This window comes from Dermacentor andersoni, chromosome 6, assembly GCF_023375885.2.
Source record: "Dermacentor andersoni chromosome 6, qqDerAnde1_hic_scaffold, whole genome shotgun sequence".
Classification (NCBI taxonomy): Eukaryota; Metazoa; Arthropoda; class Arachnida; order Ixodida; family Ixodidae; genus Dermacentor; species Dermacentor andersoni.
The window spans coordinates 103,174,403-103,462,760 of record NC_092819.1 but is presented as its reverse complement, the minus strand read 5'-3'; the positions used below and the strand labels follow the sequence as shown (position 1 = coordinate 103,462,760).

The 288,358-nt window shown below is 46.1% G+C and overlaps 9 protein-coding genes across 10 annotated transcripts; 3 read left to right on the top strand and 6 right to left on the bottom strand.

The window, feature by feature from the left end:
* Positions 1-845: 845 nt before the first annotated feature.
* LOC126522682 (1-acyl-sn-glycerol-3-phosphate acyltransferase delta-like) lies at positions 846-39,633 on the bottom strand. The gene is made up of 8 exons (XM_050171458.3): positions 39,498-39,633; positions 24,054-24,262; positions 21,245-21,414; positions 16,710-16,871; positions 13,031-13,184; positions 8,801-8,988; positions 6,291-6,489; positions 846-4,782 (listed from the first exon to the last, which is right to left on the bottom strand). The coding sequence occupies exons 1-8, from the start codon at positions 39,530-39,532 to the stop codon at positions 4,625-4,627; spliced, it is 1,275 nt and encodes a 424-aa protein (XP_050027415.1). The 5' UTR covers positions 39,533-39,633; the 3' UTR covers positions 846-4,624.
* A 199-nt stretch (positions 39,634-39,832) lies between these two features.
* Positions 39,833-64,153, top strand: LOC126522679 (small ribosomal subunit protein mS39). The gene is made up of 26 exons (XM_050171454.3): positions 39,833-39,933; positions 40,014-40,069; positions 40,135-40,210; positions 40,293-40,338; positions 40,402-40,470; positions 40,541-40,645; positions 40,729-40,852; positions 40,921-41,012; positions 42,668-42,717; positions 43,729-43,816; positions 44,094-44,154; positions 45,042-45,124; positions 47,089-47,239; positions 48,607-48,657; positions 48,731-48,811; positions 52,231-52,259; positions 52,346-52,455; positions 53,214-53,292; positions 53,362-53,452; positions 54,681-54,766; positions 54,859-54,944; positions 56,661-56,732; positions 60,076-60,129; positions 60,207-60,270; positions 61,370-61,464; positions 64,018-64,153. The coding sequence occupies exons 1-26, from the start codon at positions 39,866-39,868 to the stop codon at positions 64,085-64,087; spliced, it is 2,037 nt and encodes a 678-aa protein (XP_050027411.1). The 5' UTR covers positions 39,833-39,865; the 3' UTR covers positions 64,088-64,153.
* Positions 64,090-66,366, bottom strand: LOC126522681 (AP-4 complex subunit beta-1-like). Its single transcript, XM_050171457.3, has 3 exons — positions 65,993-66,366; positions 65,785-65,900; positions 64,090-65,599 (listed from the first exon to the last, which is right to left on the bottom strand). Exons 1-3 carry the CDS (start codon positions 66,080-66,082, stop codon positions 64,213-64,215), a joined length of 1,593 nt encoding a protein of 530 aa, XP_050027414.2. The 5' UTR covers positions 66,083-66,366; the 3' UTR covers positions 64,090-64,212.
* Positions 66,367-69,853: 3,487 nt separating this feature from the next.
* On the bottom strand, positions 69,854-110,621 carry LOC126522680 (transmembrane protein 135-like). 2 transcript variants are annotated; one of them, XM_050171455.3, is made up of 13 exons: positions 109,349-110,621; positions 97,793-97,920; positions 83,215-83,307; positions 82,593-82,626; positions 82,432-82,497; positions 80,846-80,892; positions 80,604-80,645; positions 79,190-79,613; positions 77,267-77,431; positions 74,327-74,467; positions 72,951-73,049; positions 72,212-72,279; positions 69,854-70,362 (listed from the first exon to the last, which is right to left on the bottom strand). In XM_050171455.3, the coding sequence occupies exons 1-13, from the start codon at positions 109,496-109,498 to the stop codon at positions 70,224-70,226; spliced, it is 1,596 nt and encodes a 531-aa protein (XP_050027412.2). In that variant the 5' UTR covers positions 109,499-110,621; the 3' UTR covers positions 69,854-70,223. The 2 variants fall into 2 exon arrangements, with proteins under 2 accessions (XP_050027412.2, XP_054922507.2); XM_055066532.2 differs by lacking the exon at positions 109,349-110,621 and adding an exon at positions 104,442-104,542.
* Positions 110,622-112,384: 1,763 nt separating this feature from the next.
* mRpS28 (mitochondrial ribosomal protein S28) lies at positions 112,385-116,666 on the bottom strand. Its single transcript, XM_050171463.3, has 2 exons — positions 116,074-116,666; positions 112,385-112,613 (listed from the first exon to the last, which is right to left on the bottom strand). Exons 1-2 carry the CDS (start codon positions 116,454-116,456, stop codon positions 112,454-112,456), a joined length of 543 nt encoding a protein of 180 aa, XP_050027420.2. The 5' UTR covers positions 116,457-116,666; the 3' UTR covers positions 112,385-112,453.
* A 189-nt stretch (positions 116,667-116,855) lies between these two features.
* LOC126522686 (5'-deoxynucleotidase HDDC2) lies at positions 116,856-124,220 on the top strand. Its single transcript, XM_050171462.3, has 6 exons — positions 116,856-117,153; positions 117,660-117,790; positions 120,450-120,552; positions 120,612-120,680; positions 121,326-121,464; positions 124,045-124,220. Exons 1-6 carry the CDS (start codon positions 117,097-117,099, stop codon positions 124,128-124,130), a joined length of 585 nt encoding a protein of 194 aa, XP_050027419.2. The 5' UTR covers positions 116,856-117,096; the 3' UTR covers positions 124,131-124,220.
* LOC126522675 (uncharacterized) lies at positions 124,166-138,344 on the bottom strand. Its single transcript, XM_050171450.3, has 9 exons — positions 136,768-138,344; positions 135,270-135,476; positions 134,093-134,431; positions 131,642-131,846; positions 130,538-130,669; positions 126,512-126,625; positions 126,354-126,435; positions 125,894-126,008; positions 124,166-124,369 (listed from the first exon to the last, which is right to left on the bottom strand). The coding sequence occupies exons 1-9, from the start codon at positions 138,154-138,156 to the stop codon at positions 124,286-124,288; spliced, it is 2,667 nt and encodes an 888-aa protein (XP_050027407.2). The 5' UTR covers positions 138,157-138,344; the 3' UTR covers positions 124,166-124,285.
* Positions 138,345-138,454: 110 nt separating this feature from the next.
* Positions 138,455-153,508, top strand: LOC126522685 (protein FAM8A1). Its single transcript, XM_050171461.3, has 5 exons — positions 138,455-138,913; positions 139,321-139,441; positions 141,028-141,154; positions 143,403-143,554; positions 147,809-153,508. Exons 1-5 carry the CDS (start codon positions 138,562-138,564, stop codon positions 147,957-147,959), a joined length of 903 nt encoding a protein of 300 aa, XP_050027418.2. The 5' UTR covers positions 138,455-138,561; the 3' UTR covers positions 147,960-153,508.
* Positions 153,241-281,752, bottom strand: LOC126522684 (aquaporin AQPAe.a-like). Its single transcript, XM_072288839.1, has 6 exons — positions 280,974-281,752; positions 199,480-199,690; positions 197,748-197,828; positions 174,359-174,476; positions 157,010-157,322; positions 153,241-155,440 (listed from the first exon to the last, which is right to left on the bottom strand). The coding sequence occupies exons 1-6, from the start codon at positions 281,411-281,413 to the stop codon at positions 155,368-155,370; spliced, it is 1,236 nt and encodes a 411-aa protein (XP_072144940.1). The 5' UTR covers positions 281,414-281,752; the 3' UTR covers positions 153,241-155,367.
* Positions 281,753-288,358: the final 6,606 nt, after the last annotated feature.

Below are 288,358 nucleotides of genomic sequence, written 5' to 3'. Positions count from 1 at the left end.
TTAGGAGACACGTTGAAGTGAGAGGCAGATGAAGCGTTGGCTCCCCTACACCTGCGGTCTTCATAATAGCGTTTTCCCACTGCAAGCAACACCATCGGCCATGGCAGAGTGGATGCAAAGGCTTTGCTTCGTACTGCTGACGTGAAGAATCGCTGACACAGCACAAAACAATATCTTTGACCACCGGCTCTCAAATTCAACAAAATTATTTTTTTTGTCTTATTGAAATTCATTTTTTCCGATTGCTTCATAATTTGCATATTTTACAGCCCCTTCTGTGTGAGAAAAACCTATCGGCCACTGTACTTATTTGCACAAAAGAACAAATTTCAATGTAACGAAATATAACAAAACCCAAGAGGTGGATGTCCCATGATCTCATGACACACTGACCGGCTCCGTTCTTACAATCGCTGCTGCCGCCGCACATGAGCACAGCTGTAAGGAACATATGCCACCCCTATTTTTTATGACCAATGTCATCACACCTGACCTTGTTGCTACATGACGTCAACAAATTCTGCTTTGTGACATGACGTTACAATGTCAATGGCACCAGGTCCAAAATATCAAGATCAAGTGTAGCATCCCCCCCCCCCCCCAATTTACAATAAGTTTCTCAACTTCTATATATGCCATCCTTTTAGGTGTGTGAAGTGTGCGTGGAGTTCCTAGAACTTCTGAAATATGCATTAGTACTCTTTTAAACACCAGAAAATACCGTAGTCAAGCAAAACATGGGGAAAAGAAGAGTGTAAAAATGTCAAGTTCACCACGTCCCCTTGTAGATAATGTCACATTTACTTATCTATAGTGATGCACTAAAAAACACTTTGGGCCATATATGTGTGTGATAATTAAGCCATATATTATTATTATTCTAACTGCATGCTCAACAACATCAATACAATAATTTTCTTACACTTCACAAGGAAAGTACACGTGTGATAGTGCTAGCTGAATGCAAGTTAAAAAGGCGCATGCCTCATTGGCTGTGCAACCGTTTTTACGCAAATGACAAACTGCATGCCGAGTGCTTCGCTGCGCGAGTGTCATAAGCCTTCAAATGATTAAAAAAAAAAGGAGCCTGTACAGCACATGTGCGTTAACACCATGAATACCATTTTAACTCCAAACAATGCGACTGCATAGGAAGGTGCGATTCCCTCATGAACAAAAAAGTACCAAAAATCCCATGAGGTGACCCACTTTATAGGGCAACTTCTTGTTTCTTGCAAGACTGTCTATATCTGCTGAAACACAAACTGCCTCAACCCAAGGCAGTAGAGATAAGAAAAACATGAGCAACATTGTTTGGAAGGCAGATTGCAATAACCCCTTAGACATGCATAATATTTTGAAGGCACACAGAATACAAAAGTAACGTCATGAATCTTACAAAGATTAACTTATACAGAGTTGCATGCATATGCTGCAAATATTTTTAATTTCGTCCCCAACCTCCTCTAGCAATGCACCCCCTAAAGGCCACTGGTAAAACCAGCAGACAAAAGCTAGGTAAACATTTCCATCTATCAACACCAAACAAGCAAAGTGCAACAGTGAGTTGCAATAAATAAAGGCTACACTGCACTCCTACGAGTATATTTGTACACTATTCTATGCTGGCCGGGACCTTCTCCCATCACATTTCGCTACGACACTGCCACTTGGTCAATCACACTGGCTATCCAGCCTTCCTCCTTTCCCTCAACTTTGACACATCAAAATATAGCCCATGCCTTTATCCCCCTGCCTGGGCTACCTCACGGGATTTTACAGCACTACATCCATTGGGCAAGTTGGTAAGGAAGGGCACACAACACACTCAGCATGTATTACTTGCATCAGGAATTCAATAAAGTTTCATGTACCAAATGGCGATGATAAAGCAAGACATTTGCCTGGCAATGCAGCTTCACAGCAATACAGAGTGCCTTGGAGTGAAGTCGACAGAGCACCCATGAGATGTTAGAAATGTTGTTTCCACTACTTTGCTTTGGGCCAATAATTGTGCGGGCTTGTTTACATAAGAGATTTGAGTATTGCTTTATGTGGTTTTTCATGTGGGTTATGTGCTAACAGAATTGTGGCTCATGTGTTCGGGTGACACATAAGGGCAGATTATGTGCATGAATGTACACTATGAACCATAACACGTGTTCTCAAATCTCCTGTCAACCACTTGACATTTTAAAAGCAAAGCAGTCTTGCACACAATAAGTTTTCTTGAGGCAATACTCTAATTACATAAAAGAAGACTGTACAGTCAAATAATATTGCACTTAGTATAAATGAAGTGATACACAACACGATATAAACAGCACTTTCATCTCCACATGGCATAAGAGCAAAAGCATGCTCAGAAGCATTACCAGGCAGTTATCTTTCAACACTTTCAGCACTGCTTGCTTGAAAAAAGAAAGCATGTACGCCCAGCATTGTATACAGTCTGGCCAAACACAGCGAAATTTCCTAAACATACGTTTCTAATAACAAATGGAATTCTACGATATGTCCTACTTCCTAAAGGATAATGCAGCAAACACAAGGAATGTAGTTCTGATGCATTTTAGGCATGACATTGTCCAGCGTCGAGGTGTGTCCAGTTTACAGCATGTCATAATACTGACCAAAATGTGTTCCCACGTGATTACCGGTAGAGATACTTTGGCTTTGATGAACAATGTATTTATCGTGCTGCAGGAAGTGGACGCCCCTTATGGCAATGAAGCATAACCAAAGATACACTAGAAATGCAGTCTATGTGGTTGTCACAAGTGGCTACCGCTTAATACTACCGCAATACAAACTGCATAAGCCACACAAATTGCAGAAACTGTAGCCAGAGTTCGCAATTAAATAAAAAGCTAACGGGAGAGATTTCCAAATGCAATGTAGCAAGCAGTATGCACTACTGCTATGACTCATGCTAGCAAATTAACACTGCTAGATCTCAATGCAAATTGAAAGAGCAATGTACTATAGGCCCAAGAACGAGGGTATTTAACAAACTAAACACTCTTTTAAAAAGTTTTGAGTGAAATTCAAATGAAAACAAAAGTCAGATGCTTAATCAGGAGACTATAAATGTGTCCTCTAAATCATTATACTCATTTTCATAAGACTACGTCATGTCAACACATATATAGCTAATAATGCTTTAACACTTCAGAATAATATTTGCCAGAAAGCCATAGTTTCACACTTTTGTAAGAGGTGTTAAACTGTGAAAAATTCATATTTCCCCGTTATTACTCCAGTGTAAAAATAGAAATACAGTCCCACTTTGTACTCACACTATGACTGATGAGTAGGCATGCACAAAGTCCATGGTCCATGCATGTGTAAGCTACATGTGACTAAATTTTGTCCTTCTGCAATATGTGCCAACCCCTCCATACTCAGGTGTGCATCAATCACACTGCACGTCTGAACACAAAAGAGCCAAAAAGACACACAGCAAAGTGAAGGTAAACGCACACTTAGCTAGGCTACTCAAACAAGCGTACAGAATGTTCAATGCACAGAAACACTCAAGTTAAACCTTAAGTTAGATAGTGACAAACATGAGCATCTAGTAACAAAATGCAAGCCTTCAACTGGAGAGCCTAGTTTTCATTTTTCTGTTCTTCATATTTCCTTAATTTTAAAACAACTAAACTGCGTTGCCCAATGCGCCAGAACTTATCGGTCAGTGAACCATAAGCTTGCAGCTGGCTTTCCTCTAACACCACATAAGGAAGTGGAATACATTACGAGCCACCATAGTATTTCTATGAAATGAAATAAATTGCTTTAAGGGGGGGGGGGGGGGAATTGCTTTCAATGGTCAAACAGTGTATCACAGCTAACAGGCAATCCAGGAAGGGTCACTGAAATCTCTTTACAATTGATAAAGAACAGGCTCACAAAAACGATTCCACATAACATGGCAAGGTGATAATTATAAGGAACAGTAAAAGTACATACTATATGTCTTTTTTTGGTCAGGAAAAGGTGAGAAACAAGTTCAAGCAAACATGACAAACACAAAGTTTAGGTACAAGGAAAGCCTAGTACTTTTTTTCTTTAGCTGGCAAAAAGCAGCTCACTGCCTAAGCTGCGATTGCCAAAGGAGCCGCTGGATCAAGATTCACACTCACATGCCCTGTCCATACGACTAATAATCAAGGCAGGCTAGTTTACAAAGTTCTGCAAACACTCACAAGTCTAACAGCAGAAGGATCAATTGGGGCATTCGACAGAGGCACAATAACATCTCCTTGCAAGCAATCATCAAGCACTAACTAACAAGTACTAACAGTAGCTAGGCTAGGTTAGTGCCAGGAAAACACACAACTAATCACACCATTCCTCTCAAATTTGCCTGAATGTGACACAGTAAACACTTGCTATGCCTCAAAGAAGAAAACATACAGGCTGCTAAAACGAGCAGTATACTACCCGAGTTGGACATAATGACTCAAATTAGCAAAAGAGATGTACATGACACGCAAGAACGAATGACAAAGTCGGGAAGGACATCACAAAGGTAAGTTTTCTGCACCACAGATCTCTACGATGCGTGTGTGCACATGACAGAGTTGACACATGTTCTTTTAGAGTCTTTTGATGTGACACCTTACGATGAACTTCGGATGACGGGGTCCTTTCTACTGAAATCACCATTTGCAAGTGGCTTCTCACCATCCGCCCCTGGAGCAGCAGGCTTTGTGGTCCCGTACGTCGAGCTCTTCTTAATCTCTGACAAGCCGACCATCCAGTGAAGAACGGAGAGCACTGTAAGTGAAAAACATGCACAGTCACTTTAATACTAGTATCTGGATAATAAGTAACTTGCTATCTCTGAGCACTCGGGGATAATATTTCTACAACAGTCAGATAATGCAGTCAGGATATGTGTCTCAAAAAACCATGTGCACATGTGCTAGTGGATTGCATTGTACGATTCTCTGTTCTTGCTTAGTGTCCTATATGCAGCTATCACTTTGCTTATGCGCTACATGTTGTGAGCTTCGTCCTTCTCGTGAGGGAGGGGGACTAACTGCTTTTGCAGTGCTAGCGATAATGATTTCTAAGAAGAAATTTACTTAGCCATCTCTTGCGCGCCTTCCCAGTTGCGACGTGTGTGCGTTTGCAATCTCTAGGGTTGGCAACCAGGTTCTCTGAGAAAGAGGTAGGGACAATACTTCTTGTAAACCTTTTTCAATGTCTCTGTTACTGTATCCGTATTCATGTTGCCAGCTTTATTCTTCCCCACTACACCGGCCGATCTTGGCCACTACGAGTGTTTAGCACGTGACCACAGCATGTTTGATGTTGCTAAATCACGGGGGTACAGCCTCTGCATTGCTGCAAAACCCTTGAGGAAACTAATCTCCTGGCAGCGCCAAGAGTCAGGAAGAATGAGCAGCAGGCTACTGGGGGAGAAACTCGTTTTGCATGCTTCACTTGTTGCCGACTATATGCACCGTGCACCACCTGTATAGGCACCGATGTAGGCCCCATTTCAGAACAGCACTGCTACTGCCTGCCTTCTGCTGCAGAAACTGCTCTGTTTTATCATGGTAGGACTCTTTGTCTGTGAAGAACATGAAAGAATATGAGAACATCTTGCAATGCCAACAACAGAAAAGTAATTGTCCTTTCCGAGACGGGCAGTTTTTGGCCCACGAAAAGTTAAAAGAACTCTTCCACACATGGTGCGACCGAATAACACTTGAGGAAGGTGTGCATGGTGGGTTTTTGTAGATGAATCGCAGAAGTCAGCATCAGTAGGGCAAGACCTTCAAGTAGGCTTTCCCATACCACACTAACATTCACAAGCACACTGTCCGTGTGCACTGGCCGCACCACATACTGCCTGTGTTAGCTATGTTAACCATGATCGGGATGACAAATTAAATAGTAGTGGTTTGAAATTGTCTAATGGGGGTTGCTAACGAACGAATGAGGTAAGCATCTGTGATTCAACAGGCACAATGTATCAGGAATAAGCTTTTTCTGTGGTTATAATGACCTTCATTGATTAAATGGGGAGACAAACCACTTTGTATTAAACTGAATCAACAACTATTAACTATGACCTTGGAGAGATGCCCTTCGAGAAGCAATGCCACCACTGAAGGGTTCACTTGGCTCACATGGGCTCACTTTCACTGAGCAAAGTGTTCGCACGAGTACCCTTACACCACGTTAAGAACTTCTAATGAAAGGTTCTGTGTCCAAGAAAGCAGGCAGCGTACGAAGGAACAAAACATGAAGACAAGCATGAGAAAGCTACCCACACAGGGCAATGAATGTGGAAAAGGCAACCACAGTGACCGTGCTGCCGCTGGTGAGGACAGCGTAGAAGGCGTACAGACAGGGCACTGCAGCTATCAGGCTCCAAAAGCACAGAACGAAGAGCGGCCAGATCCGTACTGGCAACTCCCTGACCGTTCCGGGGAACTTGCCCGTTTTGAGGTAGTCATCCATCTCGTTGTCCTGCACCAACCAAAGTCACACAAAGCAAAATAAATGCTTTTAGTCCCACACCACAAGTTGGACACCTTCAGTAATGACAAATTCATGAGGAGAATCAAACGTCATTTTGTTTTGGACAGCGACAGTATTAAAAAAAATTTTTTCCATGTATTTGTAGGCAGCCCAAGAAATGCGAAAATAAAGAAAATAAAGTCGGGGTGCAGGTTATGCGCAAATGTTACCTTATAGTCTCTATTAATTTAATGAGGAGCACATTCATGTGAGGCTTTACCAAATTGTAAAGTTTGCACACAAAATGCCCGCCACATTGTTATAAAGATGGGCCACATTTGATCAGTGAAAAAAGATGCGATGACTGGATATATGAAATAAATCTTGTAACAAAGTTGAGCAAGTTGGTAGAGATAATGGAAAGGCATGCATGCAAAGCACCAACATAAGAAGGACAGACATTTGTATTGTCTTACTCGTTCTTCTCGTGTCCATTTTTTATGCGCCCGTGTTTTCATACCAGGAAAAATAAAACTGTTCTGGATCTTTTCTTTATTCCAGCATTGGTGCCATGTTTACTTCAGAAAGCTTTGAGTTTTATTTCATGCAGTTACAGTCCAACCTTGATATATCGAACAGCGCAGTGATCGCGAAATAGTTCGATATAGCAAGAATTTGACATATAAAATCACGTGAAAAATTTGTTAAAGTCTTCTGCAAATCAATAAATGAACCATGGGCACAATCGGGGATCATTGTTCGGAGCACTCGTTTGGTTGCGCCGCATGCAATCGGCCTAGGCAACGCCGACTTCATCAGCTGTGCTAAATCGGCGCAGCCTAGGCCAATCGTGCACATGCAACCGAACATGCTCTCTGAACAACGATCCCCAATCGTGCCCCAATCGTGGTACAATAAATACTCACTTGAAGCTTCACACAAAGTATTTATTTATTTGGCTGAAGGTACTGCAGCAGCTTAGCCTGCTTCTTATTAGCAGCCGCGCGCTTAAACATAGTCTAAATGACCCACAAGCGATATGCCAGTGCCCTCTATCGTGCCGCAGTAGCGGCTTAGAAAGGTGAAAGCAGCTACAGCCCCAGTTGAAGTCAGGAGCGGGGCAACATCAGCGCTTGCGGGATCAACCTCGGCAGCGTCTTCGTCTGGCCGCTACTTTTGCTGCGATCTCCACGTCCGTCAATCGAAGCATACTGAAACACTATCAATAACAAAGTATTAAGTGGCGTCTACCAAGGCATCTATGAGTGAGCCCAGTGAGTGGGCGCTGTCGCACGTCTTTGTGGATGCAAACCACCAGTCCTTACGAGGCGTGGCAGGTGCAGAGCGTGGCACCGAGGAGGAGTCAGTGCGGCAAATGCAATGCGTGGTTGACATTGTCGCACTAGCCAAGCCGCCGCGTGCATACGCCGCTACGTTCAAATGGCGCCCTCGGTACGATCGATGTGTGCAGGTATAGTGCACAGCAGACAGGAACGCCCATCGTGCCACCGCTATCTTCGAGGGTATTGCGGGAAAGTTCACCGCCTGTCAACAGAGGGCACGTGGTCTGGGGTAGCAGAATTCGACATAACCATTCTACGTCCGACCCCATTCTAAATGAAAAATTAAAAACATATGCGATTTTCCAGGTGATATAGAAGATGTTCCATATACACAATAATTCCATATATCCGTGTTCGATTTATCAAGATTTGACTGAACTTAAGTGGGAAGTAGTGCATGCAAATAATGTGCAAGCATGGTCTCTGCCACCCCCTTTTGTAACACCCGAAAATCTATACTCAAGAGTAACAAATGTTTATACAGTAACAGCTATTATGAGCTCCTTTTAAATGCATTTGCAGAATCATCAATATTGCTGCTGTTAGGCTGTTCTGGAAGTCTGGTGCAGCCTTAGTGAGAGAGCAGGTCTCTTGCTCACCCTCTTGGTAGTTTTGCGAGAGCACACTCATCATTTCATTTGTTTCCAAGAGCACAGCATGAAGTGTTCAGTCTGCACTACGCGAGCATTAGCAGCAGCAGGGGGGAAGATCACAGTTCGCAACACTTGTGCAATGCGTTTGCAATCACAGACTTCCTAACCCAACAAGGTCAATCTTAATCCAAGTGTGAAATGTTGACTTAAGTAAATTTAAATTTTAATGCAGCAGCAGCTGCTCCTACTACGATGCACCAGGAATGTGAACTTGCCTCAAGCAAAACTGGAGCTACACACATTCAGTTTTATGGCAAGCACATTTTGGTTGCAGAAACATCCCGTAACAGTCAATACACTGGCCACAAAGTACATTGGACATACCTTTTCAACATAGAGATCATAAAGAAACTTGGTGCACTGCTCATCAGAGTCCGTTGGCACATTGTCAAGTGGTACCCTTCGGAAATAGAGATCAGCCAGGAATGGGTGGCCATTGAGGACAGACTTGATCGTGGGCGGGTTAGGGGAGTGACGAAAGCCCACCTGCACATCATAGACAGCTCGAGAACCTGCAACAACAAAGTGCGACTTGGAGTAAACGTTTAACCAAGATAAATTTTCTTCCATCCCACATTAGGCAACAGTGCATGCATGCTACACTTCTTCACAGTGTCAAAATTCGTATTTTGCTCTACTTATTGCCTCCAAGATGCGCGTGCATGTGACACTCTCTAACACTGCACCATGCACTCTCCACACCCAACAAGGACTGTCACTGGTGCTGGTGGGTGTAATCACTCATCAGTCTTTTAAGAGACACTAAATGCGCAACAAAAAATTTGTTTCTGCAAGTAGAACGGTCTTTCAAGACTACAGTAGAATCTCGTTACAACAAACATTGCGGGACCGCCGAATTTAATTCGTTAATTTGAATTATCGTAGTACTGAAAAACCAATATTTTCATGTCAGTAATGTAGCACAACAATGAAAATTACATACCTTTGCAGCAGATGCACGTGTTCGTACATAAATAATAAATGAGAACGCTGGCCACAGTTTAATTACAACTTATTGCTTGCAGAAGTGTGTAATCTTCTGGCGAGTAGACCGCAACCGCTGCAGGACGAACGCCTCTACATCCTCGACCTTCCTCTGAATGTCATCAGTGACATCATTAGAGCGCCTGAGGAATGATCATGTCTTTTCTAGAAAAACTAAAACATCCGAGCTGGAAAAAGTCTCTTCCTCTTCGTGTGTTGATCCAGTGTCGGCATCGTCTTCGTCACTACTGCACTCTTCTTGCTCACACACTTTATTCACGATGGTGAGCTCCGCGGATGTAGCCACCGCGCTGTCACTGTCAAGGTAATCATCGAAGGTCACCGCGGTGTCGACAGGAAGCTTCTCGGTAAGCTCATTCCACAGTTCTGGGTTGAGCTCCTCTGTGTCCTCGCAGTCTTGCGGCGTAGGTGAAGCCTTTAAAAGGCCTGCCTTTCACCAGCAGTTGCTGATCGTGCTTGCCTTCACGTTCCACCACGACCCTGTAAGCATTTCTGCAGCTTGACAGATGTTTACCTGTGTGGGCAGCTTCAGTCGAATATTGATCAGGAAACACTGCACAAGACGCTTCCGAAATTCGGCCTTCACACATCTGATGATGCCCTGGTCCAAAGGTTGGAGCGAAGAAGTACAATTCAGGGGAATAAATTCAAGTTGCACATTGCTCAATCGCACATTCACGATATGCGCCAAGCAATTGTCAACGATGAGGAGAACTATTCTGTCTTACTTCTTCACTGTGTCATCGAGCTGCAGCAGCCGCTGAGTGAACAATTATCGCGTCATCCACACTTTTTTTGTTGGCTCGGTAGTCGCAAGGCAACGAGACAATGTTTTTCAAGCAGCAAGGCTTAGCAGACTTGCCAACAACTAGGGGCTTGAGTTTTTCCGTGCCCGTGGAGTTGCAGCAGAACAGAAGCGATAAGCGGAGACATGATTTCTTACTGCCCTTGCACCTGTCGCCTTTGAAGTTCATTGTTCTATCAGGCAACAACTGATAAAAGAATGCCGTTTCATTGCCGTTGAAAACGTCGTCTGGAGAGAAAGACTCCATGATCTCTTGAAAGCGCTCGTTCCACCAGGCAACCGCACTCTCGGCATCTGCTGCCTTTTCTTCACCACAAGCAACCTGCCACGCAATGCCATTCCTTTGCCAGAAGCGGTAAAGCCATTAGGCACTTGCATCGAAACCGGAGATGTCCAAGGTGGCCGCGAACTGTAGCGCCTTCTCTAGAATGATCGGGCCTGGCAAGGGCACATCGTGTTGTCTGGCATCCTTAAACCACGTGAGGACGGCGTTGTTGACGTTCTGGTAGTTGCCAAGCCGCAAGCGTTTTCTTGAGGGAGCCAGCTGCAACTCTCGATGCAATTTCATGATCTTTTCCCGATCCTTGAGCATCGTTGCCATTGTTGACGGGGGAATATCACGCTCCCTGCACAGGTCGACTTGCTTTCTTCCAGCATTCAGCTGTGTCAAAATATCCACTTTTCCTTTGAGCAAAAACTGGCGTCGCTTCTTTATAATGCGGGGGCCAGGAGAACTCATCGTCAGCAAAGCGAATGCCACAGCACAATCACAGCACCGATAACTTCGCAGCTCCTGTCGATCGCTATCAACATGGTGACACTAGGCCTACGACATAGTAGGAGAATCTGAACATGAGCACACGCGACGCTCACGCTGATGCTGCTGGGACTGTACCCGTTGAAACGGGTTCCCCAGCACATAGCTGCTGCAGCTGCAGATGATGATGATAGGTGTAAGCCTCAGGGATATGGTACCGAAACTTCAACGGAACTTTGTATTAACGAAGCATCTTAGTGATTATGGGATTAAATTACATACGTTATTCTGAAATATTCGGTAATCTGAAATTTGTAGTACTGAAAGCTTTTTACATTGAAAATGCAGGCGTTTTGGTGGGGATTTAAAAGAAATTCGTAAATCTGAAAATTTTGGTAATGTGGCGTTTGTAGTAACGAGATTTTACTGTATTTTCATTTTTTTTGATGGAAGGAAGTTGACTGCTATTACTGAACAAGCTGAATGGCAGACTTCGTGCTGGAGCCTCGGCGCTGGAGCGTCAGCTGAACATCACAGACCTCAAATAAAGAAAGCTTTTTTGTGCAAGAGTACATCTCAAATTCCTTGCAGGATGTAAAATACTCAAAAATGTCTGGAAAGCACCTTGGACAGAGTGATGGGCTAGTTGGCATTGATTATGCAATGTGTATAGAACAGACAGGCAAAGGCCCAAAGGTTATGGGTACACTGCAACAATGTTTAGCAAACACAGCATGCACTGTGGTTGTAAGCCATTGCTCGGTACAGTGCAAGTTTTGGGCCAAAAATGACAATCGGGTGACTAGAAAAATCACAGAAGCATTTGAGATAAGTAGTAGAAGCAACAATTGTGTGAGCTGCCCATTTGCTTCCCTGTCAAAAAAAGGAAATACTGTTTTTTTCTTCTTTTTCCTCGGTAGCAACATGCGAAAGATGGTTTTGCTTGTATGTATTGTTTTCTTTTTGCCCTTTCTGCTTCCTGTTGTATGCTGGTACATAATATGTATTGACCATGTGCACTAGACCATCAGTAGTTAGACAAGGTCGGCTGACCACGTGGGTACTCACTTGCCATTTTTTGCAGGCTTTGTATTCAAGTGCACTCAGACTAGTTGACAGTCACTCACACTCTTACTCAAGCCCACTCGCGCTCACCAGCACTCACTTGTCTTCATAATCACTTCCATTTACACGTCTATTCCCGCTCACCAGCACACTCACATGCATACCGTATATACTCGTGTAAAAGCCGCACTTATTTTTCTAGAATCTTGGTTCGGTGCGGCCCTTACACAAATCAGGCTGATGACAGCCCCCTAAAGGTTCATACTGTTTCTGCAACTGTGGCAGAGAGTAAGAGTGGTGCAAATGACATAACGCTGCAGTAAATGACCTCAGATGCCTGCCCATCATCCCTGACCAGTGCTGACCCAAACAGGGCTCACTCCTCTAGAGGCAAAATGCCACTGATCTGACTGGGAACACCGCCAACACAGCCGAGACAATGCGCCACACAAAGAAATAATGGCGCGGCAGCACCGGCCTGAGCAGCGTCAACAGAAAAGCAGCTAACGTGATCTAGTAGCAACAGAACTTCACTTTCCGGCAAGGCGTTTTGAATTTTTTTCCCGAAATCTTGCCCTCCAAAGTGGGGGTGCGGCCCCTGCACGAGTACATATGGCATTCATGTCCACCCAAACTCACTGCCACCGACATTCATTCATACTCATGTTAACCAGCACTCACTACTGTTCAAACTCACGACCACTCACGACCACTCACACCTCTCAGCACTCAGTAACGCTCTGTCTCATACCTGTGTAGAGTGAGGATCAAGTATGAGTCAGTGAACTCCTGAGTGAGTGTGCCGACTTACAGTTGTTAGTAGCGCCTTGTCTTCCCCTTCTCTGTCATCTTGTGCACTCAATTTGAGCAACATGTCACACAATCCAGAACACTTGCTAAAAAGAAAGGTAGAGGAACAAACCTCTTTCCTTGAAGTGGCGTGTGCAGTACACAAAGCCTTTGGGCCTTGGAAGCAGGTGGTGCTTCAACTTTGGTAAGTTTTTCTTGGCTGCAAACTCCAGGCTGAGTTCATGCTTTGCCTTGCTAAACCGAGTTCCCTCCGAGAACATCAATAGCTGGTAAACAAGACAAAAGAAAAAGAAGAAAGGAAGCGAGATTAAAGGTAAGCTTTACATTGTCTATTCTTGCATTCATGCGCAATCTTGCATGGAATATTTTCAGCCCTTGCAGCCCTTTTTGATGCTTTCATTCTCCAAAATGACTTTACCAGTTGTAGTGAGCTTCAATTCACTAATATTTATTTATTTATTTATTTATTCAACAAACCTCACAGGGTGCAGCAGGAGTATTGTATGTATTATATATACAATATCTTATATATACAATACAATATATAATATATACAATATACAATACACAATACAATATACAATATATGCAATAGTATATATACATTATACACGAAGACACACTTTGAAGGTGCCCACGTTGGACGCTATGGGCCCCCAGCGCAAATACATAGCATACGAAGCTTCGGCCCTGCCGTAAAAGTGTCCCACGGTTTGTCTCGCCCGACAATACTTTCCTCACACCCTCGCACGCAGCAGCGTAGAGGCATCCCCTTGTGTTTTGCCAGGTGCTTCACTGATCGCATTACAAAGCAGAACACAAGACAGACGGTGATGTTGAAGACTTGGCCACAATCGCCATTTGCGAAAACAAGTACCCGGACTCGTGCACCTGCACAGGTGAGACATCGTTTGCTGCCGTCCGGCGCCGTCCATGCGGGTGGAAAGATGCGGGCGATGTCTGGCACACCGGTATCCGGTACAGAAAATGTCACTGACAGTGGAAGCATTACAAAGAATGGAAAGAGATAGCTAGTATACTAATACTAATTATGAATATTACGAATACATACAAATACTAAAGTACATAAAACAAGGTGACATAACACAATAGTTAGCGAAATGTCATATATACTATTGGAATAGATGGTGACATACATAATGTAAAGGGATCGTCACACTGTCAAATTTTACAAAAGTAATGGTACATCTCTGGACACTGCCAAATACAGAAGTTAGCAAGAAGCGTGCAGGTAATTAAGAGAAAAGTATCAGAGAAAGCAACCATTCATAAAAAAAATGATGTCTAAAGCTTGCTTGAATACACTAGCTTTCAAAGCTTCTTCGTTGTCAGACCAACCACGGGAGCTGGCCGATTCGGAACTTCAGCAAGATGAATCATCACTCTCCGCAAGCAGTAAAAGTGCAAGTTGATGATGCGAAGCACCACTCAATTCTTCTGAGTGATTGTGATTCAAATTCACGGGCATGCAACGCCAAAGCGGTACGTTGGCTGTGGGTGGCCTGACATCAAGTGACTTCCAGTCGACTCTGTCACTTTTTGCAGAGGAGAGAGCACTGCTCCGTGGAGTGGATCTAGAGGCAGAGCTGCTCTCGATCCGCCAATATAAGAAACAGTAGGCACTCCTCAATCTCCCAATGGAATATACTTTCTCCGAGCAGAAAAGCTACTAGCGGAAGTGCTCTGAATCTGCCATTGGAATTCACCGTTAAAGAGCCATTTCTTTCTATTTTTCACGGTGCGTAGCGATCTGTAGAACCATGGTTTAGATAAGTGCATTCTAAACAAGATACGTGGTATGTGTGCCTGAACCAGCTCAGTTACCGTATTTACTCACATAATGATCGCGCTTTTTTGTAAAAAAAAAAAATATGATGCAAATTCAGGGGTGCTATCATTACGCGGGTTAAATTTCCCACGAAAAGAAAAATTTTTTTTTTCATTCCGCATTTGCAGCGGGATGACAAGCAGTCAGTGCGGGGCACCAAAACAGAAATGGCGGCTGGCGGAGCAAGCCGAACGTGCTGAACGCAGTTTCTTCCGTATCAGTAATGAATAATATAGTTAATATCGGCAAGTTTGCGACAATAACGTAGCCATGTCCACTTTGAGGGGACAGAAACAGAGATGGCCGCGCTTAGCTGCCAGTGACATAGAAACACATGGCGGGCATGCTGCGGAAACTGCGGCATTTGTCTTCACTGTTATCCTAATACGGCACGTTTCCGCTAAAGGTGGGCGAATATCTTAGCTTCATTACAAGCGTCAGCGTATGAATAGGGTACACTTCTAACATATCAGTGTAAACGTGGCGACTATCGTTGTCACTCGCAATTTGTTACGTGCCCACGAGTGCAGACGAGAGGAATCGAAAGGCGCCCTTTTATGTTGTTGTTGTTCACCAACACCATTATGAAGCCTACAAATAATAAAGCTGAGGCAAGTTTGGTTGTAGCTTTTTTTTTTTCACGGAAGTGCGGAATGTGATGAAAGGAATGAAATGGGGCATCTGCTTAAGAATGTTGGATGCGTGCAGACTGCTTGATATGTCTTCAAGAGTCGTTCGCGTAGCATTCGACAGATGGCAAGCACGATCATCATTAGCTAGACTTGGCACACAACATATCGCTGCGACAAGTTCAGGGTGCGATCATTACAAGGGAAAGAAAAAAAATCAAATTTTGAAGACAAAATTTAGGGGTGCGATCATTACGCGAGTGTGATCATTATGCAAGTAAATACAGTAGTTTTTGTTGGAAAAGAGACCAGTTTTCTGTGAGTGAGCGAGAGGACAACGATGGAAGGAAGGATTTGCAAAAGATTTCAAGACCCTGGTTAATAGGGTCAAACTTTGCTTTGTTATAGCCGAGAATATGTTTTTGTACAATGTTACATAAACAGGCAGGTATCTTGAATACAATAGACAGAAGCAAGAGGTCACTAAACCCAGTGTTATAATTTAAAAAGGTTACGTTATCAGATGCAGATGTGAAAATAAGATCTAAAATGTTTGCTTGACGTGTGGCTTCATACAGAAGTTGAGTAAGTGAGAAGTCAAGGATCAGTTGAACGAAATCATGAGTGCTACTTGAGCGTGACATTAGGTCATTGCAATAGCAGACATACTACAATGCCTCTGGACTACGTATGAATTAAATAAATTGCTCTACTCCTAGAGCGGTGGTACTAATAGCAGAGCTGTGGCACTTAGCCCTACAGTCAACAGAGAATATAGTATTTCTTTTGCTTACCTAAAAAGTTGCACTAAAGAATCCTTCATGTGTGTGGGCAATGATGACATAGGCACACTTTTATTCAAGTCTTTGGAACCTACTTGCTTCAGCTTTTAAGCAAAGTCTCATGCTAATTTTTCGCACCTTTCCCGCAGTTTTCAACTTCACACACAATACATTTTTTTCTTGGAACACGTAAGAACACCAGTATGACCTTCAAGTGACCGGGAGCAAAGATATTACAACCTAACTAAGTATGAAGTTGATTGCTTTAATCCTTCGCAGATATAACTGGCATTACTGGTAAAAACACAGCATTTTACCCCATCTTCCCATACAAGTGTCTGAATGGCAACCTTAGCTATTGCCATCATTGTGAGCTCTGCACAACTGTCCCTGCCTAACCAAAACACCACACGATTTAATCTGAAATCTACCAAGCAGCATTGCAGTTCTGTTTACACATGAAGGCAGCTCAAACAGCAATCCTTCTGATATCTGTAGCACATTCCTGCAGCCAATGGCACATTAACTAACCAGGATCTTGTCCTTGTAATCGAGCAGCTTATCCAGCTTCCCGCCGATGGTCTGAGAGTCCTTCTCCCAGCTCCTCTCCAGAAAAATATGCTCTGACAAGGCCCAGTTCCAGCCAATAATAGGAACGTACATCAACGACTTCTTGGCAAAGGTCTTTGCGTTCTGCAAAAGAGAATGAGAGAAAGGCAATGTTCTTGTCGCCACTTACCATCATCATGTGCTGGCAGGTATGCCACCAAAGTAACCGAGTGAGCATAAATGTCAGCAAATTGCACCAAATTGCAGGCATGACCGAAACGTATTGTGGGAATACTTAGTTTGTCATGGCTTGCAAACGGCTCCAGAGAACACGAAGGATAAAGGACAGCAATATGACCACCAAGGCACACTAACAAATTAAAACTTCTTTTCACAAAGTACAAAATAAATTCTAGCTTATAGGTGATAAGCTGGAGACACACATCAGCAAAAGGGGGCACAATAGAAAGCATAACCAAGCCTACAACACATGCATGCTGAATTCCAATAAGAATCACAAATCCTTTGATTCACAATCACAATGAATCAAAATTTGAATCGCAAAACACAATGCTTCTTGCAAATTTCTAATCTCCACAGCTTCCACAGTTTCTCTAGTCAATCAATTAGTAGATCTGCACAACACTGTAGCTTTTTTCTAACAATGGTACACAACTCCCATCCCTACAGCGCAAGTCTAGACGACCAGATATAACTATTGTTTTATTGTTCCTGCGCTTGGCTAGCGTATGTTGCGCCGCATGGCAGAGGAATAGCACATGAGACACCATCTTGTTGTTTCCTGTCATTCATGTTCTGGTACTATGCAAATATGACACACTACCCCAAGTGTCTATGGTACACAATGCAATACCAAAGCAACATACAGCCTTTGTTGCACAATTTTCATGCAAATCGCAAGCAAGAATTGCTGCAGCCTTTCCAGCATTAAAAGAAAAAGTGTGCCATACTCCTTCATTGAACACACACACCCATGTGCTTGTCACCTTTTCAAGACAATTTAATCGGGCACAGAGTGCTACTCGCAGAGTGACCCATTCCACTTAATCATAACCCCATCTGGTCTAGTAGCTTTTGCTGAGTCACTTGTGGAAAATGAAAATTCAATACAAATTATTATCGTCAGGCAATGTAACTTGGCAAATTTCCCAAACTAGCACATCTATATGTGCAAACAAAGAAAGCACTGTGAAAGCAATCAGCACAATTGCACAGCTTTATGTAGCGCTGTAATCAGTGATGAAATACATTTTTCTACTGTTCATATTCAATACTTCCCATAAATTCAACTGTCTCCCAAAGCATGCATGTAAACTTAATGTGTAAAGAAGCTTTTGTTTCATTAAATTTGAAGTCTTCGATAAGTGATTTGGCATGATATATTCCACTTGTTTAAGGCTGTCTTCAGAAGGCTTGTTTATTTTGGCTTGTTTTAAGAGAACTAGGGCACCTTAGATTCTTTGGGGTAAAGTTATGTCTGGTGCTCCCCTCTCAACAATGGTGCTCCTTCAACAAATGTACAGCTTTAAATGACATTCTTGCATCACAACCTCTTTGACACCTGAGCTGGTCAAGAGGCAAGCAGTGCAATGACAACACTTGTGAGTGTGTGATTGACAGCCCTTGGATGTGTCCCTAGAAGCTACAGTCCCCACTGGTCGACCTTGCTGCAGCGACTATCTCACATTCTTGGCACCACCCCTCCAAGAGATCAGCCCCCAAATCCACAATGGTAGGGGATTCAATGAAACTGCTGCGACCCTGCTACTGGGGAACGTAGCTCCTCCCATAGGTCAAGTGCCTGATGCAACCACAGCGATAGTAGGGTGGCTAGAACTGGGAAATATGAAGACCGCCATTAGTAAGAGCCACAGTAAGAGCCATTATAATGTCCGACGCATTAACGCACGCCAATTTCAGAGAACTGAAACAATGAAATATTGGCGAAAGATACTACCCTCCTGCTAGAACAACCTCAGACTACTCTCCTTATTTATGTTAATAAATCTCACAAATATTTGCAGAGACCATTTTGTATTGGCAATAAAAATGCGGTACCATCAGAATGTGCTTTGTCAAAGAATGGTTGCATTATGGCTGGATTATTTTGCTGACATAAGGTTTGTGCTGATGCCAAAGTCGGAGGTTGTCTAGTGCTATATAGGTGTATGTCATGAAAGGGCAATGTTGCTGAATGTTAGTGTAACTTACGTCCGCGAAAAGCAAGCAACACTTGGTGCAAGTGCAATGCCACAGATGCCCCGAGTAGCTACCGCACAATGGCGTCCCCGATGCAGCAAGAACCTGCATCCCAGCAAGCTTGAAGCTGCCAGTTTCCACACCTTCCAGTTCAAGCCACCCTAGTGATAATTCAACGGCACTTCTCTGACTCAGCTACTAGACAAGAAATGCCGAGAAAGAACTTGGGAAAGCCTCGGAGACCTGGGGAACCAAGATGTTACTTAAGTGAGGAGCACAACGCTCTCGCCATTTTAGAGCGCAGCTTTTAGACGGCCATTCCTGCGTTGAGCATTGGCGTCCCTCAGCATAACCGAGTGAACAAGCTCGTGCCACTGCTCACACATTTGTCGTCGTCTTCTACCACAGCTGGTTCTGATGCCACTCATCATGCCCCTCGCGTTCACGCCAATGCTCGCACTTTCGTCGTCTTCTTCTTCTACAGCTGGCTCCAATGCTGCTCATCAAGCCAGTGTTCCCGCATTAGGGGAGTATCGTAATTGTCGGACAGTTTTTAACCTCTGAACTTCAACATGTAACTACCATATAGAGTCGCCTTCCGTTAATTCAGTGCTGACGGGACCGGCGAAATTGATCGAGTTATCCGGCTGGTCGAATTAAACAAGATGCAGAAAGAACGTTGAAACACAGTGCTGGTTTATTTGGCAGTATTTGCCCTATTCTAACACATACCCTGGATAAAACGCGCGCCCGCTTTCTATGCGTGTAAAGTAAAAAACCAACAGAGGAATGACGTTTAAGCTCCTAAAAAAAGTAGGAATCTAACATGTACCCGATTTTTCAGCAAGAAATATTTTTGCACAGCGACAGCCGGTTTTCTAAAGTCAGCTTCACCACACTATTTTTAGTCAGCTCCGCCGCAATACATCCGTATTGTGCGGTACAGCATACGACCAGTGTGAAAGCGGTTTTGGTTTCGCGCCCGACTGCACCGCGCAGGCAATTTTCGGCTCAATTTCCTCTTTAAGAAAAAGAAAGACGCACATTAGAATCAGGTAAATACTATAATCACACATTGTGAGGTACGATTATTGCTTGAAAATCTTTCTAGGGCAGGCCCAAAATAGGCGTTTTCGCCAAGAGACGACGTGTGTTCAACGCATTCACTGTCCCCTAATCTCCGCCGGGACAGACACTGCCACTAAAGGGGTCACTATATGGGTAAGGCGCGTGCGTGCTGAATGGTCAAATTCAAATTGACAAAAGTTTGGGTTCATAGAAGTCTATGGGTGCTGGCTGGGACTCTTCCACAACGAAAAAATTGCATTAACTGGAGTCAAATTAACAAAAATCTACTATATAAAGTTCATTATCTCATATTTCCGGACTCCTTTTTCACCTTGCCTGGCGCCAGCCCTGGAGCCTTCGTGGGTTCTCAGACCCTGGTTTCACAATAGTACCCTGACCATGCTGTCATGTAATGAAAATGAATAAGGCACTACAAGTCCCATCCATCACTTGATCGAATAGCAAGAAAGAACTGCTCTACTGAAGTTATCATACTGTTTTATAATTAATGTCACAAACCTTGTCAAACCGCGTCATAAAGAAATGTGGTGATTAGAAAAGAGCATTCAAATCTTGAGAGATAAACAAACAGCAAATCCACCTTGAGCAATTATCAAGACCTCTCTGACATTTGTGAAGCTCACAGGCATAGTGTCCAAGCCACCTATGACAGTGAACAGCTGCTTAAAAGTCCATAACACAATTTTTGAATCATTTAGATACATGTAATCAATGTCACTACTATCAGGATTGGCCTGGTACCACACTTGCAGGAGCACATGATGGTGCAGGAAAACACTGAATGAGTTGGAACATGAAAAGCTTAGATAAGCAAGAGCATTCTCAAATAAGCCTCACATGCCGTTTCAATAGTAAAGCCAAAAAGACATGAAAGTAAAGCCTGCAGCTGCACTCAAGACGGATGCATTTGAAGGCGTACTAAAAGAGCAACAAAGCCAGCCAATCAGACAAGCCAGAAAGGTCGGCTGCTCAACGGTTGCTCTGTGCTAAAAGCGTTTGCAGATTTACCACCATCTTCTACTGTGTTTTGTGGGTGCGTTTGTCATTCCTTTATACACTTACAGCTCGGAGGGTAGATGAAAGATATACAGCCACAATGAAAAGAATAAAGTGAAAACATTCAAATACATAAAGAAATTTTTTTTTTTCGCGTATTCATAAAAATGGACAAAAAGAAACAGGTGGACTCCCGGTGCAGTTCAACGTACCGCAAGCATCTTGAACTGGTCGCAGACCATCCAGCAGACCAGCCAGTCGACTTCGTAGGAGTGATTCATGACGCACATGTGGTGATCCTTTAGGAGGGCATCTAGGTCCTCATCTGTGCCCCACACTTTTATGCGGCTCCCGGACCACCACTGAGCCATGGCCACCACCTCTGCAACCAGATGGAGGATTTAAGTGACCTTGGAGTATTAATTGATTGATTATTAAAATGAGTTGTGGGGTTTCAGTCCCCAAGTGACACTCGGGCTGCAACTACACCATAGAATTGCAAGATTAAGGTTGTTTTTTTTTACGCACTGTACTACCACAACAATATCAGCTTACATTGTGAAACTTATTTGCTACCCACATAAGGTCTTCGAGAACTAATCCCTCTCAAGTTGTAAGTCCATACTTTGCACAAACGAAGCTGTTCCAGCACTCTTCTTTTCCTTGTTCAGTCAGTGATTTGCCCAGTACTACTGTAGAGTGTATTAATGTTGATGCTCTTGAACACTGTCTAGTAACACCCTAACCCTCCCCTACTTGGGCAGCTGTTGCTGCCTACAGTATATGTAAATAAATAAAGTAAATAAAATCTATAAATCTAATCAATAAATACACGAATGCCTTTGCATTCCACCCTCATTCGAATGCAGCTGCCACAGTTGGGAACCAAACCCATGACCATGTGCTCAGCAGCAGAACACCATAACCACTAAGCCACTGCGGGAGGTGGAAAAGCAATTCTCTCATGACAACTTATCCCAAGATATTTTGCCAGCAATATTCTTATTTAATCCTTTGCGAACCCTAGCTTCTCAATACATTTGAGCTGAATTACACACAAACCAAGAATCTAGTTTGCTAAAGCACCGTGTTGCGTGACCTGTCTGCAAGATTCACAGGCTTGTGAAGCAAATGCACAAAAAATGTGTGTGTGCAGGGAGTAAACACAAACTGAGTGAAAGCTACGTCACAAACGGCTCTTCACTTTTGCATATTTAACACCATCAACTTAGCATCCTTGCCACACTGAGGGAAAATATGAGTTGTTAAAGGGACTGACAACCAATTTTCATGGTGCCCACCTTTTTTTTAGTGCAATGGAAAGCTTACCAGTCAGCATGTCTAATCATGAAGTGGTAACGCAGAAAACGCCATGGAACATATATCAGAATTTTTCTATCTGCAGTGAGCATGCAGTTGTTCATTGGGAGCATGCTGAAAATGGCGATAGGTGAGCACAATAGGAATTATATGCAGGCATTAGTCGGAGGCAGACGACAAGTGCGGCTGAAGGTGTGAGAAGTATTATTTTGTTTATCAAGTCGATGTTCCTGTGATTCATGTTTCCAAAGTGTTAAAGTACTTCTGCGATAATAGCTACATGTTTTCATGGTTTCCTGTCCAGCTGCTTTGGTATTTAACCAGTCAAAACGAAACCAATCAGATCGTAAATGAAACAACGCTTTCACACATGATACGCAGTCCAGTGTGTTGCCGTAGCCATGCGTGCGCTTTTGATTTCCGAAGCATAGCATAAAGTGCGATTGTCTAATACTATACTAACTGCAATTCTAAGCAATAATTATGCTGTACTTAATAATTGCTGACTTAAGTACAGTGATCTCATAGTATACATCCTAAGTACCAAGATTTCACTGCTAAGCCTCGCCACTTACTGGTTTTTGATACTTTCTTTGCCAATTTAAAATTATTCCTACTTAAATTGCAAACAGCGTGGTGGATTCTATCATTACAAACTATGGTCATTTCACTTCCATCAACGTCTCACAACACATTCTGGCCAGTCGTCAGTCCCTTTAAGACAAAGCTACATGTGCGTCAGATACAAACCAATGAGCAGATATACATTAAATTTAGCAGGTTCCGTTTTTAGGCCATTTATACTCTCACTCATTCATACCTTGAATGTTTCTGGACACATTAGCTATATGTAGTTCATACTTTACCAGTGTAGGTAAACAATCTGGAGCGTTATGTTCCCGACTGCTCTCATGTAATGATGTAAAGCATCATTTCAATGTATTGGCTAGACTGCAATAACACGATCTGCTCCAAAAAAAGTAAGTGGTTAATGTAGATTATCGTCTCAAAGTGCCGCAGGTGTAATGAAGGACACCATATCAGAGGGCCTATGATTAATTCTGACCATACGGTATTCTTTAACATGCAGTAAGTTTTTCATGTGACCCTAATGAAATGCAGCTGCGGCAGCCAGGTATTGAACCTACAACCTCATTTTCAGCAGCAGGGTGCCATAGCCAATGAGCCACTCCTGCAAGCGCCTCAAAGAAGGCCTGTTAATTTCACTATGAAAACTGCAAAAGACACAGACAAGTGAAAAGACAACACAACCGTGGAAGCCATCTTGGTCATTCATGCCTTTCACGCTGCTTTCATGGAACCTAACTGAAGAGGCCAAGCTAAAACGTTATTGACATATTGAAAATATGGCACCAGTACACCAAAAGGTTCCTGGTGACACTTCTAGTCAAGTGATTTGCTAATGCCAAAGAAAGAATGAGTTTGCAGTGATACAGCAGCAAGCGTAACAAAAGTCACTGATCAACTAGCAGCGTGAAAAAACAAGGGCTGTAATATAAAAGAGAGGTACACAGTACTGACTTCGAACTGACTTGGAATTCAGATTAAAGTCGGAACCATGCAACTGATTTGAAAGTCAGTGCTATTTTTGTCTCTTCAGTTACATTCATTGTTTTATACGATGTTAATGATACTGAATAACCAGCTATCCCAAATTTCTACTCTAGAAAAGTCACTCACGTCCCCAGGAGGCGTAGATCAGGTAGTAATTGATGCGGCGATACCAGTGCCGCGAGAAGGGCCGCACCAGGCAGTAGGCAACCACTTGGAATACATTCAGCACAAGGCCACTCGATAGGAACACCAAAGTGAAGAACGTGTGGCACAGGACATTCGTTTTGACAGCAGCCCAGAGTCGTTGCAGCATCGTGGATTGCTCCTTCTCCTTCCTGCAGCCAAAAAAGTGTAGAAATTTACCTCCTAGCTGGTGTTGATTTTCATCTTAAGTGCCTTTCGACTCCTTAGTATTTCGAGCCGCACGGGCACACAAAGAAATGACATTAACTGCTCAATGCCTTAAAGGGACACTGAAGGGAAACACTAAATCAGTCTAAACTGATAAAGCATTTTTTAAAAACTCTATTATCGTTACTTCATGGTAAAATGTTCAATTATTAAAAGAGAAAACTAAGATCAAAAAAATTTTTTTTTTTAATTTCGCACCAAAAGCCCAATGTCGATACGTTGGTGTGACATCACGGATTTCAAAGTATTTTGTCGCATTTGGGCCGCACTAGCCCACAAAATCTTTGCCTTCTTTAGAACACAATTTAGTCCATCTTTACCAATTAAGAATTAACTAGGCCCAAGCAGAAGCTGTCAAAATCCATGATGTCACGACAAGCTGATGTGGAAACTTCAACATGATGTAGCCACCCATGCTTTCTTTTTGTGCCTTTTCTGGCAAACCAAGTGTCTTCTCACGGTAAAATTGGTGTTTTGAGGGATGGTGAAAAAGTAATTCTTACTAATACAGGTGAAATAATTTTTTTCTTTAGTGTCCTTTAAAGATTGATGCCATTTGCGCACTGCCACATGGGCATACTTAATTAATGGCATCAAAGCTTAATGCCACTTGCAGCATAACACATTCTTATAGTTCTGTGTCCTAATCATGTTATTGAAGCATATCATGTCAAAAAATTAGTCATTGCGATAATTTTCTGGAAATAATGGAAGAGCCCTCAAGGAGTTAATAAAACTACAAAAAAAAGCAAGCACAACCATCGAGAAAAAGAAGACCATGCCAAAGGCAAAACCATCTCAGACCATGCCATAGAGCAGTGGTGCCATACTAACAAATTACAAACTACACAATATAACTTTTTTACAATATAACATTTTTTGGGTAAATTTGCTGAGCTGTAATATTTTTCAAGATGTCTAAGAGAATCAATTTTCAAAACATAATGGATAAAAATGCAAGGTGGATCAGAAAACACCTCATCGGAAGCTAAGGCACTTCACAAAAAGGAAAGGGGGCTGGGGATGCTGGCTATATATATAGTATTACATATAATATCCGAATCAGCCTTTTATGTCTTCCCAAGACCCCTTGTATGTTATATTGCACATTGTTTTCAACCTTTGCGAACATTAACTAGGAAGCTATTACATAACATATATTCCCCTCAGATACAATGTCTGAAAATGCAAAAGTGCATGAAAGCGGTTTCATCATATTCTTTCCACAATTTATGAGAAAATTTACACAAATTTTTTCGGTACATTGTGTCATCACAGACGATGAAAAGCAATCATGAAGTGTGTTTCGAATGCTTCAAGTTGACATGAAAATACAGGATGTAACCTCAACACGACGACCTACCACACAATGGTGCACGTTCATCAGTATGTTTATGCAAAGAAAAGCAGTTTTTACCATACCAAGCATAACAAGACAGTTACTTTGTCTACATACTTGGAGATGCTGCTTCTAGCATCTAAAAGTGGTGGTTAAAAAAAAGTTTGTTTTCATTCGTAACAAAAAAAATTGATTAAAGACATTATTAGTCCCTAAGCTGTCTTCCTACATCAGTAGGTTATGAGAGCGCATACCACTGCCATTGAAGCAGAAAAAACATAACATGAAGTCATCATGTCTTTCTCTCGTACTTGCAGTCTCAAGTGAGGAGTGATAATCTTGGCCAAGTCAGATACATAGTAAGAAATGGTCCAGGTAAATGCCAAAAAATATAAAAAAGAGAATGTAAATTCCGGGTTCTTATAACCGCCGACCTAGCAAGAGAGAGCTTTATGTAAGCGCTCTTTGTATCAAGGAAAATGGCTGATTAATGAGCTCATAAGTATGAAGGGGACACAAGAGAAAACTTGTAATTTACTCTGTTACCAAACTCTTGAAAGGCAATCAAGAAATTTTAACACTATTAGGCGAAGAGCTCTGCACTGATATGGCTGAGCAAGCAAAATCAGTGAAGTGTTGTATTTTTAGAACAAGCAGACAGAGGTCTTTGAATCTAGAACAGGTGAGATAAGGGTCTTGCACACATATAGTACACGATAAAATTATGCAGTTCTTTGAACTACTCACGCCGTCAAAGACTGGCCTTTGCCAAGGTGCGACGGTGGTCTGCTAAAAATGCAGTAAACCTTCAACAAGAATTGGGAACAGTATTTGGTTCAAAGGTCACATTTACAACTGGTCTAAGTAAACCGCACGTAAAATTACGTAAGTGTCCCATTAGCTACGAAAGGAGGCAATCATGCAAGGCGGATGACGGTATGTCTTTGTGGCAATGGGACAATTTTTACGCCACTTCATCTAAAAAAAGTAACGTTGTTAATTCGATGACAATGTATAATTATGCAAATCTCCAAAATAAGATAGTTGGAAGAAAAGGTTTGTTTTGCCTACATATTACAAACGCTGTTTTTGTCTACATGTTGTGCTCATTATACCCTCTGTAAATCATACTGTCTTTTTCTTTTACATACCAAGCAATATAACTACTTACCTACTAAACTAGTATGTGTTGCTTTGTGTGTGCCACATATAACGCATTCAATCACAGTACATTTCTCCAAGACTAATGAGACCACGTTTTATTTTGCAGTAAACAGATGCGCCCCTGTTAGCTTATTCAACATCGCATAGCAGTCCTTGATGTGCCCTTCCCACTGGCACTGCACACAGTAAACAGTGAAGACAGTGAGGGCACAGCTTCTATAGATCGTCACTGTGCTTTGGCTACATACTTGCAAACAGAATGCTTAAATACATCAAATGCCAATTGTCCCACTTCCCCTTCACCTTCATGACTAACCCTGCATTCCGTTGTCTGTGGGAAAGTGCAAACCCAGCTGTTTGTCAATCATGTCAGAGAAGTTGTTGCTTTAGATATCGCTACACCAAATAAAATGCACCGGCACAAACTGAAACTGGAGCATTGAGATAAGAAAGCCATTTTTCGTAATGCCAGTGGCTACATTAAAGAACTTAAGGGCAGCTCGACGGGAGCGCTATTGGCTCAGACCTCGGCACAATGTGTTTCAACTTTCAACAAATTCAAGACATCCTTGTTCCTCATAATTCCTTTTGACATAGAAATAAAATGTAAATATTACTTTAGAAGATAGTGTTGCTCCCAAAACATTTTATGTCAGCAGGTAAGCTGAACACAGTCACTGACTTCAATCATAAGCAATATGAGTTCTGCATAAATTATTTAACGACAGCTTATCAAGATGGCAACAGTATTGCTGCTCCCATGTTGATGTCATAAGTGGAAAGTACAGAGTATACAGCAGAAAAATCATCTGCAAGGTGGATTCAAATGGGTTGCAAAGCTTTGGGCTAAAAGCGGTCCAAAACCTACTGTCACTGGCATCAACAAGAGCAGCTAGACGAGAAGGCCACAAACATTGTCAAAGAAAATATTGAAGAATTTTTTTTTAATTAAGAATAAGACAACACAATTTTCACTCAGAATCAAATTCCTAATCAAATTTATTTAGGTGTGGCAAAGAAAGAAAAGATCATTCTCTTTCACTTTATCATTAAAAAGAAATACCTCTCTTTCACAGCCTGCTAGAAAAAAATTACATTCATGCCACTATCTATACCAATGCAATGCAGCTCTTGTAATGTACAGAATAGCGCACTCGTAAAGTCTGTCTGCAACTAATGGCCCCCTCACTTGTTGTGCAGTTTTTCTTTGCTCGTCAACGTTTGTCTTCATTCTGGTGGCGAGTTGTATTTCATTGTGGGTAATGTATTCAGTGAAAATGAGCGAGAGGACCACCAGATAAATTGTTACTTGGGAACAATGCAACCAGCACTCAACACCCAATGCTTTCTTCAGTACGGAAAGATATTATGCTCTGTACATGGGTGCAAACTGTGCCACTCGTATGGATGGTGTTGCGCTGCATCGCTTTCTGCGCTAAAAGCTCGAACAACTATCCAGTCGATTTGGGAAACATGTGGGAAGTACTGCCTTAATAGGCCAACAAAATAAACCTCACACCTTTGTCAACAAAAATAATGTCAATTTCTCTTTTTTTTTTTTTTTTTTACGGACACGGCGTCACTTTCTTTATTGTTCTGTCGGAAGAGTTCCCTCATCACGGAGGTGGTGCTATGCCTTTTGAACCAACTGCTGGTTCACCACCATTTTTGAACATATATGTGTAAGGGTGGCAACTATGGGCTTCTACGGAACCTTGACACGGATGCCCAGTGTGCATTCCCCTCTTTAGTATTATTTTCCGGAAAAAAACTACACAATACTTCGTCGAGCTGTTTGGTGCACGTAAACAAGGTGCCCCAGGAGAACGTACGACACAAATTTCGCTCGGATTCGTACAAAACAAAATACCAATAAGCGGCGAAGCTGCCCTTCGGCGAAGAGCGACAGCTAAGAAAGCAAGGCACGAGAACCATCCCACACATGCGAGACACTGCGCGCAGGGCATTCGATAAGCGCAACCCAGTATCGACCGCGGCCTTTGAACAGCTGGACCCGCGCTTATCTAACCCCAGCGCGCATCCTGCTGCCTCGACGCCCGCGAAAGAAACGTGTCACCCCGACCACCTCTTCTCCGCGCTCGCGATGAGTGCACGCGACCGCGCAACCGGATGCGACCCCATGGACTTCTGCAATCTGAGGAATCGCACCATGCCACTTGCCAGCCTGAGGCGCACGTACAACATGCAGCAAAGAAAAGGAGGAGGGTGGGGGGGGGGGCACACGCGTACACTCACACGAGAGAGTGAGAGAGAGAGAGAGAGAGAGAGAGGCTCGCGTGCACACACCCACGCACAAGTGTCACGCTGCCGTTCCTTATCAGGTACACGCACGACCCCGGCGATAAGTCAGGTGGTGATGCCCCGACCGACACCGCGCGCGGTATCAACGGCCCGCTTGGAAGGTCGTGTACCCTCTCAGAGAAACCGCTTGACCCCACCGCGTGGCGAGGGGCCGTGTGCAGTGACGCAGACAGCGGGCTTTCGGTCACCGTTAAGCTAACTAAGAGGCGATGGAAACAATCACAACGAGAAATGGGGCAACAAGTCACAGCTGTTGGAGCAAGTTCCCGAATAGTGCTGAGAGTCGCGGCAGACCTCGCAGCCGTCGAGAGCGCGCAGAGGTGAGGCGCAAAACTAGAGAACAGCGGCGGGACTCGAAAAATATTTCCTTTTTAACTCGCGATTTCAATACCTGACCTCGGACGGAAACCATCAAGTTCATCAGAACACCACAATCTTAGAACAAAGCTCGTGTGAGAATTTCAGCGCAGTACACAGAAATCACGAGAACGAAAACATAGGGCACTGGAAAAGACAGCGCTCGGTCTATGCTTTCGTACCCGTGACTTGTGTGACTTCTGAGCGATTCTGCGCTGAAAGACTGACAAGGATTCGCAATTCCAACGCACGCAAATCAGTACCTTGCTAGACAATGAGTTCACATTACTGCTTCTCATCACGCTCCGCTCTCTAATGAAGATCAAAGAAGGGAAAGAAAACGAAAGCCCATTGAGGCACTGTGTATACAGCTAGCAGCTGACTACAGACCTTTCCACATTAGGCGACTGCCCCACGTCCTCTGGGCTGTAGGGCGAGGGTACAAAGAGCACATGTTGCCACTTCAGCAGTGTTCTTGAGTGGGTACTCACGCGGATTCACAACAGTCCATAGGGCATTATGGCTATGCCCAGGGAGCTCTTCTTCGACTACCAGTATAGCCAGCGCCCTTATTCTATCAGGGAAAATCTACGTACGCACGTACACGCACACACATAACAGCAAGTCTGCAGCTATGTGAGTGTAGCTCTTAAATCAGCTAGCTTGCAATGAACACATTCACTTGTCAGGAGCCCGTAGTGAAAAGGCTGGGAAGGCCATGAGGTCCCCTTATCTCCAAAACGCACACTATTTTCACCAGTGTTTAAAGTCAAACCTCGTTATAACGAAACGGGATATGTAACGAAATAGTGGATATAACAAGGTAAGTGAAATTCCCATACAGATCCCCGTATCTAAATACCTGGTTTTAACAAAGTAAATCTGTCCTACGAATGGATATAGCAAACTAGATTTGCCTCCGAAATTTAAAAAAAAAGAAAATGAAGAAATGCACGGCCATTGCACGCTTACGCGGGGTTCTGCACGCACTCTTCGCAGAAGTTCAAAACTCCTGCGTCCGCACGTTGAATGCGCCGAACACTGCCCTTCATCATCACTGCGCCTAGCTGCACTGTTCCTAAGCAGCTACGCATTATCGCCATCGCACTTATCTCTATCTATATCTCTCGCTCTCTTGCTGCGGCGACACGTAGGCTGGTGCAACTAAGCGTTGCCTTCGAGATTACACAGATGCAATCTTGCAGGCCACGCCTCCAATACCCAACTTGCGCTAGCCTGAGAGAAGTGCGGTGGAGCTAGTGAGGTGAGAGAGAGAGAGAGAGAGAGGACACTCTAATGGATCCTGGAAAGGTTTGCCTGGCGGTATGCCTAGCAGGCTAGTCCAGAAAGGTAGGATAAAAAATGGAATGATGTGTACAGTTCACAACAAAAATACGCTACACAAAACACAACATTCGACTACAGTGTCCCATTGAAACCAACTTCTATATATATATATATAATATAAAGCTAGTGAGGTGAGAGAGAGAGAGAGAGGACACTCTAATGGATCCTGGAGAGGTTTGCCTGGCGGTATGCCTAGCAGGCTAGTCCAGAAAGGTAGGATAAAAAATGGAATGATGTGTACAGTTCACAACAAAAATACGCTACACAAAACACAACATTCGACTACAGTGTCCCATTGAAACCAACTTCTATAAGGAAACACGAAAGTGCCTTCGTTGCGCAAGATGAACCTGCAGCATGGTGAACTGCGGCGCGCCGCACATGGCTAGTACAGCTAGGTGTGGCCACCGAGATCGCATCGGCACCGGTGCAATCTTGGGAGTCCATGGGTCGACCAATCCAAGCCGGTGCGGTGAGATTCGTTGTCCTCATTCACAGAGGAGGCACGTAAGAGCGGTGGATCAGCCAGATCAGCCTAGACCAGCTCCGTAGTTCGACGCATCGTGTCGTGTGCCACGTGCTGGTCGACCACGACGGACTTTGTTCGCGTCGCAGCGCGCACAAGCTGGTTGCTTCGACCACTTCGCCATTTCACCAACTTCACAACGCTACATACGAGCCAGGTGGAAAGCGGGAACGAAACACCACTACGTTGGTACAGAAAGAAACTGCCGTAAAGGCAGTCACGTCAGGTGCTAAGAAGTCACGTGCTGCGCACGTGAGTTTCTTTCGCGATTTTATTAAAATCGCATCGCATACGTGGCGGCTTAGCGGTTCCGCGGGTCGCAATGTCATCTTCTATGCATGGTTAAAGTTGTGCAACCTAATGGGCATGTATTGCAGTAAATGGCCAATAATGGATATAACGGAATAATTTCGACTGCCCCTTCAACTTCGTTATGACGAGGTTTTCCTGATGACGCTGCCCAGTTGACGTAAAACAAAACTGGAAAGTCCTACCGTAATAGCATACAATCAGTATACCAGGTCCGATACAACGGTGGCAACGTGTTCCTTCGCCTTGGTATGATAAGGAGTCAGATGAGCGCAGATGGTAATCTTACACCCCTGAATATGAGGGACACCTTAAGAGGAAGCTTTAGCTCGTGCCCAACTCCGACGCGGCCTACTCAAATACATGTAAAACGCAAAAACGCTTTTCTGATATAACCCCTGGACCTATGTTAATGAAATTTGTTGCATTTAAGAGACAAAGTTAAGTTCTAGTGACTGCTGGAAGCGCAATTTCTATTTAGGGCTTGAAATTTGTTAAAAGGATTTTCAAATATTCAATCGTTTGAAAAAAAAATTAGAAGCACGAAGTTTACAAATTCATAGCTCTGCATCAAAATAGATATCTCGCTTCTGTAAACGGCATCAATTAGACCATTCAAAGCGAACAAATTTCGTATGTCATTTTACATCTTACCTGAATTTGTTACGTTGGTTACAAGGGTTCTGAAAAGCTGTATTTCCATACTACTAAATATTTTTATATTCATGTGTAAGATATCAATTTTGTCCGCTTTAGATGTACAATTAGATGCGATTCACAGAATTGTATTATCATCTTTCATTGCTGAGTTATAGAGTTGCAAACTTGATAGTTACGTTTACGTTTTTTGAAAATTTTCAATTTTTGTCAATTTTTTTTAAATAATTGACGACCTAACTCAGAAATTCGAAACCAACAGTGACTAGATTTTAAGTATTTCTTTTAAATGCAACAAACCTCGTCAAATTTGGTGCAGTGGTTTCCGAGAAAAACGAATTCTCCTTTTACATGTATTTAGATAGGAGCACCCGAGCTAAAGCTTCCTCTTAAAGCGACACTAAAGATAAACACGTACACTCTTAAAAAGTTTGCATCCTTTAGGGCTTGTCCCACAACAACAACTGTCATCTGTCTTGCGCGCCTTTCCTTTCTTTATCGCTGCGAACCCAGTACTTCCAAGTCACGAACGGCATGCGCGTTATCAGCGTGACGTAGCATTCTCGACAGGAAAGTAGCGAGCGCAGCGTCTTCAAGAAAGGAAGCTCAAGCAAGATGCCGATTATCGTTGTGGGCCAAATATAAAAGGGTGCAACTGTTTTAATAGTGCAATTAGTTTGGATTTGTATACTTTCGTATTTCCACTTTCGTTAATTTCCCCGTAATGACTTGATTGTTACAAGAGGAAATTCAGGTCAAAGTTCCAGCTTCTGAATTTTGCGCCGAAGCTCCAGCGCCTGTACGTCAGCGTGACGTCACGGATTTTAAAATATTTTCTCGCATTTGAGCCACTACGGCTGAGTAACAGCTCTTGAAAACTTGCAAAGTTCGCTCTCTGGCTTTTTTGGAAGACAGCGTATTCCATCACTACCGATGGTTAACTATAGGCTCAAGCAGATGCCGTCAAAACACATGGCGTCACCGCGATGTGGTGCGGGAGCTTCAAGGCAGCGTCGCCACCAGTCTTTCGCATTTTCTGGCTTACCAAGCTCCACTCGCGGTAGGAGTGACATTTTCGGTATCGTAAAAGGGTAATATAGCTCAACTTACTTTCTCTCTTTAGTGTCCCTATAAGGTGCAGTTGACTATACGTTCTTCTGGACAGTGTATTATTTTAGCTATGAAAGTTAGACAGAGTTATATCACCGGGCACAAGCGATTATAGAAACAACACATTTAAGCGAATGGTGTAACACCGTGAACACCCCAAACATTGTTACATTCTGGGGTTTTACGTGCCAAACCCACGATCTGGTCACGAGGCAGGCCGTAGTGGGGGAACTCCGAATTTATACCACCTGGGGTTCTTTAACGTGCGCCCAACAGAACGCGGACGTTTCTGCATTTCGCCCACATTGAAATACGGCCGTTGCGACAGGGATTCGATCCAGCGACCTCGTTCTTATCTGCGAAACGCCAAAGCCACTAAGCAACCACGGCGGATCGCGTGTGTTCCAGCGCGCTAAACGAAGAAAGTTTTGCACTGAAATAAATGGGGTACGCCCCACGCTTAAATTTGCCCCTTTTGAGGCTGATCTCAGAACGATAATCGCCATCTGCCTGGCTTATGTCTCCTTTATTGAAAACTCTGCGTTCGCTACTTTCCTGTCAAGAATGCCATGCCACGCTGATGCCGCGCGTGTCGTTCATGGCGTGGAAGTACGGGGCGCGCCGCGTCACGCGATCCTCGAGGTCCGGTGTGGGAGAACGCAGAGAAGGAATTTCGCTTGCGGAGGCCAGACGAGGCAAGTGGAGAGAGTGTCCCGCTTGGCAGTGGAGCTCGCCTCCTGTAATAACGGGTTCGCGGCACTGAAATATTTCTACCTCGGATATATTAATGAGCCGATGTGAGAAATTTCTGCGGCAGAACACTCCCTAGAGGACACGTAGCAACTTCCAGCTGCGCAATTTTGGCGCAGCTGTTCCGCCACCACTACATCACGCGCGCAATAGCGAGGGCTGTCAGTACGGCTTCCATGTGCGGCAAGTTGTCCTCATGTCCACAGTCACTCCCCTTTCCCTTATTATTTCTACATCTCGAAAAACCAAGGACGGTTAACTTTCCCTTTGTGTCCACTGGCTTCATTATCCGGTAGTTGCGTGCGACTGCAAAAAAAAAAAAAAAAAAGTCGATCCCCCTTCGGTTCCCCTTATTCTACTCGTTCATTGCAACCGATGTAGCTATTTGTAGCAAATTTCTGTGATTACATAGTACGTTATGAAGCGTCGTTTACCAAAAGCACAAATGGAGCATCAGGAGCAAACAAGTAGTTTTTTTCGCCTGAATATGACTCTTCACAAAGTGCGAATGATCCCTGTAAATAAAGCCTGTAACGTATGGCTACCTAAGCGACGTAGCCTGTTCCACTACGCAAGCTCTCAATTTTTTACGTCTACACTATGCCCGCGGTGGTGAAAATTTGCCGCAAGTTTGCTCCAATTCCATGTTTAATTGGGCACATTTGATGTTTTCAAATATTCGAAAACTATTCGAAAAATATTCGCGTTTACGAATAGTGACTAATCGATTCCTTATTCGCAAGTTTCGAATATCGCACACTCCTACGAGACCTTTGTGCAAGCGCTCGGAAGGAGCCAAGTGGGCTCGCAGATTTAGATTGTCTTCGGTTCGAACGCTCTCTAAAAGCATGCCTGTGAAGGCGTACATTAATGCGCGCTCCTAAAATGTCAAAACGTACAAAATGTAACGGCGCCAATGTGGACGAGGACGTCAACCGAAGCGCACACAAGGACAAGCGCCGACTTTCAAGCGGGAACCTTCATGACAAACTAGAAATACACACAGGTCGCAGGATGAAAACAATGAGGAATACAATAAGCGAGAAAAGCAGAGCACCAAAGAAAAGCAAAACACCAATGAAAACGTGAATTTTCCTTGTCTGCAGTTCGGTATACGTACGTCCCCACCCAAAGTTGCAGCGTTGCATTTTGAATCCTCCCGAACCAACTGGACGAATCTTTACGACTTTTGTCAAAACACGCATCTCGTCGCTCAGAAGGTTAGCGCCGGCGCAAGGTAAACGATACATTTGCTGGCCAAAGGCTACAGTAGACGTCTCGGCGCCGTTGGCCGCTTAACCTAAAGACGCGGCTAAGTCGCCTTCTTTGGCCCTTAACGCAATAGGCAGCGTTGCGTGTTGAATAATAGAGCGTGCGCAAAACGGAACAATAAAAAGAAAAACGAGAGATAGAAAGGAGGGAAACGACACTGAAGGTAATGCCGTCGGAGTTCTATGCAAAGCAATTAAGGTCAAAGCGTTGAATAATGGGTCAACGCGTGCACTGCCAATCTGCACCCAGATGCTAACTACTAGTTAAACGGGGAGGTCATGACCGTATCTAGTCAATAAGAGATTTACTTGGCTACCACCACGTACCGTCGCCTTCGAGGGGTCTCAGAGATGAGAATCTCGATGTATAGCGTGATCAGTACGTCCGCGGTGCCCAGGTATCAGTAAAGCCGCTTTAAAAATAACAAGCACCTTCGGTGACAGAGCATGTATCTACGTTTTCCCAAGGATCGCAAGAAACCGGACCTGCGAGCACGGGGGTGGGGGGCAATCTCGACTGCATCGGCCGTCGGCAAGGTCGAGGACAAACAGTTACGCGCGCTGCACGCAACTTCAGTCGCGACGTCCAAATATGCGACACACGATCGCGCACGGCGGAGATCTAGATACGAAGGCTTGTTATGCGAGAGAACGACGCGGAAGGAATCACAGTGGTTAGGAGAAACTTAGAACCATCGGGTCTGAGAAGGAAAAGCTGTTCGGTAAAGCGCGGTACGCCTATCTTGGTGCCCGTGCGACGTGCAAGCACGTCTTTCTCGAGACCCAGAAGGAAGATGTGCATGCGCAACACATGATGGCCGTTAACTAACTATACGCGATAAGTCGAGCGACCCCGCGGAGAAACATAGGAGGAGTTCCAGGGTTCTGTTTCTTCTTTCCCTCCCTGCAGCCGCCGCAGAGTTCCACTCTTGGCATATAGCAAGTGAGCCTCTACTTGAATGTATCGGCCGTTGACTCCACGAAAGTGTTGTTAGAAGTGACAATGAAGAGAAACAGTAAATCCCTCCAGCACTATTAAGTATTCTTTCAAAACTCTATTTCCGTCATTTTCGGCGCTCTAATGTTGATTATCAGAAAACAAGTCAATATTTCAATTTTTTTTTTTTTTTTTTGCGCCTAAACGACATCGGCGGTACGTGGCTGTGACTCAGCCAAATGTTTTAGCTAAGCCTGTCATTTAAAAAAAAAATGTAGTTCACCTTCACCGATAATAAATTAATTAGGCGAGAGCAGTCGCCGTCAAAGTCAATGACGTCAAAGCGAGCGGGTGCGGGAACTTCACAGCGGCGTAGCCACCGTTCCTTCGTTATTTTATAGTATAGTTCTACCGTCTTTTCTGGCTTGCCAAGTTTCTTCTCACCGTTATAAACGAGGCTTTATTGTTATTACTATCATTTGGGGAGGTGGAGGGACGGTATCATAAAGGGTAATTCACTAATGCTGATCAAATTATTTTTTTCAGTGTCCCTTCAGAAGTTCACCCAGGTGAAGCTCAAATGTAAGAACTTTCTGTCGCTTCTATCGCTTTGTATCGTCGATGCATGGTGGTGGTAACAACGTCTCATTTCCTATGCACGGGTAAGATCTTCCCTCTTGGTAGTTACCATCTTGTGTGTACGTGTAGGGAGGAGGAGAAGGGAAAGAGGGGGGCGATGATGTAAGAAAAAGTGCGCTGGTGTGATGTCCAATATGCAATGCACGACTTTTATTCGAACAACACTGTAAAGTAATATTTCCAGCGCACCGCTGATACATATTTTACCGGCGATTCCGCAAGAAGACAACATTTTTGGAGTCCGCATCGTTCGATGAAACGCCACTGTTGGCGTAATTCGTAGTAGTCGAGAAACAGCGAAACGGTTCTGCAGCACGCTTCTCCGATGACGTAATGCGCGTATGATAGAAAGAGAGATACAAAAACAAAAACAGAAAAGAGCTAGGATGCCAGATGCTTTATTGAGCACTGCGGAACATGCAGTCTTGTAAAATTTAAATGGGTCCTCTTGTATACGGGCGTCACAACGGTGCACTTTCGATCGCGTCCAGGCACTATTGAGATCGCATTTCTCGACATGGATTGGCTCCCAACCACAGCTTGCGCTAAGAAGCTGATCGCGCTTGAGAAATTCGATCCCGATCGGGCTCGATCGCGATCAAAAAAGCAGCGCCCGACACCCGTACAAAGTTTTTTAGACCAAGAATACGGGTTGCAGCAACCTCGACCCACTGCCCGCGGCAGTTCAGTCATCTCAATGCGGAGCACAAAGCCAGTCACATGACTATGATTGCGACAGTCATTTGTGGAATGCTACTCGAAATGCGCGCGCGTCGTTTCGCCGTTCTTAGCCATTTCGCGGGCGAGGCTCGTTGCTGGAGAGCAAATCAAGTTTCTCGAGAACCTCCCTATCGAAGAAACGACGTTTTTTTACAACAAGGTTTATCCCAAGAAACTAAAGAAGGAAAAAAGATCACTCGCTACCTAACAAATTAATATAATTATGTTTTTTTTTGTTTTTTTGTTTTAAGAGACGGCAGATCCTGCCAGGTTACATGTCCGCGCTTTGACGATTAATTTTTCTGCAGGCTTCAGCCACGAAATTTTTGACAAGGTGATTCCGAGAGTTCCCATAAATTTCAATTTTTCACACCCCGAGCGCTTTGTTTCGGTGGCTGGTAGCGTACTAGTTTCTATATACAAACGTATTGCAATGCCCGTTGCTCGCCAACCACCTGTCCATTCTATATAAAGCAAGCACCGACGGACGTCAAAACGTAGGTCGACTTTCTTTTGAATATAACGCCACGCCAGGCTATCCCACTATTGTTTCATCGGCGTGTACAGGTAGAAGCATCTCTCCACGGAGTCATAAAAGTAAGAGTGGAAGCGAAATGGAATTCACGCCAAACGCCGCACAGCGAACACTGTACTTGCGTTCAGCAAGAAGACAACACGCGAGCAATTTTTTTTCCCTTCTCCTTAACCATTGGCCTAAGAGGCATCGGAAGGTGGAGAAGCAACTTGGCATTACAATTGCTGATTGAGTTCTCCTCTCCAAGAGGAAAACGAAAAACTGCGCTCCCACGGATATTTGTGTACAGAAAAACCAGGAAAGATTCGCGTTGCAAAGATACCTCTCTCTCTCTCTCTCTCTCTCTCTCTCTCTATATATATATATATATATATATATATATATATATATATATATATATATATATATATATATATATATATATATATATATATATATATCAAAGCTAGAAGTCATCAAGGGGCCAAGATCGGGACCAACACAATCCCACGCTGCACAGCGGCCGACCTCTTCAGAATGAAGCATGCGCTTTTCCTCGTATTACCTAGATGCGCCGCTGCTGCAAAGGCGGATGCCGCAAACGGGAAGCAACAACCTGCAGCGCACACTGCGCAACCAACGCTACTGTCGATGTCGTCGAAAGTTCTGATAGTAACTGGTGACACTGTCATGTAGGTCAAAAGCGCGCCGCGATCAATCGCGCACCACTAGCACAACGAAAGTAAGCACTAAACTAAAAGAGGAAGGAAGTTTCGCCGCTCGTTCGCAGTTTAGCTATAACACTAATCTCTTCTCCGTCCAAGGTTCAGTCTCCGTGAAATTTAATGCGACCCAAACTGACGTGGTGCTTGGCTATTCACTAAATAGTGACAGTAGCGATGTTGCCCCGACCACAGCTCTCGCATATCGAAAGCGTCGTGTTTCATACTAGCGACACATATACGCCCCAGACGAAGTTGCACGAAATGAATGCGAAGGTTGAGCACTTTTTTTTTTCACAATTACACCTCAAAACGGCACAAAGTTCTGCACAGAGTACGTGTCCGTAGGCTAACGTGAGAGCACCGAGAGGCAATGGCCTAGTAACCGAGTGGTTTACGCTACACTCGAGAAATGCCCCGCACTGCCAAGTATGTACATGTACACGAGATCAACCGAATGAGAATTCACACAAACCTCTCTGATGTGTCGGTCGGCGAGGAAGAAGACATCCTTGGTCAGAACATAAAGACACACGTCAAAGAACCACCGACGACGCACGAAGTCCACTCGCTTCAATCGTCACCTCTCGTCCGCTGCAGCACGGGTGGTGTCATTATCACGTGTCATACGATGTAAGCGACGCACGCTACGGCTAAATAAATATCTAGCACACATGTTTAAACGCTGGTTAACTACAAGACCCCGGAAAGAAAAAACAAGAATATTATGGTAATTTTATGTAACCTAATAGAGATATACATTATTCATTTTTCTTTTTCGAGAACTATGCAACTTTGCTTCTTAGGTAAGTTGTAACGCCATCGACATCGCAAAGCGAAAGCATGGCTGCCCGCACAGCGCTTACATGCCGCGAGTATGCCAACACCAAGAAACTGCTGTATGTTGCACGGTAAGGGCACATTTAACCGATCACTACCCAGGTGGACTATCGAATTCTTCCTACACTCACTGTTTCGCATTGTCTTTCAGTAACTTGCCCAAAAGATTCGCATCTACGCAAACGGCACCCAGTACATCGTCTGCAGGTGAGTAATAATAAAGAACGCCTAAATTAATATTTGGTAAATACTGTTCGCCTGCTTTCTTGCAGAGACACTCGTAAGCGGTTATGTGTCAACAGATGGTTCGGAAAAGCAGACAATCGTAATTCCAAAGAGGATTCACAGGTATCTATAGAAACGATGTTCGTGTATTGAGTAACGCACGTTTGATCGGCAGAGTTGTAAGGGGGCTCATGTTACCTCACAGGGGTCCGACAGATATACTGAAGGCACTTGCGTCTACAGTACAGCGGGTAAGATAACCGTCTCTTTCGTTTGTCACGGCGGAAAGTAGACTTTTGATAAACCTATTTCAGGATTTCACGGCACCTCATTACAAGTATCACGACGACCCGTTCTTCATCCCAGCAAGCAATGTGGCCAAGGTTCGAGCGCAACGCATATTTGCGTTCGCTTTTGTGCTTGATGTCCGTACTAAACACCTCTTCTTTTCAGAGGACGTACGCACTTGCGAAAGAATCGGGTCGGAAAGCGGCAAAGTATTTTCTAGACAAGTATCCAGACAGCTTCATCCACAATCCCGCTCAACCTAATGTCGAGGTACGGGTTCAGCTTACTTCCTTAAGGATACGCATAGCATATGACGTGAGCGAAACTTGATCGTGTCGTGTGTCTCGATGCAGGCATTTAACCCAAAAAAGAAGTACACTGCTGAGACCGAGGTTGAAGAGAGCGACCTCGCAGCCTGTATTGAAAATGTCGATCTCGACAGCGCTGTCATTGTGTACCAAAACCTCAAAACAAAAGGTACCTCCAGAATTATACATCCTCATTAAAAACCAAATTGTACGAAGCAGCAATGTTGATCCCTGCAGGCGCAGCGCTCTCCCAAGATGTCCTGCAGTCGTTTCTGGAGTTGCTGTGCTTCTACAACTGTAAGCAACCACTTGACGAAGACTTGACGGAGGTGAGCAAAAGAATTCGCATAGTTCAGGCGGACTTTGTTCAGCTTGAACAGCTTGTGAATTGTTACATACTGCGCTTAAAGTGCATGTAATGGAAAAATGTTATGGCAGAACCCTCAGATGGCGAAAATTAATTATCATCCCCCCCCCCCCCCCCCCCCGCTACAACGCCTCTCTTAGTTCCCATATTGGTTTGGAACATCAAACCCCATCAGCCAGTTGCAGGACATGCACATTTCTTTCACAGGCATCACAGTGCCAATATTTTCTGACTGCATCACTGCTGTGCTTATTTACAAGGCAACCTTACATTCAGTCGGCTTCAGTTTTGATGTGGAAGATCCTGGGATGACTACCAGTGCTGTCATGATCACGAATCTGGTTCTTGAATACTAGTGGTGCAACGCTGCAGTGCAGTTATTAAAACTTTGTGTTACAGATCACAACTCATTTGTCCCCGTCATGTAGAAACAGTGGCGACTCATTACAAAGGTTGGGGCCACCATTACATGGACACTCTCGACAAAAAGTAGGAAGTAGCAAAATGGACCAAAAGACATCCTTAACAATGGTGGCTTGAGCAAATAACCAGAACCTGACAGGACAGCGTAGGCATTGCAAAAGCGTCATATCAAGATCTGCTTGTTTATGCTGTTTCTTGCTATCCTCTTTCCCGTTGTGTAAAAAAAAAAAAAAAGAACATTTTGGCCAGCCAACACAGTGAGCACTGACGGTAATCTGTCCATTATCGTCAATAGCCAACTGTGTTCAGGGCTTCACTAATAGTTCTTATTGGTATTCTCTGTGCACTTCCAATTAATTGCTTTTGAGAGCTTGATTCTTGTCATTATATATGAATGTGCAAAAGGAAGGATGACCAAAACAGAACTGGTGAATGGTCACACGACAGGCTATGCACCGAATGTTGTGAATTTACTCTTTCCACCAAAAATTGCATCAACTGGCAACTACTAGCCGCGATGGCTATGCTAATGTGCTGCACAAGCACAAGGTCACGGCTTCGATTCCTGGCCGTGGCAGCAGCATTTTGATGAACGCAAATGCAAACACGCTTGTGTGCCAAAATTTATGTGCACGTCAAAGAACCGCAGGTGCTCAAAATTAATTTGAAGTCTGTGGCATCTCTGATAGCCTATGTGTCACTTTGCGAGGTTAAACACCACAATTTCATTCGATTTTCGAGCTGATAGCCTTCATGGTTTTGGGTGTGTGGCAAAACTTGTGCTGAAAGTGGTTCACAGAACTGATATGTGGCAGAAAAAATTATCGCTTCATGTTTTACAGATGTATCGGGAACTTAGAACTATAAAAACCTGGCTTTCAGGGCCTTGAACTTACAACAGTTGTAGCAGTCGAATAAAACTTACGTAACTATTTTCAATGCCATGGCAGTGCACTAAGTATAGCTGATAGTCTTTTATGAGAACCGCCCTCTCCTGAACGCAGAGAAAATAAGCAAGCACATTTCCACCTTAAGTTCGTTAGAATGAAAATAGGTTTCATTAAAATGCACTAAGCAGCATGGAAACAGGGGCTGTTTTCTCGGTTCATTACATCCTGGTGCATAATTTACGTATTTGTACTTTCATTGTGTCCTCAGAGAGCATCCCACATCACTGCTATGTTTGTCTTACAGGAAAGATGGCAACGTCAGATGGCCCCCAGGGAGACAAGGAAGTCATGGAAGTAAGTCTTAAGTCCACATTAGCTACGAAAAACACAGATTTTGTTTGCAATGGGAAGTTACACCACATGAAATTGAGAGGTGCCCTGAAGTATTCATGCAGAGCCCTGCACATTCCCCTCCAGTCTTTCTAGCAGTACTTAAGGTTTTTCATATCTGCGGTGGTCTGTTAAGTTTGGTTCCCCTTCTTCGACATACAAGTGACTTTTGTTTACACAAGTCTGCATTGGATGCCTGCTAAAACACTGGGTGATGCCCGATCTACAAGCTAGTGTCGCCAAGGGTAAGAAACTATTTGTTGATTCCAATGAGAGCAGGCTACGAGATATGTTGCATGGAGAAAGGCAGAGCAGAGAGATTTCTGGCTTGAAGCATGTGCAAGCTCACTTGTAATGGCTTTTAGGGACAGACAACAACTGGAAAACAATTGGTCTGCAGGCCTCTGAGACACTGGATGCAAATTGTATGTGCGTGCATATTGCCACAGATCATTGTTTTACCTTTTGCCAGTGTTTGTTTTCACTGGATTATCACTGTTATCAAGTTGTCACTCAGAGCGAGACATGCTTACTGTATCCGAAATTCCTTCAACATTGTCGCCAGTTATATAGCTCACACATCTTAAATAATTTTCATTCTCAAATGTAAGAAAGCACCAGCAGTGACACTGGAATGTAAGGCTAGACACGCATATATAGCGAACGAACTGCACCCATGAGATTAGAGTCAATGACCAACCGTTGTGCTTGCTGCCGTTTTGTGATTTGAATGTTGCTTTGCTTCCTGGACACAAGTTTGCCCAATAAAGAGTCATATTCTTAACTGATGCATTCGGCAACATTTTGTTCACTATCACTCCAACATGACAATGTGTGACGGTGGCTGTGCAGGTGAGGCGAGTTTTGCTTTCCACATATCATTCTGATTCTGTGAAACAAGTGACGAGAATTGTTCAAGGAACATGCATGTAGGAGGCACACAAACTCAACTTGTTTTGCCTTCTCTCTCTTCAGAGATGGTGGCCTAGCTGAACAAGTTTTTGACAGCATTGAGAACAAAGATGGGAGAGCCTATGCTGCTTTGATCCAAGGAATGGCAAAGGTGGGTTGTATGATAAACTTGAAAGAGGGTAACTGGCTTCGAATATGTGATGGCCACTCAGATAAGGAAAATCGTTTCTTTATCCCTGGACCTGTATGACACATAGGCCAGACCTGTAATACATGTGATAGTTATTCCATTGCACAGCACTGTAGGCTTATGGCATTATTTACAACACAGTTCATGTCCTACTTCAGTGTAGTCTTGTCAGGTAGCATGCTTTGATATGAAACTGCAGGTTAATTTTGAAAGCTTGCTTCATCTTTTGCGTTCACAGCACTACCATGTCGACAAGGCCTACGAGTTGTTTCAGGAAATGGTCTCCAAAGGAATGACACGTGAGCACCTTTGCTTTCATCAGTGAAAATATTGCTAAGAGGTCAAGACACTTGCCTAGGATGTGCGGGGCATGTGCTCCAGACTGCACTGGTGACTGCACGGATGTGCTCTGGACTGCACTGGTGTGCTTCAGACTGCAGTCAGCAACTGGCTGAATGTGACCATGCATGGCTACATTTACAGGATGCCTCATCTTCTGTTGCCCTGCTGGCCGCCTAATGCTTTGACAGCTGCTTTGACCATCAGGAGCACATTCTAGAAAAGTGTCTTGGCCTCTGCACTTGCAAGACTAAATGCCGAACAACTACATGTTTTGCAGGAGTTACTGTCATCACAAGTCAAGCTTTGCTTGATGTTGGTATGGTTAAAGGGTGCACAACAGATAAATTTTGGTCCTGAGAGCTGGACATAGAGTTCCTAAAGCATTCCTGATATTGACATTCTGCGAACTCGTGGCTTTTATAAGTACCTATAAGACTGATGTCACTGCCACTAAATGTGTGCTGTGCATAAACATACTGGAGTAGTAAATGTGATGTTGCCAGCAATCATTTCTATTTCGGTTGTCAAGGAACAAACGTTGGTGTGATGTCATGAGGGAATTCAGCAGGACACGGCCCCAAAAGATTTTGTGTGTGCCATCTCGTTTGCAGCCCGTATGCATGAAAGTTTTCATCAAGGCATGTCTAACCTAGCGTGATTTCACTGGCCTTTACGAGTTTAACTGCTGGCACACAACTTCGTAAAGCTGACTGGTTGTGCAAGCCTTAAAAACTAAACAGGTCTCAAGTGGTAACAGGTGAAGGGAAGCGGGAACGCAGATACGTAAAAATTTAATCATGAGCATTACTTAACTTTTCCTAATGTGTTTCCCGTCACATTGCAGCTCCACTTGATGTGTACAACAGTCTCCTAAGTGTGGTTCCATTCCTCAGAGAAAGCTATGACAGCCGGTGGGAGCTGGCAAGGGTGAGAACTGTTTTCTAGCACTTTGGGATTTCTGAGGTTGCATCTTTCAGGTATTTCGCTTTAAATGGGCAATTAATTGGCCATGCCAGTGGAAGTGCACTTGAAAAAACTACATTGTCTTACCTCCCATCTGTACTTTTTGTGACATCGCATAGCTCTTGAATGCATTGACAGGATACCCCTGGCTGAGACGAGACACAGCGCTAGGCATTAGTTATTGCATAGTAATGAAAATAACCTGAAGGTGATCATTCCAGAATACTACCCCTGGTTTATTTGTAATTACGTAAAGATAGGCCATATTTTCACTTATATAACCCACATCAAAAGTTTGGGAAATTGAAGTACAAAGCAGGACTGTGGATTATGTGCAAAGTTAACTCGTTGAGTGGGGCTTTACGACAGTGCACAGCATATTGCCAGCACTAATTAATTTTTAGAGCGCAGCTCTTAGGTGCCTGTTCCTGCGACGAGCATTGGCGTCGTACCTCGTAACCGAGCGAACGAGCACAGCGAGCGATGAAAAACAGTGAGAGTGAATATAGTGTGAGGAGGAAATCGGAGGAGGAGGGCGCTCGGAACCATGATATGGAAAATGGAGGAGGAGGGTATGGCAAAAGGCATGAGAAGAAAAGCGTAGTGCCGCACAAGACGTGCTATAGCTACAATGGCTACGAGATGGTGCCGGAGTAGCGGGTGTCATTAGGGTGCCTCGTTGTGCTCACTCGCCTGTTCACGGGGGGGGGGGCACACGCATCGAGGCACTCTACGCATCGTCTGTTCACCAAAGCGCTACATGCGTGAATGTCTGTCTGCAGCGGCTGCTGTGAATCACGCCCACGCATCAGCTACGCGCTGCCCCTCATGATCTCCCGATTAGCGAGGCAGTCACGCCACACTTCGCTCCATTTGTAACATGCCGCAGGATGCAGATTGTTCTCGCGAGCTACTATTCACGAAATGAAAACACGTATAGAGCTGCACTCAAATTTTTGAATAGGGAGTATCGTAGTCGTCAGTGTATTTCTTTGCACCGAAATTGCACACCACTTATTTTCGTTCTTCCATCAACATAAAGCCCCAGAGACAAAAATGAGACCTGTGACTTTGTACTCAGCAGAATACAGTATCTGAGTATACCGAGTATACTGATAATATTGAGCAATCATGGCAGGTGTCACATAAATTTCAAGGAAGAAGTTCCTATAGGCAGTGTGCCCTGATATTTGCGTGCTGAGTCCTTGACAATTCCTTGCTATGTATGTGCTTGCCCACAGTGTTTACGTCATAATTCTTTAAGGCCAAACTATACTTGCCTAGATTACCAGTGAAACATAGATTATGAATGGGAAATTAGCTTTGAAACACTGCCGTACTGTTAAAATCATTAAGGAGCCAAGACCTCGGAAGCTTCAGGCGCAAACATGACAAAGAATAGCTGCTCTGTGGAATGTTTGTTGTTACGCACTTCCATTGCTCTGTGCCTTAAAAACTGTAAAACGGCATTGACACATTCTGCTTGGACAAAAACAAAAGAATAGAATAGCACATGCAAAAGTGAATAATCTACAGGTCTTGTATAGGAACTTTGTGAAAGTGTAATGCAACAGCCAGAAACTAGAAAAAAATTGCAAGAACTGAAAATATACTGACAAGGTTATATTGTAATTGCACAAATATCTAAACAATGGCAGAAAAGATGCAGTATAGAAGGTGAAAAAAAAAGGCCCCTGTGGCAAAAGATTGGCTCCTGATATACTGCGATGTAGAAGTAGAAAAACCCAGTTGCTCTTGGTCTGGTCATGAGCTCAATTTTCACTTACGGTAAATACAATGGCAGAAACATGGGCTTTTTCGCATGACTCAAGTTCTCTAATTGTACAAAGAAATACCTTTAGTCAGCATGTTTGTGTGTGTATCTTTGTCTTCATCCTGTGTACTCGTTTGTCCAACGTCGTATGCAGGAGATCATGCAAGGTATCGAGAGGAATCGTCTCAAGCCTAACATCACCACCATGAACACCGTCCTTGAAATCGTGTCGCGGTTTGGGGCCTCCCCGTCTGCGAGAAAATACGCCCTGCAGGTCTTCTCCGAAATGAAGCACCTTGGCATTGGTGCGTAGCATTCCATAAGTGTCCCGTAAAGAAGACCCGTTGCTGGATGAATAATGCATACCTGTCAACTCCTGAATTTTCTATAAAGTTTACCGCTGAATTTTCCTAATTATTGGGCAATCGAAAAGAGCAAATGTGAATGAGAAAACAATTCATTTTGATTAATTTCGGAGTCGGTGATGACTGATACGGTTTCATGCCACATCGGCGGTACGAATTAAGCGAGGCCAGCCCGGTTCTGCGTGCACTCTGCCTCCACAGCTGATAGCGTCGCCCACACTGGAACTACGCTGTCATGAAAAGCGCCGGCAGTGGGTAGCGAAAGCTCCAACGGGTCACTGAAACTCGAGATTACACAACCTCCAATACTAAACGCGCGGAAGACAGCTTACACGATGCCACGCTGTCTTGGCAAGCGAACTCTGCACACGCTGCAGATTACCTCTAAAGCAGGGTCCACGGCTGCGTTTGCGCTCAGCCGTGCTTACAACCATGCGCAGCCACGGCCGAGACACGCGGCAACTTAACCCCCCCACCCACTGTCCGCACTTCGCACGCGCTTAAACGCGTCACCGCGAGCAAGCTCCCCTCCCCTCTTTCCCTTTGCTCGTGCATGACGGTGGAACTCTTGAAGGCACCAACCTCGCACACTTTCACTCTTACCTAAAGCATAAAGTGCGCACAGCGCGGTAGGATCTTATCGCACTTCGCACGGAACATGATGCAGCTCTGGTCGCTCTTGTCACGCCGCGCATGATTTGAGAAGTGCACCTGCAAGCAGCCCCTTGTATTTCAATAATTTTGACAATCTGCGTCCACGGAAGTTCCCATTTAATGTTTTGGCATTCCCTCGCGGTGGAAGCGAAATTTTAATATATTGAACTCGCATAGAAACACATTTTGTTATATTTAGGTTCTAAATACATGGTGTTCTATGGACAATATGTTATGAAAAGTTAAATACTTCGTTATATAGAGAATTTTGTTATATTGAAGTTTGTTATATCAAGGTTTAATTGTATTACCATCAGGGCCTGTAATGCTACCATCCTCTAGCTTTATACTTCAGTGCATCCTATTACTGATAATTTTCATTCGTCAAACTGCAAAACTGTCTTGCAGACATATTCGCATGTCACACAAGTGCACGAAGCAAACATCACGATCCACAACATTGAGAAAAAGTCCACATTACATCTCAAGACTGTAGCAGCCGTAGAGCGAAACAGAAATTATCTATTGCACGAAGTCGTCTTCTATGTCAGCCCTTATTATTGGCCCACGCAAGTGTCATTACAGTGAAACACATAGTGAAAGCTCGCACGGTACACAGAATGCTAACTGTAGTGTTGTTAAATTTCTTTCAGAACCAAGCCTTGCCAGCTACTACTACCTGCTCGTCATTTTCTGCAAAACTCGTGAGTCGTCGTTCTGCTTGTCCAGCCACTTTTCCGCAAGAAATTAGCTCCATCTGTGTTTGTTTTATTTCAGGAGGTGCGCCGAGCACTATCCTACACAGCATCATGAAGGAGATTGAGAACAAGTCCTTTGAGATGAGAGATCCCAAAGATGGTTCGTAAAGCACTCAGTCATATAACTGCATATATATGTGTGTCACTTTTTGTCTCAGTCAACAACGCTGTCTTCAGCCACAAAAAACATGCTTGAGCAAAATCACTCACTGTCAATTTCACGTTGTAACACACACTCGTCTTTCACAAACAAAATGGCCATGTCCACTCATGCCAAAGTACAGTAACACAGCAAGGCGATTGTCTAAAGCGTAAAGTAGATGACATTATAAAGTATAATTCAAATGATGTGTTTATCATCACTCGTACATTTTTCTGCTTATGATGTCGCTAAAGCTCAGTCACTGTGGTGCTAATAATAGTAGCATGTTCAGCATGTTTGATTAAGCTTTGATGATGGTGTTTGAGGTTTAATGGCGCAAGGGCCAGGTATGGCCAAAGAGCGCCATGCTAGTGGTAATGAATATGTAGTGGTCTGATGGGTTCTGTGAATTCAATGTGACGTGGCTGTAAAGAGGCCTAAAAGAGTTGGTGTAAATTGCATAAAATGTACGAGTAATAAAATTATAGGAATGATTTTGACGTGTACTATGAACATTAGAAGGCATTGAGAAAGAATGATGCAATATATAAAATACGCGAGATGCTAAAATGTCTGGAGCGCTTCTGCCTCACCAGAGCCCTTGAACGCCAAGGACCTAGAGGTATGTGCTATACAAAGAACACTATCATAGATGTATTCTTTGGAAAGAGGATGCACTACGGAATAATTGGGCTTGTCATGTGTAGCACAACATCTTTCAAGTAAGCGAGGACTGCTTTGGTCTTAAAAATCGGTTCTACACCAAGAAACATGGCCGGATGCAGAGGGATGTGATGGCTGTACGCAAAAGGAAAGCTTTGATTAGGCTTTCTGGCTACTGTGTTCTGTTCCTGTGATGTTGTGAAAAATGTACCTCTATTAGCAGTTGCACAAGGTTGTCTAGAACAGCAGCAGAAACAAGCGTCAACATCTGTATGCATTTCATGAGTTGTTGAAGCATGTCCTAATTGAGCCGCCATGTGCTAAGAAACAGTGGACACAAGAATGCAAAACATAGTATGTAGCGAGCACTGTGACACCTGTTTTATATTTTGATATTAATTGTTTCTTAGCATGCGGCTCAAGTATGCCAAACTAACCAGCCTTTCTAGTCTTGCTGAGCAGATCCCAGAGTTGACTTCGTGAAACACAGCATGGAAGAAGATGAGGAAGACAAAGAAAGAACAGACAGGATAAACCACTGACGTCACCATATTTTTCTGCATGTAACTTGCACACCAATTACAACGCCTCAGAAAGAAAAAGCCACGCATATAACCCACAAATGCATAACTGCATACAAAGATGTTGGTCTTTGTGAAAACAGTTTGGCACTTTATCAACACATAGAGATGCTTTCAATGTTTAGTCGTCACAGCTCACACTCGTCACGACTTTTCCACGTCCTTTCTTCGGCCTGCGGCTCTGTTCTACACCACTTTGGTGGCGCTGATGCCATTCAGCTTCTTTTGTGCTGTTAAGCACCACCATCAAGTGCAGCTAATTGTAATCTGAGATTTGGTCCACCAGCGCTATTTACTAACTACTAACACAACTAAAATGAAAAATGGCAACTCGAAAAGAGTAGAAGGGACGACCGTGAAAGAGAGGAAGAGGGAGCTTCAGCACGTGGGTGTGGGGAGAAAGTGGTGCTCTGGACGATAACAAAACTCTGAATAGCGAAAGCACAACAGCATGGCACATGCTGCCACGAAGCGACACCTCAATGCAAAATTTACTATAACCTGCACACTGACTACACTCTTAAATTTCTGAAATTTCAGGTTAGGGTTATAGGCACAAAAATATAAGTATGTATCACACAGATAAGAGTCTGCTTGCTAGAAATATAGTTCAGTAAAAATCACGAAGGTAGGTATACTTGGGCTTGTTGGTATGGCATAATTCGCTGAGCAGTGCATAAAACACAAGACAAACAAGAGGTACTGTGTGTTGTCACCTCTGTCTGCTTCTCTTGCGTTTTCTGTGCTGCACAGTGAATTCAGTATAAAACTGAAAGCTGGGCAAGTCGGATGATTACCTTGTGGTGATGGACAAGCAACAGGACATTGTCCTTGTCTCCGTTCGTGCTGTTTCATTTGATTAATTTATGATGAGTCACCTGGCAGTCTGGTTTTCTGATTCAGTGTTGTGTAGTACCAGCACCTGCCTCACTAAATGATTCAGCAGAGGATGACTTTTCCATTTTCCCATCTGTGATAATTGTACGTGAAATAGGATATTGTCATATCGTTTGTCTCATTAAAATATTTCATTCAGCTAGTTAATTGATGTCCTATATCCAATTACAGAGCAAACACTGAGAAACAATGCTACTTATGGCAGCAGGTACGCGTGTTGCACAAGCAACTCGTGACATGTCAAGCAGCAGCCATGGCCTCTACTGCTAATGAAATGCCGTAATTAACTTTTTTGTGGAGAGAAAAAAATATCCTACAAGACTTTCTTTTTGCCTTATTTATGGCTCAGGCAGTCTGTTGTATGCAGGGCTTTCTTGTGTATGTTTGTGTGTTGCTTGTTTGTGATTTGTGACTTTATTCTCTCTTGATGCTCTTTCGTCATGCAGCTTAAAACAGTGAAAATAGATTTCACATGCATGTAGGTACAGTTCAAACTCTTTATAATGAACTATCATCCAACACGAAAATAGGTACCTTTATTAGATTCAGTATTTATAATAAGCATACGTCTGTTGCACACCGATGTTGGTGAGAAAAATTTTATGTTTACTACTTTGCTATATCCAATAGATCATCAACCCCTGTTCATTATGTTGATGTTTGTCTGAGAATATATATGCACTTTAATATGATATCTACAGGGGGATTAAAAAAGAAATGCAAACACCCAAGCGTGTAGTCTGAGTGCATTACCGCACTCTCTACCTGCAAGTTTCAAAAGTTGCACACATGAGAAGCATATAGCCGAAGGGCCTTGCCACACTAGCGCGTAACTTTTTGGTACCCTCGGTTCGAGAGCGCGGCAATATTTTCACACCGCATGCTCCAGCATTTGCATTTCATTTTAATCCCCCTGTACAGCATGCCGAGCTCACATCTCTTCATGCACACATAATATAAGTAGGCGATTATGCGATAGCTTGAGACGGCAAGCAAAATGAGAACAAGGTGAAAGCGGGAGCCAACATTTCGACAAGTGGACTTGTCTTTTTCAAGGCCTTGAAGAAGACAAGTCCACTTGTCGAAATGTGCCTCCCGCTTTCACCTTGTTCTCGTTTTGCTCATTGTCTTAAATTTCCATCTCCTGCCTTCCCCCTGTTTTCCCCAGCTTGAAACGGTGTTAGCTTGAGCCCTGCAATGGCCTCACTCCTTTTCCTTTTACATTTGCAATTTCAGTTTTCTTCTTTGTGAGTGCAATGGATGTGGTGAGTACTAATGTCAATCCTCAAACACATACTAATTTCCTGCAGTTCAATGCTGCTTGTTTTACAAGCAACCACTTATCTTTCAGTGTCACAACCATCTGCTTGACAAAGACCTGGCTTACAAGGTTCACGAGCTGCTGAACTATGGCACTAACTACAATATGATTGGAGATTCTTTCAAGGAGTCAATATACTAGTAAGCAAGCATTAAAGAAAATCAATTTTTTAGACATTGCAGACAGGCTAAAAAGCATGATGTTGCAAAAGTGCATCAGCACTACCATATATATATATATATATATATATATATATATATATATATATATATATATGTATGGACAAAAGAAGTAATACACATGTTCGGACTTGCGGGAGTGGTTACCACAATTGCAAGCTCTACTGGCTTGAATTCTCTTGATATATACGACTTCAGTACCCAAGTGCGAAGTTTTCAGACATTCTCTGTTGTAAATTAGGATATTGCTCAAAGCAGTAGGTAAGAAAATTAACCAGAGTCTAAGAGCATTTATGTGTATTTTTCTCTCTTTTTTTTCTTTTCTTTTTTTCATAAACCGTCACGGTTGCTTAGTAGCTATGGTGTTGGGCTGCTAAGCGCGAGGTCGCGGGATTGGATCCCGGCCATGGCAGCCGCATTTCAGTGGGGGCCAAATGCGGAAACACCCATGTGCTTAGATTTAGGTGCACATTAAAGAAGCTCAGGTGGTCCAAATAATTTTGAGTCCCCCACTACGGCTTGCTTCATAATCAGATCATGGTTTTGGCACGTAAAACCTGTTATCTTCTTTTTTTTAATATAGCATTTCTGCAAACTCAAGCTTGCCTCTCTTTTACATTATGCATTACAATACTACAAACACATAACCTGTCTATATAGCAAGTTGATAATTTGCACAGTACCTATGTCTGACCAGCATTTGTCTAATTGTATTACAGCCAGAACTTCTTCAAGCTGCTTTGCTCCACGGAGAACATTGACGTCTTTTTTGACATGTACAACAAGTACGTCCCCAATGTAAGTAGGAGTCTGTTGTAATTTGGCTTTTGAGGGATAAGCAAGACTCCTAAAAGTAATCACTTGCAGATCTACACGCCCGAGCCGAGCGTTGTGTGCGAGATTATAGAAGCTGTCGACCTGAACGACACAATCCATTATGTGCCGCAGTTGTGGACAGGTAAGGGCTCAATGTGGAATTTCCACCTGTTTGGACTGAAGTCAGTGCTGGCGCCATTTCTCTGTACTAAAACATGCCATGCCCACAAATCTCAGTTTCACCTTTGCAAACCAAATGCCAGCAGTGACACGTGACTCTGGGTTATATATTGTCACACCTACAGCATCCACGCAAAACTTTACACTGCACTAAAGTAGCTTGACCTACCCTTGTGGCATGTCTAGCGCAAAAATTTCATTTGTAGCACTTTCTAGCTGAGTCAGCAGCAGTCACACTCCATATCAAAATTCATTGGGTGCCAAATCAACCATGCCATTATGTGCACCCAGGAGTGTAGTGCACCTTTCTGAACCTGTGCTTGAAATGCCTTTACTTTTCTAGTACTGCTAGAAAACGGGAAGAATTTGCAATAAATATCTTTAACATTCTCTTATCATAAAGCTTTCTATGAAAAAATTAGCAGGCTTGACTCATTGTCTATACATCACAGCAAGAAAGAAATGACAAGCTGGACTCTTCATCCATAAAAAAGGGTTGACGAACATTTCAATTAAGGTTTTGGTAGTGCTTTTTTTTCCATAATAAATCTACAGTTTTGTTTGCTGAACATGAGTTACAACAATGAATTCCCCAATTTTCTACATTAACTCAATGGAGTTATGGTTTCCGGAGCTGTTGAAAACAGCAAAGTCTATAGTAACAGCATTATGCTGCAGTTATCGTGTGCACTGTAGGTATTTTTGACATGTTTAGCTGGCTAAAAAACTTGCATAGGCCGGCTCACAGAGGTATAGACATTGCTCCTGATGATATCACCGTTTGTTGAGACCAAACAGCTAATATGATTAGTCTGCCTTAACCTCTGCAGTTATGTTAGCCTCTACAGCATTGCATAGAGTGCCTCGTTTTAGAAACTAATTGTTTAAGAGAAAAACACTGTATCATAGAAACACTGATTTGCGTTCTGGAATTCTATAATGTGTGCAGTTATACTAGCAACAGCATTCTTGTTATGCTAAGCACTCAGCAAGTACAAATTTTGTGTTGATGCTTCTCTAAGATACAGAGATAGAATAATGTGCAAAGGGGTCCCATTCCATGTAATGATCTTAGCACAAAATGTCAGTGCCTTTGGCGCTTTAAGCCTACTGCTTACCTGCTTGATAAATAACATTGATTGGCATTGCCAAACTAACAAGCATGTGACGTGCTTCTCTTTCTAATCCAGATATCGTCCTCTTCAACCACCACGAGAGAACAAATGTTGTCAAAGCTATGCTTTCTGTAATGGCCAAGGCAAAGCGACCAGAAGATGTAAGCTTTTGTAAACATATTTTGTTTCCTTATCCTTTCCCATTAAAAAAATCATTTAAGCATATGAACAACAACCATCTTTTCTGTGCCAGATCCAGAAACAGTTGGCCATGATTGCTGTTGACATCAATGAAAGGTGTGACATACCACAACCAAGGCGGCGGCTCCAGTCCATTGAGTAAGTGACATAGTAGGGGGCACATTGACTTAAATTTACGTTTTTGGGGGGCAGCACATTTGAGGCTATGCCTGCTCCACAGAATAGAAATTCTAGAGGCAAATAGAATAGAAATTCTAGAGGTACAAAGAGGGGGTACATGTTTCATGAAACTTTTGCTGCTCGAGCAGAGGACAGTGTTGAGAGTGGTGAAGAAGGAATGTAACAAAATGGTTTCTGAATTTTTGCTAATTTTCGGTACTGATAAATGTGCAGGGCTTTCTTGTGATGTAAAAATTTAAAGCACAGCTCAATGTGGTCATTTGCATTGGTTACGTGCTTGGATATTTTTTCCTTTCATTTCTACAGGAATTTCTTATTGCCGGCTTATATTTGTGCAAAAATGTGGTAACTCAACACCATTGCTGCCAATTTTTTGCAGTCTTCCTGCTCTCTACATTACCCAAATGTGCTGAACTGATATGGAAAGCGTCTTGTGCAGCATGTATGCCTTGTTATACAGTAGACTTGAAATAATTTAATGTTGGGCCACCGAAGGCTCAAGTTCAAACAGATCCTAATGCTCAGATAGGCTATATTATGTTTCAAAAGCATTGCGAGGCCACTTCATTTAAACAAGTCAAAGAGGGATTTCTAGGTGATTCAAACTTCAAGGTTTTTCACGATAGGTGAATTCAGCAAATACCTGTTGACATGACATTCATATTGGTTAAGATAGTCATGATGCACCAATGTTTGGTATTCAGGCTGCTGTGTATGTTGATGGGTACCACTGACCTTGTAACCATCAATGCAAACTGGGCAAGCTGTCAAAGCAAACAGATTGTGCAAAAAAGCTTATTGACTGTTGGTGCTGCCTGCGTCTCTTGTTTTCCCAACATGATGGACGAGTGCAAAAGGGCCACACATTTTTTTGATGCAATAATTGAAGAACTTCTTACAAACTCTGGTGCAGAGGACTTCAATGATGATTACTAGGTGGCTTCAAGTGACAGTAAATGCAGTGAAAAGGTCATGTTGCGTTATTATTCTAACTAAAATAATTAATATGATAATTTTTGTTTCAATATTCAGATTTAGAAAAGTGTAATATGTTCAGCAATATATTGGTAATAAATAGCCCTTGAATTTAAAGCCCACTAATATGTTACTTTGACAGAAATTGAATTTTTGAAGTTCAGGAAAGCACTTGACACCATAATGGTTGATTATTCCACCCATGTTCATCAACATCCTTTTCCTTAACGCGTTTCCTCAACTTTCAGCATTAAGCAACAGCTTATTGTAACGACTGAGTTTCAATGCCACAACATTTTTTTTATACCCCAGTTGCCCGGCACACTTTCGATCGTGATGGACCTTGATAAGCATCGAATTTCATGACTGAGATTAGCTTGCTTTAGTCACTTATGCAAAATAATCAATTGTGATCACATAATTCACAATCAAAAGTGCATAGTGGGATACCCATATTGGATGGGTTGCCTGGGAAATGCCCCTCCCTTATATCACTTGCAAGTAAATGACAAATGTGACTGGCAGCAAAACCGCAGCTGTGTAAACGCTGCAGCTGTGTAAACGCCAAGGAACATCACTGAGGGGCGACATCTATGTACTGACAAGGGTGGTTATGCCACCTGGAACTAGTCCCCTCGTTAAAAACCTCTGTAATCTGTGGAGAAATGCAAATCTTTAATAGTTTTTTCTGCCATGCAGATGGACAGGACAAATGTTTGGTGACATGATGACAGTGTTCTTGAACACGAGGGACAGGCTGCCCGACGCTTGGTGAGTATCTTGTACACATGGATTTGCGTAAACGTCATCTTGTACTGAGAAAATAGCTGTGCAAACATCGGCAAGGCAAGGGAGGTTTTACACAAAGAAAATTTTGCTGTCCACCGATCGCAGAAGACTACAAAAGGAGCCATTTACGTCTCCTCTTAAATTCTGGTCAAGGGAATGGACGTTAGATGGCCACCTCTTCAGTGCATTCATTCTGCCGTACAGACAAACCAGGTGGATGGCAGTACAAGGCCAAATTATTTGAAGGCCCAAAGCATGGAAAGCATGAAATGATTAGTTAAACCATAGTACTTTCCAGAACAAAGGTGAGTCAAATGACTAGACTAGACAGAACAACATAAACTAATGTTTATCATGCAATGGCATAATCATGGAGGCAGAGTTTTGCAGAATCAAACAATAAACAGAACTCAAGCTTTTCCAGCCTGGCCAATTGTCCCACCTTTGTGCTTAAAAGCAGTGTCCATTGAACACTGTACTCGAGTTAAACCAATTGGTTTCTTTGGATCCCTGTGAGATGTAGAATGTCGCACACTGGGAAAAATTTCCATACAGCTGACTGTAGCAAAGGAGAAAGCGCTCTACTACATACCTACATAAGTGGTTGACAATCTTTTTTTGCATCAGTTATTAGCTGGCTTTAATATTTCAACTTCTACAGCCTTGAGCTACTGCCACCTTGAGCTGGTCATTTAAAAGCAGAACAGTCATACGGGCACACACTTGGCATTCTGCAAAAGCATGAAAGAGACACTGAAGAGAAAAATAATTGCAGCTGCATTAGTAAATTACCCCTCTAAAAATACTACTCTTACTATGAGAAGAAGCTCGATAAGCTAGAAAAGACATGGATATGAATGGTGGGTGGCAAATTATTATTATTGTTGTTATTGGTGGTGGTAGTAGTAGTAGTACTAGTAGTAGTAGTAGTAGTAGTAGTAGTAGTAGTAGTAGTAGTAGTAGTAGTAGTAGTAGTTTTGATAACATATATACACTTGACAGGAAAGGGAACATGAGGAGGAGGCTGACAAATGCCACCGGAAGGGGCACTACGCCTGCCTACTCTTCAGAAAGGAGCACACAGGAACATAGAAATGGAAGATAGGAAGAAGGGGAGGAAAGAGGAAAGAAAGAGCAAGATGACAAATTTCAAAGAATAAAGCAGAACACACACAGTATAGGTCACGCACAGTATGGCACGCTACTACAGAATGTTAATATGTATACCAAAAATAGTGTCTCAGCTCTCGTCGTTTGAAAAACAGAAATAAGCTACAAACATGAACCAAAGTTTGTTACTTCTAGAAGATTAAGGAGAATGCGATGAGCCCGATCGTGTTGAGACGTACATCCACTGGGGTACAAACATTCGTCAAGTGTCATACACCGCAGTCTCTCACTAGCGACGTGCGCTGCACAATGAAAATGGGGCACTCCAATATCAGGTGCTCAAGTGTCTCGCAGCAACCACAAGACGTACACAATGGACTTGCCACATGTCCTTGTCAATATACACAGTCGCATACGTTCACACAGCCAACTCTTCGCTCGAATAGTTGTGCTCTAGCATGACGAGGGAAGCCTCAACTGCGAGAACGGGGCAGGAACATTCCATTTGCGATGTGCTCGTCTGGATGCTGCTTGAGTAGGTGGCAACGAATCAGCAGACGAGTGTCATCAAGATGGTACAAAATTTCTGGGCCGACACACTTATGAGCGCAAGTTGAAGCTAGCGGATCAGCCTCTTCGTTTCGAGCAATCCCTATGTGTGAAGGAATCCATTGGGCAACGAGAGATACCCCATGTGATGCAATTTATGTCGGCAGAGTCAGTAATACTGCACCCAACTGGACAATCAATCTGACTGTTTTGTAATCTGCTAAGGGCAGCATGGGAGTCCGTAAAGATGGCACTCTTCAATGCAGTTAACTCCTCTTACATGCATTTCAGTGCCACATTAATCACTTCTAGCTCAGCATTTGTTGACAAGGCTCGATAGGGTGCATACTATATATGAAATACTATACATTGTACTTGAGTCGAAGGGCAGAAAAACTGCAGAGGCGCCTTGACCATCGTTGTGTACTTGATTCACCTGTGACACACCGTGCATCAAATGTATATATAGCGTATCAGTGTACATTCTTGCTGCGTTGAGTAAATGATAATTACATGTTACCGTTCTGCAAACGGCTAAAGTCACAAATGTTCAACCAATTCTTTTTGTGTAACCGTTTCATGTATTCTTATCACAAGCCTGTATGTGTGCGGGCTGCCGTGGGAAGGAGGCCATGGGTCTTGTCTCGGGTATGTGCTGCCTCACTGGTAGTGTGGGGCTCCTGTCTTGGGTGACAGCAGTTTGGACAGAAACTAAGCCTTTTCGCTTCTGGGTGCCGATGGCTGTGTCCTCGGCATGCAGGGAATGGCGTGCACCCTTGCCGGTGGGGGCCGTGGCTTTTTTCCCTCCTGCGGTGGTCTGCACCTTAGTTTATTGGTTTTTGTTTGGTTGCATTTCCTTCTTTCTCTTTCTTTATTTTCTGTTTTTGTTTTGTTTGTTTGATCCAAAACAAATGATTGTGCTCGTCTCTGAATCGTTTACTTTTCTTTGTATAACTGCATGGATCCATGACTAGCCTATGGCTAAGGATCCAGACATTGTCGCATACCAGTTTTGATTATTTGAATAAAATTAATGTTGAATTGAATTGAACATAATCTGGAAATCTTTCGCACATGTGACTGAGCCAGATAGAATATTGCCAGAATAAGCGTATATATTTTGGAATAAATGGGGAATACATATTTGTTGATATTGTCCGGAGGCATAACTGAAGTAGCATGTTCAGAACTGCCAGCAATGTTCATAAATAATGCCTCCTTTAAGTTCCCGCACCAGCTCATCGTGACGACTTAAGACTGCGAAAGCATCTGCTTAAGCGTAGCTAATTTATCAGTCAGATGGACTCCACTGAAGACTGAACTCTGCAAGTTTACTGAGCCACCATGGCTCAAATAAAAAAACTTAGAAACTTGTGATTTCACATTAGTGTTGGGGGTATCAGCAAGAAATTAAAAATTTAGAACTCAGACTTTCATTTTCTCTTCCAATGACCAACTAGTAATCAACCTGCTAGCAGAAAATAGAGTTTTGAGAGAATAGTATTTTATCACTCTAAGCTAATTTAGCATTTCTCTTTAGCGTCCCTTAATGTTCGTGCCACTGGCCACAGTGCCAGAAATTTGGGAGTGGCAGCAGCGCCTGTTAGTCGTAACCAAAGCAGTCTGCATGTACATCTGCATTTATTTTTTTGCCTGACTGATGCAGGGCTGTTATGCAAAAGTTAGACCGTGAACAACACAGGATACTGGGCTACCCAAGGTGAGCTGGCAAGCACTTAGTGGTCAATATGTAGTCTCACAATTTGCCTCTTTTTTTCTTTCTTTCATGTCATCTAGTCAAGAGTGCTTGAAGAATTTCTCCCAAGCAGCTCTCAACAACAAAGATGAGGAAAAAGCATTTGTAAGTTAGCTTTTCTTGTAAATGCCATCTCATGTATTAACCTTTTGCAGTAAGTATTGTACAATAACTCATCTTGCTCTGTTAAGGAGGCAGAAATGTGCCTACAAAAGGTGTTGTTTTCAAGCAATTGACACCTCATTCCGAGCTCTTGCATTGCATACCCTTTTTTTGCATGTGTGTTTGTGAAAGTTTGTTTTTATTTAAGTCTGTAATGCCCAATGCATCATATATGCTATGCTGAGTTTGATACCTTGAAATGCTAATTTAAACCTGCGAAACTTCATGTAAAGCCCATATTTGAGTTTTTGATATGCTGCAGTTGAGTTTAAGTTGTAAATAGTTCAATAAACAAATTACTAATCAATTACTACACTAATTATGTTTAACTCAAATAACATTGCATTTTTCTTTTTGTACAAGTGTAGTCTGCATGTCCAGAAATAAATCTGAACAATTTGTTCCAATTTTCCATGACGCGGAACTGTATTTGGAATGCCCTGTACTGCAATGGAACTGGCATTACAGGGTTAAAAGTACCCATGTATCATAAATATTTTAAACACATTTAAATAAATTGCACACTATTAAAAGCTCATACAGTATGCAAAACTTCATTACAATGCGACATGGTTAAGTAAACAAAAGGCTATGTGCACAATGCAGAAACCACCCCCTATGTAACAAAGCAATGGGGATCAAGCTGTGTTTCAGTATAGAGATAAGTGAATAACCACAAATGGGCAATACTCTGCAAATTATATCTGGAAGCTTAAGATCCTCTACGTTTTCTCATGTTTTGTTTCATTAGCAAAGACTTTCAGCAGTTGTTACGTCTGTGGAACTATCTGCACAGTAAAATGCAATTGAGGCAATACAAATGGCGTAACAGAGGCAGTGACATCAGCAATGCCACAGTAGTGTTGCAGTCTTTGTGACTTCTTGATGGAGAGACTGCTATGTCCAAATGAAAGCAGGTGTGTGAGTAAGTTCATGGCATAAGCATCAGATTCAATGCAGCGAAAATTGTTAACTTTATTGAATTATGCACTTTCTGCACTTGGCTACCATGGCGAAACTTGTAACCATTTCTCCCCAACAGTTCTGCGCAAGATATGCTGCTGAGATTGGCTTTACAGATGTTGGAGAGCACCTGCGACAGGGAGAAAACTTCAACAAGCTCTCTGACAAGCTCAAGTAAGCATTTTAACGCGAAAGCGTTAAGGAGCCTGTGTCACAGAAAATCCGGCATCGGCGTCAGCGTCCCACGTTGCCTCGGCAAAAAGAATTTCGAACCAAATTTCGAACCACGCATACCCAACCACTTCTCTACCACCAAAGTTGCTCATACAGTGTCTTTCATTCTTTACAGTTATTCCTCGTAGTTATGAGAACGGCAGCCGACAAACAAATGTTATGGAAAAGACACCAACAGCGCATGTCCTTTATGTTAGCTCTTCTCAGAGTGAAATATCAAAAGTGCAAAACAATAACAGGAGATCGACCCCACACAAGAAGCATGGTTTCTACCAGAAAGCTCGCCTTCGTGCATAGCGTTTGCAGCCAGCGTTTCCTGGTAAACGTTACGGTTACATAAGCTGCAGTTGCCGGGAAGCATGAAAAGCAGTAAGGGGTCTTTGAAAGCTATCGCGTTCCACTATTAAAGGCGAAGCTTAAGCGTCCTCCAAATTTTGTTGAACACTTCACTAGTTGGTTCCCATTAAGTCTACAAAAGTGAATTTTCTGGTTTATTTGTGTTCAGGCATCAATGTTAATGCCTGTACCTTTGTATGCTTAAAAATCTGCGTAAAAATTGGTTGTGCAATGTTCAATGTTGAAGCTCAAGTTACAAGCAGCACTGTGGCCAGGCAGGTTTCCCAGAAACCTATGAAGGAGCGTGCAGCAGCAGTACATGATTTGATCGTATTTCAATTCATTACTTTCTGACAAAAAGTAACAAAGTAGTGATCAATACCAAAAAAAGAAGGATTAAGGTTAATACAGTTCAACTGCCTTGTAGCATTTCCAGCCCCTGAACTATCCTATAGAGAAAGAGGAAGTCAAAATATGAGAAGGATGATATAGGTGCACAAGAGAAAGCTTGACAAAACAAGATAATTCTTCAGTGGCATTCTATGCCATCGCAACAAGTCTGCATTTCCACAAACGGCATGCTTGCTTTTTTCTAACTTGCTCCCATCTCAGCAAACTTTCTATCATGGTGACCTTCTTGTTCTTAGTTGCAAAGAACAGTTAGAGTGCTTAAGAAGACACTTTTAACCTTGCAAGATAATTTTTGTGAATCCCTTGCGCACGTGTACATCACCAAGGCTACTTTAGGGGTGTGTGAATATTCGAAAGTTGAGAATAACAAACCCAAATAGTCACTATTTCCAAATCCAAATACTTTCAAATAGTTTCCGAATACTTCGCATCACCATCTGTGCACATTGACACATGAAACTGAAAAAAAAAAATAGGAAAAAAAACACAGTTGCTTTTATCTTCACCTTAGGGGAAACTATGTAATAAAGCACCGCATCGCTCAGGAAACCTGACTTTTCCAGCTGTCTACGATCATTTGCAATAAAATTTAGTTCAGACAGTATTCAGAAGCAAGCAGTCGAGTTCTAATCAACTTAGATTTGCACTTGAAATATTAGATACAGCAGAAAACTGAGGGAAAATGCAAATGAATGGCCCTGGCTTTTCAAGTATATGTCAAGAAAAAAGGGAGACCCTGTGTTTGAATGTGAATCACATGATTGTGTCCAATGGGCTATGACTAAGCTGTATTAACAAGTTATATATGTAATTGTTATACAATGTGTAACTATCTATGCCATGTAGAGGAAGAGAAAACGTTCAGACTCTGGAAATGTTAAAGCTCTGTTATAATGAAAGCTGCAGTAGGCAGCATTGGGCAACATTCAGGGGAATTTCTTGGTGGTGGTACGTCAGCCATGCATTGTGACACTAGTTTAGTGCGTTAGAGTAAAGGCACGTGAAGTTACGAAAACTGCAGATTCGGAATGCTCCTCGAAAAAAAAAAAATCGTTCACATAGGTGACAAATGTCTTGAGCCGCGTGGCACGAACATGAAACCTTGTAAACTTGATTCTCTGTTAAGCAGAGCATGTGAACAATATCAGTAATGCCTGCTCAGAATACAGCAATGTGTGCGTTCAGTTAAGGACTAAATTTGCCAGTGGCTTGTTAGCACTTAGAGCTTAAAACCTTGTGTAATGCATGTTTATTTACTTGTCCTTCGAGACTTACCAAGATGAAGTCCTAGGTGTTTATACTTCCCTTGCTAATCCAGTATAAATAAATATAGCTGTTATCTACAAAAATGGCACCTATGGAAGCAACTTTAGCAAACTGAGAGGAGCAATGACACACGATCATGAATAAGCCAAAACTGATGAAAGAAGCATCGGCAAAGAAACTTTGTAGGCACATGAGACATCAGACTACTCGGTTTGTAGAAGACTTTTTCAAAGTCTGGGTTCACAAATAACAGCTTCTCGTGCTCCTAGGTCTATGAACAAGTTGCTGAATGCATTACTGCATAGTGCAGATAGCAAAGTGAATTATTGATTGTTAGAAAGGCAGTGATAAGCTCAAAAAAGATTTAGGTCATCAAACCACATACAAGATCCACTATAGTAAAAGTAAGTCGGGTCAGAAAGTATTGATCTAGAAACGTGACTTCAACTATGCTTTTCTTTTCCTTTCTTTCTACAACAGGGAAAAACTGAAAGCTCTACTGGACACAACTGTGCTCGGCTCTTCTGAAGACAATGGCAAAGGAGATTGAGACATTGTTCATTTGATCTGTATTATAGCGCTAGCGAAATTAAAGATGGCTCATTTTCACCCTGCATCACTACAAACGCAAATTCCATTATAAGTTCTTTGTTCTACTGACAGAGACATCCTCTGTCAAGATGAAAGAATAATGTTCTTTAGCAGTTCAGGATTGTGAAGCAGAAGTTCATAGTAACACCTGGACTGAGCCTGAAGAAAAGGGTTGTTGTCTTCACACAGCACATCCAACACTCTGCCCAGCAGGTCTTGGACTTCACACGGCCTTGCAAAGAACAGTCTCAGTGTGGCACTTAATAGATGCTGTTTGACGCTTTCCTCCTCATCTTTTATATCATCAATGCAGTCTTCAAGAATGTACACAGAAGGTTCAAAATGGAGACCATGCGTAGAGACTATATTGATAAGATTACACTTGAATTCAGCACTATCACATGTCCATTTCCTTTTAACAATGCTGTCTAGCACCCTTCTGCTATCTTCGGACTTGTCGAAACTTAATGCGCACAGAGCTCCCAGGACATCCGTCACTAACACTTCATTGGTGACATTCAACAAAGGCAGCATCTTGGATATTAGCAGCTTCCTTGCATCGCTGTGTTTGTTGGCAAGGGAAGCCATGAGCTGCAAGGCGCACCTGTGAACAACGCTATTTCGGTCATTGCAGAAGCCAAGGAGTTCATTGCATATTTCAAGCAGATTACTCTCATGTACCAGGCACTTCAGTATCTTCATCTTCTTCACCTTGAGTGCAGGAGGATCTGAAAACCATGCATAAAATTTCACGAAGTGGGGCCTAAAAATATCTGGATACAGTTGCACAAATTTCTCCACCCACTCAAGGACTGTCCATGTCATTTCATGCTCGCAAAAGCCAAGGCTGGTTGAAAGCTTTGACCACACCTGTGAAACACCCTCCATTTGCAAGTGAGTTAACATACTGTGGGTCGCTTGAACAAATAGTTCAAAGGCACTGAGTTGTACGGCAATGCTGTTCGATGTTAGGTAAGGATCAAGGGCGTTGACAAACATGAGTGCCTCTTCTTCCGTTTTGGGCTCGTATTTTTTAAGGTATCTAAACACTGCAATTGCATCCCAGTTACTGAAGAGTGGAAGTTGCTTCAGAAGGTAAGCCGCTATCTTCTTGTTTACGGCAAGTCCGCCTTCGGCATGCAGGATCTCGTCAAGAGCATGCAGACATTGTACGACGACAATGGGATCCTGATCCCTTATCATGGCGTACAGCTTGTCAGCCAGATCCAGCTCGTCTACGATGTTTGCGTGGCACTGGTACAAACTCAGAGTACACGATACTGCCGCTCGGCGAACGTAAGCGCTCGCGTCTTCAAGTCCAGCTACAAGTCTCGGCACGGCCTGTTCCATTATAGGTGGAACGCTGAAGAGAGTATTCAGTGCGAGGCCGCGGTATATGGGGTTTGGGTCTGTGGTGTCCTTTAGAAGGCAGTTGACGGCAAGTAAGCCAACCTCCTCGCTTTGTTTGCATCTGAAACAGAGACAAAAAAAGAAAAAAGTTCCACCATGTATCTCGGCATAACAGTGTTACATTTCGTGCTACGGATGAACCTCTAAAGAAGCTAGGTTAAAATGGCGATGCTGCAGACGGTGCATGATCACGCACCTAATACCGTAAGCACGCAAATTAAGCTTGGTGCAACGCGCACAACTCACCTTAAAACGTAAAGGCACCCTACTTTCTTTGACAGGATGTCCTGTGCAGACAGAAGTTTCACGAGTCTTCCCGTTAAAGGCGACAGGTCGTGGCCACTTGCAATAAGAGAGTACACCTGCGGAGCGAGCATATTCTCATTGTGCTTCAAGAACGGTGACTTCAAATATTTGTAATGGTGCCCGTACTTGAACTTACAAGCTTACTTACCTTCTTGAGCAAACTTCTCGTGAAGCGGGCATCGTTGACACCGCAGCACTGGTCTAATTGAGAAGCTAAGCGACTGATCTCTGTCTGCATCTTCACTGCTTACACATTAGCGCTGGTATTTCTTGCAATAAAGCTACGCGGGATGAGTCTTGGACGCAGCTCCTTAGAGAACTTTCTCATAACAAAACTCCGCGGTACGCGAAAGCACTGCGAAAGTCAGCAATAACATGGGCGCCGCCATGTTCGGAATGATCTCGCTAGCGATCAGAGCGCGCCCACAAATAGAGCCTTCTCATACCGCGAGGTTTGAACGTTGAAAGAGGGCTCGAATTCATGATTAGGAACGTTCCACAAAACGAGCTTGCCAAACTGTCCCGTTCGATCCGAGTATCACTTTCTCGCCGGCGGCGCTGTCTACAAAAACCTAATTTTTTCTGAACCTTTTTCATTTTAGTCGTGAAGTACGGACACTGAAAGGATCATGAATCGTAGCTTCTGCGTTCGCTTCCTTTGATTTTAAGCTCTCTCCGCGGGGGTGTTCCCATCAATACGAGTTCAACTCTGTAAAGAAATATGTGCACGAACATGTAAACGGGAACAAATAAAATTCAATCTGCGCAAGAACTGGGATTCCGTCTTGTCTTTCATTACACACGCTTACTATACTGCAAAACATGGAGAGATCATGGGTAAGCGCCGTTCAATATGTTTTACGCTTGCTCTCCCAAAACTTTTTTTAGATATCGTCCTGCCGTCTTCACATCAAGAGGAGGCTTCTTTCAACCAGGTTTTTTGACCCGCGCACTACACCAGGCACTTTTCTATACGACATCCGGCGTGTTCCTGTCATTTCTTGTTCCTGTTCATTTCGTTAGGTTGTGAACACCGGTTTGTTGGGGACGAAACATTCCGCAAATTTCACACCTCATGTATTCTGGCCCGTTCGCAGGTATAACCAGCACCACCTAGATAGTACAAGGCCTGTTCACTCCCATTTATGACGTCATGCTACCGGCTCGACTGTCATAGAATATAATGGGTATGCGCTCGAGTAATCCGCGGTGTTTTTGACATCACCGCTTTCGTCACGCCAGCCTTGGCAATGGAAATTTCGGACCAATAGCATGGCGTCATGGATCGGAGTGAACAGGCCTTGGGCTATCTAGGTGGTGTTGGCTTAACGCGCTCGAATGACGTAATGCATACGTCATACCAAATTGACCTCCCACTGCCGACGTTCACACAAGGCTCGGGCTGTTCACGTGGCCCGCCTCAAGCACTGCCGCAATCGGTTTCAGTGTACCGCGCAACTAAAACCAAACATAAAAAAAAAAAAGAATGGCATGCACACTTGGACTGACAAATAAGGCTAACCGTATATTGTTCGCAATCGTCTTGAGTTACTCGACTACATTAAATGCGATTGGTCCGCTAATGAGTTAACTTTAATTACGCAACATTCTAAACATTCGTTTTAGGGCATTAATGCCCAAAAAAATAGTTTTCATTACATTATCGTTAATGTGGTTCTTTCTTCCGGTCTCTGAAGAAATCACGCAAAACATGAAGGGAAAAAAAAAAAAAAGACTTCGCGATGCGCTCTGGCGCGTCTGCGACCACCAGCTTTCAAGGCAAACCTTGTTAAAACCACCTTTGGGAACTTCGGCTCGCCTCAGTCACAGCTTACTCCTATGATGCGCATACCCGGTCTAACATTAGCGACGTTAAATTCGTTCTTTCCACCCTCGGCGGCCTCCTGGAACTGCCTGTCTGATAATATGGCCAGATGCAGGTAGCGAAATTCATTTCGTGATAAACTAAAATGCTACTTTATGCATAACATACATGTGTCCTCCTTGTCGCAGATTATTCATTGTATCCCCTAATGACTACTTTGCGCATAACTTACATTCGATGATCCCGTAGATGGCCGCGTTCTGAAAGCTAACCAGCTTTTTTACATATAGCCTTATTAGCTTTACTTACACTGCTGCTTTTTTTACTATTGTTGTTAGTAATTAACTAACCCATTTTTCTTTTCCATCTATTTATTTATTTTTTTCATTTTTATTGTGTTATCGTGAGCAGCGAAAATATATAAGACCTTCGGGCATTGAAGGAAAAAGGAATGAAATAGCAGCGCTCTCAATCGTGTTTATAAAGAGTTAACAAATAAGTTCCTCGACTGTTTTGCCTCGTGCATGGGCGCATATAGAAGTATACGTGTGTGCATACTGCTCTATTAAGTTGTTATAAATAACATATTTTAGTGACAATTCTTAGCGCTCATAAATACAGACACGTAGATTGTTTTTTTTTCTTTTTCTTTCTTTTTGTTTTTAGTGGAAACGGAAAAAAGACAACTGTGGCATTAGCGCGGTTCTGTCACATCAGCTGCATTACTTAAAGAGGTGGACTTTACTTACACAACTGATCGCAGTGCAATGTTATATTTAATATGTCTTTATAGTCATTAACCTTATTAGTAATTATTAACTTCGTGGCACGTATACTAACTGCGGAACTGAATACCCATTTATAGCAAATATGCATGAATGCATTTTGAAAGAAATACGTCCTCAAAATCTGAGGTGAAATGCATTAGATGTTCAAGTTAACATTCATCACCACTGCACTTTTTAACAGTGATACTATAATGTAAAAAAGAAATACATGTAGATCCAACACAAATGTTAAAATTTATATGAAGCGAATTAGTGTTTAGCCGTTGATTGAAGTCTAACTATAACGGCGATGCGTACAGTTGTGTATATACTGCCATCGTATGCAATACGTAATCTTACGCAGTTTTTATCCGTCACACAAGTCGCAACTTCAGTATAATGCAACTTTTATGTTTGCGCACATTTACGTTTCTGCACATTGACTCCTCTCATTGGCTCCCGCGTCCCGCGCGGCTTTCGCTGCTTTGTAAGTTGATTTTGGACGTTCGGCGACGAATGCACCTTGCAACTGTTGCCGCTAGGGAGAACTTGCCCTCACGCGTGGCCAACCTCCCAAAATTTCCTTTTGCATCGAAATCGCCACCTCCTGGAGTGCACAATGATGAAATGTCTTCCTCCCGTCGCCGACTATATATACCGTGCCACTGGCAGCACTGCGAAGCGGCAAAAATTATGCTACGTGCTCCCCAGTGGCACGGGCCAACCAATGGCGACAAAAGACTGGCGCTTCGCCATTGCTACTCTGTATCGGCCGCGCTATGATCCCGTTTGGAAGGTAAGTTTAGGCTACCGTTAAACAGAGCAAGGCGCGGCGAAGCCACATTTAGGCGAAGCCACATTTGGAAGCAAGATTCCCCAGCGAAAAGTGTCCACGTTTCTCTCTGTGAACTCTTTTGGGTCTGGCAGGCGCGAGAAAGCAGCTCTCGTGGGAGGACCCACTGCAGCGTCGTCATGCTCCGAACCGAATAATTGCGCGTGCCGTGATGGGCTCTTCGATAGCTACCGCACGCTCTGGCCTCCCACGGGGCCGCCAGGGCGCTGCGGTCGCATTGTGCTCGCAATATCACTGGTGCGATACAAAATAGCACAAATTAGAGATCGCCCGCGCAAACTAGAGCGGACTGACTGCCAAGACGCCCACGCGAGAACGAAACCACGCGCTTTCATTTCGCCACTCGTCGGGTTCGCCTGACTGCTACGCGGCTGAACTGCAATAGTTAAAAAAAAAAAATCAGATACAATGGTTTCTACCGACACGAATACGCTGAAATGTTATCAACTTGCTGTGGGACGCGTATACACGGTTTAACTTGAAACGCATAAAATCAAACTCGAAAATTTGGTGTCCCTGACCCTTTCAATCCCCCGGAAGCCAACATTATACAAGAGCCCGTGGTATCAATGTATAAAATTTTATTGAACATACTCACTATACAACTGACTGTGTAGAACACGATGTGGGATGAGCGACAAAGTGAACGTGAAGTTATCACAGGAACTATTAACAAGCACCTCGTACATCAGCTTGGAAACCGCGCATCTCCGAGTGCGGTACGCAATCTCGTTTGCAGCGTTCTGTTGAACGTACTAGGGGCTATCGGAGCACAACAACCGCGAACGCTGACAGAGAAAGAGGGACATCCCCTGTAATTTGATTTTGGCCTCTCATTTTCATATTTTCTGTTCTCCGAGGACTGAACGAGTGCATAAATGTTGAGCCAGGCAAGGGGTCAGGCCAGGCGGGGGTGAAGCCGCGCAGGACGCCTTCACGACCAGATCAGGACGTGCTCCAGGTACTGCCTGGTGATGTGCCTGCGGTCCAGGTTGAGCGGGAAATAATTCGGGAAGGCCTGCGACGAGTGCAGGCCCAGCATATCCAGGGGGAACCGGTTGATCTGGGACATCCTGCGTCGAGAGTCAATCGCGTTTCACACACGGGAGTTCGCTTTCTTTTTACGGGAAAGTTGAAAGCTATAGAAGAAATTCCGACAGAACCCATCTCACGGTGAATGAGGACGTTAATGCGATTAGCATGGAAGCAATACCGTATTGCCAACGCCGTATTACCAACGCCGAAACGTGCATGCAACGCGGGCTCCTCTCTCATGCTTTTCACTATAGGGTGCCTCGATGTAGCGCGTCGTACGCTACATCGAGGCACCCTATTTTCACTGCACACGCTTCGCCATCTAGCGACGGCGCCGTAAAGTTCGCGCGTTGCGTGGGTTCGATTTCGCCAAGCACTGAAGGACATTTCAAAGGATCTTTTTGTCACAAAACAACGGCACATACGCAGTTACTCACATACACAGTTACTCATGTTGCCGACATATAGAGGTTCATTGAAGAGCGGCACAGACCAAGTGGAACTTACCTCGTGCTCCAATGTGGCATCAAAGGGGTTCATTGAACAGCGGCAAATACCCAGTAACCCATGTTGGTTTGATCGTAGGTTTGCAATCCTTGTCGCTCTGCACATCAGCCCGATGCGCTACCTATTACCGTGACCTAGGTTGGCGGGAAGCAGGCGGGCGGGGGAGGAGGACATCGGGGCACTCTATATAGCTCCAGCCCGCACACCCTCCGCCCCTGGAAATTTTCGTGAAGTACCCAAAGAACGCTAATCGCATGTACGCATAACTTCGCTACTTGAAACGTTTCAAAAACAGGTGAATCGCTGAATCTGAAATCGCTGAACGCGATTTCCGACTCAACCTGCGGTTTCACGGAGTGTACAAAAAACGTAGGAATAACTTTAAATCGGCGATAAATATCACGCTGCCGAAAGAACGGCTTCGCGTGACCGTCGGTAAGGCCAAAACGGGCACGCAGAGGAAACAGTGTAACGGTATAGACTCGACATTTCGAGACGACGTGCTCAATTACAGCGAATTTTTTTATTTAGAATGTGCTTCGCGAATGTCTGCATAAATTTGTAGAGCTCAATATGATGCACACTACACATTTCGTTGATATATCTCTATTTGAAAAAAGAAGATGCAAAAATTCCCCTTTGACGTATAGATACTATTGGTTGGCATACATTTGCGCCACCGTAACAGCGCGGTTACCGCGTGGCGTGGGGACGTGCGGATGCCACTGCAGTGGTATACGTGAGGCATATGTCGCCCGGCTCCGGCGCTTCCGTTTAATGGCGGGGGTAAAACAGCTGTCACACTGTGGCGAAATTTGGGTAACCGCACCATAGACACGTTTGCACCGGGTAGAAAGATAACGTCGACCACTCCGCAAATACGTATCAAGAACGCGTAAGAATACATTCGTACGTCAAGTAGAATCGCCGCTTTACGCTTCGGACCTCTTTCAGCTTTTAAGCTGTCACGCCGAAATAGTGCACTGCAGCTCGGTGCAGGTCGTCACCGCATGGGAGCTTGCCTTTCTCAATATATCTGGCACGCAAATTGCGGCAGCGATGGCATCGTTGCAAGGCCTTTCTTAACGTTTATCAAGTGCCGCCAGGTTGACCCTTTCTTTTTCATTTGCTTATTCTCGTAACTAAATTAAATATGTCGCCCAAGCGCTACCACAACGTGCACGTGGTGCCGCAGAAAGGTGCTTCGCATATCTTAAGGTGCTGTTAAAACTCGTTTTCACCGTAAAAAAGTGACGTCGCAGGCCATAAAAGCTGCAACGCGAAATCGCAGTGCGTCATGTCGAGGATTCTCTAGAAAACAGATTGTTTTACATATATTCCTCTTATAGCTGGGTTGCGACTTTCTCATCGTATACGTACAGCCTTCCCGATATGTCGTCCAGGAACTTGCGGTACTGCGGCCTCAAGTTGTGGGGCTCCAAGATCGCCTGCGTTGCAAGAATCAAAACCTTAACAGATACGTTTACAGATCGCCTGGTCGTTCACGTATGTACACTTACACGCGCGATGCAATGTATACTTCCTGCTACTTCGTACCATCTGTGAAACTCGTTTGTTTCGAACGGTATGACCAGATTCACAACTGGAAATACTGATAGCTGGCTCCTCGTTTCCACGAATGACGATCTAGATGATTTACATTACATGCTAAAATATTCATCATTCATGCCTTTCGAATAATCTCTGTGGGAGCTTTCCTTTGACAATAATTATATCCTGTTCGGTTCTTGCGCTTGCAATGACTAGCATAACGCCTTAAATGCGTGGATCACAATATTTTTTTTATATCTTGTGCTATCTAAGCACTTAATTCCTGTTGAGGGTGCTGGTTAAATATTACGGCCAACTCTTCTGCACAATATACTGCTTGTAATTCTTTTATTGAGGCTTTAATAAACTGATTCGTAATTTCTGATTTAAAAAACAAACAACAACATGCAAATGTGTTTCTAGATGTCGGCTAGACTTCGACTTAGAATGTGGCGCAATAAGTTTGTTTAGTGTGAGGCGTGCTACCGAGCGAACACAATGTCTGAAAAGCTGTTGCCGCTGTCACGCGTTCACTGCCGAAGGAGGTTAGTCCACGGGGTCCACTCACGACGTAGAGCATGATGCTCGTGCACACAGCGTAGAGCCACACGGCAGCTCCTTCGAACTTGGGAACAAGCTGTTGCTCCGCGCTCTTCAGGTAGACGAGCTGCGGGAAACAGAAATGCGGTTGAGCGCGAGCGTGATGCACCAGAAAATGGCACCAGAAATACACCAGAAACTATAGCAACAGCTGTTCGGTTAGGGGGAATACCGAGTAGGGGAATTCAGGATGGACTAATGATCGTCGACATGATATCACACTTAGAGATCGAAACATTTGTTCTAAAAAGGTGGTGCGACGGTTGCGTAAAGATTTACCGACTACAGGCACGCCGATTAAAAGCGAATTTATTCGTAATTCCGACGCGCAAACTGAAACTGACGAGTGCTAGTCACTCGTCACAAACTGAAACAGACGAGTGCTACGGGAAATATCAAAATGCAAAAGTTCGGACTGCATCCTCAATGTCAAGCTACATTCATTTGCGGAAAAGAAAATTGGATCAGTCGTGGAAATTATGGTCCGCGTAGTTTTCCCCCCGGGTGACCACATCTGTTTACTTACGTATCACACCGCTTAATGTGTCGTTAATACAGTGAAAGTCCGCTTAGACGAACTTCAGGGGGCGCCAAATGTTGATACGAGAGCTTGCTATGGGAAAGAAAAAGAAGAAATTTGTGTATGTTTACTTCGCCTTGCTGAGAACATTGCAAGGTTCAACTGCGCATGTACATGCAGTCAGTATAAAACACGATGAACACTGGATGGATACGCAAGTGCACTCACGTACCCGCTATTGTACGATGCGGGCCGTCTTCCTGAACACATGAAAGAATCCATCGTTGGGTTTTTACAGCCAGGCTATTAATTCGGCAATAGAAGCAACCGTAGGCATGAGGAAAATAGCGTGCTTCAAAAATCTACCCCCCCCCCCCCCCCAAAAAAAAAAAGAAAGGTGTCCTACGGCAAATGTCCACGAGCATTGCAGAAGGACTAAACAAACAGACGGCGTGATCATTTACATTGTCATTTAAATTCCGAGTTTCATCCGTTAGCGAATGCACGGTGTCTGAGATAACGCTCCAGCATGCGGTACTCGTTGCTTCACAGTCCTGCACCGAATATACGTTTCCTTTCATATGTAACCGCTCTGCGCTAGTACACAAAGTATACAGTGCACCTGCGTTATAGGACGCGAAACAATATAAAATGTTTCAGGACAGCAAAGGAGCGCAAGGAGCGTTCTGGACGGGACGCTCTTTCCGGTCCTATATATGGTCTCATTTCGCATTGCTTCGCGTTTCTGACACACGACGACAGCTACGAGCCCACTAGCCCAGCACCAAGCAGTGATGTAGCATAGAGCGCATATTGGCACCGACCTCGATGAGCTTCCAGAGCAGGTAGAGGGAGACGTAGGAGCTGGGGCAGAAGGCGCAGGCGAGCCCACCCGCGGTGCCAGCCACCAGGCCGTGCCAGTCCCGTTGGCCGCCGCTCAACCAGCGAAGCACGCAACTGCTCAGCTGTAATAGTGAAGAAAAAGCTATAAAGGGGTGGGGGGGAAGGGTTGCCATATTGTATATATGAAAGAAGTAGTTCTTCGGACCCGGTGTTTAATAAATGTAATGAAGTCAGCAGGCGCACGCAAAAGAAAGCAAGAACAAACATTTAATTTCGACGTTTCGGCCGGGGTCCGGCCTTCATGAGTGCGATTGCAAGGAACAAGAGCTTTCTCACACTTTCTCCATAAGAGCGGGGGAAAAAAAGAAGAAAGGGTAACTTATGACTACAAACACGCGTACATTCAGTGGTGCCTTAAATACCAACACACGCACATTCACACAAGTAAAGAAAGAAAAAAAGAAAAGCGTAGGTAGCCTATGAATACAAGCACGCGTACATTCAGTGGCGTCTGCAAGGGAGTGGCGTGAAAAATATAGAATCAAAATGAATGTACGCGTAGAGGTATTCACAGCCTACCTACGCTTTCAATTATTTTTTTACTTGAGTGAATGTACCCGTATTTGTAGTCATAGGCTACCTACGTTTTCTTTTTTTATTGTTATTTTTTATTACACTCTTACAGAGAAAATTTATAAATTGAGATCTGGGTGCTTGCAACCGTACCCATGATGACGGCCAGACACCAGCCGAAACTATTAAATGTTTGTTTTTGCTTTTTTACGCGCTTGTACTTCTTTCATTATATCTGTGTGCGCGTGCATGTGCGCCAACCCACATTCGAGAACTGATAATCAGGGAATGCAACTCTCTGCAGCCGAAAATGCGCGAGAGTAGGAAGAGAAGGGGAGGAGGATAAGCGACAATAAACCTAAAAAAAAAGTTGCACAGATACTGCCAAGATGGTTATGCTGGCTTTTTTGTATGGCTGAGACGGGGCCAGCGTAAAAGCGTTACCGCAGCAGCGCCTGTAACCGCATGGAACGCGCATTTCTACAGACACCTTTTCGTATAAGTTCTGCGGAGAATAATTGGTGTTTTTATTACTGTTGTAAGTATATGAAACTCTTATGCGGTGTGTTATAAATGATCTAGCTAAGAGAAACGCCGTATATAGGGTGGAGTTTTGATAAGCTGATTTTCGACCGGATGGTCTATATAGGACTGATATTCACACAGGAACGAAGGCCAAGGATGGTCTAACGTTCAGCCATATTTGACCTACATTCGATCACGTTGGCTCTACATAATGGGCTTACACATTGTTTCCGTCTTAAGTGCTACTTGCGTGCAGTGCCCGCATGCTTTCCTTCCTTTATTCTTTTTTTCATTCCGTCCTCACATCATTGCGGCCGCCAAGGTCGAGTGAGCACTGGCGCACAGTAATATAACGTGCGTCACCATGCACACAATACACAAAATAAAGCACGTATAGGATGCGCGTAGCATGGGTTTGTCTTGCACCGCTGCACGCTCCAGTAAAAAGAAAGAAAGAAAGAAAGAAAGAAAGAAAGAAGAAAAGAAAGAAAGAAATACCCTAGACAGCGAATTGTTCTCAGAGGGGACGACGGCGAGGAAAAAGGCAGACCCCTCCGCGGAATGCGTGAGGAACGTCCTTGAGTGCCTAATGAGCCGCTGTGCGCGCGCGCGCCGCGAGACTGCTTCCCTGTTGTGCGCAATGTGCTCGGCACGCGCGCGAAGTTCATCCTTCGTCAAAAGAAACTAATCCATTGCCCGCACGACCGCAGCCGATTCCGAGACGTCTATAGCTGGCTACCCGTTGCCCCGCGCATTTATTTCTCGAAAGCTCTGAAAAGAGAAGCGAACCCTCTTACCTGCCTTGAATATGTATATATTATGCTAGTTTTCTAGCCGCGAGGAATGAAATCTTAGAAATAAATGCCCCTCTTGCACTCTCTTGTTAGTTGGATGTGTTGTCACTATATTTTCTAGAACGTACTTGCTATATTACACTAGCGAAAACGCAAGAACGCTCCCGTCCTGTTCCTTACTGCATTCTCAAGACTATCACTTGTACAAGTGGTAATGCTGCGACTTCGTCTAATAGGTGAAGCATCATTTTTGTTTCATCTGCGTACATATCAGGCGCAAGCCGTTGCGGAAATAAAACAGCTGCTACGTTCGTGCTTTATATTTTCCGTCTTGTTATATATATATATATATATATATATATATATATTGCTATAGCAATAAAATTAGCGTGCCTCTCGAGCTCGCATACTGTGTGCTTGTGTGTAAGCTGGCACGTTGGACACAACGGCAAAACGGCAAACAGACCTATCTCAATGCGTTCAGACCGCAAGCGCACTGGCCCTGCAGGCGTTATGACGACAGAATTCCTGGCAGCTTTGTCAACGTATTTTAGTTCAAGGCAACGTTGAGGGGAATTAATGACGCGGCAGTGAAATTGTTTTTAAATTTTTTAAGAGAATTATCAGGAGAGTTGGGGGTGTACCTCCTCAACGTTGAAAATCTTTTTTTATCTTCACTTTCCCACTTTCCTGGCTTCTCGTCTCAAGAGGTAAGTCGGTTTGTCGCGGCAAAAAAAGAAACCCAATATTACCATGGGTGCCTTGCAGCCCGCTATGGAATACAATAACCGACATCCTTTGTGGCAGTGGCGATGGAGTGAAACTGCTTGTCGTGGAATCGTTCAAATGCGTTGACGACGCGTATTCGCAACAACGTCGTGCATATATAACTTGTCTGGAGTTACGATTCGAGATACCCAAATAATGACGATTCCTCTCTCTAATGCGGCTGGTGCCTATCGCATTAAAGAGAGAATATTATTAATGAGCGCCGTAAAGCACCATAATACTCCAAAGGCATGTACTCACGCTGTAAAGTCCCGTCAGTCCGCCGAGAAAGCACCCCGTCCGGAGCGCCATCGGGCCTAGAAGCAGCCCGGAGAGAAGCTGTCGTATTCGCATCTTGCGGTATCCCTTGAGCACACTGAAGCCGACGCCGGCTGCCCATCCAACGGTGCCGAACTTCAAAGCTATCTGCAGGGAACAAATACGTCACAACTTCGAGAAAAGAATACTCTAATCAAAAATATAGTTTCGCCATTTGGGCGAAGCAACGAATGCGATAGCAACGTGTTAGAATAATACACGAAGTCTAAGAAGAGTCGCAGCTGTAGTGGCAATATGAATTGAAGAAAACGTAAGCTGACCAAGTAAAGATGAGCTGCTCTACTATAGAGGTCCTCTGTTTGAATCCTGCCATCAGACAATGTATGTTTATTAATTAACGCTAACATCTTTCTTAGCGACTTTACCACCACTTCACCGTGTCGGGTATGTTTCAAATCTGTTTTCTGAGCCGATCCCGGATGTAGTGCACAGCCGCGCCAATAAATTTACATAATTTTCAGGTTCAAGCTCCGTTACTGTTTCGCACATTTAATATTTAAGTCTGAGATGACTTAAGATGAAAGACATGCACTGTCGGTATTTTGTTTCATGAGATTAGTTTGTAGGCTACCGTTCTATAAGATTCTGAGTAATAATTTTGTTAAGAATGCAAGACCTCGTATGAGCAACTTTAGTGATAGAATGGTGTGACAATATAACCAGTATATACGGCATGTCACATAGCATAGCGAGACATAGCATACGTATACCTAAATATATATGGAACCTCACGGCGACGGCAAAATGATCTTCGAGTGTCCATATAATTGCTATGGCAATACGTTTTACAGGAGTCTGCAAGGTATACAGGTAGCATCACGCGAAGAAATGATTCTCATCCGTCTGACTGTATCCGAGTGCTACAAAGATAGCGCAGTGCTACAAAACTCAATGAACACAGCCATTACTGCCATCGTCCAGCCATTCACTGCAGTAGTTCTTAGGTTAAAGAGTTGTTTTTTTCTACTATACATGACGTCACGGATTTCACTACCGACTGTACTTTAATGCAAGATTAATGCGAAAACGCCAGTCATTGTGCTTTCGGTTTGTAGTTTATTGCTTACTTGGTAGGCAAGAAAGCAAATTCGAAGCTGCACGTCATACGGCATCCCCTCACTTGTGCCGTATAGGCGAGAACGTATTGGTCAGAACCTTTATCGCGCCTTCCCTCCAACATGCATACGCTCACAGTCTTATTCTTCTGTTGATACACGACTAGATATCAATAAGAACGCACAGTACAATTATCATCCTTCAACAATAGCTTGTTTTAATTACAGACGTTCATTAACATTGAATACTTCAGCGCGATAGAGCGGCACAAGACCATGCCTCAAGAACGCAGCCTTCGTTCGTGTTGCCCGGTGCTGTCCAATGTTCTCACGCTGATATACTTTAGCTCAGTTTACAACCATTCGAAAACTTTTGACAAAAATACTTAACTTATATTTAGGCACTGACCAAATAAAAAGTTCGAAAATGCAGTCTTGGAACCCATACAGGTTCCTTGTTCACAAGGCTGTCTATGCAGCAGATGAATAATCGATTGAAGAAATGTTTCATTTTACAAGGATGGTTCTTTTTCTTAATACAAGGGGGGAAAATGTGTCTTGGAAGGGGATTGCGCACTCCGAGGAGCAGGACCTACAACAGGGAACCCTGAAAACCAATTAAAAAAAAAAAGATTTGAGAAGTAGACTCAATGAAACACCGTGCAATGTCTCTGGCGTGACAGCACGTGCGTCGGGAGTGCGTTCGTCACGTGATCATACGTCGCGACAGTCCTGTCTAGACGAGCGTTCGTCGAACTTTGGCTACACGATAAACCGGCACGACACTCACCTTGAAGAAATTGGCCAGGCAGCTGTACTGGTGTCTGCAGGTGCAGTGGCGTTCCCGTAGTAGCCGGAACACGCTGCCCAGCACCCGCAGAGCGCTTCCGTGGTCGCACGTACACTGATCGAGGAGCCCCCCGTTGGAAACTCCGTTCAACGGCAACAAACATTTGGCCCGCGGTGCGTCGTGCTTAACCGTACCATTGACCGCGACGGTCGGGCACCTTAATTTGCCTCCCACTTTGTTTCCGTACGCGTGTCCGTTGCCGTTGCACGTGATCAAGGGAGGCGTCTCGGTGATTGGCGTCACGTCGCACAATCGGACCAGCTTGTCGACGTCTCCGGGCGCCTTGAGGAGCTCGGCTTCCTTGAGAGCCAGCTTCGCCTCTAGTTGGGCGTAGCCGACGAGCTCCTCCTTTCCGATCAGGTGCCTGCCGAGGACAGGAAGAAAAGGGACGGTTTGATTTGGCCCGCCACAATGGGTCGGACGGCGATGGCTCTGTGCTGCACTAAGTCTGCAGGTTTTGATTCTGTGTCGCCGCAGTTTCGTTCCGACAGGCGCGGAATGAAGAAAGGTCTGCATGCAAACCGTAATTTCGGTTTAATAATTACATCTCTTTACGGTGTCGCTCAAAACTTAGCACACACACGCAAGCGCAGAGTGAGTTTCAGTACGCGAAGTGCAATACGAAGCAACTCCCGGAAGTTGCCTTCTCCGCACAAAAGGTTTTCTTGTGGTGAAGCCAGCTTCGACGACTGGTATTTACGCAGGCAAACACACGCGAGCTTGCACGAACAGCTTTTGAGGCTAGTCGGGAACATCATTAAACAGCTCTAGGCTGAACGTGCACGATTCAGTGTTACCGTTTTACCGCGAACGAAGCAGGGAAGAAAGCGGAGCTGGCGGAGACATGTTGTGGCGCCGTGTTCAACCAAACCGTATCGAAACGTTCTAAAGCCATAACATCAGGAAGCATCTATCGTTGCGGAAATATCTGCGCGTGCTAGCAGATGCGCCAGCATATGCAATGTGCTTGCACACACTGTAGAGCCACATGTCGCGACAAGCGTTGCTGTTCGTATAGATCAGCCCTGGTGCTCCAGCGAAGTACCACTAAAACGTATGCGTTCAGGCTAAACTCTGCGCATAGTCTGTAGAAGAGCAAAAGCAAACCGAGAGACAGACAGTATGCACCGTGCTTCTACGTTTTTGCGCGTCTGGATACTAGCTTGGCTCTTGCACAAGACACATTGTTAATGAGCTTATTTTTTCTCGTGAAGCTTGCCTTGCGGTATAGCTGTTACATGAATAAACATTTCTACAGTTATGGTTATATGGTTATGGCGTTCAACATATTTAAGTAAAACATCTACGTTGCTAATGGTTTACATTGAGAAACAAATGCTTACAGATGTCTTACCTCAAAACAAGTGGCACGATATCATTGAAATGACCATTTTTCCTGTAATGAGAACAAACATACTGTAGCTCAACCGTGTTTAGAAAGGGGGGAGGGGCAGTATGTCCAATTAAACAACAGTATTCAATATGCTGATTGTTGTTTTAATTGTTTGGCTTCGTTTTCTCCTATCAAACCACCAAATAATCAAGGCTTAGAAATTCAATCTAATCACAATTGCATGCAATGAAATCCATGCGTACCTTGCATAATAAATATATCCTCCAAGGCTGAGTGCGAACATCGCCACCTATGTAGGAAACAAAAGTTATGCGCAATAAGAAACAAGGAGATCATTTTCAAATCGAAGACAACGACGATACCCAGGCACCCAATGTAGTAAGCAACCCTGGCATCAAATTTGAAGGACAATTTTTGCTCTTGTCAGTCAAATTTATCGACAGGTAACGCGTTTTGCTTCTCATTAAGCATACACTTTATTTTTCATCCTCTCAAGCGCGAGAAACACAAGGTGCATTTTTCGGCAATGTTGGTTTCTCTGCAAATGGCTGCAGAACGAAAAATTCAGCAGGTGTATTGTCTTTTTACAATACTGAACTTGGCCAACATCCTCTTGAACTTAGCGACTATAGAATAATTGAACTCCCTGCTCCTATGGTTAATGTCAAAACACCTTCCAGGAAGTAGTTAGTTATATGTAAATTATTTAGTTAGATTGTATGTGCGCTCGTTAGTTACCTGGCTAGTGTGCTAGGGCGCAGCAGCCAAGCTTGATTGTAGTGTGCCGCGATCTAATTACATTAATTACGTAAATTGCACTACGTCAGACGTTAACAGTTTTAAGTGCACTTATAGAAAGTATTACAGTTTAACGGTTTCCTACGAGTAAGATTTAGGAGACTCATGGAGCGTAGCAAAACGTGATGCTTACAAAATTTGCAAACGAACTTTCTTCGTTTGTTCTTCATATTGAGAACAGGGCATTAAAATAAGCGCGAGACTTAAACCGACGCAACTCGCTGTGCAAGTAGGCTGTTTCTCAGAGATAGGCAAATTACGGTGCCGAAATGCTAAAATGCTGCTCTCTGTTTTAAACAATGCAGCATTGAAAGTGCTTGACGTTACTTCGTGTAGTTAGGTCTGAGCTTCATACCTTTTACCATGTAGTGCTTTTATTACTGAAAATGTTTTCTTAATTCTGTTTCATCTATTCGCTCTTGTAAATGAAAATTCTTCCTCTGCGTGTTTCCGCGCAGCTAGCGAGTATACTAACTGTGCACGCCTGCGGAATGTATTTTGCCAACGTTTTGTAAGCATACTGAAAAGACTTTGCGCCAAAAAACAACACGCACAAGAAAGACGACGTCACCACGGGCGCCCGTGGTGTCGTCATCTTTCTTGTGCGTGTTGTTTTTTGGCGCAACATCTTTTCAGTATACAAGATCACCAACTAGTCCAGCAGTTAACTCTTCTAAAGTATATTTTGTAAGCAGGACAGGCGTACATGTGCCGCCATGGATGTTGTGATATGTGCTGCTGAACAGTACAAGGCTATGAAGTCTTTTCAAGCGCTCTAGAGCTTTTGAGTTCTTATGCCCCCGCTCTCCGAAACGAAAATTTCATTGATTGACTGGTTTGAGTGGCTTATTTGAGTGAATGATTTGACTGATTGACTAATTGGCGCTAACGTGTCAATTAATTTGATTGATTGATTGATTGATTGATTGATTGATTGATTGATTGATTGATTGATTTGACCGATTTATTGATCGATTGATTAATTGATTGGTGTTATCGTGTCGACAGCATTGCAGAACAACAGTTTCACCTCGAAGTTGGGTACGTCCCTGACGACTCCTCTGCTGCGTAGCATACGGTAAACAATTTCAGTAGCCTGAAAGAAGAAAAAAAATTTAAGGCATTGGTTAGGTAAAGCTGCATATACAGGAGACAATGCACGGTTGCAGAAGAAGTGCAGCTCGCACTCACCAAATTGAGCATGTACAGCGCCAGAACTGACCTCCTGTGGGAACGAGCGCAGAGAAAGGGAACATACCCAAGTGAATCAGCATTGAAGTCATGAAGGTAAAATTACAATAAACTCCTGCTTTGGCTGTTCACGAAGTAATCACTCAAATAAGGACGGTGACTGCTCCATATTGCAACAATGCTTCTAGAAGTTAGCCTTTCTTGTGTTTCCTATTCCAGGGATGTTGATTCAAATTATAGTGAAGCAGCCTGATGACGTCGAAGCTCTCAGATAACTACTCAAGCGAGCAACTCTTATTCCCGAACAGAATGCATAATTTTTTCCCGCAGGTAGAGCGGTATTCTTTTCGCTTTCCTTCTTCGAAAAGCCACTTCGAAAAGTGACACAGTATCATCATAGTTGCACTTTCATTTATATATATTTTTGTGGCATACGAACTAACATATAGACCAGGGCACGCACAAAATTATTTTCAGTTTCTGCTGCGTTTAAACTATTTCCTGATTTTCTGTTTTTCCATCTCTTCTCTGTAACGCAGATAATATTGCGGGCACAGTAAAGTTTAAAAAGAGTAAATAAAACGCTTTTTTACGTTTAGTAGTAGCGGAGCAATGTTTTTACCTTGCTGGTCGCTCGATCGTGATGGCACAGGCTGAAGAAAGAAATCCACACAGCAGCGTGGACTGCATAAGATGCAGCCGGCCCGTCAACCGCCTTTAAGAAATGAAGAAAGAAAACCAACAAAAGCGCCCTTTCAGCGGCTGCTGACCGGTGTTGGAAAGTGTTACGCAATCTGGGGCAAAAAACGTAATAACAAAGTGTACGGACGTCCTGAATCAAACAGAAAGCGTACAGAACAAAAATAAAATAAAAAAATCAGGAATACGTGCGGCTTAGCAGAACCGCAGCCCAAATTCTAGAGAAGGCAAGGAGAAGGTTGTATAGGCTCCGGAAGTGTATATTTGATGCAGGCGGGGGGGGGGGGGGGGGGGGGTGGAGAGGGGAGGTCAGATGCATGGCCTTATTTCGCGATCGTATACATTCTTGGTAATTGTGAAAACCAGCCTTAAATTACTACATTAAATAGCTAGGGGTCAGCTTTCAGGGGCTATGTATGACAGCACGCACTACTTGCTGAGTAAAGGGAACTAAGCGCGGGTTTCGCTTTCTGTACGAATTATCAGTCGCCAGTGATGCAACGCTTTCATCAGAAAGCGCAAGCGGAACGTTAGTGCTGGTGATAATTTACACGCGGCCTTATTTTAGCTTGAAAGCGGTAAGCGAATGCACCTCGCGGTTGCGTGCGCGTCCTCTGAAGCGTTGCCCGATTACGCGCACGCTTTTCTCTTTATCAGAACATTAGTTACGCCTAATTTGTTCATTGACCTAAAATAGCCGTCTGAAAAGAAGCGAATAAGCATGTTGGACGTTGGCACCGGTTTGTGTTCCATATGTACCTGATGTCACTCCTGCCCTCGTCGTTGTTCCGCGCCGCTGGCGGATCCATTAAGAGTTATTTCACAGCGAAGCTGTATATGGCTAGGGTTCCATGCATTTTTGTTCTCCGTGAACAAAAACTGTCATCATCAATGGTTCATACCCCCGTAAGCATTCACGTTCCCGTAAGCAAGCAAAATATGCAATGGCTCATAGCCCCGTAAGACAGAGGCTACAAGGACTCAGCAAAGTGAAGCGAACAATGCTTAAATTCTTTCTAATCTTGCATACAACATACAGAACAGCACGTCAAAAACGGTCATCATCAATGGCCCATACCCCTGTGAGCAATGGTTCATACCCCCGTCAGCAAGCAAAAAATGCAATGCCTCATAGTCCCGTAGGGTTCATGGCTACTCACTTTGCGTAAATTAGCTGCGATGACACTTACCCTGTCGTAGTGTCATCGCAGGTACGGTACGCGCACTCATTTATTGTCTTGATCGGTGGTCATCATTTCACTCGCAACTGCAATCGCATTCTTTGATAATGTCAAATCGACGCACGTGGTTATAGTTTGTTTTTCAGAGGAAACATTAGGTGGAGGTCCGAAGCAATTCTGACCCCTGTTATCGTTGTCGGTGATTTCAATGTGGATGTGTCGATACCGGAACGGGAGCGCTGTTTAAGCGTTCCGTGTTGCAGACATATCCCTTGCGATGCCACACCGATCCGGGCCAACCAACCACCCAGCACCGTACGTGCATCGATTTGACATTATGAAAGAATGTGACTGCAGTTGCGAGTGAAATGATGACCACCGATCAAGACAATAAATGATCTTATGCACACTCCAGGCGCATTTTTGCTGTCGTCGTTGCCGTGGTGTTTGGATATAAAGTCCAAGGGCGATAACACCGTCGCTACGTGCCATATACTGTATGTGCGAGTGAAAACGTGCGAGGCTGAACTGCCGATGGCGGCTCAATTTCGCTTGCGCAAGGAAGGAAAGCGGGAAGGAAACGTGCCATCTTCCGTCGCGCGCAAGAAATTGGGGGGGGGGGAGGTAGGGGGGGGGAACGTTGTACTTCGGCGGCAACTGCATATGACGCGGCATATGGCGAATTGCTATTTTGCAATAGTAATTCGCTCTATGTACAGGGTGTCCCAGCTAACTTTAGCCAGAGTTTTAAAATATGCGAATGCCGCGTAACTGGGCAGAACCAAGGTAATGTTGCTTGCCGTCGCTTAGAGATTCTCAGATTATTATTTTATTCAGCTTAATTAGATAATTAGTCTTAAATAATTATTAAAATTCTCAAATATTATAATTAAACGGAAAGTGTCAACGAGAAAATTGTAAAGCAACATGAAAAACTCCCCATACAGCTTTCTGTTCCTCATTACGTCCTAGATAAAGGTGTTTCCGGAGCGCGAAATAAGTCCGCGAATACACGCAAAGAGCCTTCAGCGGGGTCAGTTGCGCGGCATTCTATGAATCAATCAATCAATCAATCAATATCTATATATATATATATATATATATATATTAGAGAGGGAGAGAGATAATATTGCCGCGCAACTGACCCCGCTGAAGGCTCTTTGCGTGCATTCGCAAGCTTATATATATTATATATAAGCTTCCGGGTCGTCGCGAGGCAGCTTACCCGCCGCGACGCAGTCACCCAGAGGGCAGCCGCTGCCGTTGTTGTGCGGGACCCCAGCGGAGGAGTGACGGCGACGGCGGCGGCCACCCCGTCTGGCGCGGCCGCTGTCGTTACCAATACAACACAAATCGCGGCGGACGGAGCTGGGGATCACGCGGACACCGACTGCGATGTCAAGGAGTTTCCGGCAACGTACAGAGAGGTGCTTGGTCACTATAGGAAAGAACGAAGAAAATATCCGCAACCCCACGGGCGCCTAGACAGGTCCCAGGCGGTCGACCTGAGACGGTTGCAGACGGGCACTTTCACCAACCCCTACCACCTGCACCGCCCGTGGCCCGCGCTGCACCCGTCGCCCGGCTGCCCGTGGTGCGAGCACGAACGGGCCGATATGGCCCATGTGCTTTGGGAATGCCAAAGCCACGTGGAACAAGGACAAAGAGGAAGGGGGAATACAACAGCAGAACCCTCTGAAGCGGGGCGCCTCGCTGAGAGATGGCAAGCCGCCCTCCTCAGCGAGGCAACCGAAGACCAGGAGTGGGCCGTCCAGCGGGCCAGGGCCGTTGCCGAGGATCTCGAAAGATTTTCCTCGGGCGATGGACCCCTGGCAGCCTAGCCCCGGGCACCAACATCAATAACCGTTGGACAAATAAAGTTTATTCCTATCCTATATATATTATGAGAGATAGATTAGATTGTTTGCGGTTCGCTGATATTGCATAGCGTCGCACGCTACCTTTTTCAGGTGTTCCAAGCCACAGTGTTTCGTATTTGCAATGTGTCATCATATCGAGTCAATAGAGTTAGCACAAGTCAATTCCCCCTTTGCTGCGATTAACATTAAGGCATTCGGCTGCACTCAGAAGGCGTAGCATGGCGTCGACACCGGTAGCGCGCCTTCTACATTGCGCCCCGCAACCAAACTACTGTAAACCACGGCCTGCTCCAAGCTCAGGTGGCGCGCGTTGTCAGCGCGCGCCCCCAGAACTCGGAGGCCATGTGTAAGCGGTTTACACGCGGGGGCAAAGGCTTCCTGCAAGCGGCCTCTGATGCTGCGGGGAAAGCACCACCGTCCTGCTTGGCGAGCTAGCAAGTATAGGGGCCATTCCCCATCTCTTATCGAAAACGAGACTCGTTTCCGATACATTGTAATCTGGGCTCGATACGCACAACCTACTAAGAGACGGTTCCGTTCCCTAGCCGCATTAATTGCATTCTGGAACGTATGCCAGCGGCTATCGGTCCAGTGACCTATTTTGATGCACGTGATTCATGAGCCAAAAAAGCTCCGGCAGCGCTTCAAGCAGCCGCATAGATGAAAATACTTCCGGAAAAATCTCGAAGATACGACGTGTTATCTCATCTGGCGGTTGCTTTCACCGAAGCTGCGACAGTGTGAATGGGCACGCGCAGGAAACCCCCCTGTTACGTGCCTCGCATAGTAAGTAGCCGTTTCGTCCGATCTGACAAGCACGTCTGTACGTATACCTGCTTATAAAGGACTAACTTCAGGGCCAGTTGGTCTTACGTAATTGGTGAAGTTGGTTGGTGCGAAACGGAGACGAACGCCCATATATAGAAAGCGAGAGTGCCCGTTTCAAGGCTACACTGCCGCAGGTCGCCAAGCAGTGGCCCTGATGTAATCAACGCCGAAATGAGCTCCGTGGGGTTGTCTGTCACAGTTCGGCGGATGTGGGGGGCCCATTTCAAACGAGGTCACAGCGTTCCCGTGACGTGACCCGAAATATCGAGGCAGCGACGAAACGAGGGGAGTGTGCGCCGGAAATAACGCCTCGAGTGCTTATGTCATACATACTGAAATCGAACGGTCCAGTTCGCAATTATGCGCACGACAAACACGGTAATCAACTTCGCGATTCGGGTAGCGTGCGGTGTTGAATCAGTGGGGCGCGGGTACACCTTATCTAAAGGAGTGTCGTTCGTTGCCGACAACGGCCAATTGTCGTTTACTTTTTTTTGCGAGAGGCTGTACCGTGAGATGCTGTCTTATGATATGATAGCTTTTGGGTATAGAATGTATACTTGCGTAGAAATAGTGCTGAAGATGTGTGTGGCAGACTGTGAGTATGTGCGTCTAAGATGAAATGTTTACGTTAAATTGGGTCCTAAGATACAAGATACACTAGAAAGAAAGTAAGAAAGAAAGAAAGAAAGGAAGAAAGAAAGAATCAAAGAAGGAAAGAAAGAAAGAAAGGAAGAAAGGAAAAACGAAGTCCCAGACATCATGCAAAGCATGTCAGAATTCAGGTTGTCCGCATTATTTGTAATTGGTAGCCTTCTTTTTACTCGTGAGTTCTAATTACTTCCCGTTTGTGTTGAAATTCGTAGTAGAAGAAAAAAAAAAGATCAGGGCTAAAAATAAAAAGAATAAGAACACGGAGTTCACACTTCCGAGCCACTTCAATTATTTTTCTTGATTCAGCGACTACAGACTTCTTCCGCAGCTGACTCTATAAAGCGCCCAATTTATTCCCATTCTACCGGAAGAGGCCAGTTATTAAACGGCTCCAATTCTGGGCCACACATAGCGGAAATACTAATACGCTAAAAAAGAAAGGCGTTCCCATGTTTGTTTCTTTGTATTCGCGAGAGTTCGCGCTTTATATTATAAAGAAAAACTGCAGAGGAGGCTTTATTCTTTATCACTATTACGTATTTGTATGCGCGCTGCAACAGCCTCTCACTGGCATAATATAAATAGGCCATATTCGTAATGTAGTTGCCTTATTTCGCTTTCGCACAGGAAGTCCCGTCGTGGCACCGTTATACCCTTGAAGCGATACGTTTTCTTTTCTCGCTTTTTTTTTCTTTTTTCACGTGGTTCAAGAACGATTACGTAAGCGTGCACATAAGACTGTGATATCTGGGCACGTTGTTTCATCTCTCAAGACCCCAGGTGTATCAGGGCGACGTTGAATACAAGCAAGCAAAGGGATTGGTGAACAGTGTATAAGCTGTGAAATTAGAACCTAACTATTGTGTGTGTGCGTGTGTGTGCGTGTGTGCGCGTGTGCGCGTGTGCGTCCCAGCTGACCTTAGCCAAAGCTGTTAAATTTTTTTAAAAAGCACGGTACGAGATATTACTTTAAGACCTCTGACGACCGAGCACCGTAAGTCTTTTAATCGTACCTTGCACAATTATTTTTTTATAATGTTATTTGTTTATTTTTGAACAGCTTGTCGCCTACGCGCACGACTTTATTTGCTTCGCAATATTTGCTATTTGTATGGGGCAGAAACTTGGAGGTTAAGAAAAAAGCTCGAGAACAAGTTCAGGACCGCGCAAAGAACTGTGGAACGAAAAATGTTTGGCGTAACGTTAAGAGACAGGAAGAGAGCGGTGTGGCTCAGAGAGAAAACGCGGATAGCCGATATTCTAGTTGAGATTAAAAGAGAAAGAAAATAAAGCTGGGCAGATCATTTAATGCGTAGAGTAGATAACCGGTGGACCATTAGAGTTACACAATGGGTGCCAAGGGAAGGGAAGCGCAGTCGATGACGGCAGAAAATTAGGTGGAGCGATGAAATTGGAAAGTTTGCAGGCGCAAGGTTGGAATCAGCTAGCGCAAGGCAGGGTTAACTGGAAATCGTCCTGGCAGTGGTCATAAAGATAGGCTGATGATGATGATTTATTTGTTACGTTCTCCTTCTGCTTTTTTTTTCTTTCACTGCTTAATTGTTTAACATGTATACATGTCGATACGCAAACGACGCTGTCATACGTGTCAGAGCCGTGTGATAAAAAAGAAATGCAAACGAGCACAGGTGTACCGTGATTTCTCGTCGTTACTTGTAGTGCGTTTCTCTGTGTGTGCATTGTTCTTTGCAAATAAAATTTACGCGCTGTACTTCAAACATCAAAACCAGACAGCTTTAACCCTTCAACCCCCAATCCTAAGCTGCGCTTGTCATGCAAGATTGTACCGATATCGCCAATGACCAGTCACACTCGTTCAGCGCGATGTTGTGCTAGCAGCTCCCACTGGCAAAGGCAACTTACGGTCGGCATTGAGGGAAAAAACTGCCCTCTAGAGCCGCTTTACTCATTTTTAAATTTTGTGTTAATTCTAACCAGAAACCTATCAAGTAATACATTTTCAGAATTAGAATTAATGACAGAAGAAATTATGACTAGATAAATATATTTGGGGGATTTGGTAAGTTTTTCTTCCGGGAATAATTTGGGGGTTAACGGGTTAAACAGGCGCGTTGCTGCATTGATGCAAGTAGATAGTACAGAAGTGTGGATCCGTACACTAGTTAGGTTTCGAAATATACGGCACCGTATGAATCTCGGAAAATTGCCTGGCGTGCTATACACTCGGAGGAAATTCGATAATGACGCGGTGTTATGAAAAGCAGTCAATAAATTTGGAAGCCAATTTCAATGGTAGCTTACATTAATGTATACAATGCAGCTATGAGAAGATATTGGAGAGTCTGCTGATATATACAACTGAGATTCAAAATCCGGTATCTGCACGAAGTACAAATCGATGCGCCGGTACCCTTGTATCTGTGACTGGATTGCATTCTTCTTTTATTTTTTTCTTGCCAGAATACTGCCAATCCACTAAGGTACAATTACAAATTATATTGCGGAGCTATGGCATGCACAAGCAGCGTGAGCATATTACCTATATTCCTTATTACCGTTTTTGCTATTATTTTTACAGCTTTCCTAGTATAAATTTTGCTACAGATTCTACTGCGCGCCTAAGTGGTTGCCACTTGAAGTGGCGGCAACATGGAACACATTTCATCCATATAATTACAGCACGAGTATTGCGCTAAGCGAAGGGAAATAGAGACGTGCGTTGCTCCTTTAAAATCGTTAAAGAGGGGAAAAAACTTTGCGTTCATAGATGCTCTGTTCTCGCTCAAATTTTGCAGTAAGAGCGCATATTATGGTGCGAATCATTCAGTATAACAATTGGGACTGTTATACTTGTGGCCTGTGGTTCGCCAAGGAGAAAAAGAAAACTGCGCATTTGCCTCCCTGGACGCCTCTCGGATGCACACTAGAGAAAATAATGGAATCCGTTCTCGAATGAGTTGCTTTCCCGTACTGCATAACGCCAAAAGTGACACAGCTTGACATATTTTAAGCTTCACTCAATGCGAGAGGCACAGACAAAGGCAAATTCGTACTTTTTTTTCTTGACAAATTAAACCAGGAGAGTAACTGCGCCAAGTGGACAATTATATATTGAACGTTATATTGATAGAGTCAGACCTTAAAATGCGTTCGTGCTGAAGATATTGAGCAAGAACAAAGCAGCTGTAAGCTCGATTATTATTTTCGTTTTTTTTACGATTTTAACAAAACGGCGCACGCCTCTATATACAGGCTGTTTCATTGATTGCGCTCGGATTTCATTGATTGATTGAAGATGTGGTACGTAAGTAATTTTCCCGAGATTTCTCATACCAGTCAATTAATCAGTCAAAGAAGAGTTAGTGGGACGGAGCCACTAGACATATTCGAAATTACCCGATTAAATTAAATTATGGGATTTTACGTGCCAAAACCAGTTTCTGATTATGAGGCACGCCGTAGTGGAGGACTCCGGAAATTTCGACCACCTGGGGTTCTTTAACGTGCACCTAAATCTAAGTACACGGGTGTTTTCGCATTTCGCTCCCATCGAAATGCGGCCGCCGTGGCCGAAATTGCCCGATGTTGAATTAAACAAATAAGGCATACTATGAATCAAGTGGTTAAATAAACGATTATAACGATATCCGTAACTGTTTAACCAATGCCAATGCGAGAATTGAAGACCGTCGTGGGAGGAGTTCTTAAGCGGTTCCAGAGTTTCGAAATGCCGACTCAGCTTATTTCCGTAGAGTAATGAATACCGGCGAAAGAGCCCTATAGCTGTGACGCCCCTACAGGGAACACCCAGTCACGTCGATCATGAAATACTCCTAGGGGCGTCGTGCTACCCGACGTGTCATTTTCGGTTTTCATGTTGAAATCAGCCGATTTTCATTAACCCGCAGTTTGGAAGCGTCATCTTTAGGCAAGTCTGGAAGTAGTTATGAACTTTTCGGCAATTTTGATCGAATGGCAATATTAATTTGCCTACATGCTGCAATTTATATGGAATATGACGAATTGAATTTCGCTGGACAGAAATTTGGGATCAATTACCCTTAGGGCTTAAAGTGGCACGAAACTTCAAATACAGTGCGAAAATATTTTATTCCCGATATAAAGATTTGTAAACAGTCTTTTACGCTCGCTGTCGTCAGTGTATTCTACTTCTTTTACGAGTTATATTTTGTAATGATGTGATTATGGACACACCTTGTGATATTACTTTTATCAGATTTTATTATCTGCATTCATTATATATATATATATATATATATATATATATATATATATATATATATATATATTTGCACTGTTGACCTGTTCGACGCATCCTTCACTGGACCGACCACTAGCCAATGTAGGCTATCGGTCCAGATAGCTTATAACGATCTCTTGCAATTTATCAATAAAAAGTGAATGACAAAAATATCTCGCATTCGCATCAATCGTCTGTTTTGGCTAAAACTTTAGACAACATTTTTAATGATTACTTGTCTAGCTGCTACTTCCAGTCACCTTTATTAAACATATCTGCATCTGTATGTGGACATATGTGTGCCTATATAAACATGAGGGTTCGCCGGAATCACGGTGGAATAGCTTTGTTCTAAGCAACACAACAACCAGTTAGCCTCGTTCCCTCTGCCGAGATGCCCGCGGAGTGTCAACAAAGGCCGTACCACACTGCCCTTTGCCTGCGGGGTGCCAACCTCTTTGTAGTCCGGAGTCGAGTGCGTCGTCCATGGTTCAGTGCCGCGTTCGGAACAATGGCGTGGTTAAGCAGTATAGAAAGAACCATTCCTTTGTTTTTGTCGTACGGGGTAAGACGAAGACCTCTTTTGTTATCCCATTAGCAGTTGAGCAGTTCTTCCATTGTTCGACGCTCGCTCTCGAGTTACGAAACGAGCTGCAGCGGTTTATTCACGCTTTCCCATTTAAAGTAAAAGTCTGTAGAAATGCCTCTGTATTGCGGTGAAAATGTATTGCGGTGAAACCTCTATAAAACGCCTAGGAGCTCAATTCTGTTACAGCCGCGGTCAGCTTAATTGCACTACTTCAGCGAATGATGACGTATCTCGATGACGTAGCGGAGCTAATTTAGGCTTGTCACTAGGCCGGCTCAAAGGAAGCAAGCGCGTCCATCAAACGTAATTTATAGGACGCGCGCTGCAGACAGCTTTAACTGGCGGCGTTACGAGGAAAAGTGAGGACTACCCTTCGGCGCTGGATATTGCGAGACTCGCTGGTCAGGAGAGCACGAGACAGATGCGCCCTGGACAATGATCTCTAAATGACGTGTACTACTACTGGGTGTGCTAAAAGTAACTTCCCAGTGCAGAAAAAAATTCTCTTTTTTGATAGTTGTAAGTCGCATTGCAGTTTCACGTGTATGATGTTACACGGGTACGTGTATGATGTCTATGACCAGCGGTTCGTCTGATGACGTCTGTGGGGTGCACTCAAAGGACGGGTGATCGAGAACAGTCTTCACACATTGCAAGAGATGCAGACAGCTATTACCTAGCACGCTGCACAGATAACTCCAGCAATTAATCCTCCCACGAGTAACAGTATGCAGCGTCGTGTGCACACATGTCTTCAAGCCAGTGGTGGAGAGCACCGGCTTAATTTTGAAGAATACTATACCATGAAGTTCTTTAACGTGCTCTTAAAGAAGAACGCATGAACGTTCTTGCATTCCGACCCATTCGAACCTGCGACCTCGTGCATGGCGTTGATGTAGTGCACCTCGTAGCCTCTCGCCCCGCTTCACCAGCACATATCACTACGTTAGATTCCGTCGGAAGCTACGTTGGATACGAAATGGATCCCATTTCAGTTTTATTAAGGTCTTTTCACGGCTCATCGTTCGAGGACCAACATTAAACTGATTCCCAGAAACATCTACGTGCTAACATTTTTCATCGCGATTACCATGATGCCTTACAAAGTAACGCTTAAAACATTTTCTTAGTGGCACACCAAAATTTGGAGCCACTGTGGAGAGGGGACGCTACAATCTGACTTTGCCTGGTGTGGTAAAATAATTTTAAACGCTGATGGTGCTCAAAAGTGTACAAAACAACGAACATTTTGCAACGGCACTGGGCAGCAGAACATCAAGTCATCTCCTCCCGACCACACGAAACAGCTGCACAAATGCCCAGCTGCGCAGCTGCGATCCTAAATAGCACAAAAAGTGGGGTTCATTACGTGGGTCCTGATATGTATAGAACACGTATAGTCCGTCAAACGTGGAAGTCTCTGCTGTGCTATATATTGGGAATACGTTCCCTTCACAACGCCTTTGAAGGAACAACTTTGGAACTGCTGCGACGGTATCTCTTCGGCAGAAGCTTCCTTTACACTGACTGCTACCTATGCTGAGGTCGCGGTCAGTTGTGTCCATTATGGCATAACATGAAAACATTGTATCGACGGCTTCACAACAATGCAAGTTCGGGACTTGTTACTTTTGCATAAGTGCATTTATTCATGGGTATGTTGGAATGTCCGATGCTGTTTCCATCTATCTCGTTTTTATTTCCAGAAAAGGCGATTTTGGTGGAATCATACGTTTAGAGTTTAAAAACGTTTGTAATCCAACCTCCCACCATTCGATCGGAATGTTTCACACTGCGAGTGTTAATGAAGATGCTGACACTTTCGTACCTGACGCTTCCGTTTTTTTTTAACATATATAGAATAGAGTACTCCTTTGAGGTAAATGTGTTCAGTTCTTGCTCGCTTTTCCTTTCTTTTTTTTCGCAATCTGATATTTATTGTTTATTCGCGCACACCAAATTAGAAGGAAAGTTTTGGGACAACATAGATAAAACAAGTCATTTCAAAGGAGGTGCACACGCGGTCATAAAATCCTCGTTACCTCGCCCGTTTATGTGTATGCTTTTCTTCCTCTGCTTACCTTCGCCGAAAAAAACAAAAGCAATACTGTTTCATTCCGGCGCCCTTGACACGCGAGAAAACAAAACAAAAAACAGTAACAGCGGCAAAACTTCGAAACCGCATAATAAATACACATCGGTCTGCCCAGCGCACGTCTGGTTTCCTCTTCCCTGTCGAAGATTGGCTAACCCACCACCTTCGATTCGATTTCTCTCCCTCCCTATCCCTCTTCACTAGACGCCGAAGAATAATTGCACGCGTCCGAGTGGCTGCAGCGTCATGCACCAAGTAAGAGCACGAGGAGAGAAAGAGAGAGAGAGAGAGAGAGAGAGAGAGAGAGAGAGAGAGAGAGAGATTTGCGGGACTTCCTCGAGCGTATATGGCACGACCGCGTTCTCGGCCGTGCTTTAAGGGGCGCACATTTGTATCCCACGTGCACGCAGCCACGTCCAGCAGATCAGTTTTTCCTTCTTCTTCCTCATCTCGAATAGAACGCCTTCAGCGACGGATTGGCTGTAGTTAACGTCCGCCTCTCGTCGTCGCAAGCATCCGACGAGGCAAAAAGAAAAAGAAAAGCTCGCAGCTCCTTGTCGTACGCGCGAGACAGTCTTGTGCCCTCGATTTGCCGATTACTATAATACACGGCGCATGCCGCGACATGAGGCGGTGTTTGCTACCTGGCAGGTGCTGATGTTGACAATTCCGACTGAGAGGATATATATATATATATATATATATATATATATATATATATATATATATATATATATAAGCGAGGCGCGCGGAGAAAAAAGGAAAACACCGTGTACGAGGAAAGTGCAAATAACTTCCTCGATGTTACGCAAGTGTGTTTGGTTTCCATGGAGACTGATGATCTAGTGACTATAGCGTCCATGTTGGCTTTGAAAGGTACAGGCGTGCCTGGAACGTACGTCAGGCGTGTATATATATATACACACTCCTCTGAGCAACACTGTACGAACAAGGAATCGCGCGCGATAAAGTCTACTTTTTCTTCGCCTATGAATGTAACTTGAAATTGGGGACTGCAATCCAAGCTTGGCATTGTGAAGTTTTCATATGCACTCGTCGATTTCAACTTATTCGTCTGAACTTATTCGCAATTGATTCATTTCAAGGAGAGCGCACACGCGGGCATAGAATACTCGTTAATTGTGGCTCGATTCAGTTTACCTCGGCTCGAGCGTGTGGTCTGTGCTCGCGAGTGCACGCATTTAAATTTTTGTCGCGGCGTCTTGCTTTCCAGCGAGGCATATAGTTGCGCGCAGTGGCCGCACTGTAAATTTCGGCGAGACATCTGTTCCGTGGGATTGCAGGCAAAAGGAGTTTAGATAAATTGACGCTATACGCATTTTTTTTTTTTTTTTCAGTCACGACGGTAACGTTACAACAGGAACGTGTTAAATTGACGCGCTCTCGATCGACAGTCGACCAAAAATAAGTTTGAAACGTGTTGTAAACGGCTGTGTGCCTCTGTATACGCAGTGCAAAATATTTGCGTACTATACCTATGCATACAGGATGCGCCAGTCCGCATGTATACATAAGCACGTGTACCTTGTGAAACGCGAATGTGCCGTAAGGACGTCGTCATCGCAATATCGGTAACAAATTTCTACCCCTCTTCCGCTCACAATTCACTAAACACTGCACGATACTTTAACATGTACTCCGCGGAAAAGTGTCGCCTGTACGCATCGGCTTTCTTCTTTCATCGCGTTTTATCTCGTGCAGTCCTCGTCCCGTCACGTCATCAGGCGTGCTCGATCGGGCCGCTCATGCAATGCAACGATCGCGTTCCCTGTCAGCCATGCGCGACCACGCGGCATCTCCTCACGTTATTTCTGTTTTCTTATAGTGCATTCACCCATGAAGCCGCTCAGCCCTCTCCTTCGAAAACCGCCAATGGCCGCTTTCGCATAAAATGACGCGCTCGAGTGCATCGTGACGCAAAAGGGGAGGATGACGGATCGCGAAGTATTGACGTTCAGGAGGCGGAGAAAGAGGGAAGGGGGAGAGGCGAGGGGCATCGCACTGCTTGTTTAAGACTTCCAGGCCTCGCGCATACTATAATTACACATGCCAAGGTTATACACCTACGAACCACAACCGCAAAAAAAAAAAAAAAAAAAGAAAGAAAGAAAAAGCGAGCGCAGTTTCGACCCCGCGAATCCCAGATATATTGTAAAGAGAGTCTCACTTGACCTTGACATCTACTACAGGCGATATCAGGCACACATCAAACGCGGCCCCGTAGACTTGCTATTGCGTATATGCCCCCCTCCCCTCCCACCCTCCCTGATTTACGCGCCCGGTGCCACCCGATTCGGATCCTGACCATTAAAACCACCACCCCATGACTACCCGCTCATGTGGCTTGGCGTTCGCGAAGAACGCGCGTGCGCTCCCTGCAGGCGATTGACGTCACTTTCCGAACCGCGCAAGTGGCTCGATCAACGCGCGCGTCTTCCCCCTTTGTTTTCCGAGTAGCCTCTCGGGAAATATTAACGAGAGAACCACTCGACTTTGACCACGTTGGCTCAACTCTCGGCGAGCGAGCGTGCGTCTGCGTGAGCGCCAGTACCTGTGCGTGCGTGTATGTGCGCAAGAGTGAAGACAAAATAACCATGCTTCTGCGAGTACACTGCATTTGAAAGAGAGCGCCTGTCGTTTCTGTTTCACAAATAATTTCCGGATTTGAGGCGTGAAATCCCTTACATATACACTCAACAATACTATTGGAACATTTCTTAGCTTTTTGACATTGTTTTTGGCGCCACCTTTGCTAAAATGCGCAGACTACATATAACGAGTTAACATTTAAATAGAACCCTGTACTTGTGCCAGAAGTGGTCATAAAAAGCATTCCCGAGTTGGCGCTCCCGAGTTGCGTCTCGTCGTTCCGATAGCGACCACACAAGACGCAACCACCATTTTTCATGCAAAATTATAAGGGTGCGGTGGACTTGCCACGAAGAGCGTATACCGTATATCTTCGCGTGAGGGGTAACGTGAGGAGACCAATGTGAAGCACGTGGCCTACCTGCAGACGCAGACCAGCGACAGGTAGAGGAAAAAATTCTGGCTGATGAACATGGAGGAGTCGAAGGTGCTCCGGAGAGTCTGCATGAAGGCGCGTGCGCCATGGCGACGAGCCACCAGCTGTCCTACCTGCGAATGGAAAAGAAGCGCTCACTGCAGCGCGCGCGCCGCGTATCACGTGCTCGCGCGACAAAGCCAACGCGTTTCGCACGGCAGCAGATGCAACGGACCGAAAGGTGTTAAGAGGTGCACCTCTGCTCTTAACTTACCACGCAGGCTTATCGTGCAGGCTCGATGATTGATTGATTGATTGATTGATTTTGTTCTTACGTCTCAAAACACGAACACCTCTTTGAAAGACAGCGTAGTGGCACGCTCGATCCTGCAAAGTATCTTCTAGACAACCTGGGGCTTCTGTATATACGAAAAGTTTCTATACGCAAAGTTTCGATTTATTTACTTTGTTTATTTACTCTTATTTTCGACTCCCACGTTCGCCGTTGAATACAGCAGGAGGGTGTGGAAGCGGGCTCGCTTGTGTTCCCTGGTAATACAAAACACAGCGCGCTCAATTGGTTCGGCCGGAGAAGGTCAACGGTATAGCCGCATGCAGGACAACAAGCCTGTTACATAACTGCCCGTTCCAGTATACTTATTCGGCGACAACGCATCGCGCACACTGTGCACATAAACAAGAGACGCGAATAAGAGCAAGCAGGTACACCAAATTGCAAGACGTCACAAGCCCGCCACGTAATATCGTGAATCCCGAAAAAGAAAGTAAAGGTCGCGCGGTCAAGTGATTCGCACCGTGTACATCGTGTATAGAGCCACGCCATTCCTGTCACGTAGCCAAAAGGAAGTTAATTCATTCAGCTCCAGTCAAAGGGTTTCGCATCGAACAGGGAACTCCGGAAAAAAGAGAGAGAGAGAGAGAGAGAGAGAGAGAGAGAGAGGAGTCATGCGACGACTTGCGAGAAACGTCGTATGAGTATAGGAAATACAGCTCGAAACGTCTCGCCCGCGGAGAAAACGCTCCAAAGCGTATGAGGTGATCCCCCAACCCCGTCGTCAAAGAGCGCCGTCTCTAAGGAAAGAAAGAAAATGTACCGCGGACAGGAAACAATGAATTAACGAGCGAGCAGCGAGATAAGAGAACAGACTCGTGCGTCAATGCCGACGCACACCCGTTCACGTGTGTGTGTGTGTGTGTGCTTTACAGGGCGGCGCACGCCCGCTTCTGTCTACGGCTTGACTTGTCTCGCATGCTGCGCCCAGGCGAGGCTCACCTGATTTCGCTCTATCCTTCAATGCCTGCGCTAACGAGAAAAATATGCCTCGCTTTCTGGAGATGCACGATACACCGAGCATAGTTTTCGGTCGCTTATTGTCTCTTTGTCCCAACTGCCGTTTGCGCAAATATCTGTATACAGACGCGGGCAGCATCATTGCGCGACGCTTACGAATGTAACGTATGGAAATGCTCCTGCATTTTCCCACTATAGTTGCTTTTAACGCGATAGCAAGTTTACGGACGCTCGAAGTGCATTCACGCCGTCGGCGCCACCGCCGCCCTTGTCGTGCTGTCGTAGCCTATAATGTAATATACACTTTTGAGAAAACGTATGTATGTAAGTAGAAAGAAAGAAAGAAAGAAAGAAAGACAATATATGTGTAATTCAGTCGCACAAAATAAAATTTACAAGTGCACTGGAAAATTTGTAACGCATCGAGTTTGGACTGCACTTCTCAATTTCAAGTTATGCCGGTGTCAGACGCGAGGTACTTTCGGTCGCAATCGAACCCGATCGGAACCGAATTCATCCATCGCCATTGACTCCTTTGCCCAGGCTGAAGAAGGGAGTCAAACGCGATCGGGAAATCGGATGCGGATCGGGCTCGAATGCGGCTGTTTTATACATTCGTAGGCGAGGAAGAAAGTCGGCTTTATAACGGAATACCTGATCCGTGTGTACTTTTGCTCAGGGGAGTACGTGACAACATAACATTGTACATGCTGCAGTCGTTATGTAATCAGCTTTCTATACGCACAGCTATCGTGGATCCCGAGGCACTATAAACGGCGGCACGGTTCACCACGACATCACTGACGCAGTTGATTCTTGGCTCTGCTGTTCACCTCGATAAACGCTTACTGGGAAATACAATTAAGTACTGGAAAAATGGACTGAACGTCACTCATGACGTCAGACGTGCGAACCGCTCGAAGCATGGAGCATTCATTACTCCGGGCTGCTTTTAAGTATTTATATTATAGCCGAAGCAGGGAGAGAATGTGGAACAGTGGGAGCTTATAGCTCAGCATATAAGAATTAAAAGGGTCACGTGTTAAAAGGATAACGGACAAGAAGGATATAATATATATATATATATATATATATATATATATATATATATATATATATATATATATATATATATATATCTTTATCTGTGTTCGTCTATCGAGCTTCAACTGTATCATGACTGGCGGTTATCAGACAAAATAGTACAGTGGAAATTATGTTGCTCTAAAACTACAATAACTAACTCACCGCCTTTGCACTTCATTCAATAAAAGGCAAACGCAGTTTATGTTCGATCCACGTTCGGCGCTAATTTTAGAGCTGACGCTCGCACGAAGCAGTTAACTTTCATCCTCACATCAGCGACAGGCGCCGGACGAGATTGCCGCACACATAATGCGTGTGGGATTATAGGAATTACGTAGGTCGAAGATCCCCTGGCGATATACGGTTCTCGTAACGATCCACGGCGAATAGAACTATATATATATATATATATATATATATAGAGAGAGAGAGAGAGAGAGAGCCCGTCAGGATATATGGCTCTTGATGGTAATGGTGGCGTACATTCTCTGTGGCTTCCATAAACTATTTCCGCTTCCTGACGTTCAAAGTGCGATCACCTTCGAGGTTCCGGCACAACCGTTCAAGTGGAAATCTTCTGTAGCACGTGACGCCATTAAAAGGTAGAAGCGAATCTATAAGCTATATTATACGGGAGTTATATAAGTGCTTCATGGTATATAGGCGATAGGGGTGGAAGGGATCGCGCGCAGTTGCTATAAGCGCAGATCGCCGTTCTCGTATGCCTCCAACGCCGCCGAGCGGCGATAGTCTACAGAGAATAGGCTCACTCGATTCACCTCGCAGTTCGCGAACGTTCTCTTCGTTACTTCTTACATATAAAAACATCCTCAGCGAACTTACAGTTTACTGCCACTTCGCTATATACAGAATGGTTTACTGTACATCCTGCACGATTTCTGCGATTGTACAGAGTGGTCCGCTGTTTGAGGAACACGCGAGTGCGAATTTCGCTAAAGAAGAAAGGCGGGTGGAGACGCTGCACCTACGCCATCTCGCCGTGACGTCACGGATTTTGACGGCGACTGCTCTGGGCCTAGTTAATTTTTTTTTTATCGGTAAAGATGGACTACATTGTATTTTTACAGAATCCAAAGTCAGAACTCGGCGAACTTCGAGAAAATTTACCACGCCACAACGTCCCACAAACAACCGAAATATTTTGATATCGGTGTTGTCACACTGACGTACCGGCGCTGGTATGTCGGCCAGTTGGAAGTTCGTCCATCTTTTATTTTTCATTAATCATCCTATCACCGCGAAATTTTAAGGTAACAGAGTTTTAAAAGAACACCTTATGGGTCTAAAGCTATTTAGTCTTCATCTTTAGTGTACATTGGAATGTCGACCGCACTGTGCCTCCTACCTCAAGCACGAGGAATGTCGCGAATCCGTTTTGAACGGAACCTGTAGCTTATACTGGATGAAACGAATGGAGACATACACAAACGACGACTGTATTATTCCGGTGAAATGAATAGGAAGACACTATCTGCTGAACTATAGTTCGAAAAGTGTAGGCGAGTTGCACGGACCTTTCGTTTCACAACCTGACACTGAACTGGGGTATCCGCATGTGAAGCTGGCGTGAGCGAGTCAAAAGCGTCATCGCATGTGTGCACGTGACCCTTGAGTCTCCGCATCACAGCGTCGTCTGCTCAGTCGCGAGAGCAGCATACAGGACGTCACGTTCAACGTCACGTTCAACGTCACGTATAGCGCCCTTGGTGTTCGGTAGCAAACCACGCGGCTGGCATAGTCCACGTGGAGGCGGTTGTGAACTGGCAACTTACACAAAAATGATTTCCGTCGCAGCTAATTAAATGATAGTCTAACAGCAACAACAAAAAAATACCAACTCACATATACGCACACTTCACTGGTTGCAACTCACATATACACAGGTTTTTATTTACGTTACTTTTTTCGTCGCGAGTACAGAGTGAATGTGGGCGCGAGAACTTCGTCCGCTGCTGATACCCATTCGACAATAGGCGAAGTTCTCAAGGTCCGTCTTGGCCTACTGGCGCTTCCAAGAATTGATCTTGAGAACGCGATGGGAAAGTTCCTCGCCTATTTCGTAATGTGTGCGAAAAAAAAGCGGTTTCATGCCACTTATTTCTTTTAGGTGCGCCCTACCTGAGCTGTTGCCTTGTCGTGGAGAAGGTTCTAAGTTTTATTTTTATAGTTTCCGAGAGGCATATTACCGTACGGAAGAACCCAGCGGCAAGCCGCAGCTGCGTAGTGCTCGATCTACTGTACCAGTATTTGCAGCTAAAGCTGCACAGCGCGCTGAAAGTTCTAGGGCTGAAGCTGATCAGATGTTGAAAGAACCGCTTTCAACGGTAAACATTGTAACTGCTCTCGCCACTTTTGTAGTAGATACCTGCGCGATTCTTCAATGAGACACAGCTAGATGTGTGTTATATAGGGCGCAAACATCGAATCGACGAAGCCGTCCCAACCTGATGTGGAATTTTCCTTAGCAAGAAAGGGGACGTAAATGCAGAAGGCCATTTGAGAAGGTATAAGTGCAACGTCAAGCGCTCCATCCGGGCAACCTGCATATACAATCCTACTTAACTTCACAAAACAATAATATTGACCGTGTCTTAAGAATCATATGAAATTATGAAACTTACGGTACCTACAGCCAGCGCAAGCAATATAATAATAATACTGCAGAGAGGGGACCAACCTTGAATATACCACTTCGTGGGTCCCGTCTACCTTTTAAAAGTACTGTAACCAGTTTGCCCACATTTTAGTATCAACTATCATTACTTCCCGTGAAGTAAAATCTCACTTAGCTACAACTGAGTCCCATTTTGCGTAATGTCAAGCACCTGTCTGTGTGATATTCCAGCTGATCTCCCATGATACCTGTGACGCACCTGCTCAAAGGCACTGACTATATTACGAAAGCACTGGAGTGCTCCAATCATGCGTTGCATAGAGTTAACATTCAATGGACTGTTATACCGAAGTCACATGCAAAACTCGCATAAGCATGGCTTTCCTACACATCTAACTTGCCCTAACCAAGATGGCCGCGTTCTCGCTAGTAGCACTAGCGAGGACGTATAGCAGCTGATACGCGTGTACTGAAAGCTTGGACAGTGCGGGGAACGGAGAGCGGCAGCAATGATGTCACACAGTTCGCATGTTGACACATTAATTTTGATTCTAGCCCGAAGCCCACCATCTTGGTTGGGTCAAACAAGGTGTGCGGAAAAGCGCGTTGTCGGGTTTTGCACTATCATCCGATTAGGGACGCGGATTTCATCATAGCCTTCCGTTTCAATGATCATTGAAGGCGAGCCCCCGTATGACTGCAGTGTAAAAAACACAGGCGTTTTCTAACCGCGACAACAAATTCACAAAAATCACCGCACAGACGCATTCAGTGGTTCACGACAAACTCGGCGTCAGTGAGCATAAAATTTAGAACTTGTTCGCATAACAGCTGGCCCAAGATGGCGGCGCTCATGAAACGAAAGCAAAGCTGTCTGTACACGTCCATTCGGCACGTCTATACAACCACCAATCAACGCTTGGTACAATCAAGTGTAACATTCGCATCTTCACCGATCAGTTATACGGTGTTCCACAAATGTTTTCGTTGTCTATATAAAGCCACTTTCATTAGGTACGATCCAGTGTTGCAACAGAACTGCAGTTGGAACACTCCACTGTACTCCTCACGTGCAGAATACTCCTGGTTCGTTATTTCAAGTGCACAGTGTTCTTGAATTTTCAAAGCCAGCGCGCGCGTGACACGATATCCCGTAGAACAACGTGGTGTATAGCTCCGCTCCTGCAGAACTTTCGTCAACTGGAAGTCCAAAGATTCTTCGATATTCTGAGCTTCGGGCGGAAGTCGCGGCACAGTGAACGGAATTACATTATAAATGCTCGGTCATCGCTTTGAGACCGAACGTTGCACGCGAAATGTTTTGGTCGCGGTGCTTTTCATTTTAACGCGACAGCGTTAAGGAGCTCGTGTCGCAGAAAAGCCGGTGTCGGCGGCGTCGGTGTCGGCGGCGTTGGCCGTGAGCGATATTTTAACGCCTTGCGCGGCAACCACATGAACACGATATTCAAGCGATAGCGACAGGCGACGCGACAGGGGCACACCGTGTCTCGTCGCGGCTTCGAGAAACCACGTGGACGCGACATCGCGAAAGAAGTGGCGGCAGATTTACGCTGTTGTCCGAATAAATACTATCGCACGCTAGTACAAAGTCTCAAACTTACCATGAGGCCAACGGTTAAACCACGGTGTACTGGATCCAACTTTATATGCTTTCATGGACAGTGGAAATACATTTCATGCCGCAAGATGATTTATTGGCATCCCCTTTGAATCAAGGCGGTGACAAATAATCTACACTCGCGGACAACTTTCTGTGACCATGAAGGGAACGCTACGGAGGCAAAGCGCGCACAAGCGGGAGCGCTTCTGAAGAGAGTCCCGCGTTTCAATCCGCGTTAGTTTAGGCTGGAGAAGAGAAAACAAACACCCTATTAGCAACCGTTAAATAAGAAAGAACACACGACTTAGTGTGAAGATTTGCTTATTTTGCGGCATTTCCCTCCCGCGTCTGGGGATACACGAAACCGGCGCACGCGGGAAGTGGCTAATTGAGCGTCCCTTGCGAGCAATGAAGAGCACTGTCAAACGCTAACGGACTACTTGGCGCGGTAACACATGTGCAGAAGCTCCCCCCCCCCCCCCCCCCCCCCATAGTTTTCCCTCCACAGCCACAGAAAGTTGACCGCGAGTAGCTTGATTGAGTCAATCAGGGCCGCGATTTTCTAGCGATGCTTCTTCCCGATGCTAATGCCTTTCGGCGTTTCTCACTTCCTGACTGCCCAAGCGACGCTCCGCCCAGCGCGGCCGGAGCGTCGAACGCGGCCATTTATAGGCGCCGAAAGGCATTAGCATCGGTAAAGATATCGCTACAAAGTACCGGCCCAGGTATTCTGTACATGCTTTCCATTCCAGCATGTCCAACGTGAAATGCCATAGCGACATTTGGTGACAAAAAGGTCCAACAGCGTGAAAACAAACAACCGATCTCAATCATAACGGCAAGACAGCGCCGCTTTACTATGTCGTCAGCGTGTGATGAGAGAGCGATGGCTGAGTTTACTATTTGTTCTTAGCTGTCATGGCAGAGAGAAAGTTGCAAGAGCAAATTTAGATCGAAGCGGGCGGACTGGTTGCCACCCTCTTGCCGGCATCTTGTTACGCAATCATGCTGTCCCTGCGGAAGTCGCCACGCGAACTTCCGGCCGACAAAAATCGGTGACGCGACAAACGACAGCGACGGATCTTTCTCCGCGATGGCAAAAGCTGTCGCTGTCGCTACGAGTGTTTAATTATTGTCTCTGGCACTGAGGGGAGGGAGGAGGTTCTGCAGGTGGCTTCTGCGTATGGCGCAGCAGCGCGGGCCCTATCTTGAAAGCGATCTGCGATGAGGACAAAGTGCGCCGTGTGCTCATAGCTTCCTGTGCGCTGTGTTTTCCACGCTTATAATTCGTGTTGATGCGAGAGGCAGCGCGAAGGTCAATTCGCTCGCTGCTGCTGCTGCACTTCCTCACAGTGGTTTCACAGCGAGCGGTCATCGATTGAGCTGTGTTCGTATTTGCTTGTGCGCGCGTGACATCACGCTTGTTAATTCAGTTAGTATGCCTATGCTTACAACTTTATACAGCCGATAAAATTACTATTCCTAGGTAGTATAGCTGTCTACTAATTTGCTGTCGCAATCGATGCTTCGCCTTTCGGGCGAAACCGACTTTTTGTTATCGTCTTCTCATAACTCGGATTATCTTTGACTTTAATACCGATATTAACATGAGCGCACGAGGGGCTATGCGGTGTAATGACTGACACGCCCGTGCAGAAATACCGTGTTCAGATGACTACACAGCCAGCTGAATTAATGGGAAGATGTCCCATATGCTTATACATGGTTCCAGTTACAGGTGTGAGACAATGTTCCTGGTAACACGTACGGGAATGTATAGAACACTGTTCCAAATCGCAGAGGCTACTTCACTGAAACGCAATTCCACAAATTTTTTATGTGCAACTAAAAGTAAGAAGTTAACGTTTGGAACGCTACGTTTGATTTTATGTGGAACTCCGTTGCATTTAACTAAGCCCAAGATATTTGAAAAAAAAAAAAATGTTTCACTTATAGCTGGAGCCTAAATGAAGCGAGGATAGGAGTGTGTATCGTTTCACGCTGCACGTTACACGACGAAACACGGAAGGCATGACCATGCATGTCGAAGTTCAAGGTGACCGCTGCCACTTGAGGAAACGCCGGCAGTCGAATCGGATACGACACAAAGGCGAGCGGCTTACGCATTGGAAATCGCGGCACGGTCCGGGAACGCGTAAGCGTGTACCTGCTATATACCATACACACATTCCGTCGGGGCTCCCACGGCCGGGAACCAGGATGCTTCTTCAGGCATGATGGCGCACATGAGCGACCAAGGTCAACAGCCACTTTTGGGTGCGTCTCGATGCGTGCTCTTCCTTCCCGCAAGCCGGCCGTGGTGTGGCGCAAGTGACCCCGTTTTCGTCGTCGGCTCGCTTCGCGCGGTCATTTTCTTTTTCTTTCTTTTCCCCCCCTTATTTCTCGTTCCGGTCGCTCATCGGAAGCTGAACGGGAATGGCTCGCGAAGATCATTAGAGATGAGCTCTTACTCTCCCCCCACTTCTGCGCGTGTTTTGACCGGTAGACCGGTCAAAACACACACACTTGCGGCCCACTGCGAAGCGGGCGGCAAACATCGCGCGACAGCACACCCGAGCGGAACGAACAGTAACGATTTTATTGACAGACTTAATAATGGAAGCACATTCTTGGTTTAGAAGCGGCGCGAAGCTTCTATGTAACCAGTGCATGTTGTTGGGCGAGTTTTTTCGACTCAATACACCGCAAAAGCTTTGTGTTCAAGAAACGAAAATCACACACACACACACACACACACACACACACACACACACACACACACACACACACACACACACACACACACACACAATATATATATATTTCTTTGAACTTTCATTACCATTATTAACTATCGTACTTTTGTAAACTTCAGTCACCTACAACACGGAGCAGAATTCTGCTCCCGCCTTCGCAATGAATTTTGCAATCACTGAGGAAATTGATCGATTGATGGTTATGATCCTAAAGAATCATGGCCATGAAAGATACGGTATAGTGGAGGGCTCCAAATTAATTTCGACCACGGTTCTTGGACATGTACCGAAACGTAAGCGCACGAGCGTCCTTGCATTGTTCCCATGTCTTAATGCTTTGGCCGCGGCCGGGATTCGAACCCGCGACCTCGTGCTCAGCAGCCCAACACCATAGCCACTGGTCAACCACGGCGGGTGGGTAAGTATAAAGCTGTAAATACAGTCCGTATAAAGGAGTCTACAAATAGGCACATTTCTTTCTTAAGTGCCGCATTCGGTATTTTAATAACAAAATTAATTTTTTTTTTATAATTAGCTTTCCGATACTTTATTAGCGGCAAAGTATGTCCGCCTCGCCGAGGAACCTGTCTGCAAAAACGCCACGTTCGCTACGCTGTTGGAAAATATCTGTATTGCCTCAAAAAGAAAAAAAAAAGGAAAGAAGAACCTGTATATGTTAAAACCTTCGATGGTCTTGCTGGATTCCACTACATGCGAGTCGCAGCTGATCGATCCAAAGCTTAGCGTTTACGTATTTTCCAGCTAGCATTTCACAACTGTTTCGAGCGCTCAAGATACATCGTATCGCGCGTTCCTCGTAAGAACCGCACATGTGCATTAGCTGAGAGTAAAGGAATCGCAAGTCAACGTGGTCGCTGCGGCCACTATCTTACGAGAATAACGTAGAAGGAATGCATTCAAGTTAATTTTACCAGATAAAAACACATTTTTGCCCGCAAACGTTATCGCTTAGCGTTGGACTCGGTAAGTCCTACATGCTACTGTTTTCTTGCCGTTATTATGACAGCTCGGGTCATTGTTTCAGGTAAATATCAACATAGTGACGACAGTGCTAATGTAGTCATGATGACAACAGGCATTAATTTAAGTTTTCTTTTTTTTTGGGGGGGGGGTCGCAGAACAGCTAAGAATAAAACGTCGCTCTGCTACTGAGTGACAGAACTGGGCACGGTGAATCACTCCCCGCAAATGCAAGGCGCATCCGATAGATCTGCGTGATTTCGAGAAGACGAAGTTACAGAGGTGCTTTGTACTGTCACTGGTGAGTAACGTAGATGCCAAATCTGCACGACCAGTAAAGCGAAGCAGCTGCAGTGATTGACTGTCATCGCTTAGATACATATAACCGCGTACAGAACGTATGCGCAGTCGGCACCATTATGAAAGCAGCCCTCGGCGTTTTCCCGCTGTACTTGGGCTCGAAGCAACTTCGAGGGGAATGCCAAAGGCAATGCCATAACGATTTCTTCCAGTGAACTTGAATGGGAAGTTGGGGGCGTGTCCACCGAACACTACTTTTATTGAAGAACATGTTTTTTTTTTTTCTGTTCTCATCTCGCTGCTTTTTTGATATCGTAGGGTAAGCTGGTATTTCATGGTACTCGTACAAGACGCTTCTAGCCATGGCTGCCCCGTCGTCCACTGAAGGCCACCACAACCGGCGTGCGTTGTGGCAGCGGTGGTGCAGAGAGACCCGTGAAATCGGTCTGAAGCGTTCGTTCACCCACAGCCCCGACGGGTCACGAAAGTATGAAACACTGTTGCTTTCGTCTTTGTAGCCTCGACAGTTCAGCGAACGTCCCAGCATGCGACACATCGGCAACGCCCGCGATGGCTTCGAAACGTCCGACAGACACTGCATGCACGAGCAAATTTCGTCTGTTTCGCGAGGCTTGGCGAGACCGTTAAGAGTTGTCGCGTTCCGACGAAACAGCTGAGCGCCAGCGGTCGCACACTCTTCGACGTAAATCAGCTGACAGTAAATTTTCTCGCGTACACACAACGTCTAAATGCGAAACATTCCGAGAGAGAAAAGAAAAGAGAAAAGAAGAGAGAAAAGCCAGGGAAGCTCAAGAGGCAAAGGCGCCGTCGTAGTGCATCGCAAACCGACTCGCGCGCCAGCCAGACTCACCAGGTAGAGGACTCCGTACAGCTTTACCGCTCGGGTGAAGGTGTTGTACCAGACGTCGAAGCAGGCCTGGCTGCAGTGCGGCGTCCACGTGTGCCCGATCTCGTAGCAGTTGTACGGCACCGACGCGCACAGGAACTTGCTCAGTGACATCTTCGTATTTCGCGGCTCGCGCCGCTCTGCCCTCCTGCCCGCCTCGCTCACTCACGTTCCACTCAAGTCACTCAAAGTCTGTCTGCGAGGCCCCGAGCGAAGAGCGCCGAATGCGTCCACCCCCTCTCCACGCGCCGCGCAACGCAACAAAATAAATCTGACGGCAGCCCTTCCGCCGCAACTGGCCGCCGGCGGAGAAGGGGAGCGCGATGAGCGGCCGGGAAGCACGACGACCTACTGCCACCGCTGGCTACAGGCTGCACACTCTCGCACGCGGCTTGCAGGGCGGGGAAAGACGCACTACCGGCGGCCCGCCGGCCGAAGGTTCCGCCGAAGCATCCCTTTTCGCGGGGTTTGCCCAGCGAAGACTTGTCGACCGAAAGGCCCCGGCTGCTGTGACTGCTTAGCAGGAACACTCGACGCGACGATGACTCCTTCCTCGTCGTCTGTTTTTTTTGATTGCCCGAGGGGCCGGTCTCGCGGCGATCGGAGTCGTCGGGTCGGGACACCTACAGGCAAGACGAAAGCTCGATTCACGTGCCGAATGACCGACCAGCTTTCCGTCGGCACGCGCCCGATTCGTCGCTTCCGCCGGCGGGATAGGCGCACGGCTCGTGCTTTGCGACTTTGCGCGCGAGTCGTCCTTGCTGGATGAATAATCGACGACGACGACGACGAAGAGAACACCTGACTAGTAATCTCTGTAGGCGTAGATTATTATCTTATTTTTTTTTACACTTGCACTGCCCAACTCATGGCCGATGCCTCAGTGCGCGTTGCGCCATTTCATTGAGGAACAACGAACCAACCAACCAAGTTTATCGCGCGTATCGGCTAACAGCCACAGGTTTAGTATAAGTGCTCTGCATGAGCTCATTGAAGTCTATTTTAACGTTACGCTGCTAGGGGTGCCCACCGTGGTGTACCTCATCATCTTTTGGGCAGTAGGCCGTATGAATATGCTGTGACGCTTAACTTGCGCAATGTGTTTTTTTGAGCAATGCCCTTCGTGGGTATGGGCCATGCATGTGTTGAGACCACAGCTAAAGATAAGTCGCAAGAGGGCGAATTAATCGGCGAAGGGAAGGAGGAAAATGATGGGGCATCGAAGAGATAAGAGATGGCTACATGACACACCCCGCATCACAACAACAAAAAATATACGTGAGCGGAAAAAAAGAAAAGCCGGCAGATCCCACGTCCTGTGGGAATCGATGTTATGTGAAGTAGCGTGCGGAGAGCCTACCAAGTTAAGGAAAGTCCGTGAGAGCGCCAAGACGTAGGCGGCTGTTTCATGACCTACATGACACGCGTGTAAATAAATTCATGTCATGACCGATCATTCGTGTTCGTTATACTCTTTTCATACTATGCCATTTTCGTACATACCAAGACGTAGGCGGCTGTTTCATGACCTACATAACAGGCATGTCATGATATTCACATCATGACTGATCATTTATGTTCGTCATCCACTATTGTCATACTACGCCATTTTTGATACATACCAAGTTAACGAAACCACCATGAGAGCACAAAAATGTAGGCGGCTAGATAGATACTGTCAAAGTGACAAATGTTCGCCAAGAAATGCTTCGAATCTAAAAGGTTTCGCGCCCAGCTTGGCGCGAACCCCAAGCTCGCTCAGTTGTGCGCCAACGCTTCATGACGATCGCCCGTCAGGCCGAACGAGCGAGCGAAGACGTATTCTTTGCCAGGTGTCTACGTATACCGCTGCACCCTTCTCGCTGTCACGGCCTGAATGAGGGGAGAGAAAAAAACGCGAGCAGAGAGATGCTTCCTAGTAGCACGTGTCCAGGCTGCTCGAGCTGGCAGTCGAGTCACGACGGAAGTGAGGTTTCCGCGGACCGAGATGGCGTGGATTACGGGGCCAGTGAAGGAATATATATATAAAGAAGCAGAAAGATTGTGGGCGGTCCCAGAGGGCCCAAAACCAGGAAGTGCCCGAACTAAAACGGAAAGCACCTTCCATGCATTACGTAACGCTCGCCCCGCTCTGGCCGGTGCACTGGCGCGAGCAGCGTTGCTAAAAACGGTCACTGGCGCCAGCCGGCGTGCTTGAGAAGGCTAGCGGTGAGGGTGTCCGTTAACAGCCGAGCTCAGTGTACTCAACTCGAAGAGCGTTTCTTATTCGTTTTAATCTACGACCAGCGAGGCAGGGGGATTTGCGCGAACATTAAAGCAAGCAAATGAGCTAGCTGACGCGCTAAATTAAAAAAAAGAAAACGCATATTGCTTACAGCGCAAATGTATGTATAAGGTACAGGGCAGGGTAAATGCAAGACGCAGGACGTAAAGTGAAAGTGCATATTAGTCGCAATCGCAAGCCTCACAAAAGTGTACAGAAATTACACGCGGAATGGAGGCCTCGACCAGAAGTTTAGCGCTGCATGGTGACGTCATCTTTGTACACTGAACCACACTGCGTTAGAAAGTTGCTGTTTTCGGCAAGTCTTCTCTCGCAATGAACGAACAGCATTCACTGCGTACTTAGTTTTAACGCGCTTTGGCTGCAGACAGCGCCAGAAAGGTGTAATCGAGAAAAGCGTCACAACAGGTGCTGCTCCCGGCTACGTATGTGGAATTCCATGCACAGTGACATCTATATGACTCGGGCTAAAATTCTACTTTTAGTAATACTGACAAATCCGAAGCAAGCGTATCGCAGTCCACGTTGGCGGGATTTTCGCTGAGAATCGGTTTCAAAGCGTCGCGGTGGGCTCGGTACCATATAGCAAGTTTACCTTTGCGTCAACGCGGTGACGAAGGATGGCCTCGAACTCTACAGAATGGCGTGGAGTATACGATAAGCGTAAGGGCCTCTACTCCTGTTTTTTTAAAAAAAAGGGTGATCGCAGCCACAACTGCAACAGGTGCTAACGACGGTCTTTATTTATAAAACAACAGCTATACGAAACAAACGCCAACAACCAACTACGGCTGGGCCTTGGTGCTCTTCTCTTGCTCCCGGTGCAGTCCGAGGAGGGTGGCGTCCGCTTCCAGTAGCGTCAGGTCCTTCTCGGTGCCCAGAAAGCGCGACGACATCTCCATGTCGTTCAGCCGTAGACGCACCTTGGAACCCCGCACGTACTCCCTGCAACGTGACAGACCGCTCATGTCATGACCAGAGGCATATATATACGGCGGCATATACAAACGGTCGATTGAATGCCGGGATCGTATACTTGCGCAAAACTTAGCCTTGACTGAGACTTCGTTGCATCAATGCCAAAGCATTACATGTGTGACTCATGAAGCGGAAAATCCGGCGTTGCCGTGACCACAAGATGGTCCAAAAGGGCTACGAACCCACGATCTTTGTTGGGAGTCGAGCCCTTGACCTTTGGTGTTAATTAGGGCGGAGTTAAATTAAGATGACTGAAAGAGCATAGGCATCGCGCGGAGGGCGCAATGTCTTCGCATTCACCTACGTATAGGGATAACCAAGTGCACCTTTCACTGGCGCTCGGGCACCGGCAAATGAGCAGCCGCAGTTCCGATTAAAAAAAGAAAGAAAGCAACGACATTTCTTTTTTATTACACATGGGAAGTTCTGTTAACGTCCTTCGGCATCCTTAAAATTTAATTGTGACGTGAATAATGCAGCGGAGACGGTATATACGTCAATCTGTACGAATCCTGCGCAAAAAGATTACGCCACATTTTTTATTCCACTATTCTAACAGAAATCAACAGTAACTGCAAATACGTTATTTGTGCTTTTCGCGGTCACGTTTTTATCACGCTCCATGTTTTTCCTTTCACGAAGTAGACCTTGGGCAATCTAATGGGATTAAAGACTGAGTGACTGGTTTACTCATTCATTTATTGAATGCTTGTTATCAATACTTGCGTAGTTTCACCGCCTATGGACGGAGGCAGCTACTACAGCAACCTGTGGAGCTAGGTATAACTTGAGCCCTTTCATACTTTTCTACAAAAAAGCAAAACAAGAACAAAAATCAGAGGACTATACAATATGCGCCATCAAGAATACCCTCCATTGCGCCATTTAGAGAACACAGGGAAATAATGCGAGATTTGGCGCCTTCGAAATTACGTTGCGGAGCCATACCCAGAAATATTGCAGAGAACGGGCCTGAAGGCGAGAGCGATTGGCGCTGCTGAAAAAAAAAACATTGCTTCATTCGCAGACCGCGCTCTCGAGCAAGAGGCGCATGCTTGCCGGCTTGATGCCCACACATAAGGCCGCATGCGTATATATCTCGACGGACACTACGTCGAGAAACAATTTATTAGTTGATTTATTTACTTACTTATGCTGCCCTCAGGGCACAAGGGCACTTATAGAAGGGATTGGTGAAACGATAAGTATAACCATAACGTTCAACCAAATAAATGCAAACTATGCAATAACATCAGATTCACTTTTAATTATACAATAACATACGTTAGCTAATTGTCTTGGAACAAAAGTTTATTATCTGTGATGGCGGCAATATGTCCGCGGAAGTGGCTCCATTCCTGCGATGCCCTCACACATGCGGTTACCATCGCCATGCATTTTGGGTGAACAACTATAATTACATCTTGAAACTGTAAAAGCGCACAAAGACCAGAACGAAGAGAGTGGACGGATCGAGGCGCCTCGTCCTGTCCACTCTCTTCGTTCTCGTTTCAAGATGGAGTAAGCCAACTAGCCCAGTTATCCATTTTGTTACAGCTATAACTACCCGCAAAAAATGCAAAATGTTATCTCGCGGAAAGCGGTCGTGTTCGAGCTACAAAAACAAATGAGGAGGGGGGGAGGGGGTAAGGTGACCAGGGATGATGTCACGGAAGATGTGCTTGCTTGACAGATGGGGTACAGAATAGCACACACACGTAAGAACGTTCTATGATCGGACCAGCGATTTGTGGTCTATACACTACGGTGACACATCAAACCTCACGATGAGCAGCATCACGATACAGTCACCTCCTGGAAAACGAAACCGAAACTGGAGAACCGTTTGGGTAAGTTTCCTAGCACTGCGATGCAACCGACGCAATGATGTTTGTTGCTAGTGTGTTTAGATCGTCGTGTAGTATGTTGTTCGAGATGCTGTAAGGCAGAAGTTTTGCGTTGGTTAGGAAGAATGCCATCACTGGGTAGTAGTAGTTAATTTAAACTCATACATTATGGCTCATACTCACAGTGCAGGATTGCCCAACACTCAGGCCCAATACGGTTTAATGAATATAGAAGTTAAATTACTTGCAAATTTGCGAGAACTGGTAAATTCGATGTGATGGATGAAACACAATGAATGATATAGCATGAATTAAGATGTACTAAAGCTAGTAACGACAAAGGAGGCGTGTGCCGCTCTTCAATCAACCTCTTTCACGCCATCTTGGGTGACAGAGTATGTGCTGCTCGTCATAACGGTTGTAATACTTAATGGTTGTTGTCATTGATAATCGTTCATGAAGGCACTGCCGTTTGGTGTATATAGTGTGGTTGATTCTTCCAAGTTACAGTTATACAATTAAGAGCACTGCCTTTAACATCTTAAGATCTCGTCAGAGCGGCCGTGAGAAGATGCTTTTTTCGTCAGCTCCTGTGAGTCCTTTCCCCTCCGTCCGCTCTGCCCACAGGCCTGCCTCCGCCTCGAGACGTCCACCCCGGCAAGCCCACCCAAAGTCGTAAACTTGAGGAGCGTCTCAGGGTACGGGGAATAGTTGGCGGAGGGAAGCGTCGTTCCGTTCTTTCGGCCGACCACACGGAGTATCTCAATTCGCGACAGAAACAAAAGAACCCGACAAGCACAACAAAGTACAAATGTCTCAACAATAACAAGTATCAGAACACATAAAACATATATCACCAATTAGATGTCTCCGTAAGTACTACATCGCTAATCGCATTAACGTCGCCAATCATGTTCAAAGTGTAGTTGCGCGGCCATGAATTCTCTTTTATCCACGTAATAAAATGCATATACGGGAATGATCGGCACAAGCACGTGGATACCCCACGAGGCTGCTCCACACAATACTACCGAAGGAGAAATATTCCCACTGCGGACCGTAAACGTACGTGACTGAATTTTATGCGTTTGCTTGCTACGTCGCCACACACTGTCTCTCTTTTTTTTAATTATTGGCCGGTATGATACGCCATAGTTTTATGAGCGAATGACGAAGCGTACAAACAAGCCATCCATGAAACAAACATTTGTTCTGCGTACAAAACACTCAACAACGAACTGCGGTGCGCGGCTCTACTTCACGGTGAAATGTGAATATGCGCTTGCGTAATCATAACGAGCTTACATCGAACGCTATCAAACAGGAAACGCAGGGCTTGTTGAAACACTGTGACTCTACGGTAAATAGATGCGCCGTAGGAAGAACATCACAGATACCCACACCACACACGAAGGCGTTAACATCGCATATGAATAACGATGGGACGAAAGCAATGTTCATTCAGTGGGTTTTTTTTCCTCCTATGTACCGTCTGTTAAGCGATTATTAACGATGTTGCATATAACTAGTATTTCTACACATTCGATTTCAAGAACGATTCAAACGAGTTCACAGCTTACCCCGGGTTCTTCACAGGCCTTCTGCAGACACAGTGGAACTTGCCACCAAAGTCAATGTACAGGTCATCCTCTACTATGTGAAATATCCTGCCGATCACGATCCTGCCCTCGGGGTCACCGAGGTCAATCCATTTAGAGTTTCTTAGAAGAGTTGAGAAGCGCTGAGGCGTTTCAGGTGCGTCCTTAGCCAAAGACAACTCTTGAAACTTCAAGAACGCCTCAGCGAATCCACCTTTCTTCTTCACTGCGGCGTGTTCTGAGCCTTCTGTCTTGACATCGCTGGAATTCTCGCCGGCCGAAGTGCTTTCCCAGCGGCAGCTACGTGAAATTGCAGACAAACTTCTCGTGCAGAGCAACGACCTTAGAGCAACCATGTGAGCCATGTGTTCCGCGGTTTTAATTTTGTGGATTCCGTTTAAGATATATTTCAAGTAGCACGTGTATCACCGCACCTTTGCTTTTCTGCACCTCACAAAACACAGTAATTCACCCGTAAACAGGCACGCATTTGATGAAACAAACTTTACAAGCGCATGTTTACGATTTCCTTACAGCCGCCATGTCCGATTTATGACCGGCCGGTAAGCGGCTTGCGATGACTTCTCACCAACTTCTTTTCAAGCAAATGGTTCAGCATTAGAACGTCACAAATGCAAGTTATAAAACATATTTAAAGATTATAGAATTGTACGTCGTATATTCTAAAACTAGTTAAGTTTTGTATTGACAAAATATATTTTTGTTAGGCGTCACAACTGGCGCTGCAATCGCTGCCGCTGCCAGCGCGTGTTTTTGTAGTTCCCCACGTGCTTTCTTCATCGTTTAGTGGTTTAGCTTTAGCTCCTTCGTGCCGATGTTTGCAGGAGTTAATCATTTATCAGTATCTCAGTGATTATCTCTCACACCAGCCGAGTTCGCACGTTTGCTGAGCGCCGGCAGTGAAAAAACGCATCTGTTGCTTTGCTGCTCTGAATCCGTAGTCGATTTGCTTTGGCCTGGACACTGTGCTGGTGATCGTGCATCATGGAAAACGCGACGACGAACGCATTGTCGTACTTTATGCTCATCGGCAAGCTGAAGGTGCTCTTTTAATCCTCGTGGAAATATAGCAATTTCGGCTGAATTACATTACGCTGCTTGGTGCATAAAAAGCTGTGCAGCCTTCACGTCGCTGCCGGTACTGTGCAGGTGAACGCGTGTCAGTGAAAGTGCTTATATTCATGGGCTATGTATCAGTGAAAAATCTTGTCAGCAGCTTTACAGTAGTTTAAACATTGCGTCTGCATCAATAACTAGATATGCTCTTGCGGTTGGGCGACTTGGCCAAGTTGCACCAACCAAGCGAAATCGTAAACAAAGAATATATTTTATTGAATGTAAACAGTAGCTTGGTTTTCTCAGTGCCATCGAGGAAATAATTTAGCTTTCTTGCAAGTCTTCCTTGGAGCGGGTGGGCGATTTTACTGTTCACTAAAAGTGCAGTGATTAAACAAGGTGACAAACTGAACCAGTGTCATCGAGCTGAAGAAATATGTGCTAAAACTTAACAAGTGTCGTCTTACTGTCATTACCCACCAAACACTCAGGGCATCAGGCGGACGGGCTGGGTGTTGAGAGGTGTGCCTGACCCTGAACGCATCTCGGGACACATGTACAGAATGTCAATAATGGCCATGATGATTGGAAATGATCCTGAAGCTGGAGTTGACAAGGATAAGTATGCATTCACATTGTCACTAAATGACATTATCTGCAGGCATGACTTGTAACAGCTCAAGCTTTAGTCTGATTATACAGGCAAATGATCATATACGTATATAATGGGCCAGGATTACTTGTGTGTGCAGGCTAAATGTTGCTTGAGGCAACAACTCCAGAAGATGAAGTTCAAGCATAACTGCATCTGCAAACACAGTGCTCTATGTTTTTATTATAACTATACTTAAAAAGCTATTTTACGGCTACAGCATTCTCGCTCAATTTCCACAGCAAGATTCGCCTTTAGATTCTTAAAATTGCAAAAAAAGAAAAATTATGTGCGCTTCACCATTAAAGCATGAAGCGAGCTGCTGCAGAGATGTAGACTGGTTTCACATTAAATTTAACAAGCAAGTATGGTTCATGTAAATTGATGCAGTGTTAGGTGTCATACTTTATGTGTCAAAATACTATGTGATTATCACTTAAGAGGAAGCTTTAGCTCGGGCCCAACTCCGACGCGGCCTATTGAAATACATGTAAAAACGCAAAAACGTTTTTCTGAGATAACCCCTGGACCGATTTTAATGAAATTTGTTGCATTTGAGAGAGAAAGGTAAATTCTAGTGACTGTTGGAAGCGGAATTTTGATTTAGGGCTTGAATTTTGTTAAAAAGATTTTCAAAAATTCAGAAGTTTGAAAAAAAATAGAAGCACGAAGTTTTAGAAACTAATAGCTCTGCATAAAGAACAGATATCGCGATTCTGTAAACGGCATCCATTAGACCATTCAAAGCGGACAAATTTGATATGTCATTTTACATCTTACGTGAATTTGTTACGTTATTTACAAGAGTTTTGCAAAAGTTGTAATAACTCATTGACCCATTTTTCGAGGTTCATGTGTAACATATCAATTTTGTCCGCTTTAGGTGTGCTATCAGCTACAATTCACAGAATTGCGATATCATTTTTTCTTGCTGGGTTACGGAGTTGTAAACTTGATAGTTTCGTTTTCTGAAAATTTGAGATTTTTGCCAATTTTTTATAAAAATATGACAACCTAAATCGAAAATTCGGAACCAACAGTCACTAGATTTTAAGTTTTTCTTTTAAATGCAGCAAACCCCGTCAAATTTGGTGCAGTGGTTGCCGAGAAAAACGAATTCTCCTTTTACATGTATTTAGATAGGAGCACCCGAGCTAAAGCTTCCTCTTAAGTGCCACAGATCTGAACCTACTTGCCACTAGACAAGTGGAGCGATACATTGCAGCGGCCACAGTGCACCGCTAGTTCTCGTGACAAAACTGTAGTGCTTCACACACTGGAGGCGCATAGTTGAACAAATATACAAGGTGGATCATATGAAAAAGGACCAGGGGGGTATTCCGTAAGAGTCCACCTAGTGGACTGTACATTTCGGCCGCTGCTGATTGGATACAGCTGTATGAGAGAGGAGGAGACGAGCGGCCCTAGCCAATCAGCAGCGGCTAAAATGGACAGTTTACTAGGTGGACTCTTACAGAGTCCCCCCCCTGGAGTTGTGAACATCAAGTTGTATAATATCTTGTATGAAGTTGAGTATCACTACAGAAATACTGAGTGTTTTTTGTTTCTGTTGTTCCACCATGAGATGTGATGTTTGCCAATAAATAGAAGCAGTATTTTCTGAGCGCTGTTCTGTTTTCATTAGATCAACATAATTTGAAATTTTCCACAAGTTGTAGCTGTAATATATGAAGCAGTTATTCTGTATAAAGCTCCACAGGTAAAACACAAGTACACTGCAAAATGCATAAAATGACACTTCTATGACTGCACTACTTGCGTAGGTTTTGCAGATTTGCCTGCCAAGAAACGAAGTCTCCAACAACCTAAGAATGCCAAGACAAATACATTGCTGTCCAACTATAAGAATTTCCATAGATGCATCAGCCGATTACATTAGCTCTCTTCCGTGTTGCTATGGTGGAGGCGATCTTTTAATACTGGCATCCCTTGGGGACCGTTTCACAGGCACAGAGAGCAGATGCATTGCAGTTTTGTGGGTGGAAGCCTGTGCTGAATTCTTTGGCGGTCATTGATCATACTGCTAGTGTCATTTGCTTATCCCTTTCCTGGCCAATGATTTCTGCAGGGATCATAATACTTCCAACAAATATGTGGCATGTAGAAAAAGAAATGCCAAAACTTATCTTAGGAATCTGAGCATCAGCAACTGTAACCACACAACTTGTCAAAATTAGTGCTGGAGACAAACGTGGTTCTTCCTGATATTTTCTAAATGTCAATGTGTCGCATCCTGCTTAAGTCAGTCCTCTGGGCAGTACCTTTGAAGCATGCTGCCTAAGGCATATCACTTACCTTGTGCAGCACAAAAATGGTCTTCAAATATTTTGTGGCAGTGCTTAATACAGTTACGATTGTGAAATAAGGAGTTCAAAGACCCATACATTGCCTCCAAAGCCTTGAGTTGTTGACGATTCACGAGAAAAGAGTTTGATATGTTGCTGAGAAGTGCAATGAGATTTTTTATTTAAATTCTTGCCCGTCTATGTCATTCAGATGCATAAAATACAAATTTCTCACTCCAGCAAAATTCGGACTGGAAAGGGTCATATATGTTTCCAGGTGCACTCTTTATTCTCCGAGGATGATGCCAGTGTTCCTTTTGCAGGTGTATCAGAATGGCCATAGTTCATGATATGGGGGAGTGTATCGTGGGAGATATCACGCCGACATGCGGAGTCAGCAAGGAAGAGAAGTATAGACGAGAGTCGGTATGATAGTGTGTACAACATCTCCGTTTTGCAGTGCTCATGGTGCCTTGTCATTGCAGGACGCTATGAACTGCTTGGGAAAGCTAGTTGACAATGTGTCAGCCACTGAATTCAGAAGTCTCTGGGAGGTGAGTTATAACATCATTTAAGCAGTTACAAGAACAGTGGAGAGGATAAACAAAATGTAGACTGCTAAATATTACTAATAATACCAGTTAAATTTATGGCAATAAATATTATGAAAACAAGTCATGCGTAGGTGCGAGTAAGTGCTTATGTGTGTCTGCAGTGATCTCGTTTTAAAGTTTCAGTCATGCATTGAGTAACATAACATTGTCGTACTGCATCTGTGAATGTGGTAGTCTGTAGTACATAATAAAGGCTACACTACCATAGAATTGCTACAAAGCTGCCACCGATTTTTATGCTGTATAGTGATGCAGCACCCACTTGCTTAGGTGCTTAGATGTCAGTTGTAGTGAACCATGCAAACATGGATTTTTTTTTTTCATGCTTCTTCACTGAAGCAGTTTGAGATTTGAATAGCTTCCCTAATGAGCAAAATAAAAGCCTGACTAATAGCTAAATTTTGTATAGTGCAGTTATGTATCCTGATTGAATAAAAGGCCACGGTAAAAAGGCAATAGTATTGCCGTTGGTGCTCATTATAATTAAAAGGCCATTTTTATAGCCAATCGCAAATGCATGTTGTGTAGAGTATCAAATCAGAGTAGCAAAGTGCCCCTGTATCGTTTTATTATTTCTCTTACAAGGAATATGAAGCCCAGATGTCACCAGAGTCCAAGGTTGTCAAGGATCTGGACATGTTTGACATGATCCTGCAGGCCCATGAGTATGAAGTTGAAATGCAGGATCCTGGGAGGCTACAGGAATTCTTCGACAGCACGAATGGTAATTTGCATTTTATGCCAGTGATGACTCGGGCTACAATTTTGTAGTGATGTCTTTTCTGACTGTGTTCCTCTTCGCGCTTTGTCAGCACTCTCCGCATTATCAATGGGATCAGCTGGCCGTAATCGGTGTATGATAAGAGTGGCACAGAATTGAGGAGAAAGCATTGCTACGAAATTGTGGCCCCGATATGCATACTGCCCCATGCCTTCTTTTTCTTTCCACTGTTTTGTCTGCAGTACTAGTTTTGTTATCACCTTCATTTGTAGAAAGACAGGCCTGTCTCACCATGTTGTGATTTCCTGAGCTATAGCGATCACTGGCAGTTGACCTAAAATGTTTTAGGATGCAGCATAAACAGGTGCTTGTTGTAAACTGTGTCATTCAATTTTACAAACACCAACCATGCTGTCACTATCACCACTGTTGGACTGCATTGCTTCCTTATCTGGTGCAAGTTCACCCAATAAAACCTAAATTTCTTCAGCCTGTGTGTACTCTTCACATCCACCTGGTGGCATAGTAATTTTGGTTAAAGATTTCGTTGAGGAAGTGCATCAGAGGTGGGTGTTACAAAATTTAAGGTGGCAACTTCCTTTGAGTATGTCATGCAGGGACCTTAAAGAAACCTGCTTGACTTACCTCAAGCTGAGCTTAACAAGAGTTGCTGAAAGATGAGAACATGTAGTGTAGACCACGGGAAGGGGGATTACCCTGCAAGTGTCCACCTAGTGGACATGTCCGTTTCGTCTACTGCTGAAGTGCTGATTGGCTGGGGATGCGTTTCTCCTTCCGACACATGCCCCAGCCAATCAGAACTTCAGCAGCAGACATGTTCACTAGGTGGACACTTGCAGAATACACCCACAGTAAACCAGAGGGAAAGAAGCGTTCATTGGGTGCGAAGAAAAAGTTATGCAGATACAATGCACAGGTTGGAATCTATGTGAAGCGGTTAATTAAATGCTATTAAACTAACTGTGATATGTACAGATGCCCTTATTTGCATCCAATGCAACATGTACTCTCACACTATGTTGGTGCACCACATCGTCAACAAGCTGTGCTGTAATGCAAGGCATAGCGATGACACAAGGGCGAAGGTGATATTTGATGTCTTTCGTAGGGAACATGGTGAACAGAGGTGTATGCACAGAGGAGTAGAACACATTTATGACTTCTATGCCCTTTGTGTGACGATGGGATATAACATATATGTTCTGAGAGGATTGGTCAAGAATTGGCTCAGAGCAAGTGGCCCAAGAAAGGGGTGGCACAAATATAAGAAATTCAAAGAAGTCACTGAAAATCTTAGGCTATTTCAGTAAGAGGTCTGCATGCTTTAGACATACCTATAAGCTGACATACTGACAAGTTGTGGCAATTTATTGTCTAATTAAGCAGAACAAAGGTGCCCTCATTGGCATTACCTTGTTGGTTAAAATGCAAGCTGGTGGTGGCACATATTCCATTGACCAAGGAACAAGTAGCCCAAATATAAGAAAAATTAAAGAAGCTGTTAAATATCATGCACTATTCCACTAAGAAGTCTGTGTGCATCAGAGATACTTATGAAACAACAAGTACAGATTCCATGTCGTGATATATTGTTTGATTATGCAGAACAAAAGTGCACTGACTAGCACTACTTTGTCAGTCAACACGCAGTGCTAAGGTAGGCTGATTTGCTGGGCAAAGAAAGTGTCACTTTAAAGCTGTTTTTGTAAATCTAGCTCAGCAATGTGCAAGAACTTTCAACCATTCAATTGTGGTATTTGGCTTTCTAGTGGCAGTTTTTTTTTTTTTTTTACAAAGAACATCTGCTCAAAACCTATAAGAAAGCAGTCACAACCTTCAATATATAGACTGAATAAAACTACTAGTAGTACGTATTTGTGTCAGTACTACATATATGTTTTGTGAACTTCCACTCTGTTGGAGTGCACTTCCAACATTACTATGGCTTTCTTAAAGCCTTTCCACATTTAAAAAAATTACTGCTTACAAAAAACTCATTTTCCTGTTATAATAATTTGTCAAAATAATTCAGAGCCATTCATATTTTCAAATTATAACCGTACCACCAACATAACCTCAATCAAGGTTAATCTAGTCCTTGTATTACACAGAACAATCACAAGCTTTGTCGCCATTCTTCCCTTCATGGTAACTTCATTTTTCAACCCCATTATGTGTCATGCCACGTCATTCAGCGCCATAAAGTCGGAATCCAATAAGGGAACACTAACACTTTTAGTCAGTATTTTTTTCCACCAGAACATCGCAGTAATGGAACTACCATGCCAGAGACACTGCTGCCACTTTTGACAACAAACTCTTTCAGAGGGCATTAGCTAACATTTTATGGTCTGGAATTATTAGTACATATGTTGTTTATTTCATTGTTATGCTTCCTGTTTCATCACTCCCCTCTGTAATGTTTCCGGGCCTTGAGGGTAATAAATAAATAAGGATTCACTGTACTGTATTTGCTCTGCACACCCCTAAGCATTGACCTGCTTAGAGTCGTACCCACTGTGCTAGACTGTTCATTGCTTCATTCTTTTGCCTTGTTTACAGGAAAGTTCCAACACCGCATTGTCAAGACATGGGTAGAGCAGCTCTACAAGCTCAGGGCCACTCACCTTTCCCAAAAGGCAGCATGAAGAATTCAGCCTTGCAACACTGCACGACAGCCATATACTTTTCATCAGATGTGATGGGTATATTCAATTAAATTACTGTACACTCTACAAGTGTGACTAAAACTTGACTGTGATGAAACATCCGCTGTACACTGAAACCTCGAAGCTGGCTCTTGTCATGCCGAGAAAATCTTTTCTTGCAAATACTCCCTCTGCGCTTCAAAGTCCATGCCTATGCTTGAAAATTCGCTACAAGGTACCTGGAACGAGTTAAGGGAAAATACAGAAATTTGAGAATGGTGCTGTCGCGAGAGAAAAGAGAGGCATAACTGCAAAAGATGAAAACATAAAAAAGCCGTTGTTTTTAATCTATGTCAACAATTTTCCTACACTTGTGCGATGTAACATGCAGCAAAGACTTCTCTAAGGCCATCTTGTCATCGAAGTGGACAATCATGTTGGGTTTCGTCATCATGCGAAATAACAAGGAATACGAGGCACGTGAGTGGGCAGCTGATGACACATCCTTGGAATATCGCATTCAACGTGTTTAGGCACCACTGCTATCTGCACGAATAAAGCCGTGAAGAAGAGATTTTTTCCCACAGATGTAACGTAATTTGAAAAATAACGCTGACAGAAAATGTGTTCTTCCCATAAATTTGCGTCATGTTCGCTTCTGCTGGTTTGATCATGCAGCACACGCCGAAAACTCTGATGTTGGGACAAATACCGACTTCCCTCCTTTACTTCATGTGCAAAAATGTTGCTTGTTGCATTTGTCACGTATGAAACGCAGAAATAAATTTCATCTTAATTTTATTGAATACCATGATTTTCTTTGCACATCTTGCTCATGTGTCAAAGCCTTGGCTGAGTAGCAGCTGTTTTGCCGTTAAGAAATTTGTACAGAGCCGACGTTGACACTTGAACCGTGCAATTCAACAAGAGGTAGTACTAAGATGACAGAGTCCAAAAGGACACTGGCAACCATGCAAACTAGTAATGTGTAACTGCTGCATTGGTTTGAGTGTGTGCACACGGCAAGTAGAGGTGACGGGACTGATGAGTGTGCATATTTTTGGAATGCCTAAACTTTATATGTTCATGCAACAACTACAAATACAAATGCATAGCTATCTTGCTACTATATCGAAGCATGCAACCTAGAATTCAGGAATGCTGCATTCACTCTTGAGTGTGACCACAGCATCTGCCTGTCATTTTCAGGCCAAGTGCCTAGGTCATAAAGATATTCACCTTTCTTGCGGCACCCGTGACTTGAAATTATTGTCCCTAACTGTGCTTTTCGTAAGAGCGCAACACTTGCCTTTTTCCTATCATGTTGCCTCTCTACACAAATACAAAGAAAGTCCTTTAAATGGTTTTTGCAGCAGACTGTCCAAGAAACAGTGTGTACACGTGCTTGGGATGCGGAAGCGGTTGCTTATATTTGAATACACAAATCTGATGACACATTTCCTTCATGCGAAAATTTAAAATCCTGAGACTTAGTAGAGTAACATGACTTTATGTTACTGTGGCCATGCTTTCATCAACAGAAGTAAAAATGTGTGTGTGGGGGGGGGGGGGGGGGGGGAGAACAAATGCAGGCATCATGCATCACAAACGCTCTCACCCCCATATACCACAATGCATCAGTTCAGTTTCCCCTACATCTACCAGTGGCACAAGAAGTGCTGGCAGCCAGTCACGCTCCGAGTGTTGCGTTTGGGTAGCTGAGTGCTGTACATGGCTATATATATCATTGATAAGCAACTCACCTTGATGACAGCATAGCCCAGCATTTCCAGCTGTCGCAGTTTTGTTGCAATAGATCCAAGCAAGTGATTCTCGTTGCTACAATAGTCTTCATCTCCCAAAAGCATGATGGCCAACCTGGCAAAATTGATGGTGAAAGCGAAGTGTTGAAGGCACCAGCTTTGAGGCTGTCTCGGAGCACTAAGTTATAAAATGAACTTTACACAAGATCACCAATGTGGCACGAAAAATTAGTGCAGAGACAATTTTAGGCATACTTCATTCGAGTGTTGCAGCATTCATCCCCATTTCAAAGGGGAATCTGTTCATATTCATCACAATTAGCAGCATTCATGTGGTGACACTGACAACTAGACTAATACACTGAAACTTAGCAAACTAGACTATAATGCTGCTCATACAATCAGGAGTTCTGACTTCAAGCTATAAAGCATGCTGGAAGAGAAAAATAGTGGCGATTACCTTCTCACTGGTAGACAAGGATTGGCTTTGAAGTCATGCTGGGAAATGAAGCCAAATTCTTTTCCAACATAGCACTCGAAATCTAAAAATGACAAAGTATTCTTTGATTCTGGCACACATTATTATTCAGTATCACTCAGCAAATTATCAAATCGTACCAATATGGTGGAAGTATGGAGACTGTGTCTTTGGACGTACTAGCCCATCTTCTCCTGCTAGGTCCCTCAATACATCTTCAACCATGCTAAAAAGCTTGTCACACTGTGGGCTACCTGCATACAGAAAAGGTATGTGTGTAGAGAGCCATCCTTTTACAAGCACTATTAGCATGAGCTGTGCTTTCTTTATGGTGAAGCTTTACCTTCTTACACCCTCCTCCACACAGACAATTCTGAATAATGATTAGCAGTCTCATTTTCTATACTTCCCTCTTGCCAACTTTCTTTCATAGACCTGCTAGGACTTTGTATTTATTCTATTATATGGCACAATGAAAAACATTAAAATAAACTGCGCTGACCCTATGAAATGCAACGCTTGGTAATTAACATGTCGACAACTCTTGCAAAGACATGGTTGATTACAACTCCCAATCAAGATGTTGGAAGAAGTTCTTAATACCGCTAGTCACATATAAACCAGCATATGCTTCCGCTCGGAACTGCTCCATGCCAGTGTCACAGCTGTTCTTCGTGCTTTCCCTTAACTGAGTAGGAGACCCCCTGCTTCGTCCACTCAGGGCGACACCGGCAGCAAACACTGGAGAAAGAGCCAAAAAAGCTAGGTCCACGTGCTACACCCGAGCGACTGTAGTACTGTAGTCAACCCAAACCATTGATTGCGATGCCTCCAAAATCAACCAGTGCTACAAACCACATTAAAACCTTTGTGAGGACACATATTGTAATTTGGTATCAGCATCGGCCCACCAAGTTGCCGCCTTTGATTACACTGTCTATGAGACCGGCCCCTTTCTTTTTTATACCACCTCTGGGGATGGCCCAGTTTACCATTACACTGTGTCATGATGTTGACTGTGGGCTGCACAAAGAATAGGATGCACCACATGGCCACAAAAAAGCTGTGTGCCACACAACACAGCAAGTGACAGTATCTCAACTGGGAGATCACTGATCAACAGTTTTGGAGTTCATGACCTGGTGTGCTGCCTGCTTTGTAGACCGGGTGGCCTACTGTTTTACTGGCCTGTTAACCCCGTGCTAGTGGAGAGTTGTGGCCAGTTATTCTAATGGCCAGCTGTCCTGCCCTGCTGCCTCGGTTGAGTACCAGTGTGGTGCCAACTGTTCCAAGAGCGGACATTAAGGTTTGAGCACACTTCATTCAGAGGTAGCCTGCAGACCTCAACAACTATCTGGATAACAACCAGCTGTGTGCTCTCAATCGCGACAATGACGATAACTTTCCAGGCTTCACAGTACACAAGTACGACAGCATATGCAATGACATGCGCCTGGCTGTTTTGTACGCAGAACTGTAGTTTCATGAGCTTCGTTTTTAAGTCATGCTGTTGTATGGTTTGAAATGTCTCTCTTAATATAGTCAATGCCATTTGTGCAAGAACCTCGACAGCCATGTTGGCTATTGTAACAACCCTTGGCCCAGCACCATCGCACACTCTCTCCAGGATCAGGCCATTTCACTCACCGAGACAAATGAAAATGACACACCAAATGCTACGCATGTAGGCAAAGAAAGCTTTGCTTTGAATGACTTGACAGGGGTAATGAGAACATCACTACACCATCACGGTTCCCATGCTAGTTGCAGTCGTGGATTTTTTTTGTGGAGCAGAGCTGAAGAAGAAGTATTTTAATGACTGGAAAATGTAGAGAGGTCGGCCGGATAATGGAGCATCTGGCCTGCTACTCTACGTAAGGGAAGGGGAAGAGGGGAAGAAAAAGGGTCACAATGGGGGATGATAATGGGAGGTATGAGGTGAAGGACACATTACACAACGGGCCTGGTTCAGAGCTGAATATGCCAGTGAAGTAGTACAATGAGAGCAAGTTAGCCGCAGCTGTTGATTTAGACACAATTAACAGAAAACAGAAGAGGCAGCATTAGGCACGTATGTGATGGCGTTGCTAGAACCTGGATTTTACATGATACAGCCGAACCCAGTTATAACGACGATACCAGTTTTAATAATATATCGTTTATAACAATAAAAAGCTGCTGCACCGTCAACTTTTGTATGTTTTCTATGGTGAAATAACCCGCTTACTACAATTCTCCCATGCCGCATTATCTGTTATAACAATTAAGTCTGGCTGCTGAGTGTCTGTGTCAAAAGGTAATGCAATGTGAAATCCCTTCCACCCCTCCGAACATGAATGGGCTGCACCCATAGCTCTGTACCATGCCACCCTCAGAAACAGAAATGGACCGTGCCAACTGCACTGACAACGCTGCTGCCGCTGCTCCTAGATTGATTGCTGGGCCCTCACAGTTGGTCCTTGACTCTATGGCCCTCATTCTGCGCAATTCTGCTAATGGATTAAGTTGCTCATGCTCGTCTTTTCTGGTTGCGTCAAAATCATTCTTGGCCATGCTGGTTCTCAGCCTTGTTTGACTTGCCGCTGAAACGGAAGATGGCTGACCCACCCGCCAATCATCGGTAATACACGATGTTGCCGGCGAAAAGAAAGTGCACTGCTATAGTTTTGAAAACTAAGTGCTTCTAACTGTTCAGGCAATCGTAGCAAATGTGCTTGCATCGGATAGTGATGGCAGCGATGACGCGGTAGAGCAGGCTGCCTCAACGTTGTCCTCACAGGAGGTCTTGCAGATGACTGAGTCTCTCATGGCCTTGTTTTCGTGAAGGACCTTCTGCTTCACTACATGGAGCACCCGGATGCCTTGGAGAATGATGTTGGCGAGCTTTGTGTAAACTAAGCAAGGCTGACATACATGTGGTTTTCTCGTGCAATCCAGTGGGAAGTATGTGGCAAGATGCTTGTGGCGATCACGTCCCTGTGTCTCTTTTAGATTTCTCAAGTGGAGATGCTGCCGCGGCAACCTTCCCGCATTTTTAAAAGGTGCATTTTAGGGCAGCCAAAGCGATGCCTCGGTGGAGCTCGTATGTAACTAGCTGCCTGTGACCCCTCTTTGCAGTTGTTATAGTAGCAGTGCCATTTTTGAACACTGACAGCAACAGCTTGTTAATATGCGATCGAAGCGCACAGGAAGCAGAGTTAAACAGTTATATGAGTCAACACAATCAGAAACTGGATGGAGGAAGGTGGTGGAGGGGCGAACTGGCCTCCCTTCCATTACAGTTTTCTCGGGACAGCTATGCCAGCCCCCATATTGATTTCGTTTTTTCATACAACCCGATTATAACAATTATTGGTTATAAGAATGGAATTTTCTTGGCACATGAATATTGTTATAAGTGGGTTCGACTGTACTGAGACTTCAAGGGGCCCTGAACCACTCCTCAGGCTTGGTGAAATAATATAGTCCGCGGGTAGTATACGCTGGTGAGAACATCTCAGCCAGGTTTTGCTGTTGTACGCGTTGCGTGGAACTCGCAAGCGGATCGCTAAGTCACCTTTCTCTCAAATGCTCTCTTTTCAAGAGAAGGCCCTGTCCTCACTCTTTACTGGACACTTTATTTTGTCATCGGACGCTTTATTTAGTCATTCCCTTAGACAGCTGCTATTGACCGATAGCTAACATCAAGTTGCAGTCGGCTGCATAGCATAGATACCACGGCTGCCGCAGGGTGCTGCCACGGGTCCGCATTACTAAGCGCACTGTGGCTCGCTGAGGACAACCGAGTTTGGCTTATGTTCAGTGCGTCATAGGTACCAAAGGTGGAAGTCATGGCATCTACGTTAAAATCCGAAATGAAATTTGAGCTGCATGCCATGGTGACCTTTAGAAGGCGGAGCATAGTGGGCATGCCCCACTGCACCGTAGCCTTCGCAGTGCAAGGCATCGAAGAAGGAACGAGAGCACAGAGGAGGCCATGTTTGATTGCCAAAAACTCCGCTTCTGCTGAACGCACTGAAATACTTTTTGTGGCAAAGTATTTCGTAGATAGCCTATTTTCACTTCGAATGCCGTTCTCCATTTCAATAAAAAGTGGCTCAGGGCCGCTTTAAAACAGTAGACATGAACTACATTGGAATAAGCAGACTGGCTGATGTCACACTCACGAGAGCTGTATTCGATTGCTGAAGGAGGTGCAGACCACATCCAGGGAACATCGAGTTCAGGGCATTGGAGCTCAACACACCGGTTGCATTCAAACAACATTTGGTCAACGTCGTCCTTCATTTCTGGACACTCTGCAATACAAAGACCAATAGACAAGCCCTCAAGACACATGCTGCAGATTCCTTGATTAAATGCATCATCAGAAGACAAAGAATAAGACACCAGCAAAAGATAAGGCATTATTCGCAGCAATGTTTTTTTTTTTCTGTTTCTGACGCTTCCAAAAATGGAGCTGTTCTTTTGGGATTATTATCATCATCCTCATCAAAGCGCTAAAGTAAACCCCAACAGTCTTAACAGCTCAGAGCAAGAATATGCTAAGCCTTGCCCAATGCATAAATGAACTCGGGAGAGTGATAGCTGGTTACGAAACTCTTATGAACAGCTCTCACGCACATGTTCAGCTCTCAGTGCTTTACACTGGCCATCTCTGGCTAACATGGAAACTTTTCACGGAGCCACGATAAGAGCATTGATGATCACAGTGATCACATCTGCTACGAGAAGTCTGAGCACAAGACATAGTCAAAAGAAAGCCTGCTACCCGGTAAGTGTACAAAACCATAGATTATGTTGGGTTCTAAATGTCGAGCCCTGCCTATATGACTAAAGTATAACACGCTATGCTCTTCATTGTTTGAAAGTAATTCAAATTAACAAGCTAGACGGTGCAAAAATAAGTAGCAAATAACAGAGAAAAAATAAAAGTCTAATAAGCTGGGAAACCAGGCCATCCCATAGGAAGCAACAAATGACACAGGTGATGAAGATATTTAGCTTAAGGACTGCCAAGAAAAGAAAGCTCTGTAGTCGCATTTTGCAATACGAAGACCCTGCTTGCACTAATATGAAGATCTGGATTCCAGGATAGTCGGCTTCTAAAGACAACACTAATTACAAGTTGTAAGTGGTGATTATAGATAAAAATATTCACCCTTTGCACTTCAAGCTTTCTTGTGCCTCTACTTGGTGATGCAGGCTGTATGACTAAAACTTGTGAGGTTATCACTTAAGAAAAGTACATACAATAGTTATGAACATACCATTTATGAAGCTGTCCAGCTTTTGCAGATAGCTGATGCTGAAAATCTTGCGGACTAATCGCTCCGCAAAGCAGTCCAAGTGCAAGAGGCTGTGCGAAAAACGAAGTACGTCCACAACGTGCAACTCGTCCATTTCTGCAATTTCGACTAGGTGGTTGGCGTACAGGTTTCCAAGTTCTTCGAGGCACTGTGGCCTGTAGTTCACCTTTAGTTTGAAGAGAGAGGGAGAGAAAAAAAATTACAATGTTACCACAGAAATTTCAACACCAAGATGTCTACTATAAGGTATCAAGCAAGCACATTACCTTTATGCAGTTCAATGTTTCTTTAAAATAGGCAATCTTTCTTAGCGAACCCTGCCAGGCTTTGCTGACCATCGTTTTCATCGACTCTGCACTACCCTCGCTTTGTGTTTCTGTAGTTTCATTATCGCGTAGTGCTGCGCTGGTTTTGCTGGCTCGCGAAACTTGCACAAACTGCAAGTAGCAGAGAGTTCAACTTCATGTGATGTCACGAGATGCCCGAACGGTCTAGGCCACTTGACCAAAAATCAGCTGCAGTGGCGAATCCACCACTCTGGATGGATGGATGGATGGATGAATGTATGTATATATGTTATGAGCGTCCCCTTTGTAACGATGCAGTGGGTTACACCACCAAGCTCTTGCTATTATACTGCCTAATGTCCTAACTAGGTTAAAAAAGAAAAAGAAACCCCACGATGAATTCCCATAACCAAATTTTCTGACCCCCTATAGTGAACCTTGTTTTTGTATGCCTCCGTTTTATGTCGTTTCCCTACTTTTCTTCCACCAATCTTCTAATCGCCTCTTACTAATTTTTATTGCTCTTACTAATCTCTATAGATGGTGCCATCCTCTGTTGGGCGCCATTTTACTCAACGACTAGAGGCGTATGCAATGTCACCCCTCCCCCGGTTGGGCGGTGGCAGATTTGAATTTTTAAAAAAGTATTCAAACCCTTCAGATGCAATTTTCTCATAAACTAAGTCATTGCATGGCATGAAGCAAGCGTTGGGAGGTTTCTGGAATGGTATTTGAACAGTCCATGCCGACTTTGTATTTGCCTTTACTGTCCCTTTAAGGCTACACTGTAGTTTTCTTCTGTGCTGTCTGGTTGACAACAGTACGTCTTGGTGTATGCGTACATGTAGCATTGCATCTTGACCAAACTAGTCTCTTGTGGGCAGCCATCACATCTGTCACACCAGGCCCAAAAATTAAACTTGTTGTGGCTTTACAGTGACAGAAGCATCAGAGGAGCTGCACATCATGGCCAAGTGACTGCTTTAGTAATGTACATAACCACATTTTTGCACACATAACACACACAGTTCATATCTTGGATGCCCAACTACAGCCTACTAAACAGGGAAAAAATGGAATAATAATGGGCATAAATAACTGCACGTAACAAACCTCAACACAACCCTGCACAAGTATCTGCACAAAGCAGCACTTAGTGAACCAAGAACAATTTTACCAGAGTTCTGTATTAAAGGACCCTGATTTTACTTTGTATAGAACGTGCTAATACGAAAGGGAACACAAGATTTGCATTGAAAGTTCATAATTCTTCTTGCTTTTGCACTGAAATTAGTATAGTGACATGAAGCATATTTTTAATTCCAAGATGTTGCAGGCAGCAGAAAGCAAGGTTTCATATCACATGCCTGTCCAAATGATTACTTGAAAGCATATTAGGTGTTGCCATTCGTACTGGTGCACATAGCTGTCAAAGCGCGTGGTACAACTTCAGGGCAATGCACAGTGTGTTTGCAAGCAAAGTGTCTTAAAGATAGCTTCACAGCAATGCCCTCCACAACGCTGTGAAGCTGCACTTGAAGGCAAAACTCACATATTATCAGCGTTCTATCTTTGTACGTTATCGAACTTCCAGCGACAAACTTATCCCATGCTGTACTCTCCCATCAGTATTCACAATTTTCAAATGTCATCTGTATAAATGCACGCAATGAACGTGGACAGGAGAATTTTCAAATGATAGCCACAGCCAGACAAGATGACGTTTTGAAATGAAAGTTTGCAGGAACTGAGCGGACCTTGTATACACATTGGTGAGCAGCCCGAATGAGCCTAGCAAAACCTTAAAAGTTAATATTCATTACCACAGATGTAATGAACCTAGCTAGATCTTCTGGGTGCCTTGGCAACTGGCAGATAGCCTACTCGAAGTCTCTGACAGTCTTCATGTAAGCATTTACAGATTTGAGAAATCACTATGAAGACTGCAGCTTCAGCTAAAGATTGCATTCAGAAACCCTCTTGGCTGATGCCATTCTTAATGTGTGCCTACTAACAGTTCACATAAATTAGCAAGAGGGTCTTTTTTTTCCCCTCTGCTTGTGCTGGTTGTAAGTGTGAAAATACACAGTGTAAGCAGGTTTGACAGAAATGTGAACAAACAAACCTTGGCACAGGCTGCGGTGAGCTTCATTGCAAGGTGTACTTTGAGGCTCTTCTTCAGTGCAGACTCGCACAAAACCTCAAGGGTCGCAGGCACGTACAAATGGTGTCCCAGTATGCACTTGAGCACCTGCCGGAAAGTGGAGCTGTTGAGGACCGGGGTGCTAGCCTCCAAAATATCCGCCCAGAGCCGAGCATCTGCCTTGGAAATGCACCACTGCTGCTGCCTGCTGCCACCGGTTGGGAAGAACTTCAACATCAGGCTTGAGGCAATGTGGAAGTTTGGGATCTCCTGGTGTCTTTCAACAACACTCTTGTACCAGATGTGCGGGAGGTCGCGCTCCTATTGTGAGCAATTAGCGAAAGGAAACAAGATATGTGATAATGGTTAGTGCCAGACAAAGTTCAAGACATCTAAATGATTACAGCAAAGTTCTCCCTATGAAAAGTGTTCTGTAACACATTTCATATTTGGTGGGCACTGTGGAAGTAACAGAAGCAGTCCGGTCATAGAAATCCCACTCCATACATTTCACAGTGCAGTTGTTTTTGGTCTGGGACACTTCCTATGGAATAACTACTTCAGGCATTAGATCAACAACTTGTGGACATCAGGTTAAGCCAACTCGCATATTAATTGTGCACGTCAGTGCTTCCAGTATGCAAGATATGTTTTGGTCACGAGTGCAAGCTTTGCCACCGCTTGGTCACCTCCTATGCTGCTACTCATAGTGCGGGCCAATGTAGCAGCACAGCAGACGAACGAGTGAACCAGTGCAAGTTTCAGGACCTCGGAATGTCCTGCTCCCAGGTACCACTTTTTGCATTGTGACGACACGACATACTAGAAACAAGTGAGACTGGCTGTGGAAGAGCTGCTATATTAAATTTTTTATGGCACTGTAAAGCTTGCCAGTAATCTTTATAGAGTCTAGAGGTCTAGGATACCTACTTAACGAAAAAAAATGAACAGTTGAAAATTTTATATCAGTATGCCTTTAAACAACCACATGCTCAAACAAGAACAACCACAACAACAACAACAAAAAAAAACATGATAATAATAGGACAGTACACCACACCAATGAAGGGAGCTTTTTGAAAAGAAAGGCAGAGCAAAGCTTGTGAGCCACATTACAGAACAAGTGACGGGCTAGCAGGATATTGTTGGGGATACTCACATATGAAAACGCGTCTTGAAAACTCTGATTGTAAAAGAAGTAGAAGAATTGCAAAGGTGACAGCTGTGTCTTGATGCGCTCCATGGTCTCCAGTGCGCACTCTTTCGACCTTGTGCTGCCAAACCTGAAGAGAAAACCGCAGCACACTGTTGCCTTGTCAGGGTTTAGTGCAAACTGGCCGTGCTTCAACTCTTGTACCAAGCACCTCTGAGGGAGAAGAAAAAAAGAAAATAATCTAGATAGCAACTTTTTCCACATACTTATATAGCCAAACCTTGATATAATGAATTACCATATGTAATGAAGTAAAGTTTGGTTGTCCATGGTTTAGTTCAATAGAAATTCAACTGCTATAACAAACGTGAAAAGGTGTGATATGAAAGAATATTTGTTACAGCAAAGCAAATATTTGCTTGCAGCTCAAAATATGCATTCTTGTTGCAAAAATGTCAAATACTCGGCAAGAGCAACTCCAAAAAACACATTGCACAGGTCCTAGGTAGGCATGCTCACTCCCCAGTACACTGACTTATGCTGGCTCCACTACGATTTCACAGGTGAGATTGAGCATCAGTGACGAAGGGTGTGAGTGGATGCGAGTATGAACAAGAGTGAGTGCCAGTTAGTGCGAGTACGAACGAATCAGCGATGGTGATTTTGAGAGGACATATGCGAGTATGAACGCGATTGACTGTCGCTGAGTGTCAGTGGAGGTGAGTATGTATGCGAGAGAGTGTGGATGCAACTACGTGCTGTTAAGTGTGCACAGAAACGACTATGAATTCAAGTGAGTGCTGGTGTGTATAAGTAGGTGCGAGTAGGAATGCGAGTGCACATAGCCTCAAAACATATTGGTGAGTGAATATGAGCAAGTATCGGCTTATTCTGCCGACCTATACTATTCTAGTTGCACGTGTGTGCCTTCACCAGCGAGTTGTCTTGGCTAAGTCGCCGTCAACAAGCCAGCCTGCAAATCTCGTGTGATCCTTTGTTCGCGTATTAACAACATATTAAGGCATGCTTGTAAATTTAGTGCTGCTCATGTTTCCATGCATGCACTCGGCAAGCTGCCAACAAGCATAGTGTTTTCGTAGCGGTCACCGTATTTCTGAGGCCTCCAATTGCAGCCTTGGGCACCATAAATCTCAAAAGTGCCTAACACCATTCGTGACTGTCACACGGCAATGTCATGAGAAGCAGAGTGATTCGTTAGCAGAGTGAGTTGCCAAAAATAATAAATCTGCACTAGACATTAGTATACCCACTTTCCTGTATACAAAATACCTCGGGCATGCAGTGGTTGTTTACAAGGTTCACGAGTTGAACTCAACAAGAGTGGTAATAAGCAATTTATGGTAATGACGTGCGTGTCCCTACACCAGTGAATGGTGGTAATGCATTGGCTGGATCAGGGAGGTGGTGTTCCTGCACCCTTGCGTAGTGTCCACTTCTGCAACATGACAAACATTAGAGGATGTGTTATGGATTGGCAAGGTACCTCAAGCACTTCTCTTGCATGTCTCGATATCAGGAAAGTCATGTTGTAAAGGCTGACAAGTGCACTAAGCACAGAAGCAGTGTTAAGAATGTCGGGGAGCTTTTCCATCCACCGTTTCGCAAACAAGTTCATCAGTTCCTTGCTTCTGCACTCCTTCAGGAATTTGCTGCTAGCCAAGTGTTTGATCAGAAGGACATCTACGTCTGGCATGTGTATTGCTAAAAGTCCGGTGAATTCTTCTCGGTGACCGTCACTCCATCCAACATCATCAAAGATGCTTATCAAATCAACTACGTCTGTTGTCCGCAATAGACCTTCGCTTTTACGATGCATGGCTACTTCTTTCGCTTTTTCAAAGAGCGAAGGAGCTTCCAAATGACGTAGCTTGCACAATCGCAACAGCTTTGAAAGCTCGCTCATTGAAAGCTTGGCACAGTTCAGCAAGCAGTGGTCGAGAAATGGCTTCAGTTTCTGCGCGTCACCCGAAGAGAACCGGACCGCCGCCTCTAGGACCAGTAGCGAATCGGACGGCGAAACGTTGTCTCGGAAAGAGGAGAGCATAGCAGTCAATTTCTCTAGTACAAAGTCCACGTATTCGCAGGAAAAAAAATACGCAACGTGACACAAAATTGCCGCTACGCTCCTGTAAGAATCGTACGTGAATGGGATCGTGTCGAACGTCCGCTGAACAAGCGAGCACACGAGACCGCTGAGGACGAATCCGTTACGTTTCAGGAAGTTGGACGCTTCGGCCAGCCTGACAAGCCCCACTAGATCAAACGCTTCACGCTCCGCGATGCAACGTTCTTGTAGTTTCACGAGCACGTCGTGGTATTTCGGAACACACAGCTTGAGCAGAGCGTCCAGGAGATGGACTGCCTCCTCAGAAGTGAAACACTCCATGTTCTTCTCTATTTCATCTAGAAGGACGGCAAATGACGGGTGGTGATGGAGAGACAGAAACATGTCGACAGTGTCCGAGTTAGCAGCCGCTTGGACGCGCATTGTGACTTTGCTATCATGGTAAGCCCACTGAAAACTGCTCAGTATGCGGTACTGAATCCTCACAAGCGCATCGGCAGAGGCGACAAGATCTTGCGGCTTCTTGGGCTTCGAATCCTCCCCAGCAAAAACAAGGTGCAACACTTCATCCACGGACCGGCACGCATGGAAGCGCTTCTTGAATTCGTCCCGGTGTACTCCTGCTGGTTCAAGCACGTAATCTTTGTAGCTAAGCGACGACGAACCTGCTTTATCATCTTCAATCAGGCCTTTCGCCTGCGACAAGGTTCGGCAGTAGGAAGTCCTTAGAGCACCTGCCGACAGCCGGCAGAGCAGACGTCTCGCGAAGGCAACGCTGGAGGTTACATTCAGCCTAGCGTAGTACATGGCTGGCGCGCTGGCGTTGGCAGGCTGCGTTGGGCGAAAACATCAAAGGACTCTTATAAAAGTCTTTATATTTTCTTCGCATTACATGACACGCGCGCGAGGACTCGCACTAAGACAAATACCACATACTAAACTTCATTTTGCGCAACACTCGCACTTATGACAGGGTCCATGTTGAAGGGGGCCGCAAAACCTGCGCGTGCACGCAAAGAAACAAGTTAAACACGTGTAGTATAAATTGTACAAATAAATTTGAATACTAAATTATTTATATTTATTAAACACGCAAGGTTTTTTTTTTGTCAGCGCCAGCTTTTTTTTTTCCTTATTGGATGCGCTCTCACGGAGCTCCTCGCTCGCGAGCACGAGCTGCTCGCACCAGGTTTTCTGTTCCAATCTGTTGTGATGGCTGAAAACAGCAGTTCGAAGAAAGATGACAAAGCTCATCGCAACGCTGAGCGTGTTTCCAACGCCGCAGGAGATGGAATGCCGTCGAGTGATGCAGCATCGCCAGGGAGCCCGCAGAAAGCATCTCGGGAAGCATACATCGCAGCGCTGAACCAGTGGCTATGGCAGTGCTACCACTGGCAGTGTTTCACTGCGGCACTGCCATACATCGCAGCCCAAGCGGCGAGCCAAAACAGAAGCGCATACGAAACTGTTGACATCAATCGAAACCTACCGAGGACTTTTATCGCAAACCAAAATTTGGTCGGTGGACAGAGAGTGCAGCGACCAAACGCCCCACCCAGGCTGGGTAACTAGTGTTTCTATCATGTCACGCTGTTTTGCTGCCCAAAATTCGATCGCGCGGCGGAACTGTTTACTACTTCCTGAACTGCTTGGAGTCTTCCAGTGTTTACGTTCGCTGAAAGTCGGTTGCCTGCCTGCCGGCCTACTTCAACATTGCTCGTTTAGTGCGAAGACTTCGATCGTTTTCCTGCGCTGAAGGTCAGCTTTCTGTCCCCCAAGCTAACTATAACAGTCTCATTGGCTTACAATAAATGCGCGAGACACCTGGGCCGTGCATTTTGCACACGCAAAGGATGTAGACGCACACTGTCTTTCGAGTCGTTTGTTCTGTCACGCTTGCCGCTGTGTATGCGTTTGTTGCATTGGTTTTCTCTGTCGCGCGGGGTGAAAGGAACCCGTTTTATCGCTCAGGACACGAGTTCAAGCTGCCACCTCTGTGGAAGCGATTCGCTGCAGAAGTTCTGGACTCCTTCATCTTGCTGTTTGTAAAGTTGCTGGTGACGTATATTGCCGTCGACTTTTTTGACATCATGTAAGTGTCACTGGTATGGTGAGCAAGTTTTGAAATTTGTTTACAGATAACGTTTTATTGGAAATTTGCCCTTCGAGAGTTGTGGAGTGATATATTTGTTAAAGATAATGATAAATAACCGGGCAAGGGAACAAGATCTCAAGATCACAAGTCAGCCTCGTGAGTCTGCAGAGGAGTACGTTTACCTTGGTCAACTAATCGCAGGGAACCCTGACCATGAGAAGGAAATTCAGAGAAGAATAAAAATGGGTTGGATCGCATATGGCAGACATCGTGAGCTCCTGACTGGGAGCTTACCCTTATCATTGAAAAGGAAGGTATACAATCGGTGCATTTTACCGGTGCTGACATATGGGGCGGAGACTTGGAGACTGACAAAGAAGCTTGAGAATAAGTTAAGGACTGCACAAAGAGCGATGGAACGAAGAATGCTAGGCATAACTTTAAGAGACAGAAAGAGAGCAAATAGGTATAGACGATATTCTAAAAGACATTAAAAGAAAAAAATGGCGCTGGGCAGGTCATGTAATGCGCAGATTAGATAACTGTTGGACCATTAGGGTGCCAGAAATGATACCAAGAGAAATGAAGTGCAGTAGAGGACGGCAGAAGACTAGATGGTGTGACGAAATTAGGAAATTTGCGGGTGCTAGTTGGAATCGGTTGGCGCAGGACAGGGGTAATTGGACGTCGCAGGGAGAGGCCTTCGTCCTGCAGTGGACATAAAATAGGCTGATGATGATGATGATGATATTTGTTAACTAGATAAAAGCAACGAAGGTTGCGCAATGAACTGGCCTGAAAGTAAGCTGAACCAAGTTTTAGCACTCGTTGTGGTGGTCTTGGTGGCAATGGCGTTGTTCTGCTAAACGCTTGTTTTGGGGTTCGATTCCTCGCCGCCGCAGCCACATTTCGATGTGGCTGAAATGCCAACACTTTATTCGCATATATGCAGATTTGTTGTCCCAGGTAAGCAGACGCGCGAAAAGGCAATACTGCTCATGCCACCGAGGCTGCAGTCTCAACATTGGTCCCAGATTTGCCCATGGGAAGAAAGAAAGAGGAATAGAGAGAATTCAGGGAGGTTAGCCACAGTCATAAACCGGCTGGCTACCCATGCAGGGATACGAAAAAAAAAAAAAAAACGCAGATTGCACGCACACGTTGGAATCTAGCAAAATGCTTGTAAAAAGAACCCCAGTTCCCCAGTTGGTCTAAATTAATCCAGTGTGCTTCATAATCGTGTCATGGTTTTAGCACTTAAAACCTGAGTTCTTAAAAAGTATTTGTAATGTTTGTTTGTTATTGTACTTCTGCAGAGATTTCAATTAGTAAGATTTCTACCTTTTCCAACTTGTGAGCACCATAAAAACAATGAAGGCAGTACAGTGTATTGACCAAAACATGAACAGAAAGAATAGTACGTACATAATATAGTGCTTTATGGAGGTCTTGGTAGGGATGATTTTGACTTGCTTCAACTTGTTATGTAGGTAAAAGCAGGGAGGTTTATTAGTGAACTTGCTTGGGAATGGGCTGGATGGGTCAGGATGTCGTTAGCATAGCTTTGCTTCTGTACTTTGCAGAGATCTCGATAAGTACGATTTCGACTTACTCCGTGAGGACACCCTGAACTATAAGTTGGCCTTGGAGGTTACTTCGGAGATCGTAGTCCTGGAAGTTATCCACCGGATACTTGTCTGCTTCTATGAGGTATTTATTCTGCTTCTACATCTGATTAATACTTCGGTAAATTTCTGAAAGCTTACTTGAATTTTGTGCTGCTCAAAAATACTCTGTACTTTTTTGCTGGGTTTTTGTTATGTGTCAGCAATGAAAAAGACTGCTCACAAATGCATTTCACTGCACTTTTATACATAGAATGTTCTGACCATTCACAAATGCTACTTCCTAAAGTTTGCTTCAACTGTTACATAGTTGTAAACCTGTTGTCTTAGTGCAAGTTCTATGTGGCATGTGAATGCACCAATGTTTGAGGGCCCTATTTCAGAACCAGCATTACAACATAATTTCTTTTGCATGTGTTGACGCTCTTTTGCAAATCCTATCCAGCATCTTGCTGTTGGACAATGAGGTTGTAAAAAATACAATTGCTTTATGTAAGAAAAGCTGAAACAGTACAAACACCTGCGGGGGTAATTTCGCCAAGAGGAGTCCGTGGGCACTACAGGCTTTTTCTTCAAGACTTTTAACCTGTTGTGTTTAAAAGTGCTACAAAAATATAGCAAAACCCTGCAAACGATTCGGCGTTGTTTTTTTCTGTGTCTTGCTTTTGAGTTCTTTAGGTACACAATTTAATGATCTAATTAAAAAAATTACTTACAGCTGTTATTGACCGAAGCTCGACCTGGAGATCATATTTTGGAGCTGAGTAAAGTCAGCTAGGAGAAGCCACACTGTGCTACATTGTTGCCAAGTCCCCACTGGCCAGGGTAGTTAAATGGTAGTTGTAGACTTATAGACTGTGTATGTGTCATTAAGAGTAATGACGCATACACTCTAAGAAAAGTTTGCACCCTTTGGAGCTTATTTTGTTATCCCAAAATATTTGTCATCTATCTTGCCTACTATCCCTTTCTTTATTGCTGCGCCCCTGGTACTTCAGGTTATAAACAGCACATGCGTTATCTGCATGACATAGCATTCATAGCATTCTCAACAGGGAAGTAACTGAGCACAGAGTTTTCAAAAAAAGGAAACGCAAGCAGGACAGATGACGATTGTTGTTCGGGGACAAGGTACTCCCCAGAGGGTGAGAACATTTTTTTTGGTGTGCATTTTTCAAGGTTTAGAATCTCTACCACTTGTTTCTCACTTGTAAAACAATCACGCTCACAAGTCTGAAGTTTGGGAAGCATTTTATGCTTTTCTTTCTCTCCTCCTTTTTCCATCTCCAACACCGAGGCCATAGTACCATCTGTTTCTATAAAGCAAATCAATCAATCTATCAATTCCATACAGTGAAGCTGATCTTGAAATGCCAGGCCTGGCATCACCAACATTTATCATGAAGTCATGACATAGCAATGCATGTTGACATATAGCAGTAAGGCTAACTATGACAATGTACCTTGTAAAGGAATACACGAGAGTGTGCTATGCACATTTCTTCTAGCTGCACTGGTGCATGGCAGCCGCAGTGATAGCAGGAATGGAGAGAGCCAATGTCTAACAGCATCATAACTCATCTCTGGCACCGAGACCATCTTGTAGAAACAAGTATATTAAAAAAAAAATGTAAGAGTGCTCTGATGGTTGCCAGTATCTTTTCTAGAGTTGAGGGTTTTGACATTCAGTAATGGAAAGAAAAGTTATGACTAGAAGATGTCACATCAGGTACTTCTTCACCCCAGCTTGTCTGAGCTTTTCAAATAAAGCGAAAATTGTGTGTTACGTGCACCTTAATAACAGAAGCCATGGAAAAGTAAAGAAGTTCCCCCTAGTGTTTTTAGAAATGAATCAAAGGTTTTTCTCCTGAACTGCCAAAAACTCGTGTGTGTCGTAAGCACTTAGCATGTGGTTCTTCAGATTTATTAGTTTGCAATCATAATTGGCCGCAGATTATTTGAAGACTATTCTTGTGCCACACAAGGCAAGTGCATGCATGATGAAGCAGCAGGCTCCTAAAATCTGTCACTGAGGCCTAACCTCAGCCTGGTGCGATGCATGGACATTTGGGAAATTTCAGGGAGAGCCATATTCATCTGTGGCACAAAGTCCACAAGTTATTCAGTAAGCATTGCTGACACTTACATTCCTGAAAATAGTTGTTTCTTTTCTTGATGTCTGATATTTTTTTGTAAAATATTGTGATTCCTACAAGGATCATTAGACCAGAAAGTGTTAAGGGAACTTCATTCTCTGACCATAAGAATCGCATATTGAAGGATTATTGTCATGAATATTCAGACATCAAGTATGTTGTGTGTTTCACGTGCAGACTATCTGCCTGCACAAGGGTATCGACTCCCCAGGTGGACGGACTCCAGGCAAGGGAGTCTTTGGACTGAAGGTCGTCTCATGTGCTAGCATAGAAGAGATTGGCGGGCGCCGCATCAGAGTATACCCAGCTGGGGACATTGGACTAGGCTGGTAGGTGACACATAATTGGTTATCTTGTTCTTTATATACAGCCTCACACCATGGGATCTCAATATGAATTCTGCTGCACACTTATCAGACATGTGCACTGCACCCTAAAAAGGCAGAATCTAATGTGAACAGGAACTTAAACGGACACTAAAAAGCAAGACTCTATCTGTTTAGAATAGTTAAGAGCACTTTCCAGAATCTGGTTTTAATGTGACTTCATTAAAAAAAAATAAAGGCCATAGTATGCCTTGTATAATTTTATGCTAAAACTTGAGCTCTTAACATGTCGGCATTAACATCATGAATTTTAACATACTTTAGCACATTTGACCCATTTCTTAGCAGAAAGAATTATTGAAACGCACTAGATTGAGTGCCTGGTTCCTTTGGAATGCAGTGTAATCCTTTATTGATTGACAGAATTTCATTTAGTCCTGACAAGACACTGTCCAAATCCATGATGTCACACGCAGCTAGTGTGCAAATTTCAAAATGGTGTCAGAGGCCATCTTTCTCTTTTCTGCCTTTACTGTTGTTCCAACTCTGTACATGTGACAAAACTGCCCATTTTTGTCCTCGTAGGAGTGTAATTTACAAATTTAGTTCAAGATAATGTTACCTTTAGGTGGTCCTTAAATAAATATGTATTCATGTTCATTATGTTTACGTGAAAATGCCAATAAGCAAGAGAGGATTACATGGATCCTTCAACATGCATTTGTTAGTGCTCTCAGCAGCTCCATTTAATGTCATAGATTTTTATAGAGCATTTTCATGGCTAGTTAAATGCTTTGACTAAAGAAGAAAGGTATCGCATTTGAAAGTAAGCCTGAAGTGCGTGCCCAATCTGACATTAAAATCATCAAAATAAGTGGAAATCCATGGAAAAATTGAATAAATTTAAAATGGGTCGCAGTGCCTATGGGCAGGCATCCCCAGGTTTTGAAAAACAGCTTACTGACATCCTGAAACAGTGTGCAGTCATTACATTCTGTCGGTGCTATGCCATGGTTTGAAAGCTGCTGGATAATAAATGAACTTAAGAGGCCCACTCAAAGAGTGATAGAATAGAAAAATTATTGGTGTAATGTTAAGAAACAGGAAGGTGTCAGTATGAGTTTTGTAGCAAGAGGATATTTTAGTTGAGACTAGGAGGGAGAAGTAGAGTTTGGCAGGTCATGTAATGTGTGAAGCAGAGGAGCAGTGGTCTCGTGAAAAACAGCACAAAAGGGACAGACATTAAGAAAGGATGACAAGACGAGCGCTTTATGTCCCTGTCCCATTCACACTTATTTTTTACCATGACGCCTTAGCAACTCACCCAGTTTTCGCTCCTTCTGCAGCTGGTGGTCTAATGTACTCTGTTTCATACATAGTCACTACTAAGCTCTAGACTTCTCTTGCAGCTCTCATCTGTGAGCAAAAAGTAGTGCAATGCATATCAATGAAAAAGCATAGGTATATGTGTCACGTAATTCGATGTAACATTAACTGTCATATTTGTTTGTTGCAAAATATGACGTGTTTATTACGTGAAAAGCATAGCAAATCTGAACCTAGTTGCCAATGAACAAGCGGAGTGGCATGTCTTTTGAGACTAGTGGTCATGGCTCACCACTTGCACTCATGGCTAAAGCATAAAGCGTTGCGTACAGGCATCATAAAAATGTGCAAATAATATATGATTTCAAAAAATTCTGCAGCCACAAGTTGTAGTTATGACACATGAAGGGGGTGTTCATTAGAAAACAGCACAAGTCATATAGAATGGTACTGCAAAATGCAAGAAGCTGGATTTGTATGACTGCACTACTTCCGTAGCTTTCGCAGCATCACCTGCTTAGTATGAAACAGAGTATAGAGTACTCGGTGGAGTGGTAAAGAAAGGGAAACACATTTAAGGGTGGAAGAGGAACTGGTGGTGTGAAATAAGATGAAATTTGCAGGCATACGGTGGGGTCTGTTGATGCTAGACGAAGAATTGGAGATAGAGAGGCCTTCATCCTGCATTGGACATGAGTAGGGCTGTCAGTAGTGACGTTGAATTCATGGCACAAACATTGGCACCATAAGTGTGCTGGCTTTAACATGAGACTTTATTCTTTGGGCGTGTGCTGTTAGGAAGAGGGGGGATATTCGAAATATGTGCAAAGTGTGCTTCCCCACACATCTAATTTGACTCACGATGATGATGGACATCATACTAGATGCTATCCTAGCTTACTATCCCTGTTGCTATCCTAGAGACCACCTCTTCCTTACTACATCCTCACCGTTTTATTTCGATAGCAATTACAGTCGTGGACCGATAATCCAGACATGCTTGGTAATTCAGACAGCTTCATGCCATCGCCCTAATATGTGAAGACAACCAATATTTCGGACATCTGACAGCTCTAGATTCGATTATCTGGACTCTGTCCATGGCTGTAGTGTACGCCGACTCTGCCACCATTTTTTTCCTCTGGCAACATCGACGAGATATCAAGTATGGCCTCAGAGGTCCAAGACATCAAGCAAGGTCTCGGAGGCATGTTAATCTCTTGAGGCCTTGCCTTGGGCACAGCACTGCGCCTCTGAAGTTAAATGCAAATGCCGATCTTCGAGGCTTTGCCTGAATTGTGAGGTCGCATCAGCATCGCGATTATCACATCCATTCTGGCACCACCACGCATGGCCCACTCTTGTTTGTTGAATTTGTCTTCCGGACAGCGTTCCGCCATTCTATGCTTGTTTGTTTGTTTAGTATGCATTCCGGAGAGGGCTTTGCTGGCTCCAAGAAGTCTTGCTCGTGAAGTTATCGACAGTCCGCGTCTAATGGCTTCAACAGTGCCCTCAGAGTCAGACTCTGAATGAGTCTTCAGCCGCCGTCCATGAAGATTGTGAACTTCCGCCTACCACAACGAGCTCAAATGCATACATCGTGAATGACCTGCTAGGCTGCAGTGTGCTGATTCCTGCCACCGTGACATTTGAAGACATTGCAGACGTCGACAGCGCGATGTTGTCGTGTGTCGAACTGAGCGATGATGAAACAATTGAGCAAGTTCTCCCACTATCGAGCTGCGACTCTAACTCGGATGATGATGATGTGCCATCTGCTCCAAAGCCTTCACATGCATATCTGACTCGAGCCTTTGCAGTCCTTGCATCGGCGTACAAAGACAGCACAAAGCTGGCATAAATACATGTGGACTAGCAAGTGCTTGCAGCAATAAAATCGACCCCTTCTTCCTTGCACAGGGGCCTTAAAACGCGAATAAAATAATCTTTTTTTTTAGGTACATTAGTTCTTTCTGACATTCAATTCTCCGGACTTATTTACGTTCCCCATGGAGTCTGAATGATCGGTTGTCGACTGTATATGGACACTCCAGGCACACTTATGCTGTCGCCATGATATTCCGTATAAAGTCCAAGGGCGATAACATCCTCACCACGTGTTGTATGCTGTATGTGCAATTGAAAACGTGCAAGGGTGAGCCGACGATGGTGGCTCAGTCTCACGCACGCAATGGAGGAAAGAAAGCGGGGAGGAAGTGCACCGTGTTTTGTGGTGTGCAAGGCACCAGGGAGGAGGCAAGAGGGGCATTCCACACTGGGGGGTGGGGGGGTGGCTGCTGCGTACGGCACAGCGGCGTGGGCCCTATCTTGAAGATGGCCTGCGATGAATGCTGAGTCTAGTTGTGCTGACTGCTCAAAGCTTGTGTGCACTGTGTCTTCACCGCTTAGTTTGCGTTGACGCGACAGGCAGCACGAAGGTCAATTAGCTCACTGCTGCTGCCACGCTTCCTCACTTCAGCATTTTGACAGCGAGTTTCTGCGGTCATTGAGTGAGATGTATTCATGTTTCCTTGTGTGTGCGTGACACCATGCTTGTTAATTTAGCTAGTAAGCAAATGTTTACAAGTTTATAAGGTTGATAAAACTACTATCCTTGCTTCATATAGCTGTGTACTAATTTGCTATAGCAATCGATTGTTCGCTTTTGGGGCGAAATTGCGACTTTTTGAAGCCTACTTTTGGCTTACTGGTGCTCTGAGCGGTAGGTTAGTCATCTCGTGTAATCTAACCTCATGGTGTGAAAAAGCCAACTTACAGTATTTAGCATATCCCCATAAATGGGAAGTAGATCTGTGAAAGAATACATTACCAACCTATACTGATTTTGTGTTTTGCTTTGATGCCCCTCTAAATTTTGTCAAAATGTGGTCGCTCATTCACGCTCTTGTTTTCATTTCTTTTTTTCCCCAGGGCTCTGCTACGTTCTTTTGTCAAGAACTTTACGATGGCGTTCCTTTTTCCTGCCTGCCTGACAATCTTCTGTTTTCAGCATGGCCGGGCAGCCTACGACGTCCTCTGCAACTGCATTGTCGTCGAGGAGCTGCCTCCTCAGAATCGTTGAGATGATGCACCACCTCATGCTGCTCACTCGACAATGATACACTGCTTGCAGGAAGCGTCTTTGCTAGCACAACACATTCTGGCCTTTGTTGTTTGCATATAGTACATATATATATGTGTGTGTATATATATATATAAATTAGCGAACAAGAGAAGAAGAAGATCCCGGTTTATTTTTACACCCAGAATGTTGGCTCATCATTTGGGAAAGTGTGCTTCACATATACATGCAGCATATTATATTTTAGCTCACATTTGTTGGTCATCAGATTGGTCAGCAGACTCTTCTCCTAATTCAAAAGTGCTTTTCCCCACAGCATACTTTGGAACAACTAATGGCAGCAATTGATCGTAGTGTGAAATGAGGTGAAGGGACCAACAGTGATCGAGCAAGGGAGTTGCGACTTGGAGCCAACGTTTTGACAAACGGACTTGTCTCCGTCATGGCAACAACTGCTTAAAGCTCCTTGGCAGTGTTTAAATTCCCTTCTGGTGCCCATTAATTCTGTTCATTAAAGACTTCGTTTCACCGCATTTCTCGCACTTTCCTAATAGTTCAAAGTGTAGTGAAGCAGAACAGGTTAAAAGTATTCCTTTCTTAGGCGAGTTTGTCAAGTTTGCAGAATATGAACTCCATGTATGAACTCTAAAAGGATGTCAACTATGAGAACATTGGCCATTACATGTCCAGTAAACTTCTAAAGCAGATGTCTAGTGACTTGTATAGTATGCCTGACGTAAAAAAAAATTGCCAGACAACAAAAGAAGTGAACTTGCGACATGATTGCATACTGTCTCCAGAAGCAAATGCTAGGACCTTCCATCTCCTTTGACAAAAACATTATTATTAAATGCACGCATTGTTTAAATTTACAGCAGAAGTTCAGTCAGAAGGGTCTCAAGTTGTACAGGCACTTTTTGGAGGTAATTATTTTTATCATCGCTATTGCTGTTGGTGTGCAATTTTGGTGTGTTTGTTTGTGTTCACAGTGCCTAAAGATGGCAAAGCTCATTATCCCCCTTCCCCCCCCCCTCATCTCCCTACTGGGGTTGGAGGAGTTGGCACATAAAGTAAGGTGAGGGAAGTGAAAATGTTGAAAAGGAGTGATTAGTTGTAGTAACAAAAAGGCGCAGGAGTACGCTGCAAGTTCTTCCAAGAAGTAAACACCACCTCTTAATTTGGAAGAACTTGCTGGAACCATACTACTGAAAGCCATGGCAAAAAATAACAGATACACAAAATTGATCTGCGCATGCACAAGGGAAAGCAGTGCCAGCATGTAAATCATAGACTCGTGTAGGCACTCACGCAAGGTGCTGTTTAGACATGACAGTTCTTATTTGTGCAAGATAATCGAGGGCTGATTTATGCATGTGTTACCACTGTTAATGATATGCCATGGCCAGACAAAAGGCGAACATTTTGTCTCTTGCATCTGAACAGAACTATATTGTCTGCAAATTTTTTTCAAGTATGCTTCACACTCTCGACAGTGCAATGAAAGGTGTAGACGCCATTTGTGTTGTCCTCCTTCCTGCTTGTGTCCATGTTTTCATACCTGCCTTTCAGTAGCATGAATTCCTACCAGCTCACTCGACTTTCAGTCATTATAATTTGCACAAGTGGAGAGTGAACTATACAAACGTTGCCAAGGAAAGTAGCAGTTTGCCCTGATGACAACTCTCCTTGTTGAAATATTGGCTCCAGGCTAAGGCCTCCCTCATTCAACCGCTGTTGGTCGCATCAAATCTACAATCACCCTGTGAAAAACCCAAGATCAAGCAAGACTAAGCTGAAGTGGAAACGCACTGCAAGATACTCCTTTGCTGTTCCACATGATTTCGTTGCTGGAGACGCGTTGGTTATCTTGCCTCTAAAGCACCCCATCTATGTGCATAACTGCTCATCTGAAATGTCTCTATGCCACCATTTGCTTGGCAAAGTGCCTTGAGGGAAGGCTGGCCTAAGAATTACGAAAAGGGTCTGTAGTGTACGCTAGCTGAAAAAAAGATATTGTGACCGACTTCCAGAGTAAAGCATATTTATCAAAGTGGCCGGCTCATTATTGCGAGCTGCCGGCCGTCTTGCTTGTGGCGAGTTGAGATCCGTTGCAACTATTTTAGTCATTAGAGCTGCCCCACGAGATGTGTAGAAACGCGTGCATCCCACCAAGAACAATAGCTCACTAGTGTATGCATCTACCATTTCTCTTGACTCTCCAAAGTGCCATGCAGCTGCCTATCGCAAAGTAGGCCACAAGCATTGCTCACAAAAATGTTTCCTTAGATTAGCTGGAAACCTCTCACCGACATTGCAGAAAGCAGCTATTGTTACCAAAAGCGCCCTCTTTTCTGCTTGTATATTGTGTAGCAGATGACTATTTTCATCAAGAGTTTTCAGTCAAGCTAACTAAAGGCATTCACTTAGCGTTGTTAGTGGACTCGTTAGTGCTTACTGTTGTACATTGTCATACTGTAACATGTCTGGAGGGCCGGACTTTGCTTTAAATGGTGTGTGTGTGTATGGCATTGATATTGTAACAGTGTTGGTTGTTTGCTGCAAACATTTCTCCCTCCACTCTGACTGCCTTGGAAGTTTTATGGTTGTGCAATGTTGCAGCATCCTCTGCAGAAATAAATTCTGTGAACCAAATTGTGATAGCTCTAGCTGCAATTTCTTTTTAACCTCATGTTCACTCATGTGCCATAGTACCGGCCATTCTGTGTAGAGATACACGTGAATACCACATTTCTGCATAGATAACCCACAGCAAATGTGCTTTGTGTTGCCATTTTGCCATGACTAAACAGTAGACCACTGTGAAGTCATCGATGGCCAGACACATAAAGCAACATTATTTCTTGTAGTACTTTGATTTATGAGGACGATTCTCCTTGGTCCGGCTTATACACACACAGCCTTGTTGAGCTGGTCATTATATTGGCAAATATATTTAAAACTGCTTTTCTCGGAGATGTAAGTGGTGCTAGTGTTAGGCATGGGTGGGTTATGCACGTGAAAATGCAAGTGTTCCCCAGGGCTTTAGGCATTTTTCTTGTTCTATGCGACATGCTGCCTCCAAGCACAGACAGGGAATTCCTGGGAAGGGAAATTTCCCGAAATTGCACATGACAGCTTTGGGAGCTTTTGCCATCAACTTTGTGAAAGAATAACGGGAGAGTTGCCTGAACTCATGTTCAATGTCTAAAGGAACAGTCTTATTCAAATATGGCTACTCTTCCGGTACCCAACCAATATGGCTACCATCTTCAGCATGGCTATCCAGCCAGTACATGGCAGTTTCATGTTCTTGAGCTATCTCGGGAAAGGTAGAGAGCAGAAGGTAGGTGAACAGAAGTTGTGGCATGTTCCACTCGAGTACGCCGAGGAGTGTGCAAAGGCACCCAAATGAGTTTGTCCGGGCATGGTGCATGGCAAGGTTTACCTTTTGCTAGCAGCCCAATTTCACATACAACTAACAATAATAAAAGTGATTTATTAACAAAGCAACACACGTCCTTGCTTAACACCATTCTACTTGCGGTGTATAGAAAGCTTTGCATGAAGCAGTGTGTGCCTTGTGACTAGAGGCAGGAAATGTTATTGTCTGCATGGAAATTTTCTGTTCGCTCTATTATTGCAAATGCCAGCATTGACGACCAGCGGTTCTGAGGATGTGTATGTTTTTAAAATTTTTCACAGATTAAACTGCAATTTTTCTGTGCAAAGGTCTTGGTTCTTTGAGAAAAATTTATTTTGGCTTGGCTAATTTTTATTGTCATGCTATATTCTGGCATGGCAAGAAATTATTATGATAAATCTAGTTACCCAATATTTACTTATTGGTGTGCAAATGTCTTTTCTGTGCTTATGTTGTTGCCACCAGCACACAGTATCATGACATGAAATAACTGCAAAGTTACATCACTTGCCCAAAGTTTGTTTTCTGGTCTGACTTCTGACATTGCTGGTAGTATGTTTGTAGAGCTCGAATTTACGTTTGCGGGAATAAGTTCTATGTTACCACCTGGCATAGTACTGTACAATGAGATGTATTGGCATAAAAAGCACATTCGTTACTAAGAAGTATGTCACAGCTTGCTCACTAAATGGCCATAGGGAATTATGCTAAGACATCACAAAGAGATTTTTATTGATCCACATAGTTTTTGTGTAGCACAGATGACATGAGGAAAAGTCCTGTTAAGATAAGTTTATTTTACATGTTCTCGTGCTGCCTGCACTCTACAATTACAGTTCAGAGGGAACTAGCCAATAACAAGCACTCTGTAGGTAATGGGAGACACTGTGGACCTTATGCGGTGTGGCAAGTCAAGGCTTTTAGTTTATGTGGCACTTAGTTGGCCATGGCGGCATTCACATGGACCAGCCTTGGTGCTCCATTCGAGGTTGTTTAGCTGCAGTGGCGTGTCAATTGTGATGGCAACATTTGGCTCTGCATGGCCATATGCACTTGCTTGCAGTGAGCTGTTTTAAAAGTACGACTGTCACTACACTGCGAAAATTGTGTCAGCTGACAACAGAGGTGCTTGGCACCTCTGAAGATGTTTCCCAGTACTAAAGTAATTGTAAAGGAAAGTGGAGGCGTTAGTACATTTGCAGTTCACTGAATGTTTCAAATTCCGTGCAAAGCCTCGTATCATAACTTGCTCAATCTCCTGCACTGTGGTACCTTTGTTTACATATAAATATTTTATCCACAGCTCACTTCAACATAGAAAATCTGATGACTATAAAAGCATATAATGTAAATGTCTAATGTAGTGTCAGTAAAGCTTCAGTTCTAATGCATTAATGTGAGAGCATATAGCAATGCATGTTATGGTTTTGATTCCTACAGTTTCAACTAAGATTTAAAAAAAAAAGCACAGACACACTATAAGTTTTGTTATAGGTGCTCTGAATTCGAAGTCCTACATCAATCCCTGAGATTGCTGTCATTGCTGCACATTCTTTGGTGTGTATCTCCTCTCCTCATCATTACATGTCATGCCGGGTCCTACAGAGTGCATGCGACACCCGCAATGCTGTATTTATTGTGACACCCTCAAAGCTATTAATTTTGTTGATGTGCTTGCAAACATCCTCTTTAAGAAAATATACTATCGATGATTTTCTTCTTCCACGATGTAACAAAGTCGGTGTGAGAGAATGGATGAAAGACTGCTGGAGATTCAAGTGTACCATGTTGTGTGTGCCTAATGGCCCTCTTGGTAGCAGTCCAACAATTTTGTCAACTTTCTTCAATCACAGACACAAGTCAGATACTCCGTGAACTTTATTTTTCACAGCACACTCGTGGAAACATGCACAGTGCGTGAGATTGCTTATTGCTTGAGAGAAAAAGTAATCGCAGTTGTGCGAAAACAGCAATGCACGTGTTACATGTTAACACAGACCTGTCACTTTCATAGCAAGTACGCTTTGATGTGGAGTGGAGTTTACCAACTTTTGAATTGAGAACTGGAAATGTGGGAACTTCTACTGTATGTAACACATTTTTTTTACAAAAGAGAAAGTATCATACATACGCATGCATTTCTGTGCCCTGTTCTTTGTCTGAAAACTTGCATGTTATCTGGAATAAAAAAAAAGTGCTATGGTTGTGAACAAAATGTGTAGCCTTTCGAGAACCGAGGAGGTCATTGAGCAACAGTTATATCTGTGGAATACTGAAGTATCCATGAATGATATGCTTGTCAATATGTTGCTGCTTTCTTTTACACATGCACTGACTCTTCAAAGTGTGCACATGTGTAAAAGCACGTAACTTCAAAAGTTCAAAGCCACCACACATTTAACACTGTTGCATTCTTGCTACCATGCTTGTTTATAGAGATGTTCAAGCATTTGCAGCATTTATTTTGGAAGCGTTTATATACATTTTGAAACAGAAGCGCTCGCTACACATCAAGTGCTTTTCATGTGTGTTTATCTTGATTTGGAGTTACTTGTGCCTATGCCATGGAATGCCATATCTGGATGTGACTATGGTATGAAACTAGAGTATGAAATGCAAATTCGGTCAGCTTTACTCTTGCTGTTATACGCACATAAGATACCACAAAATGTTGGCAAGTATTACAACTTGGCAAATCTATACATGTCACCAAGCAGCACTTATGATGGAAGAAGCAGCTTGTTTGCTTAACCGCTACATGTCTACACGACCAAAAACATTCATCTGAGCTGTAAAAAGATGTGTCAGCTCCTCAGTGATGCAAAGTTCTTAATATTATTATTTTGTCCTTATTGTTTTGTAGGCTCTTGGACCATGAATCGTTATCGTAATCCCTAGACATGCTGTACAATGTGCGAGATATCTTCCTTTTCTGTCATGCAACATGTATGAATTTACAGCAGCATTACAAGACAAGCATGGTAACACAAGTTGAGAGGAACAAAAATAAGAGCACTAATTGAAGACACCCTTACAGGACCATCATTAGCTGTTGCTGCTGATGGTGGTAATGTCGGTGCTTTTTGAGAAGTCGCGGAGTAACACAACGCTGGTGATGTAGAAACATAGAAAAATTTATGAGAAACTTGAAGACGTTTCCTAGCGACAATGTACCATTTCTTTAGCAACAGTGTAAATCTGCAATCTTGGATTAGACTGAGCCACCTTCAGCTGCGTGAATGTATCCACCGTTTGGTAACTGATGGCTCAACAAGTGTTTCTTTTGTAACAGGCACTTTCATTAATATAATCTTGGCTGTCTTCCACTAACATCTTTTGAGATCCAATCATTGCAGCATGTTAAACAAGTCCCTCATCTAAACAAGTTTTTGTGGTATTATGTTAATTGTGTTTGCATGAAGACAAAAAAATAAGAGTGGTGAGCTGCGTGTGGCAAAATGTGACCTACTCCCTGATACAGGCCCACTTTCTTTGTGTTTGTCATCTTTGATTTGAAATAATATCTATTTACTGTAGAAGGCATACATCATGATAACTGCCCCAAAGCATTTTGAAGACAGCTTCATTCTAACAAAAAAAATTAAGACAAAAGGCAAAATTTTTGTTGTGCATCAACAAACAAGAAACACTATGTTACATATGATTTTGCAATTTCCTTTCACACCTAAATAAAACTTATTTTGATTAGCCACATAACCTAGAAGTGTAAGTTCACGCACACTCTGTGTACATATTAGTAGCCTATCACAACATTGTGTTATTGCACTATCACAGAACATGCAAAATAAGGTACGCAGCAACTGTCGACACTACAGTTGGGTAAAGGTAACAGAAACAAACGCAAAACAAAATGAGCTGTGTGGTGATGTATGAATGTTTTTCTGTTCCGAGCTCTGTTTGTGACCTGAGCAAAATGACAAAGCATTGCAACCCACTCGTACACATATACAGCATCATATGTACAGCTTAAAATTTTGGAGATCCAGGTCCTTGTCCATACTCCAGTCGGGCTGGAAGTGTTCGAAGGGCATTTCCAATTCTGTAACAATAAGAGGGATTCGATGTATCACATTGGGCATGCGTGTTGAATGCTGGCACTTCTGCATAGTTCTCGTTGTCTGCAATGTTCTGTTTCTTGTTAAGAAGTTGCAGATGCCTCAATCTGCATGTAACCTACCAATGGACCAGACTAATAAAGAATAATAAAAAAAATGAAATGACTGTAGTGGCTGAATTTGCATTCATTTCCTGCTCTCTCTGTGTGCTGATGCTGAAGGACAGATGCAGGCCAATATTAGCCTGAAACTGTTCTGGGTAACGTTGAGATTATGTTTGCACATATTTTATGAGGAACCTCTACATACACACAAAGCGATGCTAATTTTTTCAATGTTCTTTTACCACTTCCGTGTACATTTAGGGCTAATGTAGTATTCATGCGCAGTGCTTGCAATCGCTCTATATTTTAGGCATTCCCTTTGAATTGAGTCCAACTTTTGATTCTCACATTTGCAATGTTAAGCCCTTGTATAACTGTCCAGTAGAAACTGCTAGAACTTCAGCTGACACTTGTCTATTTGAGGGAACATGTTTGTATTGCAGAGTTGGGTTTAATAGTTATCCTAGGCACACTTCTAAATTTTTGTAATGAGCATGAACTTTGTAATATCTGCTATAGGATTTGGCTCTTAGGTCTGCTTTAATATGCAATAAGCTGCTTTACATGCTGTGATGTTAATATATTGAACCTCACAGTAGCTCATCAGGAGGTCTGCAAGGACACGTTAGTGAGAACTATAGGTGATATAATTAACTAACTGAAAAGTATGTATAACTTAGAAATATAGAAATAAAAAATATATAACTTAAAAATTGTCAGCCCATATTCTAACGTAAACGAGAAGAAACAGGATTAACCGACGGTCCCCATTTTTATTAGACATATCATATGAGACAAACACTGACACCAAGACAACATAGGCAAAATTACTTGTGCTTAATAAATGAAATAAAGAGACAATAAATTAATGGAAATGAAAGTGGATGAAAAAACAACTTGCTGCAGGTGGGGAACTATGCGAAGGTTGTGGGATCATTCCCCACCTGCGGCAAGTTGTTTTGTCATCCACTTTCATTTCCATTAATTTATCGTCTCTTAATTTCATTTATTAAGCGCAAGTAATTTCCCCTATGTTGTCCTTGGTGCCAAGTGTTTGTTGGCTTCTTATCCTATCCTAACGTAGGCACATAATGCGAAAGCACAGCAAAGTAACTAAAAAGGCAGAGGAAAGCAATGGAGCAGGCACTGGCAGAGGCCAGCATTCTCCTTCAATTTGTCCAGTACCTAAGAGCCATGGACCTGCATGGTCTATGCTGAGAATCCTGAATTGCCTGCGGGCTTTACATTGTTCGTGCTCCTCTTTCTATCCCCATTCTCCGTGCAGAGTAGCCGTCCAGAACTACCTCTGGTTAGCCTCCCTGCTTTTCTACACATCATTTATCTCTCGTTGTGCCTCACGGAGCCAAAAGGAGAGCGCATAACAACAGTTTTGAGTAAGCGTTCCATTATGGCGCCCGCCACGTCACGCGACATCCGCTGTGCACGTACCTGCCGGTGCCGTACACGGACGACGCGTAGTTCGTAGGGCGCAGCGAGCCCGCGTACACCGCCTCGGCGGACGCCGGGAAGGCCGAGGACGGAGTGGGCGAGTAGGTGTTCCCGCCGGCGGGCCGGCCGAAGCCCACCGCCTCGTACTGCTGGTGCTGGTGCGGCCGGCCCTGTTGCTGGTGCTGCACCAGCTGCTGCAACGGCGCAGCCTGGTGGGCGCTGGAGGGCGCCCCGTTGGGAGGACTCTGGGCCACGGTCGCGTACTTCGCGATCTTCGCGTCAGGGTCCTCGTAGTCGTCGTCCGTGTTGGACTCTGTTCGAAAAGGCAACGAAGGAAAGGAGTGAACGTTTGTCGTGTGTGCTCAAACACGCCTCAGTCGTGATTAAACAAACCGTGTTACACACATGGAAGATATTAAGACCTCGTGTAGACCCCACAGCCTCTGACATTTAGTGGTCGACATTTTCATCCTGTGACGGCGGAAATATTGGTGGGATCGGCTGCAACCCCTCGCCCACCTGTCACGAGGGCCTGCGGGGGTATCAGGTACGCGCGCTGGGTAGGGCGCGCAGAAGGGCACGGGGAAATATTTTATTTTGTTGTTTCGAACATATCTCGCCCGGATATTATTACTGAACGTTTTGGAAAGTATCCTGGGGAACAGAGCCGCACTTGATGCAAGTGACAGCCGTACAGTGTACGTGTTCTCAGACAACAGCTGTCGCGCCTCAATTTTCGCGCCACTGCAGGCAATGGCATAACCAGAAATTTATTTATTTATTTATTTATTTATTTATTTATTTATTTATTTATTTATTTATTTATTTATGCAATCATCGTGTTGGTGACGGAGAAAGGAGGGATACTCTGCCAGCCGCGAGCACAAATCTATAGCACTTCGGTTCAATCGCGGCTGGTGTGCGCAGGCTTGTTTGCCTTGTTTACAAAGACGCTCACCGTTACTATATGAGGTTCCGGAATACACTTTAACACAAGTACTTCGGTCTACAGGCTGTCGTACAAAAAGCGAGAAGGCTCGAATAGGATGCTTCGCCACACAAGTACTCTTGTTGCAACAAAGCCAGCTGTAAGTTAAACTTACGAAATAAGTTCACAAGCGCAGGAAGCTCCTAAGGCTTATCGCGAGTGCTCTAATAACGCCCGCGAAAACCGCGTGCGGGAACTAAGTTCACGACGTTGCATAAAATGAAATGAAACGGGGGTATCGCCAGATAAACGGAGGTAGTGCGCCAGGAGGAAAACCTGGCTAGGAAAGATAGATGAAATGGTTACTGTATGTATTTTTCTGCAGCGCAAGGGCAAGCCATGGCCAGAGAGTGCCAGAACAAAAGAAGAAACCGAAACAAGGCGAGTCTAACTTGCGGGAAGATGTGACACCGGTATTCTTCTTAGTGCAGAGAATGTGTTTTCTATTGCAACTGCCGACTACACTATCTGCCCCAGTGCAGTTGGAGTGGCTCGATGTGAATGGGACCAAGCCAATCGACCGACGCTAGCGGCATATTCTCAGCGACTTGTGGAAGGATCAACCACCTAGCAGCGCACACACCGATCCCCCCCTCCTCCCCGCCCCGTCAAGAAAATAAAATGTTCTATATATTTAAATCTTAAACGTTCTATGCAATTTTTCGAGCGCGATGGATGTCTATACTTTCTTAAGAGGCAGAGAGGTACTATAGCTAAAACAGCTATCGCTAGTCGAACAGCCGCTGCTTGAGGAAAATAAAAACTATAGAAAGAAACCAACAAACAAAACTAACGCGAAGCCAAGAACCGTATTCCTCCGGTGGGAGTCCTCCGCAATCACGCGCATCCAGTGCGGCAAGCTGTGCCGGCTCGATACACGTATAACATGCGGTGCCTAAGAGCTTCCGAAAGAAAGAAAGGAAGAGAAAAAGACAGCGACAGAACTGACTATTACTGCAGGGAAAGTACGGAAAGCGCTTCACACACTTCTTTTGCCGAACAGCAGCACGCTACTAAATGTTAGGAGAGTGCAAGAGCTTCGCCCAGGAGTCGCCTGCGTTCGTGCATGTTTCCTAAATATCGGGGTCTCTAACGCGTGATCGGTGCTCGCGGAGGAACACATGAAGCTTAGACGGAAGACCAGTAGAGAGAAACGCATAAAGGCTGCATTACCGGATGCGAGACGCCCGTAAAAACAGCGCTGTAAAAAACGCGAGCAAGGGCGCACGGACGTAACGACGTAACAGCAGTGTCGGGGTCCTTACACGACAGGCGACAACGCTCTCAACTGCCAACTGCACTCGCTCGGCGCGGGGCCCTTAAAGAGCATTTGTTCGGGCTCTCATAGCCTCGCAGCGTCTAGCGGTTGTTTGTTCATCAGCGCTGGCCCGTGGGCCCCGGAAGCCTGCTTGTTGCTTGTTTCTCTCTCTCTCTCTCTTACCAGTTCCTGTTTTTACCGGTGCAGCAGTTTCGCTTTCGCCTCCTTACAAGCGTGCTTTTCCGTCGAACAGACGTTTTATGCAACGAAACGTCACGCCTGAAAGCAGCGCGCCATTTAGCAGGGGAAAAAGAACGAAAATAATAAAGAAATAAGTGCGTGAGTGCCCAAGCGTTCCTAACCCCGCTCCTCAGTTTTACTGTTGACGATCCGCACTCGCCCTGCCTCGCTTTTTGCTACATCAAGCACCTCGCCGCTTCTCGTTCCGAGGTCGTTCCGTTTAGAAAGGCGCGACTTCGGCGAATGGCAATAAAATTGAGCCATTCACGAAGCAAATCGCGGTCGCCGGTCCCCGCTCCGCTGTTTCGGTCCTAAATTCTGCTTCACTGTTCTCGCAATCACGCGGAATGCCAGACAGCGGCGCAACAAACTACGATTTCGCGAGTTCCACGCCGCGCGGGCTAAGCCTATCCACGCACATGCAGTCAAGCAGGGGGACCAGAAACGTTCCGAACGTGCCTCGCAGGCGTAGCCCCGCCGCCGGATGGATATAAATGCTCCTCTTGTTTTGCGAGCCCCGCGGTAACGAATTGACTTTGGCGACGGAACAGCGAAAGAAACACCGACTCGGTGCCACAACGCGCTTTTCCCTTTCGCCGTCTTGCACGCGCGTTGTCCGGGTCGCGCGTGCGTGGTCGACGCGGGCGTCCATAAATTACGGCTCGAAACGGTTCGATGCGACGTCGAGAGCAGGCGCCGGCCTCATAAGCTCTGTTCTACCGCGTGGGCGGGCGGGGATCTGGCGGTTGCCTGGCTTTTCACATCGCGGGCGCCACGGCAGAGAAGAGGGTAATGAGCCGAGTGACTGGCAAAGCACCAGGCGGATCAGCAGCGTTATGGGTTACACCCCCTTCCATCTCTCTCCCGCTCTCTCTATAGCCCTTCCTTTTCTGCTGTGCTGCGCGTGTAAGCAAACTCCTCTATTGCAATAGGAGCGAGGAGTGGAATGGGACAGACGCGAGGGCATTAGAGATGCGCCGCAATGATTGCGCCCCAGACGAGGCAGACGAAATTTCTGCAGCGCTCGCAGTTGTCGGAAATCGAGCGCTTGTGCGAGCAGCACGTTGTTTTCTGGGCGGCAACCTGATGCTCGACGAGTTCAAGTTGCGGCCACGAGAGCGCAGTCGGACGGAATGACAGGCGCCGAACAACTGGAAATAAATGGCGTATAGAAGAGCTATACTTTCTATAGGCCATACTTTCTAACCGACAGGCTGCAAAAAAGAAGTCGATGTTGTTTCTGTTTCGTATACTTCACAGGAGGAAAGCCGGGACGACCGTGGAATTATATGCAAATGGCGGCTGGACTGAAAGGGATTCTGCAAAGCAACACTGAATCAGTTTAGAGCGTTGCAAGAGCGGATAAGTGCTGCACTCTGGATTTATCCGGCGGAAACAGGTTGGGTGCCCATTATTTTGGGTGCACGTAAATTAACTCCAGCTGGCCAAAAAACCAATCCAGAGGCTTCAACTACGACGCATTTCATAGCCTGTGGGCTGCTTTTGGGGCATCAAACCCCATCAATCGAACTGACCATAGAGTACGAGCCGATACACGAGCCTGCCGCGAAGACTGGACTTACGAACGCACATTTTTGCGCTTAACAATGTTGAACAGCATCCGCGCTTCTACGTGCATTTGTCCGCGTCCTAATCTGCCGCACACGTCGTAACCAATCTCAGCACGGTGCAGCTGTTCTCAAAAGGCAAAAGTGACTCGGCAGTAGTGAACAACCAAACTTCGTCGGCCCAATCTGCTCCTGCTTCGCGAAGTTTTAGCCTGAGAAAGTAAACGGCGTGCAACCAAGATAACGCCTGCCTGTTCTTTTCACGTCTTGGCTTCTTCCTGGGAGGAAGGCTCCTTGCATTTTCTCTCCCTCACTCTGTTTGCTTGTCTGACGGCGCTACGGTAACCGTTTCCTCTCTGCGGAGAGGAAAAAAGACGAGCGAATAAAAAAGAGGCGCACCGGATAATTTGTTTATGCACGCTCGCTTCCTGCGCTGCTTCCCGCTCACTGGAACAGGGAGCGAAGAACGAGCTGGAAGCAGCAGCATGCATGCACGCGGAACCTCTGGTCCTTCCCAGGAGAGAAGGTGTGGTGCCAGCCGGAAGCGTACCCTTTCTCTCACTAAACCGTGCAGTATTGTGAAAGCTATAGAGCCGGCATCAGCCAATCGGGCGCTGAGTTCGAGGAGTTGATTACAACTAAAGGTTCGTGATTGGCTAGGCATCGCTGCTACCAACTGGCCAATCGTGACGGCCAATAAGCTGTTCCTCGAGCTTACTGCATGGTTTCGAGGCCCTGCTAGACTCCACGCACCATAATATACTCATTTATAGGAACTAGAGGTAACAAACGCAGGACATAGGATTGGCTGTTTAGTGTCAGGCATGAAAGAGACCCCTTCTCCCTTCAAAGCAAAGAAAATAGTGAGCCAAATGAAGGGAAAACGTAGGCCAGAAGAGCTTCTTGCTAGACTAGCCATGGTCGATGCTCAATTATTCAGTGTACCTGGAGCCACGAATAAATAAGCGAAGGACAACCAATAGAAACGTGGGACAGGTGCGTCGAATTGTCGTCCCTAACTTGGCCAACACCAACCTCTGCCAGCCTATATTCCCGTACATGTAGCCTGACTTTTGTTGACGAGAGAGAGTGTATATGTATGTGGTATACGTACGTCCATGCGTATGTGCGACAGCCAGTAGAGAGGCATTTTCATTTATTTTTTTGTCTTTACCACATGAGGCATTGGTTCCAGGATACTCCGCTTTGTCCGTCGCCCATTTGGCCCTGAGCGGGGGCATCGACAACCGACGACGTGATAGCCGATTCCTGACCCCTATTGGGTGCACCATTCACGCGCGATAAAGCCACGCGAACTCGTCTACGAAGCTCCGCTCCTCACATCTTTTCTGTTCGCTGCACGGTATTGCCGAAACGGAGCGCAGGAGACTCTGTCGGTCTTCCGCTGGCTGGACGCAGGAAGAAGTTCCGACGGGGGCACCGGCCAGAAACACCGAGCTTAATCATTTTCCTGTCGCGGGGAATTTAATCCACCGCCGTCTATGGCCTCCCAAGCGGCGACTTGGGACACGATGTGGCTATATAATGGTGTGTGTGTGGGGTGGGGTGGGGAAAGGGGGGGGGGTGAGGTATGAAGGCGTGGCGCGCAAGGCGCCGCACTAGCGCCTAGAACCGAGCGCTAAGAATGGTGGACGTGGCCCCGAGAATCCCGGAGACGAGCATCGCTGTTTTCTTCCGCATGACTGCGCCCTATCAGGAACCTCAGCGGACGCCGATGGGACGAGAGAATACGCAGCGCTACGGGGGAAATAAAGCGGGAGGGGAGAAGGAAATGACGTGACCCTTTTGGTATTTGCAAGGCTTGCTACTTTTCGAGGAGTCATTGTGGTGATCTCATTAGAGCGCTTTTAGTTGAACGGGTGGAGGCGCGGTGAAGGTGCAGGCGCGCGCTCCGCTTGGCCAGCGAGTGGGAGCGCAAGTGCGCTTACGCCGACGGTTTGGCTATGAACGGGACAGCAAAACGAGAGCTACACGCTTCACTCGGCGTAGTAATGAGCACGGCTACCCCCGTTGAAGCGTGTAACAGCCTCTCCATAGTTCTCGTTTTGCTCACCGTCTTGCATTTCCATCTCCCGCCTTCCCCGTGTTTTCCCCAGCCTCTCCATAGGTAGCCCACGCTGCCTGCGCGCTTTGAGCCACGTGACATGACACGTGTAGGCCGCCGCCCCCATACACCGGGTACTTTACGTAGTTTAACGTTATACCAAAAATACTGGTACTACTAGTAGACAAAAAAAAAAATGCTAGAAGTACAACACTGGCAGTCGTCTTGAGCACCGAGTATACGCCTGAATTGGGCTACAACTGCCCGCGCTGAATTTGAAAGCTCCGATGGAACGAAGCCTTCAACGGGTCATTTGATGGAAACAGCTGTATCCGGTGCTTCTCGAGCGTTTCAGCGCGTTCAACCATTAGAGGACTCGCTTTTTAAGTCGACTTGACCATCGCATTTCTGGCTCTTCTCCGACAGGTTCTTGTCGTTAATGAAAATTCACAGCTGTTGGCCACATACGTCCGTATTTCGAACATTTCAGTTTTTGCATCTTTATACAGCAAGTTCTGACGCTACCCCGAGGAACGCACGACAGAATACTTAATAACATTTCAGCAGCAAACATGTCTGGAAACGTTTTCCATGTGGACTCAACAACTGCCCCGCCTATCCTTTGACTGCGGCATTCTGTTCATGACTTGCTGCCCCCGGAGGATCGGCAATGTCGGAGTCTTATTTTACCTGAACAACTAAACACGGCATTTGTATGCCGCAGTTCGCATCGTTTTCTCGAGAAACACACCGAGGGGGAGTATAAGCAACAGCCTCCATGCTCGGGACCAATAACGAGTCTTCGCATTCCTCCATTCTGTGCCAGTCATATCGCTGCGCTCTTTCTTTTTCCCCTTCACATTTGTTTTTAACTTCGACCACCACCCATCCAATAAAGGACGGCGCCGGACCAGAAGAGAGAATAAGTAGGATACTACAAGAAAACGGAGAAAGAAAAGCAGACGGAACGCATACGAATACAAATAAAGCAGCAGGAAACGAGGGGAACAGCGCGGCGACAGTCATCGAAAAGCTAGCACCGAGCCGTGGGGCTCACTCGCACCGTCGCTCCCTCGACGACCACAGCTCGCGAAGCATCGTGGCTCTCATATATCCTCGCGGAGCCAGTGGCTCGGAACGGCTTGATCTCCAGCCTCCGCTCGGGAAAGCGAAAGGAAGGCATTCCGATGTGGAAGCTGGCTTGCTGGCAGGCAGGCAGGCAGGCAAGCCGAAACGAGACACCGGCACCCCTGCAGTGGAGTTTGGATCGCGCGCGCTGCGGTCCCCCGTCTCTGCTGCGCCGCGATCAGAGAAACCAGACCCCGGGGCCGAGCGTTGCGGGGCGCTACTCTCGCTGGTCGCCACACGGACGCGTGTCGCGCAAATCACAGAACAATCTCCTCTCCCTCTTTCTCGCAACACCCGCCCACCCACCCACGTGCTCTGTTTAGCTATACGCTTTACTTTTCCTTTCCCGCAGCGCTGCGGTCGACGAATAGGGAGCGGTGTGTTCAGGTGAACGAGCCGGGCGACCGCATGCACCGCCCGCTTGCCTTTGATCTCTGATGTCCTACCAAACGCGCAGTGTGCTCGAGATTAAAGGGACACTAAAGCGAAACAATAAATCCGTTTAGACTAATGAAGCATTGTTTGAGGACCCTGCAGGCAGTCATTTCAAAATAATAGTTTGATTATTAAATGAGAAAATGAAGGTCGAAGTATCAGTATTTGAACTTCGCGCCGAAACCCCGACGCCGGTACGTCAGTGTGGCGTCAGGGATGCTAAAGTATGTTTTCGCATTTGGGCCGGGTTGACTGAGTAAAGGTTCCCGAAACTTGCCATGTTTAGTACTTGGGTCCCTTAGAACACAGTGTAGTCAATCTGTACCGCTATTTACTTAAGTAGGCCCTAGAAGATGCCATCAAAATCTATGACGTCACAGCGACCAGGTGCGGGAACTTCAAGGAGGCGTCATCACCCGTCTTTCGTTATTGCGTTTTTTCTGGATTACCAAGCGTCTTATCGTGATAAGAGGGGTGTTTTTGGCGTCGTAGAAATGTAATTTACTGATGTAGAAGAAATTATTTTTCTCTTTAGTGTCCGTTTAAGTAGGACAGACGAGACAAAAATAAATTGCGCGGCGCATCACTTGCTGTACATTGCTGTGTTGATCAGCATTCATCCTCCCTCACCCCCTCGTTTTTTTGTCATCTTTAACCTCCATCCTTCTGTCGGACCCCTTTTCCCCCTTCCCCTGCAGCAAAGTACAAGATCAGAAGGCAAAGCTCAGGTCCAGCTCTCTGCCTTTTTACAAATAAAATTTCTCCTCATACGTTACGACTATACAAAACAAACTACATAGAGTAACGTTATGAGAAGGCTTCGTATACCGTTTGGCTTCTGGGTCTGGAGTGCTCGCTTGAAAGCCGTTCGCCCAGACGGGGAGAATCTATCCTTTCCGCTCCTTTTACGTCTAACTTACACCCCCTCCCCCATTTTCTCCTCCTCCTCTACTCGCCAAACAAAAGGCAGGCGGATATGCCGTGTAAGAGCCACACTGTCGCGGACGGCCGCGCCGACCGAGTTGTAGTGCAACAATACGATTCCCGAGCAGTAAAGGAAGCGGAAGCTATTTCACTATACTGGCGCATTACAATGGAAAGCCATAAGCACAGGAGACAAGAGCAGACAGTCCGCCAGCCAGATCAATGGCCACGTCCCGGGCGGCGACTCCTCGGTCAGCCCCTTGCGTGGAGAAATACGCGCCTCTTGGCAAGCTGTTGTCCCAAACCAGTCGCTATCCCCTCCGTATTTCGGGTCGATACGCCAATGCCAGAGGTATCTTGCTGTTTTATTTTTTTCTCCACTCATTTGTCTTTCTCTTCCGGTAATAAACAACATGAAAGGAGGGATTGGTCATCGGCTTTTGTTCCCGACGAATGCTCTGCTGCTCCCCAGTCTTTTATTTAGCTTCTGTTTCCCGGCGAAGCAAAGGGGAGGCGGCTTTGAGTTGGGAGGGATACCGGGAAAAAGACCGAAGAGACGCGACGCCTCCACTTCGAGCAGTTCGGCTTGCCCGTAGCGCTGAAGTGTACAATGGCAAAGCGCAGGCTACGGTCACCTTGTTGAGCAGGTGAACAACTCTCGCGAAACAACAAATACTCATGTTTTGCCAACGTGACAGGTGCTCTGAGCGGAAAAACGAGGTGGAAGTGCGAGATGAACGTTGCCACAGGGTTCAAGTTTTTACGACCAGTGACATCACAGACCTGAGATTTTGAATACGACTGACCAGTCTGTGAACAGAATAATATCGTGTCGCCCTCATGCATGAAGGAAAATTCAAACTGCCATAATGTGTAAGCTAAACTGTTTCTCTACAAATTATAATACTTTTAATTGCGTATAACATACTTGAAACAAGAAAGAAAGAAAGAAAGCGCTGCGGTAACGTAGGGGCGTCACACTAACTACATCACGACTAAAGTTATTTACGCAGTTGTTTCTTTCACAACTAATTAGATTTTTTCTTTTCTAAAGCTATAGCATTGATTCGAGCAGATGATGAGTGACCTACGAGTACAGTTTGAGTACTTCTTTTCTTACTGTGTCCTTCGAAAGAAAGCGAGCAGCCGGTATACAAGAGTGCCGAAGGAAACGGATGGTGATTCGCTAGAGAGACCAATGGAAAAATTTCCAAACTACTCACGGCTACAGTATGGGAGAACAATAGTTTCAAGATGTCGTAGGCTTTGGTGACGTTCAAAGGATTCTGTGCCGTTGATCAACAGAGTGCCTAACGTGTAGTTTGACGATCGGAAACGGTGGTCTGAGACGATGTGTGTCGGCTCTCGAAGGTATTACGTATCCGGAGCAGTTCGTAATTGTCATTTTGAGATGACTCCAAATTTGTGCGCGTATGTCACAACCTCGTGGGTATGTTATGCCCCGTTGCGCTGAGTACACACAATGATCAACGCCTCCATAACAACACAACAGTTTGAAATGGCCAACAAGAATATGCAGTTTATCCCAAAACTGTAAAGCCTACCGTTTTGCACTTCATCTTTAGTTCTGCAAAGAAACTGACTACCGTCCAACACGATACATTTGTGAAGCTCCCGCTGCCGAAAGACATGGCTACGCATGCGTTTGCTATGAACGACTGTCCGAAGATTTCACGACACGGTAGGCGCCTCTTAACAATATATCGCCTTATACTTGACAGAATTGACAGAATCGCGAGGAGCCAGAGATGAAAAAGAAAACTCTCACTCGCGATAAGCGCAAGATAAACATTTGCGGGGTCACTCGAAGCCTTAAGCTTTTCGGTGGCTTTGAGTTCCACTCGAAATGCCAGCAGCTGGACAGGCGGCAACGACACCAATGACTACACGACGAGGAAATGACGATGACGAGAATACGACAATGACACGACAGCCGGGATTGAAGACATGGCTGGTACAGACGTAGTTTTGATTTCTGGCACTTCTTTTCGTCTTGCGAGGAAGTCCGACGATGACGAACATGCTGACAACTGCTCGACCGATGCCACAAGAATAGACTAAAGTACCTTTACTGGCTGTCGCAGCAATATCAGAGAGGAATGTAAAAAAAAAAAAAAAATTATCCTTTATCGCTAACGACGCGGCCAGCTCTTGCCTCCTGTCATGACGAACAGAACAACGCATACATCTAAGCTCAGGAAGGTCACGAGTTCAAAGACTACGCTGAAAAAAAAAAAAAAGAAAGATCTCCTCCCATCATTTTGCTTTCACAGATTTCTTTTTTTTTTTTTTTCTACGGGTTGTCGAGAAAAGAAGGTCAAACCTTACGCCTGTGGTCGCAAAATGGAGACGAATGAGACCTACTTCTTCAGTCCCAGCAGTTAAGTGCAATTTCCTTTTTTTCTCATCTTAGGCTGGATAAAGCGCGCACATTTTCGATCCACACGGCGGCCACGTACTCTGCACTTCGCGAGCCCGCGAGAGCGTGTGGCAGATTAATGGCGCTCCTCCCGACACGTCGCGGTCGTCGAGAACGTAGCCGTTTTACTCGTCGCCGGGCCTGTCTGCGCCGACGACTACAGCTGGTTTCCTTTTTCCTTTCGTTTTTATTGCTCAATATAGCACACACCCTTGGTGTCGAGCCACGTATACGAGCAATTTTCGTGCTTCGTTCAGCTTCCTCTTTTCAAAATATGGCCGCTTACTTTTTGAGCCGAGAATGCAGAAAGAAGCGATACACCTCTGTATAATAGGGTGAGCTGAGTTCTCGATATGCGGCACTGAAATTCTCCGACTTGCACCCAAATCAAACTACACGCGCCATTTCTTCTTTTGCACTCCGCTCCCCCCCCCTCCCGCCCCCACCGGAATACGGTTGACGTTACCGTGAGTCGAACCCACGCTCAGCAGAACTAGCCACCGCGGCGGATAGTTGGAAAACCAGCAACCTGAAACTGTACAAAGTGTATAGGGAATTATTTCTTGGGTGCATATTGACGGGTCTTTTGAGGATGGGTCAGCGAGAGTGAAACACGGCCGCACGTTCTGCACATGCAAAAGTTCATTTCTTCATGATCGGATTACACCAGTACATGCTGCAATCTGCACGGGTGAAATAATAAGGGAGAGAGAGAGAGAGACATGCACACGCGCACGCACAAAAGAAAAGAAGAAAGAAAAGAAAGAACCCGCGCACGAGATCACAAGTCAAGCACATTTTTGCGAAGATTAACTACAGGTACACACTATGCTCTGTAAAACAGGTGCAAGGAGTATTAAGTACAGTACAAAGTACGTAGCGACATAAAGGAGGAAGCACAAACGAACTGTACAACCGTGTTCGTTGGCTCGGCATTGATCGCATCCGACGACTTGTAAGGACTGTGTTGCGATAACGGGGGCGAAGCGTGTGCTGTTGAGCTCGTTGAGAGTTCGTTGGAAGTTTCTGACATCGGTCTAATGCCCAGTGCTTCGTGCCTATCGCCGGTGCTACCACGTGACCAAGGAAGTGCATTGTTCGAGATTACTGTCCTTGTCTTCTCCGCGCTGCTTCAAGTTTTACTCAAGTGCATTTAGTTCGCGCTTTCTGTTCCCAGAGGCACGGAAGTCTGTATTTGCATGAAATGACTGGCGCACAGTGAATTAGGAGGTAAACACATGTCTCATTCATATCGAATCTATTGGTTTTCGAAATGTACCACCACGACACCTGCCCTCCCCTTTCTCCCTATTTCCTAAAAAAAAGAAAAAAAAAAAGAAAAATGAAGCCTACAGATTTAAACCTTCCGGATAACTCGTGAAAATTCCGAAAATATGCGCTAGCGCAGTTTCCCCCCCTTTTTTATGTTTGTTTGCCAACTTGTTCGACCCTGACGCAGAAGTACTTCGTGCCTATAAATTTCTGCGGCAACTTCCTGCCAAACATTTCAAACTGAAATCTCGACCCCTCTGTCACTCAACCCGACCGCGCTGTCCAAATTGCCTCGAAGAACCCTAGAGAGGTTAAAAGACCAGCTGCGGCGCCTACGTTAAAGACGTTTTCGCTGAGAAGGAAACACAATCGTCCAACATTCGAGGACAAATTTACTTCCGCGCAGCACGCACGCTCATTCGAGCACGAGACATGTCCCGCCGAACGGAGAGTCGAAACTCCTGGAACGCACTCGCGAAATAAACTCGCATAACAGCGGAAGCGCGGAACACAGATTGGCACGGAAGGATGCTCGGGGAAGACGCAAAAAACAAAAAACAAAAAACGGAGCAAGCGCTTCGGCACGTGTCGATTCCAAAGCGACACAAGGAGGAAGACACACATGCAGCAGCGCAACAGCAGCGACGCGGCACATGCAGGCTACGGAATTTTGGGAGCGACGGCGCGCGTTTCAAACGGAGGCAAGGGATTTCGCGCGTTTCGCCGCCCGCATTCCCGGAGACGGTACATATATATATCGCACACCCGCTTCTGATCTGCTCAAGCAGACGAACGCGAAGCGAGAACGAAGAAAAATAAAACAACGTTGACGAAAACGGACACGCATAGTACACGACGCGCGCGTATATACGTATTTGCATTCTGCGCGACAGAAAAGAAATTGGCCGGGCGCGCGGGAGGTGCGGTGAAGGTCCGTAATCACGGGTGTTTGCACGAAGAACACGTCTTCGCCGCGTTCGAGCGCGGTACGTGCAGCCGCGTCCTCGGCGATAGCGGCATAGGCGATCGAGTTCGTCGCCGCGATATCTCGACGAGGCGCCCGACTGACTGAGCGCGCGTTGTTTTGTTCTGAAACGAGCGCGCGCTTTTCCTTTTTTTTTTTTTGCGTGAGACGCGCGCACAACTGGGGAGCTCGAGGAGAATATAGCCTTGGAACGGGGACTACAAGGATGCGCGCCGATCAGTGTGGAAAACTATCCTTCTTTGTTTTTTGGATGATTTCACATACGATTTTCGCCCTAACTATAGTTGACAGTCTGAACTATAAAACTTAGGAAATCGCAGAGTGACTTTCTGCAATTTGTAGTCAGCCGGAGTCGGAACCGATAAACGAACATAAAGATGTCACCTAATTCCGGCCGCTACAGGTATCCGAGGGCGTCTCGAAAACAAATAGTAAACTCGCTGCTGTTGAAGAAACGAAAAAAAATAAATCAGGGAACAACTGCGAGAGAGAACAACGGTATCAGCGACAAGAAAAACGGGCAGTGTGCGTGGAAATATTGAGGCGGAAATAATGCAGAAACCATTGAGCATGTTTTGTTGTCATGTCGCAGTATCTATCCCGGGGTAAACGAGGGCTCACTGATACCCTGCATGGTCATCCTCGAAGCTTCAAGGATAACATATAGGATTCCGCGTTGGCGAATAGCAAAAAGATGGCTGGGCTGTGGCGTAAGGCCAAGAAACAAACGGGATGAAATAGTTACCTTTAACGCAACAAGCTTATTTAAAGATTGATGGTTTGTTAACACAAGCCACGCTTATCGATGGCTGAGAATAAATGCAGTAGAAAGGTACGAAAGAGAGAAAAAATTTTCGAGCTCAGTGGTTTCAGCCACCACACCGTTTCACATCCGGTCCATCCAGATGGGAACGTTGGCGCATGGCTCTGTTGACTAGCTTTGCGCACGTGTGCGAGCGTTCGCGTCGTGTGAGTGCCTGTCCATAGAGAGCGAGCCGCGGCAGTTTTCATCTCATTTCTCATTTGAAGGAGGATTGATTGCAATAGAAGCTGGAGAGGTTAATCTGGCTTAAGTCATGAGATTTCAAGCCCCCCCCCCCCTTTCCCCCCTCCGCCCGCGCCCCTCTTCTGGTGCAGCTAAATTGACATTTCCGGCATCTATTATTATAATCAAACATCTCTAAAATTAAAATCAAGTTCTGAGTCATTACGCGCCAAAACAACATGATCATGAGGTGCACCCTTGCGGAGCACTTCGGATTAATTTTCACTACCTAAGCTTCTTTAACGTGCACCTAAGTCTAAGTTCAGCGAGGATAAATTGAAGAAATGTCGGTCCAAAGAGCGTGTCTCTAGACCGTTACTCCTCATCTTGATAGGAGAAAAAGGGTAGAGACAGGATGGAAAGGAAGAAATTGGCGACGAGTGACGATGCAATAGTACAATGAACTAAATCTACATAACACCTTGCCCAATACGCAGTATCTGCTCCGCAAGCACACTACACGACGAAACGTAACGCGTCCATCCAAACCGTTTTCGCAGGTGATGACACGTACTTATGAGAATAGATGCCGGTGAATCTTAGAAACAGGCATGCACTGAAGCAAAAGAAAAAAAGAAGAAAGAAAAAAAGAGAAAGAAGAGAAAGCAGGAGAAGACAGCACAGACGCAATTTCATCAGAAGTCGTCCCGCTTTGTTCTGCAGCTCGCATGACGCGCCCGCCCTCGGCGACAGAAGATTCCCAGGGTCAAGCGAGGTTCGGGGCAGGCTTACAGCTCTGGCCGCTCGGCGGTGCAGATCGCGTCGCGCCACTGCTCAGCGGTCCGGTCACGTCCAACTTCGTTTCTCTCTGCCTGTCGTTTCTCCCGCGCTGGTCCGGACCCCCCCCCCCCGGCGTGGACGTGCGCTCCAGTGACCACGTGCCCGGCGGCGATAGCGGGGGTGACGAAAGCTCTTACAAATAAACGATCCCGTCTGTCTCCGTAGGAAAGATCACCTGAATGGGTATTTTCTTTTTCTTTCTTTTTTACCTTATTCTGTTCTCGGCTTTTTCTGTACCGTCTAGGGGAGAGGACTGATGATGCCGGGGTCAGATGCCCAATTACAAATGTTAGGTGGAAAGAGGCTGATAGACGAATTTCTCCAGCGGTATAGAAAGAAAGAAAGAAAGAAAGAAAGAGAGAGAGAGATAGAGAGAGAGAGAGATAGAGAAAGAAAGAAAGAAAGAAAGAAAGAAAGAAAGAAAGAATCATGCGAAAGCAGGACGCCTGCTTACGAACGCAATCTTCGGTGACAAGAACACTCTAGTCGTTTTTGTTTTCCATGATGCCATTATGGCCTTAGATCGAAAGGATGGAGATCATCAGTAGGCACAAGTACTTTGTGCACTTTCATTTTATTTCTTAACATAGACGAATACACAAGCTCTGGCGTTGTCGGTGGCAGCTACCGTCGTCACCCATCGCCTCTTTGACGATGATATTCTAAGCGGTTCCAATGAGACCCCGCAAGCGATCTAACAATGATTGCCCAACTGTCTACCCACGCGATTAAACAAATAACAGATAATTGTGCGTTTCGTGAACAATTATTGTATTGCAAGTGTTTATTTGTTCCAGCAGCTGGTGATCATATTGTCCCTTAGTAATTGGCAAGGATAATTAACGAACTTATAATTTAGCCATGTAGTAACGTAAGCATATGCTCCAAAGTCTATAGAAAATTATTTAATGGTTCATTAAAGTTCATTAAAGTCAGATAAAAAAAAGGGAGTCCGCAAGTGGCAGCCACAAGCGGGTCCATTGGGGCAGAGTTCTGCATTACGTATTAAATCATGTAGGCGCTTAGCTGAAAGTGCCTGCATACTATATATCCAGTGTTTTTGAGTCCTCGTGTAACACTCGTGTAACACGGCAAACATATCACACTTGAATCACCAGTTCTCCTTTAAAACTCAAGAAACTGCGCAAGCGGTCTTCCCCTTATGCAGTCTCTTGTTAGGAAGAAGCCAACTTTGGCGCGCATTTTTTAGAGAGTTACGAACGCAAGACGCCGCATTATTTAGGCGCCTCGGGCCTCAGTAGCATAGGCAGCGTTTTAGAGCGCATCTCCTGTGGCTCCTTCTTAGGCACCCGTTCATTTGTTCAGCGTCGTGGTTCCTCGGTTTGGTATGGTTTGGTGCCTTTGTTTCTAAAGCGAGCGACATTATTGACTCTTTCGCCCGCTTTCGCGTTAAGAATTCCTCCACTGCGGGCACGTGCGAAAATTCGCGCCACCATAATCGAACAACGTTGTCGACGTCAGCAGAATACTTCGAACGTATTACTAGTGTATCCATCTGATTTCTGCAATCCACATACGCGGCTCGCTTACCTTGACAGTCATCTTCGATGGTATCCGCAACATTTTTTGTTCCCACACACTTCCTTCAACACCACCGTCGAGGTGTCGTCCACCACTAATTTACACACAGTTAACGTTTGCCTTTTTGTAACCGCTTTCTCATCCTCCCCCTCGGCCAGTCACGTGACTTATCGATCTCGGCGGACTCTGCGCAGAATGTTTTTGGCTCCCAGTAGATTTCAATAGATTCAAGCTTGTCCGGCTTGCTGCACCAGCCGCTCTATGCGCGCTTTCTACCGATATGGTCCTGCAATTTCGCTCGTTTCTTGTAGCGTCTATTTCACTCGCAGCAGCATCGCATCCGCTCGCAGAGCATGCCGGAACACAATAAAAACCTACCGCGGTATGATCACGTGCTGGGCCAACTTTTGGCAGCCATTAATTTTGTCACGTGACGGTCCGTCCTAGCTTGTAATGCTTTTGCGAGTGCCGTGTCTCCTCCGCCCAGCGACGTCCACTCGTCGAAATCGTGGCGGCACATCGTGCGCAGGCAGGCAGCTCCTCTCAAGCTCCGCGTTCGCGAGGCTGTGCCCCCACTCTGCTATAACGATCAGCTACGACAGCAGTTGATTACCAGAACGCGACCAGCGACCAAGTGCCTCAAACAAATGCACGCGCGCGTGCGCACACGATACCACACCTTTGTCAGCTTCCTCGAGTGTTTTCCGCAGCGCCCGCGCCTGCTTCTTGGTGTCGAAGATGTACTCGTAGATGAGACCGGCCAGCAGGCCTCCGGATATGGGCCCGAACCAGTACACCTGCGCGTGACGACAGGAGAAAAGAAGATTGCCGCAAGTGTCAGCACCTCGAAACTTTGCTACAGCGTACAGCATTTCCTAAGCTGTGCTAAGTTTGAAAAGCGAAGATGTGCTTTGAGGTCAGAAGTGAATCGGCTTAATGATCGACCTTATGGGGCGTAAAAGTTGCTTGGGCCACGGGGTAACGTATCAGTACAGCGATCTGTTCTAAAAGCGTTAATGACCTTCTTTACTGAAAGTGGCACTGTAGAGAGAGAGAGAGAGAGAGAGACCTATTAAAATGTAACGAATTCTGCCGGCTGTATATGTAGGCGGCCACACTATACTCTGCGTAGGCATGGCGATCAGGGAGAGAATGGCACTACGGAAGGAGGAGGAGGGGAGAAAGAGAAAAAGAAAGCAAAAAAATATATTATCACGACATGTACAGGTGAGAAAAGTGGTTAGAGCTTGACGTAATAGTTATGCAGAAACACGCAAGGTGGAGAGAAGTAATTAACAAAGGGAAAGTGAGACATCCACCCTAGAGCTTGTCAACCAAGTTAATGTAATGCAGAAATATGAAAACACATCTTAAGCGTGACATTTCTTTGAAGGAGAAGGCATAGGACCTAGTCTTCTTCTTAGATTTAGTGGTTCTTGGGAAGCGGAGCCCATTCTACTGAAACAAGTTCTCTCGTCTCTGCAACGTAGACATGCCACTAAGATTGTACCCATTTATTAACACTTAGTATGCCCTTCTGTGCGTTTTTAATTGTTAAATTAAAGATTAGTTTGTATTTTTCGATTGACTTGATTGAGTGACTTCTGTTCAATTGCAGATAGTGCAGGATGCGCCATTTTGTTGCTGCTTTGTATTTTCTTTTTCTATATTAACTGCTTAAAGAGGTTTACGAAATCACGAAGCATTTTTCATTTCACCTCACGTTAACAAACTTTCTGATGTCAGCGTCCTTCTATTCTCAGTATTAAAAGACATTTGGAACGCGTCTGTAGGACGATGCCACATAACGTCGAATAAAAAAGAAAAAAAAATATGAAGAAAGAAAAAGTATCAACAAGGGATCCCTTGTTGAGACCTAAATATAATATTTTGTATATTAAATATAATAAGTAATAAGTATAATAATTAAGTAATAAGTATAATAAGTATATAATAAGTATAATTTTTCTCCTTAGTCGATGTTTGTCCTGTTTATTCAGAATAATATACCTTTATTCTAATATTGATGAACGCTATATATTATCTGCTGAAACAGGTATAATCTTCTGAATATTTGTGGGGAAATAAAAAAATGCAGAATGCCGACAAGAAATTGAGGCTCAAAATACTTTTTTATTTATTTTTTGTGAACAACGCAACGTTGGAAGCCGGAATGTTGGTTTCAATACCCCCTCCACCCCCTCCACCCCTTCCACTCCCTCTGTATTTTTATGTTTTCTCTTACTTCTTTGCAATTGTAGAGTCTTTTTTTTTTAAAAAAGCATCTCGGCCAAGAAAGAAGCTGCTGCATATGCAAGCAGTCAATGCGACGCGAATACGAACGTCGGCTAACGGGGGAAAAAAAAAATTCACATATGCCTGCGTACTTGTTCAACGCGTCTCTCAGCCCCCACAACATTGACTGCCTCCCGCGGAAGTGTTTACGACGCGTGTTTAGAGATGCAAGCTTTCAAAGAAGTGTCGTTCACCAGGCGGCTTTTTGTTTTCTCAAACGAACGTGCAGACGCGCTCCCTTTTCAAGTCCTTTTTTTTTTTTTTTTTGGAAACCACAGCGTCAGCGCAGAAGTCCTTCGCCCCAGTTTCTCCGATTCGCTCAGGCCGTAAAACAGCGAACAAACACAACCTTGCCTCCGAGATCGCACACGGCTCTCTACGAAGCGTTGTTCATTAAAAACACAACTGGAGCATTAGGACAAACCAAGTCGTTCGCATAGTCAGGACTGGTGAATACGAATGACAGCTCTTTAGCGAAAAAAGTCCGGCGCCCTGATTAAGGCATAGCGTTTCTCCACTATGTTCGTGTTTTATGTCTGCTGTGTGGCCGCCGGGATGAAATTTACTGCACAGCCGGGGATCTGAAGTATTAGAAAAATATTCGAAAAATATTCGTATTTATGAATAGTGACTATTCGATTCGAAGAGCGAATCGAATAGCGGAATATTCGGAAGTTTCGAGTACGCGCGCACCGATAATATACTTAAAGAAAGCAACGGGTTCAGCCAATACCTGGAACGCCGTTTTACAAGTTGAAAATACTAGAAAAACGTCCGCGCTTATAGCTGGAACCTAAAGCGGAACGAAATTAGGAGCATACGGTTGACGAATAACGATAGGCGATTTTGAATATTAATAAAAGCAAAGCTAAGCCCGATAGTGCGCTCGCTTACTATACGTTACTAATGCGTTAACAGTGATGAGGCCGCTGTGTTGCTTAGCTAGGCCGCTCATTCCTGCGCCGTTTGCCGGCAAGGGCGAGCAGATCTGCATTGCGGCACAATGTATGTCGACTCCATTCGCAGTCGGGTCGAGTATAAACAGCGCAATCACGAGAGAGAACACGCGTGTACGAGCAACCTTCATCTCATCAGGTGCGCCGGGATGACGCCGTCACAGTGCTTAAGCTGCGCAGATGTCGTGTCTCCCAAATCGCCCTTTATTAGTCCAAGTGAGACAAGAAGCTGCGAATAAGGAAACCACCGGAACGGAGAAGTGCGGAACGCTCGGTCTCACGCGCCCATACAGGACTGAAGCGAGCACAACTCGCTCGCACCCCTCCCACCGATTTGGGAGAACCAACCCCGCGCTCAATTACGCTCCTGTTCGCCTAGTACCGTGCAGTACTGCGGCCGCTGGAAATCGGGCTAGCCAAGCAGGAGCCAAGTTTACACAGAAGACGTTACGGGGGGAAGAGGTTTAGTTTTGGACGGTGCCTCGGCTATCGCGATTCTTATGCTCGCGAATGCATTGTCCAACCAATCGGGCGCCGTTAGCATGTGCGACTCTCTTGTGATAATTCACGGGGCTTAGCGTCTCGGAGCAAACAGTAGATATGGAAGGCGTCGTAAGGGGGTAATGTTACGAATTTCGATGACCACCCAAGATTCATTAACAACCGCGGAAATCTAAGCATGCGAGGCGTTTTTTGCATCCCGCCCCACATCGTAATCTGGCCGCTATGATTGGGACACGAACCCGTTGCCTGGAACGCAGTTGCGCACCGCCGTAGCCATCGAGTAGGGGCGCGCGAACAGTGAGATTTCAGACCGAATCGAATACGAATATCGAATACTTTTCGAATAGTTTTCTAATAATGGATATAGGCGTTATCACAACAATATATAAAACGATGTTCACATCTCGATATTCTTAAAGTTCGCAAGTTTCGGTCGTTACGTGGTACGTTATGAAGCGTTGTTTATTGCAATCACAAATGGAGCATTAGGAGAAAACAAGTAGTTTCTTCGCATGCACAGGAATCTCCAGAGAGTGCGAATGGCCGTTGTACAGCCTGTGAAGTACGGCTATTTAAGTGACGTATAGTCTGCTCCACTACGCAAGTTGTCAAGTTTTATGTCCTTGTTACGCCCGCGCGGGTGAAAACTTACCGTATTTTTGCTCCACCTCAATGTTTATTTGGGCGCAGTTGACGCATTCGAAAAAAAAAAAAAAAATATTCGATTGGTTGTTCGAAAGCATCGAATATTCGCACGCCCCTACCTTCGAGCCACCGCTGCGGTTAGTCACTGATGTGAACTATAGAGTCGGGGACGCTGTACGGTATTAGTGAGACAGACTGTAGCGACACGTTTGTCCGTGCGGGCAGCGCAGCCGGTCTGAGGGAGTCTGAAACTCAGCGTCCCGACGCGTATACGCGCTAGGTGCATGCTGCCCTATTTAAGCCGCAATTAAATGGAGAGAAGGAGGCGGGAGCTCCCTTATTAAGCGGGACATTAGCGGCGCGCGAAATAAGGGGAGCTAAGGGAGGGCGGGGTGGAGTCAGCCTATCCCTAAGGCCATCAAACTGCGCTCCCACTTCCTCGTCGCTTGAAGCAGGGAATGCAAATTTTTCAAACTTGCAACTGGTCTTCCTCCCCTCCATCTCTCCTCTTCATGGCCGCGTGCACTTCACCTCATAGCGACACAAATGCGTCCCTCAAGCAGCCATTCCGCTCTCCCTCTAACCAGAGTTTATCATAGTTTTTTTTTTCTGTTTTTTTGTCTCACTTAGCTCGACCTCGGCTGGCCAACCATGCTGCCATCACACGCTGCAAGTGAGAACACTTTCCACCTCGCCGCGGGCGAGTCTCGTTGCATAGCGTGCGGGCACGAGAGTTGGTAATTACGCGGGCCAGAGCACATAAGCTGCCCTGGCTGGCAAGCGGCCTACGTTTTCACGTACACCCGCTTGGACGCCGTGTACGCACGCGACTGTTTGGCTCGGAGGGTCGCTCCGCCGGGTTCTACTCTACAGTGCTTGAAGTGCGGCTGGGAAATTACGCGAGTTTGAGCACTTTGAAGTTTGAGCACGAACTGACGCGTTTTAATGGTCTTTATAACCAGGTCTTCTTTTAAAGTTACAGTCATCGGTTCCGCACTGTATCACTTTCCAGGGGCAGAGCAATTGGCGTGGAAAGAAAGAAAAGATTCGCGGTAAATTTAACGTCGCCGTCAAGGAACAAATGCCGACGCGCTTAATGATAACGCGCTGTAGTATGACACGTCTCTGAGAAGTATATGCGAACTCGAGCATTGTCTGCCCAAGCGAAAGTTGCCGGAACGCTGTTCGCGAAAGAGAGAGGGGTATAAATTAGGAAAAGGCAGGGAGGACAGCCAAGCTCCCGCCCGGTTGGCTACACGCGGTCAAAGGGGAAGAGAAAGACAAACATAGAAGTCTGGTTCCCACTAGCGAACTAACTTGGCTGCCGGTGTAGCACGTACGTTCACCACGTAACCAACCAAACACACACACACACACACACACACACACACACACACACACACACACACACACACAGGAAATCTAACTCGCTTCGATATGTGCATAGCTTTAATTGATTAGCATCATTACTGCACACTCGTATCATTACATCACGAGTGCGCAGTATGAAAATTTCACGACGTCGATACATTTGCAAGTGGGCTCCGCCGCATAATGAGTAATCTTGCAGCAGAAAAACCTTTACAGGAGCAATACGAAATTTGGGGCGTGTGGAAGCTGGGGCGATATTCTCGAGTGATCACTTTCGAATATACTTTCACTTTCATGAGATTTTACCGAACTAGCGCCAGACGCATTAGGATATACGGGCGACAGTGTGCTTGCTGTTATACAAGTAACCAAAAGTGATCGCCCAAGAACACCGCCCCTGGTTCAATCTTGGCTGCAAGAGGCTCAGGGAGAAGAGAATACAAGAAAAAAGACAAGATAGAACACAAAGAAATATACAAGCAATTATAAAGAGGGAAAAAGAGAACATTTTATAAGTGGAGTGGGTTGAAGAGACTGTTTCCTGGAGGTAAAGGGTGCAATCGTTGCAGAAATGGCGGTGTGGCACTCAAACAACACGCTTGCAAATAACATTAAAAGCGCCTTTGTTGTTAATTATAATGACGTGGAAACATGCTCGATAAACGAATATGCGCTCCGCGCTTTCTGCGTTCATGAGCTTAATACAACTTGATCGTGCATAACCTAGTTTTTCACGCGTTCAATATCGGTAGAAGTGAGACAAACTCGAAAAATATAAAGAAAATAAGTAAGCAAAAAGAAACATGTAGCGCAGCAAGCAGGTATCCTGTCAACAAATACAAAACAGAGACTCGAGAAAATATAACGGACTCTACTTTAACCGTTCGCCACCGGTTACATTAAAAAAAGAAAATTAAAGTGGAGCAGCGTGTCTCTACACTTAAAGGCATTAAGTTTCCGTGCTTTGGAGCGTTTTTCTTGCGAAGGAAAGCGATGCCGTTGAAAAACTCAATTATGGAACACATTCTGCCGAGAAAAATCGATGTTCTGATGTACCCTGACGGCACCAAAGTGCTTCCCATAACCGGCCGCCGATGCTCAGCAGGGCACTCGCGTTAAGGCGGAAAACACTGGAGCCGCTTGAGCAAGACGATGAGCAGGGAAGGCACGGAGCAGGAACTCGTAGGAATCGATAGGTTTTTTTTCATTCTTATTTATTTATTTAGCCTGTGTGTGGGTGTGCGTGTGTGCGCTGTTCTTCCAGGAAAAAGCGAACCAGCACTCTAAAGAAAGATTTGATGAGTAGACGATGCGACGGAAGAGAAAAAACAAAACAAAAAAAAAAACATGTGTAGGCACGTGCGCGTTAATTAACTCCCGAAGCATCACATAGTATACAGTAGAGATACAGCAGAGTTCTTGTGCCCGTGTCTGCACGCCTAACAGTTTTTAAACATGAATCCCTACCTATTGGTTCAACTTTCTGTCGTTCTAAGTACAGGTAAGCTTTGACTTCATCTGTTTTAGCGTTTTATGATATTTTCACTTTCCCCCTTCCCCTTCCTCTCCCCCCCACACACATGCACGCACACGGACAAAAAAATACATGCCCACGCGAGAGCGCCTTTAACATACTGACGTCACAGAACCATTTTGAGTGCTGCGTATACTTGACTCCCACATAAGTTGAGAGTATTGAGTGAACGGGGCGACCATCACCTAGGCGAATACGAAAGAGTTTGACACAGAGCTAGTTGACACATGCTACTTACAACTAAAGAAGAGCGAGCTAACACGTCTCCCTCTCTTTTCTCTGTTTCCTCAGTTCGCGATGTTTTCGTTCTGAATGTATAAGAGAAAGCCTTAGCAATAATTAGGCCCCAGTGAATTTGGCTTTAGTCCTCAAATATTTGTTTATTGAAAAAAATTGGCGGAAAATGCAAGTAGCGTCATATTAGCCGCCGTCGATCACCATAACGCGTTCATCATCGCAGCGCTGCTGATCTTGGTTAGCCCAAAGTTCCGAGCAGCGAACGGAACGCGTCTTCGTCAACCGGCCGGAATGGACGCCGCTGCTGCCTGTGCACTCGCCGTTTCGTTTTGTTCGGAGGAGAAATCATTCAGTCACTATGTGCACACTTGTGCTGCACGGGACTCGTTTTTGCCAGGTAGCGGCAAGAGAGAAACCACAAACACTTAGAGAGAGAGAGAGAGAGAGAAATTATGGGGTTTTACGTGCCGAAACCAATTTCTGATTATGAGGCACGCCGTAGTGGGGGACTCCGTAAATTTCGACCACCTGGGGTTCTTTACCGTGCACGTAAATCTAAGTACACGGGTGTTTTTGCATTTCGCCCCCATCGAAATGCGGTTGCCGTGGCCGGGATTCGATCGCGCGACCTCGTGGTCAGCAGCCCAACACCATAGCCACTGAGCAACCACGGCGGGTAAAGAGAGAGAAATAGAAGACAGGAAAGGCAGGGAGGTTAACCAGACGCACGTCGGGTTTGCTACTCTGCACTGGGGGAAGGGTGTATGGGGATGAAGAGAGAGATAGAGAGAGAGAGAGAGAGAAGAGAAAGCACAGTTTCGCGCACAGTGGAAAGTTCGCACCGAGTCTACACATGGTTCCCAAGACCTGTCGACTTGAGGTATTGCAAGAACGCTTTCGTGGCTTTTAAACACTTAAAATTAAATTAGCATCTGGGGCTGTACGTGCCAAAAGCACGATCCGATTATGAGGCGCGCCGTAGTGGGGGACTCCGGATTAATTTCGACTAGCTGGGGTTCTTTAACGTGCACCTAATGCATGGTACACGAGAGTTTTAACGCTATGGTGTCAATGGCCCCGTGTCGCAGAAGATCCGGTGTCGGCATCGACGGCGTTGTCCACGAGATAAAAATCATTCCGGACCACGCAGGCCCTCCGCGTGGTCCACAGGCGTTGCTGAACTAATTGCATTTCTCAAAGTAAAATGCGCCAGAAAAATTTGTGAAGTACGACTTACGCACAACCTACAGGCACGATAACGTCGAAATGCAATTTGAATATACGAGAAAACATAATTCCGTTACGCGGAAACTCAAACTCCTTTTCCAACTTCCGTGTGAGGTTTGGCGCGGCGGTGCACTACCTCCTGGATCGTTCCACGCAAGAGGCCGCGCTTCTACCAGAAAACTCATCTTTCCGCATAGCATTCGCCGCCAGCGTTTGTTGGTAAACATTACGGTTACATAAGCTGCCGCTGCCGGGAAGCGTGAGCAGCAGTCGGGGATCGTTGAATGCTATCGCGTACGTTCCACTCTTAAAGGCGAAGCTTAAGCATCCTCCCTGTATTTTTTTTTTTTTTTTTGCATTTAGCCGCCATCGAGATGCGGCCGCCGCTTCCGGGATCTGATCCCGAGCCCTCACGCTTAGCAGCGTAACGCCATAGCCACTACGCCACCACGGCGGGTAGGGTGTATACTTGCACAATGTGACGTCAGTGTGCTGAGTATTGCTAGTAACCGCCAACTTACTGAAAGAACTACCAATGTCTGCGGGTGGTGTGTGGGGGGGGTGGGGGGGGTGATAACATGTGTGATGACGTGCCGTTTTCCGTCAGCAGTTATGAAAGTAACGTTTCTCTCTTTTTTTTAATGCCAGCAGGTAATAATGAACCTGCGTACATGCTTTCAGAGTCACTGAATTCTTGTTTCGAAAAAAGAAAAAAAATTAAGCAAACAAAAAAGCAACAACAACGATAAAACACGTAAGCAAACAGGAGATCACTGACTGCACACTAAACCAAGATTTATTAGCTCCGTAATAAAAAAACTAATTCTTCCCGCACAATACATATCACAAAGACTTCATTACCGTCATAAAGTTGGCGTTCCACATTACAAGACGACATCATTTTCAATTTAGTATCTGCCACGTACAATCTCTTCCAATACGAAGTGGAACACCTCATCTAAGTTCGAGCCGCAATTCCTGTAAGTGTGCAGGTCAGAACCTCACTCACGGCTAGTTGTTATGTCGTCCTCCTGTTGAAGAATCCTGCTCATGGAACGTTTCCTCATTACAAGCGCATAAGTAAAATTACCGGCTTTGAACTCAAATCTGGTTTTCCCTTTCCGACTGGACGACCCTGTGCATCCAACGAGTGGAATCCCCTTCCCTCATCACTGTATCCACTACCGAAAATCACGACGCATTCATGAAAATATGAGCTAACGCATGTTGTACTTATGTGTGTGCTTTACAGAACCAAACATTGTATAGTTATTAGGCTTGCCCATGTTATTTTCTTATTTCGTTATGGTTGCGATCCTCTTTAGCACAACTCTCATTGACGGGTAGCGTCATTTTCCTTCACAGTTATACCACTCTTCTTTTTTTAATTTCTGTAACTACTCCCCTCAGTAACGTGCTTTAAATAAATAAATAAATAAATCATTTACTATAAAGTACAAAAATATCACCCTACCAGTTTCACTTCCAGCATGGTCACAGAAAGAAGTTTAGAATAAAACTATGCAACACTGATACGTTTATTGACAGTTCGTTATTGACTCAGGGGGATAAATTAATGGGTGACGACACGTTTAGTCGGCCGCCGTCCCGGCAGTTATACTGAAAACTGCCTTGGAATGCGCAACTGTGCTACACATAAGACTGTTAATTTGTGCGAAGAAAGGAGCTGTGCAAGACGAACAAAACACTTGAAGCAAAAGAAGCTGAATGGTACAAGCTTGAGTACAATTGTTACCGCAAGCAGCAACTTTTCTCGCTTTGGTCAGAAACAAGTGTCTGGAACACACACACACACACATACACACACGCGCGCGCGCACGCGCGCAATACGCACTTTTTTCTGCTGAGGAATTGGCTCACAGCAAGACATCAAGGCCAAGCCAGACAATTGCGAAAAACAAGAGCTAATATCAAGGTGGAGAACACCTCAGTGGCGTGGAACAAGTTTCCTATTGTTTTCTTAAAGTTTGATGCACAAAATAAGGCAGAACAAAAAGCACAAACGTGCAGGAACGTGGCGTTTATTTTAACAGAAGTATCCGTCGTCTAGCCTATAGTTTGGAATGGTTGTTGTTGTTGTTGTTTTCATAGTCGTTCTCGTCGACATTGTCACTGCATTTGCCTAGAATCGATGCATAAAATGGCAAAATAAGGACCTAGCTTGCGCATATGTATACGTATGGACGCACAAGCCAACAGTTAACGTCGATGTTTACTTTGCGTGGGAGGCAAACACCCGCGAGTGATTCCTTTTATGTTGCTTCATCTTCAGCCGCGCCCGAACTGCAAGTTTTTTTTTCTTCTTGTGCCAAGAACCAACTGAACCTAACCAACGTTGGGCACAAGGCCCGCCAACTTGGCTCCCGGCCATCCTCGCCGCAGAAGCTGCAGCAAGCAATACAACACTGTGGCGCGCACTCGTGCGGCAGTGTTCGCTGGCGTGAATGGAAACTCCTTCGGCCAACGAAGAGGGCCAAGACGCAACTGCCGACCCTGCGAGCAATCCCGGCGGCCTTCCGCTTAGTGACAACGCCAACAAACGGCGTTGGCTTCCCCGATAATGACGCTCGGCGCCACAAGCAAAGCAACAGTGGCGATGACCGCGTCGGCTTAGGAACGAGACAGTCGACCTATATATGGAAGACGGCAGGCGCACGCAAGCTTAAGTCCGAGAAGATTGCACGGCGAGTCCTTTTGTCAGCACGGCGGCTGCCCCGTTATTTATCCTCGTCGCGCATTCGCGAAGCAGCGGTGTACCGTCATGTGTGAACCAACGAATGAAATGAAGCTTCGGGCTGCTATTACCTGTATATAGCAAGTCAGTTCTACAGAAGCCCGCAAGCTGGAAGAATATCCGTGGAAGGGAGAAAACGTCGCTCACTCGACTTTAGCACGAAGCTACAAAAGAAACCCAATGCGGGTTACTCGGAAAGAAGGCTATTTTATCAATCTTCTTTCACCTTGCACGCTCCCGCAGAACTGATTTGCTATATTCAACGTCCCTGTACTTCGAGTTGTCAAGTTACCTTCGCGCAGAAGCCTGCTGGCTTCCTGGTTAGTTCAGATGGTAGAGCGACCACCGCGGAAAGGCGTTGGTCCCGGGTTCAATCTCCGGACCAGGACAATTTTTTTTTGTTCAACTGCGAAGCTTTCTTTCCAAGAAACCCGTATGGGTTTTCTTTATAGCTTCGTGCTACAGTCGGGAGGATGACAAGTTCTCCTTTTCAGCTATTACATGAATCTAACTCATAATGTCTTTCCAACTGCCAAATTCTTCTACTGTGTGAACAGCCATTTGTCCTTTGCGTTTCTGTCTCCCTCTTTCGTCCTCCAACATCCTCGCAACAGCAGCGCTGCGGCTAACTACGAACCAAAGTAATGCGTGAAAAAAATAAAAGGAAGAAACAAAGAAATTGATTTCTTCAGCTGGCAAGTCTGAAAGAGGGCGACGACGATTATTGAGCATACATATATGTGAGCATTGTGTTTCCGTGAAAAAGAGAAAAAAAGAGCGCGTGTGAACGTATGTTTGAATCGTGCGTCATGCAAATGCCCATCGGGCATTGCGTGTTGCTTTAGTTCCCAGTAAACGCTATTCAGTACCTCTCCAGGCATGACGTCATGCGAATGAATTAATATATTTAACAGGGATAAGCGGGCTAGTTGGTGGTCGTTAATGGAATGCATCATGTAACCGCACTGAAAAACAAGGGACAAGGAAGGAACACAGAAGACAGGCGCGGAACTTCAACTAAGATTTACTACGGGAAATCTCACATTTATACAGGTATCGTAATCACCCTTGCCAATCATCGGACAGCCATCACTCGACGTTGGCATGCGGGCGTGAGTGCCGCAAATTTGCTTGTAAATATTTGTATTCTTTATCACTCAATGATACTGAAGAACTGCTTACGCAGCTGCCAGATTGCATTTTTATACAGTAAGCTTCGTATATTTCACGGCTCAGTTGTGACGCAAACATCTTCAAGACTTTAGTGTCGCGGAACCTGGGCGTGCAATTACTACAGTGGCGACAATGGTCAGCCAGTTTTCCACCCCCCGCCAATCCTTCAACTCCTGCGCGGTGCTCCTGCAGTCTGACGTTTAGGCACCGTCCTGTCTGCCCTATGTAGCTATTGCCACAGGAGAGAGGGTTTCGCAAAAAATTTTTCTATTAAGACGTGCACTGCCGCTAAGCTAAAAAAGCTAGCGTTGGGTCTCTGTGATAGGTGTAACCTGAAAAATCTTAGTTTGGGTATCAAGGGTGCGAAGAGCGGAGCACTTAGTATTTTCTTCTCCGCGAAAACGCATAAAGAAGGCATTCCTTTCCGAGCCATCGTCTCGGAACGTGACACGTGGCAGGGGACGGTCTCTAAGTTTCTGCAGAAACACTTGCGCTTACTCAGATTTGAGGACCCGTTCATGATAAAGAATTCTGAGGAGCTTATCGCATTTCTTCATGACCATGAAGGCTCGAGGGAACCGCTGTTTTCGTTTTCCATTGATGTCACTGACCTATTTTATTCCATTCCACAAGATATTTTGCTATGCGCCATTAGAGAATCCATTGATGACTACGGCCCTGTGGCCTTTCAGAACGCATGTGGTGTAAGTGTGGACCACTTTTTAGAAATTCTGCATTTTTATTTGGCATCGACCATCGTTAATTTCGAAGGAAAGAACTACGTCCAAAAGCGTGGAGTGTGCATTGGTTCATGTATTGCCCCTTTATTAAGTGACATATTTTTATCATATTGTGACAAGCGAATTGCTGAACGCATTGACACAGCCTACTCGGCTAAGATTTTTAGATATGTTGACGATTATGCCATTTTTCTTGAAAGGGGTTGGGGAGGGAGGCGGTTCAGCTGCAGTAGAGCGTGTTCTTGCAATTTTCCGAGAATGCGCGTTTGGGTTGAATTTCACCTGTGAGTTGCCTACACATGGATGCCTGCAGTTCCTGGACATTTTCATTATTATTGCTGGAACCCATGCGTGCTGGAGGTATCAGCCTCGATCAAAAGAAGGTATTTTAAACTACCAGTCAGCTCATTCGAAGCTTGTAAAAAGGGGAATCGCAAAAAACTGCCTGCGTGCTGCTCTTGATAAGTCCTGCCAGCATGAAATGCAACATAGCGTGTTCCTACAGTTGCTAAGACTGCACAGCGCAGGATTTCAGCATGATATGGTCACCTCAGTGCTAGAAACCCTTGCCAAGGAAGCGCAGGGCCCATCAGAGCTCCGCCCAAGCGTAGAGCCACAACGTCGTAGACCTGTTGCCATCCCGTACTACCACCAAATCTCCCACCGTCTCAAAAAGGTGGCTGCAAAATGTGAAGTACCGGTGGTTTTCACGGCGCCCAAGAAACTGGCGGGCATGTGCAAGATGGTGCAGGGTAAGAACAAAAGAAATGAATGTGATATCAAGCACGTCGACAGGTTCGTCCCATGCAGAGTAGGGGTAGTGTACCAGATACCTCTCTCCTGTGGCAATAGCTACATAGGGCAGACAGGACGGTGCCTAAACGTCAGACTGCAGGAGCACCGCGCAGGAGTTGAAGGATTGGCGGGGGGTGGAAAACTGGCTGACCATTGTCGCCACTGTAGTAATTGCACGCCCAGGTTCCGCGACACTAAAGTCTTGAAGATGTTTGCGTCACAACTGAGCCGTGAAATATACGAAGCTTACTGTATAAAAATGCAATCTGGCAGCTGCGTAAGCAGTTCTTCAGTATCATTGAGTGATAAAGAATACAAATATTTACAAGCAAATTTGCGGCACTCACGCCCGCATGCCAACGTCGAGTGATGGCTGTCCGATGATTGGCAAGGGTGATTACGATACCTGTATAAATGTGAGATTTCCCGTAGTAAATCTTAGTTGAAGTTCCGCGCCTGTCTTCTGTGTTCCTTCCTTGTCCCTTGTTTTTCAGTGCGGTTACATGATGCATTCCATGAATGAATTAATGTTATCTTGTTACCTTCATCGTAGATAAAGAAAAAAAAAATAAAGCGGGAATCAGTAAGATCTATCCTTTATTTTACGTTATGATGTGCCATGGCTAAGCTATTTGCAGGGAAAAGACCCATCAGACGGACAAATGTGACTGTGTCGCAATTTTTCACTCCTTTTAGCTCATGCCAACGCATGAGCTCAGCGCCCGTGCCTTTTTCCTGGTTTCCAGCAAGGGAAAGCAAAGGCGTAAGCCGTTTTTCTCCCCTATCTGCCCGGTAAGGTAATCGTTAACCCATAGACGCGCCCCACAACAGTTGCAGGCCAGCATTATCCGAACCGATAGCAGTCCGGAGTCAACGTGAGGAGGGTCAGGGAAAAGAACGGACCCACAGTGTACAAAGGAGGCCGTCCCCCGCTTCCCGCCACCCACTCGCACGCAACGTCGGGCGGCGCATACCTACATTCGTGCCCGGGCCATCGATCTACAGAGCATCAGCCTTGAGAACCAGCCATGCGAGGCAGGGTCAGCGAATCACGCCTGCTGGTGATCTCCCAGCGGTGCTGATGCCGGCGCTGCAGCTGCTCCGCCGACGCCATATAACACGTGTCACCATCTAGACGAAGAATCTCATTGACTTCCCGGTGAACAAAGGCAAGACCTTTTGGCGCGCCAGAAACGCGACGGGTGTGGGCGTACGGGTCGTTTACAGCATGCCACGTTTCTCACAGAAAAGGTGAAAGGTGCCTCCCCCCCCGTCCCCTGCCCATCGGGCTACGTTATTTCTCCCGCGTGATTGCAATACAAACCAGATGTTTCCCGGCATTCGATTATGCTTCTGTTCCGCATGTTCCGCACGAATGAGGCGAAACAGATCGTAGTTGATAACAGCGCATATAGCAGCTGCTTATTCAGTGATCGTGTGCTTAGAGTTGTCGATAAGTTCGTTCTACACCATTTGATAGCCTCTTAGATCAGCGGATGGAACGGGTGCTCCGGAAAGTCGGCGGTGACAAGTTAGATGTGCGAATTGGGTCGAACATTTCACTGCGAAGCTTTCTTTACGAGAAAGCCGAATGAATTTCATCTGCGGCTTCGCGATACATTCAACTGATTGCCAACTTCTCGTGGGACGAGCAGAGTATCACCAACGTTCCAGTTTGCGAAGGACCTATCGACGTATGCAATAAACAGTGCTTAACAGCGCAAGATGAATTCTTGAAAGTGACAATCCCACCTCGCGGCAACGCAGACAAGACGCGCCACGAATACAGTAATCGGTAGTTCGAACTTTTTTTTGTCACGCAATATCGCCCGGTGCCAACCGCGACCACGCTAAGTACTGCTAACGATGTTTTCATTCGACATTGCTCTAACGTTATACGAACATATATTTTATTGTCTCTTACAAGAAACGACGCTAGTTCGGCCCAATCTTAACAGCACAGCGCTATGCGGTTCGGCAACTTTTGCTTCGGACTGCTGCCCGTCTAATGTTTGACGCGTAATTAAACGACACGACTATATGACCTGAAATGAGTGTCTGTGTCTCATAGGGATGAAATAATTTGGTCCATCTAAAGGCTTAAACAGAAGCGTACGCGGATACCCGTGGTATAGGACACGTACCGTCACTGAAACCAGATTGCGCCTGGAAGCGGGCAAAAAAGCGCCCGCAGTTGCTTCACAAATCTCTTTCCCAAATCAAGCGAAAAATTGAAAAACGCGTGCGGCCGGATACACGTAGTCAGTTTCTTCTTCCCTTTCTTTCAAGCGCCCGAGCTTTCTTTGTCTTCTCGCATCATCTTTTCTTCTTTTTCTTTCCTGCAGATTGGAAATCTACATGCGCCCACGCGGCAGTGACAGTGACAAGAACTTTACTAGAGTGTCCTGAGGAACTTGATTGGGGGGAACCGAAGGCTCCCCGATCAAGTTGGTGGCTCCGCCCACGACGGGACAGGGAGATGGTGACTCTCCGCGACGTCGCGGGCCCACTGGACGGCCTGTAGTTGGTTTGGGAAATCCGAGCTCTTAAGCAAGGCGTCCCACTTGGACTTGTTATGAAAGTCGGAGCCCGCGTTGTACGGGCACAGCCAGAGCATGTGGTCGAAGGAGCAGCACGCGTGACCGCATTTGGAGCACGATTGCGGAAAGTTCGGGTCTATCCAACTAAGCGCTCTCGACGTGAGGTACGATCTCGTCTGTAAAAGCCTGAAAGTAACAGCCTGAGCCCTGTTCAGTTTCGGGTTGGGGGGAGGGAATTTTCCCACGCGGCAGTTCCCGCATTCACTTCGCGATGTGCAGATTTCGCCCGTGGGCTTGGTGCCGACCGATCGACTCGTAGAGAGGTCTGGCTTGTGTTTGCGCGAAGTCGCGGTTCCGACTCCTTTCACCGGGACTCAGCGGCGCAGGCGACGACGGTGACAATGTAAGAAGATAAATTCTACCCTCAGCTGTCCCCTCTTCTCGCAAATTATGTTTTCATTAAGATTTAAAGTCCTCTAATACGAAAAATCACAATACTAAACGTGATAGATACGTCGCACAAGTTTGAGCTTGTTAACACGTGAAGTGGTTATATGTGACATGTTATACAAATACGTGCACTCGCATTCATGCGCTCGTCTGCAAAACTGTGAAATTTTGTTCGTGTTCAACTGTGCATGCTTACAGAGGTTTTGTGCGTGTTCATGTACTATCCCTCCTCTGTGGCTTCCTGCAGACTATAGCGTGTAAAATTTTGCATGTTAATGCTCTGAGTGTATCCGGTATATGAGTGTGTCCGGCAAATTTTGCGATTTGCTTTTGTTTATCATGTTACACGAGGAGTAGCCACTACCCTCTGCCACGCAAGGGCGCCAAGATCTCCTTTAAAGTAATGTCAATAAAAAAAATTCACCGACGATTATGATATGCCCTAGTGCGAAATTTGAGCGCAGCTCTATAGGTGTTAGGCTGCTGAGCACGAAATCGCGGGATCGAATCCCGGCCACGGCGGCCGCATTTCGATGAAGGCGAAATGCGAAAACACCCGTGTACTTAGATTTAGGTGCACGTTAAAGAACCCCAGGTGGTAGAAATTTCCTGAGTCCTCCACTACGGCATGCCTCATAATCAGAAAGCGGTTTTGGCACGTAAAACCCCATTATTTAATTTTTTATACGTGTTTTGAGTTCGCGATATATTGGCTGGCTCGGACACTCTGTCTCTTGCGGCACGTTGCAAAAGGAGCGAAGTGTGGCGCGACTGTCTCGCTAATCGGGATATCGCGAGAGGCAGCGCGTGGGTGAGGCGTGGGCGCTATGCACAGCAGCCGCCGCAGACAGACCTACGCTCAAGCAGCGCTTTGTTCGCGTTATCGGTGACGTCATCGGTGAACAGACGACGCGCGCTACTCTGGCGCCATCTCGTAGCCACTGTCGCCGCAAAGCCCGCCTGCGCTACGCTTTTATTCTCACGCTTTCGGCACACCCTCCTCCTCTACTTTCCTCCTCGCGCTCTCTTCGCTATCGCCGTCTTCCATCGCCCGCTGCGCTCCGTGTTCACTCTTTCATCCTTCGCTGCGCTCGTTCGCTCGGTTACGTAGGTCGCCGACGCTCGCCGCAGGAATGGGCGCTTAAGAGATGCGTTCTAAAAAGTTTGCTTGTAGCGGAAGGTTTACTGCAAAGCGTAAGGCGTGGCGACTGCTTAAAACGCGTGGTCGACTAGGAAAATGAAAAGTACCGGTGTGTGAAGCGCACCGGTAACTGATAATGAGGGTATTAGGCTTGCTGTGTTGAGAAGGTATTGCTTGGTCAGGTTTTACGAATACAGTAAGGGTGGCGTGTCAGAAGTAACACGACGGATGAGTGCAGAAGAACGAAAAGCTGAGACGTACGGATATTGAGTCGGCGACGTTTGCCTTGCCTGGCTTTTTGCGTGCCTCATTTTTCTTTTATTTACTGTCGTTCGACGTGCATTACCTAAGGCCAGCTGTTTCTTATTTTATGCGCTGATTTGCGCAACGCGTCCTCAGCAGCTTACGAAAGTGCATGCACATCCTTACCGTCCTCCCAATTTCTTTACCTTCCGTCTGTTTTTTTACTTCTTTAGTTATCTCACGTCAGTTATTATTCGAAGTAAAATTCATAGATTGCGCCGAGTTGCGCAATGTCTAGACCTCTCCACGGTACCAATTTACGCATAACGATAACTGAAGAGGTTACGTTTGCGCTTTGAATTGCTGGAACCGAAAGGAGGATCTGAGACGATGTAGCAAAGATAGTCGAAATTGCTTTCTCACAACCTCTCTCTCTGTCTCTCTCTCTCTTTGATTTGACGCTTCTGACTTTTTTCCAGAAAGAGGGACGTGCGTGTTGCTTCTTTGCAACACAAAGCGATAACGCAACCCAGCGTCTTCGGAAAGTTCCAGAGTACGTGCCACCCACTGTGCCACTTTTTTTCTGACACGTACAATGGCATGCGTGCTCGCCGCCACGGCTTAGAGGCTGTGGTGTCTTCTTGCTTGGCCTTAAGTCCTGGGTTCGATTCCCGGGTGCGACGGCCGCACTCCCATGGAGCAGGAATGAGAAAACTGTTGTCCAGCCTAGCGCGCTCTGGGTGCACGTTGAAGATCCCCCGGCTGGTCAAATTTAATCCACAGCAATCCACTACACGGAGACTCGAAGGCCGTGTGCCAATCAATCAATCAATCAATCAATCAATCAATCAATCAATCAATCAATCAATCAATCAATCAATCAATCAATCAATCAATCAATCAAAATTTGAAATGCGATGTCATGTAACAAAACGCAATAGACACGATAGTATACTGAGTATACTATCGTACTACTATACTATGTTCAGTACTATACTCAGTATACTATATATTGAGTATACTAGCTTTCAAGATATTTTAATATGGCCTGTGGAAGATAGCACAATTCTAGTTTGGCAGCTGGTCTACTCGTAGAGGCGGGCATTACTTGAGCAAAAAATTTAAATGCATAATCGAATAATTAACAAAAAATGAATATTAAAGCATTTAACTAATTAACTTACGGCCCATACTGCAATTCACAAATTGCAGCCATGGAGTTCGCAAGGTGGATCCACTTAGAACGAATTCTCAGGATGGCACTAGTTCCGAGATATTAATTCCCCAACTTTGCGGAGAAATGCATTGGCGTTCCACCCGGCGTTCCAAGTGCCCGCCGCTTCGAGTAGACCACCTCACGAACCAGAATTGCGCTGTCTGCCACAGGCAACCTCTGAGAATTTTCGAAAGTGTTCACTGAAGCACCCTGTACGAGCTATACAAACAGCGCCTCCTAGGGAAGTGCCGAGGTGTACCACACCAACAGAAACATTGCCGCCATTCGGGCGTTCACTTCAGAGGCTGCGCAAGGATGCCGAAGCGAGCGAGGCCAGAGGGACGATCGGTTTACTGCAGCCGCAGTGCGGGGCAGTGGATCCGCCGAAATGCCGTAAAGCCGAGAGAAGATCGAGTCAGCGGGCTACTTCATTTCAACGGGTGCCGCCGTGCGGACGCTCGGGCCAACGGCCACGCGCGCGCATTGCCTGACACAACGTTTCACGTCGCGGAGAAAATACACAGACGCAAACTTCCGTGCAGGGGGACCTTCCCGAGGCTCATCTCCGCTGCGTTCTTCCGTTTTGCCCTGAAAAGCTAACCGCTCCCCCCCCCCCCCTCCCCCGCTTTAACCCTTCCCTCCCCCCCCCCTCTCTCGACGTTATGCGATCGCTTTCGCGCTTTACGAAGGCGTTGTTCGCGTCCGTCTTTTCTTTGCGCGTCGCGCTGGAAATCCGCGGAGATGGTATCTCGCGGCCTTCTCGGACAGTGACGTTTATATTTCTGAGCAACATTCATTTCCCGCTTCATTTATCTACGGCGCCACTCTGTCGCTTTCCTCGCCGAGCCCTAAAGAAAAAAAAAAGAAAACAGTCGGTGAAAATGAGCTTAAGTACAAGTAAAGAAAGGGGCTATCGCGGCCACGCTGGCGATACGGCATCTGCGACGACGAAGAAGCGAAAGCGTGGAACGCAAGAAAACGGCGAAGAACGGTAGCGCGAACGCAACGAAGTGCGCGGAGAACGCGTAATGGAGTGGAGGACGACACTTTCCTGGACTCGGGAGAGCGCTAAAGAAAAAAAGAAGAAGAAAGAAAGAAAGGAAAGAGTTCCGTAGAGGCGCGCAAGGACGAGGTGGTCGATCCGAAGTAACAGAGCGTTTCACATTGGCGGCCACGCAAGGAGAATAAAATGGGAGAAGCAACGCCAATAAAAAAAAGAAAATAAAAGGCAATAAAAGAATAAAGGTAACAAAAAACTATGGGATGGACAAAGCGAAATGGAGTGAGGGAAGGAGGGATGTCATTAACTGGCGCTTTCACTAACGACTTTCGCTCACATGATGTAGTTCATATTACAGAGCCAGCTGAGAGTCGAAACGGGACCAATTTCGAGGTATACTTCAATGATTTTCCGCTGTGCTGCACGTGATGCTGTTCTAGCTGCGATGGTATGCGGAGACCGTGACCGGCTGTGAATGTGACCGGCTGTTTCGATATGTATCTATGCCATCGCGTCTTTCTACCTCCCACTCCCCCATGCCGCGGCATAGGGTGGCAAACAGCATTTTAAGTTCTGGTCAAGCTCTCTGCATTTCTCCCTCTCTTCAAAATTTTTCTCGATCTGCGCGTGTGCCCGAGGAATCGAGTGGGAAAATAAATAACCGATAGTAAAGAAAGAAAAACAGTCGTGCGCAATAACCAACTGATAACGAGGCTCCGCGATGTACCGCGGCAACGGCCGTCATCTTCCTCGAAGGTGGCCCCGTGTTGTCGATTTCGCCCCATTCTCCCTTTCTTCGTTTCTTTCAGTGCCGAACGCTCTGACCCGCGGACATTCTGACCCTCGGGAATCGCCGCGAAAAGCGTGATATTATTGCGGCCCGTCCGCTACACAATGCCTCATGCACACAGCGCGCGAGCCCGGGTCATCATCGCAGCGATCCCAAGAGTGTCCGGACTCGAGCTCTCTCCAAAGCGGTCGCGGCTCGTTTCTACGCAGCTTCCCACAATTCCCGGGCGAGCGAGTGGGCGAGCGTTCTTCCCCTATTGTCTCTGAAAACAAAGCATCCCACGCGGTGATTGGGGGGGCTCCCCGCATCGAACTGGTCCACAGTACTATATCCTCACTCCTTCGCCGGCAGATCGCGCTTCGAGCGGAGGCCAGGCCGTCGTAAGGATGAACGACTGCTCCCCCTTGCAACTCGTGGGTCTGTCTGCATGTACCAGGCGATTGCGTACAAGCATGCATGCACGGGCTTGGGCCGCCATTCAAAGCCAAACGATGCTGGCAACCGTTCGAAATGGAACGGTTGAGCAACGTCTGTCTATGCGTATCGGTGGGTGGGTCGGTGTAATTTAATTAACGGCGTTGCGACACCCCCGAAAAGCTGGAAACCTTGGTCGTAGCGGCCGGAATCTGCCGATGGTGGTGCCAAATCAGTGAAGCGCGAAGCATTCGGAAAAGGTTTCTTCGTGGGGAATAAGCATTGCGGGTCGCGACGGCTTCGAATCCCAGCTGTTCACCTGCTTTAATGCGAAGCTGCCGGCGGATAGAGCGAGCATTGTTGTTGCTGGCGCACAGCCGGCCCTAACCTTGCTGGGAAGCCTACATGCAAGTTCTGTTTTGGGGTGGTGGCAGCCTTTGTAAGGATACGTGCCACCGCCAGCTAAATTAGCGGGTTAAACTTTCCGACAAAGTGTAAGATGTGGGAATCAAAATGGCGAAAGACCAGGCGACAGACCATGTTTCCCCACAACCTCTGATGACGAGAAACTAGTTAACTTTTTTTCAATAAACTTTGGCTTCAGCAGCCAGAGACATACAGCGTGCATGAACGCAGTACACGGCACGTCTATGTTTTAATTAAATAGGATAGTAAGTACAGTCTTTATTACAGCACACTTAAAAATTTTAAAACACCCTTTATATATTACGTACAAGTGGAAGGCAACGACAGTGCTTAATGCAGTTCACACTCTTGGTGTGAGATAATACCACCACGAGCACGCGACCATGCCTTATAACTTGTTGCTTCATAAGTATCGCACGACATGCAATAGAGAAAAAATAAGTTTGATGCGTTAAAATAAAAGGAAAAGGCAACTAGTATATATCAAAGATATATGCAGGTTTTATGTGCACGTTAGTATAAAACTAAGTTAAGGAAATTCAATAGCTCGCGTACCAACATAGGTACACCAGAGAGTGACAAAAAAATAAAACAGGGATGCGCCGAACTTCTAGCGAGAACGGGAATCAAAATAACTTCTCACCAAATGTGGTGGAAATAGCGGTCAAAATTTTGGTGTTGTCACCACCCGAAACCAGAGCTTGCATGCAGGCTCCCTAAGCATTGCAAAGTTATAGCACCCTCTCGTTCTCCTTAACACTGGGCGAGAATGCCACTGCATTCGCAATATCATTCAAGTACCTTAACTCGCCATGCCTCTATGCATCGGCGAACTCCAACGCGAAAATACGCACATGCTACTGAAGCTGTGAGCTGTCAACGGGCGCGGTTCATATAGTTTCGTAGATTCTGCAGCAGATATTGCCACTCGTGGTATGCAGACCAGTAAAAGAAGTGTTCTATGTCTCCCACGACTACACAGATGGAGTCTGTCGGCGATGAATTCCGACGAAGCTGGCAAGGCCACGCTGCCACGTATGCAGAGAAAAACCGACTGTGGTTACGTTGTAGTCAGAAGTGGCTCTTGTAGGAACGCGGTAAACCTAGTGTGCCACATTTAATTGGTCCTGCGCACTACTGTTCCGAATCGCAACGACGGTGAAAGTGACCGCGTTCTGACTAAATAAGGAAAATTAATGGTGTTATAGAAAGTCGCCAGGTACATGAGTAGGTTACGACTTCACTATAAGCTAAGATCACGACTGTTCTTCCCCGCGGAGGTAACTAGGAAGTAACAAAGTCTGTATAAAGATCACTGCCGCGGCAAGCCACAGGAAAAGTTTCTAAGAAAGATATTATATATATATATATTGTACGTTCCTGCCACGCGAATGGTAGTCAACAAATACTCTCATTAGCAAAAGCAAGGCTTCGACGTGTACACTATTGACGCAGTCTTTGTTGCTGCATAGAATATCAACTGTTTCTGGCGTGAGGGAGTGTGAAATAAACGGCACGCAAAAAAGAAAAGAAAAGAAGAAGAGATGAAAAGAAATAGAAAGAAAAGACAACGCGAGGAAGGCAAACGCAGCGAGAATTTCGCAGAAGGCACTTACCCAGTGGTCTACCCACTTGTTCATCACAAAAGCCGGTCCCAAGGACCTCGCTGGGTTCATTGATGCTCCCGTCGCGGGCAGCTGCAGACAAATTAGAGGACAAACATTAGGCCCAAAGGGAAGAACAGCTTTTCTCCACAAATTCAGGGGCCACGCGCGTCTTATCCTAGCATGTAAGAAGAAAGCGCAATGAGATTGCGCTCGTTATAACAGAGAGAGAGAGAGAGAGGAAGTTCAAGGATAAGAAAGGCAGCTGCGTCAACCAGACGAGCGAACGGTTCACTACCCCACTCCGAGGGCAATGGAGATGAAGAGTAGAAAGAGGAACAGATGCAGAGATCACGCACCACGATGCAAAGAAGGGCAGCAAACAGTCCCTCAGGCTGGCTAGCTTCAAAAACTGCACAAGTGCGCGAGTCGCTGTTTGTGCCAGCGACGGATGTGGCCGCAGTCTTGGTATTTCAGGCGCAGGAAAAGGTCTGCAGTCTAGTCGGTTTAAAGTTTAAGGGCTTCCGGGTAATTGTGGCATCTTCGGGAACGACTTCGCTGGCAAGGTTGGCCAGCGTGCTATATAGTCGAAGAAAATTATAAATCTGAGGAGGATAAAGACAGGACATAGTTCATAATCTCACGATTTATATCCGTTAGGTTAACACCTGCCTGTCTTCGAAAATCAAGGCTTCGTACGAGCTGTAGGCGTGTGCGTCGCTTCGTTACCGACGCCCCTCTCGACGAACCGTCAGTCTTGCCCTATTCTTTATCTCATGCAGTACGTACACATACGCACACATACTCCAAGTAGCAAAACTGGCAGTTTATTGCACCAAAGCAACACAGGGACTGTGAGAGACTCCCAAGTGGAGGAATCCGGATTATAGTCTTGACCACTTGAGGTTGTTCAACGTGCTCCGGCATTTTGCGTTCTGCTTTAATCGGAGTGCGGCACCGCGGGCGGGTATTGAACCCACGACGTTGCGCTGCTGGTGTGTTAAAGGCGTCGCCAAACTGACAACCTTCCGGCGCCAAGAAAAGTGACGCGAACAGCGATGTTTTCAAATCCTTTTAGCCTGCTGAGCCTTGTACACTGAAAAGCGGAACTTCTCAACTCGTCGTTCACCTGTGAGCTATATACAGTGCGCACTTGTTTCCTGTGCTTAATTTGTGGACACTGGACTGCCTGGAATTCTCGCCCCCTTAAGAGTACTTTCTTTGAACCATGTCGAACACTCTTGCTTTAAACGGTATAAGATCGAATCGTTAATGAGGACAAAACAAGTTCTTCCTTGCTCGCGAGTTTTTCTGGCAGGTAAACGTGATGATAGCTGCGACAGACGATGCAAAAACTGCATGAAATAAGGTTTCCTAGATATCGTCGTCAAACTCTCGTGTTAGATATTTCGGTGCACCCACCAGGCGAACAGGCTTAATACACAGTTTTAAACTATGGCATCTATCATCGCAGGCGCAGTTCGAACTATAGCTGTCACGTACTATGTATATATATATATATATATATATATATATATATATATATATATATATATATATATATATATATATATATATATAATCACAGCCTTCAGTACAAAGTTCTTCTAGCCTTGTGCTTCTGGTGGGTGACTACTGCACCGAATTCCATTTCTTGTTGCTACTTTTCTGTCGCTCGCGCCCTGCCCTGATGAAGACTCCTGCACGTTCGTTCTGATTAAAAAGAGGGCCAGCTCGCTCTCACCCCAGCGAGAGTGCAGGCCAAGTAGGCGAACCCGATGACAATGGCGTCCGAGCCGGCGCCCAGGTGGCTTCGGTGCGGGTCGCGGGTTGCGAAAACTGTGGAGGCCAGCAGGAAGCTGAGCACGAACTCGACGCCGAACGCTTGCCAGGCGCCTAGGGCCTCGTGGGGGCGAGTGCTGCCCAGAGAGCTCTGGTGGCCTGGCACCGACACGCTGCGAGAGGAGGAAGAAAAGAAAGCGAGAGAACGCTGTAAGAAACATCGTTCACGGAGGAGATTACCACTTTGCCGAAAAACTGCGGCACTCAATTCGAATACGGCACAACGCTGTTCACGGCGCGTGATGCAACGTCAGCGCATAACGATAGCGTCGCTTCTAACGATACGTTGTACTCTCCCCTTTCTTCGCTGGTGAAAAACCCAAAGTGGGTCCTGCATACGCGTTGCTGTTGCTCTATATAGATGAGAACTTATTAGTCATCAGTGGCAGGATTGGGTCGCGAGACCTCCCGTGTTGATGGCAGTTATTTAGTTCCGCCGCCGAGGCAAGAATGAAAGAAGAGACCTCGGTAAGTGAACAGGACTTTCTATCAGCGCTTCCCTTCGGAAAACTAACAAAAAAAAAAAGAGAAGGCCCTCTAAAAGTGTGACAAAAAAGCCAACGAGAGGGCCCTTCGCGCTCGGATCAGCAGAGAGTGGTCGCGCACCCTATACACAGCGCGCCTCTCGGACCCCCACTTTCGTTCGCAGCCATGCTTTCACCCGCGCCCCTTTTGTTGCGGGGCACGTTCGATTGCTTTCAGCGGCCCGACGATGGCTTCGTTTATCCTCGGGTGCGCCGATACAAAGACAACACGCAGGCCGCGAGCGGCCCGGACGGGTCGCTAATGAACGCAGACGCGCGCGCGTTCCTAGGCCCAGCGTCCGGAAGGAGGCGGCGAGCTGTTCTCTCTGCGAAGGCCGACGCGATAGGAGGATGGGTCGGGTACGAAGAAAAGGCGGCTCCCGAACCATGGACACACACACACACACAAACTCGGGCTCACTCCATTACGTTGCGCCCAGAAGTCGACCCGAAAAAGTTCCACCTCTTGCGCGTCGACCTCAGGCGCGCTGCCGAAACACAAAGCTACGATGACGGCGACGTCGTGTGGCGAACTGTATACAATGCTTTGAGGTTCGCGCTGTGCATGCTGGAGACTAAAAAGAGCGGGAAGCTGCCACTTCTCGAAGCTGCGTAAACGGGGTGATTAGGAACGCGATAAGAGGGCTGCGGTAAGTGCGGGAAGCGGGGCCTTGTTCATAATTAACAACACAGCTCTATGAAAGGGGCGGATAAAGAAGCAATAATGAAGGGAACAAAGAGCTGTTGCTGTTCCGACCGGAACACGTTCCCGTCGGAACGAGAACAGAGACTGCGTTAGCGGTTTTGTGTGACTATTACATGCCCTTTTAAATTTATTGTATTGGCTTTGAGACCGTTATGCCTTTGAAGGCACCGGCTATTTCTGGCTTCTTTTTTGTAATTGTTTGCTGGTAGTTTTACTATACGATGGAATGAATTGCTTAAATGTTCAAAAACGACAGACAGCGGAGCGATCAACTGCATTAAGATCATCTCAGACAATGATTTCAGAGAGTGATGGTGACGCTCTAGCGGTAAGCCAATGCGAACCTTGTTGGCGACGCAACTTCCACTGAAATTTGATGCAGCACCGATTCCTTGGCCGGCCCCAGACGCCGGCCAATTAGGAGACGGGTCTTACGTCACAACGACATCGTTGTGACGTAAGAGCATCACTATCTCGGACTTTATCCTGTTCGTTTTGTCCCCTTTACTAACTACCTGGATAACTCGCCTGCTCTTAGTTTTCTCTCTCTCGGTCTCTCTCTATCTATCTCTCTCTCCTCTACGTGTGTATTTCGCCCGTCGACTAAATCTTCCGACTGCTAATCCGGTGCGCAGCTCTCTTTCGTGCCTGGTGTCGCGTGTGCCGCTACACGCATCCGTTCTCACTGCGCTCATTTGCCAACTAGGCCAGCTCTCGATCCCACACGATTTCTCTCTTTCGCTGACAGCCGCAGGCCTAAGAGGCGTGCGGCTCGCGCGGCCCATGGAGGTGGGGGGAGGGGGGATGCTGCAAGCAGGCAACCTAAAGCAAGGAAAAGGTGGTGGTAGCCACCGTCGTCGCCCAGCATGCATAATATACGAGGCTCGCGCTCGCTGAAGCCACTCGCTAATCCGCGGCACCGCGCGACTTGTCTTTCTTTCTCTTGGTTCCTGCGACATTCCACGCGGGCCGCGACGCGTCTCGCTCGGGGCTACAGAAAGCGCGGGCGCGCTCATTTGCGATCACCGGGATTACTCGTGCGTTGCAGCCACCGGTGTTAGTCGCAGTGCTTTGAGAACATACGCGCGGGCGCGTGTGTACGTGTGTGTGTGTGCGCGCATACGTGTGTGTGTGGGTGTGTGCGTACATGTGTGTGGGGGTGTGTGCGCACGTGTGTGTGGGGGTGTGTGCGCACGTGTGTGTGTGCGTGTGTATATGTATGCATGTGCATGTGTGTGAGATAGAGAGAGAAAGAAAACGAAAGATAGTGAGTGAGAAAGCACACGCCAAAAATGGCTCTGGGGATCGCTGGAGGGAGAGAGTTCGCGAGTCTTCCGATTACTGGAAAAACTGAAGGCTTGACGAGACTCCACTTGGTGTGGGGAAGGTACAAATAAAGACAGTAATAATAATTATGTACCTACACACCTTCGAAAGCAGCAATCATGCGCTGTGGGCTACTGGGGAAGCCGGGATGCAGGACTGCCGAAAAATTTAGACCAGCTGAAGTAACGCGCACTTAAACATAAACACTCGTTTTAACTATTATTATTATTATTATTATTATTATTATTATTATTATTATTATTATTATTATTATTATTCAGAAATGCCGCCGTGCCCGAGATTCGATCAAGCGACATCGTTCTCCACCGAGTAGAAATACCATGTAGCCGTTTAACCGCCGTTTCGAGTTGCTCACGCGGTACTTAACGTGACTTCAAAGTGCATTAATTTGAATGTCTTGTAGCTATAGTTCTGAAGTTTATCTTTTATAATCGATTACTCTTCGTGACTATTGCCTTTTCACCAGCGACATGCCTCCCTGTAGCGCTAGCCCTTTCAGACTCCGAGGTGACTGCTTATAACTCGTATATACAGGTGCTTGGCTAGGCAGACTCAGTGGCGAGCAAGTGGCGACGGCTCAACTTCGAGGGGTTTGGTTCGAATTGGTTGTCACACGTGTGGAACAATCTCGAAACTTTGGCATTCTGGTTGAGATTAGAATGAATTATTTCAATTGGCAAAGGATTCGCGACGCCTATAACAGACAACCGATGGTCTAGCATAGCAGCACAATTGATGCTGAGCAAAAGACAGATGGGAAATCCAAAGAGGTTAATTGACCTTAGTACCAGCTTAATACCTACACAAGAAATGAGAGACGGGGAAACAAAATAGGTAAGACTGGATTTTAGATTGATGACGTACATTAGACAAAGAAAGCGCAGTGTGTCTACAGTAAACACTCAAGCTGTGGCCTTCAGGTACTGCAGAAACACTCGTTCGGATGTCCGAGTCGATAAGAGGCGAAGCCAGGCTCCCAGGTTCTTAGCTGCGGTGGAAACGCACTGTCATTGTGGAACTCGCATTTGCTGGACTAGAACTGACAGGTGGCTGGAATTGTGATGCTGGACATACGATAATCGAAGGTAGATGCCTAATGCCAAGCAGCTCTTACGAACGACGTTTTGTCAATTTAAACCCCTGGACTCCTTTTCGAATAGCAGAGCAAAGGACTGGCTAGCGCACGACTTTTCACTGTGTTTTATAAAAAAGGTTCCCACGATCTCCTTCTTCACCAGCATACTTACTGCGAGACAACTTATTCGGTGAGTGGATTCTGTGGTTGAACCGGATTAAGCGATTGACGAATGGCACTCTCTGGAGCCACAATGCACCACTCAAGTTGGTATTGGCGCTGGCGATGAAGTTAAAAGCCCGGGGGAAAAGAAAAGGCCTTTTATAAATACCGCGCGGTACTAGAGCTGAACCTGTAGTGTCGAGCGTTGCTCTTGATTTGCAGTGCGCGGGGAAGTGACAGGAAAGCAGCGCGCGGGCGTTTGGTGTTGGAGATAAAGCGAAGACGTGTGCGCAATCAGCGCACGGCTGGGCGCTCACCTTGACCTCCCTTCAAGGCCGCTCGAGGGTTCGCATTCCGATGTGGATAACGATAGATATCGAAAGGCCACTGTTTCGCTCTAGCTTTCCTCGCTCCGTATTGCGCAATCGCTCCGATAGATAAGCGATAAACCGGAAGTGACGCAGAGCAGCATGCACTATCCTACGCATTTGTATACTCTAATTGATCAGATGTGGTGCGAGGACAAGCTCATCTTCGATGTCGCCGTCGCGCGCCTGCGGACACAACTTTATTCGCTCAACTGCTTTCACGTTATCTCACTGCAGGTGTCGACCACCTTGCCGACCAGTGCAGGTGGTCAACAAAGTGTAAAGTGGAGTGATCTGTCCTTTGCGTTGCTACATAACCGATAACAGGAAGACGGCGCGGAAACCAGACGAGATAACGAGCTTTGAAAGAGAACGGTATCCTAGTCGCCACTGCACTTATGTATAGCAAATTAAAGAGCACACGTTGATACGATGGCGGCTGTTCATCTGTCCACTTGCTTGGATATTTATGTGCATAGCACGCTTCATGCGGAGGTTCGGCTTCACACCGGCGTCAAGCTGCCTTCCCTTCCACTTTCCGTTAGTTACCTTTTTCATTTATTGAGAACACGAAGCTTATCGCAAGCCTAACCCCCTTTATAATTCTGTCTACCCTCTCAATTAAAGAAAAGCAATTAGTTTAGTCTACGATTTCCTTAGTCTCGTTTTCTCTTGCCTTCATATGGTTCACAAGGACTGACTGTCGGGCTAGTGGGTCCATCATGATGACTGGGAAACTTGATGCAAAATTTTTTGGATGCAGACACCAGGAACAGGCGAGAACGAACGCTACTACTAACCGTTTATTTCTCCAAACACACCACCGATCTATAAGCTCGTTCAAGCGCACGCGTCACGCCGCTTCTTCACATAAAAGCGGGAGGCATAACAGCAAGGACTACCCTGCACTTGTGGCCGAACATTTTTACGCTAAGTTTTCCAGCTGGTGCGCTTACTTACAAAAATTAAACCTGCAGGGACGCTCCAGTCTTTCGCGACCCCTGACGGTCGTCTTTCTCGCGCGCTGATAAATTTCTGGCGTTCGGCTTCCCGGCATGACACACACGCAACGATGCGAGTCAACGTCGTGGCTACGACGAAAGGTGGCGCGAGTGTTCCGATGCCAGCGTCACCTGATGGCGCATGTAACTCGGCTACGACAGGAACTTGAGTCTTTCACTTTCGTTTGGGGAAAGCCGGCGCATGCCGACCGACCTACTCCCCCCATGCAGGGTAGCCAATCGGGACTACCTCTGGTTAACCTCCCTGCCTTTTTATGCATCCTCTTTCTCCCTCCCCCTCTCTCTTTCTCTCTCTCCTTGCGTGCTTGTCAGTGCTCATCGTGGGACTGTCCCGCAGAAGGCTCCTCACTCGATCTCGGAGTGCGACATAGGTATGAGCGAACACGATCGCGCAGACGGGCTTCCGGTAGCGCTACTGCGCCGACGAATGACTTCGCTCGGTATCCTTGCACGGTGTTCCTCGATTCCTCAGCGCTCCATCATGGAGCTAACCATCTAGCTGACATTATTGTACAAAAGAAGCACTAAATGCCCTTTTTAAATGTTCGCTCTACTATGTAACGTGTCCTTTGTTACCAAGCGAGAGAGAGAGATAGAGATAGAGAGAGAAATGGGAAAGACAGGGAGGTCAAGCAGACGTGCGTCCGGTTTGATAGCTTACAGAGGGGTAAGGGCGTTAATTAATAAAAAGAGGGATAGGAAGGAGACAGAAAACAGAGGCTACCGCTTCAACCGGTGATTCGCATCGACACCACAGTTGGTCACTGAGGTCTGTAGAAAACGCTTTCGGCTCTCGAGGTATTGGTTCTTGGCGTGGAGCTTTTGTAGAAAGTCATGAAGTTTCCACTGGCCTTCTGATAAAATCTGGCATTTTCATTAAAGGTGTTTAGAGCACTGGCGAACTCGGCAACGACCTCAGTATCCGTAAAGCCGCGTGGAGTCGCAGTATATAGCAGCGCATACGGGGGCTTGCTAGGTCCACTGCATACGAAGGAAGCACGAAACATCCTCGGTGGTCAACAGGGCACATATTTTTAGGGGGGGGGGCGGAGGGGGGTTCGCGTGCTAGCAGTAGCGTTGCTTGCTTGGGGGATGAGTCGCTTTACGAACGACCGCGCGAATCGAAGGACCGCGGCCAACCCGTGGGTCGGCTTCACCTCACGTCGCGCACTTTCGCCGGCGCACAACGTGAGCTGCTTCCCCCATAAGGCTGCCTGCGTGCAGGGAAAGCGCGATGCCAGGCTCCATGCGGCGACGGATGCATTTTGCGCAAGGGACGGCGTGATGTTACTTCTCTCCAAATAGTTATTTCTTTCTTTCTCTCTTATGGAACATCAAAAAATGAACGAGGCAACAACGATTTTGTAGAGAGCAGTACAGAGAGGCCAGGCCGTCGTTCCCTCAATTACCCGTGAGGCTAATTGAAGGAAAGACAGTATTAGTGTGGCATTAGTGTACTTATGTGACTGGACTTTATGTTTTTATGATTTGGAGTTGACTTTGTTTTAGTGTGGAATTAGTGTGCTGATGTGACTGGACTTAGTGTTGCTATGATTTGGAGTTGACTTTTAGTTTTGATGCGTTTAATTATTTGTTTCAATCTTTACGTGAAGTGGTATAGCCGGCGCCAACTAAAGGCGACATCATCTCCTGAGTACCATATAATTAAAAGAAATTGCCTCACGGCGTTAAGTCAGTTCGGCGGCTTGCGGGATTTCAACGTAAAGTTAGGTGTTTGGTTTTGGATTAGCGTTTTACTGTGAGGATTCAAAGTTTTGTTTAATCTTCGTCTTCATTTCTTGCTTATGCATATAGGTTCGCATGAGCGCGCGTCCGTGCTTGCGGCCTTTCTGGGAGGTGTTTGCGTGGAAGCGAAACCGAAGCCATGCACCAAATAAATACGGCCGCACTTAAAGTAACCACAGAACGAACGCAAGAGTGTAGGGTATACGGCAGCAAAGGGGATTTCGGGTAGCAACAAATAACGGTCGCTTCCCATCCCCCACTTAAATTACTTTCGCCCACGTTTAATCTCCATCTACGCAGCCTATTTTCCTTTATTTTTCTTTATTATTGTTCTAGTCTGAGAGATATGGGAAGTGTTAGACGTCAGCTCAGAAATCTAGGGAGTACACCGTAGCCAAAAATAAAAAAGAAAAAGGAAACCTACGCGCTTTTTGCGAAAGGCTCAACTTTTAATTCGGCTCTTGCCTAAACCCATTGATACAGATAGAAATCGGGGAATTTCAGTCCCCTATTTCTCTCCTAGAGTATAGGCGTAATCCCCAAGAGGGTCGCCATTGTGTAATCCTTTTCCGATGGGAGATTAGCGAAGGTGTCAAGAGGTTTTTCGAGGCAAGAACAACAGAGCCAGGGAAAAGATCGCGTCGTCCTGGCAAAAGCAACGTCTCAGCAGCAGACGCGCAGACACAGTGCACGGCTTCAAAAAATAAAAAAAAATAAATAAAAAATAAAAAATAAGGAGAAAGAAAAAAAGAAAAAAAAAAAGGATTACGACAGCGAAAATGCCTCCTACATCTCGAATGGGAGCGAGATTCGCTTTTCCAAAGGCAATTTTTAAAGGCGCTTCTCGCTCGTTTTCATGGCTATTCGTGCCCTCTTTCTTAAATGATAGTTCGAGTGTATTTCGATTAAATCTATAGCGAAATGTAGGCTAGTGATGGTGACGCACTGCAGTTCTCCTGTTTACTTTGCGAAATTAATATTATGTTTTCAATCTTGCTTGGTTGAAAATAACTGGTGAAGTGCAAACAAAGAAGAAAAAAAAAGCAGCCTTTGAGGAAAACGTTTTAGGGGTGTACGAATAGTGATTATTGAGACCTAATAACATACACATTGAATAGTGCCAAAATCGAATCGAATGGAACATCGAATACTTTTAGAATAATGAGTAGCCGTTATCACAGTAATACAAAACAATGTTCACACCTCAGTATTTTTCAAGTTAGCAAGTTTCTGTCATTACATGGCACGTTATGGAGCGTTGTTTATTAAACGCACAAATGGAGCATTAGGAGCAAACAAGTAGTTTCTCTGCATCTGCAGGGCCCTGAAAAGAGCCCGAATCACCACTGTAAAGTATGGCTGCCTAGGTGACGTATCCTGCTCCACTACGCAAGCTCTCGTGTTTTATGTCCTTGTTATGCCCGCCCAAGTGAAAACTTACCACACGTTTGGTCCAATTTTATGTTTATTTGGGAGCAGTTGACGCTCTGGAATAGTCGAAAAGTACTGGAACATATTCTCATTTACGATTAGTGATTATTCGATTCGAAGACAGAATCGAACGGGACACTATTCGATCCCTTATTCGAAAGTTTCGAACATTCGCACGCACCTATAGCTCAGCGTTTAAATGGAAAACCTTCGGCATTGTGTTGCTTCGACGAATCCTTAAACATTCCACTCACTTTGCGACACGCCAGGACCGTGCGATGAAGAGCAGAGGCAGTTTACCTGGCAGCTATTCTGGTTAACCTCTCTGCCTTTTGTCTCCTGTTTATTTATCTCTCTCTCTCGCTCTTTCTCTCTCACAGAATCCACACGAATCCTCAAAACGGCAGTTCTTTATTGCCGCCAAACCAGACAGCCAAAGCAGCCCAACATAACTGCGCGCGAGCCAGGCGCGATGGCAATTAAGCGGGAGCGGCACTTCGAACGCCCGACGGCGCTGAACGGTCTCTTTCCCCTCTCTCATCAGTGCGTGGTGACAAAACACGACGCGCCGGTTGCGACGCTCTTTGACACGCCCAGAGAATGCGCGTCGCGCGCTTCGCAGCTGCCGTGTTTTTCTGTCCATGTGTGAGAGATACGTATCGGGGGGGGGGGGGGGGGGGTGAAGAAAAAGAGCTTCGCGAAGGACATTGTACAATGCCGTCGAGGCGGCTACGCCTGGCAACGAAAAGTTGTGAGGGTCGCGTGTTTTCAACTGAGAGTCTTAGAAACGGCGCATGGCAGGTGACTTTGCGTTACGGAGAAAAGGCGTCAGCGACACTGCACATGAGCAGAATCGAACCTCTGATTGGATCATTTTCTGCGCACGGTTCAATGACGCCCCTGGCTTATGGGTACGGCTGCTACTAACACTCCTTGTGGAGCTAGGTCGCAGAAGTTGTGCTGTTTTTGCACGTGCCTTGTGTTGATGCCGCCTTTGCGTTGTGCAGATCCTTTCACGGCGAGGTGTAAGCTAAAGAAACTCCTGACTTCGGAAGAACGTTGCGGAACGTTGCTGCTTGAAGCTTTAAAAAAATAACCATGTTTCGAATGTCGTAGTCAACTTACGTGTGTTTATTTTTTCTGACAACGCGCGCAATTCATAACGATTACTCCGCAATGCTGTCCTGTCCAAATAGCTTAATCTTATTGTACACGGCAGCCGTTCTCAAGATTTCTAAGCCACGACTATGGAACCTGCTCGCCGTGTAAGAAAAAGAAACAAGAAAGCATACGAGTTTAAAATTCGCTATTCAGATAACTAACCGTATGCCTACAAATCAGTCAGGAAGCAGTTTCGTGCACGTCGCCGTTGTGACTGTTGCGCATTTTTCGATCGCCTTCCAGAAAGCAAGAAGCGAGTGGCAGTACCAACCCCACAGGCTTTTTGCGACAGGCTAGTTAACGTGTGTTCATTACAATACACGCGATGGGCACACGTGTCCACCTCCTACGTTCATTTGCAGTGTTACTTCTGCTTCCTGGAGATCGTTCTGTTACGCCACTGCTACTTTACGAACTTTGCGTGCTCCGCAAGACTGAAGGAAACACTGGTGAGTTGTTCATAGATAAATAAGCAAGCTCTGGGACAGCAAGTTATTTCGAGAAATAAGCGCCTGCAGAACAGTAACAAATAGTGGACCAACACATTCACATTAGCGTCAAAGTAATCTCACGACGCTCAAGTTTAAGAATTGGGCCTCTCATTACCTTCACTGTTAGCAGACGTTTTATTTAATTAGATAGCGAAGTCCGCCATTTAAGAAGAAAACTAGCAAGTTCTTTCAAGCACTCTAACACATTAAGAACGCCAAACACCATTAATGACCAAGTTCCTTCCCCGGCGATGCGGGAAAAGCGTACACGTAGGCTACGCTACAATGCCGCGTAATAGCTGGAGCGAAAGTCATTAGGGATAAATAAACACTAAGAGTGCGTTAAACCAATACTTAACGAAGAAGACGGTCGAGTCTACAGAATGGTAGTCTATGAAAAGGAAACAAACGCAATTTCAGATTCCATTAAGACATAATGAGACCAGTCCAGGATTACTGAGCAGGTCGCTACGCAATTACTTTTCTAGAACAAATGAAGCAGATTCACATCGTCGGGTCCGGTGATAACAAATGTTGAGCGCACTTCGCAGAACAGTCCAAGATATATATATATATATATCTTTGAGTGTTCTCCGAAGTGCACTCAACACGGAGAGTACCTGAAACATCTCCGAACAATTTCGTCGGCTAGCTTTATAATCACCTTGTGTCCATAAAGCCAAAAACTTAGATTGATTCCCTGTGTCACACCCCTTGAGATACTGATTATGACTATAGGACACAAAAAGAAAGAAGGGAACCATCACTTAAAGCAGTTGATAATGGCTACGCTAGCGCACGTTCTTTTCCGGTAATACGGCCAGTTAACTGCTAAGAAGGAACAACAACAACAACAACACATTTAGAAGATACGTTTGCAATCTGGTAGAAGAGACAAAAGAACAGAGTCCGTCAGCTGCTACGAGTGAACCTCGAAAGTTTCGCAAGAATTCTGAGGCGCAGTCATTAGCTGACGATGGATTTTTCACAGACACCGCTGAAGTCTGCAGGAGTTCACATGAAGTACGTTATAATACCTGAGAAGAAGTTTGCCATTGCTGCAGCTGCCCTCTCCACCATGGTTCATTGCAATTTTGGTAATTAATTACGGGGCTTATAATCCCCCCCCCCCCGCTAAAGAATCTACATTATGCTATGTCACTTCGGTTCCCCTCCCACACACACACACATACGCACACACGCACGCACGCTTGATAAAAGTTTTAGTTGTAGGAGCTATGTACTCGTCCGTTCCAGTTACCTTGAAATATCTGTGGACCAATGCCCGTATTCAGAAAAAAAAACGTGCTCGCGCTATAACTGTTCTTAACACCAGATGCCAGTCGATCATGACGTAGGCCATGTTATTAGGGACGGGGTTCGGCCAAGGGCAGTACGGCACTTGCGAACGAATACGTATGTGTGAGTTCGGCGGCCGAATTCGCGAAGGTTTCTCTCTAATAATATGTCCAACATCATGACTGGTTCGCATCTGAATGCTGTTGAGACCATTCTGTAGCGTAAGCACGTTTTACTGAATATGGGTACAGAGCCCACAGTTCGAAAGCTGCGGAGGTCCCAAGCAGGCCTTGCATGCGCACGTAACCAGCCTCTTCCGTCCACTCTCCTATTCGGATCGTTTCGCTTTTTGTTGTTTACTGTGCGGAGGCACAAACTTGTCCTTCGCGCAAGAAACACAAGTATAATGCGAAAAAAGTCACGTTAACTGAATGTAAGAGCGTTCATATGAATTCGCACCCCACGCTTCCGATGTGTTTTTTCTTTTTCTTCCTCTGAAGGTTAACCGCGCTACCTTTTGCATCCGCATTCCACCCGATTCGTATATTGAGCGTAATCGCTTACCAAGAGCTGGCAAAGCGCCAAGTGGCAACGTACTCATCCAAGCGCGTTACACACACGCTGAATGAGCGGCAACACCTCTAATATATGCGCTCGGACAGCTCTCTCCTGCATCGAAATACACTACGCGCCCCATGCAGCCACTAGGCGAAGATGTGCTCTGCGCTGCACGTGCGAACAGACCGAAATATTGGAGGGGGAACCAACATTAAAGCGGGCGTATATACTCGTGAAAGCTAAACTGCGCTTCCTCGTCGGGGCATTCCGGAGGAGGCTGCAGCGGCTGACGGTAAAGCACGAGAAAGTGACGCAATACCTCGCGATTGAGGAGGCCATAAACGGACGGAGGTGGTTCGTGCGGCGTTACTGCGGTGCCTTTGTCAGATGAGGTGGAGATCGCTGGGAGAACTGTTTGCAATGCGCACGCGCGGAGTTGACGCCCTCGCGCTGCCTTAACAACAACAACAACAACAACAACAACAACAACAACATCAACAACAACAACAACGAGTCACACGTTAAAGAAAAGAAGAATATGCAAAAGCCATTTCCTCCTTCTTTCCAACTTGCCCTTTCCCTTCCCGCCAAGAACCAAACAACAAAACAGCGGCCGCAGGTCTCTTAGGGGCTGCTCCAACACGACGGGCAACCGCCGCTTTCCGGACGGCTCGGCGTGCAAGCCACGAATAGGCGGGTGGGGTAATTGATAAACAGGTGCTTCGGCTCTCGAAGCCACGAGGGAGCGGGCAGCCAGGAAGGCAAGTGGTGGATGCGGCCACGGCGTACCTTCTTTCCCCCTCTCCTGTCTCCCCTCACATCTCGATTCCCTCACCTCTTACACTCTTTCTTCTGCATTTCATCTCGTTTGTACTGTGCAGCGTTGCGCGAAAACTGAAGCTAGCGTCGGCTTATCGACGGCCGTATTAACGAAAGTGTAGTGACGTAACATTCTTGAGCCATATTCACGAAGTAGCCCGTATGCTCGGGTACAGCATGCAAGAACGAGCGGCGACCTGTCAGTTATACGAAGTGTTCAAGAAAGAACCGCTCGAAAATTCATCCCTTGCGTTGTGATACACGTAGGACGCAGATCTGAAGAGTTACAAAACATAAAATAGAAGACTATAAGTTCGTAACAAGGGCTCCGCCCTAATAAAACGTTCCGTAATCACTCTAGTGATTCCGTATGTTTTCCGTAATATTCTTATGGAAATCACATGAAATTTAATGGATTCAATATAGATACCGTAACAACTATTTGAAGAAACATACACAAAATGTATGGAACTATAGGCAGCGTTTCGGTAAGGATGGTCAGTCTTCGGAGCAAAACGGTGGTAACCGCGGCGTCAGCTAATACGAAGCAATCCTTAATTACACGGTTGAGAGAACATATGGGCGTGTATTCGTAACGTTTGTCACAGGACTTCGCTGTTCGTACGGCTATCGACACTGTCACGCTGAACACCCCATCGGAGCTGAACGAAATTGGTTTCGCACCATGACTGGGAGGGAGTGCGCCTGGTATTGGAGAGATTATAAAGGCTCCTATTACGAAGCGCGACAGTTGAGGCGTCCGTCTGGAACGAGGAAGCCGCGGTGTCCACGGCAACAGGTGCCACCACGCTGGGCGACCTTGTTTATCTTGGCATGGAAAGCGCTCCCAAACAGCGCTAGACCAGTGGAAAGACAGTCTTGGGACTGACACAGCTTTGCATCTATATATACACGGACGGCTTTAAACCTGTTATTGCCTTTGTTGGGAATTGCATAGCCTGCGTGACAGTTCGTAGAGTATAGCTGCTGCGCATTCAATATATATGGCGTCTGCGCGTACATGTCGGTTTCATTTTAACTTGCTGCTCCGTTTCTTTTTTTTTTTCAATTCTCATACGCACTTCCCTGACCCCAGGGTTGAGACACTCAACTCACTCAGAAATAAACTCAAGCAGCAAGGGCTACTCGCACTATATAGAGCTCCTCCTCGCGTTTTTTTTTTCTGCGCGAATGTCTTAAGGTCCTACGACAGGCACGCGTCGGCGCGCGCGGACACGCGCCTATGCGTCAAAGACGCCACTCGGCGTCGGTGGCGCGACGCGTCGGTCTGCGGAGATCTGCCCATGCCATATATACGCGTGAGCGAGGGCAGGCGCTCGCCGGCGTCCAGCTGCAGTCAGAGGTCGAGGGTGCGATTTCGGGTCGCAGCGAGCGCGTTTCGATGAAGACGGAATGCAAAAACGCTCGTCTACTGTGCTATTGGGTACGCCTTGAATATTCTCAGGTGGTCAAAACTGATCCGGAGCACTGTGAGCTTGGGTACGCTATAACTCGAAAGTTCCGACTCTTACGTCTTCCGCCCACAAGACTGAATTGTCCCGAGCAAAGAGTTCTTTTAATTCGAAAACTAAACTTTGAGAAAGTGTGCTTATTTGGGCTGGTTGGCAGATGTTTAGCTATGGCGTAATTCAGCGCATAGGACGGTACATACACTCATTCTGTTTGTCCTGACCAATTGTAGCTCTATATTCTATTGTAGGCAATAAGAAATTCGGAGACTTGTAGCGCGTATACTTTCGGGCAATCACTTTTGAATACAGTATCACTTTCGCGAGATTTCACGAGGCCCGGCTCTGGACGCGTCTAGCTATACGGCCGATCGAGCGCTATCGGCACTGAGCAAAGATAGCGAGCTCGGCACAGCGTCGGAGACGCTGTCGTGACAGTGTAGGCGGACGCGTCTTTCTGGGCCGAGTCACGCAAAGAAATCTCGCGGCAGTGCAACTATCTCGCCAACGTGATCGCCTCTAGAATACGGCGTCTCCCCCCGAGCTAGCTCCGCGATTGTCCCGACGCCACGGACTAGGCTCCGCAGCCGCTGCACCGTTTTGTGGACGCCCACGGCGTCGTATATCGAAGCGGCGGCCGCTCGAAAGGCTCCTCGCGGCGCCCCGCGGCCATCGCGTGGCCGTGCGCGCAGCCCCGTACTCATCGCGGCCGGCGGATAAACCACGGCGCGGCCGCAGAGGAGGGACCGTCCCGTGAACGGCTCCCACGGGTCTTCTCCGAGCCGACGCTCGTTCGCGCAACGGGAGGTCAAGAGTGCAACACACTCGCGCCACCGCCCCGAACGGGGATGCTGCGCCTCAACGCGGGGCGAACGCTCGGCCGCGCAGCACGCGTGCGCGAGGGGCGAGCATATCTGCACGCGCCGCTCTCCATAGCGCACCCTAGGCGCTATCTATGCGCGCGCACGTCGTGGATGGAAATTAAAGGCTCGCGCAACGCATTCTCGTTTTGTTGTTTGTTCCTGTGTGTTTTCTCTTCCGTAGTCAAACGACGCGAGTATAGGACGTATCTTCGTTTAACCGCGATGACACCAACTGCTCCCTATGGGATTCTTTGCCGTCACCTTTAAGCGCGAGGACGATGAACCGGGCCGACGTGAAATCGAAAACCCGCGCACACTCGGAAAAGTTAGCGGGTAAAGGAAAAAGAAAAAGGGAGGAGGGGGGGGGGGGGGGAGGACTAGGAAGTCTGCGTTGGTGCTTGTCGTTGCTTCTCCTTACAAGATTACAGTAGCGATACGTATCCGCCAGTAGCTTCGAAGAGAATGAAGCAAAAGCAACGCAGTTCCACTGCACGGCGCAAATTTAAGTGTTCTTCCCTTCACGTACCTACTGCCATCGGATTTACGGCCGATCCCCCGCAGTGGTTTGAAACATACCCACAAGCACCAAACCAAACAAAAACAAACGGCTCACTGTACGTGAACCTTCGACGTGAACAGACGCACAACACATAAAGGAAAAAACGCAATCGTATATGCAGGAATGTTAACCAGCTATCTCAGCAAGAATATTTTTTTCTGAAACAAAGTACTTAGCACGTACGTGTCATCGCGCTCGAGGTAACGCACATATTCAAGCGAATCCACTTTCCACTCTTCGTCCGTGAAGTCAAATTGAGTACGTTGGGCTGTTTTCCCGAAGTTGTGATCGATAAGGTGACAGCTCGTGACAGTTCGTTACTTTTTTTTACCGTGATTTATGTCTCTCTCTCTTGAGACTGTTTTTGACTGATCGGTTATAAAAACGTGAAAGCTGCCAACAAAGCAGAATGACTGCCTATGGGATGTCCCATCCGGTGTGCGTATAGAGGAAAAATACTAAACAGAGTTTGATGAACTTGACAGAAATTTATGTCCTGGCAGCGTTAACGACTGCTATACAAATAATGAGCTCACTAACGCATAACTTCGGCATTACGTTAACACTGACTACTCAGTACGTTAAAGAAAAGAAAAGCGACACACTCAAAAATACAAGAAATGCAGCATACCCCGTTCCGATTAACATTGACAGGAAAGTACACTGAGCTGTAGTAAAATGATAGAAACGTATAGAATAAAAATATCAGATTCAGACATACCGAAGCAAATAATGTTTAAATCTTGTCTCCCGAAAAACGCACTTGATTCACGGACGGTGCCCTTCTATTTCCAATGAACAAATCATATGTAGAACTGCAGAGGCATGTTGTTGATGTTGTTGGTTGCGTGTTGGAATTGTACGTACATGTCCCCTTCCTTGCTCCTCAAATCACGGCGCTTACCCACTATGGCGAATATGTCAAGAAGCTCACAATCAAATGGAAATGTGTGTGTGTGTGTGAGGGGGGGGGGGTATAAATGTAGAAGAAAACAATTAGGACAAGAAAAATTGGAAATTGGACAAATAATATTGAAAGAAACGCATTAAAAGAAGACTGGTACTAGTGAACAAAACGTATGGTTTACAAAAAGGAAACCAAATTCGAAGGTTCACGATACGGTATACCTTCCCGTTTGTGTCTTCTGTCTCCTTACATTGTCATAGCGCTATTGGCTTTCCGCAGGAACTAATCTTACGTCCCTTTCAATTGTCTTGGCACACGCACAGCTTTCAGCGCAAGGTTCAAACGAGGAAAGATTGGCGTTCACTTTTTCCCGCAATAACTAACTTTTCCCCCCGCTAAGTGAGTGAGGATGGAGTCGGAAAACACTGCCAATTTACAAACTGAATTTGCGTCGTTCTTTAATGAATTAGATTAAGCGTGGTAGCGCCTGCAGCGTGCACGAAATTGTCCGTGGGTTTATATTAGCAGCCTCTTGGCATGCTTTAAGAGAGGCCCGCCTGACCAACGCCTCCAACCAAGCGCGAGGCCGGTGTACTTCGATCCATGACGTTGTGCTACCTCACCCGACTGCAACATAATCTAATGGCGATGTTCCCGAGAAAGCCACGGTTATTTTGGCGTCACCGCTTTCGTCACGCCGGACTTGGCAATAGAAACTTCGGTCCAAGTATAGCATGACGGTCATAAGACACTGTGCATAGGCCTGCTATCTAGGAGGCGCTGGCCTGACGCAAGCAACACCCCTCCTCCTTCTCTGAGAGCTCAATAAACGCCTCTCCTCCACTTCGAAACTCATTAGATCCCTGTCACCAATGACGCAACATGACTAATGGTGCGCATTCGCGAAAACAAACAACATAAAGACAAGATCAAAGCGAAACGCTGCTTCTAGACGTAAATTACGCCACCCGATGGCCTCTTCTGAGTCAGCGTCAACTACGGGCACGAACTGCTTGTAGAACTTCGCTTGGAAGCGCTCGTTTCCGATCGGGAACTTTCTCAGACGGTTCGCTTGCGCCAAGTTCGAGGGTTCATTTTCTCCGCGGAAGATCCGAGATTAGTGCTGACGGCCCATCAGCACCGGGCCGGAGATCTGCAATTTCAGGGTCACTTCTCTCGAGTTTCGCGAAGGGCGCCTCGGTGGATCGATATCTTCGTGCCGCCTCGGCGCTTTCCTTTAATCACCTGAGCGATGCCGAAAATCCGTCCTGCACGCGATCACGCTTGCGTAAAGAAAGTCTTACGGGGTGAGGGTTCCAAATGCTTATAGGATCATTAACGGACCCCTACAGACAAGCAAGTTGCGGTACAATATAGGTCCTGTAGACTAAAAAAAGTGAAAATAGAACAAGAAGCATGGTGTAATATTAAAATGCTTCGTAGAGCAAGTATGGACACATTCTTTAACGGGACATATAAGAAAAGACGCTAAATTTGTTTAAACTTCGAAATTGTTGTTCCAAAACTCGAATTTTTCTATTATCATTCATTTGTCGGGAAAGGATTGATGGCTGTTGGAGACGAAGTCCAAATTTTTTCTTTATTACTGCGTGCGTGTGCGTGTGTGTGCGAGAGAGAGAGAGAGAGAGAGAGAAAAGAGAGCGGTTTCGTGGAGTCTTGCCGCAGGAAATGTTCTCAAGACTTGCTGACGCTGGCTTCAGTGTTTGGTTTCCTCGACGTCCGTGGCTATAGTTCATTGCCACCACTGGACAGAAATGGCAAAAGACAAGTCTCGTGCCCGTCTGTGATACAGTGACGCGGAAATACTGCGGGAAAGCATCTCGAGAGTGAGTGCACGCGTATACCTGCTGCACACAGAATGCTTCAAGATGAACGAAGGCCTCGTCTATTATATCGGGAGCATCGGCCTGCGTTTCTTTGGTGCCACTTGAAACGCCTGCCAAAATCCCAACTCCGGGAAGCAGCGAAAAGGGTTTAAAGCTGGCGGAAGCTGGCGCCCACTGTTTTCTTCAAAGCAACAACCCCGCGTTTGCATCTTGCACGGCACATGTATACGCTTACTAACACGTAAAGTTGGCTAATATATAAGGCAGCACCGGTGGAGACGACAGATGAATTGTAGCGACGTTGGCAGCGATGTGATATGCAAGCAATGCACATTCATGCATTCTTTCGGACTCAAGATGAACGGCCACACTTTTTTTTAGTGGTGGAACTAATGTGTCTGCAGCACGGTGTAAGAAAATATATTCTATATACTCTATAATGATCTTACACCGCGGTCTGCAGACAGCTGATCAATCAGTAAGGAGATAGCATACGCATTGGCCTTCACCCGGAGATAGTACTGCGCGACTGAGAAAAAAAAGATGTTAAATTCCTCCTCCTTCTCCGTCTGAGATGATGGCATAAACGGGGAAAAAGTGCGTAGAAAGCGATAAATGGCCTCAACCAAGCCGAACAAACAGTTTTTAAAAGAATGAAAATGTAAGTCACGGAGAACGATGGCAACACTGCCACATGTAGGAATGGCGTTGAGTGTCGGAAGGAGCAACTTCGGGCTCCTCCTCCTCCTCCTCTTCAATGCGATCGACTGTAGCGAAAAGGTCCATTCCAGTTTTTCTCCACCGCACTTACACCCTCTCCCAAGAGTGAAACAAGTCCGACAAAAAGGACTTCTCGCTGCGCCACGACCGATGGAAGTGCGATTACGGAAGAAACATATATGCGAGCCACAAACGCGCTACAAATGATATCCTATCTATCCGTTCCGCTGAGGCATAAAGTAGGTGTCTGCACGCGGTCGCACTCTCCCTCTATCAGGAAGAAGACCTCTCCGCTTTCCCGTTCGAGCCGGCAGCGCACATCTGACCGGTGTGCCCGGCGAGTCGTGTAGGCGCTGCTGCCAAAACCGGACCGGCCGGCATCTTTTCTCGGCGCCGTCGTCGCTTTCTTCGTGGTTGTGGCTGCGACTGCGTCTCTCACCAACAGCGAGCGTGTCCGACGAAACCGCCGACGTCTTCGAAGCGCCTGCGTTCGCGTGCGGCGTATGCGAGAAGAAAAGCCGGCGAAATTGGACGGAATAAAGGGGACGAGGGTGGCGCTGGTCAATGGGACTCGACGACCGACAATGCACGCTCAAGCTTAGACGCTGCGCAAGAAATTCAGCCGCATTGGCACAGCGAACTCCGTACTGTAGATTTATAGCAGGCACGTTTTGTGTCCTGAATATCATGACGGTGTTTTCGCTCTTTTCTTTTGATTCCTTAACCTTCTTTCCCCCCTCCCGCGTTGAGCAGATACCGGACGTGCGCCTTGTTGACCTCCCTGCCTTTTCTTCCCCCTTTCGCTCGCTGTGTCCCATGAGCGTATGTCACGGTATAACCTTAGGGGGACATAAAATAAAGGTTGCATCACCACGAAATAATTTTGAGCGCGAAGGCGTGCCTTGCAGCCTTTGGTTCTGTGTGTCAGAAATATAATGAGAGAGAGAGAGAGAAAGAAAAAAAAGGAGAGAGGTCGAAACGTACATCGTCAGCCTGGTTACGCCCACTGCAGGGCAAATGTCTCTCTCATACTTCTCCAACTACCCCGGTCATGTACAAATTGTGGCCATGTCGTCCCTGCAAACTTCTTAATCTCATCCGTCCACCTAAAGTTCTGCCGCCCCCTGCTACGCTTCCCTTCCCTTGGAATCCAGTCCGTAACCCTTAATGACCATCGGTTATCTTCCCTCCTCATTACATATCCTGCCCATGCCCATTTCTTTTTCTTGATGTCAACTAAGATGTCATTAACTCGCGTTTGTTCCCTCACCCAATCTGCTCTTTTCTTATCCCTTAACGTTACGCCCATCATTATTCTTTCCATAGCTAGTTGCGTCGTCCTCAATTTAAGTAGAACCCTTTTCGTAAGCCTCCAGGTTTCTGCCCCGTGCGTGAGTACTGGTAAGACACAGCTGTTATACACTTTTCTCTTGAGGGATAATGGCAACCTGCTGTTCATGATCTGAGAATGCCTGTCAAACGCACGCCAGCCCATTCTTATTCTTCTGATTATTTCAGTCTCATGATCCGGATCCGCGGTCACTACCTGCCCTAAGTACCCCCCCTTACCACTTCCAGTGCCTTGCTACCTATCGTAAACTGCTGTTCTCTTCCGAGACTGTTAAACATTACTTTAGTTTTCTGCAGATTAATTTTTAGACCCACCCTTCTGCTTTGCCTCTCCAGGTCAGTCAGCGTCCATTGCAATTTGTCCCCTGAGTTACTAAGCAAGGCAATATCATCAGCGAATCGCAAGTTACTAAGGTGGTCTCCGTTAAGTCTTATCCCCAATCCTTCCCAATCGAGGTCTCTGAATACCTCTTGCAAACACGCTGTGAATAGCATTGCAAAGATCGTATCTCCCTGCTTGACACCTTTCTTTATTGGGATTTTGTTGCTTTCTTTATGCAGGACTATGGTGGCTGTGGAGCGGCTATAGATATCTTTCAGTATTTTTACATACGGCTCGTCTACACCCCGATTCCGTAATGCCCCCACGACTGCTGAGGTTTCGACAGAATCAAACGCTTTCTCGTAATCAATGAAAACTATATATAAGGGTTGGCTATATTCCGCACATTTCTCTATCACCTGATTGATAGTGTGAATATGGTCTATTGTTGAGTAGCCTTTACGGAATCCTGCCTGGTTCTCTGGTTGACAGAAGTATAAGGTGTTCCTGATTCTATTTGCGATTACCTTAGTAAATACTTTATAGGCAACGGACAGTAAGCTGCTCGGTACATAATTTTTCATGTCATTGGCGTGCCCTTTCTTATGGATTAGGATTATGTTAGCGTTCTTCCAAGATTCCGGTACGCTCGAAGTCATGAGGCATTGCGTATATAGGGTGGCCATATTTTCTAGAACAATCTGCCCACCATCCTTCAACAAATCTGCTGTTACCTGATCCTCCCCAGCTGCCTTCCCCTTTTTCATAGCTCCCAAGGCTTTCTTTACTTCTTCCGGCGTTACCTGTGGGATTTCGAATTCCTCTAGACTATTCGCTCTCACATTATCGTCGTGGGTGCTACTGGTACTGTATACATCTCTATAGAACTCCTCAGCCACTTGAACTATCTATTCCATATTAGTAATGATATTGCCGGCTTTGTCTCTTAACGCATACATCTGATTTTTGCCAATTCCTAGTTTCTTCTTCACTGCTTTTAGGCTTCCTCCATTCCTGAGAGCATGTTCAATTCTATCCATATTATACTTCCTTATGTCAGCTGTCTTACGCTTGTTGATTAACTTCGAAAGTTCTGCCAGTTCTATTCTAGCTGTAGGGTTAGAGGCTTTCATACATTGGCGTTTCTTGATGAGATCTTTCGTCTCCTGCAACAACTTACTGGTATCCTGTCTAACGGAGTTACCACCGACTTCTATTGCACACTCCTTAATGATGCCCAAAAGATTGTCGGTCATTGTTTCAGCATTAAGGTCCTCTTACTGAGTTAAAGCCGAACCAATCCTGATCACCAGAGCAGGATTGGCCACCCTGGTGCAGTACTTGGCCACAACCTCCTATATGAATACAACAATGGAAACGTACACGCCGACGCAAAAATACTTCGTGGAAAAGAGCACACAGTGTGGGGCTTTCGCAATCTTCGAACATATATTTTGAGAAATGCTACGCGAAAGGCTGAACAACGAAGGAAAATCTTTAACAAAACTCGCACTTGGGCAAGTTGGCCCTATAGCTTTCGTCCGTGTTTGTGTTGCGCTGTTTAACCAAGACAGAGAAAAATCTGAAGCATCCTGCGGGAAGCTACCCGTCCCGGTTAGCCTTTGCTTACTCGTGGTCTTGAAGCTGGTCGATATATAGGCTACATGTGAGTTACTTGTCTTCAGAATCCACGTTTTAGACAGCTATGGAACAGCGATCACAAACGTTACACGAAAGAGGCAACACGTATACCTATAAAATCTGGAGGCTTTACTATAGAAGAAAGGTACGACAGACGCAACGCTGCGGCCGGGAGGTATAAGGGCATGAAACTGTCCACTAAAACACGGAGGCATGGGGCTTTGCGCGCGCTTCGAGAGGTGCGTCGTAAGCGTAGCATATAACATTGCTAACCGCCCTAGCCCGCAACCCATCACCTTCCCCTCCCTCATCCACTACAAATACTCCCATCGACTCCCCCCAACCCACCCACCTTGGTATATAGCGGCCTCCTTCGTTCAATTCCACTAGATCGACCACTTCCCGTTTCGAGCGTCGTCGTCACCGCAGTCTGGCCTAGGCGGTCGGTGCCTCCACGGGCCGAATCGGAATGATGATTTCTTCACTCCCCCCCACCCCCTCCTCCTCCTGGCGGGACAGGTCTTGTCGCGCAGCGGGGGTGAAAGCGAGCGAAGAGGCGACGAGCGGGCGCCGCCGCCGCCGTACCTGCACGACGGCACAGGAGGGCGAGTCCGAAGGGCGCGAGTGCGTGGTGTGCGGCGGGCGTGTTGCTTTGCGCGGAGAAGATGCTCCCCGCCCGACGCCCGAAACACGGCCGAGTGTAGGTAAACGCCCCGCTACTCGGCCCTGTTCCTTAACAGTTTTCACGTTGCATGCGTCGAACAGGAGGGGCCGACGAAGTACCTCGCACTGCGGGAATGTCGCGGAGAGAGAGAGAGAGAGAGAGAATAAACTTTTATTTCGCGTATTGGGGGTTTGTGGACCCGAAATGGATATTGTTTGTCGAAATCTCGTTCGTATAGCCACTTGAAAGGAAATTTAGAACGCAGGAACCCGCTGCAAAGTGTAGCGCTACGCTACGAAGGAAAACATACACGAGTCGCTCAAAATAAAAAAAAAAAAAAAAACTTTCGCAGTGTAGGAAATTCGGTACCAGTGTGGCGATCAAATTCGGCTTTATGGTCATACTTGCGCGGTCGCCCTAAAATTATATTATGGGATTTTACGTGCCAAAACCAAGAACTAATTATGAGGCATGCCGTAGTGGGGTCTGCGCAATATTTTCCACCACCTGGGGTTCTTTAACGTGCACCGAAATCTAAGTACACGGGTGTTTTGGCATTTCGCCCCCATCGAAATGCGGCCGCCGTGGCCGGGATTCGATCCCACGACTTCGTGGTTAGCAGCCCGATACCATAGCCACGCGGTCGTCCTAATGACTGCGCTAACTAACGGTGCCTGCCCAATCTGTGTTGTCTGTAAACGTTTATTTGGGCGGTTTATAAAGAGTCTACTGGTGTATTGCTCCGAAGTGTGTGTCAACTTTACGTGAGCTAGCTTTGGGCCACAAATAGAACAAATGAAGTATACTTGTTAACGACTTGTTTATTATTATTATTATTATTATTATTATTATTATTATTATTATTATTATTATTATTATTATTATTACACAGTCTTTCGTAAATTTTCTACGCACGTATCGGCACTGCGATACGAGCGCGTCGCAGTGAACGGGAAACATTTCCATTTGTGTTCACCTTTACGGCTGATGAAACATTATTCCGTCATACACACATACATTATATATATATATATATATATATATATATATATATATATATATATATATATATATATATATATATATATATATATATATATATATATATATATAAATCGAGATCGGATCTTGACAAAATGCTTTCCTAGGCTAAACTAACCTATTGTTGCTGTTGAGCGTCCCTTAAAGCCGTATATCTCTATTAAAAAAAATATTGTACGTAGCATCTCCTCAGGGAATTATCTGAATTATGCGTAAACATCTCGTAGTAACGACGCGGTGTTGAGTGGCCGTGCTCTGATGTGTTTGGTATAAAGGCCAGAACGACCGTGAAAAGAATCGTGAAACGGAGAAGCGCGGTTTCAACACCGAACTATTAAGTGAGGCCTGCACGAGACGACGCAGAAGAGGCGAGTATAGAAGGAATGTTCAGTCGTGTTATAGAGAGCCCGCAGCGGATGTGGACCTGGAGTGAAATCACGATCAGAAATGTAGGAAATGAAGGAAATGCATGCAGCAGCTTTCCCTCGAACGTCGGCATCGGGCGGCGCCGGCACGGCGTCGTTCCTCTTGTTTGCATGCGTTCTCTGCGGAGCGGCGTTCGTTTGTTTCTGGTGTAAACTGTACTCACGCTCATACTCTGCATTCCTATCTTTCAGTTCTTCACTGAGCGGCTGCGGTCGCGTTGACGCCATTACGGTAAACGCGACGGCGGAGCAACGTGAACTGATGAGGCAAGCAAACTACAGCAGGTGGCGGCTCCAGGCGCGCCGATTGCGTTCCGATTCGAAGCAACGGCTGCTCTACAGTTCTGGGGCGTGCCTCGTAGTACACGTCACGTGGGCACTGAGACGCGCTGGTGCCACTGCTCGCGCGATCGTCGTCTTCTTCTTCCACAGCTGGCTGGCTCTATCTTGAAAGCGAACGTCTTACGCGATGATGGAACACTTGATTTATCCCTCATTAAAGGGGAGGGGGCAACGGAATAGAGGGTGGTGGAGGAACGACTTGAAGTAGGTCTCCTCTATCCTCTCAGCCCCCTCCAGGATGGCCTTCTGGAGGTCGGGCCTCGAGCTGATCAAGGCAGCCTCCAACTGCTCCTCACTAGAAAAAGGAGGGACTGACGGACAGTTCTGTCGTTGGGCAACCATAGAAATGCTTGCGCACTTAAAAAGAACGGGCGGGAAGCCAAGCATGTTCAAAAAGGCTGCGGGCTGTCGATGGGCTGTTTAAACTCATTTATGCGAGGGCGTGCTTTGTCGGGGAGGGACAACTCACCAGCAGCTGTCCCACGAACGCTGCAATGAAAATGGTGCGCTGCAATCCTCCAGCGAGGCAGGCCGGTTTCAGCCAACGCGTGGGCGGCGGCGAGCAGTTCTTCTTCTTGCTACGCTAGGCCAGGGGCGTAGGCGCAGGTCTCGAAGACAGCGGCCGCAAGAATAATGTAGATATGCATATGAGCGTGCGTCCATACGCTGACCTGGCCACGGGGTCATCACCACACGCGCACGGCGACGACTCCTCCTTGCCCCTTATACCGTCCCGTTCCTTTGCCTTCGAAAGGTGCCAGATCGCCGCCACGATATCACAGTGGGCACTGCGCTTGCATTTCTTTATGTGAAGTCGTCGTGCATTCGCAGCGTCAGTCTGCCGAGGTCAGTCTGCCCAAGGAATAGACGCATTTTTCAGTTTCCACTTTCCGCGCGCTAGCCCATTTCGCCATAGTGTCTCGATTTGAGTTTGTTCAATAGATTAATTGTTAGTACGTTGCAAGAGCTCCCTGATTTATAAGTTGCCGAAAAGAAGCAGTAAGGGGAGGAGCATCCAATGAAGAAACAAAATGCCTATTGAAGCTGCAAAACATTGAGTCAGTTATCACGAAACATTGTCTCTCTCTTCATCTAGCTAGTGCCAACGGCAGACGGAATGAAATCGATGCGACTGAGGGCAACGCGTTCACCAAATTTAAACACACCTCGCTTCACTAGGATGGCAGTTAAAAGCTCAAAACTGGTTTTGCTGCGTCCATACATCCGCACTTCTTCAATCAAGCCGTCGTCAAGTCACGCCCCCAGTTTCACACCGCACCGGGTAGATCGAACTCGCGAACGCGCCAAGCACTGCGCCGCCGAGCGACAATTGGCGCTGGACAATCTGTGCGGTGCTTCGCGAGCCACGCGTGCATGGTGGGAATGGTGCAAACTGCGCATGTAGAGTACGTGCAGCGCGAGCAGAAGAGGGCACGCGCAAAAGTGAGAACGGGTCGAGGCGTAGTATGACTGTGAGTGCATTTCGGAGGACAACGTATAAGTAAGCAATTGCCATAGTGGGACGTTCGCCTCATCTCGCGACACACTGCACAGAATTCCACGAGTCCGCGCGCACACACGGAGACTGCGCTTTAAGCCCCGTCGTTCGTACGTCACGGATGTATTCGCGTGCGCTAGACAATGGGAACGAGCGCAGTATATAACTCCACGCCAGAGGTAGCGTGGGAGGCCCTGCCCTCCCCGTGCGGAGAGAAGGGCGGACGGAGCGAGGCCGCCGCCGCCGCCTCTCGCAGGCGCGCCTCGTCAAAAGGGACGCGCCACGCGCCCCGGACATAAAGCGCGTGCATGTGTGCGTGTGTGCGTGCGCGTGCTCGCCGACGTCGCATTTGCACGCCGCAAAGCCGCCGGCTCGCCGGGTGACACGGGGGTCGCCCGCCTGCCGGCGCGGGGGGTCACGCGGGGCGGATGCGGCGCTCTCGTCACTAGGGCGGAGGCCCCCCTCCGCATCCCTCTTTGGTGTCGGCAGGCACGTTGCCCCCCCCCCCCCCCCCACTCCTCGTGGCGTAGGAGGGGGCGAAGCCAGAGTTCTTGCGCGGCCGTGGAGGTCTCGGAGACGTGCAAGTGAAAAAGCTGCTCCTGGCCCGTCGACGGCGTCTTTTCTTTTGCCTCTCGAGTTAATGACCTCCGCAGGATAATAGCAGAGTCCTTCAATGCTTTTGTAATAGAGACGCCGAGGTGCGCAGCAAGCTGTCTGTCTTTAGTGCCGAGCGCCAGGATGTTGTGCCGAACTGCGCTCTAGGTTCGGACTTAACTGTATTCGCATTGGATTGAGCGCGCAGTAACTATCTCATTCTTTTTTCTTTTTTTTTTGGGTTGACGACGAATTACTACAGGGTAAGACTAGTACTACACGGTGTGCGATGTTAGTGTAGCGTGCCTTAACGGGCGGTTTATTGCCAGCTTTTTAGGGAGCACTAAAGTTATACACGTATAGGTGAGCGTCCACAAACGAGCATCTGCATTTATTATTATTATTATTTTTTACCACTGCTGAAGCCACACAACGGATGATATTTTATATACACCTCTCTGCATCACACCCCACGAAACAGAACCGCCCGTAGCCGAGCTTCTACAAACAGCGACGCCGCCTCCTCCGCACGAGTATCGTGGTCGCTGAACAGGCGTTGTCGTAGCGGAATAAGCGAGCTACGACGGCGGAGAAAGAAAATTCTGTGTCGTTATCTTTTACGTGGTGTAAAATCGAAAAGCATCTACACACATCCCTTGCGAATTATGGCATTACTATTTTCATCAACTATTATTCGTAAGACCAACGTGCGACTGTTGTGAATGCCAGGAGACCACCGAGCATGCACTCGTTATGCATCTGTCCTCAGTATAGCCTCCATGTTTCTCCAAAGCGCCCTAAACTGGGCTTTACTCCGTAAAAATTTCATAGACGAAGGTTCAGAGACCGTGGCCGCATCTGTCGCCACAGCGAAAAAAAAACAACAAAGAAAGACCTTGAAAGACACTCGGGCGCCTATATATATATATATATATACCGAGGGGCCCGATATTTATTAATCATATCATGAGTGGTCGCGCTAGCTAACACTCCCAGGGTTAGTTCTCGCAGTAAAACACAAATACCCAAGAAAGTGGATGGGAAAACGGCACTAGGTTAGCTGAACTAGGTTAGAGCATCGCACGCGTTACGCGAAAACGAGGGATCGTTCACCACCTGCGGCAAGTTGTTTTTTCATCCACTTTAATTGCCATTAATTTATCATTCCTTTAATTCAATTAGTAAGTGCAAGTAACTTCGCCTGTGTTGTCCTTGGTGTCTTTGTTTGCAGGCTTCTCGGGACACGAATATATGTGTGTGTGTGTATGTGCGTGCGCGCACGCACACACACACACACACACACACACACACACACCTCCTTAAATGCACCAACGTACAGCAACCTTTACTCGACTACAGAATGCCACATAACTTTTAGCAATCTCACTCGGATAACATTACCTGTCTCGTGACACTTCTACGAAAGGCTATAAGCGCTGACGGCACGGTAACGGCCAGAACCGTCATCGTAAGCGGCGTGTTTCTTCCTGCGGGAACCGGCGGACGAGTCAGAGACAATAGACAGTAAACAGAGCTGCGTCGTGAACGCAGGGCTTTAGCTGCCAATGTGCACTGTCACCTGTGACTCACTTCCTACCTTTTGGTCGCCGGCCTTCTTCGATTGTGCGATCGTGATGCTCACGTGACGTGCTGTAATAGAGGATCGCGTGCACCCGTACCGTGATCACCCTTACGTTTCGAAAGGCGCTGAGAAGGAGAATACAAGAAAGTGAGGAAGGTTAAGCAGAGCCGAGTGGTTGCCATGGGCACAGAAACGAACGATCGGTTCCTGCCGGTCGTGTGACCGCAGTCGTACACGATTCCGCGCTTTCGGATAAATTCGATAAAAGCAGTAGGGCATTTGGCAGCAATTAATCTCATTGGTATTTGCATTTAACGGAGAAGCCTGCATTTCTGGCCCTTTATATCCAGTAATATTCGGTCACGTGATCAGCATATACCTTTTTCTACGTGAAGTTGACCTCCATGTTTACCTCTGCATGTCTTCGTGTGCATGGGTACCACGGACCACCTTGGCGGTAAAAGACGTCGCGCTTCCCGGCTCGTTTTCTTTAATCGGATATACTTAAAGACTTTTCTTCTTTCCTTCACTCCTCTCTCTCCCTGTCATCTTTGTTTTCCCCCTTCCCTTTCCCCCGGTGTAGGGTAGCAAACCGGACGTTATTCTGGTTAACCTCCCTGCCTTCTGCTTTTCTCTTCTTCCTCCTCCTTCGCCAAAAGGAAACCAAAGGCAGCGACGGTAAAAAAAGGTTCAGAAGCTCCGAATTTACACATACAATGCAAATAAACTCTCGAAAAAAAAATTATTGAAAAATAAGAGAAATTGCCTTCCATTTTTAATATAACATTGTAACTCCGAAACGAAGAATCTCAACTGTTAACAAGCATGCAAACGGCGGATCGAGACGAATGACGTGTGGAGCCGGCATTTTCCGCGTGAGCGTCGAGGGCGTTGGCTGTGCCAGAGATTTAAACGGCGGTGTGTGACGTGTAAACCACGTCGAACGATTTTTCTTAGCTTCCTCGTGGGGCTGTCTTGGTCGACTCTTGGTTCTAACGCCTATATATGCTGCATAGCTCGTTCAGGAAACGCCTTTCCGGCGTCTCTAGCTCCGTGGATTAGCGCCAGTCGAACGAAGCCGTGATCGCAGGCAGTGCGCCAGACCCGACTATACTGCAAAGCCAGCCAGGGCCACCGCTAAGGCAGACGCATACATTCGGAGACTTCCTCTTCGCAAGCGCCTGTCAGACGCGTCCTTGCGTTCATCAAGAAGGGCTTTACCTGACGGCTTCTTGTTTTATGCTTTCGTTTTAGTGAATAGATGCAAGATATACTTCCGCAGGGCAGCTAAGAATGACCAAATACGCAGCGTGGTTTATAGGTTAGTTCACTTTTTTTTTTTCCGTACTTCGCGGCTCCCACAGATTAGGTTCTCTGGTTAGGTGCACGAAAGCCCCCTAACTGCTGCTAAGCTATCCACAATATTTGTTGTTTTAATTCTAAGAAGCAAAAAAAAGAAATAGATAGATAGATAGATAGATAGATAGATAGATAGATAGATAGATAGATAGATAGATAGATAGATAGATAGATAGATAGATAGATAGATAGATAGATAGATAGATAGATAGATAGATAGATAGATAGATAGATAGATAGACGTCCATTCACTTTGACAGATCGTGCTAATTCATCGCAAGGCACATACTTCGGCACTTCCTACGTTCTGCAATTCATTACACAGTGCCTATGAACATTTGTTTTTATTTTCTTGTTTTATTCAAACGTGGGTAACGGAATGCACCCAGACTTCGCGTGTGCAAGGTTGTTTCTTTCCGAACAAAGGAAGGCACACCGACGAAGGTGTAGCGGTGTGACAGCTACGGCACGACAAAAAGAAAGGCGACAACGACGGCACAGTATGCACAGCGGGATCACGACGACGACATTCCGTAGGGAAAATTGTGAAATTTTACATCACTATCTCTTTTATCCTGCCCCACTTTTATCCTGCGCATTCGTAAGTTACCCTGCTGCAATAACAAAAAAAAAATATGACTTTCTACGGCACGTTTCTAAGGCAACACCGCATTCACTAGAGGCGATTTTGTCCCGCTTTGAACGAACGAACTCGTGGCTGAGTGGTAGCGTCTTCGTCTCACACTCCGGAAACCCTGGCTCGATTCCCACCAGCCCATCTTGCATGATGTTTTTTTATTTATGAAATGCCTTCTGGGATTTATCTCTCACGGCCAACGCCGCCGACACCGACTTTTCTGCGACACGAGCTCCTTAACGCTATCGCGTTAAAAAAGCCGAGGCTTACCGCGAGACGAGGCTTGGCGAATCAAACGAGAAACAAGAACAAAAGGCATGTGGCGCCAGCGCTTCGAACCAGCTCCCCGCGACCCCATGGATTTTAATGGCGTCTGGCCCTGACCTGTAGTTTCTTTGTCGCAAAAGGTGAACTATACATTATATTCTGATACAGCCAAAGACTGCAAGTTTCCAGAGCATTTACAGAACCAGAGCAGCCCCAATACGAGAAAATATGCGTCGAAACCGTGACGTCACACTGACGTACGGGCGCCGAGTTATGGCACGAAATTTTAAAAAAATTGATCACTGACCGTTTTCTTGTATAATAATCAGCCTACGCTACTGTGAAATGAACGATAGTAGAATCTTCAACGATTAATTTTATCGTGTCAGACTGCAGCGTTAAACAAGAGCATTACAGTACAACGGCGTTACACAGTACCGCTACCACAGCTGCGTCACACGATCGTTAAGCTCGAACTTTCTCTGTGGCATTATTGTATTGTTCAGTTTAAAAAAACGCAACAGTAGCTGCATCTCGTAATTTCGCGCACCCGAAACAGGGGGCACACTCGGCGGCCGATCAAATAGTTATTTGCTCATTCATCAGGAGGACGGAAAGCCATTTTAATCCATGACGCCAACAAAGAACGATCAAAGAGCCAATAACGCTTCGCGTATGCCCAAAGAACAGCGAGAGGCAGTGCGTATACGGCGCAGCATTCCGTCCGCACTTGCGTAACCGAGGGAGTCCGGTAATAATTTAGCGCAAGTCGAGTTGCAACTTGGCGCGACTCGTCAAGCGGGCACGTTTCGAGCGACTCTTTCAATGAGCAGACGTGCGTGTATGAAGGGGGTGGAGGGGGGGGGGAGGGAAAAAGTATCGACGAAAGAGGGGCGCACTCGGAAGGCACGCGTGGACCACCGCCGAACGCATGCATGCTGCGTTTCGAGCACCGAAACCGACGAGCTGTTCGCCATCACCGAGGCTCCGTTTCGAAAGCGGAGCACGCACATGGCGATCGCTATGGGCGGGTCTGTCTGCGAGCATTAATGTTACCCCTCGTTGAAAAAAAAATTAATACGTTGCGCGGAAGTGAGTATCGCGATACGAGAGCCCCTTTCAGTGTTCGGCACAGTACGTTTGAGCTTGGAACCATATGTTATGGGCGCAAAAGGGCCCTTCAAGTGAAAGCCGCAGTACACTTTATTTGTATATGTATGTATTTCTTTCCGCGTACGGATGGGCAACGTTTGGAGTGCACGCGAAGTCTGAATTGAAGTCGCTCAATTATGAGTATACAACTTCGGGTACGTTGGCTCTCAAGCAGCGAAGGGAACGCAATGAAGACACTAGAAAGTCCGGGGAGTGGACTTTCTTTATCGTTTCTTTTAAAGCAAGTACTACACTTGTAAAATCAAAGGGGAAGGCACTCAAATGGCAGGCGGCGCTCACTACTAGTTTACTTACGGCATTTGTTATACTTCCTCTTCTTGTTATGCGTTTTTTCAATGACCAGAGAGTAAGTAATCGCGGCTAAGTGCATATCACGAATGGCTGCACCGACGGAACCGGATGCATTTCTGTTAATATAAGAGTATTGTGTACCGACGCCGGGTGACGAATGTGTCCGGACACTGTTAAGAACGGCCAGCTGCAGTGCAAGTTTTGCCGGCCAGTTTCGACAGTGGCGGCAACTTTCCTTGGCGTTACGCTCTAGCCTCGTCGCCGTTATGACTGAATGAGTTCGGCGGGCCAACTATTGTTACCGAACGCCCCAACGCGGACCTGATCTGCTATGAGTGGGGGAGTTGCCGCGGGAACGTCGTCGGACAGCCCTTCCCACGCGCCAACCAAGACGCAAGACAAAGGCTACTCGGGCGCACTGCGCGGGTCGGCTCCGAGTTCTACGAAGCCCCTCTGACGTCGGCTCCGGACCGTGCCCCTGTGTGTGTGTGCGTGTGTATGCGTAAACCGTCCCGCGGAGAGGCGGCGTGTTTACGATGGCTGGACGAACGTTTCCGCCACCTTGGGATCGGGGGAGGACCGAGTGTTTACAAACGGCTGTTGTGCGGATGCTCAGGACTCTTTCTTAAGCAGTCATGTTAGACTGAGACACTCTCTCAAGCAGTCGTGTTAGACTGACGTACTTTCTCTCGCAGTCATGCTAGACTGATGAACTGCATGTAAATACTCTAAATAAACCCATATTCCTCGTTCTCAATGAGAAGCAGTCCTTCCCTTCATCAACGTCCTCAGCGTGGATAAGTTGGACGACGGCATGGGCCAGCTACCTTCGAATTCATGCCGGACTCCAATCTTGACAACGGGTTACGAGCGATGGGATTGAGCCCCTAATCCTGACAACACGCACTGTGAGGTCGATGCGCGTGCGCCGTGCAATATTGAAGCAAGGCATATAACCGCCGCGTAACCACTGTGTAATTAGACGGGTTGTGCCAAATGCAGAATAGAGGTTTATTTGAGAGCATACAAATAAGCAAGCTATAGGTGAACACAAATAGTAAGCTAGAAAATGGTTCGTCACTTCCAAGTTTTCCTATAGTTGCGAGCAAGAGCGGACACAATGCAAAAAAAGATATAATAATAATAAGACCTGGTCAGATAGAAATATTCAAGCTGGCAGGTGATGAAATCTGCACACAGTGCGAAGAAAAAAATGCTCAGGCTGCTGAATTTCTTAAACGACTTCTTCCGGAGCACGTATGGAAACATCTGTTCCGGAAATGTAAAAAAAAAAAATCCTTTATCAGCATCGTTGAAACTTAAGGGTGAGAGACCGGAAGTAGCCGAGCAACGCCTTATAAAGCTACACACAGTTGATGCCGTGGAATCGCATTTACAGTGTACGTCTGTGCGGGTTGGTTGAACTTTCATATCGTAGACTCTGTGACATTGCAGAGATTGAGAGATAAATTTCCTAGTCGACCTTCGTACGCAAAAGGGCCGTTAGCATACACAACAAAGTCGCTTCGATGATTCTGCACGTATGAGATGCAATATTGCGCAGACACCGGTCCAATATGCTTACCTGATTGATTGATTGATTGATTGATTGATTGATTGATTGATTGATTGATTGATTGATTGATTGATTGATTGGTTGATTGATTTTTCTCTACCAAGGTTACAAGGCATGCTGTCGGTGGACTGCACAATGTTATATATAGTTTCGAACATCTAAGTGTTAGCCTAAATGATCCTTTTTTTACGCATATTCATCGTGTGGAATACGATCGCCGCGGTCTAGAGTCGAACTCGCGACTTCGCGCTCAAAGCAGAACGCCACATCCACTAAACCATCGCGGAGCGTAGATCCCACGAAAGACTAAAGACTGCCGCAAGCTACGTGCGAGAAATCGACACAACTACAGGCAAATGCGACACAACGTACGACTCGAGAGAGCGGTCCGACAAAAGGAGCCAATAACTGTTGGCACACGAACAAAACCGCTCCGAAAAAAAAAAATGAAAGTGAAAGCTCCTCGTACGGCAGGAGCGAGAAGAGTGCCGCCGATGAAATAAAGGAAAGCGAAAGGAAATAAAGCGCAAGGAATGGCGCTCTCGAGACAGTGATAGTAATTGAGTCTGTTGGAACGTCGCGCGGCAGGTGGCAATGCGCCCGGGGAGAGCAGCCGCCAACGGACCCGTCGTTCTCTCTCTCTCTCTCTCCGTGTCGTTTGGATGCAGACACATTGCCGTACACAACACAGGCATGAAATTGCGGCGGCGCGGCGGCTCGTCGTGCGGTTGCGTCGTATACCCCGAACGCTCTGCCTCGGCCTGCTCGCTGTTTCGTCACACACAAGCACGCACATACGCAGGCGATGGCGTCTCGCTCGTTGGGCAATTCGATAAACGATCGAATTCTCGAGCCCACGCTCTTGAGAAATGAGTCGTTGCGACAAGCCGGCCTCCTGTGCGGTTGCGCCAACGTCCTATGCAAACATTCTAGCGGGTGCGTGGTGTACGCACGCGCGTCAAAAAACAACAAGCCCAGATTAGAGTTGTCTGCAAGTTGCAACAGTCGCTGTGTAACAGTCAACAGGTCCATGGCTACACGGAGAAATTAGGCGGACGCATTTTCGGGCGAAGAATTTGCTCAAAAAGCTGTTTTTCTTTTCCTTGCAGAATTTCGTCGAATCTCCGAAGTTGCAGAACGAACCGTCTTATCGGTGTCCGTGCGCGTGTGTGTTACGCACACTGGAATAACTGCTTCACTGCCGGAATGCTTTTATCTCACGTACCTCGCGTTATCATCCATCGAACGTCTTAACGATTTATTGCTTGAGGAGAAGCAGGTGGCCAAAAATAGTTTCAAAATTTTCCAATCGACTTTCACTTTATCTCCTTCATTAGATGATACTGAAGAGTCAAGGATGCCGCCTGCTATATGATTAACGGGCTAAAATAAGATAACCAGAAATATTCAGGCATGGCGAAGCGTTGGACACAACAAAATTAGGTATAAGCTTCGGCTTGCTACAGCGAGCGTTTCCAGCATGTTTTAACGACTCCACCACGACAAGGCTGCAAACAATGGTCCAGGAGCTAGCCAGACAATGAGTGATCACGTGAAAGGTGTTTTCAGCGTGACGAGATCGGCTGTCCGCTACACCGTAAACCGGACAAGTTTAGCGTCGTGACTGACTCACTATTGAGGTACAAGGATGCCTAAAGACATATACTATACACTATATGTACACATGCGCTACACACATCACACTACATACGCTATATGTATGTGCTGCAGTTCAGCGATTTAACGAAGCTGTGACACTTTCAACGTTCGCACATTTGAACACAATGGAAATCATAGGCAGAAAGTTTTCATTTTTCTGGGGAAAGCGGGGTGTGATGTTGTTAGGACTGTCACGTTGCAAAGCGTGTGACGGGAGGAAGATGGAGGCGACGGTGCAAGATGAGCACACACACAATTATATTAGACGGCACGTAGACAAGTAAAATATCTTAAGCTAGACCCACACATACAAGGTTGTTCGTAAATAGAAAAAAAAAATGTAGTCTCACGAGGTTGCGGTTAAGTCCGGAGTGTGGTGACACGTAGAGTCCTTGAGGTGGAACACTTGTTCGTCGAGTGATGACCGGCGCGGAATAGCAGACGCAGCAGCACGGGGCATGAAAAGGTGGACGGCCCACAGCTCGGTAGACGAGAACAGGCCACTCGGTCGCCCGGCCACCCGAACCTCGCGCGTAGAAGCGGGTTCCACGATGCCGGCAGGCCGACCTGAGGCCTCGTGCAAGGCAACGACCCGAGGCGCTCCTCGTCTCGACGACGGACGCTCGCTCTCCCAAACCTCGCGCGTAGATACGGGTTCGAGGCTGCAGCAGGCCGTTCCGGGGTCTCGTGCCGTGCAACGACCCGAGGCGTTCCCTGTCCCGAAGACGGACGCTCGGTCAGGTGAACCTCACCGGTAGATGTGGGTTCCGTAGGCCCGGCGGCCCTAGTCGTGCCGGCGTTCCAACCATATCCGTTGCGCGAGCCCCTTTTTATGCGCTCCACGAGCCTCCCTCATCTTTCTTTTCCTCTTGTTGAGGCCGGCCGCAATGTCGTCTGCTCTTGCGCTCGGTACTTTGTGAACACTTCTTCACAATCACCCCCTACTTAAGAAAGTTCTTTCGTTCAAAGAACTTAAGGGTACTCGATATCTGCTGGTCCACCGTAGCACACACGCACCACAAGAGTATAACCGTGCACTGCACCGCAGTTCCGAGCACCGCACACTCGGTACGTATGAGTACACATAAAAATTACCACAGCACTACAGTGTCGAGCACCGCACACTCGGTATGTAAGAGTACACATAAAAATTACTACAACGCTAGCGTTCCGAGCACCGCACACTCGGCATGATGACAACATTAAGAAGCCACAACACCACGATGTAAGGTGAAAACAAAAACCCACAAAACTAACATGCCAGCAAATGTTGCTCGACATTCAAGTTACACCGGTTTGAAGTTCATGCCTTTGAAACACCGTGTTTAAAACCCCATGAGAGAGCGATGCCGATGGACTCCTGTCGGCCGCCAATTCTTTTCCTTCAAACGGTATGCATGATCATTTTTGGTGTCATCAGTCTGACAAGCAGCTGAAGCTTTCGTTAATGGCGGTGATAAAGGGAGTCGTTCCTCATACTTTTTCAGTAGATTTATGTGGAACAGTGTCGTCCTTGTCCCGAGGTCAATAACGTAATCGACGTCATTTCTCCTCTCAAGTACAGTGAATGGCCCTTTCCACGTAAGAATCAATTTGTTGTTGTCCGAAGGCAGCAGTAGCAAGACCTTGTCTCCAACAGCTAAATGACGTGGTCTGGCCTTCCGGTCGTAGTGTTTCTTCTGTACAAGTTTTGCTTTTTGAAGCTCCTCCTTGGCTAAACGACAAGTGTCTTCAAGACGCTTCCGTAGCTCAACTACATACCCGTATGAAGTTTTTGCGTCATCATCAATATGATCACCTGTCCATAATTCTTTCAATATCGCCATGGGTCCTCTGACATAACGGCCATACAACAAGTCAAAGGGTGAAAAACCCAGACTTGACTGAGGGACTTCGCGATAAGCAAAAAGCAAGGGTGCCAAGTACCGGTCCCATTTTTTCGGGCTCTCTTGACACATTCGTCTTATCATTTGTTTAAGGGTGCCGTTGAACCTCTCCACAAGGCCATTTGCCATCGGATGATATGGAGTTGTTGGCAACTGCGTGAAAGAGAGAAGACGGCTTAGCTCCTTCATCAGGCGTGACGAGAATGATGTGCCTCTGTCACTGATTATCTCCTGTGGGACTCCCACACGAGAGAACATCTCTAGAAGTGCCTCAGCTATTTTTTCTGTTTCAATGCTAGGCAGTGCCACAGCGTCAGGATACCGCGTTGCCATATCGACCATTGTCAACACGTACTTATTCCCTTTCTCTGACATGGGAGTTAATGGTCCCACAATGTCAATGGCAACTCTCTTAAACGGGGTATCAATGACGGGTGTATTTCCCAATGGTACTCGACCTATTAAATGTTTGGGAAAAGTCCTCTGGCACGTATCGCACGATTTAACAAATCGCGTGATGTCTGATTGGAATCCAGGCCAGTAGGACTCTTCGCTCACACGGTCTGTGGTTCGCTTTATTCCTTGATGTCCGGCAAGGATTCCTTCGTGAGCCATTTTCATCACAAAGTGACGAAGGCTTCTGGGCACGACAAGCTGTTCCATTTGTTTCTTTGACCGCAGTGTGTATTTTCGGTAAAGAATTCCCTCCTTTACAAAGAATTGGACGTCGGCAAACCTAGTCTTCATCTCTTTGTCCACTGCTTCAAAGCACTTACGCATACTGCTGTCCTCCCTTTGCCTGGTTCTCAAGTCGATTGGGCTGATGTCTAGGGGGTTTATAGCCGGTACTCGTAACGAATGCGAACCTGATCTTGTCTGTCTGGTTGTCGCTGCCACTTCCGACTTGCGCCTTGTTTCACTAGCAGCCGATGATAAAATGTCAGCAGAGGTGGATTCATTGGTAGAACAGTTTCCACATTCTGCTCTAAGTGATTCATCCGCAGCGCTTGGTGTATAAAGATGTCTTTTCCATTCATTATCAGGATTGGAGGCATTTCGTACGCCTTTCACATTTCCCAGGACAACATCATATAAGGGATTGTCCATGCATAAAACTCTAGTCTTGCCTTTGAAGAACGGTGACGCGATCTCCACGGTTGCTTCAGGTAGCTTCAACAATCTTCTATCCAGAAGACAGATCGAGGAAATTTTTCCTGTCAGCTTACTGTCTGGTACGAAGGACCTTTTGACAATAATAGAGTCGCATCCTGTATCTCTCAGGACAGTAGCGGGATGTCCTTCAAGCACACCTTCGGCAGTAGGCATAGACTTTTCATCTCGTTTGTACGTTTGCGTTCTCCCGCGTTCCGAACTTCCGGGAACGCGACGCAAGGTCTGTGTCTCTTCGGTTACTGCCTTGGACATGTCTACTTGCTGCATCGAGCACGAAGCCTTCTCGGTACTGTTCGGTTTTTTGGGGCAGTCACCTGTCTTATGCCCAGCGCGGCGGCACTTTCCACAGAAAGATGTATTTGTATTTGGACCCTTCGTATTGGTCCAGCAATCAGCAGTTCTGTGACCGCGTTTACCACAAAGAAAGCAGCGTGGTCTTTCCTTTTCTTCTTGTCGCTCAGGAGTTCGAGCTTGACCTGGTGGCTTGCTATGTTCTCTCTCGTTTTTACCCTTGCCAAGGTTGACTAACCCTTGCGCCTCCAGGTAATGATCAGTAGCTTCCGCTAGCTTGTCAAGTCCCTGACAGTTCCTCTCTCTCAAAAAGACTGCCAGTTTCTCATGGCAAGTCATCAGAAACTGTTCTGAGACAATCTTGTGCCGCAGAGCATCGTATGTCCGGTCCGTATTGGCCATTTCTTGCCAGTGATCGAAATATCCCAATAGACGACCGGCAAACTGTCTACCAGTTTCGGAATTATCGGGTTTCGCCGACCGAAACTTCCTTCGGTAGCCTTCCTCCGTGAACCTGAAGCGTTGCAAAAGCGTCTGTTTTAGTGTCGCATAGTCCATGGCATGATCCGGTGCCATTCTGCCGACAACACTCAGAGCTACTCCTGTCAAACAGAGGCTTAGCGATAGGGCCCATTTGTCTTGTGGCCAGCCCTGGCTCGTTGCGACGCGCTCAAATCGTTGAATGTATGCATCCAACTCATCGCGTTCTTCATTAAATGGTGGAATTAGTTTGTGAGGACTTTGGTAGCTCTCGGTAGCATTTGCGTGCACACTCTCTGTAAGCTGCCCAGCAGTCATGCTACCCGCTGTCGCATCTAACTCCCTCAACTTTAACTTGAGCTCGAGGACTTCCCTTTCTGCCTTTAATCTAGCTAGCGCTTCGGCATCAGCTTCTTTTGCTGCATTGCGTTCAGCCAGACGTGCTTCACGCGCTTCCCTTTCGCGTGCGCGCTCTTCGTCTACCCATTGCTTCAGTGCCTGGCCAGTCAACCCCAGTTCTTTTCCAATTGCCGTAAGCTTGTCTGTCTCCATCCTCACCCGTCAGACACGCATATGCAATGTGCTGCTCTTCTCTATAGCGTGAGAGCAGTCCTGTCCGCGGACGCCAGATATGTGATGTTGTTAGGACCGTCACGTTGCAAAGCGTGTGACGGGAGGAAGATGGAGGCGACGGTGCAAGATGAGCACACACACAATTATATTAGACGGCACGTAGACAAGTAAAATATCTTAAGCTAGACCCACACATACAAGGTTGTTCGTAAATAGAAAAAAAAATGTAGTCTCACGAGGTTGCGGTTAAGTCCGGAGTGTGGTGACACGTAGAGTCCTTGAGGTGGAACACTTGTTCGTCGAGTGATGACCGGCGCGGAATAGCAGACGCAGCAGCACGGGGCAGGAAAAGGTGGACGGCCCACAGCTCGGTAGACGAGAACAGGCCACTCGGTCGCCCGGCCACCCGAACCTCGCGCGTAGAAGCGGGTTCCACGATGCCGGCAGGCCGACCTGAGGCCTCGTGCAAGGCAACGACCCGAGGCGCTCCTCGTCTCGACGACGGACGCTCGCTCTCCCAAACCTCGCGCAGCAGGCCGTTCCGGGGTCTCGTGCCGTGCAACGACCCGAGGCGTTCCCTGTCCCGAAGACGGACGCTCGGTCAGGTGAACCTCACCGGTAGATGTGGGTTCCGTAGGCCCGGCGGCCCTAGACGTGCCGGCGTTCCAACCATCTCCGTTGCGCGAGCCCCTTTTTATGCGCTCCACGAGCCTCCCTCGTCTTTCTTTTCCTCTTGTTGAGGCCGGCCGCAATGTCGTCTGCTCTTGCGCTCGGTACTTTGTGAACACTTCTTCACACGGGGGGAGGCGACCAGCTTGCCAAACCCCACCCACTATATATATATATGTACGCTATACTAACAGTCGCACCTGAAGAAACTAAATATGACCTCGAAGATTTGTTCATTTGGAAGAATTGTCTTATACGTCGCTATCACTAATACTGCTTCGCCTTTCCGGCGAAAGTGTAGCCTGTGTATAAGCAATGCTGCACACGATTCTATTGATTTTGATTTCTAGTGAATCCGGCTTGGCCTCATTTCAGTTACTGAGTGAATTATATATATTTATTACCTGCATGCAATTGGCAATGGTTCCATCCCTAATAGATGTAAATTATTAGAAGACTGTTTTTCTTTCTTTATTTCATGAGTCGTTAGTATTGCCTACTGGAAAAAGAAGCAATACTGAGGCACATATCATTCACGTACATTTCACACGCCGATGATAAAAGACTCTGCGAAGGGATCACTGAACTCTGCAGGTTTTTTTCTAGGTCAGAAAAGCGCGCAACGCAATTTTAAGCGAGGTGGACAAACAGCAACATAATCATTCTCTGTGCATAGGCTATTCGTACCATTAGAAATAATTGTTAGTTGGTTACCTCCTTCTCTTAAAAAACATACTAAACCTTGTCCTGTGTACATATTTAAATGCATTGTATCTGTGTATCTGCGTTTGCTGTGGAAATTATTTGAAAATAAAGTGAGAAAATACGGATGAGGTAACCGCCTGTGGTGTTTCTAATGTACTTGTCTTCCTGTCGTCAGGACTTGCAGAAATAAAGCGAAAGTATGGATTACAAGCCGTGCACGTCCGCGCCAACAATGATGCAGTAAGCTGTTGGCCACAATAACATTTTAACCGAAACGGTTGAGGCAACTGAAAAGAAACCTCAAGTGATGTGGGTAACAACTCTGGTAATGAGACTTTAGTGTGGGGAGGCTTCGGAAAACTTCGGAGGTGGTCGGAGGGGGCTCGGGCCCCAAAGCCCCCCCGCCCCCCCCCCCCCCTCGCTCCCCTTCGTAGTCGGTGCCTATAATGGAAACAACGATGAAATTTGGCCGAGTGAACGATAGCGCGCTCTATGAGCCCGGAATTGCGCGAAAGCGGTGCTGCGTTACGACTTTTACAATGGTACAGATTCGTGTGCAGGTTGTTAATGCCCACCGCAAATGCACACAACTTCTCGCGCTAGGCATCCAACTCGCATAAGTGAATGACGAGATGGCTTGCGACTCTGCATGTCTCCGGGGCGTCGTTGCTTAACCAGACGCGAGACGAGTCTTATACGGCGGCGCGGACTTGTCCATTTACGAGCAATTATTCAATTTTCTGTTCCTTCGCTCTTTCGCTTCTTTCGAGGCAGCCATAGGTAGTACGTGTCGCCTCGGGGATTCGTGACACTCGCACGGACGCGCAAAGGTGACGCCTGCGGGGATGGCGGTACACGCATTTCTGCAGATGGCCGAACGCGCCCATCCAGAGTAACTCGTTTCGTCAAGGTGGGCCAAGTATGCGAATACCGTGGAACCATCGCGTGTTGTTAGGCTAATTTTAGCAATGACCTCCAAGTATTCACCAGTAGTGACGCAGGTTGGGGGTGGGGCGGGGGGAGGGTAAGCGTTGTACGCAAACGAGTTTTGATGCACAGACATCGTCTGGTGGTATTTGGCGGCTTTATTTCTTTTCATTCTCTTTGCCACTTGTCCCAGGTTTCGCGCGTCAGTGGTATATCGTCCCGAGTAGTGCCGAAGACGTAAGAGGGGGGGGGGGGGGGGTGAGGGGCGTATATATAGGGCCACGCCATGCACCTCACCACCGGCATTTTGCATGATCGCAGGCCGGTTGTGTTTACACAAGGGTGCCGCGGGCAAAGCCACCGCTACAAATAAATCTTTCTCGCTCTCTCCCCGGAATTAGATATGTGCAAAAGTTACACAAGAGGTACAGAATCCTTAGATGAATTTAGATATGTGTGATAACTATCTGTGCGTACTGTTATCGTCACAAGTATTCCAGAGGCAAGCGTCATACATGGATTTTGTCTTCGTGCCACCGCTGAGCAGAAGTCTCACGACACTATGCATTCGCCTGAATTGTGGTGTTTGCGTTTCTCATGTACAGCTTACGAACCGTATAGTGCGCACACACAAACACTGCATGAACATGTGAAAATTGTGGACGCCCGCGCGGTGCATAAACATTATACATGAGATTAGACGTTGCATATAATGAAAATAAATATAAATGCGCGCATCCATGGGCACGAGGCATCAAGTCAGGGCACATTCTCAGTCCCTTGAGACTGAAGGCACTGAGCATGATCTCAGAATTCATAATTCAATTATTGAGAACAATGAATGCTATGTTTTCATCGTTACTCTGCTTGGAAATTTTCTGCATGCAAAAAAAAAAAAACCGATATGAACCGTTACGGATCTTTTTCTTTTTTCGTTCCGGAACGGATTGGTACGGGACATTTTCCAGCGGAAATAAACTAAAACCAGAACAACAACAACAAACAAAAAATCGTTCCGGCACCCTGCTTGTAACTGAACGACCAACACTTCAGCGTGCACATGCGCGAATATATTTTTTCTCTCCTCCACCACCACTCATCGTTTCGTAGTCCTCCCCAGTGCAGGCCAGCCAATCGGGTGCTCATCCTTCTTAACCTCTTAGCCTTTCATATTAAGGTTCCTGCTGTCTGCGGGGTTTCACAATAGACTTTCAGAACGCCGCCCCCTACCGCTCTGTAGTGTACGCGGTTTGTTCGTGCTCGTCTCTATTTCTCTCTATCTCCCCCTTCCACTCTCTTTCTGTTTTTATCCCCCTTCACCCTTTCCCCCGTGCAGGCTAGCCAATCGGAACTGCCTGTTCAACCTCCCTGCCTTTCTATGCATCCTTTTCTCTCTCCCTCTCTCTCTATCTCATAGCCTTTCCCTTACCGAAATTTTATCCCTCACCACCATCACGACGGCGATTCAGAAATACCACTAGCGCAGAGTAAGAGATACGCCCTCATCTGACCCGCTCATTTCCGGCAACGCTGCGGAAACCGTCCACAGCTCACAAACGCACCGTTCGTCACATCATATGCAATTCACTAGGTCACCAAACAACAGTAACTGTGTTGGGCAAGGGCGAGCGACAAGGGCGAGGGGAAGTGGCAACGGCACGCAATTTTCACCCGCACGGGAGGCAATTTGTTTACATCTACCTGGACACAATAGCAGCGCGTCTTCTCTTGTCGAGCGTCGTCCAAGAACCGAACTCCGCTACTGTCTCGCCCTTGGACTCACAAAAAAGGAAAAGAAATAAAAATGAAAAAGAACAAAAGAATGAGTATAACAAAAAGAAGGGAGGGATCCCGCTTTCCCGCGTAGCTGCATGCATCTCGCTTCACCCGAAAGCGAGAAGTCTACCCCGCTCGCCAAGACGAAGTGCGCGTCACATCGTCACGACTGCAGCCGAACAATGCTGCCCCGCTTTCGGCATCTCGGCACGCGTGAGCGATGGCGCCAGAGACGACGGCTATTATCGGCCGGGTCATCCGTGGCGTGACAAGAAGGCGGAACGGTGCAGCGTTGACCTTTTCTCTTTCATTCTTTCCACTGTTCTCGCTTTTGCTTGGTCGCTCGCTCCTCGCCTCGACTCGGCATCGCATGCCGGCCTAGACGCGCAAATCGAAGGATCCCGGCCCCTTCGGGGCATGGCTTTGGGTTGCGTGACCGGCGGCCCTCCCGCGGCTTGCTCCAACTGCCGGGGTCTTGGGCCGCGGCGCTGAGACGTGCGGGGCACAGGCGGCGGAGTTCTCAGGGAAACGGCACCGTTCTGCGGGGGCTCAGAAGCCGCGCGTGACGCACGGCTAGGCCGTGCCGTAGCCGGGCGCAGGCTAAGGGCAAGCGAGCACGTTTTGTGCGGCATGGATGGGAGCAAGCTATAGGAGACAAATGGACGACGGCTCGTGTCAGCCTCTGGTATGCGTGGAACTGCCAAATGGGAGCGTTCAAATGAACACGCGATCTGAGAGGGAGGGAAATAACATTTATTAGTACCAAAGGAGTTAAAGCCGCGGTCCGGGTCTCCTGATAGGCTCATGCCTCGAGGCCCAGCCCGTTCTCGACGCACTGCACCAGAAGCGGCCACAATATCGCTTTTCAAACTTTCGTAGGGGAGGGGTCCACACCTCCCCCGGCTGCCGGGACGCTGGTTGTGTGCTAGAAAGTATTTTCTTTCTGAAGATGGAGCAGGCAGGGCCCTCCCACAAGGTGTGCTTATTTGATGGATAGGCCCCCAACAGTTTGCGAGTGTGGGAGCCTGGGTCCCTGTTGATTTATAATGCGTGTAGTGTGGTGTGAGTAATGCGTGTGTTTGTGATTTTCGTGCGACTGAGGCGTGCTCCCTCGAATGCGTGTAGGATGGTGCGTTGAGAACTGTTGATGCTTCCCTGCGAGACTTCAGAATACGTAGCCTTCCGGTCAGCTGTGTCTTCCGCTCTTTTCTGGGGTTGTGTCTTCGACAGGCCAAAGGATAGGAGGTCCCGGATTTTCTGGTCTGAGCAGCGATACAAGGCAGAAGCGCACACTAATTCTGCGTATACGCAGCAGCTCTCGTTTGATTGGACACCCTTCAGACAGATCTGAACAAAATTCAACGACCAGGGAAGTAACTCAGAATCTATGACGCTCCGCGGCCGAGCACAAGGTGGCGGGTTTGATCCCCGGCTGTGGCGACCGCATTTCGATGGAAGCGGATTGCAAAACCGCTATTGTACTTGCATTTAGCTCCACGTAAAAAAAAAAAAAAAAAAAAAAAGCCCGGACGGCGTAAATTATCTCGGAAATCTGGACTAAGGCTTCGTTAATAGTGCCAGTGTTGCTTTGAGACGTTAAACCCTATTAATCAATCAAAATTGACCGAAGACGGATATACGTAAGAAGTTCTCGTAAGCAATGTTTCAAATCATCTACCAGAGAGACAGGAAAAAAAAAAAGAAAGGCAGGGATGTTGACCAGGCCCGAGCAGGTTTGGCTGCCCTGCGCTGGGGGAAGGGAAGGGAAAGATTAGGAGAAGAATAGAAAGTCCGCTGTTGATCGATATCGCCAACGTACAGTATAACAGTTCTCTGATCTGTATTTACAGACGGTCTCTCAATTCGTTAGCCTTAAGAAATCGCAGCAGCGCTTTTGTTGCCTTCCGTAACAGCCGTACACGAGGCCATAGTCCCAGGATCTCATTCAAGGTGAAAGGTTTTCCGTCCAACTGATTTACAGCTGCGCGGAGGTAAATTAAGTATTTCATTTTGAAAGGCCGGCCAGATAGCACAGGAGACGTTCCATGATATCCTCGACACCGCTGGCCAATGCACTCCGCGCTACGGGTCATTTCGATAACAGATTAATATGCATTGATGAATGCAACGCCCAGGCGTAAGCAAAAAAGCACTGTTTCCTCACATCCGGGAAGACCAGGTAACACAGACGCAGGTACAACGTGCACTGTAGGGCTACAGTTCCGACTTTTGCTGGTACGAGAGAAAATAAAGCGCCAGATCTAGCAGCGTAGTCTCATAAAGCTTGGAGCACTGTGGACTGCAACCCGCATCATCAAGTACAGACGCTCCGCGTTTTCCCCCTTTTTCTCCCTGCCTCAAAACGTCTCAGCCTATATCCTTCCTCGCTGACCACACACCACGATACAAAAAAAAAAAAAAAAAACTCGCCGCGGCTTTCTTTCTCTCTCCGCGTCTTGTGCTGTGCGAAATTAAGCCCAAACGCGTATCGCGAAGCGTGGGCTCGGCGAGAAAAGAGAGGGGCCTCTCTTAACGTCGTGCTGCCGCGTCGAATCACGAGGGCCCCATTTGCGAAGCGATCCGCGATTCGCTCAGCGACTCCCCCGAGGTTTCCCTTCGGCAGCGGCCGGCAAAGCCGTGCGCGCGAGCGCCACGAAGAAACAAAAACCACTCGGCCGTTCGCTGAATCCTCCGACGGCCAACATGCAACGCCGCCGAATGCGCGATGTGCAACAGCAGCGGCTTAGCTTCGCAAACGAACGCACCTCCCCTCCTCACGCGATTCCGCACGCATGCTCAAAGACACGGCTTCACTCGCACACACGACCTACTGTTTTCATTGCAGGCATGCATCGTGTCTTCTTTTGTTTCTTTCAATTTTATTCGCACTCTGCAGCTGCCTTCAGTGCATTTATTGCGGAAGAGCGACCACTTCCCCAGTAGCCATTATCGTCAGCTTAATTTAATAAAGACGCACTAAATATCAACGCTAATGAGTTTATACTGGTAAAAACATCCCATTAGATCTGTTTTCTTGGCGGGAATGTGTTCATTGCGCTTGAAGAGAATGTAGGTCAAACCTCTTCCTTGAATTTCGCGCCGAGAACTCGGCGTCTGTACCGCACTTGAGATCAAATCACATTATGAGGTTTAACGCACAAAGGCAACACACGGGCTGCTGAGGGATGTCGTAGCGGGAGGCTCCGAATTAACGTTAATCACCTCGAGTTTAGCACGCGCATAAATCTATAGGTACACAGGGCTTCGAGAACAGTCAAATAACTTTGCGTCGTTCATTCTAATCAGGAAAGACATAAAAGAAAAGGAAGGCCAGAGGTTTTCAATGTCTCCTGCAACCCTGCGTCAAGTGAACCTGCTCCAACATGAACAATTTGCAATATAAACACTTCATCCAATCTTCGGCCTCCTTGGATTGTATTTCTGTCATCTTGACACCGCTGCTAACATAGTAGACCACCACTTACGCTCGTTCCAGGAGCGTACAGTTTGTGGAGAAGGCGAAACTGCGAAGAAAAAAGTTGGCAACATTTCTAACGGCATGTGCAACTGTAGTAATTAATTTATTCAACTCTTACATAGTCACAACTAAAACATCCACTACCTTTTTATTATCTCTAAATTCATACTGCCGTCTTTCTACCCCAAAACTGCCTTATGGTAATAAATTCATATTTCCTATCATCTGAGAAACAAATGGAGCTAAGCAGGCCATGTAATGCGTATGGTAGACAACCGGTGGACCATTAGAGTTACAGAATGGCTACCAATAGAAGCGAAGTCGAAGACGGCAGAAAATTATGTGGGGTCATGAAATTAGGAAATTTGCAGGTGCAAGTAGTAATTAGCTAGCGCAAGAAAGAGGAATATCTGGAGATCGCTGGGAGATCCCTTCGTCCTGCCCCCAGTGGAAATAAAGATAGGATTATGACGATGATTAGTGAGCTATAGGTTATTCCCCTAACACACGTGAGCATGCCAATTATATGCGGCAGCAACAAACTCGCACAATGCGCGGATTCATTGCGTACAATTCTCCAAAAGCTCCCACTCGCATGTCTAAGAAAAGTACAATGTTTTGCGAACGCACAACTCAAAATAGGCGAACAGGAGACATTGTGCCACAGAAGCTCATTGGAAGTTTAGGTACGTCAACCGTACCTAAATCCGTGTTCTTTCGTTATCGCGGCAAGACGGGCGGACGTCGTATTCCAGCACCACGATCCGTATAGAGTGGCGTTCCCTTTGGACTTTAAGACATGGCAACCACACCAACGCCAACGAAACAATCGAAGATCCGGTTGTGAACATTTTTATTTTGTCTTACCTAATACGTTTTCATGTGTATTCCTTAACTGCTGTAGTATAGCCCCGGGGAATCCAGCCAAAGGAAATTTTACAGTCAAATAAACCTGACCTGCCCGGATCAAGCACGTCTCCATGACAGCGTGCGAACACGCACGCGCACGACACATGCCGTGAGAAAATGCAGCCACATCTTCCGGGAAGAAAGCCGATCGTGTGTGTACAACGCCGAAAGTATCGTCCCAGCGAACCGGACAGGAGCATGTCTCGAGCGGCAAGCCACCCACCACGTGTGAGATGCAACCACGCTCAGTCGCCACACTTCGAACATCCGAGTAGGCGCACAAGAGAACACGATCACGCGCACTCTGAACGATGACTTGGCGTCCCCTCTTTCTAACAGAAAACAGCAGCGCCATTCGACCGGCCCCTTTCGCTTTTCACTGGTGCTCAGAGCGTGCAACACATGCTGTTCGAATAGCGCACGGATCACGCCAGGCCTCGATTGAAAGTTGAGACGATGACGCCGGGCGGGATGGGATGAGAGGGGAGGTGGGGGAGAGGGGAGGGGGTGCAGTAGGGGTGAATAGCGGTAAGCGTTGAACAACTCTCGGCGGAGAATGCGAGGTCGTTAGGGGCCCCCGCTGCGGTAACAGCAGGCTCCTGCTCCCCCTGCCTGTTCACGCAACAGAAGGCTCATTGTGTCGCCACCACTCGAGCTCTCCACCCCAATTCACGCTGTTCATTTCGAGTGAGCTTCTTTTTTTTTTTTTTTTGCGGGAAAGCTTAGTTAGGGAAAGCCACTTAGGGTGTAGGGGGCGCGGATCGGTCGCAGTCGCCAGGCTATCAAGCCAGTGACGCCTCTTCGGCAGCCGGTGCAGCCGAGTAGCCAGTGTCATCTCTGGAGAGGTTTTTCAGGAAGCCCCCTACAACCGGCACATACGCACATATGGCAGGCAGTCTGAGAATTCCACGAGGGGTTAGGACTCCCAATTCCTCTCTTCCCCCCCCCCCCCCGCCCTGTCTTCCCTCTCTCACCCACGCGTTGCGCCCACTTTTGTACACCTCTCAAACGCGAAGCACGATCCCCTAAAAAGGTGCGAGGCTGGTTCACGCAACTGATGTATGTGAGAAGCGTGCCAGACTTGTCTGGCCGAACTCCTGTGTCGTGGAGGGTTCCCGCTCACCGTGTGGGTTCGAGGGAGAGTCGGGGTGGTGCGCGACGCCATGTGTCGACGCGAGCGGCACGTCGAATTAAAAGCGCGGTGAAACCCTGCTTGATAAATTCTCACGCTTCGCAGATGCGGTGCGCGGCGATGGCGGTGGAACCACGAGTGTGCGCGGTTGCAGTAAACTAACCGCGCTTGTTGAATTCGCTGTAGTGGCGGTGCAAAATGAGGTGGGCGACTGAGAACGTAAGTATAAAGAAAAGGAAAGTGGCCGCGTATCTGCGTGCTTCACTGCAAATGTCATGTAAGCTCGTAAGCGTGGTGGTGCTACGACAGTACACATCATGCAAGAAAGTTATTGTGCGTCTTCTACGTTGGGTGTCGCGAAGTATCACACTGTCTTGACACTGTTCTGTATCAAGGTTCTGTATCGACAAACACTCTTGACTGTACAGCGACACATGAAGGTTACATCGTTGCGGGGCGCTCAATAACTGAGCTACAACAGTGGCTATGTATGTGCCACAGTTTTCAAGATAACCAGCAAGAACACCAAAATTTGAAGGCACAAAGCCGCGACAGGCTTGTAATGCAGGTATATTTGCCCGCAGTTCTTTCTAGCCACACGCGATGCCTATAGGGTATACTTGAGGAAGTGATACTTGCCGCTGCAGTACAGCACGGTTTAAGTAGCGTCACTTCTACGACACTCTTTTATCAAACACCGAGGCACAGACGACCCGACACGTCACGACGCACGGGTTTTCGAAGCGCCTACAAAGCGGAGTGACACTCCGATGGCTCGACCTGAACAGCGCGAAGGCGAGCGGAGCAGGAGGAGGAGGGGGTGTCGCCATTACGACGCAATCGCATCCAGCTGGCCGTGGCCGAACGGCAGATGCCGGTCTCGTAACGAGGTCGTGTGAAAAAGGCATCCGGGACAAACGCGCCACGCGCAAGCGATAGCCGGCTGACAGCAGCGATTCTGTCCCGCGGTCGCAAAGGGCAGCAGATCTCTATTGTACGCTATAGTTTCAGGGTGGCCCGGGGTGTGGGAAAGCGAGGCGGTGCGCGAACGCGTCGCACGACGCCGCATTGCGCGTGTCGGGGACATCATCGGGGTAGGGCCACGCACGTGGCGGGCGACAACGTGGGAAACAAGGGAGGCGGATCGTTCATACAGCCTCTATGGTGCACGGAACAGGTGGCGCGAGACGCACCCTCCCCGTATTTTTGACCGCCGAGGTTTCGCGTTTGCATGCTACAGTTGCATACACGCGTGTGCCACCGCAAATCAGTGTGTCGCAAAGCGAGTCTGCTCGATTTTTAGAATAAAAACAGGAACAGCTCAAGAGAGAACGAGCGAGTAAAGAGCACAGGACAAAGCTGTCCTGTGCTCTTTACTCGCTCGTCCTGTCTTGCGCTGTTCCTGTTGTTACTCTAAAGATGAACCAACCAGCCCATTGAACACACTGCTAAGAGTCTGTTCAAAACGGCTATAGTTGGTCAAATTGTAACGCCTTGCCAAAAGTACCGCGGAGGACACGTTTGAAAGAAGAGGCGACATGGAGAGATGTGGGCGTCTTGCCGTCTCCTCTGTTCTACGTGTTGTCTAGCGCTACTATAGGCCTGGTTTGTCACGTGGTCTTCCCCAATGTGAAGCGACCATGTTTCTGTACGCCTGGGCGTTGCATTCGCGAACGGTTGCTCATTCTTGATTGGAACGATGTATACAGCTGGCGTTGGCAGCAACGCATGTTGGCGCGAGGAGACAACCCATCTTATGCGACTATCCTTTCTTAAAAGATCAACGACTTCTCCAATACGCATCACCATAAGCTAGCTATGTGAAAACCTTTCGCATGCCTGACAAACGAGCTCTCCAGAAACCTTTGCACTAGGGGACATCTTCCGAAAAGGCGTTCATACGCGGTATCAAATGACAAAGGAGCCTTTTTGATGAAGTTCCCCGCCGAGTGGGACATATGCGAACTACATTACTTGCCTAAAGTGCTAACCTCGTGCGCAGCTATTCAACAACCGAAAACTTGATGAAACACCAAGTTGTCTCATTCATAATTTTGGCGCTTGGAAAAACGATGGTGTAATTATCAGTTACGCAATTTGACAAGATACACCTTTTCATTTTTTTGTGGGGAGGGGCTACGTTTTGCCACTTACAGTAAGAAGAAGCAGCGTCATGTGTTTTGCTGCGTTGCATACTGAAAGCTTGTAAAGGAGACCTCACGGTATATCGTGTGTAGCTGGCGAAACTCGTTTTGGCAAGGGGTCCTCCAGCGTCAAAGAAAAGGGCTGACTTCTGAGGACTTTAGTTCACCCGTGTGTCAGGGGTACCGGTAGCAGCCCAGATCTGGGGAGTATGACCTTCCATATCAAGGCGGCAGAAAGCCACAACCGCGCTACTGCTGCGGTTCCTGAAGTCAACGGGACTGAGTGACCGTGGTGAATATTCCAGTTCGTCTGCGTCTCCAGCCCACTTCAATTTTGTCATCTCTCCATTTTTATCTCCTACCCTTACGCCCTACATTGCAGGATGGCCAACGGGGCTCAGTCCTGATAAACCTCCCTGCCCTTTCATTATAATCATCTCTCTCTCTCTCTCTCTCTTTGGCGCTGTTCGTAAGGGCTCTGGTCGCTGCAGCTGCCGCAAGTCAAAACGTGCGTTGGCCTATTATCTTATCAAATGGAACTAGAAAGTCAACGTAGTTAAGTGAGGCATGCATGTTACTCTTCCAAAACTGAATTTGAGCTTCTTTGGTGCAAATGGATAGATTATTAGCGAGGAAAGTAAAAGCCAAGCTTCTCTTTTTCTTTTTTTTTTTTCTGTTGAGTTATGTATCCGAACTTCAGTACCGATGACGCCAGTCTATCGCAGTGCTCTCGCTTGCCTGGATCACTTTCCGAAAAAAAAATAAAACAGAGGACGCGAAGCTAAGTGTTTGCTTAGCTTCCACTCCACGGCAGTCCCTTTTTTGTTCATCGATAAAATATTAACTCTAGCACTAAGCCGACGCTGTCAAAAAGTTATGGCGTCACGTCGAGCTGGTGTGGAAATCTCAAAGTGAAGTAAAGAGAAGGAAAACATCAACCAAAATTTATTTACAAAAAACCGACGTTTCGGACCCGGACATTTCTGATCCCGACATTTCGGAACCCGACGTTTCGGAGCCCACCCGGCTTTCTCTGTAGCGGTGAGATGGCGTGAGGCTTAGAAGAGCTTATATGCGTTTTGGGTGCTTGGCAGGCGCGCCAATAGCGACCTGCCGAAACAAAAACCTACCATAAGACTAGGTGAAAGCCCTACAAGACTTCAACGCCTGTCAAAGCGTCAAAAATGCATGCAGGCACTGGTATGCGCCAATTAAGCTACGTTCACAGTTCTCGCTTGTGTTACTTCAAGACACGGTTAGTACGCCAGCAGTTGCACTACGAACCTGCCTAGCCTCTTGCATGTTTAGGAACGGACCTGCCAGGAGCCTATGATGCATACCTACAGCTATGAGTGTGTACAGAACCGAATGAAGGCAACACCAGAACATTCAGTTGCCAAACTGTCGACAGGTGTTATTGCTCCCACCTGTCGGTGGCCGATCCTGACAGTGTATAACGTGATAGCCCCCGAAGGTGAGTACTACCAATGACGCGATAAAGGAATCGAAAGAGACAGAGGCTCCTTCAAATGAATTTCAAAGAGGTTTTCTCGACGGCACACATGTAAATCATGCTACTCCAGATAGGAATAATGAGGAAAACGAAATGATAACCACAGTATACACGTATTACATACATACTATCTGCACGCAAAACACACCACAATGAAAAGCAAGAAGTCACTAAGTGGTGGAGCGTTAATGTTTCCCTGGATGATCGGAACTAAAAAATCTCGACATTCTGCGTTTCGTAGCTCTGTCCATGGCGATATACGAGCCAGCTCTGCTGACGCACTGGCCTGTATGAACTTTTCCTCATTTGGAGCAGAGCAGGACTGCGCGACCGTGGCTTGCCACAGTGACCGTGTCTCACAGTGTTTAAACTATGGATGTGTTGATAAAGAACGTATGGACTCGCACTTCTATAAAGTGTACGTTTACTAAAGAAATGAATGACATATTTGTCTGCTAATACTTGATAATGCCCGAAAGCCTTTCTTTCTTTTTTTTTTCCCACGCCTCTAACCAACTTCCTGTTACAAGCTTGGAACGCATTCACAAAGGTGTCCCTATACGGTGCAACACAGGCACCGACAAATCACGAAAGCGAGCACGTCAGTAGCACCGGCAGCGTTCATGAATGACGCAACTGTTAGGTATCTCACGACCTCACTGACACGCATCCGACTCAGAGTATATATCAACAATGCCTCGAGATGTCTTAAGTATGCTTGCGAGAGCCGTATACAGCCGCTGCGTTCCCCTTGTCTCGTTGAGACTATTAATTCAAATAATGATAAAGTTTTATGTAATTGCTGCTTCGCGCCCTTTTATTGGAATTTTATCGCCACAATAACGCGGGTAACCACGATACGAAGAATACATGGATTGCCAAGCTCAGACAGAGAGGACGGCGCTGGCCGAACACGAAAAATAAATAAATAAAAAAAGTAGGAAGGACTCAGGTGCACGGGGTCACGCCCTGGAGCAGCGGACACGGGTCCTAATAGCCGCGCCAAGTACGAGGACCACTGCGTCGACGCTCACGTAATGGCACGCGCGTCCACTGCGGGTGCTTGCGTGTGTGTTTTTTCGACGGCGCCTCACCCCGTCATTACCGGCGATTACTCGCGCATGCCTTTGGGCGGCGGTTGCTCCGCGCCGCACACGTATACTGTGCACAGGAACCGAAAGAAACGTCACGATTCCTTTATTCCTTCTGTTATTCGACGCTCCGCCGGCGGCTGGCGCGTCTCGAAGAGACGGAAACCGCGATGACGACGCCGAAACAGCCGCGTGCGGGAGAGCGCGGCCTCTGCGGATTCCTTCCGCAGCTTTTCGATCGACCTCCGGCGTGCTGTATCACACGCTTTGGTAGCGCTGGTAGTAGTATATAACAAACAATCGAATGAGAAAGATGGCCGAGAGATGAAAAACTCGTGCCGTCGGGCTCGGCATGCAGCAAGAACGCGTCTACGCGCAGTGCCCTGCAAGCGCGGGGCGTGGATCGTATGTGCGCGAGGAGTATCGATGGAAAAGGACCCCCCGACGCTTGGAGGCTGTGATCACCACCAGGAAGTGTCTTTCTTTCTTTTCGGCGCAACAGGCCGCTGCTCTCTTATCTTCCTTTTTTTTTTTTTTTGATAACGTTTGACAGATTTAGAGGGCGCGCCATCGGCGACGTCGGCCGCAAACGTTGTGCCAGAAATCGAGAAGACAACATTTTTACTGCGCGCCGGAGACGACACAGCCCGACCAAACAAGTATTAGTCTTTATGTAAGAGTGAACGACAAGAAAAGAAAAATAAAGAAAGGAGAATAAAGGAACAATAAATGCAAAAGTTCAGTGTTGCTCGAACGTTATCTTTTTTTTCTTTCTTTTTGCCAGTTTGCATTTTCGTCGTTCAGAAGCGCTGCGCTCTTACGGATGTTTGTTTTCAAAATGTCGGAAGCCGTCAACTATACACACCGTAATGAACATTCGCACTGCGTGACAGAACGGTGTGCGCATACTTTCACGCAAGGGAATCAGGTCCTATATACTTCTCACAATGAGGCTATATATAGCTCCGCGTGACATTTCCTCTGCACGGAGGCTTGATGTGGAAAAGTGTTGTTGGCGTTGCTGATGCTGAACCAGAACCTGAAAGGTCGTGTATACGACGCATCCAAGTTCTCATCCGTGATATACCTTCCACTGTTACCTGCTTTTTGCTTATAATTTTGCCACGATTTCTTCGAGTGTGCGTAAAAACCGGGCCCGCTTCTTGAAGTCGGCACTTTTCTTATGTGCACGCTATACGCATACGAGCGATGCGTTGGCTCACAGCACATGTGTCGCATCATACACCATCGGTTGCCGACTTCTTGTCGTCTTCTCTTTTGCGTTTCCCAACGTACGAGCATTCATAAACCCGTCGTTACGCTGTTCACGTGCTGGGCAAGTGCAGTATAACGATTTAAACGTTATTCAATTGATCACGTGATTGCGCTAACTTCCAAAACGACACCGATGTTTTACGGGAAACGACGCATTCAAAGGCCCCCGATTAATTTGGGCCCCGCCGTATACTTTAACGTGCAGCTAAATTGAAATAAACAAGCGTTATTCCATTTCGCCCAACCTGTGTGAGGCCCTCGAGCCAGGGAATGGGACCTGTCCCTCCATGTTCTACAGCAAGACGCAGTATATGGTACTCGGCCAGTGCGCAGGGTTCTGCGTTTCGCCGTTTTTTTTTCCTTCCAAACTACGCTAACAGAAATTGCTAACTAGGCTTCTACGTAACGTCGCGCATCTACTTCTAGGAGCGTCACCTGACGAAGCTGCGCAATTGGGCGAACGCTCAAGGACAAACTGTCGACTTCAGAGGGGACGTGAAGGCCTATATATGTATTCGCGCACGTACGCAGGACGTTGAATAAACAGATTCCACTTCCCCAAAAACTTCGCACCTAACTGCGAATAACACACGGGCCACCCGTTGCTCGCGTAACGGTCTCACGGTATATTCGCCCATGGGGACAAGGCGAAATGCAGGCCTCGATTGGTCGCAGGTTGCGCGCGGCGCGCAGCACAAATCAAGTGTGCGCGGCCGAACAAGCAAGCAAGCAAGCAAGCAAGCAAGCAAGCACGCAGGTCGTGATGGCCGGCCTCCCATCAAACACGCTCGCTACGAGCGCCGAGGCGGCGAGCGAGGTTCACGAGAGCGGGCCGCGTTCTCACGGCTCACCCGCTCCCCTCGACGCAAGAAGGGTCACGGCCGGGGGTCATGACGAAAAGCAGGCCGACAGCCCCCCCCCCCCCCCTGGCCGAGTGCGCGGGCGGTGCTGCTATAGCTATCCGGCTCAGAGGCTGCATCGACACCCGGACGAGCGGCACCGAGCCCGCAGCGCATCTCTCTCTCTCTCTCTCTTAAATGCAAGTGCGATACTTGCCGGTCCCCTCAAAATTAGGTTTGGACAATTTACAAACTAACTATTACAGTGTCACGCCCTTTTGGCTATATAGCCCATCTTCGTTGGCCGCATGCGTGTGCGATAACCTTAATATATATCGTGCAGGTTCCAAAATTATCGCGGTCACCATCACTTGATCCAGAGAGAAAAAAAAGTCGAATTCTAGATATGGTGGTGGGGTCGGCCTGAGGTCCGTGCCTATTATGCCTGCCCCTCCGCGCCCAATGGCGTTGCCATGCTTTTCCTTCCTTTACCCGTTATCCTCTCCCCCAGTGGATGGTTATGCTTTGTGGATAAAAGGGCTTTTATATTTCACAGCCTCAATATTGCCCGCTGTGCTACATTCGGGTTCGGACCGTGTGCAGAGCTTTACGGTATATCATTTTTAACCGATTCAATACTCATTATTCACCGATAAACCTTTGAAATAGTTTAGGAAACATGCTGAAACTGTTGATTCGAAGTCTGGTAGTGTTCAAGGCAGGTTCACGGCGATACGAATACGGAGACTAAGCAGCGCCTCCGAGATGATTGGTCGTGCCGGTATAAAACATTTAAGCTAAACATATATTCTGGGGTCTTACGTTCTAAAACAACGATCTCTTTATGAGGCACGCCGTATGGTGGGAAACTCCGCATTAATTTTGAGCACGAGGGTTCTTTAGCGCGCACCTAAATCTAAGTACATGAGCGCCTTAACATTTCGCCCCCATATAGAACTTTACAGTAAAAGTTACCCGAGTTAACCTGAAATCGTGACACTGAAGAAATAAACTGAGATGCTTTAGCGAATTACACTTCAACAGTTAAAAAAAAAAATGTAGATAAGTGCGTTGGGGGGGGGGGGCACTCTTGTGCCCCCCCCCCCCCCCCCCCAATTTTTCCGTGCCGTCATTCACCGCCGACCAAAAACATGCTAGAATTTGTCTAGAATGTCTTTTTCATGCTCGAAATGACTTTTCAGCGCGAACATTGCGAAATCGGGCCGGATTTCGCGGCAGCGCACATGCACCGGGAATCGCATAACGCAAGGAGCCCCATCCGAGCAAAACTTCAAGGGCGTTTTGATGGAGAGCGGGCTCGTCGTGGCAACTCGCGGAGGCCGCGGAATCTACGTAGCGCATTAATTTCAATTCCGAATCTTTATGGGTTGATGGTTGAACTTTTGATGCGAAGGCGCATTGCCATTTCCAAAGTCGTGCTTTATTTAGATTTTCCATTCCCGAACATCGTGGCTTTAATGTTATGAACATTTGACGCCAAAGGTGGATTGACTTTTTTAAAGTCGTACATCGGACCATACAACTAGACAAGCCATACGAACACACTATAAGACAAGATAGAGAGAGAAAGGCAAAGGAAAGACAGGGAGGTTAACCAGAGATTATCTCCGGTTGGCTACCCTGTGCTGGGGGAGGGGCAAGGGGATGCGATAGGTGAGAGAGAGAAGGATTAAAATAGAAAACTACACACACACGCACGTACAAGACGTATAAGACAAGTTGACTAAGCACGCAGCGAGGTCCGATGAGAGGAAGGATTGTGGTGGTTCATTTTTGCCGTCATGCCACAGAAAAGAATATCAACATTTTTTTTCCACCTGCGCATAAGAATCTATGTTAAGACACTAAAGCCAGGAAAGGTAACTACGTTCTTATTTATTTTGCTACTTTGACTTTTATTCGTGAGGACACACTGAGCCTCTTCAATTTTTTTGTTCTGGCTACCCGCAGGCTGCCAGAGTCAGCCAGAGCGCATGCACTTTTCTCGTGTTGCCCGATGCACTTCGATGGGCGTTCGTTTTTCTCTGGCCGAGTGGATTTTCGCCTGGCAGAGTTTTGGACGCTTTCTGGCTAGCAGACGAGAAAAAGAAACAATGGTACGTCGCTCGCCGCCATCACTGCGAGGACTCTACGGCTTGCAACGCGTTCGCTTGAGCGCAACTTCTCCAGAAAATTTTGTCCCTGTGGACCAAGCGTCTCACGTTTTCTTCGATGTTCCTTCGGTAGCCACATTAGGTGCCCAAAGTAGGCATTCGATTGTGGCCAACATGCTTTCCTTGGCGTTTTTTATTTCCGTGCCCCCGCCCCCAAAAGAGAAAAAAAAAAATATATTGTTGCGGTGCCGCAAATTGTCGCATGGTGAAAGTTAGGTATTGTTACTTCTTTTGCGGAAAGTAAAGGGCCACGGAACGCTTGAGTTACCGGATACTCTTATTATATTATTTCGGTAGCAATTATATGGACACTCGAGGCGCATTCCTGCCGTCGCCCTCATGTTCCGTATAAAGTCCAATTAAGGGCGATAACATCGTGACCCCTCGCCGCATGCTGTATATGTGAGGGAAAGCTAGGGGAAGGGGCGGGTGGCATGGGTGAGCTGACGATGGTGGCTCAGTCTTGTGTGCGCATGCGAGGGAGGAAAGCGGGGACGAAGCGTGCTGCCTCCTGTCGCGCGCGATACATCAAGGGGAGTGAAGGCAGGTGGTACTATGATCTTTGTATCTCTGATTTCGCAACATGTTTATTTGCCTTGTTTCACACATTATATAGTGACATTTTCTTAGATATATTGATTTATTGGAAACTTATATGTATATTTAAATATCTTGTTGCAAGGTTTTGTGTATACGTGCAGTGAACTTTGTTTCCAGTGACACTCTTTTGCCCTTTATCAAGCTGTATCTTCACATTTGTATAGTCCATTGTATCTTCTAATTTCTAACGTACGAGGACGAGTCAAATGAAAATGAGCTAACCCACCCCACGCAATAATGGTTCGGTTCTTTATGTGCGAGGCATGCGCGTGGAGCAGGGGCATCTCTCATTTACAAAAGCGACACGCAGGTGTGAGGATAAAGGTTCTTGAATGCTCTCATGTACTGGGTTGAACATGGTTGCGTGACATAATGGACACTCCAAAAGTTGAACACCGTGGTGTCGTGGGGCTTTTGACCACTGAAGGTGTTTCCCAAAAAGAAATTAGTCGCCGTATGGCTGCTGTCTGTGTACGTTGAATATTGCATTTCATTGGCCACTGTGAAGCGCTGGAGCAAACAGTTCAAAGAAGGACGTCAAAGTTGCAAAGACGATCAAAGACTGGACCAAAGCCACCGTGCCATGGCCCCAACACAGTTGCCAAAGTTGATGAGCTGATTAGACAAGAACGGAGGATAAGCATTGATGAACCGGCAGAGCGTGTGAACATCAGTCGCGGTTCGGTTCACACCATAATTCATTAATATCTCGGTCATGGCTCTTGTGCGCGCAATGGATGCCCAAGATTTTGAACCACCACCAGAAGACGCAGAAGTTTGGAGCTGTCTTGAATCATCTGATCCGGTATCACAATGAGGGTGACGACTTATTGTCTGCAATTGTGACAGGGAACGAATCATGGTGTCACTACTACGAGCCTGAAACACGACGGGAAAGCTTACAGTGGAAACATTCCACTTCACCTGCCCCAAAGAAAGCAAAGGCCGTCATTTCCGCCGGAAAGGTGTTGTCGACTTTTTTTTTTTTTTTCGATCGTCAGGGGCCATTACTGCTCGAATATGCTAAACCTGGAGAGGCTATCAATCGTTTCCGACATTTCGAAACGCCGGATCGGCTGCGTGTCGCAATCAAGAACAAACGACGTGGAAAATTCAGGAATGGGGTCATCTTGCTCCACGACAATGCCCGTCCCCACGTCGCTAATGTGGTTAACATAAAGTGGCAAAATTCAAGAGCGAAACGCTGCAACATGCGCCTGTATATACAGCCCAGACCTGTCGCCTCGTGACTTTCACATTTTAGGGCATTTGAATAAACACCTCAAGGGAACCAGATTCCTGCCCGACGATGACTTGAAAGAGTCAGTTACAGAATTCTTGAAGCAGCAACCCACGGAGTTTTATGAGACGGGAATCACGCGACCTGTTAGTCAGTGGGACAAATGTCTAAATCCTCATGGAGAATACTTTTAAATAAAGTACCCCACTTGTCATATATTCGCATTGGCTCACTTTCATTTGGCTCGCCTTCGTATATATTTGCAGAACTCCTGCTTTTTATATGTACTCTCTGTTGCGACTATAATTCCGGTGCAATTACAATACACGACCGGTGACAGCTGCTCCTGCGGAATGCATTGGGACAAAGAACAGCGTCATTGAAAATTTTCCCTGGCCGTTGCACAAGTACAAAAATGTAACCAAAGCTCTTCAACGACAAAGTTTCATTAAAATATTTGTCCTCAACTTGTTCATTTCATAGCCTTTACATTTTTTATATCAGCGGCATGCACTGCTTTGCTGGTTTCAAATTGATATAGTTCTAAAGTTCGTGTGATATTATTTTTACCTATTAAATAGACAGAAAATATGGAAGCATTCATTTTGAGACAATTTTTGAGACGTACGGGTATTTTATTTTATGAAGAAATACATATTTCACTTGTCTTGACAGTGCACAGCGTTCAAGAATTCCTTTGCAGCATCTTTGGCAACGGCAATGCAATTATTATCAACGTATTAAATCCCTCGACAAATTTTATGAGGAGGAGGCCGACCTGCAACGTTAGGCCCCCCTCCGCCCCCTTCCCCACTTCGAACGAAATTTCTGGCTACGCCACTGCTTAGCCCACATGGATGAGGCCGCCATACCACTTCGATAGGTGTAGGAGTTAGTGAAGGCTACTCCTACCCACAGCCGACACAACAGTTGTTGCGTTACGTCGCGAAAGGTTTGTTCGCAATTGCAGTTTTAGTGACGGTTCGAAGCTGTATAATCCATGGTTGGAGTTTTGCAGAGTATTCCAGTAATGCGCTGCATAAGGTGCGACGGTACACGTTTCCTTCTTTTCTTTAAAAAATAAGCCTAGAGTTGTCAGTTGGCGTCCATCTTGTCTGTTCCTCTTTCTCTGTGCTGCATCGTTCGCGCTGTTTTTAGTCACGTAGTGTCCCTTTAGTCGCCATCTTGTATGCTGCAGAATCTATAGTATGCGTGTAGTTCTTTAAAGCCAACGTTATTCTCGAACTGATAAGCAGGAGAGGCGACGCAATGATCGAGTGACGGGGAACACACACAACAGCCGCAACGGCGGCATTCCGTGCCTCCATCGGATCGTTTGGCAGACACCCGAGAGGGTCGTAGCCAGGGAACAGCGATGGCGGCGCAAAGGGTGGCGTCTGCGTTGAGGCCACTGGCACGGAATGAGAGAGCGTCACAGACGGCGCCGATCTCCGTTCACCGTCGAATACGTCGCCTGCAACCTTCCGAGGCATCCATTCATTCCGAGGCATCCCTTACACAAAAATTTACTCTCGCGCGTTTTCACTCGCACGTACAGCACACGGCGCGCGGCGACGACTCTATCGCGCTTGGACTTTACACGGAACGTCACGGCGACGGCGACGGCAGAAATGCGCCTAGAGTAGCCCGTATAATTGCTATCGCAATAAAAGATGTCTGCGTAACTGCACTACTTTTACCAAAAAGAGAGGCGGCCCCACTGACGCTTTTTGGATCATCAAAATCAAATACTTCTCTCTCTCTCGCTCGCTCTGTCTCGTGCTTCTCGGTAACATTCTTTCCCGCAGAACACTGCACAGCTCGCATAACATGCGCAAGACTTGCCGCCGGACGGCGAAGCCGACCGTAATGAAAGCAGCAAACTGAACTGAAGGGAAAAAGAAAGTCGCGCGAGTTACTGGCGTCACGCGCTCGCGGTATACGTGCATCGCCGAGAAACACTTGCCCGGCGGTTCCAACGCCGCAGTTTGTCGCTCGGTGGACGCGGGTCGCTCACTGGTCGCGTCGCGAACTCCTCGGCGTCGCGCCGGCCGCGCATGCTGCAGCCAAGCACTAATGCTCGTGCAGCGAAATTAGGAAGTGGCCCCCGGGCGCTAATTAAATTTGCAATCTACCGCGCGCGCTCCGGCGACGAAGCCATTAGGATAACTGCTTCTCTTACGAGCGAACTACGTCGCGACCGTCCGCGCGCTGCCGCAGCCAAATGCGCGCAGCAACGCAACCCGACCAGCCGCTCATAGCTCCGTGGAAACGCGTCTGACGCAACGACCCCGGCCACAGGACGGCGTGTACTCGCGTGGTCGTTACGTTGCCCTTCGCGCGAAGCGCATTCTGTCTCGTCAAAACACAGTCGGCAAGAAACGCAGCGTCGTTATGTATACACCGCTGGAAACGGGAAACGATATACGAACTTATACGGTCTTAATTTAGTTTGTTGTTCGAAGTATTATTTCGCTTCTTTTTTTTCTTTTCTTTCTTTTCTTTTAGCTTTTGCTGATTCAGAAAACATTGCTATAAGTTAAGCGCACGATAGGGGTTGTATATACAATGAACTTGCGTACTTGCAAATCTGCGGAGCGCTGTCAAAAGTTCGAAAAGTTTGTGTACGTTACGCTTTAGAACATAAAGTCGGTCACGGCCGCACTCGAGTTGCAATATAACAGTATTGCCTGTCCACTCGATAAAAGTATATGTTAGGGCGCGAATACGGCGGCTACGGCTAAATGGCTGTGGCGTAGCCCTCCACTGCGGCGTCTCTCATAATTCACTGCGCAGTGTCGGGGGGTTAAATCCCACAATTCTAATTTTTAGGCTCGGTGGGGCTTCATTTAGGCAAATATCTGCTGTTTTCATTAAACCTTCCCTCTTTCCTTCTTTCTTTTGTTCTCTCGCGGAATGCGTAATCTCGCGCCGCCGAAAATCCTGCGCCGCTGCCCCTCTTGTTCTAGAGGACCATCGGGCGACGCCATGGATGACCTCGATGACCGTGGCACTCTGCCACTCAGGGTGGTTGAGCGAGCGCGGAACATAGAAGGGGGACCCTCGAAAGGGACGGCGAGATTTGTACAAAAAAAATAAACAATTACAGCGCGCATACCGGAGCTAATTCGAAGCGCAAACATCGGTCATCGCAAGGCGGATTTGACGAGCGCATGAATGTGCGCGTGCGTGTGACGGCGGTCGCCTGTAATGCGTGTCGCGCAGGCGGTTCCCGGCCACTCACACGGGCTCGCTGGGCTACAGTTTGCCTGGCGCACTCATTGTGCGCGCTTCAAGGCGAGGCGAAACCAATGCAGAAAAAAAAAAGATACCTAAATTGAATGCATACACACTATGCCGAGAGACGGCAAGAAAGTGGTAAAGCCTGTAGCGAAGTGGAGAGCCAGCGGCGCCTTTTTTTTTTTTTTTTAGGTGCCGGGAGAATCGTCGGGTCAACACTTGAAGCAACGCGAACGTCCTTCGACGGGAATGGCCACACTCCAGCCGAACGGCTCGCGTGTATAGGCGAGCGGTCAGCGGCAGAGCGTTTGTGGAGTGCCTTCACGTCGAGCGAACCGACATGCGAGGCCCCCGCAAGTCCCAGATTTGCGACGTGCTTTTTGCGGTTGTAACATTAAAGATTTGTCCAGAATCCATGCACACTGCTCCTCAAGAGCCTCCTTTCTAATATGTGTAGCACGGTCTCCGGTTAAGTGGAATACATATGCTGCAGAGCACGTGAAAATTAAAAAAAAAAGACGAATAGTTTTCTCTGGCTCTTTCGGCCGTTTTCGTCGTTGGTCGTAGGTCGGCGGTTGGATTCGGCAAGAAAAATTTCTAAAAAGGCATCTCTAATAACAAGGTGATTGATAAAGAGCGAGGAAACAGAGCACGCACGCACACACACACGTTTTATTCGCACTTATTTCTCCTTTATTGTGTGCACGAGTCCAAAAAGCGGATCTCGCGCTATAGAGCGAGTCGCTGTCACTGATGGAATGGTTTTTCTGAACGATGCAGGAAGCGTGCGATGAAAATAGAACCATGCTTTTGCGTAACGCAGACCCCTACACAAAAATACAAACACCGCGCCTCCTATCGCTAAACTAAGTAATTGTCGCCGTGTCAAATCATGCAGCGAGACCTCGAGGGAAGCGGGTGGGAATGTAACTGAAGCCGTCCTTTCTTTATATCACACGCATTTCCCTCGGCTTCTTCGTTCCGAGCACGAAAGGGATAGTTTCGCCGAACTGGCCCGGTCTTAGCGAAACCAAGGGGAAAAAAAAGAAAGAGGGGGCGAACGGTAGCCCCCAAGAGGAATGGAGAAAAAGACGTGATATCGTCCGAAGCTACCGTCTGATTGCGGACAGCACTGTTTTCTCTCCTATTTCCTTTCGCTCTTTCTCACTCTCTTCTCTCTCTCTCTCAAAGACACACCCTCTCCCTCTCTCAGTCTCGTTTTCTCTCTTTCTCACGCTCTATCTAGTTCTATACATATCTCTCTCTTGTTTTCTCTCTCAATGGATCTCTCACTCTTATCTCTCTCTCTCTCTCCTACGTTCCCTAGAGTTCAGACACTGGCTCTTCACTTCTTGCCATTCTCTGAAGAGCCGAGGCAAGCAGTTTCTCGTAGTAGCTTGTCTTTTGTTTCCGGTCACGAGGAAGGCCTCATTGGAGACACCACAGCCATCGAGTTTCTCCTTTTTTGTTTTGTTTTTAGAAGGAATACGATGTCGTTGTAGGCTTGGTTAATTCGGAGGCTACTATACTACCGAAGTTGGCGCTTTCATATATTTCCTTTATCACCCCGGAAATTACACGTAGAAGAGCGCCTTTAGGTAAAAGCGTGCGCCACTTATCTGCTTGGACAGAAATGGATCTTTCGCTGATCTCACTTTTTTTTTTCTTTCTCGCTACGCGACACGACCGCTGTACAAACGACATTTTGATGCCGGAATTACGTACGCTCTCCGACACCTTCCTCTTCTTTGCTTTCTCTAAAGCACGTGCATTTTCTATATTGCCTGCTCATTGTATATGAACATTTGACATTTTTATTTACTCTATTTTACCGTGATCTCCACAGCGTTATAGTGTTGAATAAAAATAAACGACAACGTGAGGCGAACTTATCATCAGAACAATCAAGTAGCTCTCTACCGAATGCTGAGCCATTTATTTGCAAAAATTGCTTGAGAAATAAATTAATCTCGCAATTCAATTAATTTATTTGTTCGAAGTGCCCATGAACTGTTCCAAGTTTTGGAAGCCTTGGCACTCGGCAATGCTAACGATAACAGCACTTTCAAAATAGCCTGCGATAGGGCACCTATTATTATTATTATTATTATTATTATTATTATTATTATTATTATTATTATTATTATACTTTCTAGAGACGGCAACGGATGAGCGCAGCGAAAACACAAACTTCTGCATTCAATAATTTACAGCGCATCTTCCTTCTTTAATAACGTGTACAGGAAAAACACAACGTATGAAAAACAAAAACTATCCAGTGCAGCCAAGCCGTTGTCCTGACTGCTAGTTGCCTGCTCGGTACGTTCATTCAATAATCGACCGCCGGCCTGGAGGAACAATTGCTTGAAATGAAAGAAAGAAATAGTTTTTTTTTTTTTTAGAATGATTTGCATAATGTCTGTGCGGGAATGAAGCTTTCTAACGCGCTTCCTGAATACGTGCTCGTGGAGGTGCACCTTCCTTCTTGCTTTTAACGGCTTTGTCGGTCATTATAAATATCCGAGGCTTAGGGTGTTAGCCGAATAATTTGCGGTTAAAAGATATATCCGCTTACTTTGACGATATACTGCTTTGCGTGAACAAATTACAGGACAAAGCGTCGCAAGTTCTTTTTTTTTCTTTTTTAACAGTGCTATTTAAGTTTGATATTTCCTGTGGGGGAGACTTGCGCTGTACTGTAGTTAAGCTCAATAAAGTAAAAGCAATGCTGAATGAAATCAGCATAATTCATGGTATAGCACGCCTTAGAATGGAATAGAATATAGAAGCTTATTCAAAATAGGAAGAGTACACAGGAAATATTGCACAGGACATCTCAATCCCTAGCTCGCGATCTTGTTATGCTCTTTTTCTAGGTTGTCACCCGATACGCTTAAGAAGCATTTTTTAGTACTTTCTTATTTTAGTATTTTTCGAAAGTCTCACCATGTGTTCTAAAGAATTATCCGCCAAGAAACCCTCAGGATTTGTCCTACAAAAGGTGAAATAAAAATAAAATCAAAACGTAATGGTGAAACGTTTTCTAGATCTATGCTCTTTTCGCATTGTACAAACCTTTCAATCGCAAAAAAGGGTTCGAGTACACATTGTATTAAGTAGACGAGAAATACCTTTACTAAGTGGTGCGGCGAGCACTGTGCCTTGAAGATGGCAATGACAAAAAAAAAAACGATTGAACGGCACAATGCGCCCTACACAAGTATTCGGCAAGCGCGCTTGAACATTACATTCACACATCCATTCTGCAAATAACGACGAAACAATATAAGAAATGTGTTCCCGTTCAATGTATTTGTGGGCGAACGTGGGTTCGTTGCAGAGTTAACAAACCGGGCGGGGAAATCTGATCCGAGTCAGGCAGGTTTTGAAAGGTACATGTCAGTCCTTAAATATCCGTTCGTTTATTCACCCGTCCGTCTGTCCGTCTGACGCACACACCCGCACGCACGCACGCACGCACGCACGCACGCACGCACGCACGCACGCACGCACACACACACACACACACACACACACACACACACACACACACACACACACACACACACACACACACACACACACACACACACACACACACACACACACACACACACACACACACACACACACACACACACACACACAAACACGCGCGCGCGCGCATACGCGACGCCGCTAGTTTCTTTCGCTGCTTGTATTTTTGCACCGTTTCTATGATATTAGTAACCACGGGCACCGGTACAGTATGACTATACTGCATGTTATATATATATATATATATATATATATATATATATATATATATATATATATATATATATATATATATATGACGATATCTGCATGTTTCTACGCTACATTGTTGTAATTATGCCATGGACGTCATGATAAATATTCTTATTCCGAAATGTTCTCGCTGTACTCTTCAGAAGCTGGCAGCGCGGTGCAGCGATTCGAGAACTAGCACAACGCGTGTATGACGTATCTGGCTTGCGTCCTAAATAAATCCGGAATACTTCGCAGTAGCAGCACTGCGCACGCGCAGAGTTCGATCTCGGCTCGGGCGTTTTTGTGCGCAGTTGCCGACAACGCCCGCTAACTCCGGCCTCGCCTATTCCTAAAAACTCCCTATTGGCTCAATGCATATCCAGAGCAACGTAAAGAAATCTCCCAAGTTTCTGTAAGCTGAAGTCGCAAGAAATGCCTTCTATTCTGGCACACACAGGGCGGACAAGCATAACATGCATACCAAAAACGAATGGTTTCAATAGGATGTGTTTCGCACTACGTAAACATTTTGCGTACTTGATCGCGGGATCTAAGAAACCAACGGTGTAAAGTTGCGGGCCACGACTTTTCCGATATACAAGTCAACAAGTAATATTAAAACTGTCGACGGTATAGCCAGTGTCATGGCAGAAGAAACGACACCTGTATATTTGTGTCCTTTGAGAACCCGACGCTTGCTAAAAAAAAGAAAGAAGAGAAAAGAATAATAATACGAGGTGCTCTTTTGGCAAATCACGCGCATTCTAGAGCGCTCTTGGGCGCAGCAGTTCACACTATCTGGTATGGGAGCAGGAAACCGGGCGCTGCTACGCAATGCACCTTAAATATTTAAGGACCCGGAGCCAGATGCGCTGTAATCTCGCCGTCGAAGGACGCGGAAGCGATGGAACGGATAAATCAAAACGAAACGACGATACGAGGAATAGATAAATAAATAAAGAGGAAGAAAAACTAGATGAGGAGAGAGAAAAACACTGTTGCAGATCAAACGCATTTGCACGCCATCGCACCGTCGACGTGCGTGTCCGCGTACCGTATTTATTCGAATACATGACATTTTTCAAATTTTTTCTGGGGACATGTCGAAGACGAAACCGGGGCGTCGGTTTTGATCGATACGGTTCGAGAAGCCTGCAGTGTAAAGACGCTGTTCAGTGATTCTGCACATATGATGCAGGCGTTGCTTTACTAACAGTGAGTTACATTTAATAGTGAGTATGCCTCCCTATACAGTAACGGAGGCTGACTGAAAAAGTACGCGATCCAATCTGACTGGCCTGTGTCAAGCTGTATAGCGGGCGCGTAGAAGGGCATTCCTGCTGATAGCATTTTGTAACCTTTTTGTGTGTGTCTCGGTGTGTGCATTTTTTAACGCTTTCCTCTCTGTCCTTTTTTTAAGTCCTATTTCCCAAACCCAGTGTAGGGTAGCAAACAGGACACTAATATCTGGTCAACATCCCTGCCTTTCATCTTCATCTCTCTCTCTCTCTCTCTCTCTCTCTCTCTTGTAACCTTTTCGAAACTGGTGCTTCTAAAAAGCAACTAACAGAATTGAAGACAGCACATCGTATGAGGAACAAAAGTGTAAGCAGTCAAGTGATGCATATATGCTGATGCCGTGAGTGAGCTTACGTCACGACTACGAAGTGGTTGGTGACGAAATACAACATGACTTTTCTTGGTGTTCCGGGAGTCACCGTCATTTTCATTGCCTTAATTTTATTCGCGCAATATATACAAATGTACAGATAGGTGAGGATGCAGAAGGAGGGGGTCATGGTGCATGGCTGCAAGCTGAAGGACCACCTTACATCGGGGGAAAAATAAAAGAAAAAGAATCTGACCTTCTAAGTTTTCGAGCCGAGCTGCTTACATTCGCGTAATCACGGCAACTGGAAACCTGGGCGAAGAAACCTCGCCGCCGATGCGGGCAGAAGCGATCGAGATAAAAAGATACGGCACCGGTCCCGGAGGTTTTTTTTTTTTTTTTTCGCGTTTCCTGTTTTTTTGGCTCCGACACGTTGGCTCAACCGTTGATTTCCGCAGGCGTTTCAGGAGAGAAGAAGCTTAGCAACGATGAGGAAAGACCGAAAATATTAACGACAGGTAACCGCCTTCTTCCTTCAGGAAGCAACCTGTATAGAAACTACGCAGAAATAGATACAGAGGGCCACAAAATCGCTACAGAGGAAGCCCCCGCCTGCGTATACCGGCCGGGCTGCAGCACAAGGCCTCAGGTACGCACCTTGGCGTTTCAACACCTGCTTCCGTAGACGCACACCGGAACGCACGGCGAAACGCGCTGCAGCGAGCGCGTTTGCCCCCAGCCGCCACTGACAGCCCTGCAGTCTTCTTTCTCTTCGTCCTTCCCTCGGGCCCTGCGCCGAGCTTGTCGGGGTTACATTTGCATAACACCTTGCCGCGTTCCCAGCCTGATGCTCTGTGCATGCGACCTCTGCGTTGGCTTTCTTGGCCACTTGTCTCGAATCGAAACGCTTCGTCTTGCCTATTTTCGCCGGCGGTGTCACTTTTATTCGATGGCGGCGCGCCGTCATGCTATCGTTTGGCCTTTTTAAGTACGTTCCTGTTTCCCCCCGGCGTTATGCAAATGTCGTATCGTGGTCGGTCGCGTGCTATACACAGGTCTTCTTGGGTAGCAGCGGTAACTTCTACTCTCTCTCTCTCTCTCTCTCTCTCTCTCTCTGTGCGTGTTTGTGTGTGTGTGCGTGCGCGCGCGTGTGTGCGTGAGTGTGTGTATACGTTAGCGAACGATTGTTCTCGTTTAGTAAGCGCCTTCAAAACTAACAAACTGTACAGATTCACGTTGCGGTTGCTGTTGTTGTTGTTGTTGCTATTGTTTATCGACTACTGCAAACCAGGAAAGTTAAGCCATCGAAGGGTCGGCGATTCCACAGTATACTGTGTTGTATGTGGTTCTTTATTATTTCCTTTCCTCTTTTCCCTCCCGATTATCCTGCTTCGCTCAAACGGCCACTCCTTTGTCAACAAAGATTTGTAACTTCCAGCGGCCACTAAGAAGCATTAAAACAAAGGTAAACAAAGGCGCGAAAGAAAACACCGAAGGAATTGAAACAAACCGTAATTATGCATAACCTATACCTTGCAGTTAAGTGCGGCGCCACACTATATATTTCAGATAGCCCAAGGCACATAAAATACGCGTGAGAGCCTGTGTACACAGCGCAGTCAATAAACGCGAGTCAAGACCAGTATACGTGAGAAATATATACATTTCAGCATGTACATGCATCACATTTATGGCAAATAAGTTCCGCGGAAGCCCGCAAGGAGGAAGGTTCACGAGAATAAACACTGTCACGCAGCCCGACTGTGGCACGGAAAGAAAATCCGTACGGTTGACTCACAACGAAAGATTTGCAATTCATGAAAAATTCCAAGCCCGGGTTCACCGGACGAGGTGGAATTTTTCTTCAACTATATATAAAGCTTTATTTCTGGGAAAGCCATATGGTTCTCATTTGTAACTTCGTGTTGAAGTCGGGTGCGGTGCACTTTTCCTCTTCATACGCAAAGTTTGACGTTGAACAAAAATTATACGCTAACACCGTTCTGAGACACTCAATACGTTCACTGTCTCCACGAGAACGTTACGAAATCTTCTTGAACTTTTTTGTAAATGGCGTGGTAGTGGCACTTTTATTACAAGTTTGCACAGTTGATGCGTGGGCAGATCAAATTAAACAGAAGAACAGCAACAAAACAATTGATCAGCGTAGGGAAACGGAAAGAATAAACAGACAAGCGCTTGATCTCTTCCACCTATCTTAGACGAGCGCTAGATATCAGGGTGCCTACTACGTTGGCATTTTCAAATTTCGGGATTTCGTCAGGTTTTGCTCGACTGTTTTCATGAAAATTCCCCGGAAGTCTGCGACACTGGTGGGTTTAGGCGCAATCCAAAAAAAGAAAGAAAGCCGTGGTTCGCAGCTTGTCAAGTTACTGCCAGCGCATAATTTTCGACTATACTAACAGTAATACGGCAGTCAGTTCGAATGCACTATCATATCCGACTGAGCCACGTGTTGCCTACATGTTCCAGCCACCGGGGCCAGGCTCACACCCACAAAACCTGCAAACGAGATCGCAACTTGCAGTTGGCGCATGGACTCGGTTGAAACCCTCGTTTTCTTCTGCAATACCACTATGTTAAACCATGTACACTGTACAGGCGTCCGTGTCGCTGATTCAAAGCAACCGATGGGAAAATTCCATCTTTCTTTCCCCTGAATTTCCCAGGTTTTCCCTGATGGTAGACAGCCTGCTTATGCTATGCGCTACGCTTTCATATAGTAGTCAGGTTTCCAGAATATACAGCGTGATATGACGCCCCATCCACAATATTTTATATGTCAATAGGGAGGCGATATCAAGCACACCGTGTAATGAAAGAAACCAAAGAATGAACGCATCTTCTGCATTCAAACAGTTTCCGAAGAAAGGCATCCCGGATCGAGCGCACTTCAAAAGCGGCCTCGCAGTAAGCAACGCTCTCGGTGAACAAGGGAGTGAAACGTGGGCCCAACGGAGTCCTCGAAAAAAAAGAAAGCCGAAATATGGTCTTATATATGGGCGAATCCAATTCGAAAAGAATTTTCGTGGGGCAGCGGAATGCCGCGAAAGAAAGAAGGAGCTTCGAGGATAGTTAGAAAAGAAGAAAGAGAAAAATACCCAATATAAGAATAGATTATCTTCGCCGCTTACCAAGACTTGCGGCTGTTTACGCACGAGCGCTTACGGGCGCGATGTGTGGAAAGCGATCACACGCTCTCCTGCCTTTCCGTTTGCGATTCGGAGCTGGGAGCCCATTGCGCACTTTCATCGTCCATTTTACTACCTTGGAGGAATAAGAAAACTTCAAAAAAGTAACTACTGTCAAATCACTGAGAAGGCGAGTACACGAAGGGAAATCGTTGTCTATCTTTTTGCTTAGCATGACCGCTTTTTAGCTGTTCGCACAGTGACACGTCTGACTAGGAGAGTTGGCCCGGCTTGTCCTTCGGTAGCGTATCTTCCGACAGGCAATGATGCGTGGGGCAGTTGACACGGTTCGAGCAAAGGAAAGAGACTTGTTAGCGAATTACATCTGTAACAGTCCGTGCATACTTTGCATATTGTACATACGGTCAGAATGACGAATTAACAGAAGGAGATGGAGAGAAATGCCATCTTTGATAAAAGTTGGAGCCGTCTGCCTGCGAGCCTTACATGCTACTGTCGCCCGTTGGGTTAGATGTGTGATACACACAACGATCGGGAAAACACATTACCGGCGCACACATCCACATACACGCATACACACACAGAACGAAAGTCCAGAGAAAAGGCAATGAAGTCTACCTGATGCCCGCAGTCGTCGACACGTCCTACAAGTTTCGTTTTTTGTTTTTTCGGAAAGTGTGAGCGCCTGTGCTCACGCTCCAAGGTTTGTCCGATCGCGAAAATGTCTTTCTGCATATAAGGGCGCACCATGCATGACTCATTTCGCATGGCTCAAAAAGCCCGCAGCGTGCAATAAATAACAGGCACACAATTAATGTATGTATGTATGTATGTATGTATGTATGTATGTATGTATGTATGTATGTATGTATGTATGCATGCATGCATGCATGCATGTATGTATGTATGTATGTATGTATGTATGTATGTATGTATGTATGTATGTAGCGATCTGCGTCGTGCGTAACACGTATACGCGGCGAGAGTCACCATCGCATCGCTCGTACCCTTTCGCCGTAACAGCGGTGGACAGAAGCCGCGCGCGAAGGGGAGGAAGGCAAATAAATGCCGCAGCGATTGAAAGAATTCAATTACCTCGACAGGCCCGGCCGATCGAGCGTCCGGCGGGAAAGCGAAGCGCGTTCCAAGCGGCGCGGTCGTTCAAACCGATCACTCCTGTGGGCACGCAGCGCGGCGCGCCGTGGCAATACGCAGCATCTACAAAGGCACGGCCACGCTCAGAGCAGGGACTCCTCCGGCGCGGCGTCTATAATTGCCGCCATCGAGCCGGGGCGTCCATCTTGCACGTTAATGCGAACAACGAGGTGCCTTTCGTCGCCTTCTCTTCGCGTGGCTGCGATACGCGCGGGACCAATTCACCGCGGCGCGAGCGAGCGCTGAAAGAGAGACAGGCTCGACGATGGCGCGCTTTCCGCGGTTTTTAATTTATTTCCGCGCGCTCCTTAATGGCGCGCCCTGTGTTCGTTCACCGAACGCGTAACTCCCGTTCAGCGCGCGCTCGTGGCACTCGTACGTAGCCCGCGCGCGTTTCCCGCCAATAACCTTTAATGGAGAAGAGCGCGCGAAGCAGCAGCAGCAGCCAGAAGCGGAGCGAAAAAAGGTGCGCTTCCAACACGCGCATTAGGCAATTAAAAGCGGGAATCTTAATGATTAAACGTGAAAGCCATTTGTTTCTTGTCTCTGCTCTTCCTTTCTGTGACTTAGTCGACGCTAATCAAAATGAATGTTTCGAGTGAGAGCGATTTTAGTTTTAATGCGAAACATAGCGCTTTTCCTTTTTTTTTTTTCAAGCAACGCTTCATTTCGACTCCACTAGAACGCAGTCCCGGATATTCATTTTAATGTGTATTTAAAAAGTAAAAAAAAAAAAAATTAGCGGTGTGCACACACTTGAAACTTTCGAACTCCCGGCACACTATAGCTCGATCTGCGTGGTCAGGAAAGCACGCCGGGTGGCCGTAGCTAAGGGGTCCCGGAGTGAGGTGGTGAAAACTTTATTAATTCCTTTTGAAGAAATGGGGAAGGGGAATAGAGGGGCGAGGGTGCTACGCATGGTAGTCCCTCGCAACCCTCTCAGCCCACCCAAGGATGGCCGCCTGGATATCGGGCCTGGAGTTACACAATGCAGCCTCCCACCGCTCCTCGCTACCTATTATATTAGGGAGGGAACGGGGTGATTAAAGAACAGCCCTCTCCCCATGGTGTGATTGGGATTGGCTTTGGTTGCGGAGCAAAATTTACAGCTAGAGGAGGGGTGGAGAGAGGGGTGGATGAGGACTCCACTCACACTGCAGGCCCGCTCAAGGACCCTGCGATGTTTCTCTAATCCAACAAAATTTCACTCTCTCTCTGTCAAATAACAAATGGAGTCGAATAGCGGCCAATTCGATTCGGCATCCGAATCGAAGTCACTATTCGTAAGTGCGAATATTTTCAGAGTTGCCTTGGAATATTTGAAATCGCTAGATGTGCAACAAATTCCATCCGAGCGGGCATACGGTATAGACATGAAACAGGACAATTTACGTAGTGCATGGTGTACGCTCTACGCCACTCGGGGAGCGCGGCTACTGAAGCAAAAACAGCTATGATTTGTCCTCGCCAATGTGTCCCGATTGTGCGAATGAACTGCCTGTCTGCTTTTAATGCTCCATTTGTGTTTCTTCAATAACTGACGCTTCATAACGCGCAGTCTAACAAGAGAAGCTTACTAGAGTTGTTGATATACGATTGGAAAATCTGTGGTGAGAAGGGCTGCTCGTTACTCGAAATCTATTCGAAAAGTATCCGATACGTGATTCGATTCGCATCTGGCACTATTCCGATTCGTATTCACTGATGTCTCGTAATTACTTTTCGCACACCCCTATTAAAGAATATAAGAGGTTCTTATTCACTGATGTCTCGTAATTACTTTTCGCACGCCCCTATTAAAGAATATAAGAGGTTCAACTATACGGAATACCACTCCATTTAGATAGGCGGAAAAGGATTGCATTTTTTGTTCACTTATAGCTGGATCCTGTAGCGGCAACCGGCGTGTTTGCTTATTGGCTATGGTATTGGGCTGCTAAGCACGAGGATGCGGGATCGAATCCCAGCAACGGGGGCTTCATTTCGATGGGGGCGAAATGCGAAAACACCCGTGTACTTAGCAAGAGATACGCAAAACGAGAACAAGGTGAAAGCAGGAGCCAACGTTTCGACAAGTGGACTTGTCTTCTTCAAGGCGACATATGAGCGTTCCACTTGTCGAAACGTTGGTTCCTGTTTTCACCTTGTTCGCGTCTTGCTCATCGTCTTGAATTTCCATCTCCTGCCTTCCCCCTCTTTTCTCAAGAAAGAGACGGAAGAAAGGGGCAGGGCAGGGAGGTTAACCAGATGGGAAGATCCGGTTTGCTACCCTACGCTGGGGAGAGAGGGGATGAGGAAGTAAAGTGATAGCAAAGTTCAAGAGATAAGATAAACTATAGCGGCACATTCGACCGGTCGCTTCCGAGCGCAACTGCGGAACTTCAACGGTCGTTTAACAACGTAACTAAACTTTATCGTGACAATAACCACGCTTCTTTATAGCGTTAGTAATTTGTTTCCGTAATACAGCAGCATTGTCGTTTTACACAGCCAATCGGATCTGTCAAGTTGCAACGAGATTAATATGGCGACACCTACACTATTACAGACACCGCAACGACACCCTTTGACTTATTCGGTTAGTCCGCGTTCTTTAACGTGCACTCAGGCGCGGGAATGCCTTTGCACTCTGCATTCCGTCAGAATGCGGCCGTCGCGAACGGGAATAGAACCCGAAACATCGCGCTTTTCCAACGGAACACTGTAGTCAACTGAATTCGCCGCAGCGCTTATGTATCGAAGCGGACACTGCTTTCCCAGTTAACGAGTTTGACGATACGTGACAGCGGTCTGCAGCGACAAGACCTCGCATGGCGATCTCTGTCAATCACAGAGTGGCTTCGAAAATTTTGACAAATACAGCAGGTGTTGCCGCGAAACAGAAACCTGCAGTATAGTACATCGCTATATTGTAAGGCATTCGATTTCGGCACGCGTATGCGAGTGTATTTAGTCTCTGCTGTTGAATAATTACTCAGTTTGCGCGCTTTGCCGGTGCTGGTGTAAAGCAAGCATACGCAGTCATATCCCAAAAGAGCAAGATGAACTTACATAACGCATCATCAGCATTCACAGTTTAAGCGCAAACTTCTTACGAGGTCCAAGTCAAGCGACTATACGGGGCTCCATTCTCGCGAGACCTTTAGACATTCCATTGTGATCCTCATTTATGAGAGTGAGGGGGAGAGAGAGAGAGGAGGGAAAGATAAATTCAGGGGGAGGGGGTTACCCACCCTGAGCCCAGTTGGTTACCCTGCCCTGGGAAAAGAGGAGTGAAAGATGAGAAGGCGAGAAGGGAACTACACAACATGCACGCACATACGCATTCGGCGTTCAGTTCACCACATGCGGTGGTTTACAAATTAGTGCATCTCAATAAAAACAGCAGCGCTGTTGGGACTTCGCACTTCGTTGACGCCCCAGGCCTCTGTCCCATGATATTCCCTTCTGTAAAAGGAAATCAATTTAAGGGCCTTAAGACTGTCCGAAGGGAGAGCCTCTATGTGCGTGTGACGGGCAGTCATACATTAGAAGGCACACATTAGAGATGGATTAAAGGTCTCTTCTGTGCCACATGTGTTATACAACTGGCCTTGTCCGCCATTCCAATTGGGACTGAACAAGCTTTGGTAGTACAATTTGCTGGAGGAGAACAAGCAACCTGTCGACCACTCGGCTGTATATAAAAAAAACATCAATAAAGAAAAAAAAAGGTTTCGGCCCGCGGCAGTAACGTTGCATTTCCCATTTGTCAAGTTCGAGCCTCGTGTATACATTCGCTACGGAGAACGCTGTTTTTCATTCTTTGCTCTATTTGCAGATCGGTGTGGAGTGCGGTGGATTCTGGGAGGCCTAACATGTCTTCAGCAGTGTCCGCAGAAAGAAGAAGCACGCGGTTCAGATTGCGAGAGAACTTTGTATTCCCGGCGAAGGCGGGCATCAGAATCTAGGGTTCTGGAATAAAACACGCACGCACCAACTGTAAAATGAACAAAAAAAAACCTTGCTGTGTGTTGCTCTAGCCGGTACACACACGGTCCACCACCGCCAAGTTTCCTCCCCCCATTCTGTTGTCTTCAAGGGAGAATCACCGTTCTTCGCCGCGGAGAGGGCTGCTCGAACTCGTTCATTTGTTGTTGTTGTTATTTCTTTTTTTTTTTCGAAACTTTTCTCGAAGCCCCCAGGGGAAATTACCCGGCGCGCTGCTTGCGGAAAGATGCTGCCTCTCCTCCCAAAGCTCCCCGGAGAATAAATTTTACTTCGTGGTTGGTTCGCAGGGCGCGCGTTTCCCTTGTTCGACTCTGTATCGCCACGGCCTTGTTCATGCAACTTAAAAAAAAAAAAATACGGGCGTAATACAGAGCACAGAAGGACTTTGTGTAAAATTCGATGCGTCGGCAGTGGCTCCGCTCAGGGTTCAATCAACTGAAGTCTTCTTATGATTGAATGAACTCCCCGAGGATATATGATGACGGTACACGAGATGCAAAAAGTCTGATGCCGAGCACGAAGCTGGAGTTGGAACGGCCGGAGAAGAAGCAACGTATGCAAGTCTTTTGATGCGCAGGGAGAACGCGTTGAACTGCTGAGCCCGTCTAAAAGCCGTTCTTTATTTTACCGGCATTGGGATTCCTTTGAAAAGTGCACTTTGATGTCATACCTCGGTGTGTTGCAGCGTTACTTACACCGTCATTTGCATTGTCACACGCAAACCTTGAGAGCAATGACATTTTTTTTTCTCTCTCTCTTTACCGACTATGTTCCAGTCGTAATTTTTCAAGTTGCTAATATGATTCACGTTTCTGAGCGCTTTTGCTACAAGAAACAATTACCACCGTGGGTACGTGTTACTTTCACATAATTTTTACGCCGCACGCGCTCAATCGCAGTACGACGACAGTTCCTTCAGCGCCGCAGATTCTATGCTCTCTTCCATGTGACAAAGAAAAAATGGCAATCGGTTATATTTCACTCTCATGCATATCTGGTATGTAGAGTTAGTCTCTGATTCAATGCAGTTGCGTTTTATTTCTATGCGTACTTTGCCCCCGCAATGGTAGCACTCTACGATGTTCTTGATACGCACCTCGCTATTGACTCTTATGCCTATTACACAACCCTCTTCCAAAGCGCCGATTCAAAACCATGCACAGTGGAAGGATATTACAAAGTGGGTGTGGCAATACGCGAAACGGAACACGGCCGGGTATGGCGAACTGGGAGTGCTCGAAGTTAAAGCTTGGTAGGATAACTTCGCCACCGTCGTTTCCCACATGCAAAACAGCATAAGCAACATCCCACTATTTAGGAAAGCCGAAGCACTAAGCATATACATTATAGGGACACTAACGAACAACACTGAATCATTCTAACCACTGGTAAAATATAATTTCAAAACTCAATTTACATTAAACTGGCGGAAACAAGCGGATAATTACTGAGAAAAAGTAAAGGCCGAACGCACCCTTACCCCGCATTTTTTTTTCCTATCCCTTTATTAATGTACATGTTTATTATTTCGTGCCAAAACAGTGACGTCACTGCGACACCAGAGACGTATTCCGCCGTATTTTGGCCGTTTCGGCGGAGAAAAGCTCTCGACACTTGCTAAATCGAGTACTTGGTTGCTTCAGAACCGAATGTAGCCCTTGCTTGTCACTAAACAGCTAACCAGGCGCGAACACAAAATGCAGAAATTTGTGACTTCACGGCGAGCTAGTGCGAGATCTTCACAGTGGTGTCGCCACCCGTCCTCCCTTGTCGCATCTCTTCTGGTTTATACCGAGTATCCTGTCACGTGCCGCCTTTGCTATTGCAGAAGCGTAATTCACTAGTACGAGTTAATAATATATTTGTCAGGGGCCTTTTCGAAGTCAACGTTCCGGACAACAAACCGTGCGCCGGCATTGACGAAAAAGTTTTCGCCCGCTCGCCGAAAAAAAAAAAAAAAAAAAAAACACCTCGTGTGTGCGCGGGCGCATTCGACTCACGAAGGAGCCGTCGCTCGGCCGCCAACCGGTCTGTGTCGTGTACGACCGCGGCGAAGGATTCCGATTACAGCCAGATCTTATCGCAGGGCTCCTCGCTACAGCTACTCGAGAAACAGCTGAACACACTCCTATTAGCGCCGACTCGAGTCGCCTTCTCTTATCGCCACGATTTATCGCCGCTCTGCGCTTCACGTACGACAAGCGCGACAATCTGACAAAACCCGTGCCACACCAACATTGGGCAGAAGGGCCTAAAGTAACTGCAGTTCCTATATATATATATATGTATATATATATATATATACACACAACCAGTTCGTTGAAATATTTTCTCTAGCTTGAGAAGGCTGTTTCTAGCGCATCAAGACTGCGTGGTGGCCTGAACTAACAATCAATTTGGCATCGAATTAAGATAAAGTCAGAGTGAGGCGAAGCGCCCCCTATTCAGTATCTTCATCACGTTGGGCAAATAAACTAGCTTGTTTTGATACATTTCACTTCGTTCGGGTTAACACAGTGCAAGTCCAGCCCACCGGACGCTGCGAGTGCTAAGAACCAGCAGGTCTATCGCGAGGAGGAACATTGTGAGACGGCTGATCCGAATAAATTTTTGCCAGCTTGATTTAAAAGGATCGTTTAGAAAGAGCATACCACGCGGTCACACTGGAATGTGCCGTAAGTAGTTCGTTGCCACAACCCCCTGAAGGCAATGTAATACTCAATTTCTCATTCTCTTTCCTCCGTGCTGGGTAGTTCTTATCCCCCCCCCCCTCCACTCCACTCTCTTGCCTTTCCTTATTCCTCTCTGCAAAGAGGCCGTGTGCTTTGTGGTTCGTTATGTTTCGCAATCTATTCTTAGTTGACGTTTAAACATTGCTGAATGAATTTACCCGCCCATCACTCAATAAGAATACATGGCAACATTGACTTTCTCGCCTATACTCCTGAGCTGCTGCTCTACAGCTCCGAGAAATTTAGAGAAAGATATACAACCACGCTTGCCAGGTGTTGACATTGAATGCGTTGATAACAGCTCATTCTTGTATGGGCATATATTCATCCGCTACGAGGACCAGAGAGAGAGAGAGAGAATGGACTTTAGAGATATGATGTCCAAAGTTGAAACCAGGAACAGAAGACATTCCACGCAGTAGCCTCCGCATATATAGAGCTGTCAGGCCGCCTTACAGAAATAAACCGCTGGTTTTCTACGCGTAACAGTCGAAACGTTTGGAGATTGTTTAACACGCCTGAAAGCGACACCAAACCACCAACGCGAAAGTCTAAACGTGCGCGAATCATGCCGTGTACGAGTGCAATTAACGTTCTGGAGAAACAAAAAAAAGGAGGCGCAATCTTCATGCAATTTCTTTGACATAAGGTGTTCCTGTTGCTTCGGAGTCAAGTGCGTCTCACGTTGAAGGGTTACAACAGAGGGAACAGGCAGAACCTCTAGAATATCGGCTATTCAGTGACAGAAAGTGAGTGAGGCATAAAGGAGAGATGCCTCGGCCCGCACCACTAACGGCTATTCACTGAAAATGAATCGCCATGCTCTTTCGTCGCGGGTGACAACAGTAACGCAGGGAGACTTTCCAGATGCGGATCATTATCCTTTCAAATATCGCCGATTCACTGTCAGCCGGTGCTCGATGTATGAAAGGATGCGTGTTTGCGTCACTGAAGTCATCGTCCATCAAGGCGGCGAGGTGGGCTAGTTATCTTGTTGCTATAGAGCTTGAACTCATATTTGCACCGCAAGATTGAAGACATGCACAAAGAAAAAAAAAAGAAGCGAAACTTGATGCTCAACGCTCTTCTGGTCTGTTTTTATTCCCTCTCCCTTTCTTTCATTGGCTGTGTGTGTCTTCAACTTTGCGCTGCAAATATGAATGCATTCGTTACTGAAAAAGTAGCTAGCTTTGTTTAGAGCCCTATGGATAACTCTAATCAACCGAGTCACTTCAAAGATCTTTGTAGTTCTGTCACCCGTCAAAGTGTTTACGCTCGAGTGCCAACCACAATACACGGAGGAACGCGAGTGTTCGCTGTCGCGCCCACTCGGCTCCCAGAAACGAGACAACTCACCCGTACAGAAGCGCAGCTCCCGCGATAGCTCCTCCGCACTGGGCCGTCACGTACAGGAGCGTCCGGAGCGGGCTCACTTTTCGCGTGGCAAACGTGGCCAGCGTCACGGCGGGGTTCATGTGTGCGCCCGATATGTGGCCGTAGCACTGCACCAGCGTCGCGGCCGCCGCGCCGGCCGTCAGGGCGATGCCCAGCACCGAGGGCTCGGCGTAGCCCGGCCAGGACACGTGCGCGCCGCACACGAGGAACACGTAGAAGAAGGTGGCCAGGCACTCGCCGATCACGGCGCGCCACAGCTCCAGGCTGCGGATCTCGGCGCGAAGCGAGCGACGCCGGCACGTCGACGTCGAGGAAGACTGGCAGCGGCCCGCCGAGTCCAGACGGCCCAACAGCTGGAGGAACAGCGACTCCAGGCTGACGGCCGCGGTGTTGGCCGCCATCTCGCCCCGCGGCTCGAAACAGACACCGAACACACTTTTCTTTTTTTGTTTTTGTTTCGGGAACTTTTCAAAGGATCGCGGTCCCGCCACTGCCCATCGTCGTCGCCGCAACCGCGATCTTCGCGCGTGGCGCCGTTATCCGAGAGCCCATCACTGGCGGGTGCGGCGGTCAGACGCGTCCGCAGCTCGCGGAGCAGACGACAACGCCGGTTGCGGACCGCGCGGGACCGGTCGAACTCATCGTTGGTCGGCGAGGGACGAGGAGCGGTCTCGCGGAGCGCAGCGACGTGCACCCCGACGTTACGGGCGCCGAGTGAGTGCCGCGCACGCCGGCCTTGTTCGACGCGCCTCCTGAAAGAGGAGGAGGGGGGTGCAGGCGGGGATGCAAGATGGAACGTGGCGCGGCGCTCGCGCCTGTTCGCGCGCGTGCTCGTTGGCAGAGTTGGAAAGGGGGGGGGGGGGGGGGAAGGCTCGATTTCCGGCGCGATTAGAAGTTTCTTTTGCGTCTGCGTCGATGTCGGGGGCTCGGCCCGGCCCGGCCCGGTCCGGTTTGCCGAATAGGAAGTGCGGCCAGTGCGGGCCCGGTGCGATACCATGCGGATGTTTAATAAACTGCCGGGCACCAAAACGTGCGCCAACTGCCGATGGAGCAGTTCGGACGATAAAACAAATAGAACCGTCAAACGCACTGCTCATCGCTGCAAGGGCCGATTATTCTTTTAAAACTTGTACGTGACTCTTAAAACTGAGGTACCGCAGGTGCACTTCCAAAGTAGGCGCTAAGAACCTGGTATACGCGTTATTGTTCCTGTACAGAATAATGTCTCAATAGATTGTCTATATGATGTTCCATGTGCACGTTGTCCGTTTATAGTGCCATAAATCTAATGAAATATTTTTTTTTTTTTACTAATTCAGCAGAAAGTGGTACGTATACCGTTTGGTATCGTTGCGTAGAGAATAGGAGCCATTACTCAATCATGCATGTGTCGCGTGCACTCACGTGCACTGCTTTCGCATCACGCATGACGCGATCGGAGCGAAATTTGTCCTCTCGCTCGGCGTCAGAGGCACAGCTCGGCGTCAGATGCACAGCTCGGCAGTGCGTTTGTCGATGCGAGCGGGATTGGTCGCGTATGATGGAGCTCACTCTGACAGGGTAGGCACACTCAAACCTGTGCTCACCAGGAGACACATGGCCTACAAAGTGTGCAATTTGTTGCAGTGCTTTCACAATTGCTCGGCTACGGCCACGGTTCAATGCAGCCCCACATCATCTTTATCTATCTATCTATCTATCTATCTATCTATCTATCTATCTATCTATCTATCTATCTATCTATCTATCTATCTATCTATCTATCTATCTATCTATCTATCTATCTATCTATCTATCTATCTATCTATCTATCTATCTATCTATCTATTCGCGTTTTGAAGTACTGAAACTCTCCAGTTCGCGAGGAGGAATCTCCCGTTTCTATTCGTATGCACGCCGTATGTCTTATTGGGAGACCACTGGAACGGCGTTCTCACTCCATCAGAGATACGTGTTTCTCAACGCGAATCCTTGCGTGCTCTTAACTTTACTGGCACTTGCTCTTTGGGGAGTTTCAGTGGTGCGCTTGAGGAACCCTCTAGCCACTTCTCCCTTCAGCAAGAACGTGAACAGCCGTCCGTTTCTTCCACTTGCGCTCATCGTCACTGCGCACTTCCCCCCAACGCACAAAAAAAAAAACAACTAGGAAAGAAGAAAACGTAATACAATAAACACGTCAAGCAACGAACACGCATAAACGACAACGGTACACGTAAACCAGGCGGCGTGTGCTTCTCGCCCGCACAAAGCCCCCAAGGCGGTCGTAACCTCAGAGTTGTTCCAGACCTCCGCGGCCGCCAGTATGCAAATTAGGGGCCCCGTTCCGTGGTTGCACACAAAAAGACAGACCCCTTCCTTATTTTTTTTTCCCTGGAAGCTTCGCAAGAAACCCGTTCGCTTCCGTACACCACCATCTCTCAATCGCTCTCAATCTCGCCGTCTCAATATTTGCGTTTCTCTTCCTTTTTTTTTATTTTCTCTTTACCAAAAGCGTCGTTCGACGTATCCTGTTTCGTCTTTCCTTTGTTTATTCTTCTCTTTTTGGCGGCACAGCTTTCGTTTTCCAATGGCGCGTCTACCAACGCTCCTCCCTTGACGCCCTCCATTACGATGTTGGTCGGTCTCGCGCTTCGGAACTTCGAACGCGATGTTACGAAAAAGAGAATAAAGAAAACAACAGAAAGCGCTGTTGATCGCATGCCGCGCTTCCGAGTGTGCTTGACTGCGAGCGCGAGCACGCATTGGGTTATCGCGACCATACTCGCTGTTATATACACAAACGCGAGCCTGGCGACCATCGCAGAGCCGGCGTGGAGCAGTGTCAAAAGCGATAAAGCCAGGGGAGGCACCCCGCGCTATCTCTTAACTCGCGAAGCGGGAAGAGAGATCAATGTTGTGCTGCGCTGCCGAGAGTGCATAGCGTGATTTTTTTTTTTCGTTTTTAACGTTTCTTTGTAAATAAGTTCCCTCGCTCTTCTTCGTCAAGCCCCTTTCGTACGGGTTTCATTAATATTTCAAGCCCGCTCGGAAGCAGCCGCAACACTGGAGAGCGTCTCCTTCTTCGCTGTGAATGCGAATCCGCCGCATAGGAGAACATTTCTTTATCTCGACATCGCGACGTCGGGGCTCTGGTTCGTGCTTTTCATTTTTTTTTGTCTTGCGTTTCCGGCATACAAACTTGCTACTATGAATGATGAATGCAGATGGCAGCCCTCGGATACAGGAGCTGCCGGTGGTTCCCCGCAAATGTTGCCGAGCTTTATCGTGTTTTCTCATCGGGAACGCAGGAGCACTGCGTATCTGGACTATACCCACCCATGTCTTCTTCTTTGTTGCTGTTTCTTTTCTTATATTTAGTCCAGTTACTTTTGTGCTTCGATGCATAAAACAGCGGTTTCTTAAAAAAGTTACCGGAATGCCAATGCATTTCGCCGGGCATTTTGAAAATTAATATCTAGGAACTGGTGCTTAAAGAATTCGTTCCAAGTGGATACGCCGTGCGTGTTGACGATGATGACTATATGTGTGTGTGTGGTGTTTTATGGTGCAAGGGCCAGTTATGACCAAAGAGCGCCATGGCACATGGTAATCTTAACGATGCATTGCGGATGGTATGCACAATGAGTTCCTCCTGGTCGATGTGACGTGGCTGTAGGAGGGCCGAAAAAAACCAACTCGCTGTAAATGACGCAAAACGCATAGAGTTAATTTCCTTTTCCTTTGTCCTCTAGTAGCTTCAACACCAGTTAAGGAGGAAAGGTGTTTAAGGTCCGAAGTAGGCGCCCCTCGATGATTCGAGTGCCCAGTGGCAGCGCGAAGGAAGAGCCGTTTTCCGATAAAGTGACGCTTTATTCAAAAGTCGAGTCGTGTGTCCGAGTCCAAGCTGGAAGCTCCGCCCTCTCCACACAACCAAACACGACTTTTTAAGCCCTCAGTTGCACAAAGGAGTCGAGAACTAGCCAATCACACATGCGATTTCAAATCACTGTAACCAATAGCACATCCACCTTCGTGCCGCACACGGCATTGGTGGAAACAGTGGCACTCTTTACAACACGCCAGGGGATAGGGTTTCTGATGCAAAAGGATAGAAAGTTGGGCGAGTTGGTGCGGTAACATGATCTTGGATTGCAGCGCGAAGTGACACGGACATAGACTAGAAGCAGACAGGACGAGCGCTAACTCTCAGCTAAATTATATATATATATATATATATGTATATATATATATATATATATATATATATATATATATATATATATATATATATATATATATATATACGTGATTGCAAAAAAACCGCAGCATAAGAACATGACAAGGTATGAAGACATCAGGTAAACATATCATAAAATAGGGAAGTCAAACAAGGAAACAACAAAAAGACACTACTTCAGATTAACACACGTGTTGTGAAGATACTGAATTTCGCATTCTAACAGAGACAAAGATGCATGGCTAACGCAAGTCTCTCCTAATCTTTTAATGTGGAATGCCTCGATTATTTCCCGTGTGGTTTGGCATTTGTGTCCTGAAATAATTTTTGTGTCTTCAAACCAAGGTTTACAACCGCAACTGAAACATTGTGACACTTGATGTGAAGCATTAGGGTTGTTAAGTGAATGTTTGTGTTCTTTTAGTCTAATATTAATGCACCTGCCGCTCTGTCTAATGTAAGTCTTCCCGCACTTGAGAGGAATCTGATAGACTACACGAGTGTTACAAGGCACAAAATGGGAAAGAAGGTTTACTGTCGTGCTCTATGTACATAGACTATCTCATGGTTTACGGAACGTGGCCAATAGATATGACGTCGATACAGTTTTCTCGGCGCCCCACAAGTTGTCTGTCATGTGCCCTATGATGAGTAAGAAACTTGAACAGGGTGGCAAAAAAATAAAAGATGATTGCGGCGTTAGACAGGTGTCTAACTTGTTATCGGAGAAACTTTCAGATGACTTTAATATATACAATAAGGGGTTCTGTAATTTAGACCGTGACTTAACGTACTTACCTAGACGTACTTCATGTTATAATCCCAGTCAGCCTACTCACACATACAGCATTACTAGTCACATCTGCCATAGCCTCATCTACATCCCAAGAAGCAACCGCCTACCTGGGTAGGCGCAATGCAGGTCAGAATTCGAATAGGAATGCGTAGAACCGAATTAGTATAGAATCTTCAGCGATATAGAAACTGTGCAGTACACAAGAGTGTGTACAGTATCGCACGGTAAGATTCACTTACTCTGACTATTCAGTCATCGTCAGTGCCACATAACGAAAAGCGTTCTGAGGTTCTATAGCTAGATTTGCGTCGTGAAGTCGCTTAACCTTGCATAAGTTCTACCATTCTACTTCCAATATTCCATCACCAAGAGCTCGGCGCTTGTCATCACGTGTAAGCCAAAAAGCAGCTCGCCTTCCGAACGTATATTCAGCGTCAAAAGCTTACGGAGCACGCAGTCTGAAAAACGGTATATAGTTTTGCTCCCTGAGCACGCAGCGCGGTATTTGGATTTTCAGCATGCACTGATGTCTATAATAGAGTAACCAGCAGTTCTGCATAAATTTACTGGCTGCGGACCTAGGTGCTTTGAAAATGAACTCATTCGCAGAGCCTTGGCCGCGTAAACTTTTGTCGCCGACTGTGCCATTGAGCACCAGTTTTTTATTTGTTCTGAACGCAGTTCTTTAAATGAATGTCCTTCCAGCTAACGTCATACAAGTCTTAGGCATGGCTAATTTTCACGACAGCCGTCGCTATAATGATATATTAGGTATAGCAACTCAACTATCATGTACTACATCATTACTGACACAAATTAGGTATAATATATACGTAAATAAATGAAGGACAATAGAAATTTTCTATGACATTTCATTCAGACGTCAGAACTACTTCAAAACTTTACCTATTGTCCCGTGTACCTCCCTAAGCTTTCTGGGCAACTGAAAGGGCGAAATTTTAGGGCGATATTGAGATGTCTTGCGGCACCATGGCAGAAGAGGGAATGTGTGGCTCAGTGGGACCATGTGAAAGACTCAGCTGCCATTGTGCTACTCAAGCACAACAAACGACACTTGTAGATTTTATTTACAGGCAGTAGGGAAAATGATAAATGGTGCTCAGTGGGCGCTGGCGTGATCATTAGAAAACCACCATGCCGATATGGGTTGTAAAAGATTCTATACTAAGGGAAGATTTCTGGCAAACCTTCAATGCCATTTCTAATGTTTCTTCAATTGTTCAAACACGTTCAAACATTCTCACAGAATAACGGAAGAATTGCGCCAGTAATTATATCACGGTGCTGTGGCCTGACTCTACAATAGTGTGAGTTAATAACTGAACAGAAGAATGCTATAGAATCTGTGGTGATCGTAGCCGAGGACACGGTCTCCTTGCACAACTTTATGTGCAAAACTCAAAAGGGTGTGCACTTAGAGTCGTTTTCTCTTTTTACACGACAGGCTACACTAACACATCCCTGTGTGTTTTCGAGTAAAATTTCCGGTACTCCTCCGCCTACGTCGTAGTAAAAAGATATGAAGACCTTTAGTACTTCTGAAGTTTCATGAAGCTATATAGAATGGTTCAAATGATAAAACATATGCGCTGCATATTAAGGATATGTTTTAGGTTTCGAGGCACCCGTTTGTACTAGACAAACAAACATGTGCAATAATTCGAACAGTCTTAATTTGCACCCAAGATAAGGTACGCAAAAATACTGCTCTGATATAATGCGAATGTACTCCGTCAAAGAGCTTCAACTACATTCCTTTGTACGAATATTTCGTATGCGGCTCTTGGCGATTTCGCTGCTTTTGTGTCTTTTAGTTGCGCACACTGAACGCTAATGCTTTTTTTTTCTGGTATGTTTCGAACAGCACAAGAGCCACACAAACACGCCTGCAGAAGCAAAAATATTTCTTAGCAATATCTTCACAAATCTTCGCCTTAAGAAAGAAATGAACTTTCAAAACACGCTATCGGGAATTATTGTCAAAAATACGTTACATCCAAAGTGCAAAGACGTTTGGAAGCACCTTGGCATCTTCACGAAAGCAGCCAGCCATTTCTTGTACGAAAATGTTGGTGCAGATAGAAAGAAACAAAACCAGAACCGTAACTAAAAACTTGCATTTTGTAATATGTCATCTGGCTGAAAACTGTCTGACTAAAGGCGATAAAAGAGCAGGTGGCTTCGAACCTGCCAACTCGCGCTCGTAGTATCAGTGATTCTGACCTGCAGTTGTTCAGAGCGCTCGGCTATAACTTCGACCGGCTGCTGAAGCCAAAAACCATGTTTATATATCTATCACATTAAATTCCGCGA

Excerpts from the sequence above, each read along its gene's own strand:
- LOC126522682 (XM_050171458.3), bottom strand. The coding sequence starts at position 39,532 with ATGTCTTCTTCCTCGCCGACCGACACATCAGAGAG. Across the intron at positions 21,415-24,053 it reads GATCTACGCCTCCTGGGGAC|AGGTGGTGGCCATGGCTCAG; the intron begins GTGAGTGACTTT and ends ATCTGGTTGCAG. Across the intron at positions 6,490-8,800 it reads ATGATCTCTATGTTGAAAAG|GACAACGAGATGGATGACTA; the intron begins GTATGTCCAATG and ends TGGTTGGTGCAG.
- LOC126522679 (XM_050171454.3), top strand. The coding sequence starts at position 39,866 with ATGGCTGCCCGCACAGCGCTTACATGCCGCGAGTATGCCAACACCAAG. Across the intron at positions 52,260-52,345 it reads TTGTGAGTGCAATGGATGTG|TGTCACAACCATCTGCTTGA; the intron begins GTGAGTACTAAT and ends CTTATCTTTCAG. Across the intron at positions 54,767-54,858 it reads AGGCAAAGCGACCAGAAGAT|ATCCAGAAACAGTTGGCCAT; the intron begins GTAAGCTTTTGT and ends TTTCTGTGCCAG.
- LOC126522681 (XM_050171457.3), bottom strand. The coding sequence starts at position 66,082 with ATGCAGACAGAGATCAGTCGCTTAGCTTCTCAATTAGACCAGTGCTGC. Across the intron at positions 65,901-65,992 it reads CGAGAAGTTTGCTCAAGAAG|GTGTACTCTCTTATTGCAAG; the intron begins GTAAGTAAGCTT and ends CTCGCTCCGCAG. Across the intron at positions 65,600-65,784 it reads GGGTGCCTTTACGTTTTAAG|ATGCAAACAAAGCGAGGAGG; the intron begins GTGAGTTGTGCG and ends TCTCTGTTTCAG.
- LOC126522680 (XM_050171455.3), bottom strand. The coding sequence starts at position 109,498 with ATGTCACTGAGCAAGTTCCTGTGCGCGTCGGTGCCGTACAACTGCTAC. Across the intron at positions 97,921-109,348 it reads TGTACGGAGTCCTCTACCTG|GTAGGACAGCTGGTGGCTCG; the intron begins GTGAGTCTGGCT and ends TTCCATTCGCAG. Across the intron at positions 72,280-72,950 it reads CGAGCATCATGCTCTACGTC|GCGATCTTGGAGCCCCACAA; the intron begins GTGAGTGGACCC and ends CTTGCAACGCAG.
- mRpS28 (XM_050171463.3), bottom strand. The coding sequence starts at position 116,456 with ATGGCTCACATGGTTGCTCTAAGGTCGTTGCTCTGCACGAGAAGTTTG. Across the intron at positions 112,614-116,073 it reads AGGCCTGTGAAGAACCCGGG|GGAGTACGTGCGGGGTTCCA; the intron begins GTAAGCTGTGAA and ends GTCACGTTGCAG.
- LOC126522686 (XM_050171462.3), top strand. The coding sequence starts at position 117,097 with ATGGAAAACGCGACGACGAACGCATTGTCGTACTTTATGCTCATCGGC. Across the intron at positions 117,791-120,449 it reads GCTGGAGTTGACAAGGATAA|GTGTATCAGAATGGCCATAG; the intron begins GTATGCATTCAC and ends TTCCTTTTGCAG. Across the intron at positions 121,465-124,044 it reads ATTCTTCGACAGCACGAATG|GAAAGTTCCAACACCGCATT; the intron begins GTAATTTGCATT and ends CCTTGTTTACAG.
- LOC126522675 (XM_050171450.3), bottom strand. The coding sequence starts at position 138,156 with ATGTACTACGCTAGGCTGAATGTAACCTCCAGCGTTGCCTTCGCGAGA. Across the intron at positions 135,477-136,767 it reads ATGCAAGAGAAGTGCTTGAG|AGGTGCTTGGTACAAGAGTT; the intron begins GTACCTTGCCAA and ends CTTCTCCCTCAG. Across the intron at positions 131,847-134,092 it reads TCACCGCAGCCTGTGCCAAG|GTGAACTACAGGCCACAGTG; the intron begins GTTTGTTTGTTC and ends TTCAAACTAAAG.
- LOC126522685 (XM_050171461.3), top strand. The coding sequence starts at position 138,562 with ATGGCTGAAAACAGCAGTTCGAAGAAAGATGACAAAGCTCATCGCAAC. Across the intron at positions 138,914-139,320 it reads AAACGCCCCACCCAGGCTGG|GACACGAGTTCAAGCTGCCA; the intron begins GTAACTAGTGTT and ends TTTATCGCTCAG. Across the intron at positions 143,555-147,808 it reads GGGGACATTGGACTAGGCTG|GGCTCTGCTACGTTCTTTTG; the intron begins GTAGGTGACACA and ends TTTTTTCCCCAG.
- LOC126522684 (XM_072288839.1), bottom strand. The coding sequence starts at position 281,413 with ATGGCGGCCAACACCGCGGCCGTCAGCCTGGAGTCGCTGTTCCTCCAG. Across the intron at positions 197,829-199,479 it reads TGGCCTGCACTCTCGCTGGG|CTGCCCGCGACGGGAGCATC; the intron begins GTGAGAGCGAGC and ends ATTTGTCTGCAG. Across the intron at positions 155,441-157,009 it reads TCCGTGTACGGCACCGGCAG|AATTGGAAATGCCCTTCGAA; the intron begins GTACGTGCACAG and ends TTATTGTTACAG.